Source organism: Vidua chalybeata, chromosome 6 (assembly GCF_026979565.1).
Source record: "Vidua chalybeata isolate OUT-0048 chromosome 6, bVidCha1 merged haplotype, whole genome shotgun sequence".
In the NCBI taxonomy this organism is placed as follows: domain Eukaryota; kingdom Metazoa; phylum Chordata; class Aves; order Passeriformes; family Viduidae; genus Vidua; species Vidua chalybeata.
This window is the reverse complement of record NC_071535.1, coordinates 17,603,649-17,892,006: the sequence shown is the minus strand read 5'-3', so window position 1 is coordinate 17,892,006 and position 288,358 is coordinate 17,603,649. Positions and strand designations below refer to the sequence as shown.

The following is a 288,358-nucleotide window of genomic DNA, read 5'->3' as shown; positions in this document are numbered from 1 at the left end:
ACAAAAGATAAAAAGTCCTAAGGTTCATGTCAAACCTCAATTTTTCATTCGGAAACCAATCTTTGTGATACCACTACAGATTTTTTTTTTTTCTGAGAACAGATCAGACTTGCTGTAATGAGGTGGGTTTTTTTTGCAGCCTGAAGTATGAGCTACCCCTCCTGACTGTCTGGGCTGAGTGGTGATTTCAAATACCACGTCAGTCACACTCAGTGAACTGGAATAGCATTGTTGTTTATCTGGTTTTGGTTAGGACTGAGAGACTTTTCACAGGGACTTGTGTCTCCAGAGGAGAAGAAGTAGCTATAGTCACACAATAATGTGAGCAGTGCTCATTAGCTTCAGGAAAACAACACTGAGGAAAGGTGACCGCAGATGGAAAAGTGGACTTGGCCTTGTTTTTCTCTCGTACTGTTCTGCTCTTTTACTAGGTACAACTTACATCATTTTTTTCAGGAAAAAAAAAAGGAGAGAGCCTGGACATGAGAGTGTATTGTGGACTCGGGCTTTTACAGATGCAATAACACTCCTACCTTTTTAAGTCATGTTAAATACGCAGAGACTGACCCAACTCTGAGAAGACACTATGTAAGCTTTACATCATTCCACTATGTTTCTGTATCAAACAAAGCCATTTCCAGCCTACCTTCCTCATCTCTATTCTACTGGCTCCACTAGAAAGGCAACTCTGAAGCACAGCATGTTCCTTACCTTTTCCAGATCTCCTTGCAGGTAGTGGGCAGCTGTTAGCAATGTTATGTTTCAGTTCACCAACTCCACCACTCTTGTCTGTTTTTTCTCTACTGTGAGACTGTTGGACTGTGAACCCACAGGATTTAAATGTACACAGAATCAACGGAATCCTTTCCAAAACTTTGTGAAGAGACCCCCCCCCCCCATAGTGTGACTATCCCTGCTCTATGCAGACACAAAGAATAAAAAAGGCAGTATGTTCAGTGGCAGAATCAAAGGAAAATAAAGTTATCCCTTCCAGGCCCCTACCACCTCTAACACAGAGCAGAGACACACCCGCAGTGCCTTGTTCTCAGGGCAGTCATTTCCTCACAACTTCAACAGGAAGTGACATTGAGCTGTTAATCAATGCTGTCCCCACTAATGCAGTAAGTCTTTGCAGGAAGGAAGTTAAAGCAGCAGCTCTGTTTCTGCTTTGGTCTATTAAGCAAGAGTGCTCAGTGCCATGGTATTCCTGTGTGCTTCCTCATGAGGAAACTGAGGCATGTGAAATGATCCCAGGAACAACATTAGGATGTACTCCAGACCTCCATCCACCACTCAGTTAAAGCTCTGGTAACTGTAGTGAATTTAAAAGTTATTAAAAAATCCAGGACTATACACAGTGGTCCATAATCACTTAAAACCAGAAGAGTACATTTTGAAAACTCAGTATAGGTTCATATGCAAATTCATTATATTCTGATTTCAGAACGCTGTCCCAACAGAGAGAAACCTAAACAGAGACTCTCTGAGCATCAGAAAAATGCAGCATGCAACACGTATTTCTCTCATTTGCAGTGGAGGACACTGGTAATATTTGCATGGTGTTGAGGTCCTTGCAGATTAAAGCAGCATGTGGCCCACCATCTTTTGAAGGTGGTAGAAATGGGGAGAAAAAGACATTTCAGTTACAAAATGCAAAGCTAAAAGATCAGAGGGCAGAAAACACTTAGAATTAGCATGTTACTGTAAAGGAAACTAGATACTTTTTCAGAGAAACTGCCTTCTGAAATGACTTGGTACAGATAACTAACCCCGGCAGAAGTCTTCAAAGGCATCGGAGGATGCAGTATATGCTCATCAGGGAGGTTGCTGAACACAGAATTACTGTAATCAGGTTTTGATGTAATAAAAGCAACCAAGCACCCTTTCTGCATCAGGCTGCTTGAAGAAAAAATAAAAAATTAAAAAAAAATTAAAAACAACAAAGAAACATGGTTCAAAAGAAAAGAAAGAAAATCCTCCAGACTATTATATTCCACTGCCTGACTGTATAATAAAAGTGATCAAAAACCTGCCTGAGTTCGAGAAGGTTGAGTTCCACAGAGATAGATTGCATCTATCATTCCCAAGTCATCATGTCATACATAAGAAAAACACCTACCTTCAATCACTGAAGATGTTACCCAGGTAGCCACCCTATATGACACTGGAAAATGTGTGGGAGAAAGGAAAAATACAGGTAAGGTGACTTGTGCCTTGGGGGCTAAAACACCACAAGAAATTTTAGATGCCTACATGGCCCTTTTGCTGCCTCCTTGCAGAGCCTGGTTTAGATTAATTTTATTTATTATAAAAATCAAGTGATGTGACAATATTCAGATTCATCACAAGAAAAATATAATTAGCTACAATACAAAGGTAAAAAGATTCAATTGTTCAAAAGATGAAGATTGTTGCATTTTCATGTGGCTAAGTACTTGTTTGAGAAGGGTGACAGATATCTCTTAAGTAGTCACCATTTTAAAAGTGCAATCAGGAAAAGAAAATGAAACCAAGGCATGTACTGAATGCATTTACATATGGAGAGGCTGCAATTTTTGTTGTGGAAATTTACTAGAACTAATATTTAGAAAAAATATTTATATCATTTGAAATGAGTCTCCCACGTGAAGTAACATCCTAACAGAAACTCCCATTGGCTTGGGAACTGGGTGTTCACATTTGATGCATCTGTATGAAAGTATTCATTTAATCAAAGTGGTTTTGTCTCTCAAGGTGGAATCACAGGTGTTTCATGAAGGGCTCAATCCATCCCACAAGTAAATACTAGAGCTCAATAAACACAAGATACATTCTGCAGTATCAGACTTGCTTTTATCATGAATTGGGAAGAAAAGTTGAATGATCTCCCTGTATCCCTTACACAGATCATAAACAAAAGCAATGATGTTGTTTGTTTCAAAATCCATAGAATAGCTACCTACAAAAGAGAAGTGGAAGCTCTCTCACCCTTTTGTCTCAGCAGTCTACTAAGGCACATCCTAAAAATGTACAGTCTATCTAGCAAGGAGATGGGCTGAATGATCAGCAGGGTATTCTCAGCCTCCTCCTCCTGGTACAGGTTTGCCCTGCTGCACTGAGCATGTTTCATATAATGCTGGCAAAACAATTTATTTAAGACAAAGTATCAGCTGGGCTGCAAGAAAAAAATTAAGCTGAACCATTAAACAGCAATCTTAGACTGAACAGGAAATAGGCAGCTTATGCCAGAGACATTGTGGATCCCAGTGAAGCTTTACACATCTCTGCACTGAGCCATTTGTGTGCACCTCCGTTCAGCACAAGACCTGCCTGAACTCTTGCCAGTGAACACCACCATTTATTGCTCCCACTACAAGAGCAATCACATCAGAAGGGAATATGGACATCCTTAACAGGATTTGCTGCTAGCCATTGCCAGCTGCTCTTTCAAATGACTCTGTTAACACTATATAATCAAGCTAAGAGGCTACAGAGTCACTCCTGTGCGATCTCAGATTGGCCAATGTACACAAAACTTCCCAAAAACTTGGAATGGGGGTGGCAGTAACAGAGAAATATTTGCCTTATATTTTCCATAAAGCTCTGCTGCTATGCTCAGAGGGAAGGAATCTTCTGCAACCAGGAGAGGGAGTGAGTCATACATCACAGACATGTCTTTCAGCTGCATAACCTGTTCTCATGTTTTCTAACCTTTTCTGATTCTACTGTTTTTGGGAAACAGCAGTGCCTATAATTAGCTAAACCACATTTGCTTTTTAGCAACAACGAAGTCTTGTATTCTCTATAGGCATTTTAACTGAATCATTGCCCATGGAAAACAGCAAGGAGGATGGCTGTATTTTCCAGCAGTAACTGAACAAAGGAAGACAAGTTAAATCCAGACTGTTCTTTGCTTTTCCCTGTACTATTTGGGAACGTGTGCAATTTGGGGGGTTTTTGTTGGTGATGCTGTTTTGGTTTTTTTAATAGTCATTTTGGTGTTACCTCCCGTTTTAGACCATGAAGGATTCCCAGACCATGGCTGCATAACATTAGGATAATATTACATGCTAGGTTCAGTTTCAAGTTAATTCTGTACTGAGACACCCTCTACAACAGTAATATCTTTGAAATGCCTCTGTGAGCACAGTAAAACCAAAGATTACTGTTTTCCTGCGCTAAGTAAAGTCAAACTCAGTCAGGTACACTTGATACTAACAGAAAAGGCATTAAAAAAAATTTAAAAGTCAACACTCCAACAAATACTTTTAGGATACTTTCATCTCTGCTTTCCAGAGACATGTAGGTTTAGCCTGAGGTACACAAAAGTAAGAGTCAGGTTTAATGCACTCATTGCAAAGTTACCAGAAGCCCCTGACAAAACTGGTGTTGTGTGTCTGTTTCTAACCTTATCCAAACATAATTCCTTGAGGGGAAAAACAGTTTCACAGTTGTTTGTCTTAGCCACTATGAAAACCACAGAGAAGTATCTTGGCACACAGCAAAAGCTTGGCAACACTGCTACAGCACAGATTTTCCTCTGCTCAATTACTAGTGGGCCTTTTGGGCTTTTTTTAGAACACAAGTTCTAGAAACACAACCTTTATTGTTTCAGCAACACTTGGGCATAAATGGAAGGAGCACAGCAAGAGGAATTTGCTCATGCTGACTTTTCAATGCACACTACTCTCAGAATTCTAAAAAAGCTACCTGATGATTCCGCTACCAGCCTAAGAAGTCTTCAGAACTAGAGGGTTTTTACAACCTGCCTGTCTGCCACTCCCAGCATGTGCTAGACCTGTATGAATGTAGTACTTACAAAGGGTTTAAAAACAAACAAAAAAAAAAACAAAACCAAAGCACAAACAAAAAAAACTCCAAACCAACAAAAAACCCACACAAAAAACCAAACAAACAAAAAGACCAAAACATCAAAGAGAGGGTAATAAAGTCTCCAAGCACTGTCCCTCTTCGGCCATACTGCTGAAATAAGACAGCTATAATTATGATGGTTAATTTCATAATACCCACTCCCCTCCAGAAAATGGACTCTGGATAGAAACTTCAGGTAAACCAATGAAAATTTATTAAGTGAAAACAAACAACCTGCTGCTATGCTGCAGAAAAACTGATTCTATAAGGCAAAAGCAAATCACTACCACTCCAAATCAAATCTGGAAGTAGAAATTTAGTTTTGATACAGAGATATAAGCAGGCAGCTGCAAAAGGAGCCTAAAGTAAGAGTCTTCTGTAATTTTAAAGCAAAGGAGTCCTAGTGTTTTGCATGGGTTTGAAAATCTCAAGAACTGCTCAAGTCCAACCTCAAAGATGGGGTGGCAGAGAAGGGACAGAACTGATTTTGATGCAGTGTTTGTGTAGGTGATAACACATTGCTGGTTACTGGAAGGCAAAAATTTGAGGGTAAGTCCTATCTACTGGCACGATGGACTGGGAAACATAAACAGCTCTATGGAATTTCTCCCTTCCTTGTAAAATCAAACCCTAAAGTTTAGCTTAAAAAAATAATGTGTTTGAAGATAGATTCAAAAGGATATTCCAAATAAAGAAGCCTTTAAAACACAGAAGTACATCCTTACAACACTGTCTGTTTCCAAACCTAGAAACTGATTTTCAGCTAAATCTCACATGACCTTAGTACTCAGCAGTTTTGCATCACTGGTCCTCAAATACAATTTAATTCCCTTCACTAAATTTAAAAAAAAATCCAAATCAAAAAAACCAGAAAGAAGCAAAATGTATATTGAATGGTATAAGAAAATAATTTTATCAATAGCACAAGTCCTAATGCATATGGATTTTGAGATATTTTTAATAAGGACTGGTTGGCTATACTCTTCCAATCCAATTAAGTTAATGTCAAGCATATTTATCAGAAATCACAATGGAAAAAATGTCAGCTTTCTTGCTGGAGAAAACCAAGACCCATTTTACAGAAGCATTCTGCACAAATAAAGCATTTTTAAGTGTTTTATTTGTCCATTTGGAATGATTAGCATTTCTAATCAACAACATAAATCCACCCCTCAGTGAAAAACCCAACAGCTTGTTATTGCCAAACATATTACAGTCAACTGAAGGGTGAAGAATTACAGACATATAAAGATGAATAACATTATGTCACCATTAAATCACTTACTCTGTTCATAACACTTTAATCCTCCAACATCGTAAATTAAGATTAGAGGGAAAAAAAATCGACATTTCCAGTGATAAAATACATAGTGTTTAGTACACAATACAATACAACAGTACAGTTTATTACACTAGTGCATTAGAAAGTTAAAAAACTGGAGAACTCCTTTGGAATAACTGCATCATTGCTGATCTCTCTGCTTGCAGTCACAGAAGCTACCAGGAAGTCTCCAAGAAGCATCCAACTACAAAAATCCATCACAGCTAAAAGAAATTTATTCTGAGATTATTATACTCATATTACTTGAATATGAGGACCTAAAATTAGATTCTTTCACATGTGGAGTGACCAGTGACATTCCTTAGGAAATCAAGCAAGTAATGAATAGATCTGCATCCATACTTGAAAATTACATGGAAAATTGCCTTTCATTTTTCACCCACTTAAGTAAACAGTTACTTAACATTTGGAAGTCTTCTACAAGAGTTTTAAAGTTTAGTGGTTTAAAACAATTTTCAAGGTTACTGGCATGTATGAAATTTTCAAGTATGAATAGGTAGTATCAATATAACAGCTAAAAGACACAACATTTTTACTTACTAAAGATGGAACTTTAAGAATTCTTCTCCAAAAATGAAAATGGAAGATCAACTTTATAAAAATTTTCCAGGAATGATCTGTATAACATTAATTTTATATTAGATGACTACTTCAAAGACTGAAGTTAACAATTACTGGAATCAGCCTTCAAAATAAAGGGGATCAGAAGAATAATTTCTATAAATCAAAGTACACTACAAATCTTTTTCTCCAGATGTTGCCTGCTACAAATGGCCTCACACAGCTATTAGAACCCTATCAAGTACGTGGAACGACTTGCTCGTCAATTAAACAGGATGTGAATGTGAAAAGTAGATGGACACAGGAGGCTCATTTCATTATGGGAATACACATCATTTTCCTTCAAACTGACCAACAACAAACAAGAAAAATTCTGGAGCCAATTGAACTGCAAATGAGTGTGAGGAAAAACCCATTCAGTACCTCATATTCTCAATTAATTGCTTTTTTTATAACACAGTAAGTTGGGGGAAAAATTAAATTAAGCAACAGCTAAACTGAATCCCTCCATTCCCAAAGATGTGAATTATCCTCTGAACTTCACTTCATGATACCTAGGAAAAGTTTAAAAACAGATACTCTTGTGTCATTACCACTGCTTGGCACACTAAACAATTCCCTCTGTGTTCACCAACTGTCACTTAACTTATGATCAGATTGCAAACTCTTAAAGGCAAAGAATGCCTTTTTTTTTTTAATTTCTTTTATATCAGGAAGTGATAGTATCCATATCTCCTCTGTGCCACAGTAATATAATAAAATAAATATCATTGTTAGGCTTTAATTATTTTCTATTCAAAGCTCTAAATCCATCAAAAGAGAGAGGTGTTTGCCCAAGTTTCTAGGAACAAAAGGCCAGTGTCCACATGTGACCTGACATGAAAATATCCATGATGCAATGTTTTCACTCTTTGTACTATGTGAAAAACCCCACAATATTATCATCAACAAACTGTAAGTTATGGTATCTTTTCATCCATTTCAACCCTTTCAGTGGAAAGAGGAGGTAGATTAGAAATAAGCCACATCCTGCACTCCCTGATCAGTCATAAGGCACATTTCTATTCCACTGAAAATAGGACTTATTTTAGGGCTGGCAACGAAAGTTGAAAGATTTAATCAAATGCACTTGGAGTACTGCAATATCTAGTCACAGACTGTAGCAAAAAAACAGAAAAAACATCTTTTTTTTACTATAGGAAATCTAGGTACTGTATCCAAATGAAATCTGAGAATGATAGACCTACAAAAGTGTGGGGCCCACTGGCTCATAAGGCTTACTGGCATTTAATTCTTTCTTTCACAGTGAAACGACGGACATAATAGTGGAAGTGTTAAAAAATGCAGCTTAGGATGAATCTGTCTTCTGTTAGCTTGTAAAGTTATCTTAGAAGCAAGCTGGTAAGTTAAGATGTTGTTATTAAAAGATATTTAAATCCAAGAATTTGTTTTCATCATTACCTTGAACTAAAATTTACCCCCAAAAACTGAAGGACAAAAATCCCACAATAATAGGGGATAACGCTACAATCATATTGATATCTACTCAAGTAAACCTTTAACAAATACCACGGACTGAATCCAGACTCTTTGCCAAGAGATCAATCACAGTTTAGCACTCAGCTCTCCTCCAGTTTGACTTGGCTCTTATACAAAGTAACATGAGAACCAGGTTCTCCAAATGCCAAAGCCACCTCAGCAAGCTTCAACGTGGAAGTTGTCAAACTGTGCAAACTCAAACGAGCGAGTTCCGAGGGCAGCCCAGCCGTTGCCCGGTTTGGAAACGGTGACATTCTCCCAGAGCGGATAACCATTCAACAGTCCTGAGGCAGAGTTGCCCTGTCAAAAAAAGGAAAACGTTAGCTTTGTAAAATCCAGGGTGTGTGCAGACACTAAGCCTGCTCACATGGGAGACAAGACAAAGTTCACACATTTTTCATGCAGAGATGCATCTAAATATTGCATAGAATCCTCTGGTGTCTATCACCTCTGTGAAATAGATCTAATGCCTTTACAGTGAATACTTTAAAGGCTCCTCTTCTCCTACTCACAACTTTGCTAACTCAGTGTAGAACCTGAAGGGTAAACTGGTTTTCCTCTTCCTTGTATCAGACTCTTTCAAAACAGCCCAACTTTCTTAAAGTGATACGATACACTTGGCACTGATTCTGCAGAATTAGGCAGAAGTCAAAAGTAAAGAAAGATGTAATTTAGTAATTGAGCTGAAATAAAGAGGAGACAGCAGAACTTTCAAGTCTCACTCAAGCCACTTCAAGATGTTGAAATTAAAAGCAATTTCAAGAAAAATTACAATTTATCTTTTGTCTGTTCATTAAACAGTATTTAGAGAAAAGTACTTCGGTTTACTTGTATTTCTTAATTTGAAAGACAATTATAAACACAGGTAAAAGCAAAGAATGTCTTTCAAGGAGTCAGTGTGAGAATTATTTAAAGATGGCTCTGTACTTCGATCATTACACCAAAGGCATACTAGGTACAAAATACTTTAACAACACAGATAGAAGTTTGAAACATTGTAATTTTAAAATTACCAACACTGTTTTGACTTTTAAGTGATTAATGTTCATCTTCAGTAACCAAATGTCTTGGCCCACTTTACAGATGGCAAGCACTGTCATAAATGTACGTGTACTAAAGCCAAAACTAAACTACATCCTTTTCAGTGAATGCCTTAGGTTCAAGTGTCCCTTTGTCTCCAAATGTGACAGCACAAGAGACAAAAAACAGCTTATAATACTCAGTGACATTTTAGCATGAGGGACTCAGTGCATAATTTATGAGTTACCTTCAGTAGTCTATCTCCCCAGCTAGGATTCAAGCTTCCCCACATTTCTAGCCAGTTGGAGTTGCAAATGTTACATTAGACAACGGCATTAGGCATTCAAAAGAGGAACTTAAAGCCTTTTAGGTACTTGCACCAATGTCAAAGTGCACAGGGATATTTAAAGTACAGTTTGAGGCTACGTTCTTCCCCATGTCACTATGGTCAAAAAGGGTGGAGTGGGAGGGAAGGAAAAAAATGCAGACATGCTTCTCACTAACTGCAGCCCATTTATACAGTAACACAATGCCTGTGCTCTTTCACCACAGTAGAAAAGGAACTCAGCTTATCTGAGTTTCCCAGTCCTTTACTAGCTCCACATACAAGGCCCGAGCCTGCAAAGGGAACTGGTGGGAGACAAATTTGTAACACAGGCTACCTTAGTGTTTTACTGTCTTAAGAACAGGAAGCCAGGCAATCATCTTTCCATCAGATGAAATAAGAGACTTGCCTCTCTGACTCTTCTACCTCCAGCCTTCAATTCAGCTTTCCAGTTATTTTCCATACCTTCTACAGATTCTCAGGATCTCTTTTACAATACAGGCAGCAGAACTTGGTATGGCATTTTAATATTGGTTCAATGTAACAGACATTGTTTCTGGTTTTGATAGGGTAAACTAATGCAAGTACACCATCAGTAGTATAGCACAGCTTTGTCTAAACCATTTAGGACTGGAAGTTTCATAACTGGTTTTCAAGCTTTTTGCCTGTGTCCTTACCTGAATGTTGAGAGTAAGTGTGTGCCATGCATTATCCCGGACACCAGCAAGTCCTTTCATTAATATTTCTTTTCCAGCTGCAAAACATGCTTAAGTTAGCAAAGTGTTACTTCAGCTCTGTGCTGAAACTGATAAATACCAAGCCAGCAAAAGGATAATAATATCTATTTTTCAGAAGTGTTCAGGACTGACATTTTACCAATTTCAGTTGCAGCATGGAAGGCTTAATATGCAAACCTGGACTCTGCATTATCAGTACTTTCTCCTGTTTTGCCAGAACTGTTTTCTCACTGAAATCCTCAGTGCTCTTGGGAATTTGGCATGAGATGAGGATTCACTCTAGGGAGAGTACAGGTTCACAAAGTGTGACAGTAGCTATCGCTATATAAGCTATCGCTTGTTCTATAGATTTTTTTTTTTTATTTATTGTTTGTACCTCTTTTAAATCACAGGGTTTTAGTTGCCACACTATCATGTTTCTTAGTTCTACCCAAAATTTAAGCTAAGCAAAAACGGGGTGTGAATGACACATGTAGGGAAGACGAAGACCTGAAAAAAATTAAGTGCTACAAGTCTTCATTTATTCAGTAGACAGTTTTTACTGCAAGATAATTTAACATTCAGGCTCCCTTCTAGAAAAATATAAAGATGACTGAAAATAGCCATACAGAAAAAATTATCATATTGTGTAACAAGAGTCTCAGCCTGAAATAATGAGGTTGCTAATCAAAATCCACTCATTTCATCTAGGAAAAATTACTTCTGACAGCCTGAGAAACTAATCAGGTAATGTTGCTAGGTCTTATTACAAATAAAAAATTGAGTCATTCCTAAACACAAGTATGTATTTCTATACAGCTGAGATTTAAGTTTTTATGGAATTATACATTGCAAAGGAGCACTTTGCTATATACATTATACATTGCTAGGGAGCACTGATATGTTAAGAGAAGCTATATAAAACCTTTGCTATGCTACCTGTCTATAGTAAAAGTGAAAAGGAGCACAGACACACACACAAAATATATCTTATCAGATGTGCTGTAGATATAGAACCTACATTTGACTCATCAGAAACTATTGAAAATTTTAATTAATACTCCTGAGTGGTAGGAAATGCATTTAAACAACTAAATAGGACAATATTTTAAAGCAAATTGAAAAGAACTTTTAGCTATTGATGAAGTATTATCATACAGCATATGTGCCTGTCAAGTGCTCTACAGATGAACACACATGAATGTTAGCATCACAAGTAGAACATGTGCTCTCTCCACTGAGCTACACTAACAGGAGGATGCATAATTAGAGGAAACAGGAGGCCACTTATGATCATCACTTAAGCCAGATGTAAGAACAGTGACTTGAACTGCTCCCTTAGAAAAGCCATTTCATGTCAATCACTATTTTTTCTTTCATGTGTAGTTTAAGAATACAGATCAAATCTTGCTGTAATTAATATTGTATCAGAGTATTTATAAAAAGCAAAATAGTTCATATTTGCTAGTGTAAAACAGACTTTGTCAGTGGAAAAACAAAAACTCCAGAAAGCTGAGCCTGAGAAATGGGCCAGCCAGTAGCCTTCAGATGCTTTCTCCACATATGAAAAGTGGCCATCATTAGAACCAACAGGTTAAATTACAGTAATGACAAATGAGCTAAAAAGTCTGAATGTTACCTATTTTTATCAAAGTTATCAAAATGACATGTCCATATGCCCGCATCCACTTTTGCAAAGAAATGCTTACCTAGGTCACCAGTGACTCTGTAGGTGCCATCTGCAAAAACCCAGAAGAAAACTCCTTTGGAATGTCGCACGTATATCCCACCATTGTCAACTCTTCCTGCAATAAACACGCCTCCATCACGAGGTTTTTCTATGTAGATGTCACAAGTGACTGTCATGTTTACCCTGTAAGAGATGTTTAGTGTTTTAACAAGGAAGGAATCCATTTTTTTGAGTAGGCAGTATGTAGAAATTATTTGATTTCCTGAGATTATACTCCAGCTCAACAGTAAAGCACTGTGTTATGCATGCAATGAGAGCTGTAAACAAGAAAAAAGCAAAGTAATACCAGAACCATCAAACAGCACTCATAAAATTTACACAACTTCCTCTTCCTCAGAGCTGCACTACAAGGCTCTTAACCATAAAAATTCTTTCCCTCTATTAATGGATATACATCCCATGCCTGAAAGCACTTGTAATACAGGTACAGCCACAAGGTCACTTACTTAAGAAGTAATAATTATCTATAATTATTTACAGAATGTGAAAAAACTCTCTGTGACAGCAGCTCAGCTGATAACTGAATCAGAGAATATCTATTCTAGCAACTTTTCTTCTCACCTGTAACAAAGCAGTAAGAATTATCTGAGTTTTCATTCCAATGTAATGATCCAGATTCTTGAATATATAGTCATTACACAAAAAAGATTACTTTTTTGCCTCCCCATTTATCAAAAAACAGACCCCCACATTTCCCTTAAGCCATTATAACGAGACTCAAAATCAATACAGCAATAATTACATAGTAATACTTTCAGGATATATCCAGGTTCAATAAAACCATCAGAGAAAAACACTAACAAATTCAGGAAAAGAGAGCAAAAAGCATTCACACGCACAAGTTTAAAATCCAAACTAAAACCAACCAAACAATCCTGAAATTGAATAATGATACATTTCCATTGACAACTGAAGTAAAGTATCATCCTACAGAGAATTCTAAAGCAAGATTGGCTCAGAATTTCAATAGCTGTTGTTCATTGCTGAAAACATCTGCTGGGGACAAGTTGAGTCTTAAACTGAGGATGAAGCAAACAAACTTGAGGGCCTAAAATTGAGGACTAGCATTATAAAAAGTTACCAACATGTAAAATTTGAATAATAAACTGAATATTCAGGAAGCAAGCTTGGTTTTGAAAGCAAGATGAAGACTCAGAATGAAACTGAACCAAAATAAAATAATAGGAAGCTTTTAGGAATCTCAGTACAGTAATTTAAGAATATTTCCTATATAGCTGTTATAGGAATCACTAAGTATAATTTACTCAAGGAGGGAAAGTTGATTATAGGGAGAATATGAGACTTTTCTTAATAGAGGGCTGCAAAAGAAAACATCAGATAACTGAAGAACAGTTATCCAAGTACAAGAGGGTGGTATTCTTCCAGGCTTTGGATCAAAAAACCTCAGTTACTTTCACCCAGAAATAAAAGTGGTTGAAGTAGGATTGGCACCAAATCCACACAATTCTAGGAACTGCTCAGAAGATGGCAGTCTGCAACAAATGAAATTGAATTATAAATGAAATATTCTGAGAGTTATGAGACTGATCAAACTCCTAACAAATAATTCAAAATAATGTAATTCAAATAAATTTTTCTTGGTCCAATTTAAGAAATAAGAAACTCAGGGCATGCATTGGTGTTTCTAGTATGCCAACTCAGATCCATTAGTGTAAAAAATTAGCTTGAACAAATATGCCCAGCAGGACATAAGCAAAAAAAAAAAAAATCTAAGACAGCGCAGCAATAGGCTAAACAACCATGACATGTGGTGGACTGCCAATCCTTTAAGAGTCATTTAGACAGACACAGTTGACCTTTGGCCCTGAGCAGGGGCCATGACTTTTAGAAGTGCCTGAATCATCATTCCTACATGCCTACAGAGAATCTGAAGGCAAAAGCAAAAGCCCTCTGTCCAAGAGAAATGAGGCTTGAGACAAATTAACTGATCATTACTCACACTGGTGAGGAAGACATTTCCCCAAATGTCACTACAAAATACAAAATAGTATTTACATACCACTTAAAATTTCCTATGACACTGATGGTCTGGTCTGCGTCAGAAACCCAAGTGATGGGCCGCTGAACCACCACCTGGCGGAGTGTGAACACATGATCTCCTGGGTCAGAAGCATTTACAAAGTATTCAAATACACCTGTCTGATCTGCAAAATTTGGGGCTTCACTGAAAGGTGGATTACCTGTTCAGAAAATAAAATACACATCAACTCTAAAACGTTCTTTTTCTTCAGGGTACTTGTTTTCAGAAATTTCCCCTGAGAATTTTCTCCAGATTTTTGCCTTGCTATATCAAAGCAGTCCCCAAAATCAAAGTTTTTAAGCAGACACCAGTTATGCCAACACATGAACAGCAGATAAGACATTAAATTAAATACACCTCATGGCAAGCATAAGGTGTACACTCATACAGGTGTAAGTTGTTGGAAAAACAGGTATAAATAAACAAAAACAAAATAGTTCTTCAGGCTACCTCATGTAGACGATTCAAAGAACATAACTTACTGCCTTCCTACATTACAATTATATCTGTGTGTGAATGAAGTTTTTGGATAAGAGAATACTGGCTTACGTATATTGAAATCATCATTGTAATTGGAAGGAAAGGGCTGAGGAGGAGGTGGCTCTGGGCAATCACATTTCCGTCCTGTGTTGAGTGTGGTTAAAGTGTAGACTTCATCCACATTTAGATCTAAAGAAAATCTTCCCTTCCATACCTGGAATTGAAAAAAGCTCAAGCTGCAGAAGTTAACAACTAAATGACAAAATACACAAGTTCCTGAAGTAAAGAAGATCCTCTGAAATCCTGATTTAAGGCAAAAATCCCATCTTCTTGCCTCAGCATTTAAATATCTCTGGGCTATTTTTAAAACTCCTTTTCCCCAAACTCGTTATTACCTCCAGGTAAGCTTGTACACAGCCAGTAAAACTGCAGTCAGCCTTAAAAGATCCCCTTTATATGCAGCGTAAGCATGAAAGTTGAGGAGTTTCAAGAAAGAGGGAAGACGCACCTGAAACTGCAGAGGGACTGATAATTAAAACTGATCAACTTACCTGTAAAGGATGGAGTTGCTGGAAAAGACTGGAGTTTCCATATTCAAAATCAAGTCTAGAATGCCACACTTGAAGGGTTTCCACCATATACTACAATGGAACACACCAAACAATTTAAAACACATCAACAGCAAAATAGACAACCTTGAATATTCAACTTGAGAAATACCAGTCCTCTATGGGTGTCTCATTGTTGTTACTTTAAAGCATTAGAGGCCACAACTTTAGTCAGCTAATCATTACATATGCCTTACATTTTTATAGATTTTACATCAATAAGGCATTGTCCTAATAGGCCCTAATGTTGCTTATAAAGACAGAAAGCACTGCAAACATAGACACAATCTTTAGCTTTTCTATCACCAACAATACACCTTGGATACAAGCTCTCTTCTGAGAAGCAACTGGACTGAAATAATATCCCACTAGTTTCACTTTTATGAGGCCTTTAGTCTAGTTGCTAGTTCTTTGATTTTAATTTTTGAGCAAAATATTTTGCTTACATGTCTCCAGCCTTCTGCAATACTACAGTATATCAACTATATTAGTAACCAGATTTTAACCACACCTAACCTCTATAACTTCTTTTCAGTTACCAACATCAACAACAAAGCAAGCGACCTAGAGCTTGGTTTGGATAAGCCATCTGATAAGAGCTATGTATCCAAACTGACACTCAGCTACTTTTCCTAAGTGAACCATTTTATTGTCAAAAGTATCATTCAAATTATCTCCTCCTAAAGGAAATTATTGCTGCCAAAAAATCAAAATCAAATTCCAAATAATTAACTGTCAAATTCTGAGAAGGAATCATCTGAATCAACTAACAATGATTCCCTCCAGTTTACACTGTGAAAGTATTGTTCACATTTCAGAGGGAAATATACTTTAGAAAGATTAAAAAATAGAATAAACAAATCAACAACTGGTAGATTCTCAGAATATCTCTTCACAGGATGCAACAAGAAAACCTAGAGTATAAAATCAACTACAGCTATTCCCCTGAAAATTAACTGATAACTAGAAAGGCCATGGCTGTGCTGGCCCAACAAACTATGTCAGCATGTCAGAGCACCCAGCCTTGGTCTAAAGAAAAATTTAGTTGCATTTCTGTCCTATGAAATTTCTTCTTCAACATACAGATTATCAGACTGGGAGGCAACAAATCTACAATTTCAGTTATGACGTTGCATCTCACGGTAAAACAGAACCAGAATGCTTACAACTTTACCAAGTGTGAAACAGCCTCCATTACTGGACACTGTTAATTTCTTGCTAACCTGTGATACTGACTTGCATGGATTTGATTATGAACAGCAATTCATTTTACAAGGCTGATCAAATGTATTCAAGATCTACTTACAAATGACCCTGTGAGGTAGAAAGTTGCTCTCTGAGGTATGACATTGAAATTCGGCAATGGAGGCCTGATACATTTAGAGTGATTATGACTCTGAAGAAAAAAAAATGTAACAGAAGAGGCACATTACTGGAATGCAACACATGGCAACATTCATTACAAACCTACAGCATAGAATTGAAATTAAAAGAGCAATAATTTATTCTGCTGTTATCTTAAGAGCTGCAATTACAGTAGTTTAATCATTTTACTCTGAATACAGATTTTAAGAAAGCACATGATATAACTTCCTCCCAGTGTGTCATCTAATTAAAGTTAAATTTGTAATAAAAAGATAAAGATGGCATATATATTGGCCTCCAGGAAGTCTCAACAAGGTAGTTTAATTTCAGATAGAAAAAACAACCTCTAGTGAACACACTGATAAAGCTACAAGTATCAAAGAACATTCACAGATACCTAACTATGTAAATCAAGACAGGTTCTTCATAACAAAACATTTCCTGTAACTTTTCTAGTGCACTGGAATTGCTGATGCACATACCATAGTTTCAATGATGATGGTAAGGTTCCCTAGGCCATCTGTCAGAGCTACAAAGCTGCCACCTCCTTCTAAGTGTCCATCCACTTGCAAGTATGACCAGCCTGGCTGAGTAAACTGTGTGGTATGTGCTGAGACAAAAGTCAGAATACAATAATTAAGACTTAATAAAAATGGTAAAATTTGTGGGCTCAATTAAATTTCTCTCTCATACGTAGTGACAAAGCTGAAACCTGATTTGGGGAAGACAATAATAGAACTTCCAAAACAAAATTTACCTATATAACATGAAAGATTAAAGAATTATACTATGGGAAAATTAAAAATATCAACCCTGTGGCAGACAAAACAGTTAAAATGATAGCAATTATTTAGACATTACGTACAAACTATATACAGTAAACATGTCCATTCAATTTGAATATTCATCACAGTTTAGATTTTCCCAAATCTTTTTTTTTTTTTTCTTTAAATAATGTAAACCTTTCTTTTTAACAAATAAATGGCAGGGAAAGCACAGATGGGCAACTCCATGAGGAATAACTAAATAAGTAGCATTTTCAGAAAGTAAGTGAAACTATCAAAGAAGAATATGACCCAGATCACAAAAACCCTGAGCAACATGGACACAGGAACAACTGCTCAGCTGTTCTATTCATGGGACACTTTTGCTTTAATGCTTTTACATTTATAGATAACTAGCAGAAGAAAAAAAATTAAAGCATTTGTCTTGCTCCTCCTTCGTGGCAGTGCATAGTTGCTCTACAGAACTGCAGCAAAGACAGTCAAATATTACAGGACTACAGAGTAGCCAGCGAATCCATGACACTAGTAGTCCACAGACACTACATGAACATGCTTCCCTTTCCCCAAGCTCAAGGAAATGCTGATTTATACAAGCCAAGAATGTCAAGCAGGAAAAGAATACAGAGGTTCTTTGTTCCACTTTTGCAAATTGAGAAGTACCAAATGGAATTGATTGATACTCAAAGATTAAAAATAAAAAAGGGAAAGGAAACAGGAAAGCACATTAACCTTTAAGGGCACTTCAGATCAAAATATTTCAATTGTAACAGCTATAAAGGCAGTAGCTTATTCCTTTCTGATACAGCTAAAAGGCAAGTATAAATATTCCCCTTACTATTATATCTTTCTGCTTACTATTGAAATGACATTATTTTCTTATTTCTTAATGTATTCACAAAACCTTTCAAAAATCTACCTCAATTTGGTACAAAAACTAATACACATAAAACCACTAAATAAATAAAGGCCTCAGAAAATACAGTGATGTCTGGTGTCAGATCACCAACTTAAAACTGCAATATTTTCACCTGTAATCCAGATAGGAGATTCAACTTTATAGTGGCCACTCCATGGCTCCTGTGCTGTCATTAATCCACATCGACCAAAGGGCAGCTCCTCATAATAACTAGCCACCAGGTTCCATGCAATGGTTCTGGAAGAAAAACAGGTGTTTTCTCCATTCATATGGATAGTGTTAGATTAACTTAGTACAAGAATCCATTCCTCCTTTTTCTCCAACATAGAATGAAAAGAATTTGGGGGGCATGGAGGGAATATCTTCCTAGCTAAAAGGAAAAAGAAAACCCACAGGAGAGGAAAATAAAGCAAATCAGCTTCCAGTGTTGAGAACTTCTTCCAAAACTGGTGGTAAATTCTCTGGCTATAGCACTACAAAAAGTTGTACATTAAAAGAAGCATGTATTGAGAGTAAAGACTCCATTTGTATGAGGTTTTTTCCTGTTCTGAAGGGAAAAAATTTTGTTAGCAAAGTCTACAGCTTTTTGCTGGGTTATTCTTTGGTTGAGGTTTTTGTGATTGCTTGGTTATTTCTGCACATGGTGGTAGTTGTTTTGGGTGGAGGTTTTTAGGGAAGCAGTTAAGTATCACAAAAAAAAAGATCTTATCTTTATCCATATAAGTAACAAATAGAAAACAACTTTAACCAGCCATCCTCAAGGAGTTGTTGCTCTATACTGACAAGGATAATCATTTCACGCACTTTGATTTGGGCTTCATGGAAACGCTTTGCAAGGACTTTAAACTTAAGACCTCTGGGCCTTAAGTATGGAAATACAGCTTAACAGAGCAGCTAAGCAAAAGCTGTCAATCTGTTTTGCTATTACATACAGGTGAGTACAAAGGCCTCATTCTAAAGTCACTGCCACAGACTTATCACACTATACATACATACAGAAGACATTTTGAGAATTCAAAAACGTGATCATAAAATAAACAACTCCTGAATTGTAAACTCAACTTGCTCACATCAAACTTGTTCTGTTGATTTCAAACTTAGAAAGAAAAGTAGGAAAGTCAACTTCAAAGGAAACAAACTTAGCAGAAAGATAAGCTGCCTTTTGTTAGAAAGATTTTGTTTTCAGTATAGAAGCCAAGATAACTTCACTGTTGGACATCTGGACTTGGAACTATTCTACAATAATTTATAAATACAACACATATGCCTCGCCGTTAGGCTGCAAAAGAAATGGGAAATATATAATTTGAAAGGGCTTGGAAAAATAGAAAAACAATGGGAAAAGAAAAACCCAAAATTAAGATATTAAAGCATATGAGGATTAAGAAGCAAGCAGAATGATCAGGAATTCATGCAGGAAATATTCATCTGTTTGAAAATTTCAGCTTGCAGAGAAGACAGAAGATTTGTAGAAACCAGTGACTAAAGAAATTTCCCTTTACAAGTATCAGTGATTTTTCCTGCACTCCACTTGAAGCAACAGACAAGAAGATTTCTCTTTATTTTTCCAAAATTAAGTACAAAGCATCTAAAAGCTTTGAACAATTTTGCTTACATCTTGATGCCTACATTTTCTTTAATCAAACTTTTTCTTTCAGATTACCAGTTGTTGCACCACAAACATCAAACTTTATTTTCTATTCTTTTCTAAAACTGAGTTATGTAATTTCCCAGTAAAGAGAATATTTTTCTTACAGTTTGGAAAGAAAATGTGCAGAAAACAGTAAATTTATCATACATGTTTAAGAATAGATTCTGAGATAGAAGTTGTATGGAAAAACTAGATAATTACATCTGTAATAATCTGTTTAACTGAAGACAAACAATCTGATAAAGAACTTAAGAAAAATATGATAAATTAGTTTTATTGTTATTTTCCTTCAATGTTAGCTCTTCTTAAGAACATTCTCTTTTTAATAATTATCATCATTCTCAAAGGCATCTGAAATTAACTGCATAAACCCACTGCATAAACTGCATAACCCCATCAAGTACTGGGGAATAAGAATACATTGAAACCTGTGGGACTTCTACTCCAGAAAGAGGTCAGAACAGCAGACTTCCTATCTTACAATATTTGAATTCAGACCACATTGGGGTGACTTTCAGTTTACCTGTTTTCTCACCAGAGCAGATGGATGTGCTATTTTAATAACATTTCAAATAATTCTTACACCCCAAGTTGTGAAAGCAAGCAACAGTGCCCAACACTTACGAGGTCATGTTTCCATTCACGTAGTTTTGGTTCAGGATCCGAGCCCAGCAGCCTGCACCATCATCATTATTGAAAGTACTGTAATCTTCTGATGACCACAGTTTCTTCCCAGTTAATATGGCATTCTGCACTGTTTTTGTCCCAGGATAGTGAGCCCTACACAGTATTTTGAAAAGAAAGAGCACTTAGTACAAAGAGAAAATCAAAGTTTGGAAGTACATATAGCAGCAATGATTCACTTCCTTCAAACTGAAAATGACAAATAAAATTTCTTTGGAATACTGCAAGTGGAATACAAGAAAATTGAACAAGGAGGAGCTGTAACATTCCAGAGCTTATGGTATTTACATCAGTAGATTATTTCTTCTGCTACATGATAGCATATAGAGAAGCTTAGATTTACAGATGCCATGCAATTTTCACAGCTTGCTAAAGCAAATCTCTGTCCTGAAATTGAGCTTGAAGATGGTCATTACCACAACGTGCTGAATAGAGAAAATACATGCTAACTCATACTATCTTAAACAAAACTATAAATAATGTAAAACCAACAGTAAGATAGAGCACTAAGCATTATGCTAAGAATTTAGCTGCATAAATGTCTTAGAACTAAACATGAACTTGACTGATTTTTTTTACATCTTTTTTAATAAACTCAGGTTTCAAGAAAACATGCTAGTTGAAGTAGAGAAGTTACAAGGTATAAACTGATAATAATTGAACCATATAATGGTAACTAATTTTCTTTTCAAGATCTTCCTTAGTATGAAGAGACATCCTTTCTCCCAATGGAGACTTTGATTATACTCAATCACAACACAGACCCACCATGCAAGGTTTGCTGACTGAAATAAAACCTTTCAGACCACTTGCAGAAAACAAGCTTGTGATTTTCTTTACTAAGCACATTCATTGAATACACTTAATATACACACTAAAATGAAACTATTTCCTTACCTATTAGCCTGTAACTTGACAAACTGATACATTTGTGACAGGAATACAAAAAACACCAGTTTTTCTAGGCTGACTGTTGGGGTTTTTTTCATTATTTTCCCTCTAGTGGGCAATGACCTACTTCCCAGTGTTGTAGTCCTTCATAAGTAGCTTCACTAACAGTAATATAACAGATAGTAGGGATTTTAGCTCTGCTGTACAGATTACTGTGTATTTCCCCTTTGGCTTGGAAACCTAAGTATTGCCTTAGTACCAAGCAAAAGGTTTTTGTAATGGCATAAAGTGCACAGCTTGCAAAAACAAAGCAGAGAAGGAATAATTGGTCTTTCTACAGTCCTGAAAAAGTGTTTCTTAACTGTCAATATCCCTGCTCAATAAAAGCTGAAATACACAAGAGTATTTAATTTCCCTGTTAAGACTGAATCAGAGTAGGGATGTAAAACTTACACTTAAAAAGAGTTAAGCAAATACAGCTTAATTAGACAGTATAAAAACTGTTGAGCTTCATCCAGACATGATCCAAGACACCACCTATGAAAAACTGCCAGGATAATGTTCATGTTCAGAATGGGGGGAGGGGTTAATTGCAAGGGTAGATGACACTGACTTCCTATATGTATTTGCAGAAAAAGCCTTAATTTCTACACCTCCTATTGTTCAGAGACATAAAGATGAACAAAGAAGACTCAAACTGAAGCAAGGAACTGACACATTTGAAGCATGTGATTGGGTCAGGCAAGTTTATGGGACCAAGTAAGTAAAGGTCAGAGCTACTGTAAAAATAAAAGTTAATGAACATTTCGAATACACATTTCTATTCAGCCACCGATTCAGTAATCAATGTCAAATTTAGTCTACTGGTAAAATATTATTAAGACAAAACCCAGAACTAGTATAACAAGTCAGCTGGTTCCTTGTTTTCCAAATACAAATTGTTGTGTACTGAGGTGTAAAGCTAAAGCACTTTTTGCATACCAGTTAAGAGTAACCAAAACCCTCAGAATAAATAGTGTTGTCCAAAAAACCTTCAATCCATCAAAAGTGCAACCATTCCCAACAGGAATCTTCAACATGATAGAAGACTCCTGATTCAATTAAAGGTTGAGGCTGTTACTGGAACAAGAGCTGTGTAATTTGATGTAGGTTAGTAAGAAAGTTTTATAGCATCAATCCTTTCATTGCAGGTAAGAGTACAGAGAGGTAAAGTTTTGTCTGTGTTAGCTATAAATAAGATGAAGATAAACTATAAACAAACCACCAAGAAAGAAGAACACAGAGAACCCCCTACCCAATCACATCGACCACTCCGTGGAGCTCAGAGTCAATCATCATGACAAAGGAAATGGGCTCCCACAGTCTATCGCTGGCTATGATCCTCACCTGCTCCAGACCATGCTTATCCAATGTGTACCTCAACAGCTTGGGAAAAAAAAAAAGGTGAGTAAAGAACAGAGAGAAGGGACAAATAAAAAAAAATGTTTTTCAAATTGTCAAAACTTTATATTGGGAAAGGCAGCATCTTCTTCAGCACTAGCTGAAAAAACTACTATGCTTCAATTCATATTTTCGCAACTCGGACAACTTGTACACCAAACAAAACGTACAAGACTGTCAAGGACAAAGTGACTTCAAAGGACACCTTCTTCTTCCACCATACTGAATTCCAAAATACATGATAAAAGGAAAAATTCAAAATGTTTCGTTCTTCTTACAGACACAAAAGGACAGATAAAGACAAAGCATATCACATTTCATGCAAGATACTCTATTTGCAGATCAGCCACTTAGATGTTACAGTGCTGACAGGTAAACTACCAGATGTGCATGAACTTTCTGAACCTGAGCATTTGAAGGACAGACACCTAAATACTACTATCTTCCACTAGGTCAGCAAGAACTCTCTATGGTAGTTAGTACATAAAGTCAGCATTGGTTGAGAAACATGGTATTCTTGTTTAGTACTAACCTTAATTTCTTGATAGATAACAAAACCCTGCACAGGAAAACCTAACACTTCATTTTTTTGTGATCAGTGGTGGGGAGGGAGTTGGGGAAAAATCTGTATGACATTCAAGAAAAACCCCTGACAAAAAGAACTTTTCCATTTTAAAGAAGAATTAAAACATATCTGTGATTCTAAAGGCACAAACAAAAACAAGTACTACTATCCTTGATTCTGCCAAGCTCTTAAAGAAACAAGAGCCGTACAGAGTCAGTGCATTCATTCTTCAAGCTGTATTGTCATGCATTAATAAAACATTTCCTAATGCACCTGCTGAGCTGTAAGTCTTGCCTAACCTAGAAAAGTTTTTTTTTAAGTTTATTTTAGACCAAATGAGTTACTCCATGCTGACACTATAATCAGTATTTCTCAGGCAGCCACTTTCAGGTGATTGATGTTTACAAACTCAACACATACAAAAGCAGTTTCTTTAGAAAATCCCTGCTTAACTGACTTGCTATAACCCTTCAACCATGCATTCATTTAAACTATGATGAGCATATCATACTTCCTTACATACAGAGGATAAATGGTACATGAGTGACCACAAGAATGCTCTTATCACAGTAAGGTTAACAACAAAGATAAACAAGTTAACAAATGTAAAACAAGTGGGCAATTTGTATCTGCATAGGTACATAGGTTCCACTGGAAACATGTAATTTTGTAAAAATAATGTATAATTTTGAGAAACCAGAGTTTACAAAGAGAGCAAGAGTAGCAGAGTAAATTGCCAGAAGCAGTAAAAAAGTGTATTATGGAGCAAGAGTGAAGGCAAACAGTTGAGTTGACATTTGCTGAAACACCAACAGAAAAAACTGAGATAGGCTGTATTAGTTTACAAACTTTGGGTGCTTGCTTTTGCTTCTATGTTACCGTCAGTGCGTACATTTCTAATATTATCTGTTATCAGAAATTAACCAAGAAACAGAAACTTCTAGCTCTAGTATATGACCAGAAAAATCTCAGCTGCAGCCACAGAAAGACCCAGGGTGATAAGTTCCACTCTGAAAGTTCAAGTTCACCCAAAATGAAAACCAGTTGCAGACCAAGAATTCAATCCTAAGGTTTTTCTGACTTGGAACATGCACATGCAGATTAGTTAGAAGTTTCCTGTCATTTGCTAGTACTAAGAAGCCTAAAACACAGCTCCTAAATGGACACTTTAAAGAAATTATAGAAGAGTGATAAGGTCAGCTTACGCATGTACTAAACTGAAAGAAGAGAGAAAGACAAGAGACTAATCCATCACCACTGTACACAATGATGTAAAAAATGGAAACAGCTAAGAAGTATGAAATAAGAATATATGACTCTTGAAAATGGAGAGGAAGACTTACAGATAGGAAGCAACAGCAATGTTTAAACGGCCTCCCTTCTCCCACACTTACCCGACTACCTCAATAGCATCATTAAGATAGGGATCAACTAGCATCTCTTTTGAGATGTTCCAATCTCCATCCGCAGCGATGATGCCAATGTTCCATAGACCCAGTCTGTCCAAAGAATGTCGAAGCACCTTAGTAACAGATAACACCACTTAAAGTACAGCCTTCATCAATGAGGCAACATGAAATTTAAGACTGAAAACAAGAACTTTGGAAGAAGTCAGTGGAAGCCTCTATTTACAGACCAGGATGGATAAGAAAAGTTCTCCCTTCTCAAACAAGAGCTATGGTGGCAACTAAGACAAAATTAATTGTAAGTATGTTTAAAACTGAAGGGTTATCACTGATACTGAGATGGTCATTCCACAAAAATGGACTTCTCATCACTTGGATAACTTTTGAGACCACAAGTGCATACATATACTCTACTTGGACACTCTCAACATACTGACTCCCTGGCATGTATGTAATTCATTACACAAAAGTAATGGATTTATCATCAAGTCAGTCATGTTAAACTAATCTAAAAATGACACCTGGCTGAAATGTGGAAGTGGACATACCTTCCCAAGTGATCAGAAGCAAAAGTTAACCTGATCCCTAAAAAAGTACACTGAAAAAACAGGGATTGAAGTTTTAAAATAGAAAAGACCTTTCCATGCAGCTCTCTACAAGAACAGAAATCTCTGCCAAACACCTTTCCTGTTCAAATGAAGACCACCTAAACATTTTTATCACTGCCCATTTCACTGAACAAAAAAAAAAAAAAATCCTTGATGTTTTAAGTGTTTAATATTTAAGTTTACCCACTACTTGGTTCTCATGTTTCACTAACTTTCAGGGAACACAATGAATAAACCTAGAATTGCAAATTTACAACAAAACTGAGGGCAACCAACGTTGAATTCAAACATGCCAGCAGAAAATAATTTCTATTCTGTCTTTCCAGCTTCTATTTAAATATTCTATAAATATTCTATTTATATTTCATTGTTAAAGATGACAAACAGCTCACATTTGTCTATGGAACTTCTTAGGTAAAATATACCCACACAAAATATACTCAGCCTTAATACTTAAGAATGAACCACACTTATAGAGGGCTGGTACTGTCTGAAAATTTAAACCAGAAATTTAAAAAAAAAGAAAATAATTAAAAAACATATTTTCAGCAGCTTGCACATACAGCTGCATCTGAAAAAAAACCCAGTCCACAGTCTAAAATGCTTTTTTCAATTTTAGACATAAAAGAATGATGCACTGTATGCATGCATGCATAAAAAAGATTTTGCAACTTGATTTAAAGATCAGTAGGCATGAACCCTCAAATTATTTCTTGTAATAGCCCTCTGGCAATGTGAAGAAGAATAGGGAGCATTTCTGTGTTTCATGTAGTCAAATAAGGACAGAAATAAAAGTCTAAGTGTTGATGACAATCAAAGCCTAGATCTAAAACTAATTAAGACATAGAACTTACTAAGAAGAAAAGTAGCAATGAAGTTCTGTTCAGCTGTTCGAAATCTTTGAAACACAACTTCTACCAAAAGAAAAAATCATAATACTAAAAGGTCCTTGCAATTTAAAGCATTCTAGCTACCTAGCCACTCAGAAAAATTGCCTAACCACAGAGACAGCTCCAAAGAACAAAATGAACAGTTGCAAAATTTCCATGCTGAAAGAGAAGTACCAAGAGCACAGAACTGCACCCAAAACACACTCCACATTTGCTGAACAGCTCCCCACACACAGTATTCATATAACTGAAAGAACAGGGTTTTCTTGAACAAGAATTTAGAAGCATTAGAATCTCCATTTCTTTCTTCTTTTTTTTTCCTACTTATTAAGAAATGTAACTAGTGCCATAGAGGATGAAGTATCTAGAATAACATCTTACAAGTAAAAATTTAGCCAGATAACTAAGAGCTTATGTGTGATGTATTTAACAGGAATTACAGAAAATGTTTGGTGTGCAGCAGTACATTTCGGTATATTGCCCTCTTGCGAAATGGCAGACTGCAAATAACTACAGTGCTGATGAGAGGAGTGGTGCCAAGTGACACTGTAAGAGAATGAATGGTAAAATAGGTGTTCAATAAAAAACCTCTTATCAGTTAATATACAGTGGAAGGAAGGCCAAAATCTTTCAGTAAATACTTGGGTGATTTTATGGTCAAATTTTAAACTAAATATTCACCTTTAGAAGCCAAATGTTCAGTCCCAATTCAACAGTATTCAAAAAGCTATAAAGTAGAATGTTGCCCCTAGACTCAACAGTTTGATCTCCATGTTCTTTCTCCCCACATGAGAAAGCCAAGACAAGCATACGAGAAAGCCTCAAGGTGACATGACACAGATTTGAGATTGTTCAGCCTGAAGAGGAGAAGGTTTTGGGGTGACCTAATTGCTGCCTTCCAGTACCTCAAAAGAGCCCACAAGAAAATATGGAGATGGACTTTTTACAAAAGTATGTAGTGATAGGACAAGGGGAAATTGATGGGAATGCCCCATCCCTGGAAGTGTTCAAGGCTAGGCTGCATGAGGTTTTGAGCAACGTGGTCTAGTGGAAGGTGTCTCTGATCATGGCAGGAGGATTGGAACTGGATGATCTTTAAGTTCCCTTGCAACTCAAGCCCTTCTATGATTCTCTGAGTCTTGTTTGCTTTTCAGAAGAGGTAATGCCATTGCATCTTAGCCTCAAGCAAGAACAAGGAAAGGAACAAAGCAGGAGTTTGTACTTAAGATTTCACCACAAAACAATGTAACAAACAGAAGAGAGTTTTCAAAGCAGGGTGGGGGAGAGCTGCAGGAGCATTCAGTAGTGAAAAATATTAGAGCTATCTTAAGGTTGGTTATGTGAAATACTGTGTTCCTCCAGCTTTTTAGAACAAAAGGTACTGAATTTTGCAAAGTTAAAAACACAAAGCCTTTACTGTGACTTAATAGCAATATTTAAGGGTACTGTAATCACAGAACTTAGCTACAGAATTTTAAGCAATCCTAGATCTTGGACTTCTAGCTATATCCAAGCTGGTATAAAGATGATTTAAGTTTGTATAATAGTACCATCAACTGAAGCTTCCATCAAAATTTAGAAATCCTAACATTTAGCATACACTGCCATGCCCAAAGTTCAAAGTAACAGTTTCAGACACACAAAATAAACAATCTAGATATCTGAACATGTTATCTTTCCATACATGCAACTACAAGAAACAGACTTCAGTAAGTGATATAGTTGCAGAAGTAAGGTCCCTTTCCTAAGCAAATTCAGAAAAGCTAATTGTTTGTGCACAGTATGACAAGCACTTCACAGAAATAAGAAAATAATACATACCTTAATGTATTTGCTACTAAATGCCCTTTCATTCCATATCTATAAAGAGAAAGTAAAATCCATTTAGAAAAATCAGGATACGTCAATGGAGAATTAAAAGATTTTATTTATATATATGAAAGATTATAGACTCCATTAATCAAATCCATGGTTTCTGTGTGCTAGAGGGAGGTGCTGGTTGGTTTTGTTATCAGCTTTTCAGGGGAAAATTCTGTATGAAAGTTCATTGTGAGCACTTGTTTATCTTTCTCTAAGGTCCGCTGATTGCATTCTCACTGACAAGAATGCCAGAGCTGCTTGAGCTCTACAATGGCAGCAGTGTTACATTACCAATGGCTCTACAGTTTGCTAGGAATCATTGAGAAACACGTTGTGGCTTCAAGGTGTGGCCTAATGAATGGGCCCCTGTTGCAATACATGGACATAGGAGAGCCAGAATAACTCATATATTGAACAAATTGATGAAGCTTGCTGTTCTTTCTAATTTACACAAGACTACATCCAAGCTTGAACACAAGAGATACAGCATATTTAAGTAAACAAAATGAGCTAATTTCTAAATTTTCCATCTTTTATGGAAAGAGAGTTTAAGCTAAACACAGCTCAAAATTCAAAAGCAGGAGCAGTGATTTTCCTTTCTACCAAACCCCCTAGCCTATAAAACACATAGGCAGAAACCTTGTTTCTTTCTTTTCTAACTGCAACATGAACACTGTGACTCACATTCACCAGGAAAGGTTTAGATTATGGGTAAATACAATTAATTTTGGTATTTCTACGTCTTCCTATAAATGCTAACATGAAACTTCAGAAATGAGCCAATCAAAACAATCAAATTACTGCAAGGCTCATCTCACCATAAAACGTTGATACAGAACATGTACTTACAGCAAAAAGAGTGGTAAAGACTAACTATGTACAACCATAAAAGCATTGAAATTGTTTTGACAGTTTCAGAGCCTTCATAAACCTCTCACTGTTTCTCTGTATTTCAGATTATACCCACAAAGAAATGAGACAATATTTTATATTGCCTGGATAAACAGAAATTACCTTTTCTTAGAAGGAGAGAATTTAGAAGGCTAATCACTGTGAAGTAACAACACTGAAGTCAATATTACTCAAATACATGAAGTGCAGAACTTACTTTCTATTCCAAGAACACAGGACAGAGAAAAATGCAACAGCAATTGTTCTTCCTCTCCCCACAACAGAATTGCTGAAATATCACTATATTATCCACAGTGCAAGACTGACTCAACTGAAATAAGCCAGCAACATCAAGGGGGCTGCATACCCCAGGAGATACACGTGAGATACACCTTCCCACATTGCAGCAGAAACGTCACACTTCTGAGGGATGGGAACCACAGTTTTAGAAGCTTTGTTCTGGACTGCTGAAGTGATTTTCAACTTTTCTGCAGTTAAACTTCTCATATCAAAACATTTAAGAATCCAAAATAAGTGTCCGATAAGTACAGGATTGATTTTAGAGGAATCCCAGATACACCTTCTTGCTCAAATAGTGAACTTGAAGAGTTTTTTCAGATTGTCTGCTTCTCGCTCTCATCTCCAATTTATGACATTTTTTTGAATGTCTATTCATTCACTACTTCCATATATTGCACTATAGGACAACACAATAGTTGTATTGTAAAACATGCACTTTTATCTACTATAAATGATGCAGATAAAATGCAAAAAGTTGTAGAGGACGGCTCCTCTGCAAAATAACAACTATACTTTATGCTAAGTCATGTTAGCTGACTTTCAAACGGTGTTAACTGATGCTTTTTGTTATCCAGTAACCACTGAAATGCAAGTAGAACAAACAAGGCAGAAAAGGAAAAAGAACTCTCAAATTATTTGGTAACTTTGTTTTAGAACTGGGAAGGTAGTAACCATTTGACACTTGTTTTGCTTTAACAGCCATCATTTCAGGAAGACTGTAAATTAACACAACTACTGCCTTTCCCCTGGCAACAGTACAAGCTGAAACTGCAATTATGAAAAAAATTTCTCTTGCCATCCTTCTCCTCCTCCAGTCATCAACAATGAGAGGCAAGACCAAGATTTTAGGAGTGAAGATAGATAAAATATACACAAGATATACAGGAGATTTTGCTTTACTGACCCCAATATAATCAATGTCCAAATCATGATACTGTTTTGCTCCTAATATCCAAGAAATAATATAATAAGCAGTGACATCTGGATAATCATAGGGCCAATTTTCACCCTTCCCTATCCATCCTGGAAATGCCCAAGGTAACCCTGGAAAAAAAAGAAGAAAAACAAACGAATAAGGTAAGTGGTTGGTTCACATTACTCAATAAGCTTAAAGAGCAAGCTCTAATTTGCTCTACCTGAAATGAAGGAACAAATATGCATTTGAAACAGGCTTGGTTCCAGTGAAGACAATGAAATGTAACTTCTTCAACTGCAGAGTATGGTCTAATACAAACTATGATCAAGCAATTAATAGGTGGGGTTTTTTTTTACGAGCTAGGAAGCATTCATCACTAGAGAACAACTGACTACATATAATTTGTCAATTTTATAGTACTAGCTCTAACTGGTTTAAAAGTCCAAAGATTTTAGGATAAAAGTTTACAAAGCTAAAGACAAAGGGTCAATACAGAACATGAAAAAATGTTTATCTCCTGAACATGAATTTCAGAAGATATGATGATCTGATCATGGCAGAGGCAGGAAGAGTAGGACCATGAAAAAGCATTTCCAAGTCTCAGCTGTTCACTGGATCTTGTAGTAAATAAGAAAAACTAATTAATCTAACCAGATGCTGCTAAGTGTCCAGCCAACATGTATAAGATACCATAGGCTTATTTAAAAGTAAACCTTCCTTCCTTTGTTGAGAGCTTGATGTGAGGGAAGAGGGATATTATTAATAATTACAATTAGTCATAAATAGTAGGCTTAATAGAACCTGACTGGCAAATCCTGCACCAAGCCTTCCTTCATGGCTGGATATGGTAAAGTTCCCCGGAAGGTGAGGGAATTAGACACCTTTTAACCGATTTCTTTTTAACAGATTTCTTACCTTGTTTCATGTGAAATACATTTGGTATTTCCAAAATACAAAAATACAAACTAGGGTTCCACGTTTGTATTGTCACAACAAACACACAACTCACAATCAAAACAGGAAGAGAGGAAACTCCTCTTACAACTCAACTACACATGTAGGATATTATCAGAAGACCAGAATCACTACAGTGAAGAAGATGTGTATGATTGTTTTGTAATAAGAACATTTAATCAAATGCAGTGTGTGTAAGATTCACATATTTATGCTTGCAGTAACTTTACTTTATCTCTCCCAATTTTTTTACTCAATTACTCAATTATTCAGAAATTCATCTCTCATGATAAATCAATCATGTTCATTGCTGCAGTACACTAAAAGCATTAGTCACTTAAAACAAGCAAATTATTAGAGATTTGTTATCTTATGCTTCTTGTCAGGATGTTGTATTGCTGTAACAAAGTAAAACACGGTGAGCATCAAGACAAGCTTAACAAATATTAGATTCTACTTTGTCTACTGCAACATCAAAACATCTCCCCATTAAAATGTTAATTAAGGGTCAATAGGTAAGTCAGGGGAATAAAAAAGCATTTAAATCTAAAAGCTCAAAGCAACTTACCAATCAGTTTAATGTTGGGGTTCCTCTTTTTAGCTTCTTTCATCAGCCACCATTCATAGCCCCGGAAGTAGTTCTCATCATTTTCATAGTGCATATGGGAGGGTTCAGTACCATCTAGGAAGGAAAGAGACAGGTAGCTCACAATTAACTTCTGTGTCATAAGCTGTTACACATCATAAAGCTTGCTGCATTGCTCATTAACATAGTATGCAAGCACGTATCTCCAACATGGTTCACAACTTCCTTGGTATGTATTTCAAAGCCAAAGGAATAGTGGAAGGTAAATGCAAGATTTGCTACCCTTCCTTTTTAGCATATAAACTTAGTATAATTTTAGTATTTTTATTTTGAACATTTTTTTTGCCTGCTTTTAACATCAGATGTGGTTAACTATTAGGCATTTTATATCCTTAGCTATGATAACACTAAATCTATATTTGCTATTGTCTCATATCTTGATACTAACAACCACTAGGAATGTTACAGCATTAAGATTAAGAGGAAAAAAATCATTATATAAGCAAGTTATCTCTAAACCAAAAAACAAACAAAAGAAGGTTTTATTTTGCTTCTTCTGCACAACACAAGTCCAGGGAGAGAAAAGAAAGGAACTACCATGAATTTTTTCAATTACAGGAAAGAGGCCGTGAGTTTTCTTATTTTTACAGTAAAATATCTAGCTTATAACTTTCACGGTGTTCTGTGACTTAGGTTTTAGAATTTAATGCTATGTCCTGAATTTCCTCAGGCAAAGGTAAACAAACTAGAAAGGTGCAAAAGAATCAGTGTTGCATGGGAAATCATTACACACAAAAGTCAAGTAATAACTTGCATACATGACTGCAACAATTATGCAACTGACGTTAAACTGTATGCAGAGACCTCTTCTAATGAGACTTTTTTAAATTAAGCCTGCTGAAACAGCACACTTCATCACAGAAAATAGGATTGATTTTTTTACCTTACTAACTCTTGGCTATATGTAACTTTGTCAGGAACATGGAACAATTAGATTCCAAGTTTAGGGTTCATATCACATTTCAAATGAATTCCTGATCACACCTCTCAGGCCAGAAGAAGAGCTGCAGTCTAGTGCATTGAGATATATGCATCATATTGTTCTTCTTTTCAAAACTGGACCATCACACAAGTATGTGGCAGTCTCCTTAGCAATAAGAGTGTTTGAAGAGAAGGTCTGTGCATGCCTGAAGACGATTCCAGTCCCCCCACCCAGCAACTCATTACCAAGCTCTTAAACCCAGCATATATATATAAACCCAGCATGCATATATAGATGCATATATATATATATATATATATATATATAAAAACACCACAAAACCAAATTCTATGCTTTTTATTTATTAACTGAGTCTGATGTGGCCAGATTTACTTTAAGAAAAATACCAAAAAAAAAAAAAAAAAAAAAAAAGATACAAGCTGTAGTCTCTGCTTCTCAGCTTTTGGTCACAACCAGTTACTAAATAGTTCCTCCTGTATGCAAATGTAGTAGGTAGGCTAGGTAAATTACATCAAGACATTTTCATTTGCAACTCTTCCCAGGAAGAAAAAAAAAATCCTGCCTACTGCCAGCCAATGCCACTCCAGTGAAATGTTGCAGCTAATTAAACCAAAGAAATGTAACTGTTTCTGATCAGATGCCTTTGTATTTCATGCTTTTAAGGCATAAACTATCTGGTATTGCAAAACTCGTGTGTGAGAAATGCTCTGCAACTCAGAAACCTACTATAAGGGTGAAAAAAACAGAACTGATTTGCTCTAGAATGCAATCTCTTAACCATATGATAGTGAGAACTCAGTTCAGCTATCTCCATGCCTCAGTTCCATGTGCAGAACTTGTTACTTACAGCATCACTGACACGGAAAGTTAAATGCTGCTCATGCAAAATCCATACCTGTTGACTGTGCATCACCTCCAATCTCTACCTTGAGAATATGTAAAGAAGCACCAAAATTTGGCTGTGGAAAAAAGAGACAGAAAACCAGACAGAATCCTGATGTTAACAAGAAGAATGAGATAAGTCAGTGTACAATTTTGAGCATGCTGAAAATGCAATTTTTTACCTTTTTAAACACCCATTATAAATGTAACGAGAGATTATATAAATTTCTGCTTTTCAAAAGAAAATCCACCAGGATAAATAGTACACTGATCTTTAAACAGTTTCATTGACTCTTGCACCATTAACAATACTTCTCCACAACCATGCAGATTTTAAATAGATTATGCTCAAGAAAATATAAAAGCACTATTAAAGCAGAACACAGAATATATGAGAAACACAGCAGTATTTAAATGTTATTAGAAGTCAAACTTGTTGTCTTTTAAAATCAAATTATTGAAGTCAGTATCTTTTATTCTTGTTTGCAAAGTGTTACACTGCTTATGTGAAAGAGCGTACATACAGGTCAGGAATAATCTGGAAACATTCTGGTGAGTTTCTGAAGCTCATACAGGTGATTGTACTACCAATATGTTCTTCCAGCCACTAGTGGCTTAAGAGTTGCTCAAGCCAGAAGTTACAATTAATCATTACTTTAATAACCACTAATAAGCTGGCTTCCTCCATGGAATGACCCAAGTATAATTTTGGTATCTAAAAAAATGTTTTAAGTCATAAGAATGCAATTTGATTTTTAAAAAAATGCTGCATAGATGACATGTCTTTTGGCTTACAAGTTTGGGATATTTGTTTGCTTTTAACAGCAAAGTAACTATTTCCAATTTACCATTTCTCTTTTTGACATTTTTTGTTTTAAACTTCTAACACATTTGTTCTCCCATTCCCATCATGGAAGTTGACTGACACTAAAAGACAAGGAGAATGAGGCAAGGTACACCCCCCCCAGACATGACAGTTTAAGAGGTTTTGGTAAAAGAGTATGTCAAAAGTTCTTTGAAAATCATGATTTCTCTAGATTTTATTTTACCACATGCCTAATCAGAACATTCATATTACCAACACACAGCTTTAGTCTTAAAAAAAAACATCAGCTTTGATTCCCCAGGCACATATTACACCTTACTCTACCCTTGAAAATTAATTCTTTAAACTGCATGGTAAATTATTCCCCTCCAGCCATCTGGATTGCATTACTTGAAAGTGACATGACATCCTCTTCCAGCAGAGTAATTTACAGTGCCAAAAGCAAAACAAGCTATTAATGTCCAGTGCAATAATCTCACCATATATTAAATTGAGTAATTCCGCAGGTTACACTTGCTAACTAATACAGTTTACAAACCAATGAACTTCCTACACCTTCTAGAGTCACTGCAGTTGTACTTGAGACTAGTTTGGAATAGATATGCTGTTACAAACCTGCAGTCCACACAGTTGCTTTTATGCTATGTTAACCTAGATGTACTCCAAAAAAATCCAAACTGTCTCTAAGACCACCTTCCTTCAATCACTATGAACAGCTAAACCCCCAATTTTAGCCACAGAAACAACTTATGATTTAGCCCACACAGATGATCAAATATACAGTTAAACACATTTTTGAAAACATATTTTCAAAACACATTGTGAAAGCACAAAAGGAATTTTCACAACAATATCAAGAAACAGTCTCCTGAACAAAAACACCACCTAAAATTTAAAGTTCTGATAACACTCAGCACTAAAATAGATGCTTTGCAACATGGGATTTTGTCTAATTTCAAGCAGCATAGAATATACTATAGGAGTTCCCATATTACAAAGTAAGAAATTCTGCATGAAATTAAATGTTGTTGTAGCAATGAAACCAACATTACCTTGAACAGGTAATCTAAAATCTGGGAGCGATAAGGTTCTTGGTAGTTCACCAGGAGTCTAGATGTGGCCTATAATGGAAAGAAAACATGAAAATGTGGAAACACAACTTTCAAATGTTTAACAACATCCCAGCTTTTCAGTCTACGCCTTTCACAGAGCTAATAAACCTACAAAAATAATTATAGCACCAGGAACTCAGCTAAGCCCCTACATAACTTGTTTCTAAACCTTCAGCTGTGCCTTTCTGGTTTCACAGGCTGCAACTGCGTTGTACTATAGTTACCTGGCATTTACGGAAAACAGAGTCCAAAGAACAGAGAAACAAAGAGATCACACGGCTTTATGTATGACAAGCAAAAGGCAGCTCCCTCCCAGCACCATTTCTCCTGCTCTACTCAATTCTCCCTGCTTTGGTTCACTATATGCCAAAGCAAGGGGAGCTCACAGGGCACACAGGTGGAAGGCCAAAGAAAGCATCTCAGCAGGTCGAAGAGGGGATAAAAGCTCCGGGAATCTCACAGCTCTGCTGCCTGGACCACACGAAAGACGACGAGCCGCTGTGGCACGTCCAGCATTTTAAAATGCAGGGACTACTAAAACCCTCTACATAAAAACCCAGCCCGGCTTAGCTCTCCTTCACCAGCACCCAGGACACGGCTGGCCCTGGGCACCCCGAAAAGCCACTGCGCAGGTGGCCGGAGGGCTGGCGCAAAGCGGAGCCCGGCTCCATCTCCCCGCAGCCGGACCGCTGCCCGCAGCGCTCCCCTCAGCGCCTCCAGGCTCCCCCCGCGAGCCCCGCTAAAGTCGTGGGGCTGTCCCCACACGCCGCCAGTCCTCAGGGCTCCCCTCCGCGACACCCCCGGCCCAGGCCCCGCCGAAGCCACTACGCGCTCCCACTGACGGGATGCCGAGCCCAGGTGTCCCTTGCCACGCCGAGGAGGGTACCAGCACCGCAGCCCCGGCGGAGCGGCTCACCCCGCCGCCGCTGACAGCCCCGATCCCGTCGAACTCCCTGCCCAACCCGTTGGAATCGTCCAGCACGTAGGTGGCCGCCAAGAGCGGAGCGGCGCCGGCCGCGGGGGGCCCCGGGCCGCAGCTGCAGGCAAGCAGGATCGTGCCCCAGAGCAGAGCCGCGCAGCCCATCCCGGCCCAGCTCCGCTCCGCCGCAGCCGCCCCGTCCCTGCAGCGCCTCCGCACTGCCCGGCAACGCGCGCAGGTGACCGCGCCGCCCGCCAGCCCCGGGGCGGGGCGGCAGCGCCCGGCACCGCCCAGCGCCGCCATCCTGCTCAAGGGAAAGGAGGGCAGGAAGGCTTCCCAGCCTCTACGGGCAGCCCCGCCCGGCTGAAGTCAACAGCTGCCATTTTAAGAAAGGGCAAGGCAGGCTGGTGAGGCGCGTGTCGCCATGCCGGAGTTGGGCTCTGAGCAGCGAGAGAAGCTATTGGGGGGTCATGCTGATTGTGGGAAAGCCGCATGGCTGTGAGGCGAGGCGGGGTTTGTGTAGGAGCGCGGCGGGAGTGGCGTTCAGTGCAGTGTGAGCAGCCGCGCCTAGGGGCCGCGTCAAGCTGACTGTCTTTTTCTGGGGCTCTGACTCTCCTTTTTGGGGCCTCTGGCAAGGCAAGATACTTGTCCCGGGCGAAGGACGGCGTTTCCTAGTGCGTCTTTCATTTCCAGGCCCTCCCAGAACCTCGCAGCCAGTTTCCCGGTTTTGCGCCGCTCTCAGGCTGCCACCAGACGCCCTGCAGAGTCGGCGCGGCGCCTTGAAGGAGCACATTGCAGCGTGCCGTGAGAAGATCTTGGGTCGCCGCAGGGGCAGATGCTGGGAGCGGCCCCAGGCCCCGCGCCAGGCCCGCACAGGCCCTGCCCGCAGAGGTTGCTGGTGTGATAAATTGAGGCGAATAATTTGATTCAGCCTTTTTAAGGTCAATTAGAATTTTATTAATTACAGCAAGCAGTAGCAAGCAAAACAGCGCTGGGTGGGTAGGGGTCTCCTAACCGCCCCTCCTGCAGTGTCCCACACTGCAGTGCCCCACACCCCACTCCCTTATTCAGTTTCTTTTTATAGTTTCTTGGAGGTTTCTTCATTCGTGTCTTTTTGCGATAGCGGTGTGCGTAGCTTGAGCATCTCTCTGCGTCGTTTCTGCGTTGTGTCGAGGCAGGTGATCGCTGATTTCACAATCGGCTCCGGACAGTGATGGGCGTACCCGGAGCACTCCTACGTTGTCTAGTCCGGTGGCCGTTGCCTGGTGGCCGCTGATTTCATAATCAGCTCCGGCCATCCCCCGACATCCTTAGCCTGTGTCTGCAAAAAAGCTACGAAAAGCTCCCTATATGGTGATTAATCATACTTGTGATCTTGCGGTTTTGCAATATGTCTATAGCCTTGCGGTTTGTAGCAGTTGCTTTTTTATTGTCCTCCCCTATCTCCTAACAAGCAGGCTAGTCCCTTATACTTTAATTTCTATATTTCCTCCTTTAATATTCCAATTCTTTTGATGAACAAACAAGTTACCACAGTTTATCACACTGGCAGCGCCGCGCCCTTCCCGGGGAATCCCAGTTGGCCTCAGATCCACAACTCCGTCAGCAGGACCTCAGAGAGGGGTGCTGAAAATTGGGGTTAAATTATGATGGGCTATTTACGCCTTCGGGGTGCGCTGTAGGGCAGCCGCATCGAAATGAGAGCAGCCGAGGTGGTGCCGAGCCGCGCACCAAAAGTTTCCGTGAGGATCGCCGGGGTGTTCCCTCAGACTCCAGCTCATACAAGCATGTAGCTCGGAGGAAAAGTAACCCGGAGATCGGCGATGAGCTTGATTATCGTATAAAAATTCGTAATGGGGAACTGTCTTGTCTGTTGACCTCAGTATTTCGGCTAAAGTCCTGCATGGTGTAAGAGCTGTGAAAAAGCCCCGGTTTTGCACGCATTCTAACCATAAAGAATGCTGTTATTCGAGCCTCGGTCACTCTTATTGTCACTGTGTCTCTGCCACTGTCATTGAGGGATCTAATGTCTCAGTGATGACATTACCTGACTGATGTTTCCTGTTTATTTCTTTTTAAATGACAATACCAAGCACTCGCAAAACATTTTGCACTTTACAGCAATATCGAGCATTAACTAATGAGCCTGCTCACACCCAGATGAGCTATATGATACCATTATTACATGCAGGTGGTCAGAGTGACTTCCTCAGGGGTATTGTGAGTCAGTGCCAGAGGTAGCATTATGCTCCTGGTCCTATTTCGCATTCATTCCAGCAGACTGTAGAGCTTTACACACCTGGAAGGTTTGCAAAACCATTATGAATTATTTATTGATTCATTTTGATAGTTTCATTGATTAATGCATCAATTTATTTCATGTAAAAGGCTTCAGCTGTGAAATTCAGTCTCTTATTCATTCACTAGATCCTAAAATTGTCAGTTTTCAAAACTTGTATTTGCAATCCTGTGATGTGCTGAGTGCCCACCCTTTTCAATTAGTACAGAAAAATATTCTCATAATCTGTTTTGGTGGAAGGAAAGGGATATTTTGGTGTGACTCTGTCAACTTTCATTCTGCATCTTGACCTTGTGTTGAACCATTTTTTTCTTTATGCTGAAAGGAGTGAGAAGGAACTCTTTACAAACAAACTATGGGCCAGATTTGGAGAAGTGAAAGAAGCAGTGGGGGGGAACCATGAATTCCATAGGAATTGCACTAATTGACACAGACTGTTACTCGCTGAAGACTGTCCTACATGTCTGGATTTAGAGAAAAAGAAGAGAGAGACAAGGAAAAAGAAAAATGAGGGGGGTATACATTAGAAGGGGTATAATGCATTTCGGGAAGTCTGTACCTCTCAAGTACCTCAGCCAATGGGGAGAGAGAGAGGGAAATGTGGCCAGGAAATTAGGATTAAAAGGAGGCTGCATCCCCTAAAAAGTTTGAGTGACCCCATGGGGAATGACCTCTCCCTTTATTCAAATAAAGTTACAGGACTCCTCTGTCTCCTTTTTGGACATAAACCTCTGATGTTTGTGGCTTAATTTTCCTGATAACACCTTTGTTCATGGATCCTTTGTAAAGTCAAATTTAACCAATAAACTTATTGAGGTCTTACTTATTGCTTCTTTTATAAATAAGATAGTTTTCCTCTGTTAATGGTTTTCTATTTCAGGGTTGGGGTTTTTTTTCTCATCAAATGCTAATAGCATGTGTTGTTCTTGGAGGACTGATCTGAGATACTGTGTATGTCCAGATCTCACAAAAACCCTGGAAAATTGTGGTTTTGCATATGGACACAATTAAGAATTTATTTCAACATACAGTTTTACTTCCAGAATGCATAAAAAGCATCATCTCCTCTCTTGCTTCCTTTAATCTTTCAATTCTGCTGTCATCACAGAAAAGAACTGTAGAAATGTTCCAACTCTGTTTCTCTATTTCCAGTAAGAACTGTTTTTTCTTTAGCAAACTATAGGAATGCTCAACAAAACACCAGAACCAGCATACTGGACACTTAGTAGGTACCATGTTAGGAAAAAGCACATGGAAAGTGATGAAATAGGTCTTCCTCTAATGACTTTTCCCTCAGTGAAAATGAAGATGTGACTGAAATTTATTTTAGAAATTTATCTAACTGATCTTCCATTCACCAGACAGGAAGGGGCTATTGTAACAGTTTGAGAACGGCCACAAGTATTGGGTAGTTTAGGCTTCTTGTAACAGTCAGATCAGTAAAATCTGTGGATGAAAAAGTCACACTGACTAAAAAAAAAGGAACCAAATCTCTGTATACTGTGGTTAAATATTATAGAGCTGCCTGCGATTCTCAAGGAAGTCAGTATGCTCCTATTTTAGAACTTTTCAATTTGTTCTCTTTCATTTCTCCTTAGCATCTGAATCATCAAACCGGACAGTTTTGGTGTTACTCAACAGATGGACATTTCAAGTGAAATTGTACCCACTTTCTTAAAGCAGAATTGTATTGTTCCAAACAGAATCTAAGAAAAAAATGCAATAAACTATTCAGATCACGGAGGGGGAAGAGAACCATGCTCATGTAAAACTTTCCACTGGTCTAATTGAATAGAATTATCTCTTAAAAGAATCACTCCTCTGAAAACTGCATCCAACCTCAGAGTCAGTTTATAAAAAAATACATAAATATGTAACCTGTCAGTGCATGAAATGCTATTATCCTTTGTTAACTAAAACTATTCATGAACTTCTCATAAATTCTGAAAATACTTAATTCTTTTTCCACAAACTCCTAAAGTCATTGTAAAACATTTTTGAGCTCTTCTCGTGTGGATTCTTACTTGATTCTGTGATCAGTTTGTAGGGAAAGGCAGGTGAGGTCCTTCAGTCAACAAAATATATACACATTTTGAGCTTATACAAGTAAACACAAATAAAACACAGCATTTCATTTCTGTGGATTGGTTCCTCTGCAGAACATAATGTCTCCTAGATAAGGGGTATATAATACACTACAGTCATATAATTAGGCAATATTTTAAATTAAACTTTTATAAACTCTCTAAAAGTATTCCTATATCTACTGAGGTTGCTTCCATCCTTTTTTCATCATCTTTTTTCTCATGGATAAGCTTAGCTTAACAAGGAATTGGGGACAGAATAAAAAAAAAGGAAGCAAAACCAAGAGATGTGTGAACTGCTGCCTGTTTATCTAAGAGCAGCTTCCTGTCTCTGTATCTGATGAAGCAGAAGCAGACACTTTCTCAGAAGCAGATACAGGTTACAGTGCCAATGGCATAATGGGAACCACTGCACGGGGACACGTGGCAGCCAAGGTAAGTGCTCAGGAGCCAGGGACAGGTTTCAACATTCTGGGACAGGTTTCAGCCTAGCTCTCCCTGATGGGATGCTGGCATCATACATGTGACAGTAGGGACACAAAGGGGCTGGAAAATATTGCTCTGGGAGAAATCCCAGCACAACCAAAACATGAGACTAAGGCAAAAGACATCAAAGGATTGAATTAGGAAAGATGTGCCTAGGATTGCAGATTCTAGGATTGATTCATTGTTTGTTGTAATGGCATTGCCATGGTCAAAATACTGTTGATTACAAAAGGGGGGAAGAATGGAGAAGAACTGTATTTGGGGATGAATTTTCAACATTCTGAGCTGTCCCATCGCTGCAAAATGTGCCTCAGGACTCACAGAGGGTCCTGGTAACTCTTCTATTAGTGTTCTCCAGTATTTTCAGACACTGTTAAGATACCCAGTGCTATTCATATGAATATGCAAAATGCTTAAAACTTAGCAGAAAAATAAGCTCTGTTAAAAATAGCTTCATTGAATGCCATGTATCATGTATGTGAAAATATATTGTACATCTTTCTGTATGCATAGAGGAAAACATGAGGCACTTAAAGATATAGCAAAATAATACTTGCCTGTATGGCCTACATTCTAAAAATGTGGGGTTTTTTTTTCCTATTTGCTCACATTAAGTGAATGTTTATGCTCAATGAAACAGTCTGTAAATTATATGTTAAAGTTAAAAAGGCTGAGCTCTTTTAGACTTGAGTCTCTACAGAATCTCATGGAGATGTGTAGGTGAAATTTAATGTTGTATGAGGAAAATTGCTGTTAATTTTAAGCAAAAAAGGCCATGTTTCAGAAAGGCATATTTCAACTCTCCTAAACGGTGAAGTTTTTCAGAACTGAGTTGTAAGATCTGCTCCTTAGGTAAAAAGAATTAGCTATGGAACATCCCCTGTACTTGAAGAACTCAACTTGGCAGTAGAACTTATTTTGAGAACACAAAGCAATCTACTTTTTTGAAATTTCTTAAAGAGAAAAAGGAAAACAATCTATCTTTCCATCTTGTGATTGATATACAGTATCATCAGTACAGCAGCTACTGCGCTAGCTCTCACAGCATTGTTCCTTTCTTCCCTTACAAAGTTTTTTACAGATAGGAGTATGGAATATCCTTTTGTATTTAAGCTTATGAAAATTTAACTTTGTACTTTGCGACTTTCACAATGTCATAAATGGAGAGACCACATAAAGCTCTCTGTGAACCTGAAGAAGATACTGTAGAAATGTGTTGATACAAATCCAGTATATAATGACTACTTTTCTCTAGGAAATCTCACAGAATTCCGTTACAGGCTTGTTTTCATACAGTACTTGAAGCATTTGCTAGTCCATTTCTCTAAATTTTTTGTCTTACTAACCCTTCAGAATTCCTGTACAGTGGGTTTTCTGTAGCAAAATGACAGAGGCAAGAACTATGGTAATAATTGAATAATGTGTCTAAAAGAAAGAATTGCTGTTAAGAATTTTTATACTTTTTTAATTTGAAACATCTGAGATCAAAATAAGTCACAAGTATATGGAATTAGTCACAGTAGGTTTGGACTGTGAAAATCAAACCATTAGACCATATTATTAAACCAAAATTCCTTGATGGTTAAAACAATATATCGTTGGGGAAAATAATCAAATATTGTTTTTTAGAATAGCTGTAAGCCAATACCATCCTCCTAGGCAAAGCCAGCAGGTGTGCTCAGTAGCAGAGAGAAAACCTGGGAATGCTTCAGATCATGCATTCAGGTAAGAAAAATCATCTTGCATTACAAAGTCCTAATTATGAAAAAAACAACTCAGCAAGAAAGCGTGATATTGACTACTTCCTCTGAAATAAGGCCCCAAGCAATTTGAGTGAAATGTGTTGTAATCAGGGCAAAGTGGTGCTTTCTGCTTTTATATTTCTGTGCAAGAAACTGCAGCATGCGTTGTGGTAAGCTTCATTTGCTGGCTCTTTGACACACTTAAGTATAGGTCATCAATACGTGCCAGAATGACACACTTCTCGTTATTACCATCATTGAAAGCATGTCCTCATGTAAGTACCATCAATGTGTCATCAAAGTTCGGACATGGATTACCTGGGAATGCTGCACGGCCTCCAAGGCTGTGTTCACAGGAACTAAGGAACATACTGGTTAAGAAGAAAAGAAAGCAATGGAGTACAGTGACTTGTGAATATGAAGGACAGAAAAAACTGAGGCGACAATTTTCATGTAGTCTCAACCGATTTCCTTGAATTTCATTTTTAGTGTCCCAGCCTGCCATTAGCCAAGTGCACTTTCAGATATTAGTTCATTAAGGCAGTTGGCAGAAGAGCAAAGCAAAGTCTTGCCCCAAAGAACGCATGGTTTATTCAGATAAGAGCAATATAAGGACAAGTGTTTTACTTTATAATCAGTAAGATGAACAGAGCAAAATTCTTAGAAACAATGAGCTAAAATGAAAAAGCTGAGAAAACCCAAGTGGTATGAGGAAATTGGCATGTTGGTCTAAGAGTAGATACAAAATAAGCTGTTGTGGGTAGTAAGAGAAAAGTTGGGAGCTTACAAGGATGGTGAATCTGTAATACAAGAAGTTAACTAACAAAAGAGAAAGAGTTTATGTGGGAGGGAGAAGGAATTCCAATTTCTCAGTCACGAGACCAGGAAACGCTGCCTCATACACTTGCTGCATTACACACATGCTTCTGAAAGGGCATGTTTCCCTCCTAGACATGAAGAAACCTGTCACAGGAAAAGAGATGCTAAAGTGTGATTAGGAAAAGAGGTAGGTATTTTATCTTTGATTCATCTGGTCTGTCTGCATACATTTGACTTCTCTTTGGTGAGAAGTGTGTCACAAAACCCTTTGATCCAATTTCTAGAGCTAGATTTTTATTTTGTGATACTTATCTGTACTGATAAGCTTGCAGTGCCTTATTTACCGTGTGGTTTTATGAAACCAAGCTGAAATGCAGACATCTTATGTTTATCTTAAATATAGACACTGCATTTTTTTAAAATTAGTCATCATGTTGATAAGGTTCCTCAATGGACCAAATTGCCAAGTCCTTATCAAGAATTTTCCTTGGCTTTCAAGATTGTGAGTGAGTTTAGCTCTAGCTGATAATTTAGGCAACTTGATCAAATAAGGTAGTGGCAGGTAAAATTGCATATGTGCTTTCTGGGTAGTTTTGTCATTCTTCCTTTTTTTAATGAATAATAATGAAAGGGGCTTTTTTGTGGACAAGAGATCCATATAATAACCTCTCAGCACAGGCAATAAGCCTGTTTGGGGTTTTTCTGATAAACCCACAAACACATCAAACCTATAAAAGGCTGAATTTTTCTTACCACAAAAAAAAGTTTCTGCACACAAGATGTATTCCATTTGAGTTCTTTCCCATGTGAGAACAATTGTAGACGTGCTATCTTGCAACCTACTCATTCTTCAGCCTCTTCACCTCCTCTGCTGCAGTCCAGGCTCAAAGCACAGATTAGCTATTACAGCAGTCTCTCAAGCAGTTAGCATATTTGGCAGTATAACTGGTTTGCAACCAATATTTTCCATTCTTGTACTTCCTGAATGTAACAATTAGTTCTCTAGATAAGGGAACTGTCAAGTGTCAGAGCTGTGATACTATCAGTGAGTACCAGCTCTCTCACACCTACAGTTGTACACCCTTTCTTACCCTTTCTTTCCCCTTTCTAAAGGTCAGCTCTTCTACGTGTTCCTAAGGCTCATGCAGGCAACATCTCCAGTCCCACTGCTTTAGTGACAGGGCAGTCATTTTATTGATATTTTCATGTTGAAGCTGTTGGTAACCACAGTCCTGGAAGTGACTAAGAAAAGTTTAATTGCTAATGGCTTTATAAGCTCATGCATCACAGCTGCAATTTTTAGAGGGAAGAAGTGTTAATGAAAAACTCTGCTCAGTCTCCACCTCACATGTTCAAAGGGACACCCAGCAGATTGTCGTGTGCATGCAGGAGCCCAATAGCCTGGTGCGTTCCACACGAGGGTTTCTGGTACATGCAGTAAGCCTTGCTGGAACAGCAGACTTGATGGCAAGTTCGTGTGGGATCACATACAAAGGAGGAGAGAGGGATGTGTGAGGATGCAAAGACAAGAGTGATTTGCAATACGAAAGATACCAGACACACATTTTCCTCTTCTGAGCAGGTCCCAACATCCAGAGGTACCTGAATCCCTGTATTTCTATCCTCTTCTCTCCATTGCCATAGGGGGGAGGACATTGTTTGAAGTGAGAAATCTGCCATATTCATATTCCCAAAGCAGTGCTTACCATAATAATAGAAAGCGCACATCTATTATTTTATTTGTGGTCTGCTTTCTGATCTCCTTTAACTCTCCCACAAAAGAGACCCAGGATTGCAGGACGCCACCCCAGTCCTAGAAGAAGTGTCTTAACTATTCATCCTACTTCTGCTGTGGAAGCTTCCATCTAAGTCACCTTGAGAACCTTAGATTTTGGGTTCCTCTTCCTTTGCATTCCTAACTCCAGGAGCATTAACATCCTCTGATCTCCTAAAAGCAGTTTCTTTCTTCTAGGAAAAAAAAAAAAAAAAAAAAAAAAAAAAAAAAAAAAAAAAAAAAAAAAGACACACACCAAGAATCCCATAAAAACAACAGAAATGTAATAGGTGACATTTTTCCTTTTTGGTAGCAGAAAGCTGGAATCTTGTCAATCAGGTCCTGAAGAACTAACAGATGACAGCCCATCAGACTACAACAGGGGGTTTTATTGCACCCAGGCTGGAATTATCTCAAGGATACTATTGGGGTGGACAATGAACAACAGCACTGAGTGCCATGATGATCACACCCTGGATAAGTATTTGTTTCCATTTGTGTACAGCATTGTGATGATGATCAGTATTCCCATCAACTGCATATCTCTCTATGCATCTTGCATTCAGGTGAGGAAAAAGAATGAGTTAGCAGTCTACATCTTTAGCCTGTCTCTGGCTGACCTTTTGTACTCTTTGATTCTACCTCTGTGGATTGATTATGCTTGGCATGGAGATGACTGGAGGCTCTCTGCCTTGCTTTGTCAGATTTTTGCCTTCCTTATGTATATGAATTTCTACACCAGCACTGCGTTCCTTGCTTGCATCTCTCTTGACAGGTACCTGGCATTAGTTCACCCCTTGAAGCTCCAGTACTTGCGCACAAGAAGATTTTCATTGATTGTCAGCATAATTGTTTGGCTTCTGGAAAGCATCTTTAATTCAGTCATATTGGTGTACAAAGAAGTATTCAATGATCCTTGCAATTTCACTAATCATACATTATGCTATGATAACTACCCCCTGGAAAGGTGGCAGGCGAACATAAATTTATTCCGGATATGCTCAGGGTACTTGGTCCCTTTGATAGTCATTGTGTTTTGCTACCATAAAATCTACCAAGTAGTGAGGTATAACCAAGCCACAGTAGATGAAGAAAAGAAAAAAGTGAAGAAACTAATTGTGAACATCGCAGTTAGTTTCATTGTTTGCTTCACTCCTTATCATGTTATACTGCTTATCCGCAGCATCAAAGAGCCTTCCACGTCTGACCCACAGCTTTTGTTGCTGATGTATAAGGTTTACAGAATCACACAGGCCTTAACAAGTTTGAATTGCATTGCGGATCCCATTCTGTACTGCTTTGTGAGTGAAACTGCACGAACAGAGATAGTGAATTTGCTCAGGTGTTGCTTGTGCCTACGAAAGCGTGGGGAAGACCAAGAGAAAGGACATGCTCCGCACAGCTCTGCTACAAAAACCACTGCACTGATCACCTACAGAAGTTCCTGTGAAACACAGACTGTCAAAATTTCCTGAATGAGCACATGCAGAGGAAAACTGGATAACCTAAAAGGGAAAGAAAGAAAAATTGTTCTCCTAGGAACTTGTGTACCTAGGAAATGCCCCAAAGTCAGAGATACCAGTCTAAGCAAAACCAGTAGCTGGAGCCAATAAGAACTTACTATAGGGTCAATGAAATCAATGGAATATCAACACATATCTTTAAATCACGTGTGGTATGTAAATCAGTGACAACAAACAAACACACAGTCAAGAAGGATGGCTGTGACATGCTGACAGAATTACTGAAGGTCCCCCACAGAACTGTCTCCTCTTGCAGCCATCCTGCTGCAATGCACTAAGCTGGAGGAAGGCTGAAGTCTTCTTTGTACGGATTAGCAAAGGACCAGACAGAGGGAGTGTGGTAAATTTCATGTTGTTATTTATGTTGCTATGATGGTTCTTGTGTTTCATTAAAGACTCCAATTTTTCTTTAGCATAGCCCTTAGATCACACACTTCTTAAAATTGTTTACCTCCTATATATGGGCACTTACCTGCCCTAAGCTTTTGTTTTCCTTGAAAAATATATGTTCTAATGTATAGGTATATATCTGTAGTTTCATTACAATGCCAGTATTGGGTTTCAGATAGTTGAAGACTCATTAATTCAAGTGCCTATAAAGAAACAAATTCTAGCCACCAGTGTTTTAATTTGGATGAAACTTTTCCTGATACATGCAGGAGAGAAAGAGAAGGATAGAAAGGTGAGGTTTCACATCTCAGCAATGTAAAGGGCCAGCCTTCAGGGTTGCTTATTATGACTGAAATCTGGAGTGTGGTTCCATTTTCAGATTCAATAGAGTAAGGTTTGCATACAGTTACTTAACTGCACATGGAGGCCTGAGCTAGAGATTCCAGGGCTCTCAGTCTGGAAGTTTTAAAAAAAATTAAACAAGCCAGCCAGCAATACTGGCAAACCAGCAGAGAGCATGAACGTACCAACAAACAGTAAGAATGGAAGCAAAAGAACCCACACAATTTTGAAAAAGTTGGTGTTAGCACAAATCAGAAGTGCAGCTGTTAATTCAGGGACCTGTTCAGGTGCAGGCAGAAACAGCTGCCTGGCTCCCTGGTTCCTTGTCCCATCCAAACACCTGACCCTCTGAAAAGAGTTAAAACATTACATTTTTTTCTCTTCTTACAACCTTTTAACTTTTGCTCAATTCCCAGGAAAAATATTTGGTTATGGTGTTTTTTTTATTTCATAGGGAAAGAATTTTCTTTCCATCAAAAACAAGAATCGCCTTCTAGCAAATTTGTGTGGTGGAAAGATTTTGACCAGCACTTTTCAGCACCCTTTTCGGTCTGACATTATGTGTGGAGGATGTGCATAAAGTGGTCACAAACAATAATATATTTCTTATGAGAGTTTGCCTCTGTGTTTAAATAAAAAAAAATTATCCGTTGCAAAGAGCATTTCTGTTGTTTTCATGAGTTGCTGTGTGTCTGTACTTTCCATTAATTTCACATTCTGAAATAGGACCTTGCCAGGTTGCGCAAGCTGGGCTTGTTCAGCCTGGAGAAGACTTTGGGGGACCTAATGGCAGCTTTGCAATCCTGCAGAGGGTATTGAGAAGATGGAGCCAAGCTCTTCACAAGAGCTCATAGCAGGAGTGGTGTGTTTTAAGCCTGGTTGGAAATTAGGGACCACGCAGCCACTCGCTCAACCCCCTTCTGTTCCCCCACAGACAGGTGGAGTGGAAAGGAGAATCAAAGTAAAAATTGTAGGTTTAGATTAAGAACAGTTTTATAATCAAAAATAAATTTAAAATGTAGTAATAATGGTCAATTATAATAATAATGATAATAATAAGGGAAAAAAACAAGAGACATACAACACAATTGCTCACCACTCACTGACCAATGCCAGACCCCCCTTCCTGAACCCAGATCAGCCACTCTTCTGGGTAACTTCCCCCAGGTTATATATTGAGCAGGACATTCTATTGTATGGAATATCCCTTTGGCCAGTTCAAGTCACCGGTCCCAGATAAGCCCCCTCCCAGTTTCTTTTGCAAACCTCCTGAGTGGCAGAGCATGAGACAAGAAAAAAGTCCTTTACCTAGGATAAATACTTGACAAAACCAAAACACATGAGTGTGTTATCAACACCATTCTGATTCTGAATTCAAAACACAGCACTGTAACAACTATTGGAAGGAACTTAACTCTACCTGAGCTGAAAACAGGACAAGGAGGGACACGAAATCATGTGTAAAACCTGAAGGGTCAGAGCTGATATAAGGAAGAGTTTCTGAGCTATGAAGAACTGATAAGCAGTGGATCAGGTTGCACCAAGATGTTTTGTGTGCTCCATCCTCAGCAGATTCCAATACCCAACTCAACAAAGCTTGAGCAACATCTGACCTTGTAGCTGATCTTCCCTTTAGCAGAAGGTTGCATTTGAGATTCCCTGAGGTCCCTTCAAACCACAATTGTCCTGTGATCCTGTGGGTAGTCACTGTTCTGGCTATTGCTTTCATCTCTATAAAATTACATCCCCTTCTTTTTTGTTTCAATTTACTGAATTTTGTTTTGATGTGGGTTTGTGTTTCTGATTTGGGGGTCTTTTTTCTTTGTAGTTCCTTCTTATAAAGGAAGAATTATGCAAGCAGCAGTGCAAGTTACTTAATAATGATTTTTTCCACTGCTGACCTATGCATTTTGCAACAGAATATGAACTTTCACTGAAATTGAAATTAGCATTGAAATGAAAGCAGAACCAAACTTCAGTGTAACTTCATGGAAAAAATAACTCAGTGGTTCATTTTTAAATCTTTCACATGCCATAAAGGCTGGGAAGTTAATTCTATTTGGGCTTTTAATTTAAAGAATTTAATAATTAATTTAAAGAATTATGAAAACTGAAGCTAAGCAACAAAATCGAGTCGAATTAAACCTCTGTGTCAGGGAGTAGTGAGAGCTGGCAGCTCCACAAGGGGCAGTGAGCCAGGAGCTGAGGGTGACAGCCTTGTAGAATTTGTGTAGAATTTTGGCCTTACCTGCCATATCTCCCTGTTTAAAAAAAATCTTCCTTCCTTTTAATAACAGAGGAACAAAGGAATGGCTGTTTTTCTGACCCCACATAAAAAGCTATACTCAGGAACAATCTTATTTCAAATTTCTAGCACTTTAGCACAGAGTTTTTTGCTTCTCAATCCTAGTCATATCTCAGGCATATATTGAACGACTGGAGAGATTGTCACCACAGTTTCCTTCATCTGATAGCTGGTACCTTACCAGATGTCCCAACAAGTACTAAATCCAGAAAGCTACAATCTAAAGGAAATATATATATACTGTGTTCTGTTTCACATACTTAATCATATGTGTGAGGAAACACTGTGAGGAAAATGCTGTTGATCCTGTAAATCAGGAATTCCTTAGACTCGCATCCTTAGGCTCACATCCTTAAATGAAATGAACTGGTGAGACTTAGGTGAGTATCCTAATTTGAGGTACAAGGTCTTAACATGCTGTCTGGCTTATGGCAATTCATCTGCTTAGTTGTCATTTCACCACAGGAGACCGAAGGACTCTTAAATAAAAAGGTAGTTCTTAGTGGGCAAAAGGAACTCTTAACTCTGCCCAATACCTACCAAGTGATTCCTGAGATTCATTGTGTGCTCAGAAAGAGAACATAAACACATGGCTTCACTGTTTTTGGTCATCCCCATGCATTGCAACCCAACAAATAAAGCACAGTAAACCAAAGTTTCTGTTCCTTCTCAGAATGTGTTGGAGCAGAAAAAAAAAAAAAAAAAAAAAAAAAAAAAAAAAAAAAAAAAAAAAAAAAAAAGGTCAAACTATTGAGGACTGTGAGGACTGCTAATGTATTCATGGAAACCCCATGCAAACATGTGAGCTCTCCTTCCTGGCATGCAGAGAACAAGCACATGTCACTGTCTGCAGCTCAGTGTATGTGAACCTAATATGAGCACAACCAACCTAGGGAAAAGCTTCATCCTGGGATGTTGTATAGGGAAACGATGTTGCAGTCACATTTGTTACAGAGGTTGTGCCAGAAATGTGTGAAATACAAGATATAATTTCTTGGACACCTGCTCTGATATGATCAGTGCCAGTCTTCCTTCCCCACCTGATGGCTGTTGGCTCCCAGTGCAGGGTCTAAACCCTGTTCAGGTATGACTCAGACCTCATAATGTAACAGAAGGAAAAAGATACTACAGTGTATTGTGAAGGGTGCTGTGTATTGCCTGTGACTCCTCATGTAACTTTGCATCGAATTTTGCAGCTGTGAAAATTCCCCATGCTCTGAGAAGACCATTTCATCATGAAGTCTAGAGTTCAAACTTAGAGAATGATTTATTTCTGTGGAAAGCAGGAAATAAATTTAGGCAGTAGCATTTAGCACTTTAAAATTAGACATGTTTAGAGAGGAAAAAAAATCCTGAAGGTTTTTTTTTTTGATCCCCAGTACACTGCTAGTAGATTCAAATTTTGATTTTATATAAGCCTGACATATGAGGTTTCAAAAATATCTAGAAATATTCATCAGCAGTGGGCACCATAACTGTATCTCTGCCAAGGCAAGTCAAAGAAAATAACTTTATCTGAGGGGAAAAAACCCCGATTCTTCCTGTCTCACTATTGTTTATACTCACAATTTCTTCAGAATTCTTTCATGTGGCCACCTGAAAGTCACAGCTCTTGTATTTGCCCTTACTTTTTCTTGTGTTTTATGTTCATACCTGTACAGTCTTCACAATGTTAATTTTAAAAAACTAAATGTAGGACAGGAAAAAATAAGATAAGATATAGTATATTTAACGGTAATTGATTTTTAAATAAAATCTTAAGAGTGACTTGCTATGCATTTTTTAAACCTTAATAGTCAGTTTATTTCTTCAGTGTAACAAGAAAAAACTTATATAATAGAAAACTGTCTTGATCACTCAGATCAAGCAAAAGGAACCTGCAAAATGGATTTAGCTGTGAGCCTTTCAAAAACTTGCTAACATGGTACATGTGAGTTTATATTTTCTTTGTTGTGCATTCACTTCAATTCATTACAGGCATACTAAAAGTGAAACCACTTCTGGATACTTCTTTGGGTTTTAGCCAGTTATGCAGTTTGTTTATTTTTAGCAATTCATTCAGAGAAACAAGGAGCAAGAACTCGGAGACCTTTTGCAGCACTACCTGTGCAGGAGGCATAAGACACCCAACACAGACATTAAATCTGGCACTTCACTAAGATTCCTGTAAATACATTCTGAAGACAATAAAGTAATCACCTTAATGATTGCAGTGAGAGGTGGTAGGAATATCTGTGCTTGGATACATATTATTTTATGGAAAATGCCTGTTCCTGTCATTTCGGCAAATATATTTTTCCTTAAATTCTTGGGGTTTTTTTCTTGCAAAATACTGTTTATCATTATCACTCAAACTTAAATATAGTGGAATATTAGGATTACCTCAGCTGTATTTACAAAAGCCTTGTCTAAAAAGAGTGAGCTGAGAGACTGTCCTCACTAGGTGGCGATTTTGGTCTGTTTAGGCAGGTTTTATGGAAAAGCATAAAAACGTTCCTAGTTTAAAGCTGTGTCTCTTAAACAGAAGAAAAGGAAGTTTGGGAACAGAGCTGGCTAATGTGCCCCGAATTCCCATGAGGCTGCAGTGAGCCACCATGGTCCTTTCAACCTCTGCCTTGAGCTCCAGCAAGCTGTCAGGCTGTCAGTCATCAGACCCAGGAGTAAAATCAAACAGCACAACAGGGAGCCCTGAGAGCTGTCTACAGTAGTACACCATGAGCTCTCATTTTTCTGGTTCAGTCATGTGTATCTAAACATTATATTTAACAGTGAAAAACATTCAGTGTTATGCTGTGCAAGTCCATCCAATATGAAGCCTTAAGTTTCTCTTCTTCCTTTTTCTTTTACCTCCATTTCACTAGTCCTTATATTGCTTTGCTTCTTTTTTCTTTTTCCAGAGTTCATTCTTCTATCTTGCTCCACCCTGGTCCATTATATGTCCTGAAGAATATTTTTTAAAAATCTCTGCTCAACTCCTCACATCTTTATTAGTAATATAAGCAACTCTGAGCCATGCCACAGCACATGGAACTGTCATGTTGTTGGGGAAGGAAAAAAAAAACTCACTAGGTATCAGTATTTTGGCTAGGTCAGAAAGGACATATTTACCACAATGGCAGCCAAAAGCAGGATTCAGGAGAATTTTCTTACAGCTTAAATGAACTCCAGGGCCAGCCACCATGAAGTTTCATATGAATGTAATAGCAAAATAAACAGATGTCATGCAACCCAGGTTTCTTGTTACTACAATCTTCTGTGCTTTTCCCCGCTTTTCATCCCCTTATATTTGGGCTTTTTTTGTCCCTGTTAGTTTCTTCTCTGAAGACCCCTCTAATATGCAACTGAAGTAACTTAGAAATTTCAGTTTTAATATTAAAAGTTGTTTACTAGAACAAATATCGTGTTTTACCTTACCTTAGAATGCTATGAGGATGATCTAAATTCATAATGAATTTCAAAAAATTACTACAGACACATGAATCAGCTTGATCAGAAAAGAAAAGAATCTTGCTGAGCTCTTGCATCATATTAATAATTATGTGTGAATAAACACAGAACAACTGTAGAGTGCTGTGTTGGGCAGGAATAACAACGACTTATTTAAACAAGATGGTTTTTCCTCTTGCAGGAGAAAAAAAGACATTTTCTCCATATTCTCAGATATGATTGACAATGAGAAAAGTATTAAATGTCTTTACTTGCTTTGAAATGTTTTGTAGATATATAAGCATTGCAATGAGGTGCTCAAGTAACTATATGAGTTATACCTATTTAAATGGTCTCCTAGCTATTGACCATGGAGCTTCATACAAGACACACAAAAAACCTTTTCATTCTTTCCTTTTGCAACCTTGGAATAGTTATGATGTGCAGAGCTGAATGCAGGAGGATTCCTGCTCTCACCTCAATCAGTATTGACTCTGTTGTGGTCTGTAGTTGTCAACAATGCCAACAATGCTCATCACCAACAAAAGTAGATCTAATCAGTAATGTCAGGAGGAGCAGTGGTATGTTCACATGCTGGGAATATAAATCTTTGTCAAGAAAACATGATTTAATCTTCAGGCTCTGTTACTTCAAGTGTTGAAGTGTTGGAAACAGACTTTTTTTTTTATCTCAGAATATGTTTTGTTAATGTTCTCAGTAGCACCACAACCGACCAACATTATTACTATTACTATTGCTATTAGTATTATTTTAAAAATAATAATAGTATTAATAATAGTAATTATTATTATTTCCCACTTACAAAATCTTTTTTTCAAGAATAAATAATAAATGGTTGTGTAATTTACCATAAGAATAACACATCCCAATAGTTCTCACTCTATGCCATTCAAAACAGAACAAGGTATCTGAAACATTTGGTTCTGTGGGAATATGATCACATGAAACAGATACTAAAGGAACAGAGAGCCCTGATACTGTGCTGAGTGTCTGCTAGGCTAGAGTCACTTTGCCCACGCTCTTCCCTCACCTGCCATTCTGCCATCCTGGGATGTTGCTTTGCTCTTTTCTTGTGTTGGGCATCACTTCTCCTTGAGGGTGCAGTGCATGCAGTCAGCAGAGGAGCAGCATGTGTGCAGGTATACACATGCAAGACATATACATATACACAAGACATCTAAGACTGCTGGAAAATGGCTTTGCAGAGAATCACTGTAGCCAAGAAAATACCCTTCCCTGAATTTTGGGAAGCCGTGATCCTGTATTGCATGGCCACTCCTACCTGTCATCTTAAACATACATCACTAGCACAGTCCCTATTTCCTAATGAACTTAAAAGCAGAGATATATTAGCTGTTATTTTCCAAATACACTTTTTTTTTTTCTATATTAACTACTAGCAAACTGCTACTACCAATAGTATTTGCCTTACCAGTGACTGTGCCAGAGAGTGAAAAAAGGCTATGGCTGAGCTGGTCAGCCACCACACCTGGATATAAATCTCCCACAGCAAAGGTATAAATAAGATAGAGTCTGAATACAGTGCAGCAAGTAGTCCAATTATATATGTGTTATATATGTCATGCACATATCAAGTGTTATAAAAAACTGATGCCAAGCAGACAATACAGAGCTCTAAAAATAACTTCTTTGTCCTGAGATAATTGTATTTCTTCCTCGCTGTCAGCTATTTGTGGAAAAGTATTAAATTTCATATGAGGTGCTAAACCACAAAGATTCCTATAAAGAGGATATTAAAGAAGTCATCATCTCAGCCCAGAAGGGCTTGACAAGGACCCCTTGTCTCCAGCGTGGCTCTCTATTTTTCTATCTATTGCACTTGAGAATTCACATAAAATATGTAGCTATTAAAAATTACATATACATGCTGATTTTTAACTATAGTGTGCACTAATTCAATAAATTAATTTAGCAAAGTGTAAAAATAAATTTTTTTCCCTGGGTATGGCAACGCTGAAGGGAAGCACTTGTGGCAAGGTATATAACTTATTTCTCTTTCTCATAATTTTGTCTAACCTTGTTAATGTTTTTTTCATGCACCAACTTTCTTTCCAAAATCAATATAAGCGTACAAAAGGTATAAGCTAGCTCCTGTCAGATTGTGAAGAAAGATTCCTGGTGAGTTTGGTGAGCTCTGGGCTATGCTCTATTTCATCAAAATGTGATATTAGTAATGGCAAGTTCAAATTTTAAATAGAAATATTAAAATAAACAGTGTGATTCATTTTTCCATAACATTATCATTGCTAAACATTTCATTTGGTTAGGCTGCTTTTATGGAGCATCGCAAGTATTAATATATTGTTTGAAAACACTATATTGCAAGTGAAACTATGCTCTTTAACATTACCAAGAACTGCCTTCTTCAGTCAAATTCTGGCATTCCTGTACTTGGTAGTGATTTCAGGAGATTATGTGGTACAGTACATTCTGCTGGCAATGTGCTTGTCACCTCGCTGTCACTGACTAGTAACTGTGGGCATCTGGGGAGCCCTGTCAGTCAATCCAGAACACACAGACACTCAGCAGTCATACCTGAACATGTTATGTGGTTTCTCACCCTGGCATTCTATTCTGAAAGTGAAATATTGCCCTTGGCTATTGCTGTGCAGCCTCTGAGCCAGTGCCTACCCTGGGATGAGCAGCACTGTGAGCACGCCTGCCTCCTCAGCAGAATTATTTTGGTATCTGCTGGTGCTGCAGGCTGTTCCTGCTGGCAAGAAATTAGCCCCAGTGCTCTGTCCCAGTGTAAACCAGTGCGTGAGACAGGAGCCACACCCAGATCCATCTGCTCAGATCCATCTCTTCCCATCTGCCACCATGCTCTATGCTTTCCATAGGACATTGCCTCAGAATTGTGAATCATCCTCTCTAGGCTCTCGATATTCTACTGTAACAGATGGGCATGACATATATTCCATAATAACCATTCTGGATATAGCTGCCCTTTGTTATATTAATGAGAAAAGAGCCAACTAGTTGGCATTACTAAATTACTGACCTTTCAGGTAAAAAAGGCTGAGGTCCAAATCTGCATTAGTAACCCCAGAGAAGGCTCATCTGTGAAATAATACATTTCTTCTTGGTTTGAGTGGAAATCCATGCATGCGGTATAGTCCAAGTCTTTGTTAGTCCCACTAACTACAGCAGAGTAATTCCTAGAAATAATTAGTGCTGTCTTATGAGTGGCAATAAGGCTAAATAAAAGTAACATTCAACACTTACGACATTTTGTCAATACAGCAGTAAAGAGAAATAAATATTTATTAGGAGTGAAGCACAGATGAGTCCACAATAGGAGATAAGCATCTCTCTGCTGGTTGTTTTGTATGATAAAATGCTATGTGCATGCCAGTTTTTAAAAGATGTGAATGTTTTCTGCTGCACAGTCTAAATTTCACAAAAGAGGATCCAGGGACTAGAAAAATATGTTGCATGTCTCAAGGATTCAATATATTTGATCACCCAAGAAGAAAGCTAAGGAGTAATTTGATCATTTTCTTACCTGTTTAGACATTGAAAAGGTGTGTGTGACAGGAGGAGTTATCTGCCTGGCTGCCCAGAAAGGATCACAGGTCCAAGTGGCTTAGAAGGTGCAGTTTGGCATATGGAAAAGGCCATTTCCATACAACAGTGGTACTTAAACATTGTTAAGCTCCAAGACAGCAGCACTGCCACTTGGAGTCTCTAAAATGAGGCAAGATGGTTTCAAAAAACCTATAATCCATTCTTTTCCATAAATATTCTGCATTTAAAGATGCAGGTTAGATAAGCAGGACAGACTGTGATGACCCATGAGTGACTGAATCCTTGCCGCTTATCCTGAATGCAACCAGAGACTTTTTACAGTGGCTGAAGGAGGTGCAGCTGCCCCACCTCCTGCACAGCTAGCACAGGAGTGTGCTTTAACCACTCTGTGCAACACAAAGTGGGGAACAGACTGTGCCTTGAAGTTTCATTCCTGCTGCTCCCTCAATATCGCAGCTACAGCCACTAGTGCTGAAATCAGTAACTCAATACCGAGCACAATGACAAAAATACAACAGAGCATGAGGCTCAGTGTGTGCACTGTGTGATTTAAAACAGTATTTATGATTGGAGCTAGTTAGAGAAACATTATTTTAAGAGCTGTGGGGTCTTTTTATTTTGGGGTTTTTTGGGGTTTTTTTGGGGTTTTTTTTTTTTTTTTTTTTTTTTTTTGTTTTTTGTAAACACATTATAGGCTAGCATACAGAATTGCTAAGGCATTTCAGAATCAAAGAGCACACAACAGTGGCAGGGACTGGTTCCCATTGGGCTATCAGGTTTTTTCTTAGACTTTCTGTTTCCACTGGATGTGCGGGATGGGGGAGTGTGGGGTGTGGAAGTATTCAGATAGGTCACCAGAATACAGCAAATGGTTTCCACTTCTGTTCAGGATAAACATTTTTTCAGCTACTTCGTAGATGTCTTCATTGGGATTTATGGGATTTTTTTCATGAACACCTCAAAACTTCCAAAGGAAACAGTTACTGTATATATGTAATTGGTGGTGCATATGACACTTCAGTGGTGAGAGTGACAAAGCCAGGCTGCAATTTACATAAGCACATCATTTTTGAAGACAGTTGCCCATCTAACTTCAGAGGATGGAGGGCATTGCTAAATGAGGAGCTTCCTTGACTTATATACATTGATGGCATCTCCATAAGAGTCTACTGTCCCTTGCTTCCACGCAAATACAAAGCCAGCTTGCTCTTAATATTGAAAACCAGGAATAAAATTTTCTTTTGTGCTCTGGCTATGATAAAGTGACAGAATTAATTTTCATAATTTAACAGGTTTTATCTAAACATTTTATTTTGTTTTCAGTAATCTTTATTTGCACTCAAATCCACAGTGGCTAATTAAGATTTATAAGCAAATCCAAAAATTAGACAAATTCAGCAGAATTAACTGATATAACACCCATAATGCATATTATTATAATACAGCTTTCTAGTTATGAATATCCCTTAGAATGTGTAATTCCAGGCTATAAAAAAGTGCTTTCCCTGCATTTATTTAAGATTTGTACTAATGGCTCTAAGCATGGTATCATCATTAATAACAATAATAATTAGATTCATGAATCATTAAAAGAGTTATTTCTGCAGCATTTCATGCTGTTCTTTCACCTTTAAAAATCTATTTTTCTCCTACACTGCTGAAGGAAGGGCTCTGGATCCCCCTGTGATTTGCTGTGGATGGCCATTAGCACATAAAGCAAACCCAGTACACAACTTCTGGCTGAGGCATCAGAGGAAGTCTGCCCTGTGGTAGGAAGTAGCTGGTAAGGGACCTCCTTTGCTGTGAGATTGCTCTTGGTGCCACACTGGCACAGACAGTACACCTTTGTTAAAGATACCTCAACACCATATAGGAAAAGGGCATATGCTGCAAAGAAAATATCTCTCCTTACATTAATAGCACTTTCTTCTTGTAATCTATCTATTAGGACAAAGAAAGAAGCAGTTGATTACTATGACTGATATACTAAAGGGAAAAAAAACTGGTTTTGCCACTATTCCCACTGCATGCCATTGCCATTCTGTAAGTGTATTGCACTTTTGCAGGAGATAATTGATCTTCAACTTGTTTCTAGGGAATAACTTTCAAAGTTTCTCTGGAAACAGCACTATCATGATGGATTCATTTATTGAATAACCATGAGACACCTAATATTTCAATTAAAAAATTCCTCCCTCAACCTGCATTTCTCCATTCTTCTTGAAAAAAGCAATGAAATACCTTTTGATAGAAATTATGTAGTTTCATACACATATGCACACATCTATCCAACATTTGGCTCAAGATCACCATCAGTTAAACTATGTCAGACATCAAAGAAATATAAGAGCCAGTTTCAGACTTGCTGTAGTGAGATGGAAATCCAGATCCTGTTTATTCATGATCTGAATTTTTCTCAAATAGGGCAAGGTTTAGTACTGGCTTTTTGCAGGATTAATTTGCAGATATCCCACTAAAGGAAAAGTGACTAAAGATAAGAAGGAGTCAGTTTAAAATGGTGGTTTGGAGTCCAGAAAAGTATTAGCTCAAAAGTGTGTGTTCTAAGAGAGCTGGTGGTAAAGGCACCCTGATAGCACGTGTGAAATTCAGTTGTGGTTTGAAGACAAATCTCATAGCAATAAACATTACAAGACACTGTTACGAGTTTAAAAAGGAACTTCAGTCTAAAAAAAATCATTACTACTTCTGTGCATCCACCTTGACAAACATGAGCCAAGTTCAGCCTTTTATTGTCCTATAGACTTCAACATGAACAGATCAAAATGCTCTATGAAAAACAATCAGACTATCACTTACTACACAAATCTTATGTGCTACTGGCTGTGGGTATTCTCAACTCAGTCAGAGAGAAAGAGAAAGGTTTTCTAACCAGGCGAGAGCCTGGGAAGCAGTTGGGAAAGAATGTAAATAATTCTCTAATCTATCTTGTTATTCACATTGTTTATAGATATGCTCTGCCACTGTGCATCATTCACTGCCCACCAATGGTGTGGGATGTTTTTACTCTAAGACCAATGAAATTAGTCTGCTCGATGTTCTCTATATATAGAGTGGTGCATTTGAAATAAAAGACAGCTCATTTTCTTTGCCTTCTAATCTGGAGTTCTCTGTTCCCGTCCTGCTCAACAGCATCAACTGGCAGACATGTGAGACTCTTGGGGATGGTGTTTTGCAGGGCCAGGTGTTGGACTCTATGATCTTGTAGGTCCCTTCCAGCTCAGCTTATCCCATGGTTCTGTGATTCAGTGACATACTAAGAGTTCAGAACTGGAAACACTGAGTACCAGAGTCATTTGGGGTCCCTCATTCATGATCCATATTCAGAAATTCGATCCACAGCTCAGATAGACAGACTTGCCCTAATGCTCTCCAGCAATGGCAGAGAGTGGAGACCACCCCCCTCCCTCCCCAGGCTCAGTTCTGCTGTAACCTCTGCAGCTGCACAGCTGTCTCCCTAGATCTTCATAAAAGCAATGAATTGGTGACATGGTTATGGGTCTGTTGCAAAGTTTGTATAAAATCTGTAAACAAAACCAAAGCTGGCTATTCTGAAAAGGAAATAATTGCCAGATTGCATTGGGAAACAGATTGTTATAATTAATTCACTTGGATGACACTTCAATCTCTATAAGCATGTCACAAAGACTCTTCATTCAGGAACACAGATGTGATTGTGTCTTTCAATTCTTTATCTATTCCACCATAATTGAGCATGAATAATGTGCATTAAAAGCCAATGTCACCCAAATTAATGCCATTAAGAAGGAACAAACATCTATCTGTTAGTTGAACTGTTGCTGAACCTGCAGGCTTATGTGATTCTTGTCACTAAACATACCATCAGCATTGTATAATGACATGTAAATGAATAAGAATTGTTCTGAATGAAGATGAAATGGTTTAAGAAACAAGAGGCAGAAAAAAATTGCGCTACATATCAAAGTATTAAAATATATTAGAAAGTTCTATTTCTGGTGGTGGTTGTCAGTCAGATCTTTTTGCAACTCACTTCAGGTGAATCTGCTAGTGGCCATCCATGTGCCTCTCTCCTTATTCCCTTCTTTTTCTGCTTAGGGAAGGAATTCCCAACTGTAATGTAGTAAAATAGATATGTTTTGATAATTATTACCTAATAATGCCTACTTAGATGAACAAGACTAGCTTAAATACGATAGACTTGGCCAAATCAAATCTTTACATTTTTATGTAAACAGAAGAAAATAATAGAAGCTATCAAGACTCCCTGTTCTGCCTGTCCTGCTTGCCTGAAATATGTTTTTAAAGGCTCCAAAATGCCCCACAGAATGAATTAATCATTTCCACTTTGAAGAAGGAGAAAGTTAAGACACACTGTTCACTCCATGTAAAGTTCATATGGTCAATCATACCTTTCAATCATTTTGTTCAAGCATCATAAGGTTTAATGTTCAACTCTGAGCCCTATACACAGCCCCAGGGCTCACACTGCCTTTTAATCCACAGTGAATGTTGTACATATACCCTTTTGTGTTCACAAATAAATGTATATTTATACTTCATTTTCTTTCTGTGCCTTGTGTGCATACAGATAACACTTAGGACTGGCCAGAAAACTACAATTTCAACATGAGAAACATTTTGGATTTTTGATTACATATTGAAACGTAAAGTTACAGTAAAGTGACTATATAACCTAGACAACAAAAATAGCTATAAAAAATACTTCCAAACTCCCTTATGCCTTTACTACTTATCCTCCTCATCAATATGTTCTGATTATTAATTTTAAAGCAGTCAAAGAGGCCAAGACAGCCTCTTTATGCTAATGGCTCAGAAGACACTATTAGTATGCTTATAGCTCCTTTCTGAAAATCAAATTATTTCAGTTTCAAACAGCATTCAAGTAAATTACTGGAGGTGCCCTTTGCCACTTAGTGCATAGCCAATTACCAAATGCCATTAGTTTCAAATACAATGAAATGTTTTGGTATCACAAGGTTAAAGAAAAAACCTATTTGGAATGAATGAAAGGGCATAAAATGTCACACACAGAAACAGAAAGACAGATTGAAGAGTTACAGCAGGAGTCAGAGGTCCAAGGCATAGATGAGCTGGTTTCCCCAGCATGATTGCTGGCTGTGAATGAAATGGGATATTCACCTGAGATTCAGGAGGCTCTGCACAGTAAAGGATATTGAAGTAGATGCTGAATGCTTTGTACAGCCTCCTGTGAGGAAGATAAAAGGATTTTGCTTTTATGTGACACTGTGTTTAAAACATGTAATAGAAAAAAACTTTTAGTTGAAAGAGCTGTGCTGTGTCAGATTAATCTGTATTTAACATTTATTATGTTAAGCTGCGTCTGTTAATCAGTATTTTAATAATACCCTTTAAATGTGTGAATATGGTTGGATTTTTTGCTTTGTCTTTTTTTTTTTTTTTTTTTTTGGTGAAACATGTATGACAGGCTTACAGATTTACATTCTGTAATTTCAGTACAGCAATCTGTAGGTAAGAATTGCCTTTAAGGAGAAGTTTTCCTTCTGTTTTTTTCACATTCCCCTTTCATGAAAGGCATTTTGCAATCTAAACTGAAATAATTTCAGATCAAAAACAGTTAAAAAGTCTGGAGTCCAGTTTCCATGAGAGAGAGTGTCAGCTTGAAGAATAAATATAAGTTTGGAGCATACAGCAATTGAATCTACTACAAAACAGCCACATTCTTCAAAACAATGATATTATTACATATATGAGAAATACTGGTGGTTATGTAGGTGTACACATTGCCCATCAAATCAAAGAAACTGCTGACATCAGAAGAGGCTTTCCAAATATGTTCTCCATGATCTGTCCACAACTGTAAGTAATCACTATCAAAATAAGGTAGCAAGCATGCAGGCAGAAATTAACCATCTAAATTAATAAAAATATGTAATCCAGGATATTTAGTTTCTCTCTACCCACAAAACTGGCTCTGTAGAACAGCTGTAGATTTTATCTTTTGTTATTGTTGTAATTTTAGCTGTACTAGTGCCTATTCCCCAGCACTGTCTCCATTTGTAATTTCATTTTCCTCCAGCTACTGATTTATGCTTCCCCTCTTAGCTAATAGTGTCTCAGTTCAATTATTTCACTTCCTAAGTCCAGTTCCTACAATTACTTGAGAAATGGCTGTTTTCTTTATTGCCCTGGGCAGTTTTTTTTTACCACAGCATTCCCCATACCATGGCATCTCAGAACGTTTGTGCTTGCCATCTAAAATTGTCTCAGCAGTACATTTCACATTCTCTTTTCAGTTTGTATTCTGCCTTTCAAACCCTTGAAACCTCTTTAAAGACTCTACTTTCAAAACAAGCTTTTTGTGATACATAAAGATGTGAAAACCTTTCCAGATCAATTAAAAAGATACTGTGACAGTAGAAATGTAAGACTAAAAGTGAACATATGAGCTTCAAAAATGTGACTGCACAATGGTAGGCACAGCCAGATCCATGGAGTATCGATTTCCCCTTACTCCCACACACCACAAAACATTTTCCCAAACCTCCCTAACAACCTTAAACCTTTAATAAAATACATACAGGCACAAATAAAAATTTAAAAATGGAGATAGCAGGTGAACTCAAAGACATTACTAATGCTCCAGGTTCTTTTCCATTAGGGAATCTGTTTGACAAAAGAGATCCAAAGCTACAACCCTATTCTACACAACCACAGAGAAAACCATGAAGACATCAAGCATAGACTGGCCAGTTACTGCCACGAGATGGAGAAAATTTCCTACCAAGCTCCAATCATGAGAAGAATTTTTTAAATCAGTTTCTTTTTCAGGTTCACGTTATACTTCTAGTTGTGTGCATGAAATTTACTAATAAAAAACTTCATCAGCATATGTGATGCATCATATAAAGTCTAACCCTGCAGGCAATGTAAAGTCTACTCTATCATTACAGTATCTGTAATGATACAGAATATCTGTATCATTACAGTATAATGATACAGTAATTCCTGTATTGAATTGCAGTATTCCTGTCATTGAAGGTTTATTTTAATAATATACAGTTTAAAAGGAGTCTCCTTTGGAAAAAACTTTAATCCCTTGGTATATATGTGGAAAACAAGTGACCCAGGCTAATTTACTTTACTGAAGGAGTATGTTCAAGCTAGGCTGCAGTGCTGCTTCCCTACAGGGCAAACAGGGCTACCTTCATTTAGAACTAGTCCAGTTTGCTGAGGTGGTGAAGGTAAGCTGACTTTGAAATCTTTTCACTGGGCATGCCCCATTTTCTCCTGAATGAAAGCTTCTCCATTGAATAATGCAACTGGACATGGGAGAATATTTCAGCCCAGAGAAGCAGATAGAAATACAGACATGGTAACTGAGGGATCTGCACAGGAGATGTTCAAAAAAGAACGATGTGAGGCCAGTGCAAGCTTTCTCTCCAGTTAAACATGTACTGATCTTACCAAGTAAATCCTGCTTACGAATACATCCTTTAACACAGCAGCTAAGAGCTTGTTTTTCAAATCTTGCACCCATGACAGCAGCCCTCATAGCTGAAGAAGAAAGGCAAGGAAGGTATTCAATGGCATGGGTGGCTGAAGAAGTGGAAAAAGATTAATATAGGAAAGGCCTGGGATGGGTCTCTGTTTCAAACACACTAACATGTCTGCCATCTGTGCCTTCTGAGAGTTGACTGACAGCTCTCTCAGTGGCCAGCCTGCCAAGCTATGAAGAAACTGAAATGAAAGTACTGCCTTGTTTAAAACTGTCAGATCTATAGGTAAAAGGGGTTAAAACAGGAGTCAAACATTTCAAAAGCCCAATAATTTGTGTTCCTGCTTCCTTTCTGTGCCTTTGATAAACTTCCCCAAAATGCATTTGGCATTTCTAGAAGTAGATATGTGTTTCTCTCTAGGTTTGATCAAGCTTTTAGAGGCATAGGGCAGCTAATAATCTGAAAGTGTAACTAAAGAGAAAGAAATTTAAAATAAAATTATTAACATCATCCCTGCCTTACTAGAAGGAAGAAGAGAGAAACCAGTGCTTTCACCTAAACTGTGCATAAATTCTCCTCATGTACTGTAGCCAAAGGTACTTGTGCAGAAGGCTGAGCTTCATCCCCCTTGAACTTAAGTCAGTGCTGCTTGTTGTAAATTACCTGCACACTCGAGCCAGGCTCTAAGTGCTTAGGACTAAGTCCAGAATCAAGCATTAAGTGACAGCTGTCAGTGAGATGCAGAGCTGTTGCTAAGGGCTCCTGAGCTGCCAATCATGCCATCTAACCCACTGCTCTGATTTCCAGCCACTCCTCCTGCCAGAGCGATGTACATCGGGAATACTCTCCTGGAATCAGGTAAACAGCAGGAAAGTCAATGCAAGAGTAATGGCATGGACAATCAGACCTGCCTTTCAAAGGGCTGTTCTGAGAAGAGACAGCAACCCTGAACTGCAGCATGTGAGGTGAGAAAGAACAAAACCTTCAACAATAGTAGTAGGAACAAAGTAAACCACAGACAAAGCACAGTTCTCTCTCTGTAAAATTACCAATTTTCTAAACTTGCTCTAACGTGAAAAAGATATTTTGAAACTTCAATAAAAAAAAAAAAGGTGTCATCTACAAAACAATCCAAAAGGACAGCACCTGCAAGTGAAGCAGAGCCTTGAACCAAAAATCAAAACCAGAAGATACAAGTTTCCTTATACATACAGCAATCATTAAAAGGAAAAGAGATTTTGATCACAGGAAGACAGCTGATTTTGGTTTTACACAGAATAATTTTTTCAAAGAATAAGAACCTTTCCTATTTGTATATCCTATAATGCATTTTCTCTGTAACTATTCCAAAACCTAAAATACATTGGAGACAGTGCAAATTCAGAAAAAAAAAGAGTTCAGTATAAATCTCTGAATCTTTTCTTTCCATAATCCCTGTTGATATTGCTGGTTATTGCATACAATAATCTTCTCTAACCTTTGTGTATTTTTTAAACAATTTCAGAGTGGTATCATTGCCTCTATTTTTAATGGGATAAGAGAGGTCATTGTACATAGGGAAATATCACTTTAAATGACCAGGAAAACAAATGAACCTAGCTAGCCTTCAGTTAATCAATAGGAACATAATCTTTAATTGTTGCACAGAAAATCTAATAATTTCCCTTGTTTCTTTCTATCCTTTATGAAGAGGGCAGCTGAACAGTTTGACAAGCCCTGAGCTTATTATTATTATTATATTAACAGATGCCCTTGGAAACTGAAGTATCTAATGGCTGTGGTGTGGACAGCTGGAACCATGAGGCTTAATTTTTATACTACATCACATAATGTTACAGTGGGCTTAGTGCCACATCACCTCATGTCCCCGTGCATTTATTCATTCATTAATTATCAGAGCAAAATGGGAATAAAATATCTCATAAGGGTGTATTGAAACTTAATTCATCAGCATCCATAAAACAATTTGGGACCTGCAGATGACAGCTTATATATTAAATGTATAAATAGTTACTATTTTTGTAACCACTATCAAGGACTGATTTCCCACTTTCTCTTCTATTACATCTATATTTCAGTGGTTTGCTGATGGTCCTCAGCAGTTGCAGTCTCAGCCTGGTTACCAGGTTCTCATGTGTCCATGAGACACCCAAACACTGCACATTTTCCATTTTTCCATGGTCCTTTCCTTGATGCATCATATTGCTGCCATGGAGTTAGATGTTTAATGTTACTGTAGTATAGAGTCAGCCTGTCCTGAGGTTCTTCCACATTTTCTCATGAGGTGCCACAACTGTCAAAATAATATGTCCAAGCTTACTCCATTAGGTATCCCAAAAATTATCTGGGCCTGATTTCTGGTCTGTTATGGATCAAAATGTGTTTGAACCAGTGAAGTGGAAGACAAAGACTTGTTTTCCAGGCATTACTAGTCTTTTGATTAATCTGCCTCTTGCTTTATCATGGAAAATAATTATTCATTGTCTCTATAATTTTTCTGATCCATAATCAAGGAAAAACAATCCTGGCAGATGGTCTGGGACTGTCTAGGTACAGATAAACACCCCACACAAGATTGTGAAACTCCCTGTGCTGTAACCTTTAGTATTATGAAGGGATTATTCAAAACTGTATAATACTTCAATAAATAAGACAATGGGACTTGCCTACATGTTGCCTGCTGCCAAAAGAATATGTTAAATATTCTGAGGAGCTCAAACATTCTGAAATTATTGAGAAATACAATGTCTTTCTAGTATTCTTCAGAATAAAAAGGCTAAACAATCATTTATCAACACACCAAAAGCTCATTAAAAAAAAAAAAAAAAGAGTTTGAACAAAGGCTATCTGGCCTTTTTAGTGTTTATAATTTTGTTTTGTAGTGTGCTACCACTTTTTAGGCATCTTATTTGCCTTTTGAAAGAGTAAACAAAGACATCTAGTTAAGTATAAATACAGACTCCCTTACTTTAGGTGTGAGGCAGAAGGCCAGTAAGAAAAAATGCTGAAGACCAGAACTCTATCAAAATAAAAAAATAATCCATGAGTTGTTGAAATTTGAGCCTATTTTTAAATTTCTTTACAAAGTGGCATTTTTGCTTAATGTTCCTGTGTTTGGTTTGTGATTGATCTTTCAGCATAAAAATCCTGATTTCCAGGAGTGCCCAGGACTCCATCTGGGCTCCAAAGAGGTGCCGTATTCATCCTTCTTAGAAAACAATTGCATATTTCCATGAGCTGTGTGTCACTGCTTTTGTCATTTCTGAATGACCTAACCTTTGCAGCTAAGCTCTGACACTCTGAAGGTTGTGCCCATATTTCATTGGAAAGGTAATTTACCCTGGATTAGGAAGAAAGGGTCTCCTGTTTCTCCTGTGCCCCTTCCATCCCATGTCAGCGCTGGCTGTGCAGGTGGGTGCCTGTGGGGGCTGGGGCTGAGCAGGCTGGCAGCTGCCCCAGACCCCAGCCCGTGCTGACAGGCAGGAACTTGCCTGATTTCACATTAGCAAAGAAGCCTTGGCACGTTAGGAGTTTTAGCTTTCTCCTTGCCACTTTGCTGAAAATATGTATCCTTATCTATTTCTATGGGAAAATTATAAAGCAGGCAGGGGAAACAGAAGGGAAATCAGATACCCTTTTAGCACACACAGTGGAAACTCTCAGGCTACTGTTTCAGCTCTGAATTGAATAATGAAATTAAATGGTTATAACAAAAGAGCAGCCTCAAACACAGCAAAACACAAAGAAAATTATGTTTATTCGACCATTCCTTTTCTCCACAAAGCTACCACTGGCGCCTGACTGGGATGTGGATAATATGATCAGATATTACAGTGGTGAACATGAGGGGAAATCTGTAAGAGATGGGGAAAAACAATGGACTGCAGTGCTCAAAAAAAATTTGCAGGCAACACCTGCTTAGTGCAATAGAAGGTTTTATGGATGATGAGAGAAGGGTAAGGAGACCTCTATCCACCTTCTAGCAGATGTCCTCATGACAAAGCTCATGGCATCATTCAGTACCATTAAAACCAAGATGAAAGTACAAACTTTTTATTACTGTAAACATTTATTCTGCTTCAAAGGTAAGGCCAATGGCAGAAAGCAGATGTCTGTGCTGTTTACCACCTTTACTTGTCCTGCCTGGCCTGTGAGTAGCCAGGAGAACTAATATTAATTCTCAGGTCTGACTTGTGTACCACCCCCTGAGAAAGCCAGCTTAACATTTTCCAGATTAAAATGGTCACACAGGTCTCCTGTCTCACTACCCAAGGGCTGCATACTTGCAGCTCTTACCAAAACCTAACTTTCACCAGCCAAGTATTTCTATTTGGATGAATTTTAGCCTTAATCTAATTACATATTACTTTCTAGTTTTGCATCTCAAAGACATTGCACTGTGTAAAATTGAGACTTTGAGGGACTTTCAGCTCTTTTAAAAGGCACACACTTTGGCTTGCAAGAAATATAGAACTATTGAAATAATTTAAACTACACTGATTTAATAGATCTGCTTGGGCCAAATAATAAATTTTACCTTCACTTTCATCCATGCCCAAGGACTGTTTTTCAATAAATGTGAAATTGATACTGCCTTGATGAAGCATTAAGAGATGGAATTTCATCCAAAAGCTATTTTCATGATGATAATGATAATACTGTGGTTACTAATGATGCCATGAAAACAATTCCTATGATCTATAGGAATATATCTGCAAACCTAATTAGCTAAAAAATGAACTTATTTAGCAAAGTCATCTGATAGGTTTTTCAACTTAAAACCACATATTTTCTTCTTTGATAGGATGAGAACTTTTAACATTTTTCCTCTTTTACTCTGAAGTCACATCTTCAAAAGGTACCTAGCTTGTATCATGGAAAGTCTTGATCTCAAGCCTGTAAAAATTAATATGCCTTACTTACTACTGAATTCAATGAGATTTATCTCTGACCATTAATCTGTAATGATTGTTACTAGCTTATTTTTCACCAGTTCATTTAAAATTATAAAGCATAAAATGTCATGTTGAAAAAGATATCATTAAATGCAAAAGAAACTCTATTTTCCTACTTTTACCACCAAAGTCTTCCCTGTGAGCCAATTCATTCAGATACTTATCTCTGTTTATCACAGTCATTGTCTTTAATCAGAGAGAGGGGGAGAGAAGGAGAGACAAGGTGATGTCTGTGATGTTCTTTAGGCTCTCTGCTTAATCCCTGCTTCCTACACTACCATACCTGAGCTCTGTGTCACAGACCCCATAGAAATCTCCTATTACAGTCCATGAGATGTTCTGACATGGCTATGAAATACCATCTGGAATTGCACAGCTGTAGGTGAGGATGCTGTTTTTCAACTGTCTTCAGCTGAGCCCAGAGGTGCTGAAGTCTCTGGGAAATTTGCCATCAAATTTAAGTTGGCAGCCTTGCCCCAATGTTTTCACAAAGTTCCTTGTAGTACTAGGGTCTATTGCAGCTTAATAAGAGTAATTACATGCAACTAATTTGTAATCATGTGGCAAGCTATCTTCTAGTTGTCAGACACTTCCTCCCTTAACAGGATTTTCCCCTCATTTTAAGTAGAAGGAAATTTAAGATTTCATTACTTTTTTTTTTTTTTTTTTTAATGAATGCTATTTTTAGGCAAAGAAAACTGAATTTTAGTCTCTGGTGCTCAGACAATTGAATCATATGACAATTTCAGGAGAAAGAAATTATGAACTAATGCAATGCTGCAGATTATTTAGCTGAGTGCTTACGTATTTGCAGGTACCAGGACCACAGAATGTACAGTGCAGCATTCAGATTGAAGAATTGTTCTTCTCTGAAACGTTAATATAAGAGGGCCTATTGTCTGTTTACTACCAGGAATGTGCCTGTGAGTATGCTCATTTCCATTTTCCTTGAAACCTGTCTTGCTGGCTCATTGAACTGTTGGAAGACAAACATATTCAGACCTTGAGTAAAGATAAAAAAGGAGCAGGAAAAAACTCAGAGAAGTGACACAATTTTTCATAGGAAAAATAATTAATTGCATGTTCCTATCAAAATATATTTCTGCTCTTGCTTACATTACTCAGTTTCCCATCATCTGATTTTTAAATTAAAAACATTTTAGCTTTGTCTGATATATTTTATCATAAACAAGCACTTGATCACCATGACAACCATGTTACTTATTGCAATGATTTTAACTTTTAATGATGGGCAGGAAAAGCTTCATTTGCATTCTACAATTATTTAATCCTTTTGCTATTCTGTTCCATAGAAAGTGAATCAAATTTTTGGGGCCATTTCCATTTTAGCCCATCTCCACTGCAACAACTCTGATTCTACCGGAAATTATAATTTATCCTTTGTTTTCAATGTGTAAAACAAAAGCAAAGATATTACAAAGCAGGAGACATACATGAGATGCATTTAGCTACTATAAAGTGCTTTTGTTACTCTGTACAAGTAGCCTGGATGCTCAGCTTTAAGCAGTACTGTGATGCTGTGGCCGTGATTCAGAGCCAACTCTCAAGGTGAGCAACATCGGGATGGGCCCTGTTTGATGGAGCTCCAAGAAACACCTACATGCTGCAGGAAATGGTGAGTCAGATGTCAGCAGCTTCCCTCTAAAACACCACCAAACAAATGCCTTAGTATGGTGCAAGAGTGATGGGATAAAAATTAAGTTAAAGCTGGAGCTAGGTCATTTCAGATGTCACAGCTGTTATAGCCATTGCAGCCAGAGGTGATAAACTGTGCTGCTGTGGGCTCTCGTGCACACTGGGTCAGTAAGAAGTCACTTCTAGCTAAAGATGTCTCCAAAGTCTTTTGGCTGATAAGGGTATTGTGGGGCATGGTGTGCTCAGATGTCTTGGCATGACATGATGAGGTACTAGCCTGTGTGTCATCACACTGTGCAGGATTTCAAATCTGAGGTTTGTGAAGCTCTGGTGGTGATGGGTATAAGGTGCTACTGAGGTGATAGGGCCTTGGTTTTGAGCAAAGTTTTTTTTACCTAATATCTCTTGCATTTTTCACAGAAACGTGGGTGTAGCTGTGGACGTGCTGTACATTGCATAAGATGGAATAACAAGCTCAATGCCTGGAGCAAGCTCCCACTCAAATGACCTCATAATTGCTCAGATTCACCCTTGCAGTCAAAAAACAGTTGTTTCCTTGCTCACAGCCTGCCTGGTGTTAGGCCATGTGGCTCTTCCTCATAACTGCAAAAAAAATCTGAGCATGGGTCCAGAAGGAAACTCATTTGCAGGGTTTTGAGAGACCACATTTCACAGCATCACCTGCTGTTACATACATGAAAGAACCATCAAGCTTGATTTCTGTCATGACCTTCACAGACTCCAAAAGTGAGGGTGGCAAGAAATAATATTCATCCATCTGAGAGATAAAGAGGTGCTGATATCAGGGGTCTTTGAGAGTCTAAGAGGATCTGGCCCTCATCCTTCACACATTTCTATTCTTATAGCCTGCACAATGCAGCCGTGTTCACTGTAATGATTTTCTTGCATTCACTGAGGCAGAACATTTCCACGCTCTACTGTAGTTAGGATGAGAGAAAGGAAGACAAAAGATCATGCTTAAGAGTTTGCATCAAATAATCCAGCTGTTGTAATTTGCTGGTTTAAGTATACCTACCATTCCCAAAGCCTTTTTGAAGACAAACCCTCTTTTGGGCAGGCTGTGGTCTTGACTGGCACTCAGTGGCAAGATATACTATAAACCTCGTGCTATGAATGTAAGGACAGAACATGACCTCCCATAACTAAACTCACTCAGCTGCTTATTTATTGCATTACACAGAAGGTGCATCCTGAAAATTACTCAGTAAGGAAAATCACAAATCTAATAATTAACAGATCCAAAGCTTTGCAATGTGACAGTCAACAAGTCAGGAGAAGTAGAAATCTTCAAAGTATTATTTAATGAAACTCCTGTTTCCTCCATTGCAAACAGGAATTTTTTAGTGTCACACAGCTTTTATGGAGCAGTAGCCATTTTTATTCCTTACACAGATTCTTCTGTACCCATTCACATGGCACCTCTGCAAGCCATCCTTCAAATGTCTGCAGGGAAAGCTTTTCTTCCCTAACAATGTTTTGCTCTAAGACTGTGCAAGAATAGTCTGGATGTGACAGTGGGAGGGGTAGATGAGAGTCAAAACTGAGAAAAACAGCACATACTAAATATTTAGGTGCCTAATCTTTGTAAATAGGAATTCTCTTAAGTCATTCTTTATCCATTAGTCTCTTCCATTGAGAAAAGATATTTAATGAAAATATCTATAACTGAAAAGAAAACTTTTACAGCATCACCTAAGCACGGGTTATGCTTTTTTTTTTTTTTTTTTGCTTTCTCTGGTAAGAACACGCATTAACAATTTTATGTGTCTGTCACAGGATATTTGTGATTAATGTAATGTTGAAACATATTGCATGCTTCATTCATAAATCAACACATTCATGTGGACTGTCTTTTGGGTTTTTCATTACCTGAATCCAGTACATCTTGTCTAAACACAAATGTTGTGTGACACTTCCTTTGAGAACAGCAGGTGAACTCCTGCTTGCTGCACCAAACTCAAATTGAAATAAACACAGTTTTAAAATTAATGTAAATAAACATAAAATAAACATATCTTTCATTTCACTGCCTTCTGACTTCAGGTATGTTTGCTTCATGATTTCAAGATATTGGAGTCTTAGTTTTGGTCTTGGTCTCCACAAGATTCCTGTCTATATCCACTTGTGCAGCAGACACCAGAAAAACAATTTCCTGCATGCTTACTGTTCTTTAACTAGATTTAATTTTCTTTATTAATTTTCATCAGAATTCTGCTCTGCCTCATGGACCATGCCATTAGGATTTTTCATCTGAACCATTCTGTCCACAGTTCAGTCTCTGAACACCAAGAGAGCATCAAATCTGCTACGTACTATACAGAAAGGGAAAAAAACAAAAGCATCTTAAACTCTCACTGAGGAAAAAATGAAATTATGAAAGTCAGAACTAAGGTTTGGTGAAATGAGCAAGACCAAAAGTGCTTTTTCAAGATGCCCATTTGTAGATCAAAAACATTCTAAGTTTCCCTTGGATCAATTCTCCAGTTCTCTTTTTGCCCAGCACCCAGGAGGTTCTCAAGTGACTACTTTCAATCTGGAAGAAGCAGGCAAGTATGGGCTATTTCCACAACCATCCTCTATAGAATAAACCCTCACAATAATCTTCCTATTAATCAAGATTCTGTTATCTCAGAAGTCATGCAGAACCATCATTGTTCTAGACAACAGACGGGTTACTGACTGTAGAGGATGTGAGTGGGCAGGATGGGGACAAAACAGCTAGAATAAAACAGAATGCACTTTGCAAGCTAGCCATATTTGGTAGCTGCCCATTTATGGGTTTAGTATTTGTTAGGAACACAGTTCAGCCTTCTACTAATTGTTGGCAGTTTGGTATGTGGAGTCTCACAACAGCCTTAGTCATGACCCAACTGCTTTAGTCATGCAACGAGTTTAGATTGATGACTTCTGTTGCTCATTTCATTTCCCTTTGACAGCAATGTAAAGAAGGTATACAGCTGCAAAGATATCCTCTTCTCACTGCCTGGCTGGCCTTCCACCATTTTCAGACTGAACCCAGCTGTGGAAAGTGTGCTCTAAATAGTCAAGTGTATTTTTTTGGAGTTTGGTTGTCACTCCTATCAATGGTTTTAGATTAATTCTTTTTGAACCCACAACTGGGGCAATTGTTCCAGACGTGCAAAATGCTCTATCTGCAGGACAAGTACCTGGCATTGAGCATGACCTACCTCATCCAGGCTTTTGCTGTCTGTCACGGCATACTCAACTAGAAAAGAGGCTCCTTTCAGTGGAGCCAAAACCAAACACACACTGTCTCCAAAACCAAAACTTTCTAAAGGAGAATCTGGACTCAGTAAAAGTCCAGGCAGCTTCTGGAAGATGAAAGAAATTGCTTCCCAGGAAGAAATCTGTCCTACCTCCTGGAAGGAAAGGTGGGCTAGAAGCTGAGGAGTTGCACACTATGGGGCCTCCTGGTTCACACAGACCCCTGGGATGGGCCAGTCCATCCCTGTGTGAGGCTGTACCCACCTGCCAGCCAGGGCTGCAGTGCAGCAGGGACGTGACCTGGGACTGACGTGGCTGACAGCCTGTTTTATCAGGCCTCTTGGGGACAGACAGGCACAACCAGCTCCATTCCAAGCAGGCAAATGAGGCACAACCAAGTCCCAAGAAGAGCACACCATTAGAAATGCAAGGTTCAGTGGGATGGGCAGCACTAGAATGGGTGCTGGAACCACACTTGTGCACGGCTTGCAAACCCAAGGCAAACAGGCACAAGGCAGCATTTCCCAAGGCAGTGTAGATACAGATTCCAATATCATCTAGACTTCAAAGAGTACCCAACCCAAATGACTTTTATTCTATGTAAATTTTATTTTACGATGCCATTACAGTTTTTCAAAGCTGCAATTTTATGATTCATCTAGATAAACTGTTATAATAGCAAATCTTTTAAATTAGTGCAGTATCTTTGCACTAAAGAAGGGGGAACAGGCATGTGAAGTAACTTACCAGCACGTTATGGGATTTTTTCCTACCTTCATGCCAGTTCAAACAGATGTATCAATCCTGTGTTATTCATTAACATTTTAAGTGACAGAAGATATCATTTGCTGACATGCAGAAAATATATAATTAAACAGCTGGCTAGCAAAGAAAACAGCTCACTGAAGAACATATTGAAAGTAAACTGCTAATAAATACATTTGGAAGCATGAAGTAGTATATTAACTCATTTACATGATCCAGAGGGACTTATGATTTGCCTTAATGAGATACCTTTGGAGCTTTTTCATTTGTTTTAATTTACCTGGAAGACTACTGCAATTAAATGGCATTAAGGAGGACCTCAGAATGCAAATTCCTGACCAGCTGAATGATGTTTAAATAATGAAAATAACCATATATTTATTAGAGTTCTGTACTAGCACTCCAAGCTGGCAAGACAAAATCATATTCACTTTCACACAGTTTCTGCTGGGAGACTTGGAATATGATTTTGACAGATTGCAGGGAGGCATGGGAATTTATACCATAATGAAATCCACCAGTTCATTATGAGCAGAGAAGTGAAGATCATCAAATATTTTACTCTGCAGAATAACTTCATGAAATAACTATTCCATTTGCAGTGTTTTCCATCAGAAAGTCAGGATTTCCCCTTAAATATTTCCTTACACTTATAAGAGATGCTGTGCTGTAAGTACAGAGTAGCATATGATATAGGTAAGCATAACTTTATATTCTGGATAGAAAAAGTTGATGTAGTGCTTAACTCTGCAAAATATTGAGAATGTATACTTACATTTAAAGTTGGTAAAGATGTGAAAACCCCTCTGTTCAGCAATTCAGTACTTATTCTTCAGTACTGTTGAAAGTTGTTTTCCACTACACGAGTTCTCCAGCAGAAAGCCACACCCTCCTTACTGAGAAAGCAAATACACTCTTCCAATATAAACCAGTTTTGTTACTGAAGAGGAAAATCCTCAACAGACAACCAAAAATGAACATTATTTTCTGCAGAATAGTCATTAAAATAATGTCTGAGTATTGCTGTAATGCACAGCCAGGCAGAACAGAACACATCATGTACCTGAGGTAGCCTCTGAAACACTGATCATTTCTCAATGATCTTTCATCCCAAAACTGTAAGAGTGACTTTGGGACACTTCCCATTTCCCTGCTTTCTGTATCATGGAAAAACCTGCAATATTGAATTTAAATTTAAATTTTACTAATATATTTTTCCTGTGTTCAGTCTTTGTTTAAGAATCTGTCCACATCAGCTGGTACTTCTAAATCTTAGTGACACTTTCCAACAAGCAATGTATTGGATTTCATAAGCTATTTAAATATGAAACTTCACTGAAATCTCCTTGATCTTTATCTTTTTCTGCTAGCTATAGATATTTAATATTTTCCTGTCTTTCCTTATTTTCCTTCTGCTTGTCACAGAATTAAATCCTTCAAACAAGAACAGCATGGCTTGTGCAACAATGATTATTATTCACAAGAAAATTGGCCCATCACACAGTATGTATTCATTTTTGATGTGTAAATGGGGAGCTTTTGAGGTTTGAACATCACTGTAGAAAACCAGAAACCCAAGCATCTCTAAACTTGCTGTCACTGTACCCAAATCTCTGCACTCTGACCCTTGTAGAAGTATTTGCATACACTCAAACCAAGAGCAAACCTTTCAAATCAGGCTTGCCTGGTGCTGTCCAGGCAGAGCTCTGAAGGGTGAGCTGGGGAATAACCATGCTCAGCACGTCTGCCACGTCAGGACTGGGGCCAGCTGAAATAGCCATCTTTGGACAGAGTCAGAACAAGTGAGAAAAGGTGAAATGTAGGAGAAAATGCAAGAAGCCTTCACTGAAAAGCTAAGCACAGAGAAGATTGCATGCAAAAATGGCACTTATAAAAATGAGATTCAAAAATACCTGGCCTCAGAGGACATTTGCAATCGCTGCTGTGCTACAAAATACAGAGCTCAGGTTTGTCTCACTTTGAGACACACTTCTGAGTTTCTTCTTTCAGTCCAGATGAAAAAGGCTACTCAAGAACACTCTTTAAAATTCGACCAACTGAATTCTATGGCAGAAAACCTGAACTTGAGCAAAATTTACCCTGAATTTGCTTTTGTTTTAATGGGATTTTAAAATATTTACCATAAGACAGTAGCATTCCTTATTGATCTTTAGGGGGATTTTTTTAGGCTCTTTCAATGTTGACTTGGAATACATTTGAAATACTTTCTAAAGGATAAAACTTAGCAGGGCTTGTTAAAAAGCCTCACTCAAATCTGTTTGGACAACCTTGCCTGATACATGTTTGGAACCTTGATGAGAGAAAGCCAGCAACTGATGGTGGGTGGAGAAAGAGCATAAGCAACCTGCTCCTTTAGCTGGTGGAGTGCCTGTGCTGGACAGCCTATTCTTCCCTGCAGCTAAATGCAAAATTTCTTTCTGTTGCTTAGAAGCAACAGACCCTGTTCTCAGAAACAGAGCCACTTGTGACCCAAGCAAGTCAATACTAGCAGGGTTTTCACCACCCTCTGTAGTTTTTCAGTAGCTCCTTTTCCTCTGCAGACTGAAATGTCTTTAGCTCTTGCAGTGCCCTTCTGAATCAACCTTGTGTCAGCACACTGGTGGTCCAGAACTGAAATGGGATTAGCCTTTACTCCATTCTGCAACAATATCACTCTGTTCTGCTGGAGTGGAGGCACAAGCTACTTTTTGTCTGGGTTTTGAACAACTTAAGATCATATCATGAAGAGAGGAGAAAAGAGATTATATAAAGAAAAATGGGTTAGGAACTATGCTTCTATTTTGGGATGGAAAAAGAAGAAACTGTACAAGCAACAAAGAACAAACTTTTTGAAGAGAGAAGACAGAATAAGTATCCAACTTCTAGAAAGTTTTCTCTTAAAGAAGAGAAAAAGGCTTCTTGGGGGGGGGGGGGAAGATATATCCATAGAAACTACACACATTTCAGAGGCAGTTTTCCAGAAATTCTGTATAACAACTACCACTTAGGACAAAGACCCCTTTACCATATCACCTTAAAATACAAATCTGATGTGGTGCTTTTGATACAGCTAAAAAGCTATGCATGACACAGAGGAGCATTAGCAAGGTCATCACAGAAGTGTCTGCACAGCACAGCTCCTGTTGCTTCACTCAGGCAAACATAACCTGTATGTGAGCTCTTACATCATTCCAGAACTGGCTGGGCCTGTTTTCCCCAAATTTGTAAATTTGTGAAAATGTCAGCCACAATAACAAATCTGTGGCTTTGCAGGTATGCTGAGAGCACGTGTCCATAACAGGACTTTGCAAATGAATCCTTGGAATGCAGCTCAGCCGGACTTGAGCTAAGGGTAGCATATTCCCACAGTCACTCATGTTGAAGTAGGTTTCCCAAAGTAATTTTAATTTAAATTTATATGACTACTGCTTAAATACTACGGATACACTTCCTGTGAATTAGTTACCAACTTAGATGAATGGACAAATTATTGTCTCCACAAAATAATTCATTCCCCCCAAATTCTCCTTTTCCTGGTCATTACTGAAAGCAGAATACATCTGCAGAATTCATCAAAGTAAATATTGCAATTAATCACCATTCAGGAAAGCCTTGGGGAGCGAGAGGGTTTTTTTGGATTTTGACTGTGGCCTTTCAAACACGTTTCATAAGAATTTGGTCAATACTTTTGTTAGTTTTGCAATAATTGTCTTTTTAATCAAGCAGTTGTTGAAAATAAGGGGGAAATGATACCAAGGCCTGATTTTGGACATTCCTATATGCAGATTAATAAAAAAAATAATAAATTTGTTTTAAAGTAATTTATTACATACGTATGAAACATTAGTTCTGCACATGTATCTAATGCTGTTGTATTTTAATACAGCCTAACACGAATCAAACCTTCCTGTCCATACACTTTGGCTAAAAGATGTTAGTCACCTGTTTTATTGTAAATTTAGTACTTTTTCTTGTTCTTTGGTTTCAGTAGGCTGGCAGTTTGCATGCATTATGAAATAGTATTTGATGCTCCATAGTTGAGACTGAAGCTGGATGAATTTCATCTGCACAGATACTCCATTAGTCCTTAAAAAAAAAAAAAAAAAAAAAAAAAAAAAAGATATTTTGTAACTCTCAGTTAAACTTTTAGTTTATTACCAAATCTAATTTGATAATTTTTAGGTGGTAGGCAAAAATATCCTTATACTGGGAGGCCTCATTATCAAAACATGAAGGAAAAAAACCAAATTGTCCTGTCTGCCTTGAGTAATTGCAGAGGACTTCAAGTGTATTGAAAAAATTGTTATTGAAGGCTTCTGGCAGTCTGTTTGATTTTCCTGCATCATTACATAGATTTAAATTCCCACAACTTTTGAAAGTTATGTTTCCCAGCATAGACCAAACTTGTTATAGGTCAGATACTTTCTTGTCTAAACAGACTCTGCCTGTATTATGAAGAGATGTCCTGCACAGTATTAGCAGAAATAAAGCTCTGGGGTCTGCCCTTATTGTCCATCTGCTCTGTGCCTTTGGCAGAAATGAGGAGCCCAGGTCACAGGCTGATGCCTCATGCAGCTTTTACCCAGCAGAATTCTGCTGCCAATAGAAATATCAAATAGGAAATGCTGCAGAGTAGTTAGCACTGGCAGACTTCCTAAAGTCTCCTTTTTTGGGGCTGCTTTATAAACTAAAGTGTTAATAAGACTCTATCACCTCCTTTAGACCTGAGACAAAGGGAAATGTTCTCAAGCCAGAGGAAGCACTAGAGGTAAGGTTTTCACCTATGCATTAGAGAGGATCCCAGAATGAGATCTAACTTGCTTAGGCAACCATACAGTCAAAAGTAAGGCTGAAGATTAGGATTAGTTTGCTTATGAACACTCAGCTGCACCCTCTGATATGTGCAATGATGAAAGTGGTCAGGTAGCAGCAATGGGCTGTACCCAGGCACAGCACCCCTGTGGCCTTGGACTCGTGGTCAGTCATGCTGAGGCTCCTGCCCTGGCTACCTCTGAACTCTGCAAGCCCAGCAGCTTGGGTGAGGCTTGGCACTGGAGGTCTAGACATATATTAGTACTTCTCAATATTGCAAAGTTTATAAGGGTTGCAGCATGAAGATGCTTGTCTTCATGTGCTAAGTGTGTGCACAATTCTACCTCCAGCATTTTTTTGGTGCAATATTTGGGTTACAGTATTTCAATTCACTGCTTTCAGATATTAACATTTTCCCATAAATTTGACATAAAATCAGTTCTGTGGGATTCTTAGGAGGAAAAGGCACATTGATTACTTTCCTTTTGTGTCCCCAGCTCATGTCTGGGATCAGCACAATATTTCAACTTTGACAAACAGAAGAAGCTTGTAACTGGATTAATAACTGCCTTGGGATTAAGGAGGAAAAAATGAAGTCAAGGTCTTCAAATAAGCTGTTTAGCAGCCATGAGACAAAGAAACCCCTGAACATCACAGCTACGAAGACAAATCTGAAACTGTAGGCCCATAAATTCCTTTGAGCAGGTTACCTGAACAAAATCAGTGATATGTAGGTAACTTTGAGCATGAAAGTTTTTTTCCTCAAGTGGTTTAAACTAAAACCAAATAAAAATAATATTTCCTTCCTTTTAATGATCATATTCAAGCAGAAATCACCTACCCATGACAGAATTTTTGAGAATTAGAATTTTTGAGAATTATGAATTTTTGAGACTTATTATTTTTTTGCTATTAAAAAGCAAAGCAAACAAAGTTGTGGCAAGGCAAGGAATTGCACACAGATTTACCTAATGCCATGGTCGATGCACAGCTCTGAGGACTCTCATTTGGCCACTGTAGGCTTTTCAGGTTGGAGTTTGAAGAACAGGCAGGTCCTTCAGAGTCTGTGAAAGAACTAACATAAAGAATAAAGCCATAATTTTTAGATATTTGTGGCATTCCAGAGTGATGAAGGCTGAGATTTCAAGTGCATTTTGTGTTTTTGGCATTATCTGGCTTCAGATAGGATCATTGCAATCAGAGACAGCTTCCCACAGGGAAGTCAATTTCCACAGAGCAGCACATTTATCTCCTCACCATTTGTTTCACTTCCCAAGGAACCAGATGCATCTATCCCTGATAAAATTCTGGCTGAGGAATAGGAAACATTAAAATTAGCCCCATTATGTGATTTAAATGAAGAATAAGGGAATGTATCTTCACAACAAGCTTGTGTGAGACGTAGATTTGGTCGTGCCTGAGCACATCCAGGCACAGCAGTGGCCGTTCATGGCAGCAGGGATACGTGTCCTGCTGCTCTCTCCTGGCATCACAGGCAAGAGCAGGTACAGGGCAGTGCAGACACATGCACTCCCACACAGCTTTGTAAGGCAAGCACATTTCAGGTTTCCAGGGCTGGAGTGTTTCCTTGGCACTAGCTGGTGTACACACTGGAGTCTTCTGTACCTGTAACAGAGCCCTCACCCTCATTTTCTAGGTCTGCTCCTATTTACCCGTCCTGGGTATTATAAAGCTGCTGCTGGGTTGCCTAGCTCTCCTGGCATTGCTTCTGACATAGATTTCTAACACTAAAAGGTTTACTCTCACTGTGTTATCTTCCAAAGTTCCAGCTCCTCCTACTTGCAGGATCAGAGTAAAAATTTGAATTATTTTCCATTGTTTTTTTACTCTACTGCCTTGAGCCATCTGGATCATAAGTGTTAATATAAATGATTGCTTCAATTATTAACACTGGTGACCTTTGCTAAAATGCAGCAAGGAGGAGAAAAGTGTAATCAGGGTGCTTTGCTAATGGTAATAATCAGCAGGAAGTCTCAATGGGGAAGGAAAAACACGGAGTTATATTATCTGGCAGTTCAAACAAGGAGGCAGAAGCAGAAAGCAGGAGGAGAAGGATTTGATGCATGTTCCACTTCTACCTCTGTATCCCATGGTACTGTCATGTAAAACATTACAGAGAACTTAGTGAGACATGAAGCCAAGAGAGACACTTGGTCTAGCCCAGCACATCAATATTCTTACTTGGTTTGGACAGCTGAAGCACATTTCTAAAATGCTCTAAATGCTGTGATTCCCAAACAGACAACTAGCTTCTTGGGTAGTGTTCTTTATTTGTCCTGGATTGAAGCTCTGAGGACCACACACTGTTACAAACCACTTAGGTATTGCCAAGCTTATTTCAAGTGTTTGGGTTTATGGCAATGCTCAGGCAAGGGTCTGAATAGGTAAGAGATCTTCTCCCCTGGGGATGGTGGCCTTGGTCTGTGCAATGTGCAAAGGAGTTCCCTGGTTTCTCCTGATTGCAATCTCTGTGCTGAATGGCAGGTGGGGGAGATAACACAGAGCAGAGAACAGCAGCTCTCCCTCCCATATCCAACTACATTCACTCCACTTTGGGGTGAATGATGTAGCTCTCTCTTAATCGCAGTGAGGGAACAGTCCAAAAAACACCAGACAGTGAAGATTAGCAAAACAGGAGCCCAACATGGCAGGATGCTCAGGCAGAGAAGCTGCTCCCATCCCCAGAGAACTTAGTAATTTTACCATCTGGTTGTTCTCCAGTTCTCAGTCATTTTCAGCCACATGGTTTCCCCAGGGAATATGACAGCAATTAATGGTGATTTTCTCAAGTGGAGACATTTCTGTAGTGTTGTGGATGAAGTCCTGTGTGCTGGCTGGAGCAGCAGTGGCTTGGGTGATTTCCATGCACTCATCCTGAACAGTAGGTAAAGGCACAGCTTTGCTTCCCAGTGCATGTAGCCCTGGTAGCTCAAACACAGAACAATGTGAGACCGCCAGGATTTTCAACCTATGTTCCAAGAGTTCTGGTACAGAATTTTGGTGCAAGACTAGCAATGTACTGGGTGAAATACAGTAAAGAGGTTAATTAGAATTTATTCACTGAGTTGTGAAAAAGTCTCTGTTCTCTTGTTGAGATGCATTGGTTTTGTTGCTACCAGTAACATCAATGTTATAAATAGCTGTGCTGAAAACAGTGCCCCGGGCACTTGAGTCTTTTACCACCCACAGTCAGAGCTATCGCTCATCCTCAGTTCCTTCCCCTGACTTGTTCAATTCCCTAGCACACAGCTCTCCTAACCCAGAGCATGGGGAGATTCTCCTCTTGGCCATTCCCCCCTTCCTCTCTAAACTGAAGGAGGAGCACCTCGACCAGCCTGGAGTCTATCAGGTGGACCATCCAAGCTGATCCAGGCACAGCAACTTTGGGGAGAGCAAGTACAGCAGCACACCCACAGCTGGCATGGATGCTCTGTGCTGCTGCAGGGGGTCTGAGACACTTGGTAGTAGTTAAATCTCCTCAGCTGAACACTGAGGGTTGGATTTCCCAGACTAGAGTTTTTATTAATCCAGTCTTCATAGTTTTTAGCAGACAAAGCACATGACTTGATTTGACGTGCCAATCCTGCTCTCCCAGTATGTTATCTTCTTTGATGGGACAGCTCAAACTGCACTAGGCCCTTTAAGGGCTAGGGCAAATAATTTATAGAGTCTCATCAATTACAAGTTTGTCTGCTCTCTGAAGGACTCCACCAAATGCCTGAGAAAGGCTCTCACTTCTTTCCTCTCCTGCAATAGGAGTATTGGCAATATTGGCTTGTGATACTGAGGCTCTCCCTGAATTAAACAGGTGGTGACTGTCAGCAGCACAATGGGTTTTACCCAGGACAATGCCCACAAACACATCCTGGCAATGCTCCCTCTCCTTCTAACCCCAGCAGATCTCTGTCCAGGCACCAACTGGGTGCTCAGTGACCTTCCCCAGGATCAGGTGGCAGCTCTCCCCAGCTGCACTTTATGCAGCACCAGGCACTGCAATTAGCTTTGATGTAATTAGAAGCAAGGAGCAGAACATACTATGTATGCAGAGATGGTTTGGGAGCCTGAGGCAAAAGGCTTTTGTCCATCAACTGGTGGGCTGAGTAACAGAAATTCTTAAATAACTGGTGCTGGGCTCTAGAAAGTATTCAGAGTATAAGAGACGCAATTTTTCTCTGTTTTTTATCTGAGGAAGAAAACAATAAAGGGAGATAATAGGAAGTTCCCAGGGGCTTCTTTTAAAAGATATTGATCATAAACAACATGAAATAGTATCAAAGATTTGTGTATAAAAAGCAACATAACCTGACCTGTGTTGACTAGAGATTTTGATAACAGAATAGTTGAAAAGCTATGTTAAAAGGAGGTAAATAAATACTCTCAAAGATATGGTTCAAGGAACAATAACTTCATTGTTGTGCTTCTGTTGAGTTCAGACAGTGGCTGGGGTTTTCCCCACACTGAAAGAAGAGGCATTTTTCAAGTGACTGTAAGAGCATCTGTTATCTTCTCTGTCCTTATTGTGGGAGCCATGAAGACACAGCATGGGAAGGGCAGGTGGGACAGCCTGTGGTGGGGAGGAGCTGCCACCCCAAGGTGGGTCAGAGGAGGCACACCCAGTAGCCACCCAGGACTGCTCTCACCAAGGGTTAGCAAAAAAGCCCAGAACCACCCCAGCACATGGAAAGGCATATTCATGCAAAAATTACCGTCTCACCTCGGGAATTGATTCTGTTTTCCTACCATCTGTTTGTTCTATATTTACTGCACAGTGAAGACTGAAATTCATTTGAACAAGTAAGTAGAAGACCAAGCCATATGGGTTCCAGAGTCCTTTGAATCATCTGCAGGCTCATCAGGAATCACTCAGCTGTCTAGGTGAACACTAAGACCTCACAGAGCCAGTGACACTTGCATGGAGATAATTCCTTCTCTCTCCTGTGGATCCCTGAGCTTAGAAGGAAGCCCAGCATTTATTTCATCAGTATTGGGCAATCTCACACTTCAGAGCCACAGCTCATCAGCACTGAGGACTGAAAGGCGTACCAGAAGCCACATCCTACACTAAGTAATGGAGGGCAGAACATCTCCTGTCATCTCCTTGTTTGCCTAAAACCACTTTACCACAAAGCATCTGGAATGCACAATAGCACTGCCACAAGGGACAGCAGGTCCCAGTCCTGTGCCAGGTCCACATTCAGCTGGAGAGGTCATCCCCTCTCCTGGCTTGTTACTGACTTCAGACCTCACTTTCTGGATGCTTTGGTCCCCATGACAGAAAATCAGCACCTGCCAGGCACAGTGACAGTACAACACTCTGAATGAAATAGCACAAGGCCTTTTTGAAGTTAATCTTCAGTAAAAATGTATGAAGTCCTAAGAAGGGGAAGGAGACAGGAAGCCTCTTGGGTCTGTTTGAGAGAGGCAGATGTGAATACCTCTAAATGACATATGTGAATTTGATTCATTAAGCAAAGGTCTTTGTTGCCTTTGTACCTGCTTAGGAGACAGCAGAAAGGAGGCATTGCTGTCAAGCCATTATGCACAGGCAGGAATCCACATTAATCACTCCACACTGGCTGCTGACCATCTCAGGCAAAAAGGGCACACCCCACTTTGAATTAGCATGATGGTTAGAAGCCACTTGTAAATTAGTGCAATAACCTCAGAAGACTATGGCTGGCTAACACAAATGTGGTGACTCAAAAAATGAAAAAATGAAAGGAAAACATCAATAATTTAGAAGACTTCCTGAATGAGATACAATTCAGTGTGCTCCAAACCCTTCAGCTCTCATCTATTCTCTTTCTGCTTACAGCTCACTGAAGCAAGTTAAACATTTTTTGCTCCCTTTGATGCATATATAAACAGATAAACTCATTGAAGTGGCATGGCATGATAACATGTATTTATGATACTGGACATGCACAGCCCTATTTATCTATCACCATTAGCAAGGGTCCCCTGAGATATATTGCCATATTGTAAAGAAGTCCCCATTGTACTCAAGACCAGTCCCCATCCCTGACAAGTGTCACACTGTCTCTGCCATGCTCAGTCATCAGCTAAACATGAAAATGCAGTGCATAAACAGGTCTTTGAAAATGCTGCTTCAATGTCTTTGCAATTTATGACTGTAAGTATTTCCTCATGGGGTTGAAGGGTGAATGGTGTCTCCATTCCTCTCTGCTCACAAAGGTTCACAAATGTTTACATTAAATTTAAATGACTTATATAAGAAGTAAAATTCCAAATTTACTCCCCTGCTCCCTCCACATTTTTCATAAAGGATTGAAATGTCCTTTGATAATATTATGTCAAAGCCACTTCCTCAATTTGAAATGGAACTAAACATTTACTGTATAGAAATCTATGGAACAACAACTGGGACTCTTTGAAAAGCTTTGTGTTCCACGATTAACAGGCTACTGAATTCAGAAACAAAGGTTTTCAAAATGTAGTCTTTTGGAGCTGGGCAAAAAGGCAATTATTTTTTTCATTCCAAATCCTTGAAAAATTACAGGATGAGCCTTAAATGTTCTGCCCTGTATTTTAGGGAATGAAATTTTTGCCCTAGAAAGGACTAAGTTGATGCAAAAGTGACTCAGTCTCTAAAACAGCTTGCAAATATTAGGCTGATAGTGTGGTTCTACTCTGACAATTTGCTATATAAAGCTGGTAACTGAACCTGTCCATGTTGTGGTGTGTATTCCAAGCCATAGCAAAGCAGTGCCAAGACTAAATACTTTCTACTTCTTACCCCTGTTAGCCCAGCACAATTAATGCAACCGAGAGAGAAGGAACCTGAGAAAGCACTAAGGCTTTTCTGCATTTTACTAGGGTCTCACTGAGATAATGGAGTGGCTCAGCCATGACAGGAAGTTCAGCTGGAAACAACCTATTAAGGCTGATAGACCTCTAATAAGCAGACCTTCAAGAAGATATTGAAATTAGGAAATGACTCTGTGACATTCCAGACCAAAGACTTCAAGACCTCAGTCTGCCAGAGCAATTAAAAAGTAGCATTTTTTATAAAGTTGCCAGAGGATGAACTGGGGCATTATTAAGGCCATTTAAAACAAGAAAGCAAAAAATCAAATAATCATATAACAAAAGTATAACTAATCACAGGCTGTAGAAGAATAGATGCACTAAAGAAAAAGCACAGATTGCCACTCTATTTAGAGATAATTATGTACAACTTGAAGGAAATACAGTGAAGTACAAACAAGTGAGGTCAAGCAACAGATTCCCAGTTTCAAAGCAAAATGTGCTGCACTATTTTAAGTTTTTAATTCAGATTCCAAAAGTGCAAACCAAATTCAGTTCCTACTAAAATCTGTGATGGGGATCGATTTGGGAAAAGAAAGATACTTTTCCTGGAACTTTGACACAATTCTTTTCTTTCTTTGTAGAACGAGAAAGAAAAAAAGGTATAGGGTTAAGTCTACCTGAGCTTATAACTAACTACAACAAAAGGAGAAAAAGAAAAGGAAATTCCTACTTCCATAAGGGTATCTGCTCATAGAGGATTTCTCTGGGATGGGTCAAGTTGGATATGGACAGGTCTAGTACATACAAGTGGCTTCCAGGACAGCTTTAAGTGTCAAGCTTAGAGGAAAATGTACTACACAGAACAGAAGGATAGCATGGGAGACAAACATGAGAGCCCCCACTTCCTGCAAGACTGTTCCATAAGCAGCAGAAGAGGCACTGGGGTGCACTGAAGAACCCATTCCCTAGCTCCACAGGCCAGACTGACTCAGGAGGACATTCCTCATCTCTCCTGTTATTCTCTCTTCTCCCTGAAGCTCCTGTTCTTTTCCCCTTGCCAGGACAATTGGCCATATCAAACCCAAGAGACCCCTCATCTTCTAAGTATCAGCTTCACCAGATGGCACAGTTGAAAGCACTGGTAACATCTGCATTGGTAACATCTGATGCTCACAAGACTTGGGAGAGGGGAAAAAAGGGGTACAGCAAAAAATATTGCACTTGGCAAGAAAAAACAGTGTTGGAAAAAAGGAGACTGGATGCTAGTGTAGTAGAACTCTCTGGAGAAGGGTCCTATTTCAGGATCTCCCTCACTGACTACTCTCTTGTTTCCCATTAACTGATGGAAGTGGGGGCAGAATGCTAAGAAATGTGTGGTCTCAGTGCATTGCCCATGTGGAAGGCAGCTTAACAGGCAGTTCCAAAACTGAGCCATTGTTCCATCTTTGATCAAAGAGCTATTCAAAATCCATGAGCGACTTTTGAAATATTTAAGGTGAACAAAAACCCCAAAGTATGATGTCCTGTAGTTGCAAAGCCAAAATAAAAATTCTGCCTGAAGCAAGAGGACTGCAAACTGTGCTATTTCTGAACCTAATTGTCACGGATACATGTGGGTGTTCCCTTTAATGCCCTTTTAGAAACCTGGAACCCCATGACTTTCTGGAATACTTAACAGGAAAATTGCCCTTTTCTTATATTGAGCTTTTGATTAACTATAAAATAGTATAGGTTTGTGGAGATTTTTGTATTTCATGTACCAACTTCTACAAATTTAAGATTTATACCAGGATTTAAATTGAACTGCACACATGAAATATTTTCTGAAACATCCATGGTCTTATCTATGTACCTTTCACTTTTCTCCACAGCTCGAAAACAAAGCAGCAGTATGCAATACACCCAGGGCACAGAAAAGCTGGCTATTCATAATACATCACCAAAACTTCACTCTCTTACCAGGGAAATATTTGCATTATGCTACTGTTTTTCTTTAACTCTCTATGCTGTATTTCCTTTTTACAGATGGATTAGTATCTTCAAGCACTGATATTCCTCTTTTGCCATTGCTCCAAATTGGGTTAAGATATGCAAGACTTTTTATCTGATGATCTTTTCAGAACTTGGAAAGAACTTCAGGACAAATCCAATAACCTCTTTCACATCTAAAAGGTTGATGCTGTAATAGCAAACATTCTTGTCTTGTTGCCTTACCTAATACTAGCTTCTGTGTTGAATGAAGAAAAGAGTAAGTCTCAAGTGTCATTCCTCAAGCATTTGCTTAGACTTTTATGAAAACACTTGTATCCTTCCAGGATGTGGTATGTCTTCAAAAACTCAGATACAGAAACTAGAAGAGGTCTCTTGGTTTAGGAAATTAAATGCCACGACAGAAAACTGCATTCTTTCTCTCCTTGGAAATGCTGAACAAGCCATATAACCAAGATTTTTTATGATCAGAATCTGTTTCATCCTCATTTTCTGGACATTTATCCCTGGAGCTGTTATATCCTGAGGTGCTACGTACTATTTTATTAAAATCTCAGGTTCCAAACTCCTCAGACTGAACCATGGTGCTAATGGAAAGGCAATTTTTGTCCTTTTTTCTGCCCTCTGAGTGGAGGAATAGCACTGCCTTACGTCCCTGCAGCACCCCTCAAGGGTAGTCAGTGCTGGTGAATCATTCCTGATGCACTCATGATTAACACTACTGCAAAGCACATGAGAAAAGATCAATCCACAGTGTGGGTGGAAGAGCTTTCAGTAAATAAGGCCAGGGTTGATGTGGTGAACATGAAGGAACAGATGAAGTACTCCATAACTGATCAGAACTCATGGCATGAGACAGAAAACCCATGACAAGTATGAGGTGATGTAAATCAAAGATTGTCCTGTAAAGGAGATATAAGAGGAACTAAGGTGCATAGACGATCTCAATTATCTAGCAGTTTTGTGAAAGCCTGACTACAGTTTAGCAATTAATTTAAAAAAAAAAAAAAGTACATGGAATACTCTCAAAGCTTAATCCAGCAGTTTATTTATAGGAAAAGCTGTACCTGAGCCATTGTATAGTCAAGGAAGCATGGCTGGTCAGCCATAGAGCACATAGTAACAAGTTAGAATTAAAACCCTTGCTTGGACACAGGTTTCTGTGCAACTTGAATTATCTAATTCATTTCCTATGCTATGAAGTAGGAATAAGGATATTTCCTAAGTATTTTAACAACAATTAATTGCTATTTCCTAGAAAATGAGATCTGGCAAGGAAGTGTTCCTCTGGGAAAAAAAATGTAAGTATATATTAATCATCACATCACTAACAACACTACAATTTTTTCTGCACTTCACATTCTCCTATCTTCCTAATGCTTCATGTAAATCCTGTGACTTTAAAAACACAACACAGTACATTAAATATGAAGCTGAAACAAGAGCCTCAAGGAAGAAAACATCCTCTGTCTAGAATTTAAATTAATCCACAGATAGCACTTACTATGCTACCAAAATAATTTAAATTATCAAGAGTTCATACATGCCCTAACCTTAGCATTGGCTACTCAATTGAAAATTGGTTCCTTACATTAAACTCCTAATGGGAAAAGTCTATGTTTCCAAAACATAAGCTTGTTTTTTTTAGTGATTTAGTCACTGTGTTCAATGCACACTGGTGAGTGCAGGCTTCAGAGCTGCCCAGAAATTTAGTGTAGAACAGGAAAGAACCAGCCTGCTCCTAGTTGAGCCATATATGCCTCCTGCTGGCTAAACCATCTGACTTCTCATTTGGGTTGACAAACCGAATTCAATTGAATTATATGTTGGTTATTCATCTGAAAGGGAAAAAAAAAAGGGAAAAAAAAGACAAAGCTTTTTTTCCTTCATAAGCCTTTTTTTTTTCCCTTTGAAGTAATATATGGCTACTCTAACTTTCAGGGAAAAGTTCATTTTAAATGAAAATGTGACATTTGTTTTCAGATTGAAAAGATAATTAATTCCAATTGAATTTGACAGGAGTTTTTTTACTGTTTTTGTATTTCACTGAAAAGATATTACTTCAATTTGGTTTGACCCACAAATGGTGCTTTTTTTTTGTCTTGCAGAGGTTATCTTTGAACTGAAAGATCACCACTTCTGAGCTTCAGTTTAGCAAGATTTCATCTCTTTTTCAGTCTGTCTTTAGCCCAGGTTTGTCATGGTGTTTTGCTAGCCTTGTGCAATTTTGCCTCTAATGTTTGATCAAATCCCTAATTCAAGTCTAACCCAAATATAGCATCCCTTAATCCAATCCATTCCTATTTTACTTTTCTAAAATAAATTTTAAAAAACAAATCTTAAGAGTTTGCTTCTCTGGAAAACTACTCCTAGTACCCGTCATGATACAACAAAATTTTTGTTACAATTAAAAGAAAAGGTAAGACTTTTCTCTTATGGTTGTTAAAATACTCAGAAACAAAGTGAGTACTTCTGTCTCTAAATGGACCAGAGATGCCAAAGGGCTCAGACCACAATAGAAGAAAGCCCACTTCTGCCTACTCTGCACTACTCCTCATTTAAAGCTGGCCCTGCAGTGTCCCCACAGCCGGCGACACGTTCACATCTTTGCCTGGCCCTGACATATCTGGATTTGTAGCTTGACAGGCTGACATTTCAGCCAACATTTTCTGATTTCTGCACTCCAGATACACATTGATTGCAATGCAAGTTACTGATGATTGCATTAATGGACATGAGAAATTATGGACATGATTACATTAATGGACACCTCCAAAGAGTCTTCACTTTCTCCCTCTAAGACAATTTTTCTTTCCAAACCACACAGCACTGTAAAACAAAGTCCCTTTTCTGGGTCCCATAAGCACCTCTGGGTCTTTTTTTAAATTCTTTGTACAGACTGACCAACAAACTGATTGAATAACTAAGCAATACCACCAGACACAGAGAGGAAAAGACTTAACTATTTCCTCTTATTGAGCTACAAGGTGTGACATATAATACTTTATTCCTTTGGAATTCTTTCAGCACCTGAGAGCAACCCCAGTGTACTCATTTCCCCATCATCTGTATGCTTAATGGAACTGTACTGTACATGTTAATAGCAGATAAGTGTGCCTAGACCAATATACAGAGATCCACACACCAGAGATGGTCATTGCTTAAGACAAAGAGCCTGAGGACCACAAATATGATGCTCACTATCATATTTATAGAAAGTACCTCCATTATCTTGGCCTTACACATGAAAAAAAAAAAAAAACCATACATCAGCAACCCCCTTACAGAGAACTCGGATTAAAATGACTGCAGGCAAGTCCCTTGCCACGGGTGTTAGTGAGGAGCAGACAGGCAGGAATCAGAAACCCAGGGAGGGATGTGTGACTAATGATGGGCAAGAGAAATTGCCAAGCACAGCCTGAACCGCTTTGCTGTTGCATTAAATTGCCTTATTTGGGAACTGCCAAATAAGAGCCTAATGAGCTCGGATTGCTTCATACAGGACTGCAAGTGGGCAGGGCTAATTTATTAGTACTCAGCCTGAGGGAGGGAGGTCCATTCTACAGAGAGGAAGCCACCTGTTTTCATAGATTAGCGAAGGTTTAGCAAGGCAGGAAACTTAAGCAATCAAAAGCAGGAATGAAATTATTCATTTAAAGCTCTTGTTAAGCTGTGAAATATAAAATAACTTCCTGCTAAAAAGGAAATCATAGTTGCAGGATGTGTAGTAAAAATTTTATTTTCCTTTACATAATTTTATTTCTGGGCAGTTTAAGACAAACCCAGCTTTCAGAGATTCCTCCTCTTTTCCTTCTCGTAAGAAATGCAGTCATATACTTTTCTTCAAACAGCAAGACTTGCTGTTTCTAAACAACATGATAAATGCTGTTATAAATCATTCTCAGCAGGCAGCTGTGCTGAAGGAATCCAAGGGGTAAAAAGTGACAATTGCAGCCTTTAAGGGGATATTTGCTGCTATTTTGTATTTAGTTGGGTTTTTTTTTTCTTTCTTGGCTTGACAAAATATGTTTCATTTGTCAAATTGAGCTGCATCAGACTAAGAAATGGAAATGAAAGAATGTAACTGGTTTCACAGCACAGCATGAATTCCTCACAAGATGGACCTGCTCTAGGATGGAGTCTGGGCTAAACACTTGAGTAGGCTGTTGTTTTACAGACACCCATGTTTGGAGGATTAAACATTTTGATGTAAATCTGACAGCACAACTTGTACCTTTTGGCACCTAAGACACACCTGAAACCTTGTTGTTACTCAGATAGTGCCTATTATTTCCCTTGTTACAAAACACACAGTCATCATTCATTTGTGCTTAATCCCTCAAACACCTGCTGCTCTATTCACTGTGGAGGAGTTATTGATTAGCCCTGCTCCAGCCTCTCCACACTTCAACAGATGTGACAATGATTGCCAGGGCTCTTGTTTTTCCTGCTGCTACATCTTAAAAGTTGCTCTCAGGTCTGTAATTTGACATCATAAAAATGATCTCATGGGTTTCTTTGTATTTAATGACTCTTTGCAAAACAGCCTCAGTTTATGGGCTGTTTTGTTTCTTTTTCAATCAGTGTTCCCAGCTTGTGCCCTGGAACACACTGGGTGTTTTTTTCCCATAAATCCTTGTAGGAAGAAGAGATATGCAGGCCCAACCTCTGTCCATTGTGGAATTTTTTGTGTCTTTTTCTGCACAGATATTCATGCAAGGAGGAAGCAAGCTCTTCATATGCACAACCAAGATTCACAGTCACCACATGCTTTGGAATGTAATACAATCTTAATTTACAGCTTTATTCTTCCCAGTCAGATAATTGTACTTAGAGGGAAAGAGTGGCACAGGTCCATTTAGCAAATTGCTTCAAGTCAAACCAATGGTGTCCATCCATCCTGTTTAAATTAGGTTCACTAATGATATTTACACTGTCAAAAGAGTTCTCCACCAAGAAAAACATCAGCACCTTGTGTCAGAATGAAAGGAAGGGATGACCCAGAGACAGTCTCCTACAGTGGGGAAAGTCTCCAGGATGCCCCATGGAAATGATCTAAAGCTTTGCTAGAAAGCAGTGACAACTGCCAAGCCAAAAAATGTGCTGTGAAACCTCTGTGAGATACTCCTTCCTGAACTATTCACTTTTACTATGTGACTTTATTATTATATACTAATTTATTGTTTTTAAATCAACTTTAATTGGTTTTCTACCATGTAACAGTTTGTTTCAAAAATAGTTAGTATTATGCAAAACAGCAGACTACTGAGAAAATAGTTTTTCAGGAAGAATCTTAGTGCAACCCTCAGCATCCTGCATACAGATTTTGGAGAAATAAAAAGGTATTTCACAATTTGTCACACATCCACCCTTTGGTTTTTGCTGGCTTGTTGGGAGTTTCTTCTTCTTTTCTTTGTCTTTCTCAATCACCTCTTGGAACAGTGACGTGGGTCAGTTTGCAAAATAGGTCAGTTTGCTGGAGGACTCCAGAAACTTAAGTACCATCTCTATATCCCAGGCAATTGCTCACAAAATCAGAGCAAACAGCTGTCGCTTGATAAAGTCTGGAGCTGGAAATCAACAGGCACAATGTGCATGAACTTGAAAATGCAAAGAATCGTTTTCTTATTAAAAATAAAAATGATACAGGGTAGCTAAAGTAGGTCCAATTAAGAGACTCATAAGGGAAGAGAGAGGGAATTTTGGAGATGGAGGTGGGCTTAGGAGAAATATGTATTGACTTGCCCAGTTAATACACAACAAGCAGCAAGAATCAGTATGGACTGAGTAGAACAAACAGCATATAAAAAGTAGCACAAATACAGGGGAGATTGTTTTGCTCAGTCCAGAGAAGGTTTGTTGTTTTTTTTTCTCAAAGTCAAGCAAAGGCTCAGCCATGAGGGATCTCTATACACACTATGCAGAACTATGAACCACGATTACTGGAATTTTTTTATCACCCCCATTTGCTGACAAAAGGAACCATAGCTCAAGAGTTTGCACCCTCTGAGTGGACTGGCGTGTGTTGCAATGTCCCAAGCTAAAGGAAAAACAAGACGTGAGGGAATCTGAAGCCCAACATAGAAAGTAGTCAACACAGAAACATCAAAAAAGCCACAAAAACACAAAAGAACTCACAGTAAAAGACAACCCCAACCATGTCTGTGCTTCTCAAGGTCAAAAAGCTTCACCTCATCTCTCCATCTGTAAATTCTTCCAGTCATTCCAGCAAATAATTTCTATGTAAAGAAACTAGGAAAGAGAGACAGAGCCTCCTCAAAGTTTTGATTCATGCTTCCCTATTGACTGGTCATTAAATGCAGAAATGGCTAAGCATGAATAGAAATATGGCTGGAAATTTCTGTCTCTCTTTTGAAACCAGCCCAGCACCATGGCTTTCCCAAATTATACACCCAGGAAATATGGGAGTCTGGATCATCAACCAAGAAAAGGTAGAAGGGGCAAAAAAATGCTCAAAGGTCCAAAGGAAAATTTATATTACCAGCATGCACTGTTTTCTAGAGATACACAAAAGAGGAGGTTCATTACAGGTCCTCTCCCATTGAAAAAAAAAAACAAGGAAAATGTTTTCATCTGGATGGTCTTTGTTGCAATTTTTTTTTTAATCTTTCAAAACATTACATCATAAAATAAAGACAATAGCAGCAAAACTTATCAAGTCAGTACAAGCACATTTTGCTCTGCACTCTGGTAATGACATTTCTGAAATTTACATTTTTCTGAGAATGCCTTTCTAAAGCACCATTGAATCTTACAGAAAGCGTGAAAGAGGGACAGAGACAAGAAAGTAGATAGAATACCATTGCAAGTGGTTTTACTGATTGTTTATAGTATAATTTGAAGTTGATCAGGAAAAAATTTTAGAACAGCATCCCAAAAAAATGTTTCCCCAAATTTTAAGAAAATTCTTTTTTAAACACAAAGCTGAAAATTACTAATACTGGTTTCTCAGTACTGTCCAAGATCTAGATCAAGTTCTATTAAAACTTGGAAAAAAATCACTCTAAAACTACATTGATACACTGCCCTGAATAAATTTAAATTGTTGGGAAGATATGATCTAGACACAAACTCTGCTTTTTTTTCTAATTAAAGCTACTGTATGAATCCAGGATCTGAGAAACTGCTAAGTGGTAGACAGAAATCTGGCATGTTCAGTTTATATCTCACAACAGGCACCATAAGCTTTTCTCTTGAGAGCATCCAGCTCTCACAATAAAAAGGACTTTGGGGATAGAATGTATTTGGGAGACGAAAGTATTCTCACATGCCAAGTGTCACCTGCCTTTGCTTTGCTCTGAAGATCAGTGAGGGAAAGCAGATCCTCTTTGCCTCAAAAGGCTAAATGCTATAGAAATGTCCACTTTCCCAAAAGCAGCAGCCCTGTCATTTCCTGGTGATAAGACTTAGCTCAGATATGACCTGTAACCAGAGAGGAGGGAAGAAGAAGTTTGCATCTACCTGCATGGAGCAAGGAGGCATCACCAGAAATTCTGTGCACAAGAGCCAGTTACGTGTGACACATGAGGGGTGCTAGCATGGGGCCATTCTTCATCTGGTTCCTAAGAACTCACCAGTGTGGTGGATAAGGCTTGCCTTTAGGGTGACCTTCCCATCACAGCATGATCTAGCTCACAGATTATGCACAGGCTACATCGTGACAACTCCAAATTAGCTTGTGCAACAGCTTCCTCCGTGATTTCAACAGCACAAGTCAACAGAGACTAACAATGTTATGAACTGCAGCCGCAGTGGCTGGAAGAAAACATACAATCTAGTTTAGCAATGGTATTAAGAAGAGTAACTTTTACTGATAGTAAAGGAGATGGGAACCTTGGGAAAATTTCAGCAACCCAAATGGATTTTCAGATCTACAGTTTTTTGGTGATACATTTCAGCCAACCAGTTTCATACATTAATCTACAAGCCTTTATTTGAGTTCTGCAGATTTGTGTTGATTTGCCTTGTTTTTCATTGATAATTAAATGCCTAGGGAACTGTTTCTGAAGCTGAGCTCATTTGTGTTAAGTATTGATATAATGTCATTCTAGTAAGTATAAATTGCATAGTAGAGATGAGTTATAACAGCAGGCCTTTGTTATAAAAAGCTTAAAAATAACAAGGCAGCTTCACTTTACTGCAGAGACTTAGAGGGGCAGATTTTGGCCTAGATTAGACAAAATGTAGCTCAGAACAAGTAAATGTACAGGGAGGACTGAAAGAGTCCCCAGTCACCTTTCAAATTCATATCTGTTTAGTAGGAGACTTCCTGCTCTTGGTTAGTACATAACATAACATGATGCTTGGTCTTTACCTGTAATTTATTTCTAGTGGACGATGGGAAAAGTGAGAGTAGCAGACATCATGCAACCTTGACAACACAAATAAACCCCTGAGAAAACCAAAGCTGGCAAACAAACAGCCCATGTACAGCATAAATACAAATACTTCAGTGAAGGGCTTTTAAGGACAAGGTTTTAATAACCTGAACTCAGATATAATTTCATTTATTATGGGTTAGAGATTTTTGCAGAGCGTCTCTGGCATAGCCCTTTAATGGCTTTGGAGGAAGCAGACTGGTACTAGCGACATCCTAAAGCCAGGCATCAGAAGCTCAGGTGATTTATAATTTCATGGCCACAATCCAAATCAGATGCCATGAATATAAATCACTGGGGGGGGGGGAGGGGAAGGATTATTGTATTTTATTTACTATTATTTCTAGCATTTATTAGAAATAATGTTCCCTATTAAGTGGTAAAGAAATTACAAATCTTTTGAAAACCAATATCTGCACAAGTTCGGTGATATTTATGATGGTTAATGGTTCAGAAGGATCCCCAAAGTGGCATAACAGAATTCTCCTGCACAAGGCAGAGGAAAGTGGGACTGCAGAGCTGAAAGCTATAGGGATACAGCAGCTGAGTCATCCTCTGTGTGTGAGGGCTGCAGCTACATACAATCCATGTTTCCTTATTTTTTCAGGTCCCAATTCCCATGTCAAGTCATGTTATGTTCAGGGCAGGATCAGAGAGTTAAAGTCAGTAACCCACCCTTTTGTTTGACTTCTTATTTTCAGGCTGCTGGGAAAGGGCCTAATTTAAAGAAAGAAATTTTGGATGTGGTTTAGACTACTTTTGCTAAAACTTTTCTATAATGGTGAAATAGCCTCACTAGAAATAACATGACAAGTTTTTTATAGGTGTTACTAAATGCCAGAAGATGAGAATTTTAGCCATAAAAACACTTGATGTTTGAACTGAGATTCTCTCTCAAGCTGTTGAGACAATTAAAACCAAGGGATGCCATTTAGAAGGGGAAAAGCAATTTAGCTCATTAAAATGTCAATTTAGGTGTCAAGATGTTTCTATCTGGCTCCCTATGAAATACACCATTTACACTTCCCATATTATAATAAAAATTATGTATATTGAGGTATTTAATAGGCAATCATCTAGCAGAAAATATTTACTCCTGTCATAGCCTTGCAACTTTCTCAGCAAGTTTTGCAGACACAGAAATGGAGAGGAATGAAAGAGAGCATTTTGCTTTCATATAAAAGGTCATGAAATGCCCTGCTCAGTATCTCACCGAGAGTTTATTGAGCATCGCCTTTTGTCCCTGAACTATTATATCCCAAACCAGGGGATGCTGAAGAAACAGCTGATAAAATGTCAGCCAGGGGTTCCTGCATGGCATGGCCAAACAGAAACTAGAATGACACACACACACCATCACCTAGAATCTGGACAGGGGACAGACTGATAACTCAGAAAGTTACAATTAAAACTATGCCAAGATGTCATTGTCCTTCTGTTGCATCAGAGCAAACAGTTCTGAGTTTGCCCAACAAATTTTGCCTCCTCACTTTTCCATGTTGACTTGTTTTCTGTGATTTGCCTGTTGTCCAACTCTCTGCTCACACAGACAATTCCTACAAGACAGACTACTTTCCCTGACCCTATTCAGAAGAAATGCCCTGGCAATGGCTAAAGTTTATATTTCATATATAGAAAATGCATCTCCCATATCCTTACAGATGTCTGTGTGACTATGCAGAACTTTTCTATTGCAGGCAAGCTTTTCTTGTGAGAAGAGCTCATCTGAAGAACAGATAACAACACTACATGCATGATGTTGATCTTGGCATCTGGTAACCAAAGAGAATTATCTGCAAAACTGAATGTATTGCATGCTTTCAGAGTCAGATGAGATGTTTTTGGGTGCCAGATCCTTCACAGATGCAAAGCGCAGGATGATGTAACAAGGAATTATTGCAATTCTCAGACCCAAATTGTACATCTCAGCACTTCTGAACCTTTGCTGGAATTCAAACGCAAATCTAAACTGTAGCTTTCACTCCTAACCTCCTACCAATAAAACACCAGATCTGAACAGCCTTGGTACATCCAGATATGCTTCATCCATCCTGACACTACAGAATTAGTGATGCTCATGGAAGAGATTTCAGAACATTTGCTCATATGTGGAACTCAAGGCTTGCCCAAAACCAACAATAACAGGTAGGCTAAAGAGCTCCAGAGCTTGAGGAGACCTGCACCTTGCTGGTGTTTGCCTGGGGCTTGAGGAGAATGGGATCCTAGGATGGCCACCAGCCAGAGTGTTTGTGAAGCCAAGCACAGGGCTGTTTGGCACAAGAGTCTCTAGAAGCCACAGCAGCTCTTGAGTTAAGTGGAACCTTCTGAGGGTCTGGGCTTACTGTCCTGTCTCTGGTAAGGGGAAGCCAGAGTGCAGCCCTGCACCTTAAGAGATCCACTGTTGAAGTAAGCAGAATTCATTTTCTCTTGGATCTTATCGAGTTAGAGCAATCCCAAATGACCTGAAATTTTTCAAATGTTGCTTTTTCTTCCTTGATTTTCAGACAGATAATGAAATTAGAAACATGATAAGACATTTCAGAAGAAGTGAACCAGCAGACAGAACAAACTAAAAACTTCTTTCTTCCTCTGCACTAGTGGAATTTGGCTCACGAGTCATTACATATGCAAATATATATACTCAAAATTTGCATACACAGTGCCATCCTTCCATTCATAGCCATGGCAATCTTGAATTCTGGTGGCCAGTTTGATTTTGAGTTGTCTTATTGTGCATAAAATCTCAGAAAGTATCAGAGAATGATACATGCACTTTTGTGTATGTAGACACCAGCATGCAATCCCAAAAGTCTGTGTCTGCATGACCTGTGGATGTCTGCATGTTTGACCAGCTTGCAAGAGTCTCTGCAATCAACATCCATGCTTACCTTACCTATAAGCCTACAGTTTGAATTGCAAGAATATTTAGGATTTTGTGAAAGCTCAGGGAAAGCACTGCTGGTACAATCATGTGTATCTCATTTCCAGCATGCAAAATCTTCTATCTGCAATGGCCCACCCAGTAGCCCACAGGCAAACACTATAAAAAATTTAGTATGTTTTGCAATTCCCATTAATTATTTTGCAGCATTTTCTTTGAAAACACAATTCTATTTTTCATATCCATATGCCCAGACAGCACAAAGGATTTTTAAAAATGCCCATAGTTTAGTTACATTTCACTTTAGTCTAGAAATGCAGCGAGCTCATGTTTAGTTTTTATCAATCAAGGGGATAGCAAATTTCCAACAAAGATCATACTTGAAAGGAAATGAACAAAATAATTCAAAATACTTGTTTAAAAAGTTACAAAATATGACAGCATTAATGGCACTTATAGCTATAAGCACTTAAAAGATTACCACAATATTTTTTTCCTAAATTTCTTTTTTTTCTTTTTTTCTGTTTTTTTTTTCTGAGACTATGACAGCAGCTTATGTCTAAACCAAACCCAGTAAAAGGGAGCAGAGAGCCCTGAGATTCTATGGTAGCCCTGGCCCTCATTTGAATCACGTATATGCTTTTATGACTATTTTTAAAAATTTAGATTCAGCTAGAGAACAGCAGTTTGCTGACATGCAAAAGCTACAGCTTCCCTTCTGTCCTTATAGTCTTACAGCATTAAAATAGAAGGGGCTTTTTCAGTGGTGGAAAGTGTGAATAAGAAATTTTTTAAAAAAAAAGTTGGCCCACTGTTTTATACTTTTAGCCAAATATCATTAAATTGATGTTTCTCTTCTTTTAAACAACATAACATGAGACGAATTTTCTTCATATGCACTCTCTTGCTGTGACTTTACACTGAATTTTCCTACATGAGAAAAAAAATCCATTTGTTTCTTTTCTTTTTTTTGTTGTTTTGTTTTTTTTTCATTGCTTAAGATAAATACCCACAGAGTTTTTTTGGTTTATTTTTTTCTTTTTCTTTTTTTTTTTGTTTTTTTAATGAAAAGAGCAATCCAACCCTTACTTATGTCAATGTTGATTTTCCAACCAGCACCCAGCTGCTAGCTGTGTCCACGGACATTCTTTTGGCATTTAGAAAGGTAATGCATCTGACTCCAGTATAGGGGGAAAAAAATCTAGCTTGGATCACGTGCCAAAATGTAAACTAAGCCTTACTGAAAGTTTCTAGTTCACTCCAATCATTTCTCCTCTTTTTAATCACCAGGGGAAGGCTTTATGGATGCATATTCCATTACAAAGATACACTGTGTTTCATCCCTTTCAGAGGCCCTGCTTGCATAGCTGCCCTTTGTCTAATATCACACCATGGTAGGAGCCCTCTGGTGATACTGCTGTGGTCCATTCCCTTCCTTTGTGTCTTGCCCTGGTAATCTTATACAGGCTGAAATTTCCATGTGCGTAGCTCTCTTTTGCCATTCTGCAGTGCTGTGTTCCTGATTTGTTTTGGCAGAGCAAGCTTGAGTCTTTATGGCACAGTGAAATATTCTTGGATGCTATATAATTCAGACTGAATAAGGAGTCTGTATAAGGCACGTGTCTCAATATATATGTATATAAAAACACCAACATTGTTAATTCAAGTCAAGCATCTTTTACATTTAACTTCTGTCTTAAAGTAACACTTTGTTTTTATGCTTCCTTTCTTTGGCTTCACTGGGAATCACTCCATTTTCCAGGTCTGAGTGCTGCTGGATACAGTTGGTCAGAACTGCAGTGCTAGAAGTGTTCTTGGAATTACACATCTTCTCTGTCTCCTCTTCCTTTTTTTCTTCATCCAAGGAATAGTTTCTGAAGGTCTCATAAATTTTATGCATATCCTCAGGCATGGTCTTTTTGAGGTCTTTGTTTTTCCTTTTGGTCATCTTAGCAGACGATCCAAATTTGTTAATGATGTTGTCCTCAGATGCCCCCTGCCCGTGCTTGTTGAGCTTATCTGACCCTTTAAGGCGCAGGTTGTTAGGCCTGTTGTTGATGCTTTCCTGAGAGGAGGCTTTGAAGCGTCCTGTTTCCAAGGTAGCAAAGACAGAGCGCTTCTCTGGAGAGAGCATGTCCAAGGAGTGGGCTCGCTGCTCCAGGCCCAGGCGCCTGCGCTCCATGCTCCGGATGGTGGCTGCCCGTTGAAGCTTGTCATGGATCTCCACGCTGAGCCGCCTCCGTGTCTCTCTGAACTCAGCCGTCACGTTTGCTTTCCACTCTGCTGCGTGGGCTTTTATTTCTCCAACCTTCACAACATGAAGAGAAATTAATTTAAAAAAAAAAAAATACAAATCTTTCCTGTAGAACAGTAACACAAGCACTTTCTTCTGTGGCATGAAACTGGGGAGAGGTCCTATCTCCACTGCATCCATCTGGACCCAAACTTCAGTAGCAAAGGGCTTATGCTGGGCAAACTCTAAACATACCAACTGATGGCTTTTGTGACATAGAACTCATCTGCGTGTGTCACTTTGCCACTCCGCACATTTTATAGCTGTGTTACCTGGTGGGACAGGTTCATGCTAATCCATCCTTGATTAAGAACAAAATTCCTGATTCATAACGTCAGCAGTAGATGCTCAAGAGTGGGCAAAGTTAATCACATATAGTTAAACCACTACACTTCAGAACAGCACAACCAGTGCAGCAGTGCAGGAATGTGTTTTCCTGTATTGCTCATGGATGCAGATGTTTAATCCCACTGAAGGTTCTGTTCAGAGCCACAGAGTCACAGAGTCACAGAGCAGTTAATGTTTAATACCCATTAGCTAATTTCAAGTGGCCCTCTGACTTCTCCAGTCTAGGGTTCATTTTCAGGGACAAATGTAGCTGTCTTTAATGGAGATTTCCACTGCACAATTGTCCAAATACCAGACTGTCAAGCCATCTGGAGGAGTTTTCAACACACATTCTGTATGGGCACTATAAGCATATCCTTGAATGTCCTACTGTCTTTGTCTGTTTTACTCCTTTGCACTGGAGGCTGGAATAATGCTAAGAATAAAACACTAAGTGATGGCTGTATTCAACAAATATGCCTTCCAAAATGAGAAAAATCAAGATAAATGACCAAGCAATATTTCAATTAAAACAGGCCTTTCTCAAAGTTCAGCTAAACAGATTCAGGAGTACAGTGTCTGCAGGAGCCCACCATGGTCAATGGTTTGCTTGTGCTGCTGCAGCCTGAACTCAGGTTTCTGCACCCAATAACCCACAAGGAGTCATCTTTTTTTTCTGCAGGCCAGATGTACAGGTGTCCATTTAGCACTGTGGCAGAAGGTATCTTGCATCTCTGTGGGAGACCAGATTCCTCGCTGTAGATGCCTGATGATCAATGGAACAGCCACACTCTCTGCAGTCCCCTTTATTAATGGAGATGCATGAGGGATGCAGCAGGCCTTGGGTGATGCAGATGACTTCAAAAATTAGAAACAGCACTACGCCCTTGCCAAATTTTGCCTGCTATTTGGTTAACCCTGCCAGGTAAACTTTGCTAGTAAAACACTGTTTCCTTAAAATTTGAAATTCTATTACTAACATCTTCCACCACAGGCTTCAGCTCTAGAGTCTTGGCAATTGCCTTTCTATTTTCCACACTTATTTGAGTGTGGAAAATATCCCCACTGAAATAAGTATGGAAAATAGAAAGAGCAAAATAGAAAACTAAGAAATAGAGAAGTATCCTTTTTGAATCAGGGAGGACATGTTCTGAGTGAATTTAGTCATGCTGTCCTTGATGCTGACTACTCAATTTCTTCAACATTTAAAAACAGAGTACACAGTAAGGAACCTAAATCTAAACTTCTATTCAGAACCATATTGTCTGGCATAGGAAAAGACAGGAAATTCTCCTAATTTTTAAGGAGAAGACACTGACATTTTTAGTACAATTTCATAGCTAGTTTCAGAGTAAAGGCTTGCATCTCATTCCATAATTGCAATCCTACTGATGTGTTCTGTGTATTTTTGAGTAGTGATAGAGATGTAACAACCTTGTTTGCTTCTGTTGCTTTTTCTCCTCCTTTGTGAAAGAGCTAAAGATCAGAGCTAACTGTATACCAAGGGCAGACAGTGAAGTAAACCACAGGGCATATTGAGCAATGGTCATACAGAGCAGCATCCTTATTTAGACAAGCAGGAATCAGGCACTTAAATCTCCCTCACCACTGAGAAATTACTGATCATACCTCTTCTTGTGTCTTCTTGGACAGGACTCTTAACCAGTCTCCAATCATACTCAGAACGGCAGCAAAGTAGGCAAGGCCAACAAGAATCCAGAACCACACTAAGGGTTTATACCACTCCATGTATTTGATGTCAGCATTTCCTCCTGAAATAAGCATATAATTATGCTTACAAATCATGAGGTGCCAAAATCATTACAAAATATCTTCAATTCTGAAAAATGCCTAAAAGTATTTCCTAACTCTTGTCAACAGCACTGTAGTTCTGATAATAAGACAAAAAGCCTGTCAGATGGGAGGAACCCAGTCTGTTTTAATTTAAGTCTTCAAAATTACCTATTGTTCTACTGCTATGTGACCTGTCAGAGCACTCAGTAAATACCTTCCTTTGTACTGCTCATACGCTGAAGCAGCTCTGATAGTACTTGCAACAGCACAAACACCTGTCCAAGAAAAAAGTTTAATACAGCTAGTCTTCCTTATTCTGAACTGTCTGCAGCCTCATTGTTAAGAAAATTTATAGATCAACCCCTTTAAGTTATAGAGTTTCAAGACTTTTTGGGTTTAGCTCCAGGATTGAGAGATCTGTGTGCAGAAAAAAGAAATGTAGCTTTGTCTTCCAAATCAGGGTATCTGACAGGAAGCCAACCATGCAGTAGCCCTGAAAATAAGGCTGTACAATCTTGGGTGTCATTCAGAGGGATGCATTCTTTAGCTAGTGACTTCATAGGAGATATGGATCAAACCAAGCAACAAATATACTACACTGCTCTTCATGTAAGTCTCTAGATGAGCTTGCAAAACGAGAAGTGAGATATTTGGCAAACCTGATGGACTATGAAGACCCCCAAATAAGTGTGGTAGCAGCCAGGTCGCTGCCTATTACAGAGTAAAATACAGAAATTTTTGCAAAAGAAAGCAACCACAGTTTCGAGACGTGCACTGCTAGAATGAGCCAGTGAGAGGCAGGCACAGCCCTGAGTGGGAGTGAGCAGGAAAGAGTCTGCAGAGCCCCATGGGCACCACCCCATCCCTCAGTGCAAGTGAACATCACCTTGGTGGTACCTGTGCAAATCCCTGCCCGAAGAGCAAGCCTACCAGGAGACTCAGGCAGAGATCTGCACATTTCCTGGACTCCAGCCTTGGTTAGAAAGAGCTAGACACCTATACCTCTGTACAGCTGCAGAGAGATTTTAGGGTTTTTCCCTGTTAAAATCACCAGACGACACAGTTCAGCATTTTCTCTTTTGCTTTCACAATCTGAGACATTTCTATGACTCTTTAATTTTATCAAGATTCAATATGAGTGTAGTTACAGTGTTTGAACACCCCCATGGAAGGTCAGACATTTGAGACTTGGCAGGGACCCAGACACTGGTTTTGATGTTAATCTCTCCCCATAGACTGCTTGAATCACACTCCTTTTTTCCAGTCTTTAAGAGTCTGAAACAATGGGAGGTAGGGACTGCTGTTGCTATGGTACAAGAAGCCTCTTCTGATCATACATGTCCCTGAGGAAGCTCACTAGGAAATGGATTGTCTGGATCTATCTTGCACAATAATCAGGTGACTGAGAAAGTATGAGACCACTTTTTTCAGCCTATCAGATACTGTGTTTTTTCAGGCTCCATGCACAATTTTATTTCCAACCGTAGTACAAAAACCTCCCAGTTTCCCAAGAACTGGGATTTGTTCTTGGTGGAATAAACCAGCATAGCTTCATGATGCTGTTTTAACCATTAAGATGTAGTATTTTTGATTTGCTGTTGAAGGAACAGAGATACTGAGAGATTAGTGTGGCAGAAAACAAAAGGGGCAGAAAATCTCTCTCAAAACCAGCAATAAACCCCAAATCTCCTGGTGATCACCTGCCTTAAACTCTTATCATGAAAATGCCTCTGAAGTTTTCTTATTCAGAGTCTTCCATATGATTTTTGAAAAAACCTGCTTGTTAGTAGCCACCCAGCTGTGGATTATATTCTCCTAATCATGTGCATATAGAACAATTTAATATTCAGAGCTTTTTTATTATCACATTATTAAACAATACTGAAATGTTGTATTATCAAGAAAAATATTGTAAATTATTTTTATTTCACACTGTGGTACCTCAAAGAATATCAGTGAATTCCTCTAAGTGGTTAAAATGGACAAAGCTCACACAATCACTTCTGTAACTGAATGGTCCTAAAACTTTCTTTTTTATATCTGGGTCTTTCTTTGTTCAGTGACTTTTTTTTTTCTCAATAATTCATGTCTTCTATGCCAGTATGTCATAAAAAGGAGGATTAGAGTATTCTCTACAAAAAAGACTTGTCTACTGTTCTTCAGCAAAGAAAATTTTGTAGTTTTATTTGATGTTTTTAACTCATTCTGTTTATAGAGACTAAGAAGCACAATATCACTGTTTTTAACACAGGCAACTTAATACCCTTAATTAGGACCACTAACAGGAATGAGAAGTAGAGGTCATGCACTGATGGGGAAAAATTCACTATTTTGACCACCTTTTTTGTTAGCAGAGCAGTTGTGTGGAAAAAAAAATGTCTCTTTCATCTCTCCAGCCAACTATCTCAATTCTCTCTTTGGAAATTGTATATGGGTAGATATTTATAGTTCCTGCTCATACTGTATTAATCTTGGAGAGTCTTCCCCAAGCACTGAGATACATACCCCATTAGTCCTTCTTTCCTACAAGAGTTTTCCTTTACAGGGCAACTGCAATGTCAAAATTTCTGCCAAGGTTAGCAAACAGAATGCAGGTTTTGAAATGCTGCAGCTCCTGTAGTAGCAGCCCACAACTGCATCTGACCAGAGAATTCTACAGACCTATGGCCGAGTTGTCCTTTGTAAAAGCGTCCTTCATTCATCATTTGGGCTACTTGCTTCTGCAGTCAGCCTCAGATTGAGCCCTAATGGACTAATACAGATCTTTAATTCAATGGGAAAGTAATTTTACTTTTGCATAATTCATTGCATGATAAAGGATAATCAGGACCTTCCAGGCTCCTGTTATCTACATTGCTGAAGACTCACAATCTACAAATGGCAAGGCGCCTGGACCTTAAATCAGCCTGGTGTTATACTGCACAGTAATCCCAACAGAAACACCTGGCATCACTTAATTGGAATATAACACATTGTGAAGAGCCTCCTCTCTATACCAGAAAACAAATTCTAAGAGCCAAGGCCCTTGTGCACAGTATCTTGGCTCAAAGCTGCTCACCTGCTACAAAGTCACCGAAGCCAACAGTGGTCAAAGTGACAACTACAAAGTAAATGGACTCCAAGGCTGTCCATCCCTCGATGTACTTGAAGATAAATGCAGGAATGGTGACAAAGACGATGCAGCCTGCCAGGATGAAAACGATGGTGGAGATCACCCGGATCTTTGTTTGACTCACTTGTTTATTCTAGAAAAAGGAAATAACAGGGAAAAAATGTTTGAGTGGATTTCTGGAACTGTATTCTTTGTGAATGACGACTGATTATGCTGGTGTCACCTGGTATGTCTCTTTCTACCTTTTGTGAGCTTGTTGGATGGAATACAACCCTCTCTCCCTGTTAGTGAGAGTCCTGTCCAGGTGCCCATGTGTGGCCCCACTTTAACATGATTCCCATTTTCTATGCACTAGGAAGTGACTAATCTACCACAGCCACCACCTGGAAAAATATTCCTGAGCTTCAGAAAGGCATCAATATGCTCCATATCAGGTTCAATGTGTAAGAAAAAGTGCACATTCACACCTCCATACAAGTATGTGTACACCCACATTGCCTCAACAGCACCAAGCATTCAACAAACAGGACCAAGATTAAAATGGAAATAAACCCCTTTTCCCTCACTGAAAAGGTGCAATTTTATGTAGAAATAACTCATGCTTTGGGTTTTCTAGACTCAGGATTTCCAGCTTTCATTCACAAATATGAAGGTTAAATCTCCTTTTCAAAAATAGAAAGCTGTATTATTGGTTTACTCCAGAAAGAAAGGATTTATGTCAAATACCAAACAGCCTGGGATAAAATTACCTATGTAAATCCACAATGGAAAGCTCTTGAACAAAGAGTATGTGTTACTGGCTTCTGTAAACTGAATTCAAATATAGTCAGTGTAATTGTAATATTTTACACTCCCAAATCATATAAATTCCCAATTTATTTAATATATACTTAGATTTTGTTTCTATTAATATTGATGAAAGACTGGATTAACACAATTGATTCTGGCAGATTTATTTCAGATTTTCCCTACTGTGAATAAACTCAGCACCCAATAAAGTTTCATGAGAAACCTGTAAATTACTAGAAACCTTACTGTGGATTAATTTCAGTGGCTGTGTAAATTCTCTGTTTATCCTGGAAAAGCAATGTGGAGGTCACTGTAAGTCATATTTCCAAATTAGTTTTCCAAATCAAGCATCTCAACCCAAGAATGAGATCTCATTTCAGATTAAGGAATTGCCTTAGACAGGAAATAAGATCTCAGAAGTTATCTTTGTAATATATAGAAGGGATATTGCCTGAACTGGTTAATATATAACCAGCTTGTGAGCAATACTGTGCTTCCCCTAAAAGAGAAGCATTTCTTTTAGAGATGCAGTGCCAGACCCTCGTTAAGGGTCTCTGATCTGGGATGCATTCAGAACCAGGTAGCATAAATATGTCATATTTCACAGATTCTTTTAGTTCTAAAACTGTTTAAGATGATCCCTACACTTCATATTTTATTTGTGTGTGTGTTTATTTTCTGTGTCTGGATGAATAGAAATAGTTCAATAAGATTAGTAATATAATGCCAAATATAAGACATGGAAGAAACTGCCAAGTACCAAGGGGAAAAGCAACACAAAAATATCTGAATTCAACACAAAATCTGAATTCATTCCTTATTGCCTCTTTTTCCAAAGAGCCATTCTGAGTATTTTGCTAAAATAACAAAGGACAATCTATCTTCTTTAAGAGGTATGGACACACATTCACAATGGCAGGATTTCAGACTTTTTCAATGAGTAGTGAAAGGAAAAGAACAGATCACATGGATGTTACATAGTGTCCTACAATGGCATCCCTGCCTTTTTTCAATGAGAATAAGAATTTAACTGAATTGATGTTTAATTTTTAGTTTGACCAAGGCAACTTCTTTACTTCTACTACATGCTTCAGTTTCCTTGTATATAAACATGAAATGTCAGAAATCTTGCCTTATGGAAGTTAGGAGACAAGTGCCTCTTGGGCATCCTTGAACAAAAAGCAATTTGGAGCTGCATCAAAGTTATGTACAGTAATTCTTCCTCCAGTCCCCACACAGAAAAAATTAAATTGCATTTCAGTATGTGTCAGAATTGTCTCATGAGAGAGACAGGGTCGAAAAGAATGCCCTTCAAATCAGTAACAAATATTCAGGACATCCCCTTGTCCATGAGCGATAAACTCAGCCAAAGGTTTTTGGTTTTTTTTAAGTAAAAATGGTAACAATGTTAATGAAAGGATCTGTAAAAGGCCTGACTCATGGTTATTGTGCAGCTTTGTCACTCACACAAAAGCAGAGCAGCTGAGGGTACAAATGAAGGCAGAAAGCAATAGTGAATCAGGCACAGCATTTTTAGAGCTGCTGAAAAGAGCACAAAAGCAGGACTCAGAAAAAGAATTATTTAATGAACAATAACACATGAAATGCAGTACTGACATGAAAAGAAGGGTCTTTTTACAGTTAGGCATCCATTCAGAGGAAATTCAGAGTAGGGTCTAACTGCTACGGATGAAAAAAATGCTAAGGCATAATTGTACTTATTAATGAAATATGTACATTGTAATAATGACATACTACAAAAATGTAATCCACTGCAGTGTTACACCAAGTCACCAAGTCATTATTATAATAAATAAATAAATAAATGATCACATTATATTACACTAAAGGTTGAGAAGTCTGAATAAATTCATACAAATTTCTTTTTTAAACAGTATTTTCAGCGTGGAGACAAACATTGTCAAATAGCTGAGCAACTTCTGTCAGGCTACGAAATCATCTGAACCCATTTTGTGGCATGAATACAGAATTTTCTACGGGTGTCAAAAAGAAATAATAGCAAACCTCTTCCTCCAGAAAACGTAGCTAATTCTATATCTGTTTAAGTAAAATTAAAAAGCCTTTAAAAGAGACGTTTTCCACTCTTTTTTTTAAGTTTGTTTACCAACAAGTTCTTTCCACAGTGATGAAGCAGATACTTTGTAAGACATTCTTCAAATATAAATAAATTAGTGCTGGCTAATGAGACCAATTAAATCCACCTAGAACTAATCTGGAAAACATCAAAAAAGTAATCTAAGAATCTAAGAACTGAGAGTTTTCTGGGTACCCATCAGGGTCATTCTCATTTTCCACTGACAGTGCTGATTTTATTCTTGAGGTGGCTAGGTGCTAAACTGGCAACATTACTGATGTTAACTTGCTTACATGAATTCAAACAACCTACTGTCCACCTGCTCTAGTGCCAAGAGGAATAAGGACAGACAGAGCAATGAAAATACCCTTATCAGTGGAATTTAGTTCTTATCCATCTTTTCTATCAATAACTACAGCTTCGCTTTTTCCTAATTTTGTGTTATATATACAGGGGTTTTAGTGGTTTTGGTCTTACCTAATAATTTCAGGAGTTAAAATAATCCTTGAGGTATTTACTTTCTTTTTTCTCTCTCTGGCCCAATAGATCAAAGCCACTGTAGTGGATTATTTTATGTTTTCTGCTTTCTTCAGGTGAATCAACTGAGGTACAATTTTTCTGACCTGATGGTTGGCACTAAAAGCACCTAACAATGATTTTAAGTTTGCAAACTGAGACCACACGGTTGATATATATTTCTATGAAAGAGAAGCAGGAGTCATTAGGTAGGGGATCAAAAGAAGCTACAGTCATTTATCAGACTAGACTAAATGCTAATATATGGAACATGTATATTTCCATGAGCAGCATATTTCACATAAGCTTGTTCCAAGATTCTGTAGTGTCACCTCTCATTTCATAGAAAGCTCCCCCAGTATACAGTACTACTAAACCAAAAATAGCACTGGAACACTTGTTGCTTCACAGTGAGCTCAGATGTTTTTTCCATCTTCCAAACTTTTCCTTTTCTGAATTCCTGACAAATCTCCCCAAGGCTCCAGGCAAGCTGGCTACCTTTTTTTGTTAGATGACCAATGGCATATTTGTAGAGATAATGTAATATACCTTTATGGAAAATTCTCCTCATGTCTCCAAAAGGCTCTGTATTTTGGAGCAGAGAAAACACATTTCAAACAAAACACACTTCTTTAGTATTTCTTTAGTTCCCTTCACTTACTCTTAACTTTGTGCCCTTCCCCATGCTGCCAACTATTCTCAGAACAGATTGTCTCTGCCCATGCATTAATTAAACAGCTTGTCTTCTAAATCACTTTCTCTAGACCAAAATATTTTAACACTAGGAATGACAGTCTTTGTACCAAAGCCATAAACCAGAATATCACATATATCAGCTCACGAACATTTGATATGTCCTTATCAAAATATGTTTGCAAAGCTAGTGTGGATGGTGCAGGCAGTCACAGTTCACACTGCTTGTCTTTCAGCTCAGCCAAATGCAAGCCAGTCCTGGTCCAGAGCCTGGCACACTCAGTAAGGTGTGATGCCCTTCTCAACAGGCTGTATGGAAAGACTGGCACAGCACTGGTTTGGTCATCATGATTTGGTCACATCAACCTCTTTGCTGCCTGTAACAGTCACTGTGGATTTCATTGTAACTTGTCTGAGCTCCTTCACGTTCAAAATGAGACTGAAACTAAATGTATTTTAAATATCACTGACTTGGACATAACACCTAAGAAAAATATAACAATATTTTGTTCTTCTCTGTTCTCTGACACAGCTGGATCCTGTCAGCTCTAACAAACCCACCTCAGGGCACTGCTGAGCCACTGAGATGACATGGTGGCACCATGGGAAAGTGTGTTTAAGAAAGGGCAGGAATGCTGGACAGGCAGAAGACAAGGGAATAGAGGAAAGAACAAGGGAATAACAATGTCAGGTGAGTGGAAGCTTCTCTGTGGAAACACAAGTACTGCAGGGTCTGCAGCCCATGGAGGACCAGCAAAGGAACAGAAGAAAAGAGTTAAGAACAGCAGAGAAACCACTGTATTCTGACTCAACCCCTGTGCCATTTGCAGCTGCACCAGGGGGACTGAGGGTGACCCACAGTAACAACCTGGATGGAGGAGAGGTGTCTGGAGTGAAGTTGAGCTTGAAAAATGGGGAAGAAACACATTTTGAGTGTTTGTGGGGATTTTGTTTCCAAACACTCAACTCAGTAATTAATTTTTTATGCTAATTGTCAATAAATTACTTTAAAGTTCACCAGTCAAGTTTGTTTTGCCTGTAAGAGTACATGGTAAGTGATTTTGCTGTCTTTATTTTGACCCATGAGGTTATTTAGAGAACATTTTATTGTTCTTCCCATGTTCTCTCCATCATTGCAGGTGAGTGAGCAAACAGCTGTGTGAGTGTTTGCTGCCAGCCAGGACCTGCTCACCACATCAGTGAAGAAGACAACACTCCTTGAAAACAAGCATCAGAATTATAATATATATTAAAATATAGATGACATTTCAGACACCTCCATGGGTTATGAAAAAGGGGTTCTACTAGATATGGGCTTCCTCTACGCTCTAACTTCAGTGCCTCAGTGTTATTTTAGTTCTCATGTTTTATAAAGAATGATGCTATGGCTGCACAAGAAGGTGCAGAATCCATCCTCTGCTTTTTAACTGTAGTCAGCAGCAGAGGAGAGACAGATATTAAAAGCTGTAAGCAGTCACATTTATTACTAAGCTTGGGAGGCACAATCCTGAACTCTTATCAGACGCAGGTCAGAGTAAAGAAGGATTTATTTTATTTTTAACATCATTTTTCCCCATAAAACCACATTTCTGTGGGGTGTTTGTCTAGACCCAGATGGAATATGCAACAAGCTTCTCACAGAGCAGCAGCTTTCTCTAATGTCATTTTTGTAAATCTCTGTGCATGGATCTTGCTGCAGTCATAATATGAGCACTGTGTCATGAAAATACAGAAACACTGGCTCAGACATTTTCTAGGCTTGATATACCCTTTTCCAATCTTCCTCTCACTAGAAAGCACATAGAGGGATTTCTGATATGGACCCACTAATTTCTGCATGTTGCTTATTGCAAAAATAAAAATTACAATCCTAAAGCTCTGTTATGCTGAGCTCTATCCAGCCCAAGGGAAAAAAAAAAAAAAAAAGAAGCAAAAAAACCAAATTGAATAAGAGCAATACATGTATACATATGCTTTTTTCAAACACTGGAGCAGAACAACAGAGGTTGATGGCATTGACTTCAGCAATTTTAGAGGCCGAATTTGTAATGTGTTTCTTCTCCCTTCCCTCCTTCAACTCACATCTGAGTTACACCTATACTCCCCCACCCAGAGAGTGCAAAAATGGGTTAATAACAATTGTTCCACATAGCTTCCCTGTACCTGAATGGATCTGATCTTGCCATTCCTGGTATACACCATCAAAGACCAGAGGATAAGAACAAAATTAGCAAAATGTCTGCTACCCTTAAGTTGCTTTACTTCAAGTGGAATAGCTGTAAGCTTCACTAACTAAATTAAATACCCAATTAGAGGGCCTAAAATATCAAAATCTGGGATCCATAGATTTTCTAATTGATTTTTTAGTACTAGCTTACTATCTTAGGTCTGTGCAGAAAAAGATACTTTTCTGCAGCTCAGGTATAATGGAGGGGATAAACGATCCAAAGAATAAACCCAGCAGATTCAAGACAGTGGTTTAACCTAAAACAGGATTCAGAGACAAATTTGGCTCTGGTCGATGAGGAGTCACCACCTGTAATGAAGTCACAACCCTCACCATCAAGCCTACAAGCACCCCTATTTTAACCCTGCTCAGGGAAATGTGACTCTTAGAAGGACCTTTAAGGTATAACAGGCAAAAGGACAGATCATGACCTGAGATTGTTAACATGCATTTGTTCTGGGTTTGTAAATCACCTTTCTAATCACTGATTTTTTATATTTCTTTGTTTCTTTTTTTTTTTTTTTTTTTTTTTTTTTTTTTGGTGGAAATGACTCAGCCAATTGTTGGGCTGAGATCTGAACCCTGAACTTTCATGTCATAAACCTTGTATAATTTTGGAATAATACTGTGAATGTGCAACAGTAGGTTGAATTTCACACCCTGTCCTGACAGCTCTGTTCAGAGACAGGATGCCAGCAGATGGCAGATAGATCACTGCATCAGACAGTTACTCTGTGGAACTTATGTGAATATAATTTTTTTGTAATTTTACCTTTTTCTTTACAGAAAATTGCAGTGAATAACACTGTATTAAAAAAAAAAGAAAATATGAAGTATTAATATGCTCAGTGGGTTTTTAGTAGCTGATGTAATAACACACTGATGCTGCCTAGTAATGCAATGTGATTAAACAAAATAAAAGAGATTGTCTTGAATAGAGCAAATCCATGAACAGAGGGGAGACTATGAAAAAAGACTGCATTTTTAAGTGCTCCTCCTATACACAGTTACTGTCTTATATTAAGTTTCTTTCCCAGATTCTGTTTTCCATTCACTTTCAGGGAAGGCATTTGTACAAACAATTCCTGTCACTTTTGCAGTAAGAGATCAAAGAAGCCAAAAATCTTTAAAGAGAACTTGAATCTTTAAGTGAAAGAGTAGCTAGAGTTGATCAGATGTATTCAGAAAGAATACAGTTTAGAATACCTTTCCTAAACAATAAAGTTTAGGAAAGGTAGAGCTTTGACAGGTGCTAAAAGAAATCTTTCCACCACCTCAATGGGACTACCCTTACTGCTATGCCAGCCCCACCCCTATCTGCCAATTAAAAACTACTTTTCCTAGGACAGTTCCAAGGTTCGGTGATGTGTACTGTTATCTTTCAGAAAAATATTAATTGTAGATCACTTTCATAGCATGTCTCTGAAAACTAGAGCAAAACATGTTCTCTGAGCTGAAAACCTGAAAGTCAAGTAGCAGATGTGTCTGTTCCAACGGGTCCCTGGCTCAGTGAAGCACAAGTTGCCTACAGAGGCATTGCCTTTCTGCACAAAGCAGTGTATTTTCAGTGGTGCAGCCTTGCCACCACTCATGTCTCTGGCTGCTTGCTCACATCCCGGTATTGCAATTCACAGTCTACCAGCTGTGCTGCCAGACCTGTCCTCTGTGTCCTGCTGGAAACCAGAGTGAAAGCAGCAACCAAGCTCAGGAACTGCTCACAGTGGCCTCACCTCAAAAGCCAGAAAATCCTGGAGTGCTCACAGAAACTCATTGTGCCCAGGCTGAATTCCTGCATCTGTATTAAACTGCAAGATAAGGGAAGATCATCCAGGTAATGCTAAACCCATCTACTTCTGGTGAGAATCTAAACACTCGTTCAAGGTTTCAAAAAAGACTGTCTGAATTAGCCTATATTTAACTCATGATAATGGCAGCTGCTGTGTTCTGTAACAGTGTACTCTGCCTATGGAGTGCCTTCTATCTTTAGATGCTTGCAGACACTATTTGTACAGAGCATGCCAAGAGAATGGGGCTTTGTTCTACTGTTTATTATAGAAACATACATACATGAGGGAACTTATGAATAACCTGTGAAAGATAAAAATACTACTTTTATGGCATTATGTCACCTTAAAATGCATGTTTCATTTCTGTTGTGTCTGGCCTTGTACATATTCATTTTCTGGGGAATCATACTTGTATGCATGTAAAAACAGATTGGGACCCAGGTTCTGCCCTAGATTATTGAACATGGAACATACAGGAATAACCAGGAGCTGAGAAGACAGGGCTTTTGTGGGGGAAGCTTTAGTTTACATCTCTGACCTGGTTGATGCTTATTTACTTGTACCAAATATAATCATTCCAATAGGACAGATGGCATAAACTATTCAATGCATGGTGTTTGGGATAGCATCATCCTGCCAGTGCCTCCGCTTCCTAAAATGGCACATGAGTATTTCTATTTTTTACAAAGCATTGTTTTGCAATGAAATACCTCCAGCCCTACCTACTCATAAATGAGTAGCTGTTTTCCTGGCTAGTTACACATTGAAATAATGGTAACATTTTGGATTAGAAGATGAGTGGTGGCATGTGCCCAGCTCCTCTGCTGAAATATTCTGTCAATACTGTTGGGTAGTGTGTACGTGATAAGAGCAGATCTCTTTCTCACTTTATGTAGTTCAAATTGTTCTTAAAATTCCCACAGAATGCATGGGCTAATTACTGCAGTAGCTAAATGTGGGATTCCTAGGGTCTAATTTGTGGTGTTAATTAAGGTAGGGTTGGTGGGACTCTCTGCTTAGGTCATGTCAGAGGCAGCAGAAGTGCACTAGCACAAGTCCTCTGGGAGGAATCCTCCTTTCATCTTTCCAGATATGCTGAGGAATGCCAGAGGCAAGTTGTCCCTAGTGTAGCATGGGCTCCATGCTCACAGATGGAGCAAGAAACCTGTTAGGGAAATGCTTTGGGTGAAAGGACTGCAGTGACAACAGAAAATTCTTCCTCTCCTTCCCACATGCTGATGTGTGCATATCACATCTTGCCTAGCTTCCAAAATGATCCTAGCCACAGTGCAAGATCAAGTTGCCCTCAAGTCCCTTTGACCTGTACAGGCAATGACAAAGTTGCAAGGATTTCCAGAACTCTCGCTTGCCCTGACACCAGCCCTGCAACACTCCTAAGAGTGAAGGGCATAAACAGAGGCAACTGGATACATACAGAAGCAGAGTGCTGAGGCATATGAACATGGAAATTTGATGCATTATACATGTGCTAAGTTTCTTCCCTTTCTTTCCACAAGATGCTGGACTGTCCCAAATTGCCTGTGAGGACAAATAATACAGGTACCTAGTTTGTACTCTCTCTAGAGCACTGATGCACCCAGTGACTTCTCAGCTACCTCCAGAAGATTTGTCAGGCACACCACCCATTTTATTATGTTTTTCAGTGTCTTTTTAGCCTATGTTTGTTCCTTTTAGTTTCTTGGTAACTACTCTCCTAATTTTTATGTCCTCTCTTTACAGGTGGTAACAGGTTGTTTTACACCCACAAACATGCTGAATTTCAGTTCATTACAGAGATGGTTACAGAATAAGAAACAAAAGTTACACATTGAATTAAAATTTGCTCAGTGCTCAGCATTAAATCAAGAACTGTTACTCGAGGCTTCATCTGATTAGGTACAAACATTTATGAAGCCTAACATTGTAAATATAATGTGATAATAAATTACACAGTTAGCAAAATTATAATGATTATTATATTCTGCATATGCCAAATGTTAAATAGTCACCTAAAGTGAAACCACTGGTATTAAGACTATTTACTAAGATGCTTGTAAATTCTAAACTCTATCAGAAATATTTCAAATAGCTGAAACTCATTAGTAAGCGTAACGAAGGAAATTATATATAACCCTGTTCACCAAATCACAAAATAATAGATGTAATGGAATGTAATGGATTTCTGACAATCAAAATAAAAGGAATAAACACACATCTTGGCTAAACAAGAGGACCACAATCTCTAAATTCCTTTGGAAGCTCACAAAATACCAAGGAGGAAAACAAATACTTTGGATGGCTATAAGCAATAAGCAACAACATTGACTCAAGAAAATGAAGGAATACTTTGAATACCAAAAGAACTCACATTATGTGCCAAATGGCTATATTCTGTATGAAACATTAGTATCAGCATTCATCTGTGAATCTTAAAATACTTCAGGTATGTATTGTGCTTTAGCAGGAAGGCTGGACTAAATGATCTCAAGACATCCCTTCCAGCCCCAGTTATTCTGTGATTCTCTGATTATTTTAATCATAAACTATTCTACCAGCAGTTTAATGGTCTTGCCCATGTCACTCAGAAATACAACACTCAGCTGACAATTAATCAAAGATTTTCTGACTCTCAATCCATATCATGACTTCAATATTGTAATTTTTCTTGAGCAGAAGCAGTCTGGAATGTTCAGAGATTCCACTGAAGTGAAGAAGGTGTAATAAAAAGGTAGGCAAAAAATAAATTAGGGATCTTAGTCATGTTTTCACCAAATTGAACTGAGACACTTTTCAATAAGTTTGTTTTCATTAAATGAAAATATAAGCCTTTGAAGTGCTCTCCAGCCAGGCAGGTACATGCTTACTCACATATAATCACTAGTCACTTTTCTACATTTATTCTGATATAGTATTTATGTCTGGTCTGGGACACCTAAAAATCATTTAATCAAAATGGAAAGTGCTCATTCTTCAGTCTAATACTTAATTACTTCCTTCCAAAAACAGTTACAACCAATTTGCTGTCATCTGTGGGAATGTTTTAGAAATAGATGTCTATTAAACTAACCAGCTTGGGCAGCTTCTAATCCACTCCATCCCTGGAAAGACTTACCTTCAGTTATGCCACTTCCAAGGGAAGTATCACACAGGTCACCTCTAGAACTTCTGCCTCAAAGAGAGAATCCCTGAAGTGAACCATTAGCAAGTTAGCAAAACAGCATTTGCCAGGTCTGTGGCACTGCTTGCGAAAGAACTGCTTACAGCAATTCAGACTCAAAAACAGAGGGTACTGGCAACATAAAGGGAAATTACACATGAGGAGGTCTACACAAAAATGTAGGGTAAGATGTCTTCCTAGTAGGCAGGGCAGAGAATGATCATGCTTTCAGCCAGTGGAATTACAGCAGTTTTTGTAGTAGAGCTGCAGATCTACACCAACACATCTGTCACCCTGCACTGAAGGTGTATCACTCAGCCATCTCTTTTCCCAGGTTCACATTCACAAGAGCAACCCTGCTTTCCTGCTTTTCTTTCAGGCTGTATCAGTAACACAGTCAGGACCTACTCCACATCCCTATTCCTTCGGGGAACCATTACCTTCTCTCCATTTTCAGTGAATAGATGTACATTTCTAAAGCAACTTGAGGTGTTTTGAAGACTATTTTACAATTCCTTGTAAGGAAACTAACATAGGAGACATATTCCCCAGAAATACCCTCAATAAGGAAATTCAAAGTCTAACCTATAACCCCTGCATCATCATCTAGAGAAGTCTGCTTCTCTCCACTCACTACAGAGATCCTTACAGACATTAACTATCATCTCAACATGTAAATGTTTCATGGTGTCCAACGTGTTAAAAATGCCACAGGTAATAGCAACAAAATTAAAAGCAGGCTACACAACACAAGCAAAAAACTGTCAGTGAACTTACTCTGAAAACTTTTTCCACCCTTGCAATACTCTTCCCAAAGATGGTTCCAAGTTGGTCTCCAATCCCAGCCAGCAGGAAGCCAAACAGTGGAATCCCAAATAGGGCATACAAGATGCAGAAAACCTTGCCACCAACAGTGCTTGGGGCAATCTTCCCATACCCTGAGGAGACAAACAATTGTCAGTCTCTCAGAACTTATACACAGCTTTTTAGAAAACAAACTAATCAGTTTTTAAAAATTGCTCTTCCTGCAGGCATTCCTTTGTTCCACCTATAATTCCTATTTATAGACTTTCAATGGCATGATGTCATTTCTTGGGTAAGCCACCCTCTGTTATTCCATTTTTCTTGAAGCCTCAGTTACTCATATTTTCTGTAGATTCTGTCTATCTAAAATTGCTGTTTGCTTAATTGATCTAGCTGATGCCATGGCACAAAAGTCCCTCCCTGCTGGCCTGGCACCTGCATGCCTTTGCTCCTCTTGGTCTGTGCCAATGGTTTCCTGATAGGAGTGTGATTCATCTGACAAGGTTCATTTTCAGTGGACAAAGCTCATTTTCAGTGGTTAGCTCATACTTTTCTCAACCCCTTAATCATACTGACTAGCTACACTGCAGCCTCCAAACTGTACCCGCACCATGCAAATTTACCCTTGAACTCTTTTTTCAGTAAAGCATTATGACTCCAGTAGACATGGTATTTCTGTTAAAATGTTAAAGAGAAAAAACCCCAAGAATTGTGACAGTAATATTTGCACCTTTTTATTTAAGATCAGCTATATTAATTGAAATGTCATAGAGATTTTAAATATACAGAATTACTTAAATATTAAAAATTACTACATAATCACAAATCACTGATGCAATAATGATGCCTTGAGAGGCTACCTCGAACAGAGGCTCGACAGTGTTAAAGGAATAAAGTAGGTATTTATTAAAAGGCCTTCAAAGGACACACTTTGGGCAGTACAAGAGCCCAGCCGAGGCTACACCCAAGATGGATGACGAGTCATGAATTTTCACACTTTTATAAGTTTGGGTCCATTTAGATATTGGGGTTAATTGTCCAGTTACTGCTTCAGGTTATGAAGTCCCATCCTCCCAGACTGCTCTCTTCAATTTCCCATTGTTTATACCTTTTGGACCTGAAGTTGCAATGGTATTCTTGGTTCTTGGGCTGGAAAAGGATTGTTTTGTCTGACTGAACTGTGAGAACTTGCTAACACTTTATATGAAGTTCAGAGTTACATACTAATGCAGTACAGAACCCGGAAAATATGAAAGCTAAAACTTAAGGCATCAATAAAGCATCCAGAGAGGAGGAAATCTATTAAAGTGTCAGGCCCTATTCCTGTTGGGTTGGCATCACTGGCACCGGATATATCTCACTGTCATGGGATCATCGATGAAAGAACTATGCTGACACACAATAATGCATGTCCCATAACCTACTGTCCTTTTCACAGCTGCATCCATCATCCCAGACGTCTCCTAAAATTCCAAGAAAGTCCAGGCTTCATGGGCCACTGGACTGAGGTTGACCAGCTAATCTCCTGAGTTTCTGCATGAGAGGAACCCTAACAGGCCTCTGGTGGATAAACTAAAACCATTTTCATGCCCTGACACACTATACAGACTTTATGCAGCCTATAAAAATCTCATTCATGGAGAATTTACAATAAATATGGGCAAAAATACACAGTCTTTTCAAAAAGTTATTTAAATAGCAGATGTCAATGAATATGCCTGCATGAACTATGCCTACATAGTGGCACTTATTTAATGAGTAATTTAAAAGCTTGTCACTTGGGTCTATTGAGTAAACAAATATTAAGGGGGGGTGGGGGCTTTTCTTACGTATGAATCAGAAATGTTTTCTTTCTTGCCACCCTCTGGTTTTATGCTACCATCAAAAATACATGGTAATGTAGCTTAATATAGAGGAACACAGATTGTACACTCTATACATTTCACTCTTTCCCCCTCCCTCTGACAGCAAAGAAAAGGCAGAGCCAATGGCACAGACTCTACTGTTAGAGATGATCACCACAGCAAGTCTTTAACTGCCACAAGATTTTTTTTTTGTTATTGTATTACCTGCATAAAAAGCCTACAGAATTTAGTCAGATTCTCACACTTTATGGAAGGGTTATGTGATTATCAAGTGCATGCAGCACAGCTGTAATGTGGAGAAGCACTTTGCACAATATTTAAAGCAGAATAATACTCATAGAAAATGAAAATAAAAATCAACAATTTGCCAGCGATTTCCAAATAATTAGATCTCTTGATCTGATTATTATGATAGCATGGAAATCAAGCTTAAAATTATAAAACTACTGTATAATTTTCTGCAGATTAACTGTATCAACAATGCTGTTTGTTTATTTTCTTTTTCCTTCAGACCATCTTCTGAAATCCAAGCTTGTTGAATATTCTTCAATAAAGGAACTATCTTATAGAGGAGAGATTAAAACCCTTAGCATATCTAAGGCCAACATTCAGAGATCAAATACTAAATATATTGGACACAAGGCATGGGGAGAGAGATGATAAGGGCCTGAATAATTATCTTATTAAAATTAGTGGTTCAAGAAAAGTGATTGAGCTGTTCAGTATACTCTTCATTTAATACAGAGAAATGTGTAATAATCAAGGTCATGAATTCTAGAAAGAAAAAAAAAAAGGGTTTTTTTTACACAATGTATCCTTTGTGTAATTCCTTCCAACTGTTAGTATGAAAGCAATTAAGAATTTAAAAAAGGGTGTAATAGTTATAAGAATACATTTCCAGTTATGGAAAGGAGGAGGGTATGAGAAGAAATGCTTCTTCTCAAGCAATTGCTTGTAGATTGCTTCAATCTTCATCAAGAACAGGGTTATAAAGCCTGCAGGAGTGTTACCTGTTTTCAGCTCAGCATTGCTATTCTACCCTAATTATGTAGACATAATTCTGTCTAATTATGTAGACAGCTTCTGACACTTACCCAAAGACTCAGTGCCCTTAACACATGCTGGAGTCATGTCTTCTTCTAACAGAGAAATACACTTCAGCTACTTTATTTCTTTGTTGCCTACCCTCCTCAAACTTATTTCATTATCTATGTCTCAGTGTGACTGAGTCTTTTTAAAAAATAAACAGTAAACAACATACCTATAGTAGTGATGACTGTTCCAGCAAAGAAAAAGGCACCTCCAAGGTCCCAATGACTGCTGTTGTTAGAGGAGTTTCCAACAGGACTGACTCCTACGTTATCAGCATCAACAGCATGCTGAAAAAAAAAAAAAAAAAAAAAAAAGCAAAGAATCAGCATTATGCATGCCTTGCTGTATCCTATGCTAGTTGGTATAGGCTCCAAAGGGAAATTCATGGAAACAGTTTCAGTTTAAGTTTTTTAATATGTGCTCATAATATAGTACACATAAATTGAATATACGACTGAAATGAATATCCATTAAGTTGGAAGAAAGAAACAATGCATAAACAAATGACAAAAGATACAAAGCAATTGAGAAGTAAAGGACCAACACCACAAATTCATAAACCCATAAATATCGCTCTTGTAGTGACTACTACCAAAGAAAAAAATCCTCATTGGTAACAGCTCATGACAGAAGCAGCTAGAAGGGTGGTAAATACAAATAATGTTTGTGAAATCAACTGAAGCTAGTCAGCCAAGGATTTAAATTCCAAGACAATCAGTAATTGTTTAAGTAATTTATATTTTATGCTAACAAAAGAAAAAATAGGGCATATATATATATATATATATCCTGTTTGAAATTAGCAAATAAGATATCTATGGACACATCATAAATAAACTTGGTGATCAGCTCAAACTTCCCAGTTGCCACACTACACATGATCTCATGTCCACAAATACAGCATGATACAAAGACTTCCAGACAGTGCTTGAATGAAGTATATTCTGGATAGAAGCTGAGGTAGCTATACTTCTTCCTGGCCACTGTCCTGTGTCCCACATAATACTGAATCAAACCAGGCAGACATGTCAGCCTCCTGAATGTTTGTTAGGAATTTCTAAAAATGCACAGTATTGGATCATGGGGACATACACATTCACTTTTCCTTGCAGCCTCACAGTCCAAAGGAAGACAGAGCTGAATACATCAGCCTACAAAGCACAGAAATAAATCTCTCATCAGCATCCAGTATACTCACCTGAATTGCTCTAAGCTGACTTTTGAGATGCCCTTGGTCATGTATTTTCAAGTTGCTTTAAGATCTCATACAAGCTATTCTTCATCATAGAGAAATTCAGACCTTACTCTTGAACAGCAGAAATGACTGCCTTTCTCCCTTTCAAATGTTCCCAACTGAGTCTGATTTCCATAAAACCACTGCAGAGGAACCAAACTTCTCTTTTTCTACTTCCTAACATTTCCAGCTCTTTGCTTTTCTCCCATTCTGCTCCAACCTCGCTTCATGTTGCTGTCATCAGCTCCTGACACTAGTGCCAGACCTTCTCCTTCTCTTTCTGTTATTTGCTCCTCCTCCTAAATATTGCCACCAATCTTTAGCCTTGGTAGTTTCAGTGATCTTATTGCTGGGATCAACAAGTGAAGCAAAGTGCTACCTCTTGCATCCTCTTTGGCTTTGTTCAACATGGAATTCTCACCTATCAACACAGGTTTGATTTTTCTTATTGCATTTCTTTAATTCTTTCTTTCTTTAATTTCTTGCATTCTCTTTTCCCTGTGATTTATGATCTATGAATTGTCATGGTGGTTTTCTATTTCACCTTTTCCTATACAGTCTATGTGCAAAGCAAGGTTAGCCATTCCATTTTACCATTGCCCCTCTTCTTACCTGATCATGTCTATGATCTTCTCTCTTGATCTTCTCTAAAACCTCACATTCTCTTATGGGTTTAGCACTGACTTTTAAACACATCCATTTAACACCATTTCTCTCCCTAGCCTTCATGATGCACTTTCCTCCACATTAATCTCTTTCCACCAATGGCTTATTTACCTCATTCTTTCTTCCACTTCCATTTTTCTCACTCATTTTTTGCCTATATTTCCAACTGACTTCATGGACATCAATGTTCCTCTACTGCTTTTTTAGACTGGGCAAATTTCAGCTAATCTGCTTCCCAGCTTTTAGTTATTCATCACATTGTCTCACAAAAGGGAAAGGAGTGGGAGGAGAGGCATATGGGCAAGAACAGAGACAGCTACATCTAAAGAGATCAGTACGGGACAGCCTTTTTTAAAAGTAGAGCTACTACCTGCCAGGCTAAGCTGATAGTGAAACTATAGCATGAGCAAGCTCCAGGCTGGACTGGTTTCATTTCATGTGGGCAGAAAGCCAGGGCTCCTCAGCACATGTCTATACCTCAAGAAATAGGGATACAGAGAAAGGATGTGTTTCAGACCAAACCCTTTGGAAGGGCTTCTGTACCAGTTGCTGGCATACTGCAGGTGGTGTGAAAGCAGAGATCATTTGGTGGTTTATGCAGAACAGCATAAATCAGCATAACAGACAGGTTGCCCGTTTAAATAGTCCATGACACACTGTCAGCTACCCTGGTTACTTCTGCCAAGGAATGCTGTCTGCCCTCCCCTTAAGTGTGTAAATGTCAACAAGCTAATTACACTTAAATCACACTTGAGATTACACAGTTTAGCAAGTCTTTCAGGGCCAAGCACTAACCCCTGAAGTGAAGGAGTATCCTGTTGCCTTAGATAGCTTTGAGATTCTCAGGCTCCCTTCTCATCCAGAAAAAATTCATTTTTTCTTTAAAGCTTCACTGACATCATTCATTTATAAATATCCAACTATTCCAATGCTGTCTTTTAATACATAGTATTGTGTATACAGCGATGGAGGACAAAAAGAGAGCACCAAAACAAAAGCAGCCAGCAGCCTGCAGCTAACAGCACTTAAACAACCAATTTCAGCTCATGCATGAGAAAAAGATGCCTTACTACTACCACCACAAGTCCACCTACACAGAGCTATCCTGCTAGATGGAAACTGACAGAAAATTTAAACAAAACTATTACTGGCAAGACTCTCCCAGTTCACACAGACCATGAATTTTTGCAAGTTTCCCATCTGAAACTTCAGATAGGCTTTGCAGCAGACCTGAAGAGCCTCATCCTCAGGTTATCTCAAAGTAGGATAAAAAAGCTAGTTTCCAGGGTGCTAAACACTATGTTAACAAGCCTCATATATTTAAGATGTTTTAAACTAGTAGTTTCAGCTATTTTTATAGTTGAAGTATCATTGACAGTAACAGTTCATGAAAGTGCCCAAAACTGTTTCCCATTTGCTCCTTTCCTGATCTCTTTTTCCTTCTCCAGAGGAGCTACAAACACAGTATACAAGTACACCGTATTTTTTCAGTATAGTTTATTAATTGAAAGAGCAATCTTCTTTACTGAATAACTACCAACTTATGGTAATTTTTTCTTTTGAAATGCCACCCATTTCAGGGAAGGCAATAATCTGAAATACCCCAAAGGGCTGAAATTGTCTTTCTGGATGTTCAAGTAACAGATGTATGCTAAAGCCAACAGGCAGGTAGGGATGAAGAGAATGACAAAACAGAAGTAAATAAAAGTACTTGATATTATTTGTTTTTAAAAACATGTCTTTTTGATCACAACTTTCTGTTTTGTTCCCTATCATTGCGTAGATGAGTATTTTACTCTCGGCCCCTTTGGTATCAACACAGTACAGTCCTCCTGTAAGAAAAAAGATATGGTCTGGTGACATGGTCTGCATGGGACCAAAGGCAAATCCCAGAGCAGAAGTCCAGCATTTGTGGTGATACTGGGACAATTGAATCCTGTATTCCCAAAGAAAGTGAAACCAAACTGCATCTCAGTCTGAAGTACACTTCATCAATTCCACTTACATAGCAACAAGATAGCTGGAAGCCAGTGCAGCTGATGAAGAGAGAGGAGCAAAACAGACTGTTTCTGGTTTCTCCATAGAGAAAGGTTTTTATCTGGTTCATTTGTTCATGTTTCTGTAATTTCTCCAATAAGATCCCAAGTATGAAGAAGACAAATCTTTTTCAAGGACCAGTGTAATATCCCTCTCAAGGGATCAGACAGTCAAAGATGTACCTACCCTATGTGTTTTCAAGGATAGGAATTTGATAGGAAAGGAAAATTCTTTTTTTTTTTTTTTTTTTTTTTTTGCCTAGCTCTATTAATTCCTCTTCACAGATCATTCCAGCACCATAATTATTATCTCCCTCTACAATTCTTTTTCCAGGCAGATTCCTATCAAGCATACAAAGTGTTGCTTCAATTGCCTTTCATGCTCTGATATTTCTCAATTAGGATTATTAGGATGCTTCTCATTAGCAAACAGCTTTTAATAACTATTTCTTTAATAACTTTTTAATATACTCCCTCTCTACTTATTCTCACCACCCCTTATACAGTGATTAGGGATCCTCATTATAAATTCACATTTATTCACTTTTCCACAACAGCATTTCCTAAGGACCAAGGCCAGCAATTTTTTTTTTCTGGTTTAATCAAAAGTAACAACTTTTAAAGCCCATTCCTTAAATATTTCTACAAAGGACTTTAAGAATCAATCAGCCTAAGAGTGATCTACCTGCACTTAAGAGTGATTTGATAGTCATGCATGCACTGTGTCTGAGGGTTGACCTACAGTATTTAACAAGGGATGTGCACAGGGAACTAAGTCCAAAAGGTTTATGTCCCTGCTAAAGATGTCAGCTAAGTTCTGGAAGCAGCATAGCTACAGGACAGCTGCAGATTTGTGAAGCATCTTAGGCTCATCCTACACAGCTGGAGTAGCTCTGGATTGATGTTACAAACCAGGCTGCCTGCACCAACTAGGACAGGACCCAAGACATCTGAATCCTTTTTTCCTATCCTTTTAGGAGAAATTGGGTAAAATAAAGATAGGGCAGAAGGGAAGCTGGGACAAGATAACCTCCAGAGGCACAGGTAGAAGCTTCAATAATCAGATACTTACCACTTTTTTTCTTCACAATTCAAACAATCTTTTCTTGTCTTCAGCAACCTGTAAGTCTTCTCCATAGTTAATTCAAAGTTCTATTTTTTTGCCTGCTCTATCTAGAGTTTTCTTCTAGCCATGAAAATTCTTTTTCTTTTACATGGAAACAGCCTGGAAAGAAAAGCTGGCTTATGACACTAATGAACCAAGTAAGCAGCAGCAAAATGAAACATCTCTACAGGATGTTCCCTTTCTCACCTTCAGAACTGGTTCAGAACACAGTACCTATCCAAAATATGAATTCTTACTAACATAATGCCCTCCTAGTTGCTGTGTTTAATTTTGAAGAAAGAATTAAGAACTTAAGACCACTTGAAAATTTGTAGAGATGAGGGCATAAGTCTTGCACATCTGTCACCTCTCTCAAAAACTTCTTCCAGATACTAGGTTCTGCTTTTCTTTGCACACATCTTTTATTATTCTAGCAAATACAAGTACTAATCTCTTCATTCTTATGTCCAGTGACAGGACTCAAGGAAATTACCTGAATCTGAGTCGAGAGAGATCTAGGCTGGATATCAGGAGAAAGCTTTTCATCCAGAGGGTGGCTGGGCACTGGAACAGCATCTCCAGAGAAGTGGTCACAGCCCCAAGCCTGACAGAGTCCAAGAAGCATTTAGATAATGCTCTCAGGCACATAGTGTGACTCAGGATGTCCTGCATGGGGTCAGGAGTTGGACTTAATGATCCTGATGGGTCCCTTCCAACCCAAGCTTATTCTATCATTCTATCTATTCTATCATTTTGGAAACATAGTTTCTGCTTCTCAGACCTTAAAATGACTGGGAAAGAGCCTGCTCTTCACACTGCCCATTCCAAGGCCTCTGTGAACAATTTCATTCCCCACCAGCTCAGCTGGTCAATAAAACCACTGAGCTGTTTCTCCTAACTTCCAACTTGGAAGTTTCTCCTAACTTCCAAGAAGTACCATCTTTTTCACACGGCCTACCTGAATCAGTGTCTCCAGCTCTAGCTCGGTGACACAAACGTGCTCCCGAAGAAAGTCAGCCTTCTCTGACGCGATTGTGTTCTTCTGCCTGCTTTCAAAGGGCTGCTCCAGAGCACGGAAGACAAGTCCTCCCGCCACCAGGTAAACTACCACCACGATAAAGATGGCCACCACTGCTCTCCAATCCATGACTTTCTGCCGGCCTTGAGAAGGGGCTTCCATGGCAGCAACAACAGTGGCTCGGGAGGAAACAGAGAATTGTGGAGATGGGTAGTGCCCGTTAGTTTTGGGTTCAGGCTCACAAGCTGGCACTGGTGAGGGAACAGCCACTGAAACACAAAGCAAACAACCTCATTCAAAATCAAATCTCCTAGGGTATGACCTCAATTTACATAAAAAAAAAAAAATCTTAAATAACATTTTCAAGACTTTTACATAAATCATGTTCTTCACATAGATATGGTTCTTCTCATCTGGAAAGTTCTATGTCTTCTTTGTCCATCCATACACAATGGACACCTAAAGGGTTTGCTTTGCCCATTACCTCTAGAACTGGACAGGCCAGTTACATGTGCAGAAAGTTCAGAAATATGCAGAAAACCATTTATGCAAAATGAACATGAAAATTCTGACCAGCTAGCACATAAATTATACATGGTGGTGTTTGGTGAAGGACCCTGGCAATGATTTACGTCCTTAAATCATAATGCTAATAGTATAATAGTGCTAAGAAATGGAACTGCTAATGAACACTGATCACTACCTGATCTGGTATTAACAGAAACAGAAAATGCTTTGCAAACCACAGTGCTATTTGGCTCACTAACATAAACTGGCCCATACTATTTACCTGGATTCACAAAACCATCACATGAAAATGTCCTTAAAGTCTGGAAGCCTCACAAAGTTTAGCATAAATCACGTGTCAGCCAGAGTATATGAGATGTCTGAGGTCAAAGTTACATGCCACACACAACTGTGGACCTCTCACCTGGGGACTGCTACACTGTATAGCCCAGATGACCTTTACAGTACATCAGAGCTAACAATCCTGACATCCAGCTGGACTTAATAGCCCGACCACTGTGTCAAGCTACCAAGTCATGTAAATCAAAGCTGGGTCACCTCCAAATGCTTCAGGTGTTCCAACATCACACTTCCCCGCTCTCTGTTGCTAGTGTTACCAGTGGCAAGAAGCCAGGTTCTTCAGCATCCACTGATATAATGGTACTACATGTAGGATTTGAAGATGCTGGATACATTTTAAACCAAATTCCTGTGTGATCTTACCATGGTAGAGGCCACTGGCCTGTAATTTCTTTGAAACCAGATTAATTTTTTGCATATCAGACCTAAATCAGATTACAGTTAAAATACAGCTACTTTAGGCGCATGCTCTGAACTTATTCACAATGTCTGTGCTGCTTCACTTAGAAATTAAAGCAGAAAGATTTACAACATCCCATCAGAGTGCCATTGTAACCCCATTCTCTAAAATTTAAACATACAACATGATTATACCTTGATTCTGAAGTGGGCCACGACTCTTTCCCAACAGAAACCATTTTATGATGCTGAATAATTTCAGAACTCAAGCATTTACTACAGTCATGTTTTCCCACAAGCAATACAACTCTGAAGCACTGCATGGAGGACAGATCTTCCAGCTAACTTGATAATCAATAAACTACAGAAATCTATAGCTGCTTTACACTTACAGCTAATATTTCATTTTATATATGATTTAGAGATTTCAGATAACAAATATCTGGTATTGTGGTTGATTTCTTTTTTGTTTGTTTTGCAACAGCCTGTGGCACAGCCGTTCAGTTTGACATCAAAAGATCCTTATGATTCCCAACACTTATTAACCAGGATGGGGTGATATCAAACTTAAAAGGATATTTTCTCTTACCTCCAGATATACTTCATGTGACTATTAAGAACTTTTATGTGACAATAGGAAGAAGAGTGACAGTGTTAGAAAAAAGTCACACTTTCTGTGAGATGTCAGTATATTTATTCTCTAAATCTCCTGAAAGCATTATTGTAATAAATACAGTGAATTTCAGCAGGATACACTAGAAAAGTATGCAGAAGAAACATAAAATATTGAGGTTGTATGAAACAGTTAGAACTTCCCTTTCTCTATAGGCAAGTATCTTAAACCTGAGTCACAACATCTCCTTACTGAACTAAATTTGAGTACTCACAAAAGTGGCTCAGCTGATGTAACTCAGTGTAACATAGCTTCCACAGATTCCAAAAATTCATACAATTTGAATTAGTTAGAGCCCATAACTACGGTGTATATTGTAAACCAACACAAAATCTGCGAGCCTGAGGACTGATTTTTCACTCTTCAGATTACTCAGCATCAGGATCCAAGGCTCACACGGTAAGAAGAAAGCAGAATTCATATGATAGAATGCTACAATTTTTTGAAACAGGTATCCACCTGTTTCATACCACACCTGGCATAATCCAGTATAGACTGGGTGAGCCTCTCAGTGGAAAGCAATGCCTGCCTTTGATATGACACAAATAAGTCAAGAAGATGGAAGTCAAGAGCTGGTATAATTAAATCAGCGTTAGTGAGTTTTCTTTTCCTGTCTGCTAGTAAAAATGGTTTTTCTTATTCAAATAATGTTTCTGGCGAAGTGTTAGTAACAGCCTTACAGTAAAATCATGGCCTGTTTGATTCTGTCTTCTAAGGAAAATGTGTTGTACTAATTTAAGAACAAAATGGGAAGTTCACAGTAAAGAACATAAAACGTTCTTATAAATATTTTGTCACTTAAACAGCTTAGTGGATTACTGTGCTCAGCTTGCTTATCTCTAAATAGAAGAGAACTGTCTTAGTTTTTCATTTTCTTCTATTAGTAATAGCTATCCTAAGTGAATGTAGAACTGTTGATCCTAAAGTATTTTATATTATATAAATAAATTCACAGGAAGACTATACTAAAGCAGCTAATTAAGGAACTGATGTGTAACAGAAATGGTATTCTTACAAAGCCAATGCACAAGGCACAACTACAGTCAATACTGCAGAGATTTTAAGCAGGAGTTAGGTATTGGAAGAACGCTGTAGATACTCCACCTAGGAGCTATCTCACATGACAGTGGGCTTAGTGACTTAAGCATGTGGTAAATCATAAATCCTGATTTCTAATTGGAATACTGTCTCTGTGAACCTGTACTCTCACAAAAGTGCTGCCATTTGCCTTTAAGTCATGGTGTCGTCAACTGGAAAAAGAGAAAGTAGTGTGTTGTAGTGCTTACTTTTCTACAAGTTCCCTGGGAGAGTCCATTTCTGAAAATAAGAGCTACATAAAATTCCAGAAGTTTAACAAGTAGTTTTACTAAAATCAAAGGATGAACTACATTGGCAATTGAACAATGTGCAGAGGTATATAGCTCAAAAAAAATAAAGGACTACATAAATTCTTGCATTTGTAGAGATGGTTTCGACCATAGTTTAGGACAAACATAGAGCAAAAGAGAAGAGGACATGTTTACAATAAATGCAGAACAATCCCTACTTCATTTGTTCATGTTTTTTCAAAACAAGCTGCTGTCAGAACAGGCTTTTCCCCAAACAGAGCCTCATCCATATGTTTGTTAAATCATATCAAAGAAGACTTAATCAGCCTCAGTGAAAGCAATGATAGATATCCATTCACATGCATGAATTATATTAGTTGACAGCTAATCTCATAGGTACAGGGACCCTCAAAGGAACATTCTGGTGTTTCAGAACAGGCCTTATCCCAATAAAAAAGATGCCAGAGAGCAACGAGAGATAAATTCCTGATTTTTTGGATAACCTTCAAAATTAAACAACTGAAGATATTAATATTACAAGTGAAATTGCAATGTTAGGATCTGTACAGTTGTTCACATCTCAGATCACCACATTACCTGCTCTTTTATTGGTGAATATCACTGCCAGGGCTCACACTGATGTGTGAGGAGCTTAAATCCCTCAGATTTCTGCTAATACTGATGGGAATTGAGGAAGCAAAACTCTCAGTCATCATCAAGGTGAGTAAAGCTTAAGTGGCTAAAGTTGCAGACAGTTCCCTCCTGCGGAGAGCAGAGGGCCCAGAGTGCTGACCGGGCCTAGCCCGCAGCAGGGCGCGCCGCCCCCGGCGCCCGGGGCACGGCCATCACCGGGGCGCTCCCAGCCCGCCGGGGCCTCACGCTGCTGCCCGGCCTGCTCTGCCGCGGAAGCGGCCGGGGAAACGGCAGCGCATCGTCCAAGGGTGATCAAAAAGGACTTCAGGGCCTTCACATGTTTGGTAAGGGAATCTGGGGGGGGAGAGGAGGGCTATTGTCTCCTCTCTAGTTAAACTGAAGGCAGCAACATGGGAAGAAATGGACAAACTGAGGCTGTGGCTTCACGGCTGGTGTCATCATCAAATGTTGGGGGGTTTTGACAATGGAATGGTTCTACACAGCCCCAGGTATGCTGGCATCAGATGGGATTCACCTTTCTCAGTGGTGGAAGAGAGTCTTTGCTCAGGAACTAGTGGGGCTCACTGGCGAGGCTTTGAACTAGATGTGAGGGGGTAGAGGGGCAATATGAGGCTTGTCCCTGGCAAATGTGAGAAGATAAGAAAATAGACAGAGGGAGGGACAGGGTGCTAGCAAGGGCTCTTTGCAGTGACTGAACTGTGCTGACCATACCTGCAGTCTTAGGGAGATGAGCCAGGGAGTCCTAACAGAAGACACAGGGAAACACCAGGGAAATATCTGAAAGGAATAATTCCTCTAGGAAGGCAGCCTGGCAATCCCCAGGAGCAAGAAATTGGACAAGGAAGGTAAGAGACTGGTATAGCTGAGACAGAGTAGGCCTCTATGCAATTCTATGTTGAATCCTGCAAAAGCAGCATTTTATTAGATGTGTCTATTATTCTCTCATTAAAATGCACATACATTGCTGTGTGCCTGTGTAACACAGGAATGTGGAAGAAAATGAGGTACTAAATAAGACACTATTAAACCTGTCTTACATTTTTTCACAATAGAAATTGTGACACCTATAACATAGAGGCCATATGCATTTATACATTCATAAACTCAGCAACAGGCTTTAAGCTTGAAACATGAGATGATCAAAAATGAAACTGGACATTTCATCTCCCATTTTAGTGGTGCCACCAAAGGAAGGAAACAAAATAATTTCAGCTCAAGTAAAAAGGTTTGTTGATGCATGTCTAGAGGTACATACTATTTTTTTCCCAAAATCCTCATAATACAACAGGGGGTTTCTTTAAAGAAAGGAAATGATGCATTCTTCAGACATGTTCATAGTCAAACATCCAGAATTTCTCATGAAGCCTTTCTTATGTCTATATTAAACTAGAAATTTAGTTAGAATTGTAATCTCATCATATAGTCCAGTTTCACTGAGAAAATTCAGGAGCAAATAGTCTTCCCTACAGCTTTTATAACACCCTTACATTGCGTTATTGGCACTTCTACATCCTTCCTGTAGCACTACTTAATAAGCCAGCATTCCTTCCTGGACTAATATAGAAATACAATTTTTTTGTCAAGTGTATGAGGTTGCAGGATAGAGCTCTCATGTATCAAAGCTGAGAAATGCCTATGAGGTGTTAACAAAGTCCACTACAGCTTCCCTGAACTGACCACTAAGAGTAGGTGGATCCACCTTCTTGAGAATGGATCATAAAGGACTGGGGGATGAAGGGACTTCACTGACCATAATTGTTTTAAAGTCATTTCAATTTAACTGGATAGGTTTTTTTTTTTTTCCTCCCCCAGTTCCTCTCTGAAATAGCCACACACTGAATTTAAGATTAAAAGGCTTCCTGACTGAACAATATAGAAGGCAGGGAAATGAGCAGCCCACCAGTGGATAAAATATTAATCTTTCACTCCAAGGCTCTTGCTCATCTCTAAACAGAAGTTCCTGGGGGATGTGGGCATCTAGCATTTGCTTCCAATCTCAAATATTTCCCACAGACTCCCCAGGTTCATTCAGATAAGGGCTGCTGGAGTTAGGATAGCAGGGCTGTGCCTGGAAGTCATAGCAAGTGTAAGAGGTATGTTAGAGAAATTAGTGGAGGCAATCAGTGTATTAAGCTGTCACCTATATGAGCTTCTCAAGAATGTCACAAACAGAAAATGCATGCAGATCTACCAGTGAAGGGAATTGGATGTCTAACAGGAAGCAGGTGAAAATATTGAAACACTGAAGTTTCTGTCCATGTGTTACCCAAAAATCATTAAACCATCAAAATTTTGCATTTTGACAATATGGCAAATAATTTCTACTACCTGATTTGCTTGTTATTCCATTCCCCCTTATCCCCCATTCACCTTCTGTTGTGGTTTTTAACCAATTTTGAAGAGAGCATCCATTTAACCAGCACAATGAATGCTGAATTTTTATAACTGGGCATTCAAAAAACTGATGCTGGCTTAGAAAGTCTGGCTTTTAGAACAAAAATCCCAGTAGACAATGGTCATGTCTGCCTTTGTGTTTGTGCAGCATCTTTGCATGATGCAGGCTAATTAACAGGTGACATTACAGCTGTGATCAAGAAATGGGGGAAAATCCTGCCCACAGGCTGTGATTACATCTGGAACAGAACACTAGTATCCCTGTGGCAGTTTTTTCTGGATTAAGGAATAAGAATAAAAAGAATAATAATAATGACTCTATGAACCATGGAATTCATAGAGTCATGGATCAAGAAAACTGTTATCAGTGCTGACATGTTTTACACCAGTTTGGCCCTGGTCCTTCTGCCTATCCTCAAGGCACAGAAATTGAGCAGTGGAAGTCATGGCAAGCTTGCCACACAAGGGGAATTTCACCCTACTGTTTCTACAGTGTTTTGCTGAGAACTGCCACTCAAGTGAGAAGCTATTACTATTGCATTTACTGTTCATGAAAGCAAAGCTTGACATACTGTTTGTTAGGAAAACACAGAGTGGCTCTGAGCATAGAGCTTTTCACTGCAGCAACACCCCCCTGGGTTAAATCTAACACTCTTTTCCCTGAAGAGGATTCTCTAATGCAGCATTAGTGCTGCTGACTTCAGCAACATCTCAGCTGTCTGCTGCAAATGCAGTCATCAGCAGCAAGGCATTACATGAAGTATGAGAGACAGGTAAAGGCTGAAAGGGCAATACACATTAAACAAAATAGATTGGATATGCTGTTAGAAGAAAAGTAGCATTGATTCCTCTCAATTGCCCCTTTCCTTGAGTGGGGTGCTGAGAAGGGAGGAGTATGTTAGGTTACAAATCTGCATAAGGAATAAAAGCACTGTTTTCTTCCTATTATAGGGTAATGTTAGTGAAATAGAGTAAAAGTTCATAATAATAAAAAAATACTGAGTTGTCTCTGTTGGTGGGGAGAGAAATGTCAGCAATATGTATCAGAGGGAATTGTATCTGGCCATTGTTTTGCCATCCCTGGCAGCAGCTTAGGGAAGTATGTCATACATAAAGGGTTCTGCAATTTCCGTACCATTTGTCATATATTCCCATCTAGTGCTCAAAATAATGATTCTCAGTAAGCTTCCAAAAAAATCTACGTAATTCTGCTGCATCAGTTATAATTGAAACATACAAATTAATAGCTTTTGGAATACCCTAGCTACTTAATTAATCTGGAACGCAGTTGTTATGAGTAAACAAAAAGGCACTGTTTTATAATGTTTTTCATTCTTTTTCATTAGAAAACTACCATTTAGGCAAAAATAAAAAAAATGTAAGCAGCCTAAATTAGAACATGGTAGAAATTAAGAAATCAGTATGGTCAGAGTTAAGGTATCCCTTTAGAAAGAGCTTTCCAATGATGAGAGTCTTCACATAGTGGTGGTGCTGGTGGCACTGTAAACCATCAGAACTAAGGAGAACCTAAACCTCTTGTCTCTTCCCAAAGAGCTTCTTTAGTGTCAGACAAGAACTTAGCTATGCAGTAAGTAATGAGAATGAATTTTACCTTCCACTGAAGGACAATATCACTCCTATCTGAAATCAGTTTTTTTCCAAAGAACAAATCTTGAGGGAATCTTCTCCAGTTTCCACTGTCCATACTACCAGAACATACTGCTCCCATTTACCTGTGTAGCAAGTGCCTGACAGAAACAAATACCTGGCTTAGGTGGCAAGGTGATGGGAGCAGGGTGGCTACAGTGGTGGTCTCTGTGGAAGGCCTGGGGCTGCCTCTTTCTGGACACAGACAGTTCCTACTGATTCCAACAGACCCACAACAGAACCTAGCTGAGCCCATCAGCGAAGCTGGTAGCACTTCTGTGAAAGCATACTTTAGAAAAGGAAAATATTGTGCAGACTTTGAAGAATGAGGAAAAAAGTGTGAGAGAGTCCTAAAAACACCAAGGTCAGTGAAGGAGAAAGAGGCAGTCCAGGAGCTATAGGAGATACCTTCCTGCAGCCTGTGAGTTTCAGAAGAGATCATGATGGATTTGGTATTTCCCTGGAGCTCATGGAGAGGATCACACCAGTACAGATATTCACACTGCAGTATGTGGAGGATCCCAGTCCAGGGCAGGTTGATATTTCCTGAAGTGCTGCTCCCTGTGGAGAGACCATGCTGGAAGAGGTTTATCCTAAAGGACTGCAGCCCCATGGTATGGTCTCATGCAGGAGCAAGGAAAAAGTTTAAGGAGAAAGATGCAGTTTAGAGGAGCTAGACCTGCCAAAAACCCCCACTCACTATCCCCTCTGCACCATGTGAGGTGGAGAGGATGAAGAAGAATCAGGAATGAAGCAATAAAGTTTCTAGGAAAAAGTAGGGGAAGCAGGGGAAGCTATTTTAAGCTTTGTCTTTATTTCTTACCACCCAAATCTATTTTAATTAACTATAAAGCAAATAAATTTTCCCCAAGTCAAGTCTCATTTGCCTGTGATGGCAATCTCTAACTGGTCTCCCTGGCTTTATCTCAACCCACAGACTTTTCCAGTCTTATCTTCTCCCCCTCTCTTGTTGAGGAGGAGAAGTGAGAGTGGCTGGGTGGGCATCTGGTAGCCAGCCAAGGTCAACCCACCACGGAGAGTTTGCACAAGTGCAATAAAGATGAGGGCACAACTCAGACTGTATTGTTCACCAAAGCTTTTTCTCTGAGTCCCACCAGTTACTTGCATATGGATTTCGTGAAAAAGCCGTAAGTCCAAGCACTAAGAATATCAATGTATAGATCAGGATTTAAAGTACAATGATGAACAGGAGTTAGCTACAGAGGGAGCAAATATCCTTCCAACAATAATGCATTTTTGTCATTCTCTACTGGAGCTGGGTCAATTTGGAACAAAAACATTCATTTGTCTTGAGTGGGTTTGATATTTTCACTTTTTATAGCTTTCATTCTAGTTTTCCCTTCTCAAACAAGCATTTTATTTCACTCACTTTCTACACACAGCTAAGAAAAATGGATGCCAGCAGCATACATTTTCACATGAAGCTAAATGTCAAATTGATTAAATATTTCATGCTGGCAGGAAGTGCATGCATACGTAACCAATGAAGTACCAATATAACGTGATGCCTCTGACAATCCCAAAAAAGTATAAGAAAACCTTGGTCTTCTTGTAGATGTTAAATGGCTTGAAATTAGATGCTGGGTAAACCTGACAGGTTGGGTTACTTATTAATCCAGTTGTAATCAGTTTAACAAGTATGCAAAAGATTAAAAAGTCTATGCAATTATCATTCCCCTGAGCTATACCATGTGCCTCTGCTTTGTGAGGCTGTTGTAAAACTCTGCTATTCTATAATTTAGTAATTCTGAACCTACTGTCCCTAAAGAGATAGAAAAATGTATGTATCAGCAGATTTCATTTTAGTCAAGAAAGTGTAGAGAGGAGGGTCTGAATACCATTTTCAGACCTATTCTATTTCTGAAAGACAGTGAATGTTTGTGAATGTTTTAAAGCACAGAAGAATGGCAGTTCAAGCATCTCACAGGAGCTTTCAAAGCAGGGAAAGGAAAAACTCACAGTGGTGGCCTAGGAAAATAAAAAGTCTGAAGGGCTAAAATCTAAGTGCCCTTAACCACATAAACCCCAGAAAATCTCAGTACACCAGTAAGTTTGTTCCTAAACTAGTTTTTGTATATGTCCTTATTAATAGTCAATGCAATCATCTTTTTAACATCCGACATCAATTTCCATTGCAGCTTCCAAAGTATTTGCTTAATATAAATGAACATGCTGTTTAGATTATAGGTAAAAATTAAAATTTTCAAATGAAAATAAGACACTGAGTAACTAAAGGGAGTGATGAATTCTTTCCTAGATCTCTTAAGAACAGCACTTGAAATAACTGATTAATCTGTACCAAGGAAGTAGGGGAATATATATTAGGAAAAAGTCTAGCTACAAGGAGAACTAAGCATGCAAACAGCCATCAATATATTGAAATGTCCTTTATTGGAAGTATCTAAGAAGAGGGCATAAAATCACCTGCCAGAAACTGTCAGTGTTATTCATGTCCTGCATCTCCCTGTGAATCCAAGAAGAAAAGCTACCAGTGAAGGGCAACAGAGAAAAACAGACTAATGTTTTTGTATTCAACATCCTGAATCTGTAAAAAAAAAAAAAAAAAAAAAACCAAAAGCAAAAACAAAACAAAACAAAAAAAAAAAACCCTAATGAAATGTTAAAGATAAATTAAAAAGAAAAATCATTCATCTTGACAATCTAGCCTCAACTCCTAACAGGAAAATGCTCTTGAAATCCTTTTCCTCCCCTTCAATGTAAGATAGTCAATCACACCTCAACATTCCTTTTTGTAGCAGTTGTGCCAAATCTCATAGCATTTCACAAATAATAGATAAGCCCCTGTGATACTGAGAAGAAACAACACTGTATGTGTGCACAGTTTGCCTCATGTAAACACTGCCACAGAGAACTTAGCAAATTAATTAAATTCAAGAGTCATTTCAAAAGTTGATTAAACAAGCTCTTTTTCATATGTGCATCAAGAAGGTACAATGACTTTTCATCAATGTATTAGCAAATTTTCAAGTCCTTTATGGGACATGCTCTTTTCCACTATACATTAGAGAATGCCATTCTATCTGTTACAAAATTAATAGACAGCCATAAACCAGATTCTTTCTTTTGTTGGTTTAAAGGAAAAATATTATAACCACGTGTAAGCTGCTCTAGGTGATTATTTACAAGAACTTCCAGATTCTGAACCAGCCTCTCCCCTGTCATAGCTGAAGTCTGAGCATGCTCGTGAACTTCAAATGGACTGCCCACGAGTTAGTCTCCTGAAAATGCAGCCTTGGAGCTCCTGCTACTGAGGCTATGCAAATGTCAGGGAAAGAACAGCAAGCCCAAGGCTGGCTTGAGCAGGTATCTGCCAGAACTTATCCACTGACAATAAAAAAATCTCTGCAAAAGTCGTGGTCATGGGATGCTGGGATACTTTTCCCCTCCCTCCTCCCTCTCCCAGGCACTGCGCTATTCTAATGCATACGTGACAGCTCACTGGTCAAAAGAATGGATGTGCTAAGGCAGGACATGAGCTCCAGGAATAGCTGAAAGCATCAGGGTTTTTTTCTAGTTTGGCTTCAGGACAGCAGTCCTCAGGGGGGTTCCTAGCTAACTGGCATTCACAGGAAGATGCGCTGCTGCTGACACCATTTGTAGCACTACTTACAGAGCTGCCAAGTCCAGACGAATACTTGATAGAGGTTTGTCTTGTGCTGGAGTGAGATTGTACACTCACTGTTGGAGGGCAGTTTGGATTTTGTTTCCCTTGCTTTTGCCTTCTCTCTCTCCTGACCTCTCTTCTACCCTGCCCTCCTCCAAATCCATCCATCTGCTCTTGTCTCTCACTTCTTTCCAACCCCGCTGGCAGCATGGGAGGTAGCACACCCCTAACTCCCTGTTCAGTTTCTCTTCTTGGCACTACCCTTCCCATAGCCCCCAACACCTGAGCCCATGTTCATGTGTGACAGGGCTCATCAATGAACTTCAGGAGAATGAAAAATTGAGCACAAGAGCATTACAGTAAGGAGCAGGAAGTACTGAGGGGAGATTACAAGTGATTGACAGGGGCAAGTCCCAAATATGGAACCCTCCTGCTTCAAGATTGGTGACTGTGTTTGTTCCAACACACTCATTGGCAGCAGAGCTGTTATCAGCTTTATGAGGCTATTTATAGAGAAACTGAATACAGAGAAACCCATGAAAAATTCTCACCTTTCTCTTCCTGAAATAAGACTAAAACCAATAGATGATGCTAAAACCTGTTTCCCTAGTAATAGATTGGTAATTCTTGCTCCTGCTAAAATTGAGAGATCTAGTTCATGCAGGTCTCTGCTCTGCCAAATAGGAAGCAAGTGCTTTTGGCTCAAGATCTTGAGGTGTAGAGATGACTTTATGAAAAAGAGTTCCTGTCAAAAGAAATGACCACACCATCGTTTTTCCTCATTAGGTAACATATAGAAAAACTGATACTTTGTCAGTATGGCACAAGCACCAAGGAATAAACAGCTGCTCTCTGGCTCTGTGCAGATTTCACCCTTCAGTGAACAACAGACAGATTGAATAGTGATGCTGCTATTTATCCATAATCTTCTTTTTACATACTAAACCAAAAATTTTCATTACATCATTATGTGCTTTGTATGAAACAAGTTGTTTAGTTTTCCTCAATAGGAAGTGTCCCAGGATTCCAGCAACATTTATGAAGAGTCTGAATCTCCCACCACAGGTTTTCAGTGTGTTCCTCTTCAAAGTACTCACAGGATGATCTAGGGTCAGGGATTTTCCTGGGATCTTCCATATATTCTATCTCACAGATTCAGGAAAGAAATTCAGCCAAGGGTCTCATGGCCAGACCAAATAGTCAAGGAAACCTAAGTCTTGGAATTTAGCATAAGAAGGCCTGTGTAGAAAGGGAAGGACTTTCTTATTAAAAGAAATATAGTGGTAAAACAATTAAGTGGCAGAGACAACAAATCAGTCTAACTACTGATTAGGATCTATAGAAAAATACTTTGAATTCAAGCAAGTCTCATTAGCATTTTAATTAAGTGATAATTTCTCAAATTTTCTGTGCAACAGCAATAAAAGTGGATCTTTCCATGTGGCAATGGTCAGAAATCTTGTAAGAAGCACATTGCTTGGGCTGGTTTTCAGCTCACTGAAGCTATACTATTTGCATAACCTGAGGATCCAATCTCTTTCATGGTCTTAAGTTCTTATACACATTAATACTCTTAGTCAAACTGAATGAAAGCTTCCCAATACTTTAAAAACCTATTCTGGAACAGGATGAAGAATACATATAAGACAGGTAGGACAAAACTAATCTGTGCAGAAAATACTTTTCACAAGGAAGAAAAAGTTGCTGTTTGAAACACATTTATTCATCATAAGCATTTTTATATCCTCTTATTCTAAATTCTTTATAATACACAATTTTTTCTTCTACACTTTCAGTGTGTAAGTCAGCAGAAACAACCCTTGTCTCATTTCTTTACTTGGCTGTAACTTGGAGTACATCCCATTCATCTGTCAATACAGATGTGGTCAAATCAACCAGTGCACCCTCGAGAGAATCAGCTGATCCCAAACCAGACATTAACTGAAAATTCTCCTGACTCCAATAACCGTATTTGCCTATAGTTCCCTTAACCATAGCACATCCTCAGAAACTTAGAATACCCTAGAATTTCAGATACCTACTTATATTTATCTGTTTTATTCTCCAACTAAGTCACACTCAAATTATATAATTCAGTTGCCCATACCACTACCAAGTGAGAGGTTATGAGATAACTGAACTGGCCTTAAGATGTTCTCCAGAAGGGCAGAAGTCTCCCTTAGGTTTATTATCACATATACCAGGCCTATACAAATAAATCAGCTACCTTAAAGCCCCTTAAATGTCAGCAGATGCTTATTTTTATAAAACTGAATCAACAACAAAAATAAAAGTCTGGTAGCAATGAGAAATTCAGGTCACAAAGTTACATGTCAGTATGTCACTGTAACCCAATAAACAGACTCTTTCCTATGAAGACAAATTAGGCTGTAGGATCATGAAGAGGTGACTGAGTTTGTTTCTGCAGTTGTCATGATTGCTGCTACTCAAGGCCTCTCTGCCCAGGCCTTTCTTGTGCAATCCAAAGTTAGCAATGTTAACATTTAAGTAATCAGTGATAGATCTGGGTTAACCTAGAAGAACATCTTTGAGATGTTCCTGCTGCTTCCTGCATTTCAGCTGGGACCTTCTGCAGTACCATTTCTTTCATAATTCTTTCATCAATGAGGTCTTTCACACACAGTAGCTAGTGACTGTCTTTTGTTTCTCTAAGATGAAAAGCTGAAATTTGAGAGGTTAAAGGCCCTGGGCAAGCTGTTAGTATGCATTTTCTGTTTTCAAATCACGCTAATATTATTATATTGCAGTATCAAGTAAGAAATAATTCAAACACCCTTCAACAACATACCACTGAATCTTCAAAAACTCAGTGGCACAAGTTTCAAGTGCCAAAATCCAAAATCCTCATCCAGTAAAGTCAGTGGCATGTTGTTTTTTTCCTCCTAGGGAAGAAAAGATGAGTCAGTCCTGCTGAGATATGAACATATGGCTCTAACAAACCTAGGTACTCAAAGCCTGGTGCTTAAGGCACTGTGATGATCCTGTAGGGCAGTGATACCATAATAACTTGTATTGCTTTCTAAGATTTTTTAGGGTGTTGTCTTTTGTCATCCTCTGCTAGCAAAACAGTCTATTGTCTTCAGCAAAAAAAAAGTATCACACAGTCTTGCATAATACACAGATTACCAGAAAAAGAACTGACGCAATTTAAAGATCTATGAAATGCATCCATTTGAGGACAAAATGGAGGAACAAATGGAAGAAACATTAAACATGTTTCTCCAATGAAAGATTAGTCAAATAAACAGATCATCATCTAAGATAAATACTTAATTCATGAGATAAAAATATTTTGTAGTATGTCCATGAGATTATTTATAATGTGATTTAGTTTGGGTCACAGAAGAAGACCTTGATACATACCTGAGGCACCAATAGAGAACACAAAGATATTTCAGGTATTTTTAAAATATGAACTATGATATATGCTTACTTTTAAAAGTCAGAAATAACACCATGTGCTTGAAAACAGGGAATTCTAGTTGAAGGTAGACAAACTCATCTTTATGTCCACACATTTATTTTCTTTTCACAGCATTTTCAGCCTTACCACAGGTACACTCTGCTCATTCTGTATTTTCTGCACTTCTGCCAGCAGATCTGACCCTGTCACACTTTGTACCCACTCTTTTGTAATCTATTGTAGCAGCTGGAACAGTGGCACTCCACAATCCATATTTCCTGAAGCAACTTATTTTGTCTCTCTTTGTTAGGTCTTTATTTCTTTTCAAATATCTTCTAAAATTTCAAATAGCAAATAAAATTTCAAATTTCAAATAGCAAACTCTCACAAAATGCTAGAACTAAGTATGTCTGGATTTCAAAAAAGAAATTGAACCACACCCAGATTTTGCAACTGATTACTACTCCTATTCAGGACTCCAGATCCTAAGCGCAGCATGTTTCAAGCCCCTTCATATATGCTGTATCTCACACCTCTTGTCACAACAACAGCTTTTAGCAGGATGTTCCCTTTCCATTTTAAAAGCAGAAAAATAAAATTAAGCCAGGCTTGTGCATTCTCTTCCACATTTTTATTCCCTCATATAGGTTTCAATAACAGATTCTATCACCCTACTAGCTTTCATTTTAACTTCCAACACCATGATATACCCACACTGATATTTCTACCCTAACCTCAAAATTGCACCATTGTTCTCCTATGCTCATCATATTTTAGGACAACTGGATAGCACATATTAACACATGTACTTGAGACATTTTGCCAACAGTAAGATTTGTAATAGCATATGGATTGATTAGCAATTAAAGAAAAAGATGAAATCTGAATTCTTGGTTTCAGCATTCCCAAACCGAGGAAACAGTCCCTAAATACTGTGACTCATTAACATGGTAAGAGATACATAGTTCAATTTTGAAGTGTATTTTTGTTTAAATACTCTGAGTTGATATTTGATTGAGAGAAAAGCAGCCCAGAAAGTATGTTTGGAGAATAATAGTGATCCATGGACTAAAAAGGATTGGTACTACCACCTTGAAGTACAAGGGTGTAGGATATATGCTATTCTCACCTGTTATTTTATCTCATTGAGGTAACCAGTGAGAACTGTATGGCACATAATTTATGAAAGTCAGCAGGTTGATCTTAGAGCATGTTTCCCATTACATTATAGACAAAAAACAGAAGTATAACCAATGTCTCGGGAATTGGGATATAAGCAGCTTCTGTTTGACAAAGGCCAGGTCCCAGGATGTTTTTAACTCCTACAGAAAACAAAGACCAGAGATATTCCTATGAAAAAGGTATTTTAAAAGGTATTATTTAGCCTTTTGCCGAATGTCACTTCTTTTACATAAAACTTCTATATAAAAACAGAAAAACTGTTCAGCATTCATATTCTCTGCTTTGGCCTTTGCTATTACACTGAGGTTATTATAAAATAAAGGTTAGGCACTTGCATCACACTGAGGTCTTTAATAATCTACCTTGAATACTGGTATGTTGCTTATCCCTTTCTTATGTCAAACTGCTCATTTTTCCCTTCCCATTTCACTCCAGGTGCTTACCCTATCTAGAGCACAAAATCTAGGGCCTCTGTTTTCCCAGTAATTCCAGGCATTCTCTTACTCTTAACTTAGTAACCTGCGGCAACAACACAGTTCTTTAAAAATGAAAAATTGCATTTTGCTCACACTGAAGTGGGTGGTAAAAGTCCTAGCTCTGGATTAAATAAAGAGGATAAGAATTAAACTGTATCGCCATCTATATGCACTCTTCTGTCTGAAGCTGATATAGTCCACACACTAGCTACATAAATCCACATAAATGCCAAAAGCTGAACCAAAACCTGCCCAATTACAACTGGTATCATATATCTTCATCCCAAGAGCAAACTCCATCACTTCAGGTAGCATCAGTTTTTTCAAGAGTTGCCCAAGGGACATTTCTGTCCAAAAGCCATTAACAGATTACTCTTGTACATACACAGCAAAAAAGAGCATTGGTATTCTTCACTGAAATCATAATCCTGTCCTAACCTCTCCCACTGGTGACAATTCTATTGCTCTTCCTATCTTAGACTTACAGCTTCCTATTGCCTTGGATTTTTTCATTCCCTTCTCCTATACTACAGATGACATCTTAATGATACCCTAGCCTCCATATTTCTTACCTTGACTAGAGTTCAGTCTTCCTTCACTACTCTAAGAAAGCTACTGTCAAGTCTTTTGCTCTGCCACTTTCTTACTACTAATTTTACTTTTCTGAATCCTTCATTTTACCATTACCAGGGCACCCTAAAGACAAAAATGACAAAACTAACAGCTGTCCGCTGTCTTTCTTTCTCTCCTCCTAAATCAATTGTATCTTTCTATCTTTTACCACACTGGCACCCACAGTATTCATCTGTCTTCTTTGCAGGTTCCACATAGTCTTCAGTAAAGTTCTGATTTCTTCATTCTCTTCTATTTGTTTTCCAAACTCTTCAAATTTTCCACTTTACTGTATTTGGCACTATTGTGCCTACACCATGTGCTTCCAGGAGCATCCTCCTGTTTGTCCAGTTTATATCCTCCTTCAGATATCTCATTTAAATAAAGTCCCTGCAGTGTTCTACAATCCATACTTACTAGGCACAGCAGAGTCTCAGTCTATCAGATGGGTGGGTAAGTAGCCAATATGACTTTGTGGCACAATTAGCACAAGGTCAGTAGCCTCTGACCATGGGTCACTGGCAGGGATCAGACCTACTTTTTCACACATTACATCTTCCCAGAACAGTTTTCATCTACTGAGCTAGTAACAACCAACTTGCTAGTGCAGAAAGATATTGTCTAACTCACAGTTGCATTCTACTCCTTTTTACATATCTCCTTGAAAACAGAGGACAGAAACAACATCTTTATTCTACTCATCTATGCCTTTCTAATCAAGTTTACCTTCTGCATTGGTCTCTTCAAACAAAAGAACAAAGAAAGGAGGTACTGCAGCAATTTGTAAAAATTCACCAGCAGCATCAGTTTAATTTGTACTGAGTACAGATGTTGAAGATTTTTCAAATAGTCATTAAGGGATGGTCCATTCCTGATACCTGCATGAAGGCATTTGAGACTCAGCTCATTGTCCCATACAAGGTGTCCAATGCTGCCTGAGGTCCCTCAGGTCTGAGAAATCCCAAGGCCAGTGACAAAGGACCTATGGAAGATTTGAGCTTCTCTAAAGCAGCAGCTGGGGAATATCAAAGGTGTTCAGATACTTCTAATGGGAAACCCAATTGACTTCAGTGTCTGTAAAGAAGCATAAATTATACTAGTTTCCTCTAGTTGCAAAATGCAGAGACAACCTTATTTCTTAATTGATGTGATCTGTATATGATGACAGGCTGTTTTGCTCCCTCCTAATTGTTTTAGCATTTAATTGCAATGCCTAAGCTCTTCTTTCAATAGCAGATTTTAGATTGCTCTAAACAAGTTAATTATATTTCACAACACCCATGTGCATTAGGGAAGTATTAATATTCCTGTTTTCCAGTCTAGGAAAAAGGGAAGACAAGAAAGGGTAAGTGGCTTCCTGAAGGTTAAACAGTTAGTCAGTAGGAAATTTGGAGAGGAACTCCAGATTCTCAACCACAGCTTGAATTTCCCACAGACCATTAAATCCCATGCTAAATGTAAATATGGTAATAAATACGTGATTTTAGAGTTTCAAACTGCAAACAGTGCATTTGTGAAAGGATGCAAGAACTTGAATGCAAACTTCAGAGTTCCAAAACTTTAGTGTTGAGGTAAACATTGAGCTGGATATCCAAAAGGCTCTGACAATCCATATCACTACAATGACAGCAGAAACTGCAGGCACAAAGGAACAAACAAGACTGGATTCCATTTGCTCCCTGCTACGAGCATCACAAGACATCCTTCCCTTGAAAAAGACATCTCACACTCACCCTAAAAGACAGTCACACTTGGGGATAATTTCTAAGCATATTTGAAACTGTCTCATCTATTTTTTTCCCCTACAAAGAAACATCAATTTTAAGCAGATAATTTTCAGGAAAAAGGTTGATATTGCTGGAATGTCCAGATGTCTCAGACAGGATAAGGGACACACTCTGTTTTAGGTACTATATAAAACTATATGTGCAAAGATGTTATGAGCTAATTCAAGCACAGAAAACAGGTGGGTGTAACAAACAGCAGGAGGACTGCAAGAAAGGAGAGATATGAACAAAAATTATGAGAATTGAAGTCTTCATATGCTGCTAAAAATCCAATATTATATCCTAGAAATGTACACCAAATGTGAGAAGCGACAATAAGAGATGGCAGATCAAATGTTTTCTGATTAAGTACATATATGCTGATTCCACCAGTAACACAGTGGAATTGTGCAAGCTTGTTTTTTAAAATGTAAGGCCAGGTACTGTGATATCCTTTACTCCTACTCAATATGTCCAGTGCTCCCTAAAACATTCTTGAAGTATCTGCTTGGGTTTTTTTTTAGTAATTTCTTACCTACCCTATTCATCCACTGAATATAAATTGCATGGGTTTTAATCAACATATATCAAATTCTAGGATATATTTCACATTGGATTGCAAGGCCAAGTTCCAATGACTTTTGTGATTTAGTTTGATCTGTTTCTTAAGGGGTTCATATAGTTTGTTTGCCTGATGTAGTATGGGAACTTCACTGTAGGAATTCAGACTTAACACTTCAAGATTTATGAAATATTTGGTTTATCTAGAAAATACACTCCACATTTACATGTAACACAGAGATATACTTTATGCCCAAGACACATGAAGATAATACACAACATGGTAAAATCACAGTTTCTTCTCCAAGCCCTGCTTGGACCAGTTTAATGGCTAGGAAATCAGTCTCCCATCACCTGTCTGTCAGACCATTCTTCATGTCAATTATTTTCTTTTAAACACCTTCTCTCCACAAAGTCTTTCTATGGTATATTGATCTTTGCTGATGCAAACTGAGAATACCAGTTCTATGCCAGAAGAGAGTCACCAGCAGCTCCTAATCTATTTATCTGTGTAAATATTTATAGTTTAGTCAGCATTATGGAGTTGAGCATTAATTCATTTCAATTACTATTATTCTGACCTGGGTTCAAACGAGCAATATCATCAATTCCAAGACAGCCATATCTCCAAAAAAAGATTCCCAACCTTTAGAAATGTGTATATTTTCTAGAAAATATTGCCTGGAATAATCAAGTCTAAACAGTCTTTGAGATGCCACAGCTCTCACTTATGTCCTTGGGCTGCTAGCTTGCTTGCCAGGAGCATCAGTTGATCCATTCCAAATACTGTTAGCCCAAGTTATCACAATTCCTACTAGACAAAAGTATGGAAACTGCATGTTCTCTGGCTGACAACTAGAACAGTGCACAGTCATAAAACACCCTCTGAAATGAGCCTGGTAATTAGAGTGTGAATGCTAACTGGACATGAGCTGTGTCTAACTTAGGACTCTTTGCATCCCTTCACCACCAACTTTCTACACGTTGATTGTTGTATCTGAGAAAAGATACTTCAGCTCTTCATTCCAGAGATGTCACATAGGATGCAAAACATAACATCATTCTTGTACGTGCAGAGAACTATATATAGAGACTATATATGTGATTGTAAATCAAATTCATTTTAGAGATTTTAGTTATTTCACATAGATCATTGCTTACATTTATATCTACATAAATATATTTTTGTTTCAAAAATAACAGAACTCTGATCTACTTTGTCTTCTACACACATAATTCTTTAGTGGAACTATGTGAGTACAATGTCAGTGCACTGTTCCTCTGTTGGTTAAAGAATTGGGACTTTGACAGCTTTTCCATGCCAAAATTGCCTTTTTTCCATTACACCAAATTTTATCTATTTTCTGAATCTCTTGGAGAATTAGAAAATAACTTTTTTTGCTTTGTTCTTGGCAATACATCAGCATCCTTTCTGTCTATCTAACAAAGTCAATACACTGAGGGGAAATAACTGGTAGGATTGTGAAGTTTTTATCAGGCAGAGAGGAAACCTGCTGGGTTTGGGGTCTTTTAACTGCTACAGTACTCTGTGGTTTTATCACATCAGTAAATTGTGGCCAACCACCTGTTGGATCCATATGCTTTAAAGCTGATTGCCAAGCAAAGGAGCTGCACACAGAATGAATGCCATCCATACATCCTCCTATGTGCCTTGTCAGAGAAAAAAAAAGCAGAGAGATTTTTGTATTAAAAGACATTTTGCAATTCATAAAATGGATTTAAATTAAGCTGCAGCAAACACACATTTAGAAAAGCACCTGGGTAGACCAAGTTTTCACCACAGAGTTTAGACCTTAAGATAAGGAATATACTGTCATTTAAATAATCAAATCTCTGTTAGCCCTACCATCCGTGTGTTCATTAGGAAGATGAGGGCAGAGGAGGCTGATGTTTCGATTTCAGCCTTCACCTAATTGAAGATGGACTAAGGCTTAAACTAAACCTGAATTGTGTGTACAGCAGATTGTTCTGCTGTATTCCTTCTATAACATGAGAAACTAATGTTTCTAATGTTTCATTTTGTAAATGTGAGGGTATGGAGGATGACAGGCAAATTGACCACTAAAACCAAACCTGTGGAATAAAGAGGAATAATCAAAGCCCGTGTTATCACTTCATAATTCCTGCAACCACTGCTATACAGCAAGTGGCTGCCAGCACTTCTGCTGCAAACCTGAGCAATGGCTTCAGGTTTTTCTGCTCCTGTACCAATGCACAGAAATATGACACACCAGTGTACAAATTACCAATAGAGTTTTTTCAGTCACTTCTGTAGGATGCAGATGAACCTCCTCCCCATGTCAGGCAAGGAGAGTATTTGACTATGGTTTATTTTTAAATACTACTTGGATCATCTTATTGAAAACCACTGCACTGGTGTAAATCTCATTCCACCATCACACAAACACATTCCCTAAGATTGAGTCCAAATGTACCTATGTAGTTAATCAAACTATCCACTTGGGCTGATCAGCTGTTAATAGGACACAGTAAAGAGTGTAAAGGTCCCTTTGGGCTCCCTCCTTTAATGTGTCATTTAATACCATCCAGACTAAAGGTCTGTCCACATTAAAGGTGATATTGCTGCGGCATTCTGCTCCTGCCAACAAACATGTGCCATCAAGGAGCCCTGAACAAGCACTCACATCTGTGTCCACTGCTGTACCACCCATTTAGCAGAGACAATGATCACTAGAAACAACAAAGGAGCCACTGATAAAACAAACAATGCTGTGAGCCAGAGATCACTGCCATGCCAGCCAAGTTTTTCTTGAAAATACTCAAGAAAAAGAGAGAGGGGGAGGCAAGAGAGATATCAAATACAAAACTGTAAAACTTACACCTAGAAGTGGTTTTAGCCATGCAGCCGCCCAACCCCGTATCTCAGTGGCATTTTCTAATGCACTGCTATAGGATTGAGCAAGAAAGACTGAGCAGTGCTCATGGCAAGCAAACATCCAACGCCTCCTCCCATTTGGAGTCACATAGTCTCCTACGAGTCAATAGACACAAGGAATAATAATAATTGTTATTACAGTAGTAATGATAGTAATAGAGAATCACCAACCTTGAGGATCCCAGTTCACCTGCTTTCTTGGAGTCTCAATTGGAAATTTCATTGCTTCCTTTTTGCAAAGGGAGTAAAAAGAATTAAATAAATTCCCAACCTTCCTGTCTGATGCTGCAGTCAAATTAATTTCAAATTATAGGGAGCCTGCGCTGTTTGACAGAGGGAAACTGGTGGTTGCCAAGGAAAGAAATACACAAATAAATCGAAGAAGGTGGGGAGGGGCGGGCAGGGGAGTGGAGTGGAGGGGTTGGCAGGCACCCCAGCACAGAGAGGGGTATAAGGGATGGACTGAGGACAGAAGAGAATCTGGAGGAGCAGGAACGGAGCAGACTGAGGTAGGCAGCGGGTCCAGGGTGCTGCTGGCTCCTGGGGAGGCTCCCGCAGCTGTTTTGCCCCGTCCACCTGCAGATGTCAGGGTGGCGGGGTCCCCGCCGCAGCGCGGCCCCTCTGCTGCGCCCACCCGAGGGGGACCCGGGCTGGAGAGAACGCAGGCTTGCAAGGATCGGGGAGTCGTCCAGCCCCCCACGCCCCCAGAGACACCTCCCACACGTGCACAAGCTCCCTAGCCTCAGCCATCCCCCAAAAATGAGCGCACCTCAGTTCAGCCCCGGGCACTAGAGGGGTAGCAAAAGTCAGCCATGGGGCGTGAGGCGCAGCAGCATGGCTGGGGCGAGGCTGGGGACCACCCCGGCTCAATGCAGCAGCAGCCTGGCTCGCCCAGGAGAGCGGAGCAGGAAGAAGAGAAGGAGGAGGAGGGAGCCACCCTATAGCTTTGGAGGGAATTCACAGAGCCCCTCTCTGCACTGGCATAAAAAGGGGGTGGGGAGAGCCTGCGAGTCCCTTTGTAAGAGGCAGTGGCGGGTGCCTAGGGAGGGGGCAGGCTCCGGCTGGTACTCACGAGGTATCCTTCCCGGGAGGGGAATGCAGCCTTGTTTGGCGGAGTTTGCAGCCGGAGACACGCTCGAATAAGCTACGAGCAGCAGTAGCGGCGGCGGCAGCACATGGCAGGAGTACGGCAGCATCCAGAGGCTCTGCAGCGCAGGGGGAGGGGAAGGGCAGGGGATCGTCCGAGCCCCCGCAGGCTCTGGGGACCAGGACCGACCGGGTACCCCCAAAGCCGGGGGACCCCGGCACCCCTTTCTGTCCCCGATCCGTACTGTGGACAGGGACAGACACTTTGCGTCGCGGCAACGCCTGGCACAGCGGGGCTGTGAGATGTGGCCAAGCTGCAGGGAGGGGGCAGGAGGCTGGAGGCCCCTCGAAACTGCCCTAAGCTGTCAGGGGCATTCGGGGAAACGAGGACACTTGTGCAATTACCAGGCACTTGCTTCTTTCCAGATCTGCATTCTCCCTCCTCTTCCTCATTCTCCAGGCTTTTCCTCAAACCCAAAACAGGCTAGTAACACCAGAAAGGTCTCCAGTTCCACTTACAATACATGCCCCAGCTCCCCTCCCTTAGCCAGGAAAACAAAACCCCAGCCCCTCTGGGGGCCTGAAGGAAAACTGTGCGAGGTTAACCCTGTCCTGCCTATTCTCTTCCACAGTGGAAATCAACTCTGTGTGTGAAGGGGATCATCTACGGGGGATGGTTTAGTGGACAGATCCACAAATCCTCATATATCATGGTCAGAGGCCCATACCAGAATCAGTCCAGAGGTCCATAGATCTTTCAAATTGTCAGGAAATGTGGTTGGGATCTAAACCTGGTGCCTGTGATAATTTGTGCCCTGCTTTTTTCCCTGTACTTTTTTTTCTGAACTGCCCTTTTTCTGTTTTTCTTTTCTATCTGTTGCTGGAGGTTAGCTCTGAGCTAACCTTGTAAGACCAAAAAGGAGAAATCTGCCCTGGTGAAGAAAAAAAAAAAAAACCAAACCCAAAGCAGTCCAAAATGTGTGACTGTCCTCAGGAAACTCTTACTGTGAAGATTGGCACACTCTTTTCACATCCACATTGTGAAACTTTTTCCTAGTCTTTGTTCAACCCTAAACAGGAAGAGGAAATCAGTACTGGGGAATCCACACTTTCATTTAGGGGTGGTGTGCAAGGTCCTGTAAAGCAGCATGTAGTTTGAAGAAACCAGATGGAAGTAATGCAGCAAGTTTTCTCGGGGGAGGTGCTAGGAGTCTCTCTTTCCCCTAATCTGTGCACCCCTGTGGCTCTTGCTTTGTGCTGTACAGGAGGAGGAGGGAGAGGCTGCTCTAAGGGAGGACATGGTGAGAATGATAATGAGCCTGCTCAGTCAGACTTGAATTTGAGATGATTGCAATGATGACATCAGTAGCAGAAGGTATTTCCTTTGCAAGCAAACCACGATGCATTCTGAACATACTTCGGGATTTCTGTTGATATTACTTCTGCAAACTGAGTGGGAATAAAAGTGAGGATAGGCTTTGCTAACTGTGCTGTGTAATTGCTTGAATGATGGTTACAGTAACCTAAAAGGCTTCAGAAGCTTTCTGAACCCCCAACAAGACCAGTTATCAAATATGTATCAATAAAGAGTAATTCATTTCTTTATATACACACATGTATAATATATATATATATGCGTGTAAATAACTTTTCCCCAGCATGCAAAAGTTTCCAGCTTACTGGCATCTTCCTCGTATATTACCAGGGAAAACCTAACATAAAGACAAATTGACAAATTTTACTCAACTGTGTCACCCTAACCCAAGCACTACCCTGTCCCTCTGCCATAACTATCAGCAGTTAACTGATGAAGTGTGTATTCTGCCACAAGACACCTGTTCACTGAGAACTCACCTAAGATAACCAAACTGAAGCAGTCCACTGATAAGCTGACATCATTAAATTCCTGCTAAGACATGCAAGAGTCTATAGTCTGGAGGTGAATTCTTCAGGTTTAGTACCAGAAACACATCCTGATTGTTACTGGCTAAAGAAGAGGAATTGTCATGAAAATGACATGATAGAGACATCTTACAATTGTCTGACTTACTGTAAAACTAAATAGATAATAATGACACAATGTCATATTCATGTTTCTTGTATTCCCTTAATGTTCCCATATTCCCAAAAAATGTCTGTAAGCTCTACATACTTGCTCTAGCTATATGACTGAAAAACCTTGTGGCAAATCAGTTGTGGTCTATCAGGTACATAAATGCATGACATCATATAATTGTTTTGCAAATTTTTTTAACCATATTATGATCATGGAAAACTTGCTCAATTATTTCAATGCCTCAAATCTTTAATTTTATTGACTGGACCGATTTATTCCTGAAGTAACTCATTTAAAATCAATGGGGTTACTCCAGAGATAAATTTGGCATCTTTCACTGACAGCACAGCTGCTGCATAGAAACATAACTATTATCTTATGCAAATAAAAGGCCTTTCACCCCTCAGTGATGTCATATTCTTATGACAGGGAGAACTGGTGCCTTGAAGCTATAGTGTTTCAAGCTGTTACTCTGTCAACTTTTATAAGCTAAGTGGATTCAGTAATGTTTAATGTTTAAATGAAAGATCACCAAGAAAAAGAAACCGATTTTAGTACCTGGATAAGAATTTTCAGGAAGTTCTTACTTCTCATTCAGGGTTTATTGTTCAGACTTAATGTTCTCAGAGCTGAAGACAGTTGAAAATCAGTGCCTTACAGGACAGGGACTGTGACAGTCACAACACACAAGAAAAAAGGCCTTTTATTACAAGCCATCTCATTGAAAAAAAGAATAAAATGCTAAGTGCCCTTTTACTGTTCATTAGTAATATGGCATGAGTGATTTGGAAGTGAATTTGATGTACTTCAAAGAAAGCCATAGAAAAACAGATTAATAAATACCTCTTACAGTTACTTAAATCTAGTGAGCAGGAATGGAAAAATGACTTGATCCTTGATAACAGATAGAAACAATCTGTAGCTTGTGTGTTCCATTTCTTAGATGCTCTGAAGAAATGAGATAGGGCTAGATGGAAGTCTAGACAGTCTTTGTGTCATCACTAACAATGCACTCATTTGAGTATATAACTATTCAGTTTATGGTTAACTATATAGTTGTTTGAAATCTGGTATTTCTAATTGTGAAGATTATTCTTCATTCACTTTATTGCCACAGGAATGCTGTTATTTACACTGAGACCAAGAGAGCAACTCAGGTGAATTGCATCCTATTCTTTATATTCTATTGACCCATTCTGCAGTAGTATTAACTTGGACATGATCCAATGCAGAATCCTTTTATAATTTCTTTATTTTCCAGGAAGGTTTCTGTCAAGGAGAACATTTAAAGCCTCCTCTTTAGGATAACCTGAAAACTTCTTGTTCAAATAGTTTTCAGAATGTTTAGTGTCATTAGGAATCAGAGAGTTAACTAAGAATCACGACTATGCAAGGAAAGGCAATGTGTTATTTTTATTGTCTTTTATTGCATGGAGTTTCTTATCACTTTTTAAGTTACATCATGCAGAGCCATGTTTTCCTTATTTCATGGATTAATCCTCAGAACAGAAAATTTACTCATTGGCAGAAATGGTTTCAGTGAAAACAGTGAATCTGCCTGAGGAAACTACACATCAGCAATAAACTGTACTGGGATGGTACCACAGCCTGTCTGCAGTTCCTTTGGCTAGTGACACTAAACAGAATACACTATGATTCTGCTTCTCACATCCTAACACATCAATCATCTAAGTGCCAAAAGAGGACAGAGGGTACTTGGTTCACAGTTTGTAATCATCTTCACCATTCTTGGCTCTTTTCTGGTACCCATTCCTCATTAGCCAGACTCCAGCTTTCAGACACCTTTTATATCAGTCCCTTTGTATGGCCAGCAGGGACTATAGTGTAGTAGTTCCCTCACTTTTTTCTTCTATTTGAAAAAGTACACGCACATTATTAGTGTATTAGTATATTGGAGGGGTTTTTTTTTGCCTTGTAAGAAAATATTAACTAAAGCTGCAGAGTACTGAGTCTGTCTGAACCCACTTACATCTGTTTCACATTAGTTTAATTTGACTTCAGTTCAATTACTCCTGCATCATACTCATGAGAGAATTACAATCTGGCTCTCAGTTTTTTCCATTATGTCCCTGAAGAATCCTCATAAGATCAAAGGCTGATATCTGACAAAAATAACAAGCCTGATTAATAAGAACAAGCCACCAAGTTCATTTTAAGCAGTACTATTCTCTTCCCAAGATTTCTTACTTGATAGATACATGAAACTCTATCTTAGCCAGTTGATAACTTTCCTCCATATTGAGCAGGAAATTTGGGAGTTAGTTTTGGAAGATCCCTCAATTTCTTTGCCATTAACGCCAGTAGCAGAGCTACGAAAGGAAGGGCGGTGGCAGGCGGCAGGAGCCAGCCTAGCCAGCTTTCAGAACCATGGACAGGGACAGCCTCTGCCACCCCGGCCGTCCGTCATCCACGGGTCCCACGGCGCCGGGGCTGGGAGCGCCCGGGTCTGGCTGGGGAGGGGAAACAGGGCTGTGAGCCCCGCTGGGCTTGAGCGTCCACGCCCCGTGGGAGAGTCCCGCCTGCCAAGGCAATGCAGTGAGAGTCCCGCCTGCCAAGGCAATGCAGTGCCAGTGCAGTGGCACTGTCACTTTGTGAAAGAACGCAGCAGCAGGCACGGAGGAAGAGTAGCACACAAAATATCCAGAAAGGGAAAATGAGAGGCAGCAGACGAAAGACGAGTCAATATCAGGAGCATAGTGACAGAAGTATGGGCAACCATGTTAGTGGTGAGGTCAGAAGGGAACAGGAAAACCCCAACACTTGAAATGCAAATGAAAGCTCAAAGAATAAATGGCTTTGATGTGAGAAGGGTAAGGATAAATAGGTGGGACAGACTCCCTAACTTGAATACAGAATGAGGGATAAATGAGTGGAAGAAATATATTAAACCAGACCTTCATATGCAAGGTGCAAAACTGCACTGCTTGAGTAGAAAGGAAAAGAAAATAGAGCCAACCCCACCACCGTTTTATGTATATGCTTGTTGCCCTAACGTTCCTTTGTTTAAAGCCTTCAGATATAAGAAATAAACCTACAAAGCTTTGCACTTAGAAGACACAGAGATCTTGGGCAAGAGTTCAGATTATTTTATGTGTTGCTGCCTAGCCTGCATATTTGCTTGATACTCAGCAGCTTGTTACTCAGTAGAACAAATGCAGCTACATGGAAGAACGATTATCTTGCACTCTGACCTTACCTCCCACAGACCTGTCAGTGGCCTCATCAGCCAGTGGGGCAGTATCAGGGGCCATCCACACCAAAGACATTAGTGTTGGTCTCAGAAGCATTGTCTTACAACCCATTTTGACTGAAAACTTCCACATTTCTTAGAATCAACTATTCCACTAACGGCAGCTGTTCCTTTCAGTGTTTTGCAATGCAATATATCATATCAGCAGCCTATTAAATGTGAGGATTAATGCAGCTATAGAACAGTTGAAGTAGGAAGGAACACTCTGCACAAACACCATTCACTGTGACCAGTCTTCCTATCGCTTTCAGTTGTGCTGAAAGTTGTGTATATTTCAGTTGTGTATATTTCTTTTCTACTCTCAACAGCAAGGGAAGAAAGAAGCTATCCTGAGCATTTGAAGGGCTGACTACAACTGTTGCATTAATCCTCATCACTTTTACAGTACTCAGAAGAGCTTTACTACTTTCTAAATTCAGTAACATATTTCTCACGTGGCTCAAGTAGTAAGAAGCAGTTCTCAAAATGTGAAAGCAATGGAATTGAGATTGGAGTTGTGGCATAAGGAATGAGATGAGACTTTCTATTGAGTTTCACTCCCAACACTGCCCCACATTTTTCCTCAACCTTTTAGTCCAGGAGATGCATTTTTTCAGCCAGATGTAGAACTTTTGCAGTCACTAGTTTAGCCATTGTTCAGAAGGTTAACACTGGGATTTGCCTGTGTCCCTTTATCTGCACACCATTGCCACCTTCAGTGCAGGAGGTCTCAGGGGAAAATTACTTTGAAACAGGATGATATTTCAAGCAAAATCAAATCAACAAATTATTATTCTGTTGTAGGAAGAGTGAGGGCTGTGTTCTGAGTGTAAGTTAGAAACCATCAATATTAATACTAGGAACAGTGTGTCAGGCAGTATAACAATCATGAAATCAGCTCATGACTGTCTAAATATACTCACAAGTAAAAAGCTATTTCTGCATTTCTGAAGATGCATAGTCTAACAGTGGGTGCATCCCAATTTGAGTTTCTACACAAATTGTGCATACACATGCATCTATAGTCACAAAAAAAAAAATCCCAAAACCAACCAACCAACCAACCAACCAACCAGAAAACCCCCAGTACAAATCCATGAGGGGAATCTAGTGGATTTGGCAAAAAGAGAGCACTAAAAAGATTAGATTCATCCTAATACATAATGTCACCTTCTAGAACAACTACCATTCTCCATTTCATTAACTCTTTCATAGTATTTTGTGGGAGAAGATGTAGTGGAATTACTACAGTTTAGATGCAACATGGCAAGAGAATGTGGTGTTATTCACACATGGCATATTCTCAGCAAAGTGAGAACCTCACTGTGAATCAACCCATAGGCAGTGACTTCTCACAGTCAGCAGATCTGCTACAGCCTACAGACCAAGAGGTGACATGCATTTCATTCAGCTACCCATCTAAAGAAATATGTCACTGTATATAATTATAATAATGTTCTGGATCATTTGTATTCTAGTAATATAAAGGCAAAAAAGAGTTTATGTGATTTGAAAACTATAATATATCTTTGAAGATAATATATCTTCATGTTGAAGAATGGGAAAATGTAATGTATATTAATTTCCTAAGCTAACATTTGCAGGTCATCTGCAAGCAGCCTCCTTTATACATTTACATTTTGAATGAACACTTCCTTCAAGCCTTTTATGGAGTAATTCAGGAATGCACCCATACAACTCTAAACCAGCTGCAGTTACTTCTATATGTAATGCATAGAAAAGCCTTGAGATCTTCTGCTTGAAGGGAACAATATCTATTTTTACATCTTTACATTGTATTTCTCTATAAAGCTCACACTTAGTAATTATAATCTGCCTTTTTACTATATAAACCAATGTGATCTAGGCAATATCTAGCTCCCAGAGACTTAACATTATTGAACAGTCAGATCAAAATTGCTTGTATTGCAAAAGGCACGTACAACTCTGATGAGCAGTCTGAAAGCACTCTGGATATTTTTTTCCCCTTCTTTTTTCATTATCTCAAAGAAACAGTTACACAAGTTCCCAAAGGTATTTAGGCAAGCAGCTCTGAGTCAATGACAGTTAGGCAGGCATCTAAATATCTTGCAGATCTCTTAAGCACACATCACCTGATATATCAGTACTGTAACCATGCTGGTGGAAATAAAGAAGGAAAGAATTTAGTATAGTATTCTATTGGCCAGCATTTTGATTAAAGAAAGGTGATGGAATGAAGGCTCTGTCACCATCATAATTCTCTATATACATAAAGTTGTAATGATGGACTCCATTGTCAATGAGTTCAGAAGCAGTGCACAGGTGTATATTTATGGCACAAGTTTTCTGAATGCTGAATTGGAACTCAGAGAAGCTGTGGCTGTAAAACTATTTGAATAAATTGGACTCAACTAACATTAGATGCTGCTAAATATATAAAGAGGCATAGAATTTTGCTATTACAGGTCCTTGTTAGATAGATCAATAATTTGTCATTGCCAGTGCCTGTATACACTATTTCAAGTAGAAAAATAATGCAACTAACTTTATTTTCTTTAGCATCTTCCAGCTCAGTATCTGAAAACAGTCCACTAGCTAAAGTGAATAATGAAAACCCTTTAGAATAAATATTATTATAGCCATTTACAGATTATGTAATTGCTATATGGAATGGTCTAGCACCTCATCTAATTTCATGTGAATTCTCAGTACAGTGAAAAGTGAAAATGAGGTTTTACAAAACACAACCACTTAATCAGAAAAAAGGGGTAATTTTATGACCTAGAAACCCAGACTGGTATACTGAGAAACACTATTGTTAAAGAAATAGTATAAAACCCAAGACATACACAAAACTGTAATTATCATTTTGCTTGATAATATTATACCTATTATTCCAGCAATTTAGACAATACTAAATCTTTGCATAAAACCACTCTCTCCCTCAATTACCACAAATCTCTATAAATTATACATGCTGGCAACTTCATATCACTTTCTGGCAGTATAGCATCATCTTTTAATTATAATAAATATCTCATTCTTGATTTAACAGTCCAAAAGGAATAAATCACAAAGGCTCTTCAATTTTTTGTTTTGTGTAAGAACAGAAATTTATACCTGTCAATTTAACCTCATGCCTCAGCATCCTTTTTCTGACTCCCATAATGCTCTTTGTGTTTTTGATTTTCATTTCATCATCTTGAGAAGCAGTGGTCAAAACTGAATTAAACACAGGTATTAAATACCTATTTCAACTTCATCTAATTAGAAATCAAACTTTTTTTGCACTATGCTCAGTGCTTTTAAACATAATATTGCTTCTCTCATAACTGGGTAAAGGCATTCACTCAAGGTAAACTACAGAAATGCTGGAAACCTATTGCTTGCCCATTTCTTGTAGGAAATTGTCAGAAACACTGAAAGCAGTAATCACTTAAGTTGTGACTAAAGCTCTAAAACAAATGAGGCGATATTTAGTATTTGTCTTTTAAACATATTTTTTTCATTTTCAGAGTTGTAGCATATTCATGGCACATAGAACATCATTCTGCTTCACTGACTTGGGATGGATATTTAAACAAGTGGGTTTGTTTTTTGTTTTTTGTTTTTTTTTTTTGGTTATGCAATAAACACAAACCAACAGATTTTGAGATACAGGGACCAGGACTTTGTGCATGAATATTCTCTAAGATTGTAGCTCTTTGTCATAAAGTTTTCCAAAATGAGTAATATTTCAGTTTTGGCTTTAGGGATGATGTAATTAAAACAAACACATAGTGGTAGGAGGAAATCCAGCTGTTGCAACCATTGGATACATAACAGTCTGCCAGCTGATACCATCTTTAGAGCTGGAGAGGCTGCCATGGGAACTGACAAGAGTAAGCCAATACAGCTATACATTTTATTATATGACAAATGAGTTTTCAAATCAGTAACACTGCAGCAGTCATAACACAGAAAACATGAGTTAGTTACCCGTAATGTATTCTTCAAAATCTTCTGGAATTCAACAGAAATGGCCAGTCAAATATTCAAATGAAAATTACCAGCATTGCCCACTCCCCCCCCCCCGCCCAAGAAAACTCTTACTTTATTTTAACTTTAATTTTAAATCAAACATTTTTAATAGGCTCTAAAGTCTTACAAGGAACCTTGCATTCAATTCCATTTTATTTTGATATTGAGTGCTTTTTTTAATATGTTATCTTCCTTGTCAGACATTTTATTCCACCTCAAAAATTGCTAATGTCACTAAGACCAAGAATAACTAGGGCTACTTAAAACTTGCATTAAGCTTTAATCAGTCAAGCAACTTGTGTCTTAAATTGCTATCTCTTAAACCCCTTTTCTTATGAGATTTGATTAGAACACATAGTTTAGAATGAAATTAGTACACCTGCAGTAAAGTGAACAGAAATTCTTTTCCCATGACTTTCACTGAGGTAGAAAGAACCTCCTAATATTTTCTAATCCATGGTATTAATGTATAATTCACTGGATACTTACTGAAGAGTCTGTTGCCTTATGGTTGTCCGGTGTTTGAGCCCTTCACAGATGAAGGGCTATGTCCTTATCTATCAGACATAGCATTATGAAGTTTCATAACACAATGAAGATTCTCCAGACATCCTTCCATAGTTTTGAACAAACTGAAAAGAGAAAACCTGGGAGAGAAACGTGGCTTGCCCAAACAAAACAACCAAGCTCAAGGGGATACTACATAGCTGGAAAGCTCTGAACACAGTATAGTTTAGAAAGGAGGAAAATTATCCAGGTAGGGAGAGGCCTGTTGGTTTGACCTCAGCACTCCTCAAGGATATGTTTCAAAGAAAGCAAAAACAAAGGACTTGCAGAAATAATCAGTAAATGCAATAAAACCCAATAGGTTTATTAATCAAATAGAACCTGAGGGGATTTTAGATGCACTTAGCTAAAAGGGAGACAAAACATGTTTTCTTGATAGGTAAACTACAAGGATTGAAGTTATTAGTGATGATCCTAGAAAAACAATCCTGAAAAACTTTTGATACTGTCATAGTACATTCTCTAAAATAGCTAGTTGTGCAAATAACAGGATGTGGGAATGACAGAAACTGGAAGGTATTGCCAGTATTGAAGAGTAATTACTAATACTGCAGATTTGTGTGGAACAAATTAGAAAACAATTGGTATTAGCAGCACCAAGTGTAGAGGCATGCCTTGGAAGAGAAAGAAGAACTGTTGTTATGGAAAGCAGATGACACAGGAAGAATGAGACATAGGTGTGGTGTTATATTTTAGTCAAATGGTATGCTCTGTCTCAGCCCTCAAAAATGTATGGTTTATTCCAAGCCTGTGCTCCTCCCCTGAGGTATCATGTGTCTGTAATCCCACTGGCCCAAATGCTGTTCCGCGCCCACTTTGAATCTCCCTGTTAAGTGTCCCGGGGACGGGGCGCTCGCTCTCTCTGAGCCGGCTCTCGTGGCCGGAGCTCTCTCGGCCCCTCTCTCCCCTCCCCTTTCCCCCCTCACTCCCCCTTCCTCCCCCCCTCAGAAACCATGCTGCTCCCGGGGGTAGGGCCCCCAATCCCTCATCTCATGAGCACCCTCAGAAGCCGTGGGGAGTCTCCTTGACTGCCCACTGCTACCAGTGAATCCATAGCTTAGGGGGGCCCTCCAGGGACACCCCAGGGGGTTCCCCCCAAATGCGCTGCGACACATAGGAATATTAAATGAGCATGGAAAGCCTTAGAAAATAAAATTTATATCAACTAGGTTGAAATTTCTAGCACAGATCTTACTAGAACATATGAAGGAAAACATGAACTGGGGGAATGGGAATGCTAACTTCTGAAAAGTGAACAGAAGAGCGTGAGACTAATTCCACCTAAGACTAATACACAACAATAACTGCATATGCACTGATCAGGAATATAAAGGTTTAGTATTCCTCTATGGAACTGAATTTTTGAGCAAACTTCTAAAGAGGGCTGCAAGAAGAAATACATGCAACTTTTAAGACAAAGATTAAACAGCTTATGGAAGATATTTACATGATAATGTTGTCTTTTATTAAATAAACCATTATAACACATAAGACTTTCCATCCTAATTGTGTTTTTCTTTCTTTCTATATTGTATAACTGATTTGCTTACTCAGACTAAATTCAACTTCTCATAGTCTTATGTGGAACTGCTAGACTCCACTACAGAGTGGATATGTTAAACTCTGGATATGTTAAATGATGTTTAATATTAAAAATCACAGGCCCTACTAGCTTCTGTGACACTACCTTAGGCATAAATATTATTCCATGTATAGGTCTCATCCATGCAATGTAATCTGTAGTTCTGATATTTATTATTCAAAGGATAGATGTAATTTCTGTTCCTATGCACTAACTCTAAATGCTTCCATTTTTACTACCAACTATGAATTAAGGTGATTCAGACTGCAACCTACTGAGACACCCAAATTGCTGAACACAAGGTCACACATGTCACTGACAAAGTTATAAATAGACCTTGAAGCATCCTGGCCCTTGGGCCTGTGAAACATCCATCAAACTGAAGCTTCTTTCTTTTCTGATACATTTAACATGTTAATGGACAGAGGGGGCAAAAAAGGGCGTATATCAAATTTTAAACCCGTAAATTTCAGGTTCTGTCTAAACTGGAACATTGGATATTCCTGAAATTTTATGATGTCAGTAAAAACATATAAGTTTAGTGTGTAGTAGACATTTTCCTTGGAACATAACTTTTAGATGAAAGGAAGTCCTAAAGAATATAACAGAAAGTACTTATAGTAATTCTTCCAAAGATTTTTTCCTAACTATTAATAAAATTATTCCACAGAAAAATTACTCAAAGTATTTCATTGCAATAGTTAAACTCCACACACTCCATTTTGATTCTGGCCATTTTCTTGGCTATTGCTTTCTTTCACACATAATTAGAAGTGGTTAATATGACCAAAATTGCCATTAGTGATGAAACTTTGCATGCCAGCTATTTTCTCAACCTGTTTCCTTCATCTTCCAGTTTCTATAAACACACAGGCTTTTATGAAGTTAATGTCTAAACATTACAGTACCTTTTTCAGGATAAATAACACCCCCACACTCTTCTGAGAGGGAATTTAAGTCCATTTTTAGTAAAACTTTTTAATGTTCATGCAGATATTGAAAATGTATTAAAGGGCTTTGGAAAATCATAGTATATGTGTGCCTCATTTTGTAGAAAATTCTAAAGATACCCTTGAGAATTTCTCTTCTTGACCTTGACAAAGCTGGAAGAACTGTCTTTAGCACAGAGGATCCCATTTATTCAAGCATGTGCATGGATTAATATGTTGCCAGGTAAGCCTGAGTATGCTGTAGTAGCTGTGTAGAAAGTGGAGGGACTACACAAAATGCCACAATGACATTCTTCTGTCTGCCTGACATGGGCTAGGTAGACATAGATGATCCATTCAGCCTAAACAGGAATAGCTTCGCTGAATGTACTGAATATATGTCCAATCTGGGTCATAAGTTTCTGATCTTCATGGAATATTAAAAAAAAAAATCATTCTGTCTCTCATTAATTAGTATGAGTAAGCATTTCTATGTATCACAGTAGGTAAAACAGACAATAAAGAATTTCCTATGATCTAGACAACAGAGTTATCACATTTACATGGGCTTTTTTACCTTTAAAATTCCAATATATTTCATTAGTTATACCAGTCTACATTCTTTAATACTTAATAGTTCAATTAAAGTAATGAGAAAAGAACAGCCGTCAGCAGTCAGCCCTACGAAAGGACAGTTTCTCACTGAGAAGCCTTCCATCTGCAAACTTGCATGGGAACAGCAGATAAACAGAAAATGACACAATATAAGGAGAAATTCTTAAGATATACAGATATAAGCAGATCTTGAGTCACCCCAGCTACTAGATATTACATTACAGCTGAGAATAACATCTCATATAATTTATACAGGTTTCTTCCTTGACACATCTAAAAATAGACTTGTATGACAGTATAGATGCATTATAAAACTGTATAGATCTAAGGAGAAAGAATAGTTATATAGTCTACATCTGCACAGCAGCTTCCTGAAGGGGTTTTTGTAGCAGTTATTCTACACATGCTGCAGGGGAGACTTTTCATTCTAAGCTGATAAATTTTATGGAAGTTTAATACTGCGTTCATAGAAACTTTATATTATTATATATTCCTATAGTTGCCCTCTTATTTTAGGCTAGCTCCCTTATTGCATTCTAAATCACAAGATATTAAAAACTATAGTTTTTATCATACGGATCATCTCCTCTGAAGTTTTTTTTTTGCATCATCTTTCCCACTGGAGCCCTAGCTTTACAACAATCTATGACTACTGCTTCCATAAAGACAAGAACAGAACAACTAAATGCATTGCCATGAAGAAAGTGAAGGAGTCTGCAGCCCTGCCAAAACACATAACTCTCCATCATTTAGAAAGCTGCAATGATATTTCAAGACTGCACATGATTTTAAATAACTTGAAGAGCCATATGATCAAAGAACATGGAGCAAACACAAGGCAGAAAAGATCGTACCATTCCTCCTGGAAAAGTAATCCTTTAAAAAAAATCCCAAACAAATAAACATTTCAATAGCTATTAAATCTATTTTTCCCCTCACACCAGCTGTCTGAAAGCTACTTCAGTTGTTTCAATACAAAAATTTCCTAAGTAGGTAGCAAAAGAAAACTGCTCAGCCAGTCTGTTTAAATGCATTTAGAAGGTACCATGTCCTCTAATCTTTCAGGTAAATGTTTTTATTTCCACATAGTTGTAGGAAAACAGACTGCAAGGTCGATGGGCTGAATGTGCCAGGTGGGAATTGCTGCAACTCAGTGACAGCCCTCTGAGAGCTGCAAGGAGGGATTTGGAACACTGACACACAGAGCCACAGGCAGGTGACAATCTGCACTGAGATAGGGCACTTATGCCAAATAAATGCTCAAGTAAACCCAGGAGATTTATTTCCATGTTCAAGTACATATTGTGATGAATTTAGGACTGTTCTAGAATACTCTGTGAATAGAGTGTGCACATTTAGTTGTTGGGCTGTTTCCTGCCAACATACGTATGCTCACTTGACTACTGTAAGGAAAAGCAAGCATAAAAGAAAACAAATGGCTTGAAAGAGGAGGACTCTCCAAAAAACTGCAGATTAATTTTCCAGGGTACACACAAACTATTTTTCCAAGAAAGCCAAATCCTACCGAAGGAAAGTTGTGACATTATGAACAGATCTCTGTCCCAAGTGAGCAGGTAACCATTTGAGGTCCTGCCAGACACACCATCTTTTTCAGAGGAATGGAAACTTGTCTGGGCTAAACATGCAAAAGAAAGTGGACATCTTATGGGGTATTTCTTTTTTTTTTTTTTTTTTTTTTTTTTTGGACATATTTCTCTCTGTGTTGGTTTGTTGCTGAATATATGAACTGTAAGTTAGGTGTCTACACTTGACGATACAAAGGGCAGAAGTAATAGAAAAGGAGGCGGTTGTTCCCTAAGTCCATGCCAGGGTGGGGACAGATGCCCACCTACACTTGCAAATGTGACTCTCATATTCCTGGTGCTTTTCGTTCCTCCCAGTTAAGGCACATTTTAAAACCATGTTCTGTTGTAATGCATTCTAAGGTAAAGGGAAAATGCCTGCTGCTGACAGACAACAAAAGTGATTGCCATGTTTCCTGTTTTCAGATTGGGAAAGGACAAATCTTACAGGTTTTGACATGTTATTCTTCAACAATGGTAAAATCTCTGCAGTGATCTGTGTAACTTATTTCTGTACTTTTTTGAGTGGATCAAAATCCAGAACAGATTTTTTTTTTTTTTTTTAGTTTAATGTATGCTATGGGATTTAATGTGCACACCATTATAAAATTGTGTTACTTTTTAATAACACTCAAAATATATATACTCTCACAGACCAAAGGGGGCCAAAAGCCACCTCAGGCCCATAAGTGAGACCAATTAGAAATACATAAAGCTTTGGTATGTGTTGCCACTGGTGTTCAAAAATTTCAGAGACAGGACATCTCTATGATGCTGTGACTGCTGACTGAAAAGGAACAACCGGGAATCTCTACATTCCCTCAGCGTTGCCTAGAAACCAGGGAAATATTTCTAAAAATGCCTACTTACATTTATGTGTTTTAATTATCTATGTGGTGGAAAAGCATAAGAACAATAAGGAAGAGATTATGAGAAATCTGTCATATGGGCTTGTACAGAACAGCCTAATACTGCATGTTCAGTACTATAAACTGAGTTTGGGAAACTGATATTCAGAATTCAAAAAAAGAAACAAACAAAAAAATTCCTTAAAAAGTATAGAAAAGTAACTATAAGCAGGTTTGGGGTTTTTTGGGTTTGGTTTTTTGGTTTTGTTTGTTTTTGAAAAAGCAGAGACAAGTTTTTTCTGTGACATGATCTCTGTAGTAGAGAGTAGTATGGCCAACCACACAGAGGTGAGAATTTTATACACTTACTTTCATTCTCTCCAGTATCTTCAGGTATCTGAAATGGAAACTGTTTAAAGACTATCTCTACATTTAAAATCTATAGATTTAACAATCTGAATTGTATCAAAGTATAAACCAGAGACCCTGAAACACAAGAACAATGGTAAGTAAATTCCTGAAGCCCTTTTCCCAAATCTCTAATTTCACACACAATCTGCTTTAGAGAAAAAAATGACAAAAATAAACAAAACAAAACCAAACAAACAAACAAAACCACCAAAAAAAAACCCCCAACAAAACCAACCAACCAACCAAAACCCACACACAAACTCTTGGATTGTGGTTTTTTGGTTTTGTAGATTTTTCCTGGCAGATATTTTCCAAGACATTGACCTCAAATCCAAGAGACATAAAGGAAAATGACAAAATGCTATTAAATTATTTTCATTTGACAAGAAGGTAAGGTGTTTGTGACCTTATGGCTGACAGTAGTTGAAATACCACGGCAACTGATGCTTTTATATAAAAAGAAGTCAGGAAGACAGAGGACCACCAGAAGATGGAGGACCGATGAGATTCCAAGGTATATATTCCCTTCCTGACCTCCCCCAGACAAATTTGACACCAACTACATTTAAGGATGATTTAACAGAAAACAGACTGCCAAAATGATAGCTACAACATGAATCACAGAAACTAAGGCTACATCAAAGGAGTACTACATAATTGGTGTATCTAAAATTAAAAAGGACATCACAACATTCAATAGTCAGAATACTACTGAGAAGTTTTTTTAAGTATTTGATAGAGTCTATATAAAGTACTGGCATAGATAAAGTACTGGTTTCATCCAGCACATATGTTTGTGTGACCAAGTAGGAGCATTGACTGAGGCAGAAATAAAGGAAGAAAAGTTGTCTTCAAGTAACATCCCCTTGATTTTGCTATGATTTTGAGCTACATTCAAATGAATTTTTCTAGCATGTAAGAAAGTGTAGCAAATCATATAAAATACTGTATTTAGCCTATAATTAATACTCATTTCTAGATAGTGAAGAGGAATGTCCCTCCATCTAGGACAATGTGATTTTGGGATGTGTTAGGCTGTGGAGCAGACTGCAGTAGCCCTGGCCGGTCAGTGAGAAAAATCTTCACAGAAAAAGTACAAAAGCCCTGAGAGATTTCACATTAGGGAAAATAGCAACCTGTCACACAAACTGTAAGTACCCTATTGCTTCTTCACTAAGTTCAAATCCAGCTCATCGGCATGCACACATTAATCAGTGATGGGATCAAAGGCTGCTTTTCAAAAGGTTATTTTGTGGTTCATTTTTAAGGTGCTGTTCGTTTTCAAAGACGTTGAGATAAATTTCATCAGTGTAACGCACTGGCAACGCTCAAAGCTCTCGCTTTGTCACTCGTTCCCTCAAATATCAGCAAATTGCCGTAAATGTCTCCCCGGCATTCATTATTCTTCAACTTCCCGTCAAGGTACAAGGAAAAGGCTTAGGTAATGACGGCTCGTTCACGTTCGGGGACAAATCCTCCCGCGCTGGGCGGGGGATTCGGGCCCGAGGCCCCGCGGCGCCTCCCCTCGGCCAGCCCGGGCTGGGGCAGCGCAGGCGGGCCCGGCCCATGGCCCCGCGCCGCCCGCCGCGCGCCCGCCGCCATGGCAACGCCGAGCGGCGCCGGGCCGCGCCCCGCCCGTCCGCGGCTCGGGACGAACCGCCGCAGCCGCCGAACCCGGCCGGCGCCGCCCCGTCGGGCCCGGCCGGGAACATGGGGATGAGGACGCAGAACCGCGGCAGGCGGAGCCAAGGTGCGGGGGGCTCGGTGGCGGCTGCGGGAGGAATGGGGAGCGCCGGCCGCAGCAGGGCGGCAGCTACAGACCGGGGGACGCGTTGCCTTCCGACCTCCCCCGTCCCTGCCGGCCGTGGGGGTGCGGGGCGCGGGCCGTCTCGCCCGGGCCTGGGGGCAGGCGGCGCCTCCGCCTTGCCCACCGGCGTGTGTGAGCGGGCACGGAGCCGGCACGGAGCCCGCGGGGCAGGGGGGCCGCCCGAGCCGCCGTGGCTCCGGTAGCGGGGCTCGGGGGGCCGCGCCTCGCTCCTGTCCACGCGGCCGCCCCGAGCTGTGCCGGCCCGTCCGTGCCGCGCGGGGAGCCGGCGGGCCGATGGCACGGCGCTGGAAAGAGCCAAGTGCCGCGGCTCTGGAAGGGGACACGTACAGCCCGTGACGGGCTGTAATCCTCCGAGAGTCGGGGCCTGGAATTGAGCGTCCTGCGGTGTCACCGCGCGGTGCCTCCGTGTTGTACCGGCAGCGAGTGCTGCTGTGGGCAGCGCTTCAGCCTGCCGGGATCGGCCGCGCTTGCGGGGCCGATTTCTGTGCCCACTTCTTTTCTTAGTCAACTTTCGTCTTCTCCAGAGTTGTTATTCATGGATTATTATGGATTGTACCCTGTGTGTGCAACATCTCCCCGCGTTTAGCTGTAGATCAAAGTGGTTTGTTTTGGTGGGATTTTGATGCAAGTGTAGTTGAATAATAAAAGACTCAAACGTTTTAAAGGTCTTATAAAGTGATTCCTTACCCACATTTAACTATCTGTGGGCTGCTCTGGTTCCCTGTTCCTATGAATAGTCCTAGGGGCACTTGTCATTCGTGATAAAAAAAGGTGCAAACATGCAAAAATGCTTGCATGAGCCAACTGTGGCTCTTTGAAAATACCTAAAATATTTTCAGATATAAACTTGATTACATGCATAATGTAAAACAATGGTAGGAATTATTCAGTGCTGCATTGTAATATCAAGATCATACATCACTGCATAAAATCAGAGCCATTTGAGATAACGTTAGGCTGTTGTGTTGCATCTCAGTGTCAGATGTCACTTCAGGAGACAGTGACAGATGCCACTTCAGAAGATGTCTGATATCAAAGTACAGTTTGAACATAAATTCTAATACTATACAGGAATATGAAATTCAGAGCAAAAACTAGTATCTTGTGCACCCAATTTTTATGCTCTCTTATGTAGTGTAAAGGAAGGTTTATGACAAATACATCCTTTTTCTGACTATTCTTACATTTGTCAAAATACTTTTATAGACAATCAGAAAGCATGTTGATTGTTGACCATAAAAAGGGAATAAATAGGATACAAGATCTAAATTTCATTCAAGTTGCAGCAAGCTTTACTTGAATGACTTCTGTTTAGCAAACAAAAAGTTCAAAAGTAGGGAAGAATTATGGTGTGTCTGTTAAATTGGGAAGCCATTGCTCGTCTGCATCGGAGGTTACAATGGAGGCAGAAACGCGTGACTGAAGTCCGGTGTGGAGGTTCTCCGGCGCACAGGAAGGATCCTTAGAGAGAGCAAGGATTAGCACAGGCACAGAGACTAATACACTGAGCTGAGCTGCAAGTCTGTGTGCCTGAGCAAACTTGGCAGAACAGCCAGTTCTGAAAGGGGGAGAACATATCATATTTGTGGTTTCTCAAAAGAGCTGTATCTAAAGTGTTAATACAGAGAAAGTGGGATACACTATTCCATGTCCTGGTTGTATGCCATTCAAAGTTTCTTGTTCAGTCTTAGCCTCATAATTTTAAAGAAAGAATCAAAGTTTGGCATTTGTTTGTATCAGGCCTTGTTTTGTCTAGTGAGAATACTGAGAAAATATATATATATTTTAATATATTGGAGTATATAGGATTTTCGTGTAGGTATTGTCAAAGTTCAAATAAGGTTGAGATTTTCTTACCCTCCTAGAAATACCAAAGAATTAATCTGCTGTGTTTTCCCCTAATTCCAGGTATAAACCTTGAAGTTATTTACTGTAGTATTTTCAGGAGCCAGTTAATATACTCACAGATTTATAGTATGACCTCAAATAATCTGAATACTGTAATTTTAAACCAGCTTTGTTGCTTAAATCCAGTCTTCTGCATTGGGCTGTTTAATTCCCATTGCTGTTCAGGTATGTGTTCAGGGGCAGCAATACCTAACAGCATTGTGCACTTACTGTTAATCAATGACACACATTTGTGCCACTTTTATCTTACAGCAGTGGGGAACTCATCATTACTGATGCATGGAGGCTGCTGTTAGGTTTAGGCAATTTGCACAGGCTTCCAGGATTTTAAAACAAAATTTAAATGCTTCACATGTTTATAGACAACATCATCTTATTTAGATTTTTCCTTCCATTGTAGGAAGTCCTTGAATTAATCTGACTAGAGCTGAAAGGGTGTTAACACAGAAACTTGTGAACTACTTTTCTTAAAAATTATTTCTTCATTTGCCATTTGAACAAACAGCTTAATAAATTTATTAAATTATTCATTTGGTAGCACCAGTTTTTAGAAGCTGAAGTTTTCTTTGACCAACAAGAAAGATGGAAAATTATCTAGTTATGTCTTCAAAGAAGGAAAAATATTTATAAGTTTTACTTGAATCATAATAATTTTAACTGAAATTGGGAAATGTTAATCCATATTCTTAACTTTTTACCAAATTGACTTTAATTTACCAAATTAAAACTTTCACTCAGTGAATTGTATATTGTGACTGGGAGAAGAGTGTGATACCTACCTCATCACAGACTCCTTTCAGGTAGTTGTAGCAAACTGACATAAATTCATTTTCTTTTGCCTGCAGTTCATATCACAAAATGTGCTACTGACAGAGCCATTTGTTTCTGCTTTTGGAGTATGAATAGAGCAATAGTTTGCATCCAGAACTTCCCTTGATGAAGCCTGTAGCTAGAAAGATTTTAACAAATATTTTTCCAGAGTTATTTAGTCAGATATGACTGAAGGCAACTGTATTATTTCATTAAATTCCTTAAATTTTTCAGAGGAGGGCTTGACTCTTGAAACTGAAATACAATTTTGGTTGCATGCTTTTAATTAATACAGAATACTGTAAGATTATTAATTCTAAAGGTCTGAGAGACCTAACTCTTAGGCATTGAGAGTATGTGTAAAGAAGAGCTTTTGTGTAATCCAGCATAGTAAGTGTATAAATAGCACCCATCTAATTAATGGCTTAGGAGGTTATGTATAGTGCTTGTTAGGGGGCGTATCATTTTGGTCATATTTTGCCTATGACACAAATGATCCTATGCAAAATTCAGAGGAAACATTTGGGATTTTATTTCAGAATTCGAGTAGTGTGATTTCCTGGGTCTCTATTCCTTGAGTTTTCTTTGGGAAGTTTAGATAATAATGACTATTCTTTCTGCTGGTGAATTCTGCTATTTATTAACAAATGTTAAATGTGATTATTTTAAAGATGGCTTCACATATGAGACTTTATACTCCCAGGATTGATAAGAGTTTTGTTATCAGTGAAACCAGAAAGGGGTCCAAGAGGCTTTTGTTTCACTTGCATGAACAGGAAAGAAAATACAGGCATGATTATGACATGCTTGTTTTGCCTCACTGTAACTTTCAAATAAAATGGAGTACTATCTGCATTCAGTAAGTGGCTAAATCTAACGCCATGTTTGAAAGCTTCTTGTGATTGCATAGGTGCTGCAGAAAAGTAGTGGAGAATTGCTATGTTTGCACCTGTGTTCTTCACCTAGAGAAGGAGTCTGTGGGTGGGTCACTGCTCTCTGCTGGCCTTTTTGTCTATCCAGTTCTGCATCTCTTTGCCAGCTTCGCCCATCTGTGAGAAAGAACTAGGAGCCATTAGTATTTCCCAGTGGCTGGGTAGGAGAAAACCCAACAAATTAATACACATTTTTTAGAGAAACTCATTCTGTTCTGTGTTCATTCCCATATATGTAAGTAGAGGGTAAGAACTAGGCAGCCAAGGATAAGCAACCAGAGAAGCTTAAACTAGATGACCAATTGGAGTTCCTATAGCACCTGGTCAGCCACAGCTGAGCAAGTAGGGCGTGTTTGAGGGGAGGGGAGGCCACAAGTAAGGAAGAGGCAGCAAACTGGGGACAATGAAAGGAGTTTAAGGGGGATGGTTCAAAGATGTAAGCTACATGAATAGGAGAGCAGGCCTCATTATTAGTACTGCTAGAAGAATATGGGGTTTTTTTAAGTATATCATGCTAATACAAATGGAAAACAGTTAAAAATAGAAAAAATTAGTTTCTTATTTAAATAAAGTTTAAATCCAACGTGGATTTTCATAACTCGGTTAATCTTTTCATGTACTCTGAGCTATCGTCTTTCCTCTGTGTGTTTCCTCTGTGTATTCATATATACAAAAATTTCTGTAGCATAAAGAATTAATGGATACTCTGGTTTGAAAATTCTCCTAGTACCAAAAGGCAAGGTACATGTATTTCAGGTTGTAATTCAGTTCCTTTAAGTATGACCTTGTCAGACATATTAGATAAGATGCTTAAAGGAGTTTCCATGACTGCTTGAAGTCATTTCGAGTTTCACAGAGATTATTTAAACCAGTTTTGTTATTTCCTCAGCATATGTACAGCATTAGTGTTGTTGTGTACTGTTAGTTGAATAGAGTTAGAAGAGTTAATTCATAGCAGGAAGCCCACTGAAGAGGTCATGAAGCTGGTTGGTAGAATAAAGGTGGTAGTGGTAAACATCCTTGATGTGTATGAAATACACAGCACAAACCTTCTGCATGTTATTGCCTGAATTATCCACTTGGGCAAAGGTGTCTCTTTAACTATTTCTGCCTTAGAGCATTGAGATATTAGGGAAGAAAAAAAGGAAGAGAAGGCGTTGGCAGTAAAAGAAGCAAGAATACCAAACCTTTATCAATCACTGTAGTGGCTAGAGTGTTTGCAAAGCATTTGTCAGCTTGGGTCCTTATCAGGCTCAGAGGGATCAAACGCCCAAATCTCATGCAAATGTTGCAATTCTAGTCTGTTAGAGGCAGAGGTGTTTCTGCATTGCCAGCTGAGAGGAGACCACTATAGAGCTGGAATGCACGAGTCCTGGAGCCACCAAAACCAAACTGCTGCACAAAAGGGTCAGTATTGACAGTGATAAGCATACTCTTCTGGAACAGCTAGGGAGATCTGAAGTCTAAATCCATCTGGGGTTGAGGGCTGTCTGAACCCAGGCTAAGGTCTGGGAGCTGCCTTTTGGAAATTACAGTGTTCACAGGTCTCTACACAGTTAAGGTTTCATGTCTTGTAGTGCTAGATTTAGATGCCCATATCCAGTATCCCACCTAAGGTCTCTGTATTTTTATGGATTATCTTTTAAGTAGCAGGTCTTGATGGGTAAGGGTAGCGTGATAGATTGATTTATTTCCTTAATTTTCATTTGCTTAACTGAAGTACATGCTTGTAATAAAAATAGTAAGTCTAATACTTGTGTTTAAAATCTTTTCTGGGAGAACATGGTAATGAAAGACTGGGCTTCTTTCCAGTACATATTCACATTCCAGATCTGAAATGGCTTTGTAGAAAAATCATTTCTATAAATTCTGCATATCCACTAACAACCAGGAAACAAAGTAAACCACCAATTTCTGTAACTTTTAATATTGTAAAATCAGAAGTTAAGATAGGATGCATTTTAAATAAAAATATAATCTAAACAAAATATCTTTCAATACTCTTTGGAATAATGTAGTTATTACTTATGTTAGATACCAGCTGGAAAGAATTTTAGAGAAAGCTGTTTTGGTTTTGTCTTCATTGTTGCTTAGTGTCATAGAAGGAACTACAAGATCAAATAACTTTTTAGAAGGATTTAATTTGTTTGCTCTCTGTACTTTATGTATTTCAGTATGAAAATCCTGATTTTATATTCAGTGTGGACAGTCCACTTACATCTATAAGGAAATTCACATTTAGATCAGATATTTACATGTGTCATATATCAAAGATATTTTCCAAGTTATCCTCCCATTGTTTGGTTTATATTTGATTAGCTATAAATTACTGAAAATCCCACCTTCTCCTTTAAAATTCTCTTCACATATCTAAGCATTCAGTTTTGTTTCTGCTGTTGTGCAGATATCTGAAAACACAGCTGGAATCCAAATAAATACCATTCAAGTCAAAAGACAACCTGAAATTATAGTTGTGAAACTTTTGACCATTAGCACTTTCTACCTTCAGTAAGGTAGAAAGAGCCTGCACATAGCAAATCCTCCAGTTTCTTCTCTGACATAGCAACGTGCTTCTTCATTACAAGAGTGATTTCTGTGCCGTCTATATGTCCATAGTCAAAATAGAGGGCACAGAAATATTTTTTATTTCTCCCGACTGACACTTTTTGACAGCTTCTTTCGCCTGTGAAATACTGATGCCGACTTCTTTTTCCTCCATGCTCCTTCCCCGGGTACAAATTAATTGTAAAGGACAAAACCAGCAGACAGTAGTTTTTCCGGTGGAATTTCCACTGTGCCATCTGCTGGTGGCAAAGCAAGTGAACATTGTGAAGGCCAGCCTTCCTGCAGTGCTGAACTGTTGTGTCTGCAGCTGAAGACAGTAAAGGCAGCAGGTTTCTGAGTGTCCCTGATGGTGTTTAACGTGGGACAAAGTCATTTAGCTTACTTGAAGAGAATCAATTGTAGAGAGAGCAATGTCTGTTTTTTTAAAGTGATCATGCTTCCCCTTCTAGGATTCTGTCACATAAGGGTGAGTTAGAGGTGATCCTGTAAGCTCTTACCTAACAATACCACAGGTGCTTTCCTCTGGAATTATAGCCTAGCTCTGAAGCACAAAAATCAGTGGAATATTTAAGTTATTTGATCAATTGTGAATGAAACACTGATTTTCAGTTGTCTGCTGTAATCTGGATTGCAAGTATATGTGCATGCAGGTTTGTATAACTAGAGAAAATTCTGTCAACTGGAATTTATAATCTAACATTCAAGTCCTCCCAAAGACTTGCATTCTTCCAACACCTGCATGTCGCCCTGGCTATCAAGAGTTTTCTAAAGCCTTCTGAGTTTACATTCTTGTAGAGAACTTTCTCACACAACTTTCTGTAAACAACCTATTGTTTTGCATTCTTTCATAGAGGTGGAGAAATTTGATGTACAGGTAGTTTGTCCAGTGTCATTGGAGAGGTGGCACGTTCACCCTCCAATCCACTGGCACCTTTTGAGAACTATAAAAGATTAGAGTCAGAAAAAATAAATTAGTCTCTTCATCGTGACCAAGGCTGTGGTGCGTCGTTTTTGCTTGTGTCATCTAGTGACACCTGCATATTGTAAATAAGGGAAGTCATGGGTTTCAGGGTGGATCCAGCTAGACTCTGAATACCACTTGTATGTAGTAGTGTATGGTAAAGAAATAAAATATTTTATAAGGAAAGAAATGCCTTATTGGAAAAGGTTTGCAGTCAATTGTGGAAATATTCTGACACTAATAAATCTATTAAATTCTTGCTGTATGTATGTTTGGAATTTTAATATTTGGAAAATAGTTTATCGTTTGTCACTTTGTATGTTTAAATCACAAACAGAGATAAGGAAGAGTTGTACCATGAGGGGAATGAGCCATTTGAAATCGATACAGATGAGCAGGAGTGTTGTCCTTTGGCTTTAAAGATAACAGTATAAAGTTAAAACAATTGCAGGATAGTGTTGAAAAAATCTCCAAGAGCATTTTCTTCTTTTTTTTTTTTCTTTGTCCCTTTTCAACTGCTGATCTGGCAACTTCACAGCAAAAGGAGTGTGAGCACTGTTATTGCAAACACCACAGCTAATACTGCAAATCCACAAAAGCCTGTACTGTATAAAGGCTGGCTTTTCGAAGTATGAACATAATTCAAGATTGCCCTGGTATTTTTTGTGCTTTGTAAGAAAGGTTGAATCTGTTGATCCAGATTTTGTGTCACAACAGGGTAAAATTATTTGAATTTTCTTTTTTTTTTTTAAGATATTTTTATAGCCTCCTATACTAGTCCTAGTCATTCAAAGTTTAATACAGTATGGCTTTTTTATAAGGCCTTTGGATAAATAATGTTAAAACATCATTAAATGAATGATTTGTTTTGTTTTGCTGCAATCTCTACTAATTAATATTTAAGACACCATGTTAACCATCTTGTGCAACATGCCATTGAACTTAAAAACAGAGCTATATACTATAGTAGTTATATATGTAATTGCAATAGTACTTTAACAGTCGTTATATAACTGTGGGAAATGAAAAAGAAGCCCTGGACAGCCGGGTGCTGGGCACGCAGGAGGTGAGCTATGAGAGGTGGGATTAAGAACTGTTACCATGTGTGGCATGGCTGTCATCACAGCTCCCTGCACCCCCTGGGCAGTTGGTAATGGTGTCTGCCTTTTTCACCCTGGCTAAGGTCACTGGGAGGAGATTCCCACTCATACGGAGTAGGTCCAGTGTGCTTCTTCATGGGCTGAAAGGGGGAAAGCCAGAGGTCAACAGGAGCAGTAGAGCAGTCAGTTACCCACTTCACCTGCATGGTGGTTGCAGACTCTTGAACCGACAGCTGAGAAGTACAGTGGGGATGGGAAGACCATGTGGACCTTGATAGTTAATAGTATTAAATTCGTAGAACTTGTCTGTACAGTTTTAGAATTAATGTTAAGTAAGTGTGTTTGATATATTTACCCTTTAAAAAAATCCTGTTTGTTTTGGTTTACATCTTATATACCTTGGATGCCTTAAAGCAGTGCTCTGTATACACTAGTATTTGTAGTCCTAACATATCTCCTGTCCAAATTTGTTCTAAAAGTGTTGCAGATTCTTAATTAGTTCCCATGCCAATTTTTAAATCTTAGGTTGCATGACAGCCAGTGGTTTTCAAAGAGGAGATGCAGATTTTTTAATCCACATTCTCTCATTTTTTAGAACAACTGGTTGTTTAAGTTTTGTTGGCAACTCCACTTGTCTATGGAGTTCTCAGTCTGTCAAAGTGCCATTGAACTTTGAAACAAATTGGAGGTTAGCATAGAAACAGAATCGTGGCCATATGTATCTCTGTACAGTTTAATGACCAGTGTAAAGTTCAGACTGAAGTGTTCTGATGGTCTGTTCTGCTGTTTAGCTCCCTGAAGCACTGAGAGCACTATCATTGTATCTTGGTGTTTAGATTAGGTTATTTAACTGCACTTGTAGTTCAGTGATTATAAAATGATTTAATAAGATTTTGAAAAAGATCCATTAGAACCATTCTTGCATTCTTTGGAGAAATACTTTATCTTGTCTATGAAAATATGTGTGGGGATTTTTCTCTAACTTTTGGGTCTTGCTTCCCGTTTAGTTAAAGCGAATGAATGCTCAGCTCTTGTCATTCCCAGATGTGGTCCAGCAAGTCCATTTAAAGGACACTTAAGTAATAAAAGTAATGGTAAGTAACGTGTACTTTCATCAGAAGGTCAACTTGGTTCCTTTTATGTGAATTCATTCATTTTATGCTTAAAATGTTTTTATTAAAACTACTGCATCGAGCTTATTTGGAGATATTTAATAGTACTTATATTTAGTATGCATTACTGAAAATACTTTCAAGGAGTAAGTTTTGCCTTGACTGTGCTGCTGGCTACAAATTGGTAGCAAGATGAACAAATATATAAAGATCTCCCATCTCTATTAGCTGTAATATACATATATACGTATGTTTACCACATAAAGAATCCCTGAGGTTAAACATGTTCCTTTAGAGCCAGTAGTTTACACGGGCAAGTGTGTGATTCTGTGCCATACTGACACCTCAAATACCTTTTTTTTCAAAAGAGCATAGAGTGAAGAACAGGAAGTTTCCATGTTAACATTTTCATAGTACAATTTCAGCCACTTGTGCAGCTATTTATTGAATTAGTGGCTCATTGTGGAAAGGATTGAAAGAAAGGATGATTTCATGTGATAGTAACTGGTAAAAAAAATACTGCCTTTGAGCAAAGAGGTTAAACAAATGGTGTTTTAAAGTTTGTGACTTTGAATTTTAAAAATTTTTAAATTCTGGTATTTTTTTGCTTGCCTTTCTGATGTATTTCAAATGTTCAAATGTATTTTAATCCTACAGCTTTCTGCATTGGCTCCTCTCGAAATCTAACGAACCAGTACCTGATCAGAGATCACATGATGGTTCATTATAACAGAATTCTTGCAGCTAAAGGTAAAAATGTGCATGTATGAACAAACTGTCTCCCTCTAAATTTAGCTCAATCTCTCAGAATAGGCTCGTACCAAGAAGGAATGAACTGGATTGTAGGAAATTTACTATTCTTCCTTTTTCTTACCCAAATATGTGTCAGCAAGGAGATGTGGCTGCTACTTAATAATACTTTTGTATTATTGAGGTAGGAAGTTTTGTATGAAAACATTTTCCTTAAATGTTACCAAAGATCCTACCTTAATTTTAGAGCACTTTGTGCTGTATTGGCTTCATTCTTCTTTTGATGAAATAATGAATTATGAAATAATAGGCTGATCTAAAAGTCATAGTGATAGTCATAACAGCAAACATACAGAAATTATTTTAGGAATGAAGGCAGAACATTTCTACTTAAACTCAGATCACAATGTCTTTCTTTTATTATTTTTATTTCAAAAACGTAATGATCTTTTGTTCATCTTGCAATGAATAGTAACAGCAAGTTCTAAGGACTGTGAAAATTGCCCTGTGTGTTTGCAAATGAGAAAATCATGTTACTGACAGAGTCCATACTCACAAATACAATACTCACAATGTTATGTCTCGTGACATACTCAGTATCCTCAGGTGTGCAGGTAAGTGCTATCAGAACAAAATGTACAGGAACCTTTTGAAAGGAGTCTTCATTTAGGTGATGATTCTTCCTTTAAATATGTGTTTTACCCAGAGAGCTTTATCTCAAATCCTGTGACCATATTAATAACAACCTAATACTTTAGGTCTACAGTAACTAGCATGTTTTAAAATAAAGAATTAAATTAATCTTTGTTCTGTGTTGGTTTATTACTACATTTTTGTAGTTATCACATATACTAAGTAAATATTGAATCACTCACATTTGGTGTTTTTCTTATTTTCAGCAGCTGTAGACTCTTCATTACCCAAAAGTAGGTTGACCAGCATCAAATGTAAGTATTCGTTATGTATATGTATTGTTATTTGTTATATGTTGATTCTGCAAATGCTTCTGTAAAACTAACTTAGCAAAAGAGCCAGTGAAGAGTAATGATAGCATGTAACCCTTAACTGAGCATTCATGTGTCTGCTTGTTTATTCAGCTTTCACATCCTTCTTCAGATACTTGTAGATGCATTGGATCTGCATCAAAAGGAATGCTGGAGAGATGGATCTGGGCTGTCAGTAATTAGCTGTGCTTAGCAGGGCAGTTCATTTGTCAATGGCAAAAGTGTCTCAACTGCAAGAGATAGGATAATCTTTAAGTATATGGTACAAATGCATAGACAAAATCCTGGACCTTTCTTAACAAAAGCCTTTGAAAAACTGCTCAATGTGTGCATGTAACTGATATCTTTTTTCTGACCTGCATTACTTTATATGCTGTTCCATCTGACCGAGATTCCTTTACAAACAGATAAAAAACTCTGCCATTTAGGCTGAAAGTTTTACAGTTATCAAAGAGGTAATTCCATGGGAAACACCTGCTTTCAAATTCATCATTTTTGGTCTCACTGACTTCTCAGTATTTAAAGTTAAGACTACCCAGACATACCTTGTTTCGTTTCTGCACTATCCTTATAAATTCTAGGTTTTTATAACGAAATTAAAAATTATTTCAATTTTATTTCGTACCTGAAGTTAGAGAGGTCGCATTCTTTTCCTGCAGTTCTGTGCAATTCTGTTCATCAAGAAATGCAGATTTCTGTACTGTAATAACCATGCAACCAAGTGTGACATGTTCAGGTGTTAAGCTCAGTGCAAGGTACCATTTCTAGAGTCTCTGGTAAACCACTGGAGAGTAATTTTTCTTTCTCTGTCGTTTTGTGAAACAGATTACGTGGAGATGACAGCCAGTAGCTCAGACAGTAAGAATGTTGCAAATATGCTGAGGAAGAAAAGTAATGGAAAAGGGGTTTTAGAATACTTTCAAAACAATTTCTTCTTTCTTGCTCAAGATGAGACACGTGATTTATCCAGGCACAATTTTAACTTCAATATAGTTGAATATCAGCGGCATCTCTAGTGTTACTGAGGATGAGGGGTCTGCACCTCTTTATTCTCACAGTAGTTCTCCGTGAGAAGTTCTCTCAGTAGCATGTCATCGCTTCAACTGAAGCATATTATTACTTTTTTCTCTTTGTGTTCTTTGTCTTACTAGTTATTGCATTCCAAATAAAGTTTCTGTTCCCCATCTATTTCGAGATTTGTGCAAGGGGGTAAATTTAGTTTAAAATTATAGGATTTATTAACAGCACAGAGTTACAAAACAGAATTCCTGCAGATAGTGTTAAAAAATACCTCCTGAAAATGTGCTTCATGTACTGCTAGAGTAGCAGGTGAGTATTTCCCTTTGGGGTTGTTGCCATGAATCAGTCATTAGTGTTTAAGAATTAAACATGATACCGTAGCTGGCATTCTCCCTGGCCAACTGAATGTGTTCTGTCCTTAAAGTGGATTTAGTTTCCACTGTTCTTTTCCTGGTATCTTAGCTGGCAGCAAAGCAGGCAAGGTGCCATGCCCCTGGGCTAGCAGTGAGCATGTTCCTGTGTGTTAGATCAGGCTTACTGATTTAAAATAGTTGTTAGAATGTGAAACTTCTTGAAATGTGAAACTTCTATGTTCAGAATTAGTCCAAGCATGTTGATTGATACCAGTGGCCATTAGAAGCCTGCGGTTGTGAAACTTGTGCCAGAAAACTTGACAAAGGCTATGCCAAGTAAGACAGCTGCTGCTACACATGCCTGGTTTCTAACAGTACTAACTTTTCAACCCATATGTTTAGATGTTTTTCCATAAGGCATATTGATAGTACAGCTTGAACTCAGTGGTTAGTGTGCTTAGGAATGCAGGTCTCTTTGATACCGGGCAGGGGGAGAAGAAGGAAAAGAAATATTCTGAGAAGTTACCCACCACAGATCTATTTTATCCTGGTGGAACTTGAATTCTTGGAGGGAGGGCAGTGAGAGATGAGGAGAGGTAACAGTTCAGACTGATAGTAACATTGGTTTTCCGCCCTTTAAAGAGGTTAAGTTCAAGCAAAAATATCAAGAAATACATCTTGTTATGTATTTCAGTATTTAAATCTCAATTTTCCCATAAACACATATATCTGACATATATCTATCAGATTATATCTGATATATATCTGTGTACACTTTACATTATGAAAAAGCAGAGATCTATGAAACGCTGTTTTACATGTTTTGTTGTTGCTGCCATTTTACAGGAAGCTTTCACAAAATCACTCTATCTTTTCTTTTCTGTTAAATCTTGTCCTTAAGTATGTATTTCTGAAAATGAAAATTATAAGCAACCAAATTAAGCTCTTTAAATTCAAACACTCAGGTAATTCTAATGCCTGTGTTATGTCTTTGGAAAAGTGTTGTAATATATTTATCAAGTCTGAAATTTGGTGAGCAGGAAAACTTACAGGTAAAAAAACCTTTATGAATCTGTACTTTTAACTGTAGTGATTTTACTTTTTTTTTTTCCCCAGAAGTTATTTACTGTAAAGTTTCTTCTATAATAAGAAGTGCTGAGGTTTTTTATGAGAGGTAATTAATTTCAGATATGTACATCAAAAATGCATTTTTCACAACTTGTACTTGTGAAAAGACTTTAGATCATCTAGTCTGACATAATGAGTTAAGCAAACCGAAATGTTCCATCCAGTTGTTCTAATATAGAACTTAACAGCCATACTGAATGTGGTAAATAAAGCACATAAACAAGAAAAGTCTGCAGTCTTGACTTGTAAAGGTCAAGAAATAGAGAAAACACTATTTCCTTCTGTAGCTGTTTCAGTAGTTATTCATCATTATTACTGAAAATATGTCCCTGATTTTTAATCTAATTTACCCAGCTTTACCATCTGTCTGCTGGTGGGGAAGACTGTTGTTTTTATGCAATTGTCCAGCATTACTCAGGATTACAGAATAGCCATAGCATACCAGAGAACAAGAATAAAATGATACATTTCACTTATTTTCAGCGTTATCTCAGTACAGTGTGTCTAAATTGTCCTTGGGGGCTGCCTCAATGGTACCTTGAAAAAAAAATCACTAGAAGCCCAATGGACCTCTCTCTAGGGTGCTCAAATGGAGGTTTACCTGGGCAGGCTTAGATGTTTCCTTCAGGGCTGGTGCAGCATTCCAGAGGTTGTGTGCAGTCACTGTTGGCTGGCTGCTGTGTTCTTCATAAGGCTGACAGAAGTATATAGGAGGTGTCTGCTGGATGAGGAGCCCATATGAGCATCAGAGGTGGATAGATTTGGGATAATCCAGTCCTTCTAGCCTCTTCTGAAATGCCTTTGAAGGATTCATATCTCACTTTATTTCCAAGTCTTAGCAATGACCAGATTCCACCATTAGTAGTTTTGCCAAGTAGTATCAGATTTCTGAAGTACATACCCTCTTATAGCTATTACTTTGTATTTGGTACAAACAAGGCTTTACAAAGGCTTTACTTTGTCACCCTTTTTATGATGATTCCTCCCTTGTTTGATGAACAGTGCTACTGATAGTAGATGTAAAGAAGGACTGCAAAATCATGAGTTATGAAAATTAAAATTTCTATGTTGAGGAATTTAGATTTAGATTTATAAGGGACCTGAACTTCATAGCTAAAGGCAAAATTCAGTTTTCATTTGATGAGATCTCACTCCAGGTGCTTAAGTTATGGTGTACTGGAAATTCACATAGAGCTAGGAAACTGATAGTAAAAATTCTTAGAGAAGGACGAGCTTGCTTGCAGAAGTAATATCACCGACTGATAACACTGGACAGTTTAGTTAAGGTCACTAGGCACTTCAAGTTCAGCCAAGATGTTGTTTGTATGATTTACCTAAAAAAGAATTCAAAAGGGAAATAATAACTCCCAAGTGTGTTACTGCAAAAATAGCTTATATAAAAAACATAGTAGAGAAATTCAGAGTGTTGGATAATTCCTTTAAGATACATTGTTTTGTAAGCTGAACTCAAATCTAACTTTGTATTTCATTGTTGCCATCAATTATTTACATCAAAAATGAAATAACTTGAAAGTTAACTGTGAACTGTTTTGTGATGTGACATGATAAATTTAGCAATTGGAAATTCAGGGCAAAGGACAACCACTGGCATTCCAGATCATACTGTCCTTCTAAGTGCAGAGCTTTCAAACTGACTAGGACTGTGATATATATGATTAGTTTGTTGCTTCCAGATTTATGACATTTGTTCTACAACTTTAAGCATGTGATGAAATGCTGCTGCAGTCTAGACTTAGAGAAAAAATAATTCAGCCTATAGAGGGAGTATTCTAAAAGGGAGATAAAATGATGTGATCTCTGCTTTGAAGTGTGGTGTACTCTGGGAAGAGTATTTGCCTAGGCAAAAGTGACAGATTGATCAGTGTCTTATAGGTATCTCTTTATGAGGAGTGGTACAGTTTAACATCTGAAATTCAGTCTTATGCTTTTCACTGACAACAAAATTAAGAGAATGGATTCATGGAGTGGATGCAATAAGGTATGGAATCTAGGTTCACAGACTGAATTTATCTGATTTACAGAATGATTAAATAGTTTATATTTTAGTACATTTACTATACTATGAATCTGTGGGGTTTTGAGCACAGTAGTTAATGAGATACAATTAACCTCTAAAGCTCTAATAAGACTTTTAAAGGGACTCATTATTTGGATTTACAGACTGTATTATTTTATTGCCACACATTTTGTTTTTCTCTTAAAAAGATGAAAAGTAACCCAGTGTTTTTCTTTTTTTTCATTTATTTTTCACAAGATATTTACTATTATATACTTCTCCCATATTTAACTCTACATATGTGACATGTTCCTGGAGCCAGTGTTCAAATAAAAGCTACTTGCAGTGAAACTGTTTTAATTATCTGTTAACAAATGCAGTTTATGTTTATTTCCTACTAGTCTATGACAGTATGTCAAGGGCACTTCTTTCAAATTTATGGTCCTCATTGAAAGCTAAAGCTTTATATCTGTAATGGATTTGAAGCAGAAGATGCCTTAAACAGCAGTGTTTTCAATTAAAAGCTAAATCTCTCTCCTGAAATTGGATGTCTCTTGAATGCTGGTCTCTTTCTTTCTGTGATTAATATATTCGCACTGCAACACAAGTGGTTATATATGACAGCCTTAAGTATCTTCAGCTCCTCTCAGTTGTAATACTGCAATTAGTGCCTCAAAGTTCCCAGCAAGTTTTCTATCTGGCTGAAGTCAAAGCATAAGACTGGATTCTCCAGTCCTTGCATGGGTAAATTACATGTGAACTAAGGAGAGGTAGGGCACCATGTCTGTTTTTGGATTTGTCTGTGTTACTTGCTGACTGCCTGAGAACTATCCTAACTTACCTCCAGCTGTTTGCATCTGCATTAACTCTTTTTAGAAGATTTTCTCTATTTCTTACTTTTCTGGTTTCAAAATTCCTAGCTTTTACCATAGATCTAGCCTGAAAATTCCTGATTTGGCAATAAGGTGTGTATAATACTGGAGTTTTCTGACATTCTGGTTTACATGTCTATGCTACCTTTCAGTACACATGAGTGACTTTATGGCTTTGGAGCACACTTAATGGATTAGCTGAGCTAAGCTCACTGTATGACAGGTGGGAGGCAGGGACTCCACATTTCACATGCAGGTGATGATAGTCCCAGTGGCTCGTTCTGATATCTTGAGATAGCCTTAGCTGGAATCCTTACTGTTCTTTCATTCTTTATTCTTGAACATAAGCCATGCTTTGGGTGAAGAGTCACAGCACACAGTGGTCCTGGAGAAGGTTTTTTTAACAGCTTTGAATACCAGTAGTAAAGGCATTTATGTATGCCAAATTTCAGAGTTTCTCCTGTAAAGAGCAGAATAAGGGCAACATGGGAATTCTGTTTTGCAGTGATATTCACACTGCTTTGCACTTTGCCCAGACACTCCTGTTAAGCCATGGTGTGCAGGGGGAACATGCACTAAAATGTTAAAACTTGTATTGTCTTAGGCAAACTCACTTTTCACCTAAGCACCTGAGTGTAAGGAATTTGTTGTTTCAGACATCTACTCGCCCTTACCCATACTTCTGTGTGTATTACATTTTTGCTTTGTAGGGTTCTCATTCACCCATTGTTTCTCTAGATACTTGTTCAATCAGCCATCATCATTTTACCTGAGCAGTAGGCAAGATGTGAGTTTTTATAGCCTCCATGCATGTGCACACACAGACATGCAGTATTGGCCCAGAATAAGTAATTCTTTATCTCAAACATATGAAATGTCTAACCTGTAGCTGATTTTTGAGTGCTTCTTTGTAACTTTTAAGACAAACATAGTTAGAAATAACAGTTATTTAGAACAGACACAATAACTCAGTATAGAAAGAAAAACATTCAATTTTAATTATTTAATGGTACAGTATAGTTTATTATTCTGTTACAATGTTTATTTTTAATTCAGAGTTGTATAATGTAGCATTTGTTAACTTCAGCTAATTTTTCCCATTAATTTATGCAGTCTCATAAAGTACTCTAATAGTGTATGATTGATAAATCAGCAGCCATAAAAGAAATTACTCTATATTTTACATATCAATTGTCAGAATTAAAAGAAAGAGAAAGAAGGATTTTCCTGAGCAATGACAGCAAAGATTTCACATCTGAAAGATAAAATCCCATCTTAAAAGGGGACTAAAATGTTTAAATGCACGGAATACACTTACTTAAGTATTTCCTAGAGATTAATCTGTATGTAGGGTACACAGATGAATGTATTTTAAAGGTTGATTAAATGTCCTCAGATTGCTATAGGTCTCAGCTGTGTAGAAGAATGTACCACACCAATCCCTGAAGTTTTTTACATTTCCATGCATTAAATATAGTAGTGCATGTGCAGATTGAGGTCTCCCAGAGTATGATATAAATATATTATGAAACCAGAGAAGAAATCCTCAAGGCCTTTGTGTCTCACTATCAAACAAATGATTCATACACTTGGATATGTGTTAAGTGAATGAGAAAATTTTCATTTGGTATACAGACTTCAAAAGCATGTTTGCTTATTTTTTCCCTATTTGGGAATGAAATTACTTTTCATCAGCCCAATTTTGATTTTTCAACTTCGCAAATTTCGAGTGTTTTGTCCAGTTCTGGGCCCCTTACTTCGAGGAAGACATCGAGGTGCTGGGGTGTATACAGACAAGGGCAACAAGGCTGGTGAGGGGTCAAGAGCACAAGTCCTGGGAGGAGTGTGTGAGGGAGCTGGGGGTGTTTAGCCTAGAGAAAAGGAGGCTCAGGGGAAACCTTGTCACATTCTGCAACTGCCTGAAAGGAGGCTGTAGCCAGGTGATGGTCAGCCTCTTCTGCCAGGCAACCAGCGCCAGGACAAGGGGACACAGTCTTAAGCCGTGCTAGGGGAGATTTCAGTTGGACATCAGGAAGAATTTCTTCATGGAAAGGGTTGTCAAGCATAGGAATGGCCTGCCCAGGAAGGTGATGGAGTCACCACCTCTGGAAGTGTTTAAGAAACAACTCGATGTGGCACTCCGTGCTATGATTCAGTTGGTGAGGTGGTGATTGCTCAGAGGCTGGACTTGCTCTTGGAGGTTTTTTCTAGCCTAAATAATTTTGTGTTTCATCTGTGAAACCTGGCTCCTCACAACATGCAAAAATTTTGGACTGTATTATGTAAGATTTAGGTGACTGATGGCAAACTCAAAACCAGAAAATTTTCCTGTCTTTTGGGCTACTTTATCTGGTGACATAGATACCTGACTCAACTCTTTGCACTGAAGATGAGGTCTTGGACTGCAGACCAGTGTGGACTGATAAAAATCCCCCACTCTGACCTGACAAGTAGCCCTCTCAGAGCTGGCTTTCATTTTTTTGTGTTCTTGACAAAAATTTGCTTGTTCTGCCCTGGATTTTTGTATTTAGGAAATTCCATGTTGTAAGCATGGATTTTTTTACATGTCAGATTTGCTAACAATAAACACAGGAGTTTTTGTGAAATACTGGATGAGGGTACAGTCAGAGGAGTTCTAGCTGTAAAAAACTGATAGAAAGCGTGTAACTTTTTGAGCAAAATGCTCTGTTAGCAATACTGATCATGGAAGTCCTGTAAGCTGGTGTTTGTTGTGAGGTAAGAAAATTTCAGGAAAGTTAAGGCACAGCTTCATCTACAAGTATACTCTATTATTTTTTTTTTCCAAGAGTAGACATAAATTTTATAACTGCTATGTGTTGGAAGTGGAATGTATCTCAATAGTCTGACTTTACTGAGCAATTGGAAACCACTACAATGTTTTCAAATCACTTAGGGAAACAAAGAATATTTCAGTTTGGCTCTGACCAACTTTGTCTCTTCCCTAAGTTGCTGACCAGCAAAGAAGAGAGAAACTGAAAAAGAAGATAGCCAAATGTGGAGAGAAAACAAGAGTGTGTGAAGCTCCATCCTGTCCAAGAGACAGTGGAAGGCTGCTGCCATCCTCTTTTAGAAAGGTATGTATTTTAATTCTGTTTAGTAGATACTAAGCAGTAGATGCTATCACATACTCCCCTCCCATCGGGATGATCACTGCTGTGCAGCAGTGGGGGCTGGCATCTTTCAAGCAGCAGAACGTAGACAAGGGTCTTCCTGGCATGTGCCCAGCACTGAATGCATGTCTTGACCTTCTGACAGAGATGTCAGGTATCTGGATGAAGAGTGCTTGCAGTAAATACAAGCTCTAATTACCCTTGAATTCTCTTGCTTTCACCTCAGCTGAAATTCCTGTCCTCTGTCACTCCAGAGCTTTGTACCATTTCCTAAGGCAGAGCTCTGTTACCTCCACCCTTCCAAGCAGAAGAATCAGGAATCTTCCATTTTTTTCTTAATGAAAAGTCCTAGTTGATAATACATTTTTATCTAACAGTATACTAAATCATTCAGTCGCATTTCTTGAAAGGAGAAATAATGCTTAGACTAAAATATACCATTCTGTATGTATATGTTCTGCTTATATGCATAGACTCACTTAGTTTGGCTGACATTTCATCAATATATCTGGTGTGTATTTCTAACTAATAAATAAATACGTAAATAGCCCAATAAATTACATTCTTGTTCATCACTGTAAATGAGCAGTTGCAGTTTGAAACAGAATAATGATTTAACTCTGTGATTCTAACAGCATAAGCTTCATACATTGTTTAAATATCTGTAAAGCTAGAGGACATTTCCAAGTAGTACAGCAAACACTGTCAGTTTCTTTCTGTGTGACTGATTTTTGTAGCAGGCAGCCTGCGTGTGACCTTACTGCAGTGCAGAGAAATAATGCTTTGAAATTCAATACATGGCTTCTAGTTATGGATGAAAGCACAGGCATGAATAAGAAAAGGGAGGAAATGTGATATTTAAAATCTAAATTTAATTTTTTATTAATACCATTTTTGTCCTTCCATGGTTTTTTTTGCAAACTTGGGGCAGGCAAAGTTCCTTAAATTGTTTCATTGCAAAACCAAGTAACATGTGTCTCTAATTACTGCATGAACTCCCAGCTTTAAAATGAAAGGATGCACTATAACAAAGTGCAGCTGTTTTCCTTTGTTTTTCAAAATAAGATTTTCTAAAATTCTACCTGAATTGAGCTGGCCATGAGTAAAAGCTCTGATTTGAGCAAGACTTGGTATTTCATTTCTCGTGTTCAAGTAATCCTATTAATAGGCATTTTTGGCTGCTAATGAATTTTTAAAAATAAATTAATCCATGCCAAAAGTGAGTTGAAGGAAGGCTGCTTCGTAGGAGGTTAAATTTTCATTTTCTCTTTTAACCATTTGAAGTGTGCCATTGCCTTGACCTTTCAGCCTGTTTTTTGAGATTTTTTTTTTTTTAATGAAGAATGAAAGTTGTGGCCATCTGCTTGTGCATATGAAATATAGATTGGGAAACACCATTAACTGGTTCTAGTCTCTTGTTAATTTTGTATGCAACATACATGTGGCTGTGTGAAATGCCCACTGAAATGCTTCATATTTAAAGATTTATTACACTCTTACAGTACCAGCAGTATGAACATCTATTGTGCTTAAATTGATTCTGTCATAATGAGAGATGTCAGTGATTAAACAAAGCAGAAGAACCTTCTGAGCATCAAAGAAAGTTGTTTTCATTTGGAATATTCAGATTTCCTTTCAGGCTTCATAGTGACAATCACCTCTTGTACTGGTTGTTTGAATTAATGCACACTAAGTAATACCCCTTCTAAATAACGTCACAGTATTTGATAAAAGTAGGAACTACTACATTAAAGAATTGACACCTACACACATGCAGAAAATGAAAGAGTGTACCAAGACCATAGATTTGAAAAATAGTAATACCAAGATACAAACAGGATATGTTTATAGAAAGTCCAATTTGTTCACGTATTTGTATGAATTTGCTCTAAAGGCAGCTTGTCACTTCCTATAGGAGAGTTTTGCTCTATCCAGACAGCAGAGAGCATGTGCTCAGCTGACTTAGTGCAATATTTAAATGGCTTTCTCAAATAAAAAGAATCATACACTCATTTACTGCAAATTTGCAGCTTCTGTGTCCTGACAGTGCAGTTCATAAAGCATCTCTTTGATCTCATTTTATAACGGTAGATGACCTATTCTTTTGGAAGACCTTTTCATACAAGAACAAGTTAATTTGAAGATTAAACTAATCTTACTGTAATTTCAGTGATGCCAGTAAGAGCTGCCTTGGACCTTTTATGAAAAAGTATTTAGCAACCTTTCTTTTCAAAGTTTGGTTTTTGTAAGGCAGCTGATACTTCAGTGGCTTTTGAGCTGGGAAATTAAAATTCATATAGAAATTAAATGTAACTTATAGAGAAACCTGTATTCTTCCTCTGTATTACTACTTTTGCCCATCAGTTGACAGCAGTATGCTTTGACCTCTTTTTACTGAATTTTGTCTTCCACAGAGTCCATGAAAATTCAGAGGTCCCTTCTCTGCATGCTTGCTGCAAAGTACTGTTCAGTTTACCCCAGTTTTGTGACTAATAAAATTGAAGCATAAATACATACTTTATGAAACTTTTAAAAGGAGTTGCTGAAATGCATCATTGAGTGGATTTGTGTCTTTCAAAACAGATTATGCTTAGTTGAATTAAGAGAATAGAAACATACTGATAAGCAAGATATAAGTCAAGATTTTTTACTCCAAATTACATTAGTTATAATTCTTGATAGTTCTAATAGCTAAAGCTCAGATACTATAATGGATTTTTTAAAATTTTGTTTGAAGAATAGAACTAAATATATTTTAATAAGTGTGTTATTTGTAGGCATGTTCTTGTCTATAAAAAACATCAGATATTTAAGTTGTTTCCTACTTAAACATCTCAAGTTTTTTATAGAAAGCAGAGCAGAAAGTGAACATGCTTGTTTGCAGTTTATTTGCAACACAGGATAATTTTCTGAAAGTTCAAAAGAGACAAATTGCAAACAGCATTCTCTGACACTTCTTAAAATCTTTTGAAGTGACATAGTTCCTTGTTCATTATATAGTTTCTTTGTCTACTTGGAGTGTACTTCTCCCTGTTGGAGTAGTAAAGTTTTGCCTCAGGATAAGGGCTTTGAAAGACATTCTATTCTCAGTATTTGAATGAGTACATCTCACAGCTGACACAGATGCAGTTTTGGGTTGCAATTCTCTCTAGTCACGAGTGAGCTACTTGGTCTGTTTTACTTATGAAATATTTGAGAAGGAGAAGAAGATAACTGTCTTAAGCTTCCTCATATATAAGGAGTGCTTAAATTCAGGATATTTCCTTGTCAACCTTGTGCTTTTGTCTTGTTTTGTATCAACTCAACTGCTTCTGAGGAATAGAACATGTCATTTTCATGAGGTGTAGATAAATAATTGCCTAATATAACTTCATATCTTTTCTTAATAATTATTTTGCATAATGCAGGGAACCAGTCCTCAAATGCTCACAAATGCTTCTAGAATACCATTTATATTGCAGTTCAATGAACTGCTTTAGTCACTGAGAGTAAAGCATTTACAAGAGCTAAGCTGTTTATAATATACTCTGAAGGGTATGGAATTAGCTTTTATCTGTGTAGGTGGATGCTGAAACTTTCCAGTCTTATCTGTTTTCTATAGTGCTGAGCTACCACTGCAACTACTTTATATGCAAACAATCACACTGGTAAGCCTCATTATTCTGCTTGCTAACACAGGCATTTGTTTGGCATTGTAGCTGCATGTTATCAGTTCAGCATTTAATTATGCTGTAGTAGTAAAATACAGTTCACTCACATGAGACACCATCAAGAAGAGTTTATTTTGCCTCAGCTAAGAAAACTTCTTTGCATTAGGCACCTGCAACTCTGGATATTTTGGGATACTGGAATAGTTTAGATGGATCTTACTGATGTGAGGGAAGATGGTTTTGAAGGAAATATATGGTATGATGGCAGTGTGATCTGTGACTTAATTTTCATTATGAAATACCTGCATTTTTAATATTCCTGTAAATAGCATTTACTGCATGCTACAAAATGTCTATTCATCATAATTGAGCTTTAATTTGAAATATTTTGTTTGAAAGGAAAAAAAAATGAACTAGCGTAGATTCTAAGCAATAACAGTAGCTGTGTTATGAGAAAATAAAGCATTTACACAGTAAGAATCTATTGCTAAGAATTTTTAAAAACATCTTTTTTAGGGTTGAATGTTAGAACAGAAAATCTGTGTATATTTACAAGCTATACTACCAATTATATAGGTTAATATACTATACTATATCTTACTGGTTTACTAGTAATATATTGCTATCTTACACTATCTATTTGTAGGTTAGAATGTCATGAATTTTCAATAAATGTATAAAGATTTCCAGTTTTGGCCATTGGGTTTTTTTCTCTCCATGCCTACCCCAGTAGGAGACTTCAGGAGTCTCAGGACAAGTATTGATTATCTTGCAGAATCCCCACAGGTACTTTATTTTGCAGTTGTTTTTGTGACTTTTGTTGGCATTCATTCCATTGTCACTTCCTGGTGGGGAAAATCACACATCCAGCCTTCAATCCACATCTTCATCAGCTGATTATTTTCAAAAATTTAAGTGTTCTTGAGGATTTTCTCAAGGTTTATATTGTTCTCAGGCAATGAAGCCCCATTGGAAATGCACTGGATCTGTGTTTCAGTCTTATTCTCTCAAAGTAGTTTCCACATAGCTTAATTCTGAGAGCAGGATGGGCTACTTGGTGAATCTGTGAATCTTCTCAACTGGCATTATGGTTGTATGTTATAAATAAATGCCTGTCACAGGACATGTATAGGTTATATCATACTGCATCCGCTCTTTCTCAGGCTTCCCACAGGGCACGTGTTCCTTCAGTAATTTCAGTAATGTCATACTCCTGCTTCATAGTTCTTACTTGGTTGCTAGAAGTATAATAGAGATGAATGAAACACATATGGAAATCATCTTCCTGTTTTTTGTTCAGGTGGTGGAGGTATATGGACAAGTTAATTTCTGTGTTAGCCTAGCTGAACTAAACTTCAAGTTTGTTATAAACCTCAAATGGCCTTAGAAATTTAATTTTCTTCTTAGGAAGAGCCTCTACTTGTATACGTTCTCTTAAAAATCTTACAACACTTCGTTGCTGATGTGTGGACCTATATAAACTGCCCTAGTATTGGGAAAGTATGATAGTAATTTTAGAAAGTTAGCTGTTGGTTTTGAATTGGGTTTTCTCAGATGTTATAATTCAGCTGGTTTTTTGCCTGGTGGATTGCATGGTACAGCACTGAGATTTTCCAGAAAAAAACTATCCTCAGCTTGTCTCCCTCACTGTTGCACTGTAAGCCCTATCTCTGGGAGCTGTGGTGCTAGATAGTTAAGAGTAACACAGTGGGAGTCATCTTTTCTGCATCATACAGTTGTTGAATTTCATAAATAGTTACATGTGTGGATGCAATAAATTGGTTTATACAAAATTTTGTTTGCTGATAGGCTTCTGGTTTAATCTTCCAGTTCTGCAGTATGTCTGCCCATGGAGACTGTAAAATGTCATACATAATTTTCACTGATTGACAGAATATTCCGTGGGTGACTGTATCCTAGGTAGGAAAAGAACATAAAACAGCTGTTTTTGTAAGGTGTTTCAAACACATTGTAAAGCAAAATTACAAGTGTTCATACCCTGTCCAGGTATTTATGCTTTGATACTGCAAATTTTTCAAAACTTTATGACTGAAATAAAATTTCTATTTAATTGTTCTTTTTAATGTAATAAAACACACAAAAAAACCAACCAAACCAACCAAAAACCCCACCTTAAAATATCACTTGAATTTAGTTGTGTTTCTGTCTTATTTGTCTTTGCCACTTGTCATAATACAATTCCGGAATAATCTTGAATTTTTAAGCATGGGATAATTATGGATAATGTCTGCCTTAGCTTGCCTAAGTGGTATGAACAGAGCATATCCAGATAAAATAATTTGCCTCAGTGGAATGATTTCTTGACTTCTAAAAATGTTTTGATTAAACTCTTGGTTTGATGTAGCCATCAATATTCTGTAATAGAGCACCAATGTTTTGCTACTGAAATAAACCATTTCCTTATTACTCTCTTATTTCCAGTGACTAGGTTTTAAAATCTGTTAGCACTGAGGCTGCTGTGAAACCAGTTTGATTTTACAAAAAATTGAAAGTTTTTACTTAGAAAATACCTTCAAGTTGGTAACTCCCAGTTACCCACTGGGTAGCTCTCAGTAATAGCTGGGAGTACCATTATAAGCAAAGCAGGTAACTTGAAAAGCAATCAAATGTTGTTTTATTTTTTCCTAGAGTCTCTTGGAAGCAGAAGACAATCTCTCACCCTCTGCTGGCCAGGCACAGTACCTACCAAGGGCATCATCTCCTTACGGCAAGGATTGCTTGGTTCACTCCAGTCCAGTAAAATGCACCAGGAAATGTTCTTGGGATACATGCGGGATACGTGCGGCTCTTTACTCACACTCCAGTGTCTGCGTGTCAAGGCCACCAGATAAATGCTCTGCACTTCCACGCAGTCACTCCATCGAGAGTTTTGTGAGTGTGAAATGCCAGAGGTGCCACGGAAACCACCCCAGAGCCAGCGGCGGGGATCTTCTAGAGAGGCACTCTGAATACTTCACTAGGAGCCGAAAACCTTTTACTCCACGCACCTTAATATCAGATGCTAAACCTTTCCTGTCACAGTACAGGTTTTACACTCCTGCTCAAAGGAAGAAGAAAACTCACCGCAAGCAGCGTGTGGAAGCTCAAACACAGACTGATATGACCAGGTACAGAGATTGAAACTTTATTGTAAAACCCTGGAATTTAGATGTTATCATAACATTATCTTCATAAAGGCAAGATGTTTTCCTCTCATTACATTTGTATAAAACCAGAATAATTATACTGATGTCTTACTAGAACTTAGAACTAGAATAATTATTCTAGATACACCTTAGCAAAAGCTAGAAAATAATGTGATTTTCCTTTTTTTCACTGGCGTATTTTGCTGTCTTCTTTCTGGAACAACTGTTTTAATTTATACAGATTGGATACAAAGTGCCACTAAATTCAAACTGTGGAATATTACATCTGCTGGGGATAATAATTCCCTCTCTCTTCCCTATGCTCTCTGATGTATAGTTCTGTCTTTTAAAGAATTAACCAATATAAGCATGCAATTAGCTCCCCACTATTGCCCCTGTAGTCACATGCTTTCCAGTCTGTTAATTAATACATCATGCAAACATCCTTTTTTAACTCCTGAATGCAGCTCTTCATTGGTTTTTTTGAATTTGAATACCTTTGGATATATCTTGTATAAAATATTTGAAACAAAATTAGTGTCCTCTTGCATTGAACTTCTTAGCAAATTGAACAGTTCTGAATTAGTTTTGTTTCTGCTGATACTACCTTGTAAAGAGAAATCTTTTGCCTTTTGTGTCCTCCACACCTGCATGTCCAACTCCAGTTTGTCATAGAATAAATTAGGAATTTCCTAAGACTGGAATTATGATAGCTTTGGCTCTGTATTGCAACTGTTGATTTTCTGGCCGTGGGTTGTCTATTTTCCTGGTGCACTTTTAATTTTAGTATCATCTCCATTCTTAATTCTGAACAATTTTTTTAATAATTCAGCTATCTCCTGCTAATATGCAGCTAAATAATTAATCTGGATCACCTGTCTGGCAGAAATTTTCTGACTGTTCAGTACTACATTCTGTTCAGGTCGATGGGACATTTTCACAGTGGCACTGCTATTCTCATTCTGCATTTTTTAAAGTAGTCTACTTGGGAATCTAATACCTCTCTAAATTTTGTAGCTTTCCATCTTCAGACAAAGTGCATGTGAGAAAAGTTATGGGTGAAAACCAGAAGATCAAATCAAAGGTAATAATGCATCTATCAGTCATCTGGGTACTCTGCACACACCCACCACCGTCACTGTGGAGTAATACACTTTATCACTGCCACAGCAGTGAGCAGTTGATTTAGGTGTTCTTCTCTCTATTGCCATGACATCAGTTAGTTACATAGAGGAGACAGAATTTCAGAACACTGAGTGGAAACTATAAGAAAAAAACACTGAGGCACATGAAGAGATCTCTTTAATTTTTTAATTGTTTCTGTAAGTGCAGTATCAAATATCTGCTAAGGTCATAGATAATTGGTACGTGACTTTCCAGCAGAAGAAGGTGTCCCATTTGTCTGTTTACCCAAAGTTTCTCAGAACAGACATGGAATTTCTAGGGTTGCTTAATCACAGAGAGTTATTAGATTAATTTTAATGGTAAAATTTGCTGTGTATTTGCACTGATAATAAAGATTTTTATTTCTGTGTTGTAGGCTGAAGATAAAAGATATACTTTGGATGAGCCTGAGAGAGGAGTAGATGATTTTGAACACTCCATCCTAAGGTGCCTGATTTACAGCAGGAGGGAATATTTGAAATGTTCCTTTCTATACAGCTGGTCCTTAGGCCATAAGTCTTCACTAGCATTTCTCTTTATAACTCTTCTTCTACAGAACTTTTATTGAGTTTTTTATATCAATGGCCTTTCCCAACTTCTAAATTCATTATTTTCTTGTGATAAGTTCCAATGGGAAGCCAATTAAGAAAGAGAGCTCTGAAATATATTTTTGTCAGAATTGACTGATGAAACATTAATACAGTTGTTAGTTCTGTACATCTGAGCTCACAGACTACATAGTACTATAACTAAATACTGCATTGCAGGAGGATTTCCCATATCTTTTTCTGAAAACTTAATACTGGGATAGCTGCAATACAAGAGCAGTGTTGGAAATGAGGCCAGAGCCCAAGGGCTCCCAGCTGACTCTCCTCATTGCTGACCTGAGTGTCACGCATGCCTCGCTGATTTGCTCTCTGGCCTTTTCAAAGGCATTTTTATCTGAGGAAATAAAAGGTACTCTGAGTTCAAAAAGCATTCTTACAGATAACAGAGATTGAATAGCATCTGAAGTAGCACCAAGGTCTTTTGAGCACTGCATCAAGTGAGGTGATATAATACTCTTGAACAGCAGTCTTTCAGGTTTCAGTGCCAGCAGGGTATTTTGCTACTGGAGCAGGGTTTAAGGGTGTTATGGTGGGTTTTTTTGTGAAAGGAAATCATATAATGGCACTCCATGGCTCCAGAAGAAAATTACATGTAAGGTAGTATAAAAGGGGTTTAGAATGTTATTCTTTTTCTTGCCCTCTGATTTTCTCATTAGAGAGCCATCATGGTGTCCTCAGAAGTCTTCACCAAAGAGAACTGTTGATGATGAGTAAGTATGCTTTTAAACCATTTTTCTTCTCATTTACAACATCAAACTAGAAGGCTTTCCTCAAAACTGATGAGCTTGAAAAATAAAATACTTAAAAAAGTTTATGTGAATCAAAAAACAAAATTCATTTTAACTTCAGAAGATTGTGCAGTGCCTAGTTTGTTTCCATTTCTTTTCAGGTCTGTAATCTCTGAAGCAAATATTGGCAAATGAAGCACCAAATTGAAGGGCATTCTTACCACATTTCTGCACTGAAATTTGATGAAAATTAGAAGAGTTTTGAGTTATATTCAGAAACACTACTAAAGCTTCACCAAGAGGCCTTGGAAAAGTCATTTAATTCTTTGTGCTTTAGGACAGGCTTGTGTTTGCCTAACTTAAGGCTTATAATAGAGGTCTCAAATTCCAGCTGTAGGTAACTTTCTTGACTATAGAGGGAACCAAAATTACAATCTTTAGGCACAATAACAAATTTTATGTAGTGAAAATAATGCAAGATGTATTTCATTTTTTTGTTTTCTGTTTATTAAGACTGGAGAATGACTCAGTAGAGTTTGATTGGATGCTTTGGGAGACTTAAAAAGATGCTATGAAAGAGAAACAGCACTGAAATACTTTCTTTTGGGGATTTCTTTCCTGTGTTTAAATGAGTGGATGCTGCCAAATAAGCAGTTAAATCCTTCTCAGCTTCCATTTAGGACCAGCAATTTTCAGCTGCAGTCAGATTCTCTAGAAGCTCCTTTGGAAGCCTATACCCAGAGCATCAAACTGCAATTGTACACTTTCTTCCCAGGGAGCTCCCCTTTCTTGAGTGCAATGCAGGTTCTGAATACTTGCCAACATTCACTGATACCCTTGCTTGGGATCTCTGTGCTAATTTATACCACAACAGAAAGCATAAAGACAAAGCACCATGACCACCTGTAGAACAGTCTCATATTTTGTAGTTTTTTATTATCCAGATTGAACAAAAGGCTTAGCTTGTCATGATAGTGTTACCTTTTATGAAACATAACTGCTGATACAAAAACTATAAAATCTTCTTAATGGCCTTTCCAGTGAAGGTGATTAAACTTACTAAAATATGTCATATGTGTTTCTGTGGTAAAGCATTTAACATTGGGGTTTCTATTTTCCCTGTAGAGAAGAGGAGCTGTTGTATTTAACTTTCATTGAAGATGTAACAAGTGAAATTCTTAGACTTGGCTTATTTTCTGACAGGTAGGTTACAGTTGTTTTCAGTTTTGTAATGCTATGTCAGAAACCCATTGACTCCATAGGTAAGGGAAGTAGTGATTAGTAATAATTTCTTATACACACATATACACAGTTAGCCCTTGCTTTTGTTTTGTTTCCTCTTCTTTTTTGCTTTATGTAAGAAAGGAGAAGTAGGAAATACCTTTGGGTCATCCACTTGGATCTGCTGCTATGTACCATGAGATAACAGCTTGTGTTAAAAACTGACCTGGAACCCTAGGTAGAAAAATACTAAGAACTCATTTTAGTCTGCAACATCTGTTTTCCTAAATAAACTGAGTTACTAATCTTTTACACAACAAGTCCTTTATCCCCTTCTGTCCTTCCTGTTCCAATATGAATTCAGTCTTCAACATGGGTTGCAAGGGTTACATTCACTTGCAGATAAAAGTTCACCAGCTGCTTTCAGTATGATACTGGCCCTTTCTAATAAAGAACTCTCCATTTATGAAAAAAAAAATTGCAGTATTTCTCTACATACACAGAATTTTAACAGAATCATTGCAGTATTTCTATATATATACAGAATCTTAACCCATTTTTGAAATTCTGCATTCAAGGCAGTCTAATTTCATAATATTCTGATCTTGATCTTATCAGTCTAATATTCTGGTTGATAATGTTCCCAGCTGGTTTTGCTATTCTATGTGCTCTTATTTTCTTCGTCTTATGTCAAGGCTGTCAATAAGAATACTAAATACACCAAGTAAAAAAATTAATCTTCAAGAAATTTTGAGAGCAGTCTACCTCTGGCTCTTTACAGTAATTTTTCTTCCACTAGAACCCTTCTTACACTTCTTTGTTTAATAATTTCTCATGTAAGCTAGGTTAAATTCACTTGACTTTCTACAATTCTGTTCCAGTGGCTGTGTACTTTAGTTGTCACAGAACACTTTCTTTACAGAATTTTTTTTCTCATTCAGCCTAAGAAATGGAAGAGAGCTCTCAGGACTGAGGACTTTTCTCTGGATTCTTTTTTTACTCAAGCTGGATTTTATTCCTTTCTTTCTTCTTCTTATTTATTCTTGGGTATAGCAGCCACTATGGTGCATCCAAGAGATTTTGGATACTTCAGTATGCCAGTAGAATCACCACTGGATTGCAGCACATAGGCACAGCAGGTCAAACACACACATAGTTGTACTACAAGTCACCCCACAATTGCCATGTGCTGCCCAAAGCCAAGTCTGCCTGCTGAGCATGTGTCCAGTGGGTTGCTGACTACAGGTAGCCCTATTTGTGACAGAATGGAATTGAAACAGTCTTAGAGATGCCATTCAGCTAAGAAATTGAAATAAAAACCTACTGTCATTAGGTTATGTGCATCTCGTAAAAGTTGTTTTTCCTCCTGTGAAATAATTTGATTTTTTATTTTTAGGGTTCTGGATCAACTGTTTGAGTGCCATATAGAAGAGAACAAGAACCACCTTGATGAGGTATGTGCTGCCCTTACAGTAGTCTCTGCATATGACTTAGGTGACATTTCCAAAGAGCTGGGCAAATGCACAGGTATATTGGGGGGTTAAGGTAACCAGAATACGCAGTGGGGAGCCTCTCTCTCTCCAGAAATGATATCTGCACACTCATGGATCACAGCAGATTGGGAGTCACAGGTACAGTGACAAAGAATGGACAACAGTCAGTTCAGTTTGGTGATACTCAATGTTTAATTTAGTCACTTGATTGCAAGGAACCTCCCTTTCCTCCTGTCAGAGTTAAGCCCTGAGTCTGAGCAGTGCTCAGGTGCCACGGGGCTGGAGAAGTGTCACCCTTTTCCTCCTTCACCCCTTAGGGCAAAATGCGCCAGATGTTGGATGTGCTGAAATCAGACCTTGGCTGCAGCCAGGACAGCGAGACAGAGCTAATCCATGCAGGTCAGGAAGCCTCGGGCCCAGTGGATCTGCAGGAGTTTGATACAACAGAAGAGCTTGAGTGTACCAGTAAAGGTCACAGGCTGAGGAAAGCTACAAAAAAAGAAGAATTCCTTGAGACCATGGACTTGTTAAAGAAACCAGACAAATGTGAATCACTGCCACAAAGCAGAAGGTCAAGGGAGGCACGGGGCAAGGAGGACTTCTCAGAAGATACCATAGAAATTATGAGTGCTGGGACTGAGTCTGATTTCTGTGGTGTGGAATTTGAACACCCAGACACTTCACCCACCTGTGAGGCAGCTTTACATTTACTTGCTTTTGACAGTAATTTGGAAGTCAATGAGAAACTTGATGAACTTGGGGAAAGCTTTGCAGAGGCCCTTCACATTTCACATAACTATTCATAACTGTAACCAAAACTTACCTATTAAACAGGGATAGAGCTCCTTCTGTGGTGAACTGCCATTTTTCAACCAGTAGTAAATTGTTCAGTTTATTTTCAGTTATTTCTGTTTAAATACTGCTAAGATCTCTGTAGCAGGATACTGTTAATTGGGCATTAATCTGTATGTAAATTAGACCTTAAAGGATAAATGGTCAGGTATCAGAAGAATTTTGTGTATTTTGCCCATAGTTGTATAACTCAAAACAAACTTGAGAATATTAAAACTAGATTTATATTTTTAGGGCTGTAATAATAAGTTATGAAATATTTATTGATTTAAGTAAATTAATTGATAGCACAGCTGTAGTCCTGCTATAAAGATCTGAGATGTTGTAGTCTGCAAGAATTCAACTTAACGTAAATGTTACATCAATGTCCTCTTCCAGAATGGACAAACAGTTCCACCATGCAGTGTACTATGTTACCCCTCACAGAAGCCCACAAATGAAAAATCAAACTATTTCATGAGAAGAAAATCCAAATTTTTACTGATCTATGTAGATTAACGACTGCAGTTTTTTATTTTCAGTTCTTAACTGAATGAGACTGCTAAGTTCAATTTCTTGCACTGATGACAGCCATGGTATAGCATTCTGCATCAAGCTTTGGTTTTGGAAAAGGTTTGAATTGCTTACTGTTTGATGACTAGGACTGTGTAGAAGAAGACACATCAGGCACCTTGTACAGCAAATGGAAAAGAGGTGGTGTATTTTCTGGTTTAAATTGAAGTTAGTACATGCATTGCATGAAATTAACCCAAATGTCATTGTTTAATCAGTGTACAGCTATTGCCTGACATTCCCATTGCTGCAGAATGATCTTAACAGGTTCTGAGGAAATGCTGGCAAGTTACATTGTCTTGCTGTAGGTGAGGAACTAGGAGAAGTCTTAGGAACCTGGATAAAAGCTGTCCTTTAATATCTCCTAGGGTCAGTTTCTAACTTTCCTCCAAGGACAAGCCCAAATTGTACCAGTTCTTACATAACAACTGCCACCACCTGCCTCCCCTGTGCCTTGTGAGCATCAACCAAGGTCTGTGACTCCATCAGCCAGATGACCCATTGCAGCTTAAAGGAGCTCCAACAGACGCAGACCACTGCTTCACTTATGAAGCATAAACTTTTAGACAAAAAGGAAAAAAAAACAGTCAAAAAACAGCTAGAGGAAGCCAGTGAGAGAAAAGCATGTCTGGCACAATCATAGCACTGCAGTTCAGAACACAATTCCCACTTTCCTGGGTACCTTGTCCACAATAATAAACTGTGGACATTGTTGACAATGACAGGAGACCAGAGTTTATTTTAGCCAGGTACATGTGGCTGGGCGGATGGGCACCAGCCTTTCATCTGCCGTACTCAGTTGGCTGCCTTGTAAGTCTGGCCTGCAGCAGGAGTGCTCTGGCTCACTGAAAAGCCAGGTGAGAAAATGTGAGGACTTCTTCATCCCCCTCATCAGAGCCTGTCTTCTTGTAAAGATGTGACCACAGGGCTGAGTCAGTACAGCGCAGGGAGGGTTTGTCCTCACTCACGAGTGATCACAGACCTTCTCCCATCCTCCAGGAAACTCCCTCTCAATTCCTTACCCGAGAGAGCTGAACAGAAGGGATGCCCTAGCAAATTGTTTCTACTTTTTATGAAGGATTCTGACACACAGGGACTGGTTTGAAAACATACAAGTTTTGATGCATAGAAGTATAAAGCCTCTTTGCTCCTCAGTTCTTCAGGACTTCTCCCACTCTTGGGGCCCTCCATTCCAAGTTCTCCATTCTTGGTCAATAATGAGAATTTAGGGTATTTTTCTCTACCTATCTCTACACTTGTGACTTGTACATTGTAAAAAATGTTACTCAGCAAACTTCAGCTTCTTGTGAACATGAGTCTGATTAAAGATTAATAAGAATTTCACCTTCAAAATCTGTAAATGAAAAAATACTGTAGGAAAACACCACAGCAGTAAACCTCACAGAAAGGCACAAGTAATGACATACTCATTTCCTGTAATACAAGTACCACAAAAGTAAATAAAAACAGTTTCTTGACCATATTTCCTGTTGAAGAACTGTCTCAACATCAATGACAATTTTTTCTGGGTAGATGTAACTTAAAAGAGGAAATAAATTGATTAAAACAGACCTTTCATAAAGAAAGCACCTGTTTGCCTAAACGGTGTGAATATTTATTGGATCCACAGTGAAATGTCGGGTAAAGAACCAGAGAATTACACACCCCAGTATCCAGAAACTGGAGCAGTTAGTCCAGTCCAAAGAACTTGTTTCTGTCATTGTAGAGGCACTCTTATCAGATAGTAGGGAAAAAAACATTCTAGATAAATATTACCTATATAAAATCAGTTTATCTGCAGATCCAAGAGCAAATTCAGGCTGCCTTGGATTTAAGACTGTCTCTCTTCTATTCACATTTACTTTTAAGGTGGTGCTTAGAACATAAGTTGTTTTAAAGACCTTGATATGCAAGTTTGACCCACATCACTGATAAGATTAATCAACACTGCAAGGTTTGGGGATTTTTTCTGAGGGTTTTAGTTGGTTTGGTTTAAATTTTTTTCTCTTGTCACATTTTACTTTGTGTTGTACTCGAGCCTTGGCACAAGCAGTAGCAGAACAAGGCAGTCACACACTATTACATATCTGAATCCTTCAGATGTAACAAACTTAGGAGCAGTCAGCAGCGGTGATCTGCAATGTAAAGACTTTTTTTCTGCCCAGATTCATGTGGGCCATGAGTGCATACATCATAACATCAATGTTCTTTTCAAATAGACAAAAGCCATTTTGCTCTAACAAAATGGCCTCTTGCCTTTAAAGCTACAGTTTTGTCATCACTGCTTGTTTTTTTCAAAGGTAGGATTCTGTTTATTTACTAAGCAAAGTGGGGCTTTTTGGTCATTTGAAGTAAAGATTAATGGGATCAAAGGAAAAAGGTGCTTACATGTCTTAGGGCTGACCAGAAAACAAGCAGCTTCAAGCCATCCTTTTATCCTTAATCCACCCAGTGTTTAAAGCTCCTACAGAGTTTTCATTTAGGCTTAGCTGCAGAATGACTTCACAATTTTGTTTCTCTGCATTTCTATACACTTTATCATTTATAGCTATGCAAGAGTAGTTGTAAGAATGATGCAGCTCAACTGACAGCATTTCATGATTTAAGTACAAATGGCTCCATTGGACAATGGGCAAAAAAGGGCTACTTGTTTCCTCAGCAATGTTTTGTGCAACGTTTATGAGTAAGAGAACTAGAACATCAGCATAAATAAAAATTAGGCCCAGGAGTTTCATTTGTATCCCCTAAGGCAGGCTGTTCCATTGTAGTGACAGCACGGTTTCTAACCAACAAGATGTTCTAATAATGCCCTTTAGTGCATGACTATTGTTCCTGTGTCTGAGTACCTGGGAGAGGCAGCAGCCCCAGGCCACAGGCTGGAATAAGTAGAAATACCAATGGAAAATGAGCATTAAAGAGAATACAGGAAGAAAGGACTGGCAAAAGGGAAATTGTTACTGATTCTGTCTTTTAAAGTGAGACCTGTTACTGGCTACAGCACAGGCGCAGAGTAGAGATTTAGGTGTCACTTGTTAACATTGGCCTTCAAATGTATTTTACCTTTGTATGTATACCTAATGCATGATACCACCTTTGTATCATAGTGCTTCTATTTGAGACCTAAAAATATATGCAAAGGGGAAAAAATACAAAATTGGAACTCAAGGTCTACTTCAGAAAGCTGTGGGAAAGTCCAGTATCCCACTTTAATTTTTGACTACCCGTACGTAAGAAAGTGCAGGGCACTGCAGCTGTGTGATGTCTCCAAAGCCATCATTTTTTCTCTGGTACTTCCCAGTTTTTCTCTGGCACTTCACTTAACCTGCTCTTCTCAAGAGCTGACACCTGGTATGTACACAGATTACAAGGAACAGAACAGCAACCAGCAGTTTTAACAAAAATAATTTCTCACTCTCCAAAACAACCAAACCAGATACAAGCAGTCCAATCTCCCCGTTTCCTTTAGTGAAATCTGCTTCGTTCAGAAACAACCACCTTCAGTTTGTATTTCAGTAGTAAAGCAAGTGATATGCAAACAGGTGAGCAGTAAATTAATCTGGCCCAGCCATTGCCCCAGCATGGGTCACAGCCAGTCAAGGGATTCAGTTTCAAAACCTGTAGCAGGTCATGGGCCAGCGGAAGTTGAGCATGTCACAGGGATAAAGCATCACTGGGAAGGGAAAAGAAGAATCAGCAGTTGCCACTGGCTCGACAAACCATCTGAGCTGTAGAACCCATAGCTCATCGCCATTTCAGCCACCTTAAAGAAAACCTAGGAGGACTCCAGGGTGTCAGGCAGTTGAGGAGTAGCAACAAGAATTGTTAATTCAAGTGAAGGGTACCAAAATCAAGGATGAAGTGTGTGGGACTTTCTGTTCTCTCTAGAAAGTCTCCAGAATAGCTGGGTTCCTAATGGTACCTTTTAGCTCACCCACTAAGCTAATTCTAGCTGACAGCAAAGGCCAGGAGGTGTGCCTGACAGCCAGGTGACAACGCACAAAACTTCACTTGCATTCATCTTTGAAGCCATGACACTGGCCTGCAAAAAGCATAGGCTCTCAACCCAACACCACGTTTTAGGCTGGAGGATTGCCAGACATCCCCACAAGGCACCAACACAGGCTGCTGCTGTGCCCTTGCTGCTCTTGTAGATCACAGGCTTCGGCACACACGGGTTCCCCTGCAATCCTTCCAGCCCTACCACATTGCGGGAATGAAATTGGACCTTGAGAAGGGCAAGGAAAGGCTACATAAATGGAGTAGGGAGGCCTCTGAAACCTGAGAGAGAGAAACTCCAACAGAGCCTCAGGCTGGCAGGCAACAGAGCTGTGCTGTCCCATTCTCGTAGAGGACAGGCAGCGTGATCTGTAGCACGAGGTGCAGAGCTCTCTGCAGTTATCCCAAGAATTCAGCAAGCCTGTAGGACTCCCCTTACAGTATCTGTGTGAGGGCTGCAGCATACCTTACATCTCGCAGCAGCCAGAGACTGGTTCCAGATGAGTAACACAACTATGAGGTGACCCCAGCTCTTCCCAGTATCCATTTCTCTCACTCATAAGCATGCTCACATGCCAAAGAAGTGAAGCAACGTGTTAAAGGCCATCAGCTCTCCTGTCAGCCTGAGAATTCCTTGCAGGACCTCAGAGGTGTAGCCTCTCCAATCAGAAATTCAGCTCAGAGGTATTTGGCACCCTGCTTTTTCCCAGTGTTTGACACAAGTGAAACCAGAGATCATTCAGATAGCACAGGTTTGAAAGCTGGCTATAAGGCTTCCCAAAAGCTGGGTACAACCATCTAAGATAACAGTAGATTTTAAGAGAAAGATAGAAGAGCTCCTGAAGCTTTTATCTTGGTTTTCCCTTCCCCAGACACAAGCTTGCATAATGGCTACTCCCATGCCACCCTGACAGCTTTTAGCCTTATACAGGGAGTTTCAGCTTAAACATCAGTCTTCAAAGCCCCTTGCTATGGCTTTCCATAAGGTGTGTTTTCTCCGTGGCTTCTCCTCACTATTTGAACATCTTAGAGTCTCTGTCCAATTCACTTTATGATGCTATCTGATCTCCCCAAAGGACTCTTGAGCACATCTCCCCAGCCTTGTTCCTCCCTTTACTTGAGGAAGCAGCTGGCAGGTAAGAGCACAGCCCTGCCATAAAACACCCATGGTGCAGTCTCAGGCACACTCCAGTAACAACGCTGAGGGGCAGGTGAGTGGTAGGCTGGGCCAGCCCGTGGCCAAAGTTACCTTCCCAAATATCAGGAAATTCAACCTGTAGTATTTGTGAAGCATTTCCATAATGTCCATTACTCTCAGTTCTGCTTATTTGTCATTATTTAAACACCAGCACTGTGCAGAGGGATAAGGCTGACCTTTTGTCCTGAAAACAGGCATTGGAAAATGGAGCATTGTACTTCCAGCTTGATGGCATATATGCACTGAAAATGCTAAACTCACCATGGCAGCCCTCCTAACACCATGGCACTAAGGACAATTTTGCTCTGACTGCAGGGAGTGCATACACTCAGCAATGCTCCTTGTTTTGGGGTTGATTGAGTTTTTTTGCAGTGCATCAAAGCTACTACATCTGATACCTGTCATTGGGATTCCTATTGCTGTTCTGGTGAGCTAGAAACTTCTCTCATCAGCTCCCATAAGTTTCTCGTGTACCAAGTCCTGGAGCTCTTGCCCAAGAAAGCTTCTGGCCAGATGTGTCAAATCCAAGCATCAAGTCATGTCCCTGTCAACCAACTCTGGATACCAGAAGTCTCTAATGGGGATTTCACAGTGGCTGGAAAATAACAACTGCAGTTTAAAACAATTTGGATTTAGAGGAAATTTAGGTTTCTGAAGATACCTTTGCCAGAGATCTAAAACCAGTATAAATAATAAGTGTGATCAAAACTGCTGAATATTTCAGGTCCCATTTTCCTCTTCTGATTTTGAATCCATGTCTAATAAAAGAGCTTTGTTTACAATGAGCATCACACAGGACATTCCCCAGGACTTGAGAACTGCTCTGACAAATACAGATGTATCTATGGTTTGTAACTGTCTTACCTTAAGCTGATTAATGCCCTCAAACTGAGTGCACCTAGAAGACAAAATTTAGTTAAAAGCCTGATTGTTTGAGATGTAGCTAGGTGGATAATGCTCTAGACAAAGCAAAGACAAGGGAAATGCACTTGTCCAGTGTGAAACTATAACGTTCAGTGTGCAATTCTTGCATTCACCTCACAAAGCCTCATGCTGTACCAGGTGTGTAGAGCAAGCTGCTGCATCACCTCCCTTTTTAACTCAATGCCAATTCTAGAATGAAAATAACTTCAGTGCTTGTTGTTGGCAGCAGCTCCAATCATAGTAAGCATACAATCAACTGTTTCTTCTCTCACATGCTTTTGGAAATGGTTCTCCAACTTTCAGAAGTTTTTAGTCCCTCCTACACTTAAATGTTAGGAGGGAAACTGGAAGTTCAGTACCAAAAACAGCTTTAGAAAATGCAAAACATTGTGAAAAAAATATGACAGAGCAGCAGGCACAAGATTTTCCTGCCAGAAAGAATTAGTACTTGACAGCACAAATTTTATACCCAGTACTTGTAGAACATTAGAAGAGGGATCACACCTTTGTGAACTGAAGGCAAAGTCCCAGATTAGGACTACACATGAACAGTAAATTCTTGGATTTTTCCTTTAATAATGGAACTATAAAAACTATAATTGCTTCAAATATTTATTTCCATGGCAAAAATAGACTATAATATATTCATTTCACATATATTACATTCAGTAATACAAGCTTTTCTGTCTATGAAACACAATTTATACATTGTTTTACAAACCAATTTCAGTTTTACAAGAATTAAAGCTGGCTTGATTATACATTTTTACAGTATTGGTGGCAAGACAGCAAAAATAGACACATTAACCACTAGCTTAGTACTAGAAAATAATACTTCATGTTTGCTACTTTTAAACAAAGTCCCATTTAAATGCTTGCATACTGGCTTAAGTGAAAACTGAAGAAAATGGAGCCAGATCCTCTGTTCCTCTGACACTAAGGACTCAATCCTACAAAACTGCTGATAGGATTTCAAACGCCCGTTTGCTTTTGATGAATGAAGAGATTTCAGCAGTGTGCAGAAGTGTACATACTTGCTGATTTGCCAGGTAAAGCCTCCTAAATTTCCATCCAAGTGCCCCCAGAAAAGCCACAAAGAGGACAGATGGGTATTTCAAAGCAACTGAAGCAAGTATCTTTGTAAAGAGCATACACACCTTGTCTGCCAGAATTATCCAGCATTAGCAAGGTGACAGACGGGAGGATTTTACAGGGGTTTTCTCCATCAAATTTCCTACCATTCTAAAAATTAATGGTATTTGCAATGTCTTTAAAGTATATTAAAAGCAAGTCTCCTAATTTTACCTAAATATTTCCAAATGAAAAAACAGCATTTAATTCCCTTTATAAAAATTAGGCACCTTCTGAAACTGCTCATAAAATTAATAATTTGGTAGTTTTGATTGCTGCATATCCAAACCAAAAGAACATTACAGTATCTGCAGTTTTGCTCTTTGACTTGCCACAGGCTGGATCTGTTGTAAACTCTGTTCATTAGATTCTTTACATTTAAATTTCTATCTTCATTCCCTAAATAAAGCTGAAGAATAGACTTCAACAAAACAAACACACTGGAGGTTATTCTTCACTGAACACACCATGATGTGGAAAATAGCAAAGAATAGAACCAAAGGCTATTTAGCAACAATTTTTTGAAATGCTCACTGAAGTTAACAAATCCTTTTTATTCAGCCCAATTAGACCTTAAAGTAACATGTGATGCCAACAGAGTGCACCAAGTTAGCTGGTCCCAAGCAAGATCACACTAAGATTGTTTTTTCTTTGACTTCTCTTTTTACAGACACGTTTACAACAACAATTTAAGATTTTTTTTTCCCTTACCTTAGCACAGTGTTACACTGTTTTAATGCCACTGCGTTGCAAATGCTGCACTGCAACAGCACTTCTAAGTACATGGTAAATTCCACATTTCAGGAGTCTCATTGTTAGCCCAGCCTTAACTTGGTGCAACTCACACCAACTGTAAACACTTGGCTTCATTCAAAACATAGTTAGACTTTTGAATCATCTCACCTGCATCCATTAGAAATTATCACTGCAAAATTGCAAGTATGCCTATTCCCCCTGCATTTTGTATCTGTAAAACCAGAGACTGTAGTTTGAAAAATCTGACCTTTAATAAGTAAACAGAAATTAAGCTGACAGATTGCATTCAATACATTTGGATAGGAAGATATGTAAAAATAACAGAGCCTCTGAAAAAGTATTTGGAGTTTAAAAAGTCACATTTTAAAAAGCCAGTAAAAATAACACCTATGACTACATTCACTTACCCTACCATGCCATGAAAAACATTCCATGACTCAAACCCTGCTAGCAGCTCTACTTTGGATACAAAACATTCCAAATCCTCCTCTAAATGCCTTCTGCCACTCCTCAAATCCTCACTCTCTATGTCCAAAATGTTGTACTTGCACAAGAGAATTTCTTTTGAACTCTCATCTACTTTTCCTTTGAATGCTGTACTTTCCTGTAAGCACATTCCTACTGCATTCTTTTGGTTAATTCTTGTAATCTGTATTTAAATTTAAAGCAGACGTGCGTATTCATGCTTCTAGGGCTCAAGCTTTCACTGGCAGTAAGCCCATTTTAATTCCTACAGTATCCTGAAGAACTGCAGGAATTTTGCATCTTGCAGGGCTGGACTCTGGCTTTTCACGACTTTGCACTATCAGAAAAAATTCCAACCCTAAACACTAAAGCACTGAGTTCTTAGCAACTGAAACATTGATTCTTTTAGATTGATAATTTGAACTATTGAAGCAGAGTGATGGGTTCACTGTTTTTAAATACCAGGGATTTAGTAATGCTATTGATATTAAAACTGAGGTTTCATTACACAGCTATGATAAACAATCCTGCAGTTTCCAAGTTTGGTCCAGAAGCCATCAAAATCTATGAGCCACTCGACTTTAACAGCTGCTCCAACACAAAATATGCAGCAGCAGCTGGAGCAGCAGCCTCAGTCTTACTTATTAAATTTAAAGGAGCCATTTTGGAGAAAATTGCTCCAAGTGTTGCCCACTTCAAAAAGAGATACACAGGATTACAAGAGAAGTCAAAGGTAAAATGTCAAAAATCTTTTCCATTTTAGTAAAATTTTATTTTACTTTTATTTGTTATTACTGTATTTTACTTTTTTTTCCTAAATGTTGGTGATACCCTAGAGCAGCTTTTCATCCATAGAAATACAGGAACACTGCCTTGGTCACCTCCTTTGAATTAAATGTATTTCTACTTACAAACCATAGCACCTTGCACCTTGAATGAAAGGTATTCCAATGAGTGAAACACTAAGGCATAAGACTTTTCCTGCTCTTCCTGGGGGACAGCAGAAAAGGAGAGCACTGCTGTGCAGGCTGCAGAGGCTGTACAAAACTCCCCTGTGCACCTCAGAGCTCCTCCCTCACCGAACAGGGCCAGGAGGAACCTACAGCCTAAAGCTAACCCAGCTAAGTCAGTGACATCTTTGTAATGGACAGTAACACTGACTTAGCTTCTTAGAGAAGAGGTTTTAGCCCAGGACTACAAAGATTCACTGGCCAAAAAAATCTCGCATCAGAGAAACCAAGAAAGAAACCAAATATGCAGATGTCCTTACTACAGTTTGTATGTTCTTCTCCTGTCTCTTCATCTAATTTGATCCTAGAAAGCATCTTCTACCTTGTCAACAAAAGACCACCAAATCTGTCTCTTGACAGTATATAGCACCTTTATTTGTCCCTGAGAGCTCTGACATCCCTAGAGATCAGCATCATCTTTGCCATTTGCTGCAAGAATTCTTCATGCAACTTTTCTTACTAAACAAACTCTATTCAAATCTTGCATAATCATTTGATTTCATCCCCATAAAAACAGATACACATTTGGCAAAATTGGACAGGCTTTTAGAGAAATTTTAAGTTTTTCTGACAAATAAATCCACCTCTGACTCACACTGTGACTGGTTTTGGACAGTAGATATTGTTATAACATCCAAAACTTCATGAAGCATCCAGCACAACTACATGTAAAAATGCATCCCTTTTCAAGGCTCAGAACAAAAGTGCTAAAAACTGAATTGTCTACGTTAACTGAAAATCTAAACAATGGTTTAAAATATAATTTTTTTAAAGAAGGGTGTGAAGTTTAATTTCATTTGGTATCTAGAAGAGAAACTGCTCATTTTCAATGCCCACTTGGAGCCATATGCTTACAAACAAAAGCAATCCTATGGTGTTCAGTAGAAAAACTCACATAAAATCAAGTCTAATAAGGTCAAGTCTATTACTGCAAAAACAGACTGCTGATGGACAGAACTGGAAGCTGAAGGGGAGGAGGTAGCAGTGATACACTGAAAAAACCAAGACTGTGACTACCAGATTTGAGCACAACCGCCTCTAAAAGTGAACACAACTTCTTTTAGCTAAACAGAAAAATAAGCCAAAGGACACACATTTCCTCACCCACCTCAGATAATCCCATAAATACTGGATTCAATTGCTTGTTATTACTGTTCCTTTTAATGCCTCACAGCTGATGTTCTGTATCAGAAACAGGTTCTGGTTGTCCATCATGTTATTAAAACTGCATCTATCAGGTGACGAAGATCACAGTGCAAGTTAAGAAATGGAAAAGGTACAAGCTACATTTTAAAGCCTGCCCTCCCATTCAATAACAATTCTGGAAGATAGAAGTGAACTGTGGCAAAAATTAACAATGTTTTTAAAACTAAGCATGATAAAAATAGCTAAGTTGTTTGCTTCTTTCAATACTTCTGTCAACATAGATACGGTATGTCAGATTGGTATGTTTAGAAGGCTTATGTATAAAGAATCAGTCTTCAGCAACTGGTTTCCTCTGGACTTTCAGTTTTATGTTTGGCAATTAATAATTCCTAGGTATTTTGTATAAGAACAACATTTCTTTTTCCTAGTCTGAAATATTTAATCTAACTTAGACTGAGAGGACAAAATAACCGACTGCTTCTAAGCAGACCTGAAAGCACCAGATCAATATTGTGTATCTAAAAGTAATATATTTTGTATAAAATTATGTATTGTCTCAATGTCATTTGGACCATATGTTTAACTTCATAGAAGCAGCTTGTTACAAAGGAAATTGAGGCAACCTATTTATAATTCTTAATTCATGTTTCAACCATTGTTTTGAAGGGGCCTTAATAGTTTCCAAATCCTTGTTAGAGCTCAGAAAAATAACAATTTCAGCACTAACAAACCTGACTTTTAGTTTCATTTTGTTTCACTAAGCAAGTATCAAGGGAAATGTACACTTAACCATGCCTGCAGAGTGGTCTACTATAGGTTGTTTTGTTTTGTTTTTTTTTACTTAAACCAGATATCTAAAAACTATAGCTCAATTTGGAATAGTGATTTTCATCTTAGCATCTCAAAACACTTGGAAAGGCAGCTAAAACCATGCTGTCTCCACTGAAAACCACAGAGGATTATTTAGGGATATCATCATTTGACCAGCCCCATGGGACAAAATAGAAACTACAGTAGGCTGTACCTGCCTACTTCAGGTCCATGCCACAGCCACTGACTCAGCCACTTACACAGCTACTAAATTACCCCCATCTCCAGTGCTTCCTCTAAGAGCTCTTTTTCTGCAATTTCTCAAATGTTCTTTATTGCAATGCTGCACAGCATTAGCAAAATTTGCTCTACCACTAATAAAATAATCTGGAGGATTCTACAGAAACTTCCAGTGCTTTACTGGCTTTCTTGGCTGGGAACATTAACATTTTATTAAGGTCATCTCTGCACTGTGTAAACCAGCAGTCATAGCTGCCACACCTCCTCCATTACACTCCATACAATAATTTCCACTTCACCACTCTGCACCTTCCTACTCCCATTTTGGTTTTCTCATTTCATCAACTTAAAAAGCTCTTCTTAAAATAATAGGTTAATAATGGTATATTACCAAATGAAACAATGCATGATTATAGTCTCTATATTTAGCTACATAAATAACAGCAAAAAAAGTGCTTAAAACATTTGCATCCACTTTGATTTCAGCCAGTAAAATCAAACTGTCCTCTAAATATATGAATAATACTGAATATCTACTTTCCATCCATCCATTTTCATCCATCTGTTTCAAATAACCTCACAGATACTTAAAATATTTTCCCCCTGCCTGTTGCAGGTAAACATGCCTCTTCTCAAATGAAAGTTATCAACAGTTACCATTATCTTTCACTTGTCTGTTCTATTACATGGCACTACAACTAACTCCCAACAGCTTCCCTTCGACTTCCTGCATGATTTTTGAAAAGTTGGTTCAAACATTGCCAGTCTTCTCCTCTGAAAAAAATTGTTACGTTTAAAAAGTTTTCTGTTGTGGTGGTTTGTTTTCTTTTTAATTTAAAAATCCCAAATATAAAAATAACTGTTATTAAAGCAATAGCTTAAAATATCTAAGAACTGCTAATTTTGCTAAGTAAGCCAGAGGAAACCAAATGTTCATTTTAAAAAATATAGATGTATTGTTCTAAATATAAAATTGAAAGCAGAATCAAACTGCGTAAGACCTTGACATTCCCAAGGGGCAGGTTTCTGACCCATTGTGCACCTACAGATTTTAGCTTTTGCATAGTCAACAATTATGTTTCAAAACATAACGTCAGTAAAATTGTACTATATACCTCCATTCCACAAGATACTTATTTTCCTCAGAGTAACACCACTCTAAAGAATGTGTGCAAGTACTACAGACCAGGACAAGTAAAATCATTCCTTAATGTGACTGTGGCTGAACGTGGGAAGAATTCAGTCCAGTGAAGATCCTGCTGTGCAGAGACTGTTACACTGACTCGCATTTAACAGTCCCATGGCAGCCCTAAATGGTAACTCTGTGATTCATGAAATGAGGCAAACACCAGTGAGAGCAGGTCTGGACAACTCCTATTTTCTTTCTGTAAACTCTTGCAGAGTCTCTTAGGAAGTGGCAGGGGTTAGATAAGTCTAGAACTTTTGAGAAACTGAATGAGAACTCCATAGACGAAAGTGTACTGCGAAAGAGTCTGCACCATCATCATTCTCTGCTGCCTCAACATATCCAGCACTCGTGGGATGTCCAGCATCTGGAAGAAGAGAACAAAACATTACAAGTGACTGCTGAACAAGGAAACTGGCTTGCATTTTTCCAGCAGGAGGTTCAGAGCAGTACCTTAGTGAATCAGCTGTTCTGATTTCAGCTCTGACAATTCATTGCCCCTGCCTGCAGTATGGACTACACTACACCACCAATCATCTGGGAAACGTGCATAATGGTAAAGTCACCTATCTCATGGGGTATTGTTCTTCACAAATCTAATGGCTGAAAAAGCCTGTCACAGTGTTAGGAGAGGGATGCACAATGAAACAGTAAATTTGTTGAGTTTCAGTTGACATATTATATTATTAATAAATATTTTACAGCTGTCCCCTTCTGCCTAGAAGTTGATAGGACTGATTTTATTCTATTAAACTATCACTTTATCCTCTACTGAGACTGATACACTGCACTTAGGAACAAAATAATAACAAGTACAGAGGCTGGCAACAAAGCATGTTCTTGAATATTATCCATTCCAATTAAAGCAAGGAGTGGCAAAGTCCGGATGAAATCCTGAAATACGCTCAGTGGCCCAGGGCATACCTTGCTCCACTCAATGACTCAACATCTTAGGGAGTCAAGAATCCAAATGAGCATTCCAGTGCCTGGTGTGCATGTGGGCAGCTCTAGAAGATTATTAACTTCTGTTGAATTCCCAAGAGCCATTTCAAGCACAGTTGTAAGACCTCTCCCTACAGCTGCTCAGATGAACAGCCATCACACATTTTAGGCAGGTTATTGACTCTTCTAGTACCTAACATTATTTAAAGCACAAGAAAGAAAAAGAGCTCACCTCATTGTGTTCCAAGCAGGCGATCATGATCTCTGCCAGTATGACCACTCCTGTCCGTCCCACGCCCGCACTGCAGTGCACCAGCAGCGGGGGGTTAGAGCTTTTAGGGTCTGCTGTGCTGTTCGTATGGCGCCGCACTGACTGGATCTCCTCCAAGTACGCTACCACGTTCCACAAGACAAGAATAATTCGTTTAGGAGATGAAGCCAAATAAGCTATGCTATTATGCTTTATGACCCCCGGAAAGTAGTAATTTAACAATCGACATGCCACAGAAAAACGATACATTGTATAAATCACAAGTCATACCCCAACCATAGCAGTACAGATCTACAAGGATCATCTAACTTCTGTAAGGATTTCTTTGCCTTGTTCCCCTATTCCTACTAAAGACGGCTTGTGGTCATCTTGCTACTTGGTGCAACATACTCCAATGTGTAGTATAGGGTGCAATTATGTCTTATTCTATATAGACTTCTAGCAAATTATTTGCTTTAGACAGAAAGAGTCATTTTAATAAACTGTCAGGTCTATTCCTGCAAAAAATATAATTCAGTATCTCTTGCTGGTGTGAAGAAACCTTTTACAATGGAATGCTTGGCATATTTGTCCAAAGTTACTTCATATATAGCAGCCATTTTAAAAGGTATTAAAAAAACACCGCAAACCACACCCCAAAGCAAAGCTATTAAACAGAACTTACATAAAAATCCCTTCAAATCTTCTGGACAGCCATGCTCTGGCCAGTCAGTATACTGCAAATGCCAAACCGTCCTCTCCTGTCCTGTGAGAAGATGCTTAATCTTCAAACCTGTAGTTGCATAGCAGCCTGAATCGGTACGGAATCGCGTGGTAATCTTAAATCTTCCATATGTCACTGTGTTGTGTCTCGAACCAAGACGTGGCCAGTATCTGAAGCTTTTTTCTCTCCCACTTTCCTTAAAAGCAGAACACTTGCTTAACAAGAAACCTAAGAACATTCATACAACTAATGCTACTGTAGTAACAACTGTATCTCTCCTCTACTGGACAGTACTAGCGTGTTATGGCCTCTTACTAAGAAAACTAACTTTCCTGCAGAAGGAGTTTGCAAATTCATTTTTCTGCCAAAGGAATCAAGACAGAAAGGGGTCACTAGAAACATATCTTTGATCAGTCTAGTTGTTGGAGGAAACATCCCCTTCCTCTAACTGATTATAAAAAAAGTCATTGTGGAATTTCTAGGAGAAACCTGACTCAATTTATACTCACTTCCTCTGCTGTCACCATAGCTATGATCGCAATCCCTTGTTCCCAGATCATCTGCCAGAAATCCTGACATGTATTTTGCAAAGGGCCCTGCGTGGCAATGTAATCCCACTCTATGCCACCAACAGAGATCTGTAAAAATAAAGACATTAGATTAGTAATTATTTAAAACCCTCTCCCCAGCTCTAATATCAGCCATTTGAAGATCCACAAAATGAAAAAAAGACTGCACCACAGAAGTAGGAGCCCATTATGAGTTATATCTGCCCCATTTTTTAGCTGCATCTTAGATGCAGAAGAGTCACAACTGTATAGGTTCATAGCTAAATAAATGTATTTTATATCACAAGCATCATGTAAAACTGAGAAAACAAAATTGTAATTCTCTTTTGTGAAATTAAGGTATTTTAGCAAATTCATACTCTGGTGCTGTAAATATTATTTCAGTACTAGTTGTTATTTCTTGAAAAAATATTATCTTGCTTGAGAAGGGTCAACTTTTGTGAATGAAGCAGAGAAACTCTGATGCCATGTTGGTATACAAACAGATTTATTAAAAAAAGAAAGCAACACAACTACAAGTGCTGCTTTGATAATCTCAACTCTTCAGAAAAAGCATGAAGTCAACTGTAGTTGCACTTAGAGCGATAAATGTATTGAAAAATGAATGAACTGCCTTCAAAGTTCTTGAAGTCACCCTTCAAATTATTTTAAACAGAGCTTAAAGAGTTAAGGATGGGAAAAGAGGGCAGCTGAAGGTTTTGAAAAAGCCAGTTTCCCCCTGGCTCTGGCAGCTCCTCTAACCATCCAAAAATGCTTAAGCTAGAAGCTGCCTTACTGATCATTGTGGATACTGTCTGAGAATACAGAAAAAGAAGAAACAATGATTGTCACTGCAGCTCAAAAATACCATGGTCATTGCAGAGGATCTCAGTTCATTTTAAACCTATTTGCTTCCTTAGCTCTGGGAAGAATAGACATTCCTTCTGTTAGCAACAATCCCCAGAGAGAGAACACAGAAAAGTGACAGTAGATCAAATCAACACAGAAGCAGAATGCAGAAGATCCCTCCAATAATTAACCCTCCATTATTCTAGGTGATTAGGAAAACAGGTTCCTACCTTCCCCAAAGAAACCTCTGGAGAAGAAAAGAGAGAGAGATGGAGGGATTGTCACTGATCTCACCAAACCAAAGACTGATAGCCAAATGCATTTTTAGTTAGCACGTGTACTAGGAAATTTTTCTCCCAGAGTATTTCTCTCACCTTGATATGAGATGCATTGATGTAACCTGTGTTATTTTCTTTGGTTGGGACCAGCTCCACTCTGGTATCATCATAAGGAAGGACATCCTGGAAGCGGTTTCTCTCAGCGTTTTCCGGCAGCCGAGCTATGGAGCACTCGCCATCCATCAGCCTTTTCTTCTGGATGCGCTCGTATTCGGTGAACACCATCCCCTGCTCCAGCCGCTGCTCCAGAGTTCTACACTGCAACACAGAAGACAGCCAGCCATGCAAAGTCACATTCTGAGGGGAGTCTGTTTTAACAGAGAATTCATGAAGCATAAAATGCATGTGTTTTCTTCTCCTCCATACTTCTCCAATGCTTTTCCAGCTATTAATGTTTCCACAAACATACCAGAATAAATTAGAGGCAACCCTAACCAGCAGGAATTTTGTTCAAGTGAAAACTAAGCAGCCTGTTATACTTCATTAGGTCACAAAGATTTATATGGATACTGCTGGTAAAAGAAAAATTTCTTTATAGTTTCTGTAGAGACAGCCCATCTGGGGAGAAAAAAGTTGGCCAAACAGACAGCTATGCCATACTGCCTACTGCTTCAAATACCTTTGATCCACCTGCTCAATATAGCAGCTAGATGACATCATTTGAAAGGTCTCCTCTAACCTTATAATAAACCCAAAAATAATAATAAAAACCTCACAAACTTAGTTGTTTGGATGGAGGAAAGCTAAATTTTGCTTACAGCAGGAAAGCTGCCTTAACTTGCTTCAGTTAAAGTATAAACCCAAAATTTTTTTCTAATAATATAATTCAATCTTTTTTATTTAATAAACTATTCCCTCCTCCCCTTTATTCTTTTGAAACCAAGTTGTTTCTAAATCATAAGACACTTCTGGAATTTCTGCATCTCTTTGCCAACAATAAGGAGGAATAATATGTAAGACTTCAGCCAGAAAATTTCATCTATGTCACATGTCCCCAGATTCTTACAGCAACTGCTCTGTGGTATCAGGTCATAGAAGTGTCTTATATCAAGTAAGTAATGCCAAATGTTGCAGAGGAAGGTGTAAACTTCCATCATATGCAATTTGCACGACAATACATCAACTGCACAAACTCCTTTATTATCTTTAGGCTAAACTCACATATTTAAACTGATAATTGCATGAAGCTGAGCAATGAAACAGGCACTGAATCAACACTAAACTTATCTTCTAAAATACCCACACTCTGGGCTTCCTTTTATGTCACATATCTACTTTGCATTGCCTCTTCTCAGCTGTTTTAGGAACTATTCCAATCTCATGGTATTTATTCTACCTCTACCTGACTGCCTGAAGAGAAAGTGTAGTGACATGACTCTGTCACTACTTGATTTCATGGCTTCTTCTTTACCATAATGCTTTGGGCAGAGCTAGCTGAATACAAACACAGCTGAATCCAGTAAAGGTCAACCCAGAAAGAGATGATGGTTCTAGGTAAGAGGAAATAACCAGCACAGGTACTAAACCTGTATATCAGTAACACAATGTTCATTTTTGTCCTTTAGCATCTTAAGCAATGTATATGTAGTTCAACACATTACTGAGTGATTTGCAGTTCATTTTCTTGGTCTGTTTATTTAAACTGCAGCTGGTGAGAGCAGGACTATTCCTTCAGGTTCTAATCCCTAGATTAGATCCCTAGTCACTAGAAACAAAACTGAGCTAGAGGGGACCTGCAGCTGAGGATGCCCAACTGTGCTCAGAACTGAATTCTTTAGAGATCACTGGTTGCAGAATGGGCAATAATCACTGTGGAATCTGGTGTATCTAGTTGCTCCCTGGTCAGATGTGTGATGGCAGCACTGTTCTTCATAGCCTGTCACAGCCTGAATATTGACTGTATTTCACTTTCCTGCACTTCTTTAATGATACATGACACAGGCTGAAGCAGATTTACTGATGTTTTTTATCCTGACACAAGCTGATGGAGTTTTATATTTCTCAAAGAATGATCCTCAAATTCTAGAACCTGATGTCCTCTCATTGATCTGACATCCTTTACTGAGTTTAAGATTTCAGCAGATCAAACAAGTTCCATCAATATTTTATGGGCTTTACCTGAACAAAACAGATAAATACAATCTGCATAAGTTGTATTCTGGGGATGCAATTTAACTGCAAAACTTACTCAAAACACCATGTGAATTACTAATAATTGCAAATAAAATCAATCTCACACTCAGAATTTTAAATTTCATACCTTTTCACCCTGGAAAACCCAAAATTAAGAGAGAAAGCAGGATGAGTTGCACAAAAATATATCAGTAGGTACTAGTTAATTCACTTCCTGTATGTTCAAAGGGTAAACTATAGTTGAATCACTGTCATCTTAAAGAAAAATCTGAGTTACACACAATACTTCTAGCAATGACTTGTCAATCTGGAACCTTTTTATTTTGCTTCTATTCTCAGCATTTGCCTTGCCTTAATATGAAGCATTTTATAGTCAATAAAATGTACCATCTATAATAATGAAATTCTGAAAAATTGCTAGTGTAAATCAAGCATTAAAAAACTTCAACGTACTCGTTCATCATTTGTTGCTCTCGTTGATTCTTCCTTCCCCTCATCTGGCAGAGGCATTCTAGTCAATGCCAGTCCATTTAGGGCAGCTAGCTTCAGAGGCCCCATTTTTTTTGCATCATTTTTATTCTTTTTCATACCCTGCAAAAGAAAAGCTAAAACTTGTAAATATTCTTAAATATCTGATGAAGTTACAAAGCAGAAACCAGATGAGTTCAACTAAGCAAAAGGTATTTCTCTGGCCCCTTCTGTGAACAGCTCTGACCTTTTTCTTTGATAAGCACTGCAGTGAGAGATTAGGGTGGTGGGACTACATTCCTCCAAGGACACAACACAGGTCTGTCCTCATTCCAGACAGGTTAATGAAACTGCATAAGAATGACAAATATTGTTCTCTACAAAGCTCATGACTGAGGGTGTGAGGTGGCAACTTTGGATATTTAACATTCTTGAATAGACCTGGGATCACTTCCCAAACCCAGAAATACATAAAAATGATTCCTTATTAAACTATTCCGTTTGCAGGCACTTTTCTTCTACAACCAGGCAATGACCATATACTTTTAAGATATTTGGATACAGTAAAATGTTTTACTAAGTTTGCAACAAACTTAACATACAAAACATGAACACAGAACTGCAAACACATTTGAGTCCTGGACTGGGTGATGAATCTAAATTGTGGAATTCCATCCATTATTTGATGAAAAATATCAAAGGGGGATTTCTATGAAAAAATCAATTCAAATTATTCTTTTAAAAAGGGTAAGAGGAAATTCCATCATTCCTGCCATTGCTAAGTTTAATTGCTAACAAAAATACACTGAAAATATGAGCGCATAAGCTGCTTGAATGATAATCAACGCTTTCAAAAGTTAAATGGTGTTAAGAAATAGGAAGACAAAGCTAACAGGATGAGACTGCATTTAAAAGTGAAGTGGACACAAACACAACAATAAAAGTTCGTTGAAAAGCAAAATGTGCAAGCACTGGTTGGGGCCAGCTTTGTAACTAGGATATTCATACAGAAAGGTAAGGTTCTGTATTATGCAACAATGCCTAAATGTTTCTGAACCAGAAACTATGTTACAAACACTTCCAATGAAAAAGTTCTAATATTAATTTTATTTAAAGTTTGACAGGGATGTGTCATAACTACTTAACTGTCAAAAGGAAAAGCAGGGTATGATTTTGGTAGACACATTACTGTCTGAAAATGTATCTTTTGGAGAATAAATACTAAGTAACTATCTAAATGTGAACACAAGGAGGAGGGTATCCCTTTTTCCCTATACCCATATAAAAAAAAAAAACAGGAGAAAAAATGTAGAAAAATATACACAATTATAAAATTAATCTTTAAGCTGATGGAGGTTCATTTCATTGTGTTCAGCTCCATGTATAGCACATCTGACAGACAAAAACTTGTGAGAGTAGTAACTATTTCAATACATAGCTTTTGCCCTGGTTATTTTTTGCAGTATCTGCTGTTACCACAGCAGTACAAGTTATACAGCAGTTCCCCTACAGTTTAATTTGTGCAGAAAGCTATTTGACACTAACTCAGGTAGCAATCAATTTTAAAAGGCAAAATAAAAATATAAAATGGTCTTCCTCTATTAGCACCTGAAATCTGCCACAAACTACATAAAACTGAACAAAATTTTAAAGCAAAGTGGGCACTAAGGAGTGCCAGTGAAATTGTGCAGTCCGTACAGATCTTGATATTTCTGTGAGGTGAGAATTACAGGAAAAGTGAAACATGCAGTTTTCCACTATTTATGGTGTCCTAAGACTGGAGTAGGAGAAAGAGATATGGCAAGCAAGAAATACCTTCAGTGGGATAAAAACAGCTTGAAGAGAAGGCAAAAGGGAGAGGATATGAAAAAAGGAAGGCATGAAGTAAAGAAGAAAATGCAAGGAAAGAATTTATTCCTTAAGGTGTCAGGTTCCCTCTTAGGTCAGAAGAAGCAGGTAAACAATTTTTTTAAAAGTAAACATTTTGGCTACATATAATTTTTCAGTGAGAGAAAGATAAGAAAGTTGAATGGAAAGAGTTGCTTCTGCTCCAGATAAGAAGTAGGGCAGAATAGGGATCTAGAACTGATTTTAAATTAGCTCCTTCTAAAGGTCCTAGCCAGGTTAGTTTTCAGATGGATGGAGACTGAACAGCTGGATTTGTGTGGTTGGACTAAACAAACAGAACTCAGACATGGCAGAGAAGGGGATAAAAGATAGCTAAGCAAAGTTAACCAGGGAAACACAGAAATATAAAGGTCAAGCTTAAGGTAGCTTTAATTTAAATGTTTTAAAAGCATCTCAGACTGACTAAAAGAACCCCAAACCTCAAACAAAAACAACAATCAACTGCTACAGACAACCCAAAACAAGACAAATAGTATCCACTTACACCTAGAGGGGGAAGGCCTTCCACAATATTCTTCTTGCCAGACAAAAGATCGGACACGGGTCTCTTCTTTACTGAATCTTTCCTTACTCTGTATCTCCCTGATGTTGTAAGATCAGATTCTGACATAGATGGAGTAAGCAGTCCTTCCCCTCTTCTCTGTACCTGGCTTTCTACTAGTAAATGAACAGGGCTCATATCTTTCATTCTCTTTTCTGCCTCTGTGATATGTAATTTAGGCTCAAGGATATGCAAAGGGCCAGCAGATGAAGCAACAGAGCTATAAGGGTAGTTTAGTACTGAATCATGAGAATAACCTCCCATAACAGATGAAAGTTGGGTTTGATCTTCAGGGAGAGGAGAAAGACTTGTACTGGCCTTATTCTCCTCTTCAAATTCTTCTTCTTCCTCACTACTGTGAATCAGCATAGTGGCATCTGAAAGGGTTTTCTTGTGATCACAGTTCATGCATTCTTCTTGCTCACCTTCTTTTTGCTTCGTTCTCTCCATCAGAATGTTGGGCTGTGACCCTTCTGAGATAACTCTTGGAAGAGCCACATCTGCTGCAGAAGCTGACATGGTCCTCTCTTTAATTCTTATTCCTTCAAAGCTGGGTGTCAAGCCTGCTATTTCAATACTGTTCCTTTTCTGCAGCTGAGCATGGCGTGCCGACGTCAGAGGTTCACTGACCTCCTGAAGAGAATGAGCCACAGGCAGGCTGTCCTCCTGAAACGTCTGGACAGAGTGGTGCACTCGCCTTGTGATAAGATCAGGATTGCTGCTGCTGATGTAGATGTGTCGTGAAAGGTCTGGAGTACTGTTTGCAGGCCTTGGGTACGGATATGGGGGAGGTGGTCGATAGACTTGAGTCTTCATTATATTCGGTGCTGGGTAATCCTGAGACTGGAGCTGCACATTTGTCAACTCAGGCACACTGACTGCCCCAACAACTGGGCGCTTTTCAGCAGGATAGGGGTAGGGGGATTGGCTGTGGAAGCTGTAGTTCAGGTTAAATGGATAATGGTTAGACTGTGGGGCAGCAAAGTGGGCATGCTCTCGAATTTCAGGCTGACTGTAAACTAAGGCATCAGGCCTGCTGTAAGCATATGAGTTGCTGATGTTAAGATTCCTCATTGAATGACTCTGCCTATCTGTGTGCACCATCCCCCTGTTGAGCTGTCTCATCACAGTCTCATAGTCTGGCGTGGGACGATAAGAAGGCGGTATTAGTGCACTATGTCTGTGTGATGGGACATAATCAGTTCTGAGGACATCACTTCCAGTAATGCTTGGGTTAGAGGACATGGGGGATGGCTGCAAGTAATGCTGTGGATTGTTCAAGGAGTTTGTGCTGTGTGCGCTATAGACACTCCCATTGCGGATCCGACCACTGTAGTCATGAGGGGCTCTATCCAAGCTAGTCTGAGAGTGACAGTAGTATCCATTCTGATTGCTCACAAAGAGGTTATCTGAAAGCAAAGTTTAAGAACAATCTTTATGTCCAGGACATCAAACAAAGTTATCCTCTATTAAGATGTAGCTAAGGCAAAGTTTGTGATTTTTAAAACCTCAGTTATTTTTAGCTATGAATTGAAATGGGAAGGAAAAAAATCCCAAACCAAAATCCCAGCTTGTCTGTTCTGTTGATACCCAAGGTATATACACCAGAATAATGTATTATATTTATTTCAATCATGTAAATCCCTATGGGAGAACACTGTCTGTTTAAAAATTATTTTCTTCTGTTTAGGATAGGCTTCTTAAGTTTCAGTTCAAGATAAACAAAGTCCATATCAACCTTAAGCCATACCACTGAAAAAATTAATGTCTACACTAGGATTTGCACTAATGTAATCAGTTTGAACAGCAAAGAAAGAAAGAAAAAAAAAAAAAACACAGAAAAACAAAAGAAAAATACCACCAAAAACCTAAGAACAGCCCCATAACAAGCAAACAAAACCCCTTGCTCTTCTCTCTTCTACTCATTCGTGACAAATGTAGATATAGCACCACAAGACTTCAAAAAAAAAATCAAATTAACTTTTCTCCAGAAATTTTGGAGGCAGTTTAAACTACCACCATATAGTGTTCACATATATATATCACACACACACATATATATATATATTATATATATATATGTATATGTTTTTATATATATATATATATATGTATATATATACCTACACTGTAAAGAATATGTTCCAAAAGTTTATACATCCAAGACATATTTAATCATTTTAATTACTGCTTCATTGGATGTACAATTTGGCAGTCTCCAGATTCAGTCATTGCTGTAAATGTTTTCGTTATTTAACTGTTTGGGTTCACCAAAATAAATGCCACACTTACGTTAATGAATTTGTTATCAAAAATTGTTTTATTAAAAAAATGTTCAAAAATAGGACACTTGTAGTAGCAAGGACCCAGCAGTACTTACAACACTAAACTGCAAAGAATTCAGTTACATTCTGAATGTAGCTGAATACCTGTATTTCATTCAGACCTGTGTAACTCTATTTTGATAGAAAATGTGCTTATTCCCTTCCCAGTGAGCTGGCCTTTTAGAGTACTATTTATCCAGCAGATTTGTAGGTCTGGAAAGTTCCTATCAAACTTGAGGAGACTTTGCAAAAGATTAGATTCAGCTCTTCAGAGTAGCAACTTTGTTAATTAAAGACACAATGTGTAACAATCAAAATAATGAGAGTAAGCAGCCATGACTCTCCTGTAAACTGCTAAGATAAGGAGTCTACATTGCTTGAGAAGATTAGTTAACATTTGCTTGGGGTTTTTTCTTCCTTTGTTTCAATCAAATATATACCAAGTCCATAACTTGCAAACTTCTTTAGCCTTTGAATTACTCTACACCTTGTAGTCTAGCAAGCTTAGACAAATGTCTCTTCCTGCATTCTGGATTTAATTAAAAAAAAAAAAATTAGTTATGTAAATTGTCTTGGGGCAATCTCTTTGCAGCTATTAAGACTAATATTGACAAGGATCTCACAATGCTGTAACACACCAGTTTGATACATGAACCAGAAAAAGCAATGGTCAGCTTAAACTCACACAAGACTCCTCAGTCTACAGTTGCTGTACACGCTATCCTAAGTAGAATTGCTCATCTCCCATAGGAGAGGATATGGAGGAGGAACAGGGGAGGAAACTGGGGTTGTTTAGCCTGGAGAAAAAGAGGCTCAGGGAGAACCTTACTGCTCTCTACAACTAACTGAAAGAAGGCTGCAATGAGGTGTGTTTGTGTCCTCCCAGGTAAAAAGCGGCAGGACAAGAGGGAATGGCCTCCGGGAAAGTTGCATCAGGGGAGGTTCAGACTGGATATTAGGAAATTTCTTCTTGGAAAAAGTGGTGAAGCATTGGAACAGGCTTGTCAAGGGAAGTGGTGGAATCACCATCCCTGCAGGTATTTAACAGACCTGTAGATGTGGCACCTGGGGACATGGTTTACTGATGGATTTGAGGGTGCTGTTTTGATGGTTGGACTTGATGATCCTAAAGGTCCTTTCCAACCTAAATACTTCCGTGATTCCATGACTGTATTTCACATTAGCCTATGTGTCTAGAGTAGCAGCAAGCACTTAAATGACTGTTCTAGTGCAAACCTACCCCATGTTCACCTGATAATTTATTCAGCTAAAGTAGCTACAAATATAAATTAAGTTTTAACCTTGTAAAATTGTGTAGTGTGGCCATGAATTTTATGAACTTACCTTGGGAAGTTGCATATGGTTCACTATAATGACCATTGTAATGCAGCTGAGGTGGTGGAGGCATCATATAAGGCTGAGGCTTGGGCTAAAAAAGCAAACATCTTACTGTTAGTTAAAAACTGATTATTCATTTTAAAAAGAATTATTGAAGTTTTTTTAATACATAATGTATACCATTTTATATAGGTATATATATAAAATATTATATATAATACTATACACATAGTAATAATGTGCATTATATACTATATTATATTATAATGTGTATAATACTACAAATAAACACATACAAAGCCTTATCCTTAAATAATTTCTCTAAATCTGCAATGTAAGTTTCTCCTTTGAGCTCACACAAAAAATAATTTAAAAAACAGGTACAAAACCTTGAAATTACCCTCCACTAACCCAAGACTGTGTCTTGACATCTGACATCTAGGAGAGTCTCCTAGAGACAGAGTTCAAACTGAAAACAGAAGTGTTTAAAATATTTTTCATTGAAATTGTTTTAATTTCACTATTTATATATTACATAACAGTTCTTCCTACAAGTCAGAAGCAGTTCCTCACATATTAGACTAATCTTTTTCACTGCTCATTTCATTTCACTGAAGGGAAGTAATATTTGATTCAAAGTCAACTGAAATCCATAAAAATGCAAACATAAAGCTATTTGCTTTCCTTACCATGGACATCCTGGATGAAGATCGTCTTCTAACAGGATTCACTGTAACTGGCTGAGTTTGTCTACAGAAAAAATTTAATGGAAAGAAATTATTCTTAACAATAGCAAGACCTATTTCAAAAATCAGAAAGCACTCCCAAATTCAATTAAAGATCACTCTACATTTCTGGGAGCCAGGCCTGTGTTAGTCTTCCACATGAGTCTCTCAAGGAAAGAGCTCTGTGCATTAGCCACCATCACAAAGCAAAATCAAAAACCCAAGATCAAAATATCTCAGTTAATCTCCTGTTCTGCATGTCAGACATAAAACCATATGGAGACTGTAACATTACAGATGTTACAGGAACTATAAAGCATTACTACACTGCATTAGCATTTGTATGTTCTAACATTGATGCTAATGTTAATGAATTCTCATAATTTGTGGATTGGCTCCAGGATGTAAAGTTCAGAAGTCTTAAGCTCCTTTTCCCCCCACCCTACACTGCACCTATGCTCTGCATTTCATAGCAAGACAGGTCGAAAGATAGCATGATACAAATGCAGGAACTGCTATTTTTTTAGTGAGAAAGATGTTTTTAAGCTCACCCTTTGGGAAGTGAAGGACGAGAAAGGATTGGAAAGCGTGGAAGGGAAAGAATGAGGGAAGATTTCTGAGAGCCCTCCTCAGGTGGAGAGTCCAAGGAGTCTCTAAAGACAAGGTATGTACAGATTTAGAAAAAAAAACCCTGAAGTTGATACAGGCATGCATAAGACAGTTTTCAGCTACAGGACTAGATGACAAGAAATCTTAAGAGAAGAAATAACCAGAAAAGTTTTTTTGAGGACTTAACATCATGTAAACCACATTGTGGTTACAGTAAGAAACCCTAGAGACGGACATTTAATATAGAACTACCAACCTGACATTATTTAGACAGAAATGCACAAGTCCCATGAACACACTACTACTATCAATGCTTCTTATCACTCTCAAAAGACAGACAAGTTTATAAGCTTTGAGGTATGAGGTATACTCTATTTCAAATTTATCTTACTTCTCAAATAAATTAGCATTAAACACACTAATGAGTCACCTGTGGCACAAAATATTTGATTATCTTTCCACTGGCCTCAGCAGATATCAAACATCTATCTTCCCATGTATGAAGAGGAGTGAAGCATATGAGAACCATGCTTTTCCAATGATAGACTATTCACTGTGTCTAATTCTCTATTCTTTGACTGCAGAAACTTAACTGAAGGAAAGCTGTTCCAGTAAAGTAGCTCAAATTCCAGCCATTGGTCTCCAAGTTGGAGACCAGTCCATTTAAATTTAATTTGATGAATTATATTAAATTTACTTTGCACTGGTGCTACTTGAGCTATACAGATTCCATGGATACCTAAAGAACCACATACCTCTTAGCTGTCAATCCAGCACATTTCAGGAGTGCTTCACATACACTGCCCACCCTTTTAAAGACTCTAGTGTCCTTTCAGAGCAGTTCAGCCAAACACAGACCAAAACCCTGCTGGTTCCAGTAGCTCACAAGCTATAGCAATATTAGACCCCACAGCAACTGAAGTCTCTCACAGCACTGTGATCCAGAAGCAAAGGCCAAACACTATTACTTATGGTAAGATTTCAGCACTTAATATTGTCTTCTGTTATAAAGCAGGATGTATTTCAAAAACTGGTGGTAAGTATTTTCTCAAAAAAGATTAAGAAAATGAACCCAAGTCATCTAAAGAGGACACAGAGGGAGTGGGAGATTTCACTTCCCAGTGGAAGCTGCAAGGGCACCAAGAGTTCTGCTAATGTATTCTACTTACAGGCTGCATTTATTTAGTCTGTAAAATTTGTGTCTAGCCACACACATCCTCCACACATATTTTGCTGTTTCCATATCTTCCTGCCAAAAAAACAAAATCCAGTATTTGCATTGAGTCAAACATTCATACCCTTCACTTGTTTTCAGACAAGCCACTGAAATTTTTAAGATTAAATTACCATTGACTGATTTAATTTTAATGTAACTTTATTAATGTCACCAAGTTTTCCCTACAACTCTACTTTGCAGACCCAAATATACACTCTAGTCTAACAATTTTCTTAGACTTATGAAAAAAGTATTATCTACTTATTTGAAAGTAGAAGCCTTTTGCCCCAGACACTTATCAGCTGTAACACTAATACAATTACAGTTAAGATTGCCATAGGATTGTCAACAGCTGCCTTTTGACAAAAGCAACTGGTAGATGCTGAATAAAATTAATTCTGCAAGGAATGCCATGGCCCACTCCAGCAAAGCTCTAAGGCTATATTTATCTTTAACTGCCACTGATTCAAGTCAAAAAAACATGCTAGAAATTTTACTGGCATGGATGAAAATTTTTATGACCACATAACCAGATACTTCAATGTACTCAACATAAAAGGTCCCATTTTTAATGCCTTCCCATAGAAAGCTGGCCAAAGACAGTGTAATTACATTTGACTCACTCATACAGTTCAAAGCTGCTAAATATATAGATAGTAGCTTTTAACCTTTGAGTTAAATTATCAGTCTTAATTTGTTTTTATTTACTGATGACTTAGTGAAAAAATAAAAATGTACTCACAGTTTGGAACTGAATTGTCTCTTCTTTGTTTGCCAATTCTAATGCAAAAAAGGATTTATTGTGGGACATGTTGGCAATATCATGCCACCTGCAGACAAAAGGGACAGGATATGACTGGACAAGCTCTGATTTTCAAACCTCAAAAAATGCAACTGCAAACCAGAACCACCATCAAGAATGTGGATAAAGAACATCCTCATGAGGGGAAGAGGAGGGGCAGACACTGATCTCTTCCATCTCATGACCAGTGACAGGACTGAGGGAATGGCCTGAAGCTGAGTCAGGGGAGGTTTAGGTTGGATATCAGAAAAAAGTGCTTCACTCAGAGGGTGGCTGGACACAGGACAAGACTCCCCAGGGAAGTGGGGAGCAGCACCAGCCTGACAGAGTTCAAGAAGCATTTGGACAATGCTCTAGGACACAGGGTGTGACTCTTGGGGTGTCCTCTGCAGGGCCAGAAGTTGGACTCCATGGTCCTGATGGGTCCCTCTCAAGACAGTATATGCTATAAGTCTATGATTCTGTTAAATACCATTTTATGATTCTGTGGAAAAGTTCATTAATCTATCTGAACAAGTTGTAGACCATTACTTCCATAGCATTAATGGCTGCTGAAAGGAAAACATGTATGTGACTAACTCTTAGGAAGATGTACAATATGTACAGTAAGATTATTACTTGTCTTCCCTTTGAAATTCTTCCAATTATTGAAAAAAAAAAATAAATTTAGACAAATTTAATCATCAGTAAATTATAATGTCCCATCTGCTTGAAAGCATTCCAGGAAAAAAAAATTAAACCTACACTAAACAAAGCCTTTAAGGCATTATTATGCATATTTTCTAGAACTCTTACACATTGACAGATGAAAAAAAATTAGATTGCATAAAATATATTTATTCATCTTCTTTTTAAAAGCAAATTTAGCTTGAACCATTAGTATTATGTTAGTGTAAATAAAGCTTGTATAATAGATTTATTAAAAGAATATTCTGCAGTACACAAACACATGGAAAAGGCATGACTATAGGGCTCTCTCTAAAGGTAGTTATATGACTCCCGTTTTCATTACACAGAGGTGTCTGTTAGCATTTTCCATAGCTATTGCCTCATGTGTATGAGGTAGAGAAACATTAATGTCTCCATTCTGATGTAGAACAAAAATCCCTCAAATTTAAGGCCTTGGTTCATAAGCCTTTGTGAGCACAGCTATGAAATTACCTGAACCAATCTCAAGCATAACCCAGTCTTTGTAAATTATATTAATGGGTCATTTGTCTATGCTTTATTGCCATCCAAATAACCTGCTCTTGCTATCCGTGATGGAATTGCCCACAGTCATACACAAACAAGCAAAAGAGCAGAAAACTGGATCCTGAAATTAGAATATAAATACTTTCTGATGCTTCCCAATGTGCAACTTTTTTTCTATGTTTACAGACACTGCATCCACTACTCTTTGAGAATTTATGTACAAAGTGCATATGCATATGCAAAATGCATGTACAAAGCTTTATTCCTCTCCCTGTGTATTTTGTAAGCACAGCTGTTGTTTAATGCTGCAGGAAAGCAGAGCAGGGCAGTTTGATGACACCAGACAATTAAAAAGAGCTCAGCATCAGCTCTCCTATCACAGCTGAGACACAAATTATTCTGAAGGACATTTAACAGTACTGAATTTCTAAATCCTGTTAAACAAAACTGCGGACAGGAAGAAGCAAAGCTGGCTACTTTCTCTAATCCCAGAAAATCACCAGTAGCGAAGTTTCAGTAACTGCTGGACCATAGGATTTCAAGATTTCTGTTCATATTCAGTCAAAAATTCAATTCTAGAGGATTAAAGTTCACTAAGAATAAACCCTTTCTTGCTTTAAAAAAAACTAAATTGCCGAGACTCATTTTATAAAAAAATCTCAAAATGTTTTTTTAAAAATTTATTCTGCCCAAAGATGCCCACACAACGTATCTTAAAGTCACTGGGAAGCCATTTCATGTGAAGACTGAATTTTAAGTGTTTAGGTAAGTAAGAGCTCTATCTACAATTTATAAGAACATTCAATAATAAACTAAAAAAATGTATGAATCCAAAATAATAAAACAAACATTATCGTATAACTCTCCACATATAATATATGAAAGGAACTCCTGGACAATTTCACAAGTGAATATTTCTGTATGAGTTGATGCGACAATTTCAGGATTTAAGATACCCTGTGTGCAGAGAACTGCTCCTTTTTGATTCAATAAATATTTTGCAATGCAACTGTATATTAAATATTCATGTCTTAGAATTATTCTGTCTTAAAGAGATTCATTTTGCAGTTAATGCATTGAGAAATCTCACTGGCTTCAGTATTCACTGTAGCATGATGACTACAAGACTAGTTTCAGGTTTATCAAATGCATAAATACACATCATATCTAAAAGTCATTGCTCCTTGTGAGAAACAGACTTAAAATGTGAAATTCACTAAGATATCATATGAAAGAACAATACTAACCTAAATACAACAGGAGGACGACCATTTTTGTGTTTCACAAAGATACCATCAAGACATGCTCCAATGAATATGTCACTTCCTTGGCTGTCCTGTAAAAAGTTGCAAAAAGTTATGCAAGTAGAGAAAAAAGTCTTTAAAATCAAAGTTACCAAAGAAACAACTGCTTTATTAATTCTGGAGCAGAAAATTATGGGTGTTTTAGGGTTTGGGTTTTATTTACTTTTGGCAGGAAGTAACCACTCCAAACAGGGAGAAAAGGGCAATTAGACAAAGATCAAAACCTCATTTACCTTTGCAGGATAGGTCTCTTCACCATAGCCCTCCATTCTTTCCACTTCTTGCATATATAACATTTCTGCATCAGGAGGAGTAAGGCCTCTAGAAATAAAACAACAATCAGCTAATACTGCCACTAAGAAAAAATAATCTTTGTTTTACTCTGAACGACACTGTCAAAGCTTGAAAAGCATCCCCAGGACACCCAGGCAGGCGTCAAATGTGCTGTTTCTATCTGCACCAATGGCTGATATATTTGGCTCAGCCTTTACCCTTTAATTCTAATAACTTCTTTCTCTCTGGCATCTTTAGGGGTAAATGGCAACAAAGACTACTAGTTAATATTACCATCTCTACTAATGGCAGACAATTATCACATTCTTGATCAAATCCAGCACTGTCTCCACATTTCCTCACTTTACCAGAGGCATACATGTTCAAGACATAAATTTCTTCTAAATTGCTATAGGGAAAATAGGAAGTCTGGCATTTTACATTTCAGAAAAGAAGGTTTCATCTTCTCAATGCTGACTATTTTACTGTAATACTTTGAAAGCATGAGGACAAGATCTGTAGGTAAAGGTAGAATTCTTTATAATTAGACCAACTGACAAAGACAGCTTTCTCACAGACTTGAAGTAGTATCACAGGGCTTAAAAGCTTGTGTTTACCTACTCACCAATATAGCTCAGTTACCTCAAAAAAGACATAATTTCTACCTGAAAAATCCTGTCATGCTCATTGTTATGTCTCTCAATACTTTTTCAATCATAAATCTCTCAATTTCTTCACTTTTTCCTAACGTCATGAAGATTAAGTTTTCTTTGCTGAACCTGAACCATGTAATCTTGTTACAAGTGCATTTCAAAGATAAGTGCAACTGCAATTTTCAAACTGTTGTTTTAAAACAATACAGGGGAAAAGATTCAGTATTACTCACATAGACACAAACATTTTTCACTAATGAACTGATACAGAGAACGTAACTTTCCTTTGTCCTGGACTACTGCACCTTAGCCCCTTTCTACCTAAGATCATAAGCATTCTGGCACAGTTACTGTCTCTGCATTTCTCCTGCCCTTAATATCTCCCAGTGTTGTTTATCAAGAAACATCCTTCCTGGGGTCAGAACTTCACATGAACAAGAGTCAGAAACACAATACAGGCGAAGTCACACTATTTAATTGTGTCCCGTATTCTTTTCAAGTTGAATCCTCTAATTTATTTTACTAAATATTCTGTTCTCTTTTTCATTTTCATTCAGCAAAAACTTTTGTAACTTTAATACAGATGTACTAGAGAAGAGACTCATTTAAATGGGAAGTGAAATTAGTCCAAATGCTTTTCAAGATTCACAACTTTCGGAGCTACAGAAGCTACTGAAGACTGAAATTAAGCACTGAAGAGCTTTAGATATGTTACCTGTACTTCTGATGTAGCAAGGCAACTTTCTGTGTTGCTTCTTCCAATATTTTTTCTTCTTGTAGCCAACCCTTAAGGTAAAATAGCATTTGTGGAATAAAATACAAAAAAATTATACAAAATCAAGTGGTTATAGTTTCTTTACACGTGCAAATCAACCCTTGACTCTAGTCTTGGAGCTTGTAATATGCACAAATAAACCCCAAAAGCACAAACACTGTTTTGAAGTGGTTTTACTCACTCTCCCATTTGTACCTCAACCTTCTTTTCAGTGTAATATAGAATAAAATTGAAAAGATCTTACTACATCTTTGTTTCTGCATAATATAAAGTGTCATATCTCACTCAAATCTCAAAGAAAACCTTTACTAAATTTGACAGCCTAGGAAGCAATAAGAAAAATGGATCACGTAAACTTCCTAAAAATTATTTGCATTTACCAACTTTAAGAAGGATTTAAATTTGTCAATTTAATAATTTAAATGCACCAATTTAAAGAAAGTACTTACCACTGGAAACAAAGCATATCTTTGAAGAAACTCTTGAGATTCATACTGATCATAATCTCCAAAATCCGCTAAAAAAAAAAAAAAAAACCTCTGATTCAAACACTTTTAACAAAGTTATTCAAAACCCAATTAATTGCAGCAGGATCTCCAAGTAGCAAACCTCTATCCTGCTAACTACAATCATAAAGCAAAACAACAGATCAAACCAACCAATAATGTTTATAAAGAGAAAAGGTAAAAAAAATCCCATCTTTTTACCTTGTTCAGAATGATTGGTAACACTCCTTGTGGATTGAGAAGAAGAAATGATAAAACACTTAATATGGAAGTTATTTCTATGAAAGGGGAGCACGTTTGACACACTACACCAATACAGCTCTTGAGATAAAGCAGTGTTTAGATTTATAATATTGTACTGATTTTAAATACAGATGATTCTTGAAACCAGTTGACTTGAAACGACAAGCACTGCTTCTGCTCATTCACCAGCTAAAATTACTAATCTGCCTGGTATCAGCAACTTCAGTCATTGGAGCACATTAATTTAGAACCTGTGCTTTTTTTGAGGTTTTTTTTCACTGTGTTATCAACATATACAGTTCATCTCTTACACAGGAATAAGAAATGAAAGTGAAAGCTAAAAGGATGAATATTTTCCATCTATAAAGAGGGTTATATTGAAAGATTTCTATAAACAACTCACTGAGCAGAGAGATGTTTACACTGTCCAAATACATATAAATAACACAGCAAGATTTTTTCAGTTGAAGGCCATTAAAACCTGGCTTGAATTAAACAGATTCACTGTTATATAAACAAGGCATTAATACAATTTATCCTAGTCCAATGGTAACCACATTTTCAAGAAAACATAATCATCATCTTTACAGTGATACAACCAATGTATATAACTAACCAAATACAAAAAAAATCTTTGGTTGTATATACTGCCAGTGATTTTAAGTCCTGTTTAATTTTGGCAGTTTTACAATTGCTGTTAGACATACTGAAGTGGCATTCACTGTGAATGATATACAAATAACAATATACAAACAAACTAAGCACAGCTGTTGCCATTACAAACTTTTGAGAGATTAGTATCAGACAAGCACGTTGCAAGGAACACCGAACACAATCAGTACAGATGGCCTCAGGACTGGTATATACTCCATCCCATCTGACCCTAGCCAGGAAAAATGAAGCTGCCTTTTTCATACAGGTATCACAGAAATGTGTTTTCAGGAGTGATTTGAACACAAGAACTGCTAACAGTCTTGCACACTAACTTGAAATAATCTTATGTGATAGGAAATTTTGGATAAAAAGTGGAAATACAAGTACATTCAAAGTTGCTTATTTGTGAAGATATGTCAGAATAGAGTCTTCATTAACAGAAACAGAGGAAGGGAGTGTTGATGTAGGCAGACAACTGAAGCCTTTGCCCCCAAAGGAACTCCAATGTCTAATTCAAATCCAGCTCCTGAAACTACATATTAGATGCCCAGGTACACCTCTGAGGACTGCAGAGAAGCAAGTTCAGGGCCACTGATCCAACTGTTGCTCTCCTCAGCTCATATGACAAAGTCCTAAGAAGCAAGCCCCTTTCATAACTTAATGAATTGGGTCTCTTGAGTGACATAAAGAAAACAGGCAATAGAAAATATATCACTAAGGTTTCTAATGCAACATTAGCTAGTTGGTACAATTTCTTACTTACCCTGAACTGCTAAACCAGCCAGATGTATTGCTTGTTCCAGTGTGCAAGGAATGTTGCCCTCCAAGATATCTTTCTTTAATTGCAAGTAATACTGATACCTACAAGGAGGGGGGAAAAAAGAAAAAGCTAACATAGGCTTCTTAATTTTTAAGAGAGTAGAAGACTATGCCTTCATTTCCTATTCCTCTCTACATTCCCCAGTTTGAGTAGAGGGTAGTCTTTCTCATCATTTGGACCCACTACTTCAAGGCCTTTTAAAACTCCTGTCTCCCTTAACTTTCACATACCATTCTAGAATCAGTGATCTTAAAGAACCTCCACAATTTCTATCTACTACCAAACCCTCTTTTCTTTTTTTTTTTCTCTTCCATCCTTAAAATTGTTGTTTTTGTCTCTTTACAATGTTCAGTAAACTGCTGCTGGGTTGCTGCATTCTCTTCCAATAGATCTAACAATGTACATTCCCTCAATCCCAGTAGGGATTTTCATTTCTGCATTACAACTTCAGTACATTTTCTTCTCACTTTCAAGACATATTTTTTTTCTTTTAATCTACGTTTTTCTTGCATTATCTCTCGTACATGTAACCACTACTACCTGTACTGTTTGTCCACAGTCTGAGCCACTATGTGCCTGAATTTTTCTGCCCCGTTCAGCCACCCACAGAACTTTGTATCTGGAGCCCAAAACACCTCAAAATTGCCATCACAGCTACACAGACTTGGCCAAGGAGGACATTTGTCTTCTATAAGTCTAGTTTTAAAAAGTTCTTCCTCATATTGTATGTTAACTCTAGTGGAGTAAGGTTATTTATATTGAGAACATGGAAGTATGTGCTGTAATTCATTCAGTGATTAGAAAGGTCAGGTAAACTCCACATAAATTTTATTCATGTTAATGGACAGCTGTCTTCCATCACTGTTAAATACACTGATAATTTATAAATATTGTTTATATTCTTGGGGATCTACTACAAAAACCCGATATATCATACGACAGTACGTAACATCCCTACACAACACACAAGAACTGCTGGGACTAAACCCAGACCTTCAAAAAAATGGAAAAGAAAAAGCCCAAGGCATTTGGGGAACGAGTCTTCCCAGTCAAGAAACAGAAGGTAAGCTCCTTCCATTGAACTGCTATTAAAAGTAAACTTATAGATAAAGAATCTTAACACTACCCCCACAGAGCACATCTTTTTTTATCTATAGCATTTCCACTTCCTGGTGTACATTAAACATACAATTTGCTTGAACATGTTCAATCTCATTTATATCAAACAGGCATGAAAAAACACATAGATTTCTGAGAGTAACCCAGACTCTTACTTTCAAAGTAAGTACCATCCTCTAAGACACAAGCAGAAGACTGGCACATAAATTCTTGCTTTCTACCAGGCAGCACACTGGCAAATTTTTGTTAAAGCTCCAGAATAAATATCATCTTATTTAAATAAATGCCAGAGAAGACTATTTAAGGTTTTTCAGGCAATTTAGCTTCCCAATACAATACCTCAATATTTATCTTACTCTAATGTATTCTAGTACACGAACACAGAAGTGGAACCAGAGATTTTTTAAGCCACTAAAATTTTTAAGCCACTGTGAAATAGCACAAAACTTCAGTCTTCAAAAAGAAAAAAATCTTTCAGAAATCACACAGAAAACCAAAAACTAAAGCTGCCAAGCATTGAGCAGTATACAACAGCACCAGTGTCTGCACCAAGAGGTCTGCACCTGGTGACCCTGAAAAGCTTTCTCATCACAATTAGCAGGAAAGGTGTCTGGCAGGGCATTTCAGGAACAGAGACAGTTTCATGTAACCACAGAATAAATTAAGATGAAAAGGACCTCTGAGTGATCATCTGCTTCAACTCCCCACTCAAAGCAGGGGCAACTTAAAGTTTTTAGCTTAAATGGGTTAGTTAATACAAGCACATATTTTTGAAATAACAATACGTGTTTGTAATCCAGCTATGGGTTTTGTACTCAATTGCCAGCTAAAAATAATCATTAAATCAGAACTATACTCATTAAGCCATTAGAAGCCAATGTACAGGCCAATAGGAATAACAGGCTAGTACATATGCTCAGTTTTACTTTACTTTTCCCCCTGCAGTCAGCAACAATTATGTGTTGTTCCCCAGTTTCACAGTAGAAACATACACATAGTACCAGAACTAACATCCATATTTATGGCTCAGTGACACACCAAAATAAAAAAAAATTCACAAGCCAAAGTAGCCTGTAGCTTGCCAATGTACTGTACTAAAGAACAGAAAGTACTGAAAGCCAAATAAAGAAAACATAGCTTAATAAAATCTGCAATTGCTTTGTGCAGGATAGGTGTCCATGAAAGCAACATATGGATCTTCAACAAACAAATTAAAAAGTCAAGCAAATTCAAAGCAAATTCAAAAGTCAATGAAGGGACTAAAACAATTAAAAGTCTGACCATGCAGGTATGCCTGTTACTTAAAACAGGTTTGAGCAGATTCCTAAGATCACAAAAAAGTTAGTTGCTTGCTTAGTTTATCACATATTTTATATATTCCAAAGATAAATTAGCATACAGTTTGAACAAAAATTCTTCCTAAAATAGTTTTCATTTCTATAAAGGCAGGGGAGTGGAAAGCAGACAACTTTTAAATAAACTATATATTTCAGAATGCTGAGAGCAAATTTATAAACACGTAGAAGTTTATACTAAGAGGTTTACCTGGTAATCTCCTGCTGAAGCTGAGAAACAGTAGGCACATAGAACACTACTCCAAAATACACAGTTGGCTCCAAGGCATATTTGTCCAGCTGCTTTTTCAGAGGCTTGTCCAAATCTACCCATCTGCGTTGACTCTGCTTATTGTAATACCAGAGACTGAAATATGTAATCTGAAAAAGGTATTTCAACGATAAAAAAGTTAATATTGTGATATTAGATAAAATATACTGTATGAAAGTCTTGCTACTTAGAAATAAATGTTTTAAAACACTGAGTAAGGCTATGGGTTATTGAAAACTTCAGGGAACTGCAGAGACATTTACCATAAAAAGCAGACATTACATCCAGATAACCAGCTAAGGTACATAATGTCCCCCACCTAAAACTGTACCAGAACTACTCTTTATTTGGAAACAGTTTATAATTCCTAACTCTGTTGTGGCAATCTACAGATGCTAGCAGTAGGCATTCATGTGTGACAGGAAACCTAAGGGAAGGGGGGAAGGCAAATGGAAAACGACATGGGACAGCAGTAGAGCAAAGCATGGCTCCTCTGGGGACCTGGTAGGCAGGCTCACATGGGATGCTGAAGGACAAAAGAGCAGAGGCAGCTCCCCAGTCAAAGCTGAGCTCATTAAAGCATATACATGGCTCACTGCACGAGCAGGAAAAGGACCAGACACAGCAGAGCAGGAAGATATCTTGCCTGAGTGGCCACTCCTGACCAAGCCAAAACACAACATACATACACAACATTCCAGTGTGCACTGGAACAGACCACCTGGAGAGGCTGAGGGATAGCACCCTGGAAGGTCAAAATCCCACTGAATGGCATCTTGAGCAACACAATCTCATTTTTATTAGATCCTCTCCTAGAAGAAGTCTGGATCAGAGTATTTTTCTCTTGCTCCGCAGTATAGTTCTAAATCCATACTGCAGAGTCATCCACAAAAATTTAAATTTCTCCACTATGTTTAAACTGACTAAAATCTGCTCCCACAGTACTTCTTTTGTTCAGTTCTGGACCAGAAAACAGATATGGACTGGAAAATATTCACATCATTATCATAGCAAAACTATATATCATAATTAGAAGTGTTTTAACCAAAGGAGAGAGATTAAGTGAATGTTAATAATTGCCAATTAGGTCTGTAGGTATTTACATGAAAATTCTCCAAGTCCTTGCTACATAAAATTTAATGTATTTAGAAATTGTAGAAATGCCAACACCTTTAATACAACCTTCCATATTTTAAGACATTTTTAAGTTACACAAAATAAAGCTTTTAAGGGTGGAGTTCTATAAAGTAGAGGGAATATTTATCATGATTTTTGTAAATCAATAATTTCTGTAAACTATTCACAGAAAAATTGTCTCCCTAGTAAAAAAAGTATTTACTGTTGTTTTCTCAAAAGCTCTAGCATCTTGATATTGTGGAAAACAGATTTGAAATTCACTGGGGAGCTACAGCTCTTAGTAGAAAAAGACCACTTTTGTACATTCCTGCAAAAACTCACCCATATACACATCTAAAAATTCTTATACACACATCTTAGTTTACAGTCTAAAAAGGATGAAGAGTCCACTCTCATGGGATTCCAGATTTTCCTTACAGCTCTGTCAGGATGACTGTGTGTGCAACAACCACAGCACGGGCACATACACCCCATCCCAAACTTCATGGACAGCAACTGAGTCAGTGCTCCATATCAGCACAAACCATCAAGTAATTTGAGGCACAAAAGTCAAGGTGTAGCATTAAATTAATAAAATTATCCATTCCATAAAAACATTTTGTCTGAGATATTAGCAAAAATAGGAAATTAGAGCCAATTCTAAGACATAGTGTTCCTTTGGCATTGCATACTGGCAAGATGTACTTCTTTGCTCCTCTCTAAATTGGCATAAACACAGTTTTAAGTGACTGTTGGTAGTTTTGGTGTTTGGGGGCTTTTTTACCCCAAGGTTTAAAGAAAATCCTTGCAGTTAAAATTAGCGCTAGCTACCATGTAATTGCAAAATTAGTATTCATAAGATAAAAAAATCAGACAAAATCTGCCTATTTAACCTTGAGATGCTTTCTCTAAACTCTAAAACAACTCTGGCCCCCTGATAAAAAGACGGCCTATAGTACAGAAAATCAATTTAATTAGAACTCTTCATAGAAGAAAAAAACAGGTTTTTTCTGTATAGAGGAAGATATCTAGACCAAGTGCAGAATGGGAAAGTTTAAAAATCACAATAGAAAACCAGACTATTCCCAAATCAGAAAGAGAGTTCTCTGTAAAGCAAATCCTACAGACCAAATTTTTCTCAGATGGACGCTGTGTGCTCATCACTTCTAAAGTCTGAAAGCCAAGAGTCAAATTTAGGAAGTCATAAATACTTTGAGTTTCAAGAGGAAAAAAGAAATATGGCTTTGAATATAAATAATATAAACAACACATTCGTCATTTCCCAGTCCAGGCACACAAAGTTTGCTGATACCTTAAACAACATTTTATTTCTATTCTTCAATCCCCCAGTCATTAGGTGACCACCACCACCCCACAAGGATATTGTGAAGACAGTATTTTAAATTCCATAAGATGCTAGGGAAAAAAACCCAATAGTAGAACCACAGAAACACCATTATGAAAGAAATACCATGTTCACTGCAACAGCACATGCTGAAAAGGATAAAATGTACTGAATGACTGACTACTCCTTAATCCCTCCTGCAGACTGAGTAAGGAAAGGAATGTGTGTGAAAAGGTGTGCTTCTCTTTCATCACAAGACTGTTAACAGCATGCATGCAGTCACAGGAGCCAAAGTCAGACCATGATGCTGACATTCTGCTCTGACCCAGCCCACTTCTCTGACAGGACAACACATCAGCCTCGGGCTGAGCACTACCTAAAATGTGGAACCACAACATTCTGGGCAAGGGCAATGGCCATGGCAGAGACTGAAAGCAAAGGGTAGGAGCTACAGCATTTGTAAACCAGCTAAAAATACACCCAAAAAAAAGTACAGCAATTGTTTAAATAAACTCACTTGCAGGCTTGGTGTACTTAAACCTCATAGAAGGTGAGGAGACGGTGTGGAAAAGAGACCACAAACATTGCCACTGTTTCAAACTGTCTGATGTAAAACTACTCCTGGTTCTACATCCTGAATTTAAACTGAATGTATAGATTATTTTTAAGCCATGATGATCACTTGAGTAGATCTATTTCTTTGAAACATTGACCACTTTTTCTTGCCTACACACTGAACTGAGCAGTTACTGGCATAACAGAAAAATGTTTCCACATTTTAAAATATCTTCTGGAACCCATATATTTTAAAAAGCCATGCAAAATACTAGAGACCAAAGCTGGTCTTCTGACTTCTATGCAAACCTTTCACTTCACTTCAAGGGCAGAATTTGATCCTGTGAGTTTTCAGAGAAGCTTATGCACCCTGGAATATTCGCACTGATTAAAATAGAACCCACTTTTATTCATTGCTAAAACATTTTATTATTAGCAGCTCAGGACAACATCCAGTGCTAAAAAGAATGTCATGACATAATTCTTAAAATATGTTAAGCTGTTAAGATTAACACTACTTTGAGGTTCGTTTATTTTAGTGACTTATTCATGACCCAATCCCTCTGAAGAAAATCAAATAGAAATAAAAAGAACATATAATTTCTGCACAGTTAATTTCTACCTACTTGCTTTCTGACACTAGAGACAGCAAATATTTTTGCCTAAAATTTCAAGAGCTATCAAGAACACAAAAGTACCAAAAGCCCCACGCAGTATTTACAGCTCACAAGCTGGTGGGAGTGACTTCATCACTGGAGTCACCCAGACTTCCTAAGCTAAGCAGAGGAGTTTCACCAGGTATAAGTGCCACAAAACTACACTACTGCAGGTGACTGTATTAGATCTTCTGGCATGATCAGTGAAAATCGGAGAAGTAGGGCTGATCAGCCTTAGAAGAGACAAAGTAAAATCTTACTGTGGACTTCAATTCCCTAAGAGCAGGACACAGACAGAGAAGACAGAGCCAGAGTCTTCTTGGAAGTAATCACAGCAAGTATGAGAAGCACTGGGGACAAACTGCAATGTGGGAAATTCCAATTAGATCAGGAAAAAAATTTCACAACAAGACTAGCCAAACACTGGAACAGATAGCCCAAAGAGGTGTCAAATCTCTATCCTTAGAGGCACCTGGGTGCCTGGTAAACTCACCCAGGCAATCCCTGAAGCACCTGATCCTCCTGAGCAGAGGGCAGGACCATGCAACCCTTGGAGGTCCCCTGAGGCATAGCAGTGTTCAAAATTTACTTCAACCTTACATATTCCATAACATATTTTCCAGTTAATTTCCATGTCCTATACTATAAATCTTACTAAATATGTCATAGATTACAAATAGGCTGAAAGGAGAATTGTTTTGTAATGGTTAATACAGTGCCTTCTGATTAATGCATTTGGCTACCTGCCTCAAGGGTACCTGAGGAATCCCCATCCTAAGATCTGAGGCAAAAAATCAGAAAAGATATAACAATAGCAGAAGAATGCAGTCAAAATATATTTTCAGGCTTTTCCTCTTTTACACTGATACATACAAATGAAACAAACTGTAAGACTTCCCTGATCAGAATGCTGAAAACACCTCCTCTTATTGAAGGATAAGCACTGCAGTCAAACTCATAAAATCCCAGTTAGCCCAAGGGCTCCACCACATCTAGCTTTATTATATGCTTGGATACTGAACAGCTCCTCCTATCAGGATATATCGTGAATATACCCCGTGCAGGAGAACTGGGTCAATAATCTTGTACTAAGCACAACTGGCAGATACCAAATGAAAGCTTTTCCCTACGCCCAGTGTTAAGAGCTACAGGAGGAGACAACAGGCCTTGAAAATTCTCCAGAAACTCCATTCTTATCACAACAAACAACCTCCTCCACAAAACTTCCCAATCTCTAGCTGAGAAGGACTTGGAGCAGCCTGGACTGGCCAGCGTACAATATCCAAGACTTACGGGAAGTGGTGGAGAAAAAAACCTCTGGGACTCTCATCATGTACCAGCCACCAAGTAGAAAGCTGCGCTTCTCTATTTAGTACCGTGACCAATTCTTCTTGCAGATCAGCAGGAACACTGACAAAAATCCCTTCCTTTCCCCTCATACTGCAGCTATTTAGTGTAAGGTACTTTTGCCTATACTGTTTTTGTTGTTTTAGCACTGACAAGCTCTTCAACTGTAGCTGCAGAAGGGAATATTTAGCAAAGTAGCTATATGAACAAAGAGACAATTTATTCTTAAATATTAATTCTTTCATAACTGAAATGTTTTTTTCCAACACTCACACACATAATTATTTTCTCCTAACTACTCTAATATGGATTTCACAAATGCTATTTAAACAAAGTAATTATCAATTTAGTTTAAAGCAAAACAGAAGGGATAAGAAATGGATAAGCAAATCCATATGTTGCAAGGTAATCTGATGTATTCTAGTTTATTCAAATGAACACTGTACAAATCACAATACACTGTGTTTCAGACCCTTTATATATCTTGAATAAACAATCTTCTAACAGGCAAGGAAGATTCTACTCATCAGGACATTTGACAAAAGTAAGCTGACTAATTCACAAGCTAAAGAGCCGTACCTTCATATTGCACAGAAAACATTATGTCCAAGATATATTTTAAGCTCTAACAGAGGTAGGTCAATTATCAACATGACCCAGAAATACAGAAATATACTTTTTTGAAAAAAATCATGTTACTTTTTCCCACCACTGTTCAAGGCTCTGAGAAGGATGAACTCACATAACTGCTTTTGACTTCACCTTACACATCACTGACATTAGAAGTATCATGTTCCCATTCATCAGAGGCTTAAGTTCTGACTGCTTTACTAAAGGAAAAAGCCACATTTCAAAGAAGCCTAAAATTACTAAACAATAAGCTAATGCCTTTGCTTCAGAAGTAAAGAAAACCTCTTCTGTCAAAATTGGTCTAAAACTGTACAGCAATTCACTGACATGATGGTAAACAAAATGCAATTAAGTGGTATATTCTGACTTGACTTTATAAAAATGCTAAAGAAATCAGGGGAAGGGCTTCCTAATTGCCACTATTGTTTTCATAGAAAAACCTTAATTTTGTGCTGCTCAGTATAAGCCTGAGTGCAAACCTTTTACCAGAATGTATTCTTTTTTTTCTTCAGAGAAAGAATTTAACTGAGGCAGTTACTGATTTTTACCTAACTGCCCTGTCCTTCAATTTTCCTTGGTTCCTAAATTACAATTATCACATTCTTATATTTATTTTAGATGGATTCAAATTTGCTTTTCAATAAAGCAACATCTGTTAAACGAATCAGATTACACATTCTGGCATTCTTATATACATTCCTCCATGTCAATTTCTCCTTTCCTAATTATAAGGAAAATTTGGTTCAGAGAGGCAGTCACAACAGTTCAACTATAAGGACTGCTTCTCCTCTTATTTCCACAAGCATCAGCTAAAATGCTGCCAGACTTTGATACAAGACATAATCATAATTATGTTAATGATCCCTCTGTCACACAGCAGCCCAACTCTTATTTGTCAGTCAATATGGTTACTGATACATACAGACGTAAGAATACTTATGGTTGCACTTGGTCTGATTTTAAAAACACTCTTTTCATATGTAAAACACATTTAAGAAACCACCACAATGAATTAAAGGTATTGTGTTTTCTCCAAAAGAGAAGTGAGGTTTTAGAATTCAGAGCAAAGTTTTACAGCACAGTTCAAGCATTTCCGAAGCACTGTTTCAGAACTTTGAAGTTATTCAGGATCCAGATAACCTTGGCTCCTTTTCCTCTGCATGTCCAAAACAAACACAGGAACTTCCACATGCACAACACATACACTCCACAGAAGTTCCCTGCCATTGGTTCTTATACTCGTACTCTACCACATATCTGCAGTTAGGTCAGACTCTGCTTGTACAGCAGAATTTGCCCCTTCTCTCTGGTTTAGAAGTGCTGCATTGTTTAGAAAACAACAAAAAAATCAACAAGAGAAAGACACCAGCTATAACATCTCCTGCCAAACCTAGCTAGCTAATGTACCTAGCTATATTACAATGTTTGAAAAAATCTCTATATTTTCAAGGATTTCATTTACATACTCATGCCTTAGATGCAAGATTAGCACTGCTGTATGTCCTTTTTAAGGTGGTTAACCAGCAGAGCTCTCAGCAGTTTTTCAAAACTTTTGATTCCAGAATGGTTTTCTGTAACACCTCTTTGCATAAATCATGTTTGGTTATAGCTCTCTCACCGGATAAAAGACAGACTGTGCCACAAAGGTAAGTAACTTACGTTCACTATTCCCTTTGACTTCTTTCTCCAGTTCCTCATTTTAAGAGAGCTGGATTACATACTCATTCCTCATGAGTCACATTCTAGGAATACCAGAAGATACTCAGTTTAATGAATTCATGTCACTTTTCTATAAAGTTTACCATTCCATAAAAAAATAAAATTGTCAACATATATAAATCTTCCTAAATGCTAACTATGCGTCCGTACTAGTATACAATTTGGAAATTGAGAAGTACTAATTGGAAAATCAAAAGAAAAACAGTGTTTAGCCATGCAATGCATAATTTGAAGACTACTCATTTACATAAAGATCTGTTAAAACAAATATCTTAAAAGATGGCACACCATTAAAATAGTTCAGTTCAACTGTCCAAATTCAGTAATTCCAAATTACACCAGAGAGAAAGAGGTATTTACAAATGTTAACACTGAATGTGTAAAAAATGGTAGAGATTCCCCTAATGCCTCATGCAGTAAACTGTTTTGAAGATGCTTGGGAACTGCTTGTCCTAGCTGTGTAGGCCATATACAGTAATCTGAAACTGATACCTTGGATGTGAGAATGGCCCCCAGTCTCAGTATTTAAATAAACAATCATACTTTCATGTTGAACACGTAGAATTCAACTTCATGCTTTAAGGCTGTTCAGTGAACTAAAAATAGCCAACTTTTTACAGAAATACTTTGTATTTTACTGTACCAAAGACTTGTTTTTGCAGATTTAATAAAAGTGCTGAACACATTTTTCTTTCTGAAAACTTTCTACTAAGTAAGCCGCAAGGAATGATCAAGTATCTGCTTGGCAAATCTGACTATTTAAAGGCAGAACAACTTTTTCTGAATGCAAGTTCTGGAAAGTAATTTATATCCTTATTTTCCATTCCCTTTTATTGCAACAGAGTCTCCTGCCAAAATAATCCATGCAAGAATGCATGACTGAAGGAATCTGCTCAGAGTTCAATAGTATACTGTCAACTCCCTTATTCTGATATATGACCCTTAATTGAGGAACTGCATCTCTTGCTCTCTCTTTTTTTTTTGGTTTTTTTTTTTTTTTTGTTTGGTTTTGTTTGTTTGTTTGTTTGTTTGTTTTTGTTTTTTGTTTTTAAAAAGATATTTAGGAGTGGTTCCAAAGAACGAGATAATGAAGAATAGCTGACAAAACTGCATCTCCAGCACTCTGTGACTAGCTCAATAGAAGCTAGTAGTCATCATTCAGGAAGACAAAGCCTTTGCATTTTGCAAATAGTAAAAAATCTATACTTTCTGTGACTTAGAAGTTACATCTGAAAGTGGACAGATAAAATTGACAAAATCCATTCACACAACAATAATTGAATTCTAAATATATGATATCTGATGTGTTCTAAGTAAACACTAAGGCTACAAGTGTAGCTAGATTCTCCATTTGTTAGAAGGAGAAAGATTAAAAAAAGAAGGCATATCCTTGCAAAGAATTGCATTTTCCAAAATAACTGTACACTAAAAAAATACTTGGAGACTCTACAAGAATGCATATTGCAATTGAGAACAACCACAGTAAACAAACCGTTATAGATTAATGGCTTTACATATATTTCATTTGTTATTATTCTTTAAATAGAAAAAATAAAAAGCATTTCTGAAAACAAATTACTAGATATAACATTTTCCACTAAGGAATCCTACAGTAATGCATGCTTTCTAATGTAATAAATGTTTGCAGGATTGCGTTCTAAATACATTTGCTCAATATTTGAGCAAAGTTATCAACAATTGCAATTGCTTGACAATAAAAAGATCATGTTTTAAAAATCATAGTTATAAATGCAAATATTCAGTACTAATTATTTTCACAATTACTCATAATTTGGTTACCTAAGTCCAGGGTTTTTATTCTGCATTTGAATTCCATAATCAAAAGGTCATTCTATGGCAGACCACATAACAGAACAAAAGCATATTTTTCAGAACAATATTAGCAACCCTAAACTTGTATCACTAATTTTCTCTCTCCTGCCCCCCCAGAAGTGCACATGCTGTCACAATTCAATGACTCCAAAATCAACTAAACTAAACCTTTCAGACTCTAGGGGGAAATGTCAGTTCACCCAGGATTGAGAGCATTCAAATACTGCATTCAAACCACCTGTGCTCAACAATTTTATAAAATAATGACATTCATTCATATGTTGGTCATCTATGTAGATTTCTATTAAAATTTCAAATCTTAGCATTTCAGAAGGAATTCAATCAACACAGAAGATGTAGAAATAATCACTAAATGTGTGGAAGAGTAAATTTCAGTTCTAAAAGAATCCTTCAAAATACCAAGTAAGGAGATTTGGGGGGGAAAACAGGCTGAACAGATATTTACAAATTCAACTAGCACAAACTAAGTCTCACCCTAAGGCCAGCACTCAATCTATACGACTACGTATGAGCTCCAAGACAGTGTCTGCAAATATATTTGTGGTATTTAAACAAGCAAGACACAAATAGTTGATAACTGGTACACTTATCACATTTTGTGCTTTAGATTCTTTTTACAGCACTAATCCATCAGAAAAAAAAATACATGCACATAAAATGCTGTCTTATGACTCAAGTCTTGTTGTAGTTTTTAACCATGTTGCTTAGGTAGAAATTATTTTCTTCCTTTGTGGGTTTTTTAAAGTAGAATTTTCAGCAATGTCATGTTTTAAAAACAGTTGCTTTGGTTTTGTTGCATTCTAAGCTTTTATTCACCAATACTTCTCACATTTCCTCCCCTTAGACATTCCCCAAACTCTGTAACAACTTTAGCAACTGTTTAGGAGCAATCCAAGTCTCCATAAAGACCAGAAGGTGAAGAAACGATGGGAAGACAGAATAGCTGCTCCAGTAGCTGATCACCCTACATGGCAAGGAGTTACCACATAGGTCATCCAGCACCAAAACCTAAAGTTATGCCTTCACTTACAACTCACCTCCCGCAATTCAAGCCTCTGAGCCACTGCTTCCAGACTTTCCTGGCCTGTGCTCTCCACTGACAGCGTGAACTCCACAAATTCATTGTTGAGCAGCTGGATCCGAGCCACCAAGCAACTCTTGCTGGATACTGTGTAACGTCGAGTTCGTTTCAATTTTAACCCAAAGGGTAGAGGCATCTTCTTTTTCCCCCAGAGATGGTTAGTGATAAAGAGCTACTACCACTGAGACCTTGAGAGGTGACGAGAAGTCACCTCTTCTCAAAAGCTAAGGAGCTGTAAAGTCTCCAGAGATCAACCAGCAGCAGCAGTATCCATTAAAGCCAAGCAAGTTTTCCACCAGGAGACAAGGAGAAGATACATCCACTGGAGTCCTAATAAGCAACAAAAGAGAGAAGAAATATAAGAATCAGAAATACTTTGACTGAAAGGGGAATGGTAACATGGGAAAAATAACATGTATATTTTTTCTAAATCTAAATAATCAGTCTACCTTTCCAAAATGCAGGGCTGTTATACATTCAAATAATGAAATAAGTACCAGAGTTTCTGGTTTTTCCACAAATGACATTGGGTTTTGGCAAGTTGATTTCTTTTTTTTAAACTCACAAGTGAATAATGAGTCTTAATCATGTGTGACTGCAGTGTCTTAAAATAAGTATTTATAAACTGAATCGGAATTTAAATGAAATATGTTTATGAAATCTGAGTTGCCTAAGGTATTTGTAATACTGAACAAAGACATTTTCTTTAAGAGCAAATCCAGCAACCTGGCTTGTTTTTCAGAGCATCATGCAGCCTCAGCCACTATCTGCTGTTGGATTAAACACAAAACCAAGCCCCATGAATGATAAAGGGGAAAAAAAGAAAGGCAAGGGAGGCCTTAAAACTCACACTTTAGCCATTTCCTACCAGACAATTAAAGTGCAATTCCTTTAATCTTCTATGGATTACAGTAAGTCGTACCATTATTCCTTATGCTAAACTGCTGTATGATGCTTCAGGTTATGCTTTGCCTTACCAAGAGAGTATGTGAATTCTGAGAACCATTTATTTTCTCATTTTTCCTTGAAAAACATACTTTTACCCAGATTACAGGTAGCCACCCATCTCCCCAGTTTTTGCAAACACCTTCACGCCTCCTCTCCTGTCAACTCTATTCCACGCTTTGCCTTTCTTCTTTTTCCAAGTGTTTTCTTAGCGCACGCAGCCCAGCCTGTGAAATTCGTCATAGTGTCACGGAAAGGTCTGGGCTGGGAGGCTCCTCAGAGATGCCCCCGTTGCACGCCGCTGCCCTGGGTTAGGGATGCCATTCCCTCGGTGAGGCTGCTCTGCCCTGGGCTGGGCTGTGCGGGGCAGCGGCGGGAGCGACCCCGGAGCCGGGAGCGCCGCCCGGCCCCCGCCGCGCTGCTGCCGCGGGCAGGAGCTCTGCCCCTGCACCTCTAGCGGCAGGGCCGCCCCGACGGAGGGGGAGAGAAAACAAACGCCTAGTTTTATTTTTAATTTTCTTTTTTCCAGGTTGGCATAGTATTAGTAGCACATATTAAAAGGCACAATTTGACTTCTGAGGTCTCTTAGCATGACCAGACAGGAGGAACGAGAGGATATGCGTTTCTTTGGAATGGAGGAACCGGAAGAAGTAGTCTTCCTAGCACACCTGCTTTTAAACTCAAAGGTATAGCTGTAAACAGACAGATACCACATTCTCCTTGGACATTGATATACCCACCTAGAAACTTATCCAACATAACCACAAACTCTTTAGGCTAAAAACCTCGTATCAGACTCCCTGCTCCCCAGCCAGCAGCACCACAAAGAAGAAAGGAAGGTGGAAAGACATTAAAGGCCTACAGTGGGGAGAAAGAGGAGGCAGCACAGCATTTTTTCTCAATGACATCCTTGCAACACTACTCCAAAGAATGGCCAGAAGCATATTTCATGACCTCGTTTGTGATAATCTTGAAGTGGTTGTACCATTCTACACAATCACCATCCTCAACAGATACCACCTAAAATCTTAGCTGAATGAGAAAACAATCCTCACCCAAACACCAACAAATTTGGTTTTGGGTCTAGCTGTAGAATAAGTAACAACAGACAGCAACAGATTTCCCTGAAAAAATTACGGAGACAGAGGGAATCCTCACTTTAATATTCCCTCTGCACTTTGATCCTCCAAATCCAGCCCTGCTTGAACAGCATGCAGGGAATGCTCTACAGACAGAAGCTTTTAGTCCCCTGTCCACTGCCAGCAGAATCTTGCACTGCGTTTATTCCTGACAGAGTAACTTTTAGCTGGCTGACCTTAGCTCCTGTCCCTGAGGCCCATTTTCCAATACATTCTTTGCAAAGTTAGGTGTCTTCTTTGGCGCTACAGCAATGAGAGAAATCAATTTACTTCTCTCTGAAAGTTACAGTCAGAAATGCAGAAGTGTTTTAATCTCCGGTTTTATGGAGTACCACTGAATGTGAAAGACTTTCAATCTTTTATGTCCATATCAAGGGTTAGAAAAGTATTCTAAGAGCATGGGAAAAAAGAAAAAAAAAACAAAACAAACAAAACCAAAAATCACTAACCAGAGGCTAACCTGACAAGTGAAAATTCCAAACCATCTAATGCTGACATGAGGCAGCCTCAGACTTTCAGTTATTTCACTATGCAAACAGGTAGCAACACAAACATAGGAAGGAAGTTTAGAGCAGAAGTTTCAGAATGTGCCAGCCAGGAACATTCTCCAGGTTATGATCTGTTGTTTACATTGAATGCTCCACTGAGCATTTACCCTAAATTATTTCATTTTTGTACGCCTGACATAATCTTCATGACTTCTGAAACCCATTTATAACAAGAAAAACTCAAGTAATTAACTTCCAGACCACATCACAAAAAAACAACTAAAAAAAGATTCCTAACATATAATAAATATTGTAAAATTAAGGCAAGTTTGCTGAATAACACCAGGGTATCATTCAGTATCTTCTACTGCTAGCCATGTGTAGTTCTTGCAAACATAGCTGTGCTGGTTTTATTCAGCAGCTGTGCATTCTGCAGTCCTAGGTGCTCTCAAATTTGCCTGCTGCATTACTTTAAATTCAGACCTACCTGCATTGTTTTAAGCTACTTTAGCAAAAACTCATAGCTACATAGTGCCCAGAGTTACAAATCCAACTGATGACCTTTACAATAGCAAGCCTTTATTTACCAAGCCTGGAATTTTCATGCAACAGCTAACAATGTCTTTTGTGGCCAAACTTTTTACCTTTATACTTCAACAGAAACCTGTAGTTTCAAAAATGCTATATTAGAATTTCAGCAAAATGGCCATGACTAATGGGTGACTACTGAGAAGTGTGGTATCTTTCTCCTTTACCTTCACCTCCTACTCCCCCCTCAATTGTTAGCATTTTACTTTACAATTCTTTTTTTTTAAATAGCTTGCATAAATGACAATAATCAAAATAAAACTGCAATATATCATGGTGAAAAAGGGTTCCTATTACTTCCCATTCTTGAAATACATATATTTTTATTTCAGAGATATTTGGGCAGCCAAAAAAGTAATCAAAGTACTCCACCCTCTCCTTGTTTTACTAGCTAATATTTGACATGACTCTCGGGCTGAGAGAGCAGCAGTAAGTGCATGTCTCAAACTTTGCCCACCTCCAGAAGCACAGTCCCACAACCACCTACTTTTCAAAAAGTAAGTGGTTGAAACTCTTCAGCCTTACAGTACACGGCAGAGAAGATCAGCCGCTATGTTTTTACCGTGCCCGCTGTTTTCCCCTTACCTTGCACAGCGATCCAAAGACACCAGGTCTCCTTTCACATATGTGTAGCTGAAAAAAACCCCCCGCGCTCCAAGGCTTCTTCTCCCGGAGCCATCTCATCTGTATTCCTCGGGAACTGACTTACTGTGTTCCTCTTGTCCGAAACAGCTGCTATCTCGGCTAACCCACCTTCTTCTCAGATCACTCATAGTGAAAACATTCCTCACTTCCTGTCTCAAAAAACTTGCTCTGGATATCATTCCACTGGGTAAAGAGCTGGGGGTGGAAGAAAATACTACAACAAAATAAACCTGTGCCAGCCAGCTCTTCAGGCGGCCTCTTTCATGTGACGCTGTGCCGCATGTGCGCAAATTGCGTTCTCAGAAATATTTTCAAATCGGCCGTCCCTGTGTGCCTCTGTGTGTGTGCATTTAATTTCTTTTCCTGGAGGCGTTCCCCTCGCTCTATCCATGCGGAAGGATACGCTGAAAGAATTAAAGCGAAGGCCCGTATGCTTGCAGCCCATTACCTCAGAGAGTTGGAATGCCTGGCAGGGAGAATGTCAGCAATGAACAGCTGCTTCTCTGGCTACAGGGGCGCTACAGAAATAGGGGTTACAACAAATAGCAGGCAATCCTTGTTTTTTTTAATCATATGATCATTTATTTTAAGCCTTTCCAATTAAGGCAAATGTCTTACCAAAATTCCGTTGGTCTTGTTTTCATGCAGCTTGGAAATATTTTCAAGGTTTAATCCCTGTGTGCTTTACTAAATGACCTATGCACATACATTTATGTCCTTGCAAATTTTCAGCTGTTAGTGAGATACACAGCAAAAAAATGCAGACTAAAGGCTGATCTTTCAGCCTGTCTGGACTTAAAAACTCCCAAAGGTGTCAGTAGAAATTATATCCTTAATAACAAGTGTCTTAGCAAGCTTTGACTGCATATAAATTCAGGAATATTTATAGTGTTTAACTAATGCAAACACCATAAGAGGGGCTGTGCTCCAGTCTCACAAGTATATGAAGACCTCCGTGTGCACGTGAAATCAACAATTGTTGCATGCAATTTGGAAAATTGGCTCTCCACATTGAGTGAACCAGGCAAAAATTGATATAAACATGGAACCAGTCAGGGATGAGGAAAAAGGTAAGTGAGTATGTGAACGCTGACTAATAACTGTAAAACCTAGAAAGTGTTTTGGTAATGTGAAGTGCACAAACATGCTACTGTCTGAGCAAGTCTAACCTGCAGGTCAAGTATGCAAATAACAAGTTGCTCACGAGGACACTAATCTCAGCTGAAATATGTAGGTAATTTTGTACTATAATGAATTCTTTTGAGTTATTCCCCCTAGACACAATCATCTTCCCTGAGATCAGAGGAGTATCTCTGCTTTTTCCCCCTCCATACATCAGCCATAATTATGATGAGCAGTCCATAAGAAATATATAAAACATTATTTGGGGGAATCTTATGTTGAGTAAAATAAACTAGCCTGCATAGATACCCTTTTCTAAAGGTGTCTGCTAGAGGACAGAACTGCAGTTACTTGCTGGAGAAAACTGACTGATACAATGTATGAAAAATCCAAGCCATGAAAATTCAGGGTTACAGAGGCAACCCCTCCTATTTCTAAACAATTCATGCTGGAAAAAATTCGGAATTCTCTTATCTGTCATATTTCCTATTCTAATTCTTCAGCATACCCTTTTCCTGCCTGATTCCCTGCCTAGAAATTGCATTTATTAGACTTTTCTTGCCTTCCATAGTTAGTTCTTGCTGCATTTTCCTTCTTTTCATTAAAGAAGGAAAGACATTAAAGACAACATCTCATCTTAAAAGAGATGGCTATTACATTGTCAATATGTTCCTCTGCAGCTTACATCTCCTCTTGAAGCTCATCACATTTGTATTCATAAATAATATTTTTTGTTCTGCTTTTTCCTTCTTATAACCCCAGTTTGTGTCCAAACACATTTTCTACATTTTCTCCATATTGCCCCACCTCATTCTTTTTATCTCACCACCTCTATACTTTGCTCCATGTATCAACTCTAATAAAAGGGACAGAGACAAAGGCATCCATGAGCATGTGATGGACTCTGGAAAAGACACATCAGTAAGATGCAGAGTGATTACCTGAGGGCACAGTACTGAGCTTCTGCTTCCCCCTTTAAGCTCTGGCCAACACTCACGACATTCATGGTTCTTGACCTCATCTTTGCACTACTCTTTATTCTGTTCTTGAAGTTTATGTGAGGAAATGAATAATATCCCAGAGCTGAATTTTGTACCCTTTGTTCTATAGGTACAAGGGAAAGTTTCTGCCCACTGGGTTGAATATGGACTGCCCATAGTGGAACAGGTATAAACCAATTTTTTTTTCTCAGAAAAAGGGAGACATCCTCCCTTCTGAGACAGGTTTTTGGAGGGTTGTTTTGTTTTGGTTTTTTTTCCATCTTGTCCAAATATGTGATTGCAGTTTGAGTGTATCAGCCAATAGGTGGAAGTTGATGCAAATATTCACTTTATTTCAAATCCACAGGAACTCTCCAGCATCTGGTCTTTGTATTGACTAAAGGTAAAACAGAAAGCTGGACGCAAGCCAAACAGGAAGCAGAATCAGGCACCCTCCAGGCAGAAAAGTGGTATGCAAGTATATACTCCTCAGCCCAGTGGAGAGTTACCCATTTGTGATAAAAACACAGGCAGGATAACCCGGAAACTGCTAGCTAAAGGGGCTTTCCCACAGTACAGAAAAAATGAAGAAGTCATGTGGAAAATATCTTCATTTACACCATGCAAAATAGTAACTTCATGATCTGAAAAGTAAGAATACCTCTAATTCTAAATCTAAGCTGTTCTCTAAACAAATTTACTTTATTCATCATGTTTTGGCTCTGAAACGTTCCTGGTTTTTCATCATTCTATTTCTTACTTGCTAGAAAGCAAGAGATGGCTGGGTCTTTATGCATCATTACATATTTTTGATGGTAGTAGAGAGAAGTGCTAGAAAAATGACCATACCATATGTCTATTACACGCTTGAAGCCTGCAATTTCATGTACACGATTCATTTTTACTTACAAGGCACTGTAAAGTGTTGAACGTGTTCTACTAAGTAACTAATTAAGGTAAAGAATTTTCCTATTTGAAGAAAACAAGCAGTTTTCTTACACAGAATGTAGTGCTGATATTGAAGAAATGAGCTCCTGCTATTATTTGCAAAGGAAACTTTTCTCAAACACAGTAGCTTTTTCTAAAGTAAGTCCTTTACTTATGAAATAAACTTAATTCTTGTTTCTGTACTGCAATAATTATTTTTCTTTTTCCAATACTACAACATAGTACAACATAATTGAAATCTTAAAGCAAAATGTGTCTTTTAAAAGGTTAAAATGGAATGGTGTAATTAAACTGATTTGTTATTGATTCCCTCTCACTGTAACACTAATATATTATAAGTAGAGTCAGGCAAACAGCTCAGATCATTAGCAATAATTAGTCTAACCTATCTCTGTATGATGTTTGATTTATATTAGGAACAGTGATGCAGGAAGGGATTAATACAGCTGTTAACTACAATGCCTGGAGTTTATTTTAATCAGTGGCATTACTTGTAAAAGACCCTTTATCTGTAGGCTGGGCTTTCTATAATATCACTACTCATTAAACCAGCTGAAGTGAATCTGAGACATTGGTGCAAAAGATGAATTATTTGCCTCAAACATTACTTCTTTTTTGCTTACTATTACGCTTACCTTGTAGGCTTGTCTCCACATAATTCTTCCTCCCTCTGCAACAACTCCCTTGTAGCAGTAAGAGATGCTTGTACTGGGTGTGTGTGGCTGGTTTTGATAGTGGAGGGGCTACAGGGGTGACTTCTGTGAGAAGCTGCTGGAAGCTTCCTGCATGTCTGATAAAGAAAATACCAGCCAGCTTCAGGATGGATCCTCCACCGGCCAAGGCCAAGCCCATCAGTGGCCCTGGTAGCGCCTCTGGAATGACATTTTTAAGACAGGTTGAAAAGTTATTGAGCACAAGTAAATTTCAGCCAGAGAGAGGAATGAAAATATGTGATAGGAACAGTTCTACAGGAGCCAAGGTCAGTGCAGAAGGAGGGGCAGGAGGTGCTCCAGGCACTAAGCCGAGATTCCCCTGCAGCTCGTGGTAAAGAGGCAGCTGTGCCCCTGCAACCTGTGGAGATCAACAGGGGAGCAGAGATCAGCATGGGAGCAGAGATCCACCTGCAGCCTGCGGAAGACCCCACGCTGGAGCACATGGATGCCTGGAGGCTGTAGACGTGTGGGAAGCCCACGCTGGAGCTGGCTCCTGGCAGGACCCGTGGCTCTGTGCAGAGATGAGCCCACGCTGGAGCAGCTTTGCCACCGGCACTAGTGACCCTCTGGGGGACCCGCACTGGAGCAGCCTCTTCCTGAAGGACTGACTTGTACCCCATGGAAGGGATGCCTGGCGAGGCAGTTTGTGAGGAACCGCAGCCCACGAAAAGGATTCACGTTGTAGCAGTGAGTATGCAGTCTTTGTGGCAGACTGTTTCTACTGGAACAGGAAAGAAGGAAACAGTGTCAGAGAAAACAGGTGATGAACTGATCCTAACCCCCATCCCTGTTCCCTGGTGTTGGGGGGAGACAGGTAGGGAATCAGGAATAAAATTAAACCCAGGAGGAAGGAAGGGGTGCTGGGAAAGTGATTTAAGATTTGTGTTTGTTTCTTATTATCCTACTCTAGTTTGATTGTTAATTAATTAAACTAATTTTCCCCAACTCTGTTTTATCCATGACAGTAATCAGTGAATGAGTTCTCCTGTTCTTGTTCTCAACACATGAGGCTTTTTGTTATATTTTCTCTCTCCTGCCCCGATGAGAAAAGGAGATGACAAAGAGGTTGTGGTGGGCACCAGAAAACCTTTATAGCTGTAGCGTGGCATTAAAACTTAGTTGAATACTTTGTGTATAGCTATACTATAATTTATTTGTTTTTTAATAGATAACAGAGTATTCAATTTGTGTAGTTCTCGAGAAAGAGCACTAACATTGAAATAACCCCGGCGCTGTGGTTCTGGCACTCACGGTCACGCCGGCTCTCTGTCGGGCGGTGAGGCCGGGCCCTGCGGCCCGCACCCGCTCAGCCGCGGCTCCGCCCGCCGCCCTCTCCATCGCCCCAGGCTCCCGCCGCGGTGCGGGCGCTGCGGCCGCCGCCCGGCAGGGGGCGGTGCCGGCGGAGGCTGCGCGCTGAGGCCGAGCGGCGCTCGGTACCCGCGCGGGCGGCGGTGGGAGCCGGGCCCGGGGCCGCGGGGGACGGGCCGGGACGGGGGAGGCTCGGCGCGGCCATGGAGATCGGCACCGAGATCAGCCGCAAGATCCGGGTGAGACAGAAGCAGCCGGGTCGCTCCCTCCGCCCGCGGCAGCATGCCGGGCCCGCATGTGGAGGCAGGCCCAGCCGGCGGCTGAGGCACCGGGCTCCGGCCGGGCCTCCCCCCGTCACGGCTGCCGGCGGCGGGGTCCTTCGGCCTCCGGACTTCCCGGGTTGGGCGGGAGCAGGAAAGTCGTTTTTGTGGGAAGCGGAGTCGGGGTACCCCAGTCCCCCGACGGGCGGCTGCCAGGTGCTCCCTGTGTCCCGGGGCTGCCCGGGGGGCGCGTAGCTTGGCCGGGTGAGAGCCCTCGGTACCGGCAGGGCCTGTCAGCGGCTCCCACTCGGCAGTCACAGTGTGGAAATCCCGGCCGGTTTCTGTTGCCCTGCTGAGCTGGGAATTATCCTTGTATCAAACCATCTTGGATTAATTTTCTTTGCACCTTGTGAGTCCGGGTGGTCTCCGCTTAAAAAAAAGACAGGCGGGACTTGGAGGTTGAATGGTAGCGCCGGGAACTGGTCTATCGGAAATACGGTGCAGAGTGAGATTCCGTTACTCTGCTGTCAGCCCCTCGCTGTTAGAACGTTCCTGTCCTGAGCAGTAGAGAATAGGAAAAGTTTAGCATGTTAAACCAATGCGTTTAAACAGTAAATGAGAGAAACTTTGCTAAGCTTCCCATCTCTTGCCAATTAGAAATACTTTGTTGATCCATCCCTTAAATAATATTTCATTATTTTTTAGGGTGCTATAAAAGGAAAGTTACAGGAGCTGGGGGCTTATGTTGGTAAGTTTTGCCATGTGTTCAGCAGTCTTCTCTAGATAATGTTTATTATGTAGGAAAAGAAACCAGCTTAGCTAATGGAACTTACTATTACCTGTGTTAAAGCCTTAAGCATGAGAAGAATTACCTGAAGTGCTGGACTAGTAAGAAAGAAAGAGGCATGCATCACAAAATATTAGTCTAAGCATAAGAGGAAACAGTATGTGAACATCAGTATATGAAGAACTAAAAGAAAATAACTAAGAGTTCAGTCTAATAGTCTTCCCCTTTAGAAATGGTGGCAGGGGATTTGAAAGAAAAACAAACCATGATGTGAATATCTAAGGAAATTGCTTTGAAGCATTAGGAGAAACACTATATAGAACAAGAGCCTTGGAAATACAGCAGCAGTTAGCTGTGACCACTCTGAGATGGAATCAGTCTTTCTTAGACATATTTTTATCAGCTCTTGAATTCAGGGTGAGGCATCTGTTGAAATAAGAAGAGAGGACAAAGATGAGTGAGTGTCTTAGGAAATTAAAAGGCCCTGTCATTTGTGGGCCAACATTATGTGGGACAAACCTTTAAAGTGAAAGAGCTTTGTTGAGCTAATGATGATGAAATACATGTATCTGAATCTTAGAGGCAGGGGGAGATTTTATTTTGGTTTGTGACAGGAGGGGTGAGCCGTGTAAACATCTGTGGTCTTTTGTTTGCTTTTTGCTTTTTCTGAATCCGTGAAGAACTGGATATTGCATTTCAGAGCAGCCCTTCTCTGCAGCAATAGAAGTTGGTAACTTAACACAGCATTCTGTTGGAAACAAAATACCTCAATCCTGAAACTGCATTGTTGTTGTCTGTGATGTTTCTTGGATTTCAGGTGAAGAAAAGGACTTAAGAGCATAATTTAGAGATTCTGTGAGTTGCAGGGCCAAGTTCAAAGATTGTTTGAGCCCAAATTCATCTTCTTTCCTGTTTCAAGGGAGGCATTGTATTTATGGAAAAATGTATTGGCTCCATAGAAGGGAGTTGCATATGAACTGACGTTCTGAAATCAGTTGGTGCCTAGGAACCGCGTTTAGAACTTTTTAATTGTAAAATCATCTTTTTCACCATCTCAAAGCTTGTTTTTTTAAGTAACTCATTTTTTGTTGTTTGGTTGGGTTTTTTTTTACCATCATTCCAGGTTTCAATTTCTCAGTTCTTGATTCTTTGCTTTCTCCCATATATCTGAAATAAATCTCTAATACTGAGATGCTGGTAGGATACTAGATATATCAAAGAATACTTTGATTCCAGCTATGACTATTCTTTCTTTGTTTGCCTTCTGTCTCTTGTATTCAGAGGACAGGTTTCCTGTATTCCCAGGATCAGCAGACAATGTCTGCAATTTCTTCTCCGTCAGCTTCTGAACTTCTTGAAATAATTTTGTATTCTTTATTGCTAAACAGTATATAACAGGCCTTGGCCTTTGTTTTCTTTTTAAACCACTGTTTCCAAATTTCTGTGATTTTTCAGATTTCTTTTCTTGACTAGAGTATTTTGAACAACTTTTAAAGTAATCTTTTTCAAAAACTCTCCATTTCTTCTTTCAGGTAACTAGTAAAAAGTTGGTTCTCCCTCGTTCTAGCCTCTGCAAAAGAACCATGCTTTTGTTTCTTTCTTTCTATCTACTAATTCTTTTCTCTTGAAAAGTCTTTTACAAGAAGATATTTTGAAACTTACTTGTTGTGTAAAGCTTACAAAGGAAATATTCATATATTTTAAGCAAGATGAAGTCAGTTAATTATTCATCAGCTAGGAAATTTTTCAAAAGGCTGTAGTTCCACATGCAGTTTAAGTTGGCATAAGCCAACACAGTTATTAAGAAAGTTCCTTCCTTCTTCTATCATGCTGTTACATGTAATTGTGCTAACTTATGTTTTTATCTGTACTTAAAATATCATCTTTACTTTATCATGTGTTGAACCACCTGAAGAGTTTATCATGTTTAAAAGTAGCTTGGCCGATAAATAAAATTCATTCTAAGGTCCTAGGTCTGAACATCCGTCAGTCTTGTGCAACAACTTGTAGTTTACAGTGAAAAAGAAACCCAAACACAAAGCAGTAACAACAAAAATCTGAAACAAACAAAAAGCCACCAAAAAGACGTGAGGGTTTAAGCTCTGAATGGGTTATGTTTGGACAACTGAGTAGTGGTAGTGCAGGTACAATGTGTGAATGGTATTTTTGTATTCTAGGGGAGAGATAAATTATTTGCAGTACATAGATATAGAAGAAAGGCAATTCCTTTCATTTGGATTTTGGTTTCTATTTTTCATTTTTTAGGTCTTTTTAGTCCTGTGTACTTAGCACTAGTGCTGTGTCTTAGTTTGGTTAAATAAGCACAGCTGTATTAGTGCCTTGATTCAGATTCATAATTTGAGGTATTTCCCAGCTGTTTACACTTACTGTTGTTATGTTCATATCATGCCCTGGAGTGGAATTGGAGAGCATGAGATGTTTGATTAAACTAAATTGAAGTCAGTGCTCAAGAAGCACAACTAATGCCTTTGAGCAACAATTGTGGCAGTCAGTCCTTAGCAGAGGCCAGAGCTAGGCCAAAGCAAAATGGCAAACACCAAACTCCCCAAACCCTTAATGTGGTACTGTTGGGCTCGAAGCACCTTCCTATGCATTCTGAGGAGTGGGAGTGCCTTGTGTGCAAGGGAGTGGGTTTCTCACTGTGAATGAAATTGCATGCATTACAGAATAGAAATTCAGTCTTGAGGTTACTGGGATTTGCTTTATTTTTGTAGGTAGGAAATCTGGAATTTAATACAGTTTTGATTTGTTTAATGCACTTGTTTAATGCATTTGTTTAATTTGTTTAATATCAGAAATGGATATTTGTTTAGTTTTTGTAACTAAAGGAAATTTGACAATGATAAGGTGCTGTATTTGGCAATATTTGAGGTGATGAATATTGTAGGTGTTTGCTAGTATTCAAGAAAAAGGATATAGGCAGCAGAGTGGCTTTCTTTTATTTTGCCCTTCTTTCTGTTCTGTTTACTCAGTTTTTAAATACACTGATCTTCAGCTTATGCTCTTGTGAAGTTGATGATCTTTTATTCCTTGCTTGTAAATGAGACTTGTATTGAACCTCAGATGAAATGGAAGTCTTGTTAATTTGCTTACCTAATCTTCTGCCTGAACAGTCTATATAGTAAGACAGACAAAACAATTGGTTACTTATTTAAAGATGTTTGCTATGTCTTCCATGATTTATTATACTTCAAAACTAAGTATTTCTCTTTCTATTAGATGAAGAGCTCCCTGATTATATTATGGTTATGGTGGCCAATAAGAAGAGTCAAGAGCAGATGACAGAAGACCTTTCCCTTTTCCTTGGAAACAATACTGTCAGGTTTACTGTCTGGTATGTTTGCAAGCTACTTGTCGCACTTCTTATCAGTAGTGCAGGACTGTTTTCTATAAGTGACACCTGACATTTAAAAAACTTATTTATCTTCCCATTGTGTAATTTGCATATAATAAAAACTTCTACTTTGCATGTCTAATAAGTACATTAGTTTTAGTCTGTCAGCAGTTAGGCTTTTGAGGTGATAGATGGCAAAGGACTGGAGGACGTATTTGTTTATAAACCAATTAGATTTGTAAATAGAGTGCTAAGATAAGTGGGGGCTGTATGTTGACTTAAAATTATTCCTGCAAAAGCCCCTGTGAGCAGGAGAGCATTGTTCACTGCAGTTAGATGTGAAGGACCAATCTGTTTGCTTTTATGCTGACAGTGCTTCAGGTTGCTGTGCATGGGAATTACTATATCAGGGCAGATGAGCAGTGGATCTAATTCTGTGTACTGTCTTTGACAAGGCTTAGCACCAAATGCTTAGGTATTCCCACCTCTCAGGCTATTTATTTATTACCACCACCCAACTCCAAAAATCAAAAGTAGAACCTCAGAAATACTGTGAACAGGACAAGTTAGCAACACTTCAACTCTACTGTCAGCTCCTGACAATGAAGATTCATTTATTCCATGCTGCATGACAAATTTAGCCATTATATTTCTCATGTATTTTCTAATACTGAATTTGTTTTAGAGTAGAAACCTGTAAGTAAATCAGACATTTGAATCTAGAGATTTTATTGCTTTCAGAGTTGTGTATTTTTTCAAGTTAATCTTATTTCTGAATCTCCTACCTAATAGAGCTTTAAGGAACATTATTTTGTTTTGTATAGATGAGAAAAATACTACAATTTTTTTTCTTTTTCCGTTTGCTTTCTTTGACAATTTCATACTGACAGTTTACATTCACTTCCAATATTTCTTCTATGTAATTACTTCCTAGGAGCTTTTCTGTTATTGAATAGCAGAGAGAAACATTTTAGAAGTTGGCTGTGTTATGAAATCATAAACACTGACAAAAAATGAAAAATAGTTCCAACTATTACAATTCACTGTATTAGCTATTTAAACTGATGTATTTCCGGGTGATAGCGTAACTTGTGTAGATACAGTTTGATTTTACTTACACAGGTGTCATTTTTCTCTTGGCATTTTCAAAAATATAATAAAGGAGTAAAATTAAGCACGGACCTCTGTTTTGAAAACTGCAGGCATTTATTTGCTGCCTCTTGTGGCCTGCCTAGGTGAAGCTTTTGGGTTTCAGTGTATCAGGAAATCACGCAGTTGTCTTTCTCACAGTAGTTTTAGGAATCAGACAAATCAGAGAAGTTTACAGGTGGATGAGGATGTAGCTCCTGTACTACAGTTTTGACTGAATCCTGATATACAGTAGGAAATAGTGTAGCAGAAAACACTTCCATGGCTTTGTAAATGAAACTAAAACTTTATTGAAAAAAAAATATGTAGAGAAGTCAAATTTCAGCAAAGAAATCAAGATAATTTTATATATTTATATTTTAAATGATGTGTTGACTATATGCACATATTATACCACCAGCTGGTTTTGACACCTGCTTAAATTTTAACCATAGTGACTGTTTTAACCCTAAGTCAGTATCCTCATATATATATATATATATATATATATATATATATATAATGATTATGCAAACTCAATGTTAAGAGTGTTCTATCAGGTACCAAAGTAGGTATTGGTTAAAAGAAGGATGGAAAAGAAGTCAAGATGAAACCTATGAATAAGCTGTAAGGGGACTGGTGGAAAAATGTTACATAGCATTGTAGTTGGGAGTTTTACTTCTTTACTTTGTCTTTACTTCTTCTAAAGACAACCCAAAATGTATATGTTCTTAAATGTTGATTAAATACAGTACTCAGCAAGATCTGCCTTACTTGGTTTGTCTCTCTGGCTGCTAATTTTGGGCCTCCTGGCAAAAGTTTTGCAGCAATTGTGACAAACCTGGCAATCTTGCTGGTTGGCCACCACTTCTTACTCTGAACCAAGCGTCAGATCAGTTATCCTGAGGTCAGTGTGAAAACTGATCTGCATCACCAGACTCAGCTGACAAGTGTTCTAGTGAAAGCTCACAACGAGAACAAGTATAAGCCTTCATTATACCACATGCAGTCTTTTCAATATGTTCTTGTCCCTTAGCTCATTTCTAATATTCAGCCTAAATTATGGACTTGCCCATTATCAGGTTTGAATTACAAGTAAGATATGAGTTTAAGGTTTTGAGTTTGGGGCTTTTTTTCTTTCTTCTCAGTGTAATATGTGTTTATTTTTGAGCAGCCTTATTGTATTAAAGTCATGTAATTTTCTGTGTTACTTCAGCTTAATGCCTTTTTCACAGGCAAAGGGCAAATTTGGTACTTTGCTGAGATATTTTTGCTCACTAGCACGTCTCAGAGAATATTGTTGGTATATACAAACCATCCTGGAAGAATCCTGAGAATCTTACATATTATGAGTTATAAACTGTTTGAGTACTTACAATTACATTTAACTCTACTGTGTAATTAAAGTTTCATATACAAAGTAGAAGTTTAGACTATGCTTTAGGCTTCTAACTTAGGTTTTTTGAATCAATCTTTTTGATACTTAACTCCATTGATTGTTGTGAAAGGTGGATAGTATTAGCTTTGATTATGTAAACCAACTGAATGCCAAAAGTAGATGATGTGATGAATACTCTGCCTGCATGTGCAAGATGTACTGGAGGCAAGGTACTTTAAGCCTCCCTTTTGAGGTCAAACATACTCTGGTTGATGGAAAGTGAAGTCTTAAGGGTGAAAGGGAGGTGGGTTTCTGAAAAATGATTAGTCTCTAGATAGATATCTCTATCTCTGTTAGTCTGAATGTAAGTTAAAGGTTTTTATCTCTCCTCTTTTTCTTTTGCTTCCTTCCCTGTCTGCTGTCTATTTCAGGCTCCATGGTGTTTTGGATAAGCTGCGATCTGTGACTACTGGTAAGTAAGAAAATTAAATTTTGAGTGAAGGGAGGCTTATTTTTTTCTGTGTAGTGTTATATGTCTGAGTTGCAAAAAAATCTTGGCTGTTTCATTAATTTTTTGTTTATTGGGTTTAATGTAAAAGTGAAAGGTACCTTTCTCCACAGAACCAACCAGCGTAAAATCTTCAGAATCTAATGTCTTTGAGAGCAACCTGCCTTCCAGCAAAAGCAGTTCATGTGTGAGTGATGAGAGGAGGTGTGAGGATATCTTGCCACCTCTTGCGGTGTCAAGCACTCGGACTGAAAGAAATGACTCCAGAGTGTCAACCAGCTCACAGGAGCAGAGGAACACTGCTTCCAGGTAAGGCTGCTGGCAACTTCCTAGAACACCTTCAGACATCAGTAGTTGTGTGAGTGTAGTAGTCATTCTAAAGAGTACAGACATTTGGAAAGATACAAGTACTTTTGAAGAGTAAATCATTCCTACAATTTGTTGTACAAAAAACATTAAATCAGAACTCAGTTCTTTAAGCAATATGGGCTTAGATTAATTAACCAAACTGAAAATATCAATGTGTTAAATTTTTATAAACAGTAATACCTTAATTATTCTTCCCTCCTGGCTTTGATTAAAAGACAGTTCTCATTTGCCTGGACTTGTGGATAACAGTTGTTGATTTCTTTTTTTATCAGGCAGTCTTGTGAAGATGGTTCTGCATCCCGCTTAACATCTACTGTCAAGCCTTTGAGGGAATTGTCACCTTCTGAAGCTGTAATTGACATTAAACCTGAACCAGATGATCTAATTGATGAAGACCTAAACTTCGTGCAGGAGAATCCTTTGTCACGGAAGAAACCTATTGTGACTGTAACTTACGGTTCCTCTCGTCCCTCTGCCGAGATCTACCGGCCACCAGCGGTCAGGAATACAGAGGGCAACGTTCACGTGCCCAGATTGTCACAGCAAGGCAGCTTGCAGGGGAGCCGCCAGTTAGACACACAAGGCTGCAGGTCTTTGGAAACAGGCCAGCTGTGCAATCCAGAAGCATTTGGCAGCTTAGCAGAAGGTCACAGACCCACCTCCAAACTCTGTGCTGATAAAGTGGCCAGTGAGGTTGGTACAACCTTAACTATTGCAAAAGTTTATTCTTGTTAGGAACCTAAGTTGCTATGTACACTTCAGTAAAATCTTGACCTCAGAGAAATCAAAAGACTTACGTCACTGGTACCAGTAGGTTTGGATTTCATCCTTTGAGTCCACTGGTGAAAACAGATTGCATAATTTGACATCATTATCTGAGAGCTTGCTGCATCTCAGATTTAATTACCATGTACATTTTCATGTCATATTGACTTGGACTAACAGCTTTGCACATTACTGAGCTGCATATGATGAATAAAAAAATTGTAATTCTGATCTTAAGATCACTGAACCAGTATGATTTTCCCTAAGAGCTATGTATACCCCCAGCTTTACACAGTCCTGTAAATCAGGATTTTTTTGCATGCTGTTTATTAGCCCAGATACATTGATGATGAGGATTATTATTACTATTCTATTTAGAGCCACGTGAGTTAGGAATTCTTTGGGATGGATGCTGGACAAGGACAAACTAAAAGATGATTGCTGCCCTAAGTGCTTTGGAGGCCAAGCTAAGCAGAGTGGTAGTCCTAGCTGATAGACTAACCATATGAATGAAGAGCTCTTTTTTGAGAGGAATGAAAATAGTTATGGCTGCTAATGTTGTAATGAAGCAAGTATTTTACATACCTTGTATTGCAAGTGCATCTATGTTTATTGCTGCTCATAAAATTCTCTCTCTTGGCCACTACTTAATTCTGTGTAAAGAGTAATGAATTTTACTTGGAAATTTAAAATGCTCTACAATGATACATGCTGGTGTCTTAGTTTTAGAGAATGGAGAAGTGCAAATGAGAATATAGTGATTTATTTAATGTACATAACTTGCTGATGAATGTCAGGAACATCTCTCCTTGGAAATGTTCAAAAAAGGTCTTGTGATACTTTTCTTCTGTTACTGTTTCATGAATAATGTCCAGAAGAGACAGCAAGGACCTTGCACTATTTAAACTGGACCATCCTGACTGTGTGTAACAATTAGCATCCTTTGAAATATGTAATTTCCTTGCTAGAAATGAATTCTTACACCTATCTGAAATTAGAGTTGATACAGAGGAAGAAAGTAATTTATACTTATTTCACTTTTCTCTCTGACTTTCAACATACTCATCTTGAAGAATACTATTCTGTAGGTGTTGGATAATTTTTCTGTACTTGAGAGTTTTTTTCTTCTTTTTTTTTTTTTTCCCTTAGTGTTGTTTACAGTTACATTTCCAGTGAGCTGTTTCAGTGTAAATGTGTCTGATTTCCATATTATCCAGAGCAGTCCCTTGCCCAACTGGAATGGAAGTTCTCCATCTCCTGACTCCAGGTGGAATTGCAGTGCTTTCTCTGCTGGCTCATTGATACGGGGTTTTGCTAAATGAGCTGTTTTGCCTGCTCTGTATGTTGTAGGAGGAAAGCTCCAGGAAGAGACGGCTGCCTGTTGTAAGCTCGGTAGTCAAAGTGAAAAAGTTCTGTAATGATGGAGAAGATGAAGAGGAAGAGGAAGACTATGGATTGCGAACAGGAAGCATCTCCAGCAGTGTGTCTGTACCTGCAAAGCCAGAAAGAAGGTACTGAAGATCTCAGTGGTTCTGAGTTTTCAAGAATTAATATAATGAACGAAAACTTTGGAAGTGGGGAAAATCAATTTGCACTTTCAAAAATTTAGTAAACCATTTTAATATTTTTTGTACTATCTCACAACTCCGTGGATGAGATGCCTGTTTATGCAACCCTTTTGCCTTTGATTTTGTAACCTCTTTTCATTATTGCATGTAAGATGCAATGGAGTGTGAATTTTTGCATTATTTGGGCGAAGCTTACTAGCAAAAGAACATTAACTTTGACATGTTTCAGACCAGGTATTTATTCTAGTAAAATAATTTTTCAGTAATTTGATTTATTTTCAGAAATTGTTTTCAAACCAGTTAACACTTGTCCTTTAAGGTGATTTCAACTTTTCAAACAGTCTTCAGAGGTTTTTCCTTTTTTTCCCCACTCCCTACTTCTGTCTAAGTGTCAGGCATTAGTCAAAATACATATCTTTTATATTTGTTTTTTAACAATAGAGTAAGAACATATAAACTAGAGAAGAGATGGTTCTAGTGCTAGCTTGTATAAGATTTATTTTAAGCTAATACACTGTATTTAATTTGTCTTCAGTACCACAGTACATTGGTCTGATTTAAGCTTCCTTATTGTTGATGTTAAAGACAATCAGAAAGCCTTTTTTTACAAATAATGTTTTTGATAGAGTGAGTCTAACTATGCAGCTGGTTAGTGTTTCTCAGAATGGCTGCATAATTATTGGTGCCAGCACAAACATAGCAAGATATAAGTGGTGGGCAGAGGTGGGAAGAAATTAATGGCAGAGAATGCCTTTCATATGTAGCATGGTTTTACAGAAGCTTGAGAGGTGAAATCACACATCTGGACCTCTGTTTTTTAGAGCATTTTGTGGATCTCCAACCACTGAGAGAATAGATTAACTGAAAACTGTTTTGGATAAGATAATTGTAGATGATGATTTCTGTTAATATTATTCCTGTGTTAACCTGTTGAAACAACTGTCTTTAACACGGATACAATTGCTGTGCAATCCAAGTACAATTATTATTATTTTTATTTCCTTTAGACCTTCATTGCCGCCTTCAAAACAAGCCAATAAGAATTTAATACTGAAAGCAATCTCTGAAGCACAGGAATCAGTTACAAAAACAACCAATTATTCTGCTGGTAATTAGCACTGATTATTCTTGTGTTAATCTGTAATATTTCCACATTCTGTTGTGTAAATCCAAGCTAAAGAAAGTGCTTAGAGATAAGACAGAATGCTAAATAGCAAGTCAGTTATACATGAGGGATTTACCGTGTCCTGTTTCATTACATTGATGTTCAGTGATGATTTAAGAAAACATAAAAGAGGGAGAGAAGTGGTATTTAAAACATATTAATCAAGATAGTAAGTCCGTGAAGTGTATAGATACAAAATGGAAGTGCCCAAAGTATTCTATAGTCAACAGTTGCCAAGGGGAAATGAATCAGAATAAGCCAGGTGGTGGTTTGAACTATTTACTTGATCTCTTTTCCCCTTCTTCACATTCCTTCTTCCTTCTGAGAGGGGAGGAGAAAAAAGCCAAACAGCAAAAAAATGAAAATGCACTGGATATAGATACTAGATGTGCAAAATAATGAGGAACAAAGTGACTGATTTATATCAGGGTATGTTGATAAGTATCCTTTAACAGCAAGGCTGCAGTTCCAGTTCAGTGATTTTAGTTGCAGTTGACACAGCAGTTGAGCAATTGTCTGTGTGTAGGCATTCAGTTCTCCTAGCTAGGAGAGACTTCTGAAGAAGGACGAATCCAGCTATTGTCTCTTGCTTTCATTTCACTGGGTGTTGATAAATCTACATGTTGTTAGCAGGACACATTGCACTTTGCCAGGGAAGGAACATTTGCTAAACTATTTAAACCATGACTTCTATACCATCTGAAGTCTCTTGCCTGCTCTCTCTCAAATTCTTCAAACTGTATGGCAGGAAATGATACATAGCTAGAAAAGTCTAAATTAATTAAAACTGCCGTTCTTTTTAATAGTGGTGATCCTGTAGTTTGACTTAACCAATATGAGAATATTTCAGTGAAGAGACCAGAAGGCACCACTTTGTTGTTTAATATGGAGGTGATTTGTGAATTTTTTCTGAAATATCATGCAGATTTTTTCACTTCAGAAATAATATTTTACATATTTTTTGAAGTATTTTGAATGGAATATGGAAGTAAGCTAATTTAAAACATATAAAACAGTAAAACAAAACAGTAAATTCATAAATAATTAATCCAGTACTTGAGTGGTACCTATTAGTTGTTTGTGTCAGAAGTTGAATGCTAATCTGATACTTAGCTGAGGGAAGAGTTTAGCTTCTCGCAATCAGCTCTGGCAGTCTTAGCAGAAGCCAAGTAAAGAAGTCAACCTGTTGTCCTGCTACCCCCAAATTCCAAGCCACAGCTATCTGTACAGAGGTTTAGAACTATCTGAAAGGAGGTTGTGGTTCTGTCAGGGTCGATCTCTTCCCAAATAGCAAGTGGTAGGACTAGGGGAAGTGGCCTCAGGTGGTCCTGGTGGAGGTTAAGACTGCATATTAGGAAAAAGTTCTTCATGGAAGGGGTGGTCAGGCATTGGAGCAGGCTGTCCAGAGAAGTGGTGGAGTCACCATCCCTGAAGGTATTTAAAAGAGGTGTAGATGTGGCACTTAGTGACATGGTTTGGTGGTGGTGGACTAGGTTACAGTTGGACTTGGTGATCCTGAGGGTCTTTTCAAACCTAAGTGATTCTATGATTCTGCTGCCATTAAATTTTGTATTCTATTTGCAAGGACTTCAGCAAAGGATAAGCTAGCATCATATGAAGAGCCATATTGATGATCCATGATTATTTATATGAAAGATGGAATGAAAAGTGATTTCAAAACTATCAGAAAGTACCACATAAATTGTATGTAGAAGTGGATTAATGAGTACTTTGCTGTTGTCACTCTAATCCTTCTCATGCTGTTTTGTCTTACAAGTAGGTGTTCTGAGATGCCACTCAGGGTGCTCTGTGCACATGCACAAATATACTTGAACACTAAGAATTTTACAGGTAGCTAATGATTTTTGTGGAGACAGACGCTTGAGATTTTTTTTTTTGTGTGTGTCTAAGAATTTGTGAGAGTTATTTTAGCGCAATATATCTATCTAACAGTACTATTGTTTGATTGGGTACTATGTAAATGATTTGCCATTGTTTCTCTATTTAAAGTTCCACAGAAACAGACTGTTCCAGTTGCACCAAGAACTCGAATTAGCCCAGAAGAATCACAGTTAGAAGTCATTCATGTGCAAAGCAGACTGCCTGTTCTGAGTTCTCAACTTCAAGTAGAAGAGTCAAAGGAGCAGACAGTTGAAGAAATTCAAGGTCATCTGATAATATTCTTTAAGAATTTATACTAGGGGATATCATTTTACAAACTGAGCAGAGAAAAGGAAAGGAATGCTTTTAAATTTTAAGTCTGCATCAGAAGCTGCATGCAGTACTGCCCTGAAGACCATGCAGCTTTCTAAAGCGTGGCTGTCAGATAGATACATGTATCCAAACACACACTCAGACAGCCTCAGAGGAATTAATCAGTAAGCAAAGAATGCTACAGCGTTGTGACGTGTCACTGAAGAATAATTTTGCAGAAGCGCTTACATTTGGAAAAGCTTCTCTTTTCCCCATCCTTTGCATGTTTTCCTTAGTATCTTGTAGGAGTAATTCTGTCACAAAGCTTAAGTGAGAGTGAAGATACTCTACAGTTTTTAGAACACTTTTCCAGTGTATGAAGTATTAAAAGATTCTTTCAACACATGTTTTCCACACTAACGATTCTAGTGTTTTATTTTTCAGTTTAAATATAAGAATACTTTATTTGCTCTTACAGGAAAGCTGATACCAGGCTAACTGTGTCAGCTTTGGTTTTTACTTCTGTTTTGAATCTCCTAAAGGGCATAATATTTAAAGGCAGTCAAAGTACTTTTTCAGCATGGTTTTCTTATAGAGGATGGGGAATAGTCACAAGGAATCATAGAAGTCACATAGAAGTAAGGCAGGAGAAAAAATATTTCTATAACAAGTACTTAGTTTATACTTGCTAAGTGTTTAGACATTTGGATTATGAATAAAATTTGGTTTTGAGTAAGATTTTTGTTACATCATCCTATGGTCATTGTAAAGGAATGGTGAACATTCATTATTTAAATAAGATTTTTACAGTTGCTTATTCCTAATATAGATATATTTGGAATCTTTCTGCCACCCTGAAGTAGTTGAAATTGTATCTGTAAAGTATGTGAGAAAAAGCTTTATCAGCCTTTGAATTAATGCACATAAAATAATTATGCTAAATATTTTCACTCTTTTGCCATTGAAGTGGAAATGATAGCTTGCTTAGGAAATCTACAGAAAGCAAAAATAATTTTTAACCATATCTCAAATGTAGAACAGTGATGCTCTGATTTACTTAAGCTCTTTTAAGAAGACTGTAAAGTAGTCCCTTGTTAGTTGCTTTCCTCTGTGTGTGTTCTCTGAATGGCCAACTCCTCTACAAATGAGGAGAAACTTGGCCTTCATCAGTTGCTGTGCCCACAGACCTCATTTGTGCTGAGCAACGATTATGGGAACGAGTAGTGTCTTACAGTACTTTGATATTACCATGTTACTGTTCCTGAAACAATGAGAAAAGGGGTCATAATAATGAGAATGGCTTTTAAAAGTGTTTAAAGTGTGAATGTTGATTTTTTTTTTTATTGGAAATATTAGAGAGTGTGCCTCAGTTCTCTAATCTATAGTTTCATGTTGACATCCTGTAAAATATGCTTCTTATTGCTGTTTTTTTTAGGAATTGAACAAAAGGAGCTCTCTTGTCGGCTTCAGATTGATCCTATGATTGAAGATGCCTTGCAAGTGACTCAGGGTTAAGTCTTGTGATCTTTTATTTTCAAATCTAATATTACTGGCCAGTGAATGTTAAGACACTCCTTTTCAATTAATTATACTGATTTCTACAATTATCTAGTTCTACATCTCTAAGGAATGAACACATTACATTAGTATTGTGTTCAGAGGATGAGAGATTTGGAGGGGGAGGGGGGTTGCACCCCCTTCAATACTGTTTCAACATAGCCATTCCACTTATAAAATTTCCTAATCTGACCTAATATGGCTTATGGCTTCTGTTGATCCACCTCTGTGGAATTAACAGAGAAGTAAAAACATTTACTGGAAACTACTAGGAAGAAATTAAAACAAAGTAAGATTGGCTTATTGACCACATAAATTGATACTAGAAATATGCTATAAGTTAAGAGCACAACTACCACCTTATTTTACACTTTTCTATGTAATTTTTCTCCCAATGCAGATTACTGTGACCCAGAGTCTCTGGTCCACTCAGATACTCGGTCCTTTATCCTGAAGAAGCCCAAGTTATCAGAGGAAATGGCGACACAGAATCAGCAATTGGGAAAGAAGGGTACAGAGGCAGTGCGAGTTCACTCAGGACGTCTGATACAGACACGGTGAAAAGCTACTTCATTTAGGCAGTTGCTAGTCAAATTGCTTGTTTGTGGTTTAGATGGAGCCATTTGGTCAGACTTGTGCTTTGTCAGTTCAGGAGGTGTGAAATCATGCAAAATGGACTGACTTTAAATAGCAAAAGAAACAAAGCAGGGGCAAGAAGCCTCACAGAAATCCTTCTCAATGGAAAATAATCCTAGGATCAACTGTAGCTTGAGCATGTCTTTGATTTGCAAGAAAGAAGAAGAAGGAACTGAAAAATACTGCTCTTCTGTTCTGACTTCTGAAATCTTAGTCAAGTAATCATTTTGCTTAAATTGCCTTTAGTTTTATGCCTGTTCCACCCTTGGATTACTTTCTTAAGAAACATCTTTTAACACAGTATTGAGTGTGGTGAATCCTGGACAATGATTTAAGGCTCCTTACTGGAGAGTTTGACCAGGAGGAGCTTAAAATTCATGTCAGCTTCAAACGAAGTTCCAAGTAACAAATAGTCCTACCTGTTACAAGTTAAAACCACTCTAAACAGCGTGATGAACTTCATCACGTGGGCTGCTGTGCTTGAGACACTGCTGGTGTTTCTGTGAGTGGCTTTCAACAGCCGGTGTTAATTGAAAACAAAACCCAACACTGAGCAAACAAACCCAGAAGGATAACCTGGCAATATCACAGTTGAAAGCTCTGACTGTGCTATAGGAGAGAGGTAAATTTTTGCGTGTGAATAGGTCAATTTCTGACTGCTTCAGTCTGAAAGTTCTAGCTCGTGATGTTTTTCATGTTCTGGTTTTTGTCCTCTTAAAGGCATTCTACAATGTAGTTGCTTTTAGCCTCACTTCATAGGGAAGCAAAGTTTATCCCATTGCTGTTTGTCTAGGATGAGAGCTCCACAGTTCTCCAAATACTTAGACTCACTTGTCATTCAGGAAATCCCTCAGGTGAAATGAATGGGATGGTGAAAGGCTGGAGAAATGTATGTGTTCCCTGTTTTAATGCTCCTTCTTATCCATGCTGACTACTGTCAGATACAGGACACTAGGCTATTAGTGTCTGACCTTTTACTCAGGCTGAGTGTCAAAGTTCTTGGTATCAGTATTTCAATTCTCTCATCCTAGTTATAAAAACTTTTACACCACTGTTTCATAATGTGCTTTTCAGTAATTTTGAGGAGACACATGTTTGGAAGGTTTGCAATTCCAAGAATGGTATTTGCCCTCCTTTTCTGCCTCAAAACTGCAAATTCCACAGGATTGACTGTTTGTAAATGAGTTTTTGGATCTGTCTGTTGAGCAGAATGCAACAAACTGAACTTGTACCTGAGAGCTGTAGTTCTTATTAGTGCCTCAGAGAGACTAGAATCTAACTGTTAAATGGAGTGCATTACCAGTAATTACTAAAAGAAGGTCTGTTACTGTTTGACTCCCCATTGATAAGCTTGTACTACTTTCACTCACTACCACAGCTCACATTTACTCAAACTTCTTGAGTCAGAAAATGTAAATTTACTACATTTCTTTGTTTCATAGAGATCAGCTTGCACAGCCAGAGAAACCTGCTAGTCCCAAGTTCATTGTGACACTGGATGGTGTGCCCAGTCCACCAGGATACCTCTCTGATCAGGAAGAGGAAGATATGTGTCTAATGGAAGGACTAAAGCCAGTTACCCAGCACTTGTGTGCTGGCAAAGGATTGAAAGGTCTTCGAGCACAGCAGATGCAAATTGTAACCAGGCAGCTGGAGAACTGTGACGGTAATTATGCTGACCAACAGGATCTAACCTTGGTGTGCTGCTTGATCATGGCTACACCTCCTGGATCTATCATTCTTAAGAAACCAAAGTGGTGGTGGTGTTTATTCTCCAAATTAGAACATTCTTTAGGCAAATCTGGGAGTTCAGTGGGACCGTCTCTTCAGAAGCCTTTGTCTTGGTATTCTAGAACAATATGGCACATGGTAGTTCTCCACACATCTCAGTATTGGTAAAATTTGGTTGGGTTTTTTTCAGGTTTTTTTTTGTTTTGTTTTGTATTGGTTTTTGTGGGTTGTTGGGTTTTTTTTTTCTTTTTTTTTTGTTGGTTTTTTTTTTGTTGGTTGGTTTTTTTTTGTTTTTTGCAAATGTAGTTTGTCTTCATTGCCAGAAATCTGCCCTTCTGGTTGACCTGTTACAATTTGTCCCTGTGCTAATGGACCTGAGATGTTACAGTTAACACACTGACATGCCTTGAACTTTTAAAAATATGTCAGATGGTATTAATGTTTCTGTCGAGGGTTGTGACACCAGAAGGAGTCTGTTAGTGTAAGGTGTTGGTACAGTCCAGTGGCTAGTACCTGAAAGTAGAACTTAACAGTGTGTGATTTTACATGAAGGTTTCTGTATTCTCTTTCTATATTTCTTTTGAATAACATGGGAAATTGCTTTCTGAACCACATGTTGGAATTGTTTAGAATGCTGACATGGTGGTGAAAAACACAGAGTTTACTGTTTTGTCATAAACCTGTTGAATACATGCCTGAGGACTCTGCTTGGATTAATGTTTTTTACTTAGATTTCTTAAGAAAATAAGGATCTTTATTTTCTGTATAGCAGTGTATCCAAATTTCTGAACTGAATTAAGAATACTATTTGATGCTTTACTGAAAACCCTTAATTTGCATGGATCCAGCTGTAAATGTGTAATGCAGTTATGAGAGCACCACAGCAAAAGATCTTTTAAGTCCATGTCCTTTCAGTTCCCTGGCTGCAGAAGTACTGCACATACCTGGCAGTCTTAAAGGTTAAGGGAATGTTGTGTTGTATCCATGCACTTTACTAGCACAGAGAAACAGTTGTTAGAGTAGTTCCTTGCAAATCCATGCTTTGCCATGTGTAGCCTCAGACTCCTCACCCAAGCTGTTTGGCAGAGGAGTGTTGCCAGTACAGTCCTAGCTCTGTTAAGGATTCCTATGAAGTAGCAGGGATGGGCCTGAAGCTCACACACAATCAGATCCATGTGGAAGTGATCTGTACGAGCCAGTGTGGTCCTACAACAGGATGGCATTGTTTGGCTTTGGTGGGTTGCAAGGAGAAGGCATAAATGAGGCTAAGGATGGAATGAAGCTGGAACAATTTGTGTCATTAGTAGGATCAGAGAGGGAAGTCTAGGCAGTGCTGGAAAACTTTGAAAAGCCAAAGGTTTAGGCAGTTTTGGGAAAATAAGACAACAGCAATATATGTACAATTGTCTGGATTTGGAAACTAAGGTTTTATAAGAAATGTTAAATAGGAGGAAGTCAAAGTCCCATGTTCCCAAAAGGGTAGTGAAGGTATGGAATGTTTCAGCTTAGAATTGCTTAAAATACTTTTTGGATTAGAGTCTGAGTTCAGGTAGCTGAAGTGTCTGAACAAATTACATACAAGTGGTTCTTTTTCAGTATATGCCCCCATAATAATAAATCTGATTATCATAAAAATTGATTTTTAACCTTCATCTCTTGAAATAATTTTCTAGAGCAAAAAATGTCTTGGAGAAAGGAGACATGGCTGTAATTAACTCATGACTCAGCAGAACAGTTATAACTCAGGATCAGTTGGAGTCATTGTCTTGTCTCTCCAAGTCTTTATATCAATTCAGATTGAAAAAGAAAACTGATTTATTTTGCTTGTAAACAGTGCAAATTTGATCTTTTATGATCAAGCTGCCAAAAGGCAGCTGTCAGTTCAGTATTATGACTTTCCACTTTATGGTTTTGGAAATTTTCTTCAGAAAATATGATGTACATAAACTTTAACTGTCATGATTTTTTTGATTAAAAGAGAATAGAAGTACAGTGAATTTTGATTATGCTGGATTGTTTACACCAAGTTGCATATAGAATCATAAAGGTCCCAGCTTGGGGTTGTTTTTTTTCTTCTTTCTTACCATCCAGTCGAAATGGAAGACTTAAGTATGCTACAAAAACAGGAGAAGGTGCTGGAGCGCTGCAAGTACTGGCCTGCCTGTAAAAATGGAGATGAATGTGTGTACCATCACCCCACACTACCTTGCAAGTGAGTAGTACAGAGCTCATCCACTTGACATGCTATTTGGATTTTCATTTCAGTCCTGCAAACTTCTGCTCGGTGTCAGGAAATATTCCAAGGCAGCACAAAACTGTCAGGGCAGGATCAGAGCTAGATTATCACACTGTTATTCCTTCTGTTTTCCACCCCCTCCCAAGTGTCAGAACACAGGGATGGCTGCTGCACCCTTGCAGAAGAAAGCTTTAGAGTACAGGCTGATGTTCCTGAGCTGCTTGAAGATGCAGGAATTAGCATCTTTAAAAGATAGGCCCTCTTCTGCCAGCTGTTACAGTGCTTTTGAAGGTTAGGTTATTGTTACGAAGTAATGCAGTGATTATGGGTTTTAAATTTGAAAGAGGAGGTGAACTTTTGGACGTGCCCTGTGCCTTTGACTTGTCTTCCAATAAGCAGGAACAGTCCAGGAAAACTGTCTGTTTTGAGGTAACTCTTAGCAGATTGGGTAACTTCAGTTACTTGGACATCTGAATTATCTTACAAAATCTAGTGTAGCTAAATTCAAAATAAAACTCTTCAGAGAAAACTTAGGGAACACTGCACCCCTCTCTGGGGAAGGTCTGATTTCACATTGCCTTTGCCACTCTGTGCCGCACAGTAAGAGGGACACGCCATAGCTTGCACCAAGGAGTTTAGGACCAAACTGCCCTGTGAGTGAGGTGGTTCAGTTGTTCACTGCTTGGAGGGGGGGTCTGCAGGAAGGGCAGCTGAGTGCAGGTGTGTAGGTGCACAGCTCGTGCACTACACCGCGTGCCCCACTTGGGAGGGAACCAAGACATGCCCCAGCCCTGCTGCACCTCTGGCTTTCTGTCATACTCTGGCTTTCGTGTGCAACAGATGTTTGGGCATTTTGCTCCAAGTATGAGCTTTTGACTCAATTTCTTTTCCCTCAGAGCTTTTCCTAACTGCAAGTTTGCTGATAAATGTCTGTTCATCCATCCAAACTGTAAATACGATGCAAAGTGCACTAAGCCAGACTGTCCTTACACTCATGCCAGTCGACGAACCCCCCATCCATCTCCTAAACCAGGTGAGCACCTCTTGTTTTCTGAGCTTTAAATGAAAGTGCTAAAGGGACAACAGTATTTTTGGAAACAGAAACTGACAGTGATGAAAAAATATTTTTTTGCTTGAGTTGACTTAATTTTCTTACAACTCTTAATGCAAGATGAGGAATAATAATCCAGTGTTACTGCAAAAGTCCTCCAATGCTCTTACGCAAGAGTCCATATGAAGGCTGTGCAAGGCCAAAGTGGTGACTTGCACAAGTTGTCTGTTTCTCTGTCCCTTCTCTGAAGGGATTAGCCAGCACTGCAATTTTCCTCAGATTTTTTCTCTTAAATTGGACACATGTTGTACCAAGGGCTTGTGACACACACTGAAAACAGAGGCTCCTGCCTTTGAACATTTTTTTCTTTAACACCAGTGTAGGAGCGAAGTTGGTGTTGTGATGAGATGACTTGTGGGGTGAGGTTACTCGGTGAAGGCAGTAACTGTGTTTGATATGGGTTGGTGTTGCTGAGCCTTTGAACCATGCTGAGGTGCAGGGCCTTGACTGCATGATCTTTTGGAAGTAATTTAGCCCCTAGTGACAGTTCAGTGCAGTTTTGTTACCTTGCCAGACACCAAGTACAATGTGCTTGTCTCCCATATCATTTCCAGCAGCTCCTCTGTATTCCTGGAAAGTGCAATGTCTGCGCTTCTCAGTCCGGTCAGTTGAAATTCTAACAGGCTTGCTGCTGTCTAAATTTAACATTTGAGATTCTCAGCCTGCCAGAATCTCTGTGTAATTTGTTGGATGTTTTGCTTTGACCATGGTACTTCTGTCCTGAAATGCTGAAGAACCAAATTAAGTGATTACCTAATAGCCTTGTTTTACTCCAGGATCTACTAACTGCATTGGGAATTGCTGTCTGTATTTCTTGCTGAATTTTGGTATATTATAAAATGGAATTTCTAGCAGAAAGATTGATACATTTAAGGTTGTGCAGAGCTGTCTTAAAAAGGCAATTTTTTCTGATCCAGACTCACTTCCTGTTCTTTTTGTTTCTACTATTAGCATCCCTGCCCACACTATCCATACCTTCCAGTAGTCCACTGTGCAAGTTTTTTCCAGCTTGTAAGAAAATGGAGTGTCCATTTTACCACCCAAAAGTAAGATATATCTCCTATCTTCCTTCCTTTCTAGAAAAAGACTTGAAACATGCTACTTTGGAACAGGAAATGTTACTAAGATTTAACACTTTTTGCTTTTACTGTTCATATTTTAACTGTGCCTTATAAGCAGAATTCACAAAAGTAATGACTTAAGAAGTGTGGAAAATTATAATTTTAAGTAATCTTTCTACCAAATGCTGCTAGAGAGCTTCAAACGGGTCATATGTCTTTTCAAAATATACCCAGCCAGGATGCTGGGGGCAGGGGGGAGCCTTTTGGGAAGGAATATGTCTCAAGACTCTTTGACTCTTCTTTCAGATATGGTGCAACATACAAAAACTTAAAAGGTTGCCCACTTACCCTAAAATTTATTAATGTAATCTATATACTACAGGAGTCTATTACTTGGGTTCTTCTATAGAATTGTGTTCCTGGATCTAATGCCAGGAAGTGTAGTGCTTTTTCCATTCCTAATAATGCCAAAATACCCATGCTCAGATATTATTAGCCAGATACTCTGGCATTTCTTCTCCCTCAGGTAATGCTGTGTCATGCTCCCAACTTGTACAGAGAGATCAATTCAAGCTGAACTCTGTAAACTCTTGCAAGCAAAGGAATTTCCACCAGTCAGTGCAGTGGCAGTTTTGGAGTATGAAATTCATAGTTAGTACTTTTTAAAAAGGATTTTTTTGTTGTTGGGTTGAGCTGGTTGCACTGGTGGAGGCGGGTGCTGGCTCATTTGCAGGTGAGATGTGTCACACAGCAATAGCAGGGTCACAGTGCAGCTCAGCATGTTCAGGAGTTCAGGCAGCCAGCACTGAGCAGCCTCTTCTGAAATACTTTTGGTTTTAGCATTGTAGGTTTAATACACAGTGTACAAGACCAGACTGCACTTTCTACCATCCCACTGTTGCTGTACCTCCACGCCATGCCTTGAAATGGACTCGAACCCAAGCCAGGTGAGAAATACTCTAAACCTAACCAAGAAAAATAAAAGGTATCATGTGACATTACTAATGTAGTTTTATTTGCAGAAGTAATGTGTATGTGAGGAACAACAAAGATGTATGAAGGAAAATTCCCTTTATGGGCAGCTTTCTTTTAAAGACAAGTCTGTGCTGTTGTTTGGTAGTAGTTGTATAAAGATTAACTAATGTGATGAAAGCCTAATGTGATAAACAAGTGCCCTGCAGCTGAGATAGAGCAGTCATTGGAATCCTGACCTGGACAGGTGGTATTTTCTGAGTTGTATTTGAATAAAGCTGAAAATCCTTTTACCATTGTTTTATCTTGTGTCTAAGCTGTCTTTTCCACAATAGGTTCAACTGTTTTCTTTGAGTGTTTCTGGCAGAGCAGTTCCTTCCTGTCATCTGCCCATGATTTCATAAACCAGTAGCAGACTTCCCAAAGCTGCAGCTATGGGCCTGCCATAAGGCTCATGTGATTTAATGATCCAATCCCCCTGGAAAGGTTTTAACCATTACAGGGGTAGGGCAAAGCAGTTCTCAAATCATATTTACAGAGGGGTAGAATTGTTCCTTACGGAATTGGTTTTTTTCTTCCTCCTTAGTGAATGAATATGATACAACCTGGACTGAGCTTTGCCTCCTCTGGACAGTAGAGGACAGGAAGATCAACCACCAGGACACAGGATGCTAGGAAAGACTCATACATTTTGGACTTTGAATATACATTCTTTTCATAAAACTAGGTTGATTGCATACTTGAAATGTCTCTAATTTTCCAAGTTTGTAAGTTTGGACAATTTTACATTTTTTTTACACTGTAAGAAAAAAACATCTGTGCAAGAAAAGTTTTACTTTAAATTCCATTAAAAACCTTCAAAGCACATTTTGTGTTCTGTTTGGGTAATGTTCCTTGTTTAAGGGTTGTTGTGTTGAAGAAAAAAGTATGTCAGCAGAAGCACTGAGAAAGCTTAGTCCTGTGTTGGGATCATACGGGAACTGCTTTTTGTCCAAGTGTTTGGTACAGTGCCCTTGGCTGTGCTGCTGTCCCAGCACCCAGGGACTAAGCTCTCCACCCCAGCACATCTTTGTCTTTTGGGTTTGTTCCAGTGCAGTGGTTGCCACAGTCCTGCTTTCTAAAATGGGGACAAAAAGACAAGAGAAACAAACAGCTTCATAAGCCAGAACAATTAAAGAATTACTGATAATGTTCTCCACTTAAAAAGCCTATGAATTGCTACTTCTCTTGAAAATAGATACTCTAAGATGTTTCCATTTATATCCAGAAGAAAGAAAGTACCACTAAACTTCTAAGGAATTCTTTTTTCCTACTGAGCACACTGTGGGTTTCTCCTTCAAAAAAGTTCCTGTGACTTATATGACAAAAAAATAATGCACACATCTGCCCATAAATACAGTAAAGTGATATTAAAATTGGCAAAGTGTTGAACAGTAACATAAATGCACTTTTTTATTAAATCTTTTTTTATATTTTGGGGAACTACATTTTCACAAAAATATACAAAAGAATTTCTTTTTACAAATATTTACATTCAATATCAGAAAACAATGATAGCTACATATTTTAAACTTAAATTTGACAAATATAGTCTTGAATTCTGAAACTTAACACTTCAGGAAAAGTATTTTTAATATTTTTTAAATAAAGTACTCAAAGTTCATATTCAAATTTTAAAAAATCTTAATTAATGCAAAAATCTGACATTTAATTTATATATATATACTTTAAATAAACATACAACATTGTTACAGGAATTAGATGTTCATGGTGGAAACCAAAATGGAGTACACTTAAACCCATGATCCATATAATATATGACCATACCTTTGGACTAGTTTAAAATACCTTTTTTTTTTTTTTTTTTTTTCTTGTTAAAGCAAGAGGGACTATCTGACACACTCCATAATGAAACAACAAATCTGAACAGACAACTGCATTTTAAGCTTAAAGAACTACAGTAAAATATTTTTGTAAGGTGACCTGATGGGGGCTGGAGAGGAGAGGATGCGCTCCAGTGTTGCACAGAGCTCTGCTAGAATGAGTTTCCAGATGAAAGACTGCAAAGAACATTATTTTTCTACAGAATTTCCCAGTGCCTTCATTAGCTGTCCCTTGCAGAAATAGCTGCCACTATGAAGCTATTTTCCACGTGAGATGAGGAGACAAGAATTTGTAAGGGCAGCAGAAGACCAGGACCATCTCCATTGCTGCATTTCCACTGCTGTGCTGGGCTGTCACCAATTGCAGTGTTCAGCATGAGAAAAGATTTTACTCTGCTAAAAACAGTGAACAAACCAAGCTACAAAGCTAAAACTGCATTAAAAAAAAAAAAAAAGAAATGGTTCTAATGCATTTAGTTAGTTTGTTACATTTTCAAGTTATCATTTTGGGCTTGAGTGTATTCTGATATGGAATTTTACATTTAAAATGCCTTAACTTGCTTCACAACTCAGTAATGCAGCTTCTCCATTACTTTATTCTGTATACGTATAACTGAACTAAAAAGCAGAAATTAAGCTAATTACCAGATACTGCTTAAAAAAAAAACCCAAGCTATTTTGCACCTGAAATCACAACACCAGGGTACATAGTAGCAAGAAAAGGAAAAACAGACCAGAAATGTGTAAAGTACTACCCAACAGCACCAACATTTCACAAAAGTACAGGAAACCATTTTTATTTCATGCAGTGTGTGTCTGTGTTCATGCCTGGAGTTCCTTTAGAAAGGCTATTTACTGGATTCCAAAGAATACAGTGTCACACGTTCTGGGTGCAACTGGTGGTTGAAAAAAATCATGGTGTTATGGCAGTACCACTTCCAGCTCCATCGCATGGAAAGATCCACTCCCCCCCTTCTCCCCAGTCTCAAGAATTTGCAATTAAGTTAATACAGAATTAATTTTCAGCAACAGAATGCTTGGGATTAGCTTTGGTCATTAAAAATGACCAAATCTGTGGTTAAAGTTGGCCCTCTCAGCCACTACACTGGAAAAATAAACTTATTTGTGGCTGGGAGGGGGGAGCTAGGACAGAGGCTTCTGTGGGAAGGAGGCAGAGTAGTAAGAGCCAAAGCTAATGAAGGAATAACGGAGGATATTACATAAACATGTTTTTGCCCTAAATGCTTACAATCCTGCAGAGGTCTGAAACTAAAATGCCCCTCTACTATAGCCCTTTTTCAGAACCCACCAATGCAACACTTGTTGCAATAATTTACATTTTATTTTTATGGCCTCATCTTCTTCCTCAGCCCCACTGAGAGCAGCTGAAGGCAGCACCAGCTTTATGAGCTCTGCAGCACCACACACAACAGGACAGTGGCAATTGTCCCTTCATCCTAGAAGACTGGTAACGCACAACTGGCTTTAATCCTCTGGTTTGACACACCCATTATGTGGGTGCCACTTAGTAGCTGAGTGGATACAACCTGCTGTCCTTTACAAACAGTGTGTGTCATATACATCTTCACGTCACTGGAACAAACATGACTTCAGGGGATATCATTAAAAAACAAAAAGAATTTGAGGTTTTGGTTTCTTTCTGTTTTTCAATAAGCTCTCACGTGACATCAGTGCCCAAACGAAGCGAGATATGTGCTGCTAAGGGCAAAATCACTTTGTAGGGTCTTGAAGGTATCCCACAAACAGCAATAGAAACTAAGGAAACACCTATTTTGGCTTCTGGAAGAGAAATACAAACATACCAAGCAATAGGAACATCCCACCTCCCATGTCCCAAACTAAACTGCCCTCTTGCAAGTGGAGAAGGATCGATCCTGCTATTCATGCACAAATTTTGTGTTTCTTACAAAGAGTTGCCAAAACTCTAAGTCCAGTTGTCTAATCAGCACCTATAATGAGTTTGGATTGTATCTTACATGAAGTTTATCATACTTATTTCCTTTTTTAGTAATGGTTTGCTATGGGATAAAATCAAGAACTTTATTTATTTCTCTGATATCTACTGATTTATATACTCAGATGTATTTGTTGGGTCTAATTACATTCACCTGACTTCCTATATATTTGAAGGCCCATGACTGGGAACCACTGAAGGAAAATTTGGCTCAAGTAGGATCTGAACCACCCTCTGCAGATTCCTCTGGCTGTCACACCTTAGGTTAAATGTAAGAGCCTACAGATTTCATGTCTGTCATCTTAAATATTGTGAATGCCTGGGAACAGAATCAAGAACTGCTGAATAGGAAAGAAATGAGAGGCAGTAATTGTGACAGCTTGGTTAAGAAGAGTTCTCTGAAGTATAATATTTCTTTGGTTTAATATTTTTTGTTTGAAGACCATTTTCAGAAGAGGCTCATTAAAACAATCCATGTTTGATTTACGTGGAAATATAAGTAGCCTTTTAAAATACATCCTTCAACTCTTTTGCCTGAGCTCTCAATACTACAGAGCACTTCTGTCTTAATAGTACTTTCTTTGTTCCACTGCATCCACTGCAGCTGTGGGTAACCTGCTGTTTGCCTCAGCTCTAAACAGGTGTCCCACAGGTACAGGAGTGGAGACAGCAGTGAGGGGGAGTGGCTGCATCTTCCCAAAACCAGAGCAACCAAAGTTGCCTGCAGCCCTTCCGTGAGCACTGTGCTGCTCTCCAGCCCTTACACTTCCCAAGCAGCCACTGAATGCTTCCCACTTGAAAGAAGATGTTTGCCACTCACCACCACCCATGTCAGTTCTTTCGTCTTGCCTTAGCCTATTTTTGAGTGTTCCTTTCTCTGCTTTCCTTTAGAAGAAAGGAGAAGAAAACACACATTCCATGTTTTTTTTTCCACTTCCTTTCCAAAGTAGTGAATGGGTTGGATTGCTGATCTCACAGTTAACAAAAAACCAGATCAAGGTATCAAGGTTTTGACTGGTTTGCTGATAGTAAACTGAGAAAAGTATAGCAAGTGTTTACCTGTTCTAGCATCAAATAGACTGAAAAAACCACCTAGTACTTCTTAGATGCAAATTATTTTGGCAAGGAAATCTATTGTGGCTTTTATGCATATCAGACACCTAAAACTATGCTATTTGTATTTCTAAAAGGAGATATGTAGAGTTTAAGTCTGAAGTCAAAGTCAAGTGAAGAGCAGAAGCCAGGGCCAACAAAATAAATGGGCTTGGTGTAATCACCCAGTATGAAGAATGACAGCAGGCTTTGGCAAGCACATGGATCTGTCCACATGAGGAGAAATCAGATGCTGCTAAAAATTTTAGAAAAACAGAGCCGATTTCAAGGAAGCATAA

At 38.4% G+C, this 288,358-nt stretch overlaps 6 protein-coding genes and 2 long non-coding RNA genes across 12 annotated transcripts; 5 read left to right on the top strand and 3 right to left on the bottom strand.

The window, feature by feature from the left end:
* Positions 1 to 5,953: 5,953 nt before the first annotated feature.
* GALC (galactosylceramidase) lies at positions 5,954 to 36,857 on the bottom strand. Of its 3 annotated transcripts, none has more exons than XM_053946188.1 (17): positions 36,681 to 36,857; positions 35,705 to 35,773; positions 33,840 to 33,903; positions 31,924 to 32,037; positions 30,390 to 30,529; positions 28,256 to 28,294; positions 24,925 to 25,052; positions 20,575 to 20,730; positions 18,412 to 18,536; positions 17,081 to 17,208; positions 16,540 to 16,629; positions 15,177 to 15,266; positions 14,695 to 14,839; positions 14,125 to 14,305; positions 12,064 to 12,227; positions 10,316 to 10,392; positions 5,954 to 8,593 (listed from the first exon to the last, which is right to left on the bottom strand). In XM_053946188.1, the coding sequence occupies exons 1-17, from the start codon at positions 36,846 to 36,848 to the stop codon at positions 8,450 to 8,452; spliced, it is 2,022 nt and encodes a 673-aa protein (XP_053802163.1). In that variant the 5' UTR covers positions 36,849 to 36,857; the 3' UTR covers positions 5,954 to 8,449. The 3 variants fall into 3 exon arrangements, with proteins under 3 accessions (XP_053802163.1, XP_053802162.1, XP_053802164.1); XM_053946187.1 differs by lacking the exon at positions 24,925 to 25,052 and adding an exon at positions 22,820 to 22,950; XM_053946189.1 differs by lacking the exons at positions 5,954 to 8,593; positions 24,925 to 25,052 and adding exons at positions 8,842 to 8,922; positions 22,820 to 22,950.
* A 1,107-nt stretch (positions 36,858 to 37,964) lies between these two features.
* Positions 37,965 to 39,804, top strand: LOC128789897 (uncharacterized). Its single transcript, XR_008431569.1, has 2 exons — positions 37,965 to 38,036; positions 38,236 to 39,804. It is a non-coding gene; the product is annotated as an uncharacterized LOC128789897 (long non-coding RNA).
* A 6,354-nt stretch (positions 39,805 to 46,158) lies between these two features.
* GPR65 (G protein-coupled receptor 65) lies at positions 46,159 to 48,756 on the top strand. The gene is made up of 2 exons (XM_053945760.1): positions 46,159 to 47,750; positions 48,597 to 48,756. Exon 1 carries the CDS (start codon positions 46,325 to 46,327, stop codon positions 47,360 to 47,362), a length of 1,038 nt encoding a protein of 345 aa, XP_053801735.1. The 5' UTR covers positions 46,159 to 46,324; the 3' UTR covers positions 47,363 to 47,750; positions 48,597 to 48,756.
* Positions 48,757 to 100,694: 51,938 nt separating this feature from the next.
* Positions 100,695 to 130,332, bottom strand: KCNK10 (potassium two pore domain channel subfamily K member 10). Its single transcript, XM_053945007.1, has 7 exons — positions 130,278 to 130,332; positions 128,988 to 129,316; positions 123,158 to 123,275; positions 120,005 to 120,165; positions 107,910 to 108,096; positions 104,687 to 104,829; positions 100,695 to 102,745 (listed from the first exon to the last, which is right to left on the bottom strand). The coding sequence occupies exons 1-7, from the start codon at positions 130,330 to 130,332 to the stop codon at positions 102,134 to 102,136; spliced, it is 1,605 nt and encodes a 534-aa protein (XP_053800982.1). The 3' UTR covers positions 100,695 to 102,133.
* A 2,585-nt stretch (positions 130,333 to 132,917) lies between these two features.
* On the top strand, positions 132,918 to 166,607 carry LOC128790154 (uncharacterized). Its single transcript, XR_008431645.1, has 4 exons — positions 132,918 to 133,291; positions 133,686 to 133,813; positions 165,191 to 165,309; positions 166,306 to 166,607. It is a non-coding gene; the product is annotated as an uncharacterized LOC128790154 (long non-coding RNA).
* A 3,540-nt stretch (positions 166,608 to 170,147) lies between these two features.
* On the top strand, positions 170,148 to 204,910 carry SPATA7 (spermatogenesis associated 7). Its single transcript, XM_053946440.1, has 12 exons — positions 170,148 to 170,272; positions 179,634 to 179,720; positions 180,396 to 180,488; positions 181,388 to 181,435; positions 189,850 to 189,977; positions 196,313 to 196,791; positions 197,827 to 197,893; positions 198,350 to 198,420; positions 199,238 to 199,291; positions 200,435 to 200,512; positions 201,927 to 201,984; positions 202,341 to 204,910. The coding sequence occupies exons 1-12, from the start codon at positions 170,233 to 170,235 to the stop codon at positions 202,827 to 202,829; spliced, it is 1,692 nt and encodes a 563-aa protein (XP_053802415.1). The 5' UTR covers positions 170,148 to 170,232; the 3' UTR covers positions 202,830 to 204,910.
* A 5,233-nt stretch (positions 204,911 to 210,143) lies between these two features.
* Positions 210,144 to 255,508, bottom strand: PTPN21 (protein tyrosine phosphatase non-receptor type 21). Of its 2 annotated transcripts, XM_053945428.1 has the most exons (20): positions 255,199 to 255,508; positions 251,410 to 251,783; positions 241,091 to 241,260; positions 238,370 to 238,467; positions 236,653 to 236,720; positions 236,144 to 236,214; positions 234,736 to 234,823; positions 234,446 to 234,534; positions 231,945 to 232,032; positions 231,156 to 231,235; positions 229,929 to 230,030; positions 229,342 to 229,402; positions 228,659 to 228,743; positions 224,934 to 226,399; positions 222,527 to 222,664; positions 219,977 to 220,198; positions 218,715 to 218,843; positions 218,167 to 218,401; positions 217,464 to 217,624; positions 210,144 to 216,656 (listed from the first exon to the last, which is right to left on the bottom strand). In XM_053945428.1, exons 2-20 carry the CDS (start codon positions 251,587 to 251,589, stop codon positions 216,528 to 216,530), a joined length of 3,660 nt encoding a protein of 1,219 aa, XP_053801403.1. In that variant the 5' UTR covers positions 251,590 to 251,783; positions 255,199 to 255,508; the 3' UTR covers positions 210,144 to 216,527. The 2 variants fall into 2 exon arrangements, with proteins under 2 accessions (XP_053801403.1, XP_053801404.1); XM_053945429.1 differs by lacking the exon at positions 229,929 to 230,030.
* A 4,942-nt stretch (positions 255,509 to 260,450) lies between these two features.
* ZC3H14 (zinc finger CCCH-type containing 14) lies at positions 260,451 to 283,976 on the top strand. 2 transcript variants are annotated; one of them, XM_053945397.1, is made up of 17 exons: positions 260,454 to 260,568; positions 261,295 to 261,337; positions 264,617 to 264,731; positions 267,669 to 267,709; positions 267,859 to 268,054; positions 268,387 to 268,807; positions 270,230 to 270,390; positions 271,455 to 271,555; positions 273,623 to 273,778; positions 275,241 to 275,315; positions 275,763 to 275,919; positions 277,441 to 277,664; positions 279,821 to 279,941; positions 280,862 to 280,998; positions 282,028 to 282,122; positions 282,978 to 283,084; positions 283,696 to 283,976. In XM_053945397.1, exons 1-17 carry the CDS (start codon positions 260,533 to 260,535, stop codon positions 283,700 to 283,702), a joined length of 2,193 nt encoding a protein of 730 aa, XP_053801372.1. In that variant the 5' UTR covers positions 260,454 to 260,532; the 3' UTR covers positions 283,703 to 283,976. The 2 variants fall into 2 exon arrangements, with proteins under 2 accessions (XP_053801371.1, XP_053801372.1); XM_053945396.1 differs by lacking the exons at positions 282,978 to 283,084; positions 283,696 to 283,976 and having other exon boundaries at positions 260,451 to 260,568; positions 282,028 to 282,947.
* Positions 283,977 to 288,358: the final 4,382 nt, after the last annotated feature.

Excerpts from the sequence above, each read along its gene's own strand:
- GALC (XM_053946187.1), bottom strand. The coding sequence starts at position 36,848 with ATGGGCTGCGCGGCTCTGCTCTGGGGCACGATCCTGCTTGCCTGCAGC. Across the intron at positions 17,209-18,411 it reads ATCTCCTATCTGGATTACAG|CACATACCACACAGTTTACT; the intron begins GTGAAAATATTG and ends CTTTTGTCTCAG. Across the intron at positions 14,306-14,694 it reads CAATGATGATTTCAATATAC|GTAATCCACCTTTCAGTGAA; the intron begins GTAAGCCAGTAT and ends TTTTCTGAACAG.
- GPR65 (XM_053945760.1), top strand. The coding sequence starts at position 46,325 with ATGAACAACAGCACTGAGTGCCATGATGATCACACCCTGGATAAGTAT.
- KCNK10 (XM_053945007.1), bottom strand. The coding sequence starts at position 130,332 with ATGCAAAAAATTAATCTGGTTTCAAAGAAATTACAGGCCAGTGGCCTC. Across the intron at positions 129,317-130,277 it reads GGCCAGTGGCCTCTACCATG|TGGCTGTTCCCTCACCAGTG; the intron begins GTAAGATCACAC and ends TTTGTGTTTCAG. Across the intron at positions 108,097-120,004 it reads GGGTGGAAAAAGTTTTCAGA|AATAAACAAGTGAGTCAAAC; the intron begins GTAAGTTCACTG and ends TCCTTTTTCTAG.
- SPATA7 (XM_053946440.1), top strand. The coding sequence starts at position 170,233 with ATGGGGATGAGGACGCAGAACCGCGGCAGGCGGAGCCAAG. Across the intron at positions 179,721-180,395 it reads CTTAAGTAATAAAAGTAATG|CTTTCTGCATTGGCTCCTCT; the intron begins GTAAGTAACGTG and ends TTAATCCTACAG. Across the intron at positions 181,436-189,849 it reads TAGGTTGACCAGCATCAAAT|TTGCTGACCAGCAAAGAAGA; the intron begins GTAAGTATTCGT and ends CTCTTCCCTAAG.
- PTPN21 (XM_053945428.1), bottom strand. The coding sequence starts at position 251,589 with ATGCCTCTACCCTTTGGGTTAAAATTGAAACGAACTCGACGTTACACA. Across the intron at positions 241,261-251,409 it reads AGAGGCTTGAATTGCGGGAG|ATTACATATTTCAGTCTCTG; the intron begins GTGAGTTGTAAG and ends TACCTTTTTCAG. Across the intron at positions 218,844-219,976 it reads TCAATGCATCTCATATCAAG|ATCTCTGTTGGTGGCATAGA; the intron begins GTGAGAGAAATA and ends TTATTTTTACAG.
- ZC3H14 (XM_053945396.1), top strand. The coding sequence starts at position 260,533 with ATGGAGATCGGCACCGAGATCAGCCGCAAGATCCGG. Across the intron at positions 275,316-275,762 it reads TGCCTTGCAAGTGACTCAGG|ATTACTGTGACCCAGAGTCT; the intron begins GTTAAGTCTTGT and ends CTCCCAATGCAG. Across the intron at positions 275,920-277,440 it reads GGACGTCTGATACAGACACG|AGATCAGCTTGCACAGCCAG; the intron begins GTGAAAAGCTAC and ends TTTGTTTCATAG.